The 288,358-nt window shown below is 42.1% G+C and overlaps 2 protein-coding genes across 6 annotated transcripts; one reads left to right on the top strand and one right to left on the bottom strand.

The window, feature by feature from the left end:
• Positions 1 to 60,357: 60,357 nt before the first annotated feature.
• RPP40 (ribonuclease P/MRP subunit p40) lies at positions 60,358 to 69,214 on the top strand. Of its 3 annotated transcripts, none has more exons than XM_032861496.1 (8): positions 60,358 to 60,513; positions 62,321 to 62,465; positions 63,954 to 64,022; positions 64,838 to 64,933; positions 65,622 to 65,747; positions 67,401 to 67,599; positions 67,745 to 67,879; positions 68,994 to 69,214. In XM_032861496.1, the coding sequence occupies exons 1-8, from the start codon at positions 60,391 to 60,393 to the stop codon at positions 69,190 to 69,192; spliced, it is 1,092 nt and encodes a 363-aa protein (XP_032717387.1). In that variant the 5' UTR covers positions 60,358 to 60,390; the 3' UTR covers positions 69,193 to 69,214. The 3 variants fall into 3 exon arrangements, with proteins under 3 accessions (XP_032717387.1, XP_032717389.1, XP_032717388.1); XM_032861498.1 differs by lacking the exon at positions 60,358 to 60,513 and adding an exon at positions 61,407 to 61,510; XM_032861497.1 differs by lacking the exon at positions 60,358 to 60,513 and adding an exon at positions 61,972 to 61,990.
• Positions 69,215 to 102,466: 33,252 nt separating this feature from the next.
• On the bottom strand, positions 102,467 to 285,454 carry CDYL (chromodomain Y like). Of its 3 annotated transcripts, none has more exons than XM_032861493.1 (7): positions 285,064 to 285,454; positions 179,367 to 180,033; positions 118,269 to 118,525; positions 116,901 to 117,073; positions 111,133 to 111,343; positions 104,991 to 105,134; positions 102,467 to 104,116 (listed from the first exon to the last, which is right to left on the bottom strand). In XM_032861493.1, the coding sequence occupies exons 1-7, from the start codon at positions 285,085 to 285,087 to the stop codon at positions 103,958 to 103,960; spliced, it is 1,635 nt and encodes a 544-aa protein (XP_032717384.1). In that variant the 5' UTR covers positions 285,088 to 285,454; the 3' UTR covers positions 102,467 to 103,957. The 3 variants fall into 3 exon arrangements, with proteins under 3 accessions (XP_032717384.1, XP_032717386.1, XP_032717385.1); XM_032861495.1 differs by having other exon boundaries at positions 103,762 to 104,116; positions 179,643 to 180,033; XM_032861494.1 differs by lacking the exon at positions 285,064 to 285,454 and adding an exon at positions 183,543 to 183,569 and having other exon boundaries at positions 103,762 to 104,116.
• Positions 285,455 to 288,358: the final 2,904 nt, after the last annotated feature.

Below are 288,358 nucleotides of genomic sequence, written 5' to 3'. Positions count from 1 at the left end.
AATACATGGACAAGGAGTAATAGAATTAGAACACCTCCAATTTGCAATTCCTAATGGGTCACGGACATGGCAATGAGCGTTAATGGCTGGTAACATCACAAGAAAGACCACCAAACACTGAATCTTCCCAGTAGAAGGAAACACCACCATCTCCGCCTGTGAAGTTCCTCTTTCCCTCCCCCAGCCCCACCACAAAAACAAAACAGATCTTGAGTCTCCCCAAACCTCTGGGTCTAATGAAGAATTTACAGGAGACAAACAGGCCAGAGGAATGTGTTAGAAAAACAAATGAAGATGCAAAATTGAGGCTTTGGGAACCTCTACAATACAAATGACTCACATATCAACAAAATATACATCTAGGAAAAGAGATGGAGGTTTAAACTGTAAGTAAGATATAAGTGAGATGTATGAGACATGTCAACCAATCACAATGGATAAAAAAAATAAATTTATTCTCAAGTATCTTTCTGCTGATATAAATTTTCCACAAACAAAACCACATGCTAAGGAGCCCTGCACACTTAGTCTCATGCCTTCCTCTCTCATACCTATCCCAGCGGCCCCAGGGGCTCCCAGAGCACAGCCCACAGATCACCAGCCTGGAAGGTCCCAAGACTCCTTGAAGCACTAGCAGCCTGAGATCTTGAGGCTTGGATTTTCAGGAATGGCCTGAGGGGAGAAAAGAGAATCCCCACAGTCTAAGCACCCCCCCACCCCCACTCCCGGGGCAGAGGACTGGGGGACAGGAGAGAAGCCAATGTACTACATCAATGACAACTGCTCCTGGTGTGGTGGCCCTCCCTGTAGCCTCAGTTTACCTAAAAGTGAGTTGGAGAGGGACACCTGGATGGTTCAGTCAGTTAAGGATCTGCCTTTAGCTCAGGTCACAATCCCAGCCAGGATCCTGGGATCAAGTCCCGCATCAAGCTCCTTGAGTAGTGGGGAGTCTGCGTCTCCCTCTGCCTGCTCTGGCTGCCTGCTGCTCCCTCTCTCTCCCCCTGTCTCTCTCTCTCACAAATAAATAAATAAAATCTTAAGAAAGAAACATTTAAAAGTGAGTTGGGGGAAACAGGGGTCAATCACCCTGGGGCCTATCCTCACCCTGGAGATGAGGTTGAAGAGGTAGGCCATGTTGAGGTTTTTGGTTTTTGTTTTTCTCTTCTGCACAATGGAAAGTTATTGGAAGGTTTTAAAAACAGGCTCAGGATTATCTGATTTACACACATAGAAGACTTATGTGTTTCAAAGACTCTAATGTTGGGGTTCCTGGGTGGCTCAGTTGGTTAAACTGCTCAGGTCATGATCCCAGGCTCCTGGGATCACATCCTGCATCGGGCTCCTTGCTCAGCAGGAAGCCTGCTTCTCCCTCTGCCTGTTCCACCTGCTGCTCCCCCTGCTTGTGCTCTGTCCCTGACAAAAAAAAATAAATAAAATCTTAAAAAAAATAAATAAAATACTCTAATGTTGGTTTGGAGAATGAAGTGAGAGGATAAGCCTGGAGGCAGGGAGAACGGCAAGGTTTATCCACTAGTATTATTGAGAGATGATGGGGTACCCCAGAGGATTGAAACCTTGGGTCCACACAGACACTTGTATAACATCGGTCATAGCGGCCCTATTCATAATAGTCTCAAAGTGGAACCAACCCTAAAATCCACCAACTGATGAAAGGAACAACAGAATATGAGATATACATGCAGTGGGGGTATTTGGCCATTAAAAAGAAATATGGTACTGGTACTGACAGGTGCTACAGGAAGTAGGGAGCTTGAAAACATGCTCAGTTAAAGAAGCCAGACAAGGGGTGCCTGGGTGGCTCAGTGGGTTAAAGCTTCTGCCTTTGGCTCAGGTCATGATCTCAGGGTTCTGGGATCGAGCCCCACATCCGGCTCTCTGATCAGCAGGGAACCTGCTTCCTCCTCTCTCTCTCTGCCTGCCTCTCTGCCTACTTGTGACCTCTGCCTGTCAAAAAAATAAATAAAATCTTTAATTAAAAAAAAAAAAGCCAGTCACACAAGATCACTCAATGTGTAAGTCCATTATATGGAATGTCTGTAACAGGCAAATGTCTGGAGACACGAAGTAGACTAGCAGATGTCAGGGAGAGGCCAAGAGAGGGAAGGGCGGGGGGGGTTGGTTAACAGCTGTGGGACTGCTGTGGCTGTGGGACTTCTTTCTGGGGAGGGGAAACGTTCTGGAACTGGACAAGGGCGATGGTAGTACAACTTTGTGAATATGCTAAAAACTAATGAATGTCACACTTTAAAATAATTAAAACTAAATTAAAATAATTTCTGAAGAAGATGACGGGAGCTAGAACAAAGATGGTAATGGGGATGGAGTTGGTTCTAGAACTTTAAAAAAAGAGGAATGGAATTTGGTGAGAGGTTGGGCACGGGGGTGAGACAGAAAGACCGAGAGAGGAGGCTGGTTCTCAGGCCCCCAGAACCACTAAGGCTGCGGACGGGCCATACAGCACAGCAGATACAGAGCCTGAGAAACGAACGAGTGGGAGAAGTGGCATGGGAGGGGGCGCGTGAGCTGGGAAGGTCCCGGATGTGCGTGAAGGCCCGGATGTGTTGCCTTGGGGCGGGACTTCCTTTGGGCGTGGCAGGTGGATGTGGGCCGCAGTGGGCTCGGTGGAGGGGGGAGTTCCGTGCCGCTAGCAAGTGAGCAGAACTGAACAGAGAGTCCCGGAAGTGGCCCAGGCGGTCCTTGTGTTTGCGCCTGTGTGTTTTAGGCATCCGGAGCACCTGTCCCACCTTGTTTACTCTGTTGCTGGGCCGTGGGCTTACCTTCGTCTGTGCTCCGACTCCGACAAGGGATTCAGTCCGGAGCCAAGTTCCTGGTGGCGGCGGGCATATAGCACATAGTTATTGAACAGGACTAGCATTTTACACAGCGTTGGTCCCTTGTCTTCATTATTTGGGATTGTTTTTCTGCCTCTGACACCCTTTTTTTTTTTTTTAATTTTATTTACTTATTTGACAGATCACAAGTAGGCAGAGAGGCAGAGAGAGAGGAGGAAGCAGGCTCCCCAGTGAGTGGAGAGACCAATGCGGGGTTCCATCCCAGGACCCTGAGATCATGACCTGAGCCGGAGGCAGAGGCTTTAACCTACTGAGCCACGCAGGCGCCCCCTGACACCCTCCCCGCCACCCGTTTTTAAGACCTGATGGCCAGAACGCCCTGGGGCGGTCCAAGTTTGGACCTACCGAGTTGGGAGAAAGCAGAAGAATGGAATTAACTAGTCGGATTTTCAGTCTTGACTCTGCCCCAAGCTTGCTGTTTCTCTTAGCTGGATTTTTTTTTTTTCAAGTTTATTTATTTTTTTTGGAAATATCTACACCCAACGTGGGGCACGAGCTCACTACCCTGAGATCCAGAATTGCAAGCTCTTCTCCCTGTGCCAGCCAAGCACCCTTTTTAGCTGGATTATTTTATACAATTTCTAGGACTTAGTTACTCATCTATCAAATGAGGCCTCTGACCTAGGTACTCTCTGGGACAGTGCCGCCTGCAAGAACTTGCATGGGGACAGTAGTGTTCCATGTCTGTGCTGTCCAATATGGCAGCCATTTCCCACCTGCAGCAACTGAGGCCTTGAAATGTGGCAGGTGTGACTGTGTTGGAAGCTCAGCTCTAAGGCCCTCCTCAGCTTTAAGGTAGCACTTTATGTTTTTCTGCACATTCTTTCCTCTAGTCTTGTTTTCAAGTTCTAATGTATGAAAATGGAGAACTCAAAGATCTTATTTTTGTTTGTACAGAATAGCAACATGTTTATGGCATAATTAATGATAAAAGGAAACTTTTAAGATAAGGATTTTGAAGAATGGAGGAAAACCGGAAAGGATGCATTAGCTGCAGAGTGTAGGGACGTGAGGCACGAGCCCCAGGAAGATCTGGGCAGTGCTGTGACCAGACAAGACTTGTGGTAACCTCAGCTCATTCAAGGTGCCAGGCAGGCAGCCCCTGTTGTGTCTCTGCTTCTGCCTAGGGGTGGGAAGTGGGGACATCCAAGCATTTGGAGGCTGCTGTATCTGCCCAACTGATGGGAAATGACAGTTTGGAACAAATGCCTACTGCCCCCTGTGGACCTATGTCCTCAGTGCATTTAAAAGGGAGCCCACTTGGGCACAGAAAGGCTTTTGTAGGAGTGGTTGAGGGAGGTGGATTTTGCACCCCCCCCCTCGCCATTTACCAATGTTTAGAGACGGTTTTGGTTGTCACACATTGGGATGGGAGTATTATTGGTATCTACTAGGTAGAGAGGCCAGGGAAGCTGCTAAAAGTCCTATAATGCACAGGACAGTCCCCCGCCCCCCCCCCCCACACAACATGAAGAATTATCCAGTTGCCCAAATCTCAGTAGTGCTAATAAGATTGAGAAACTGATTTGTAGCACCATTCCCTCTAGAAATGCAAAGCTCTATCATTGTATAGTCCCTGATTCCTAAACCAGAGGCAAATTTTGAATTAACAAAATGGCTTATCTTCAGAATAATTTCATCATTCTACTTCTCTTCATTAGCTAGAGAAAAAGGCCACCAGTGTTATAGTTTCATATGATTTATATGAATCAATATACGAATTTCATATGATTTAGGCAGAGCCCAAATGACATTAAACAATTAAGTGAAAAGATACCAGCCACAGGGTATTTTTATTATATTGATCAAAATAATCTTATATGAAAGAGATGTTTTCTGTCTTTGTTCATTGATAATTGTGGCTTTCTTTGCCTACTGGTATGTATATATATGCATATATTTGTGTATATTTTCAAATGGGCTTTAATTTATAATTCTAATGTGCCTATAAAATGCTATTGTTTATGAATGTAGTTAGATAATATTTACCAGAAAATATTTATCATGTATTTAATGTTTTTATTCAAGAATTTCACAGGTATTAATAAACTATGAGTGGTTGCAAGATGGTATTATTCCTGTTCCATAGTGAGGGAAACAAAGAATAAGGTAGAAGTGGTTTCCTTAAAGCCATAAGAAGGATCAAGTTCCAAATATTTAAATGTTTCTATCCCTTAGGTCCTTGTGTACAAATTAACTTAGAAAATAATTACTTTTTAGTTTAAAATTCTAAACTTTTTGTTTGCTCTGTTTTTAAAACCAAGTTTTATTATGAGGTAATTTACATATATTAAAACTAAAATGTAGAGTTTGTTGAGGGTTAAAAACTCATTCAGTTCTGAGTCAATTTTAAAGATCTTACTAGTTTTATTCAACAGTTATAAATTGGGCAGTATCCACTCTAGCAGACAGAAAGGAACTCTGAGGAACTGTACAAAATGGAAGACTTTTATAGGCAGGAGGGGGAAGGAACAAGGAAGTTAGATGAGGTGAAAAAACAGCTGGTTACTGCAAGATCACTTTCCTTTAGGGGATGGCAGGGGTCTGTCAGGCAGATTGCCTAACTAGTGCTGATAAGGCAATTCCTGATTGACTGGCTTAAGATAAGTCCATTTCTGGGAGAGCCAAAACTGTAGTTACATCTTGGTTTGGTGACATGGGTCTTAGCATAAGCGGCTCCATTTTGGACCTGTTGTCTTATCTTCAACATGAGTTATGACTCCCGCTGTTTTTAAGCTTTCAAGTTTTCTTTCCAGTTTTATTGAGAAATAATTGACATACATCACTGTGTAAGTTAAGGTGTGCAATATGATGATTTGATTTACTTATATTGTGAGATGATTACCATAATAGGTTTAGTTAACCATTCAGCTTCTCATATAGACAAAGGAAAAAGAAAGGAAAAAGAATAAAGGAGACAATTTTTTTCTTGTGACAAAAACTTTTAGGATTTACTTTCTTACCAGCTTTTCTGTATATTGTACAGCAGTGTTAGCTATAGTCCTCATGTTGTATATCTATAGTACTACTTTATCTTATAACTGGACGTTTGTCCTTATGGTCACCTTCCTTCAATCCTCCTCCCCCCGACCTCCTGCCTCTGGTAACCACAAGTCTGATCTCTGCTTCTCTGAGTTTGCTTTTTCTTTTCTATATTTTTAGATTCCACATGTAAGTGAGATCATATGGTATTTGTCTTTCTCTGTCGACTTATTTTACTTAGCATAAGGCCTTCAGGATCCATTCACGTTGTCACAAATATTCCGGTTTCTTTGTTTTCGTGTCTAATATTCCATTATATGTACGTGTATTTACCACAACTACTTCTTTATCCATTCATCCATCAGTGGATACTTAGTTTGTTTCTAGGTCTTGGCTAATGTAAATAATGCTGAAAATGGGGGTGCATATATCTTTTCAAGTTAGTATTTTCACTTCTTTTGGATATATTCCCAGAAGTGGACTTGGCTGGATCATATGGCAGTTCACTTTTAATTTGTGGAGGATCCTCCATATTGTTTTCCAGAGTGGCTGCACCTGTTTACAGTCCAACAACAGTGCACAGGTCCCTCTTCTCCACATCCTCACCAGCATTTGTTATCTCTTGTCTTTTTGATGATGGCCATGTTAACAGGCATAGCATAGTATTTCATTGTGATTTAATTTTAATTTCTCTAATTAGAGATGTTGAACATCTTTTCAAGTACCTGTTGTCTTTTTGTATATTTTCTTTGGAGAAATATCTGTTTAGGTCCTTTGCCTATTTTTAAATTTCATTTTTATTTCTTATTTTTTTGCTGTTGAGCTGTATGAGTTCTGTATGTTTTGGGTAGTAACCCCTTATCAGATATATGGCTTGCAAATATCTTTTCCCATTCTGTAGGTCGTCTTTTCACTTTGTTGATGATCTCTTTTGCTGTGCAGAAGCTTTTTAGTTTAATGTATCCCACTTTATTTTTTATTCTGTGCTTTTTTGCTTGTGCTTTAATTGCCTAAAACAAAAAATCATGACCGAGACCCAAGTCAAGGAGTTTGGTCCTGTATTTTCTTCAAGGAGTTTCATGGTTTCAGGTCATACATTTAAGTCTCTAACCCATTTCCAATTAATTTTTGACAGTGGTGTATGTTATGGGTCCAGTTTCATTCTTTTGCATATGAACATCTATTTATCCCAGGACCATTTATTGAAGAGACTGTCTTTTTTTCAGTGAGCATTCCTGGCTTCCTTGTTGAATATTAGTTGACCATATATTTCTTTTTTTTAAGTTTTGATTTAAATTCCAGTTGGTTAACCTACAGTGTAATATTAGTTTCAGGTGTGCAATAGGGTGATTCAGCACTATCATGTGTCACCTGGTGCTCATCATGACAAATGTACTCCCTAATCCCTCCATCTACTTAGCCCTCCTGCCTCCCTTTGGTAAACATTAGATTATTCTCTATAATTAAGAATGTTTCTTGGTTGCCTTTCTCTCTGTTTTTCTGCTCCTTTGTTTGTTTAGTTTCTTAAATTCCAGTACAAGTGAAATCATATGGTATTTGTCTTTCTCTGACCGATTTCCCTTAGCATCATACTATACTCTTTAGATCCATTCATGTCACTGCAAATGGTAAGATTTCATTCTTTTTTGGCTGAGTAATATCCACTGTATATATATACCACATCATCTTTATCCATTTATCAATCAATCAATAGACGCTTGGGTTATTTCCGTAATTTGGCTATTGTAAATAATGCTGCTATTAACATGGGGTGTGTGTATCCCTTTGAATTAGTGTTTTTGTATTCTTTGGGTAATTAGTGCATTTGCTGGATTATAGGGTATTTCTATTTTTAGCTTTTTGAGGAACCCCCATACTGTTTTCCACAGTGGCTGCACCAGTTTGCATTCCTACCCTTTCTCCATGTCCTTGCCAACAATACCCTTATCAATACCTGTTGTTATTTGTGTTACTGATTTTAGTCATTCTGACAGGTGTGAGGTGATATCTCACTGTAGTTTGGATTTGCATCTCCCTGATGGTAAATGACCACTGAGCATCTTTTCATGTGTCTGTTGGTCGTCTGTATGTCTTCTTTAGAAAAATGCCTATTCATGTCTTCTGCTCATTTTCAATTAGATTATTCATTTCTTGGGTGTTTTATAAGTTCTTTATATATTTTGGATAATAATCCTTTATTGGATATGTCATTTGCAGTTATCTTCCCCCATTTAGTAGGCTGCCTTTTAGTTTTGTTGATTGTTTCCTTCACTGTTCAGAAGCCTTTTATTTTGATGCCGTCCCAATAGTTTATTTTTGCTTTTATTTCCCTTGCCTCAGGAGATATATCTAAAAAGAGGTTCCTGTGGTTGATGTCAAAGAACTCACTGCCTGTGTCCTCTTTTAGGATTTTTACGGTTTCAGCTCTCACATTTATGTCTTTCATCCATTTTGAGTATGGTATGAGAAAGTGGTCCAGTTTCATCATTTTGCATGGTGCTGAGTTGACTGACTGTATATTCTTATGTTTTTAAATTTGTTGGAGCATGATTTACTAAAATGTACCCTATAAACAGATCCATGAAATACAGTTTGGTTGACGGTACTGCATCTTAGTACATGGGAAGGTTAACAGTATTCTTATACAGCAATAAAATCTAATTTCATCACATTGGGAAAAAGTCCAGAATGACTGAATAGGAACAATTTTGAATTTTAGAATATTTGTTAGAAAAAGTGTTTTATTACTCCTTAGGTGCATCAGGGATCCTGCTATGAAATCATAGTGTGGCCTCAAGCAACTCACTTCACCTCTTTGAATCTTTTTCTCTTCATCAGAAGAGCTAAGTGGATTAGATTAAAAGATCTCTGGGGTCCCTTACAGCTGAAAAGTTTTATGACTTTCAGTTTATGCTTTCAGAGCACTAACTGAACTCGCTCCCTGTCAGGGACTCTCCTTCCCTGCCCTCTGTTATCCCACACTCTCCTGGTTTTCCTCCTCCTGCTGCTCTTTCTTGAGCTCCTTTCCAGTCTCTCCTCTGTGCCGGGATTCCTCAGGCTTCGTCTTCAGACCCCTAAGGCTGGAACTACCCATTTTTTGTGGTTGTTGCAGCTACCTGCCTGCTTATCACTTCCAAATCTGTATGTCTCTCCCCCAACTACTCTGCTCCCGGCCTCTTGCGAGCATATCAAGTAGCTTTTGTTCATGGATGCCCACAGGAATAGCCAACTTATGTGTCCAGTGGGACTCCTCTCCTTCTTCCCCCAACCCCACATGCTGCTGCTTTCCCTATTTTCCTTATTGTTGTAGGAGTGGAAATGAAAACACCAGCGCTTATATAAATCTCAGAATAACTCTGAGGTGTTATTTTCCCATTGTATGGAATCTGTATACTAGAGAAGAAAACACTGAAGATGAGAGAAGCGAAGGAGAATGTCTATTGGCTACACAGCTAGTGAGCTGGTGGAATCTGGATTTAAACTCAGGCATCTCTGACTAGGAGACTATAGAGCTCACCCATGGCTCTACCCCACTCATCTGCCCAGGCCCGAACCCTGGGGGTTGTCCTCCATTCCTCCCTCACCACTCACACCCAAACCAATGCTGGCACCTGGATTCTAACAGCTCTCAGACCCACTCCCCAGACCTCTGCCCTGGATGAGTTCATTTACTCTCACCCTCAGCCAGCACAGCCATCCCCTCCCTGTCTCCAGTCTTCCCCTCTTCAAACCGCTCTTTACATTTAGAGACAAGTACTTTTTCTACAGCAAAGATTGTGTCACTCTCCTGTTTGAAACCCTCTGGTGGCAGTGCATGGCGATCAGACAAGAGCAAGCCTCTGCACTCCCAGCAGCCTCCATCCACTTGGCCAGCAGTACAGCCCATCGGCATTATTTGTGGATTCCGTGTTTGCCGGTTGCCTACTCTCTACAATGTATTTGTAATTCCAAAGTCAATACTCCTGGCACGTTTGCAGTTATTTACAGACGTGCAGAGAGGGGGAAAAATGGACTCATTTAATGTGCACATTCCTAGCTGAGGCTGAACCAGATGACACTCTGCTTTTCATTTCAGCTCATACTGTAAACAAGTGTCCTTTTCATGGCCTATTTAGTGCCACATTTTTCATATTTTTGTGCTTTTTATTGGTGATGTCACTATTTAAAATGGCCCCCCAGCATAGGCCAAAGTGATATCTGGTCTTCCTAAATGCAAGAAGGCCGTGATGTGCTTTATCAAGAAAGTACTGTGTTAGATGAGCTTCATTTCAGATGAACTACAAGACCATCAGCCATGAGTTCAATGTCAATGAATTAGTGATACAGTACCTCCAGAAAAAAAAAATCACCAATTTGTACATGAGGCCATTCCAGAAAGTAATCAAGCAATATCTTTAGTGGGTGATGAAGGTACAAAAAAGATGGAAAAACAGCTACACTTGTGGATTCATGAAATGACAGTTGGTTAACAACAAAAAAAAAGCATAATGAGCAGTGTTGTGAAGAAAGCCAGAGAAATTTGTGGTCAGGGAAATGCTAAACCCTTCTCAGGGCTGGCTCACTTGCATGTTTCAAAGGTGATACGGTGAAAGAAGCATTAAACTTGCATGGGAGGCAAGTGAGGCAAATCCAGAGGCTCTGAAAGAATTTTTTTTTTTAAGATTTATTTATTAGAGAGTGAGTGTGTGTGAGGGCACGCAGGAGGGGCAAAGGAAGAGGGAGAGAGAATCCTCAAGCAGACTCCCCACTGAGGGCAGAGCCCAGGGTGGGGCTTGATTCCAGGACCCTGCAATCCTGACCTGAGCCAATCAAGAGTTGGATGCTTAACCAACTGAGCCACCCAGGCACCCCAGAAGAATTTTAAGAAACACCTGCTAAACATAATGGAGGAAAGGTGTTATGTGGAAGAGCAGGTTTTCAATGCTGGTGAAACAGGCTTCTTTTGCAAGGATGTTGGCACATGAATCTACATAACACACATGGCGTTTTGATTGACAAAACTGTGCCTGGAGGCTCCCAGGAACCTAACCATGGGTTTCCCTAGGAGCAGTGTTCTAGGATTCATTAATTCAGCATTTGCACTCAGTTCACACAGCACAGCTACTGCTGATGGTGAGAATGAACTGTCCTTCCCACTATGCCTGCCGTGTGAGCTCCACTATTTGTCGTTGCCTGAGGTGCCCTCTTTTTCCTCTCTATCTGGTCACCTGATCCATCCTCAACCTCCTTACCAGTTGTCCCCAGAAGTCTCTTGACCCCAGGCCCAGGGTGACTGACACTCCTCTTCTGTATGTAACATACTGCGCATATACCTCTGTCTCAGCGATGCAATGGTTCATGCATTTGTCTGTCTCCCCCACCAGGCTCTAAGCTGCTTGAGGGCAAAGTTCTCCCTTCCTTCCCTCCTTCTTCCCTCCTGCCCTTCCTTCATCCACCTATCCATCCACACACACACATATATATATATAGGTATTTGTATATGTGTATACATACATATTTTGTGGGTGGCAAAAACCAACACTGAGATATTTTTTATAATGAATTTTATTTTATTTTAGAAATTAACACACAATACTATGCTCTATCTGCTTGATTCTGTGTTTCTGTGTTCTGATACTTAGCATAGAGCCTAGCTCAGAGAGAGGATCAGTAAGTATTTGTTGAAAAAATAAAGCATATAGATTAACGATATTTATTCATTCTACCTAACACATGTGCATGCACAATTTGGGGGAGGGACAGAGAGAGAGGGACAAGTAGACTCCCCACTGAGGGCAGAGCCTGATGTGGGTCTCAGTCTCAGGACCCCGGCATCATGACCTGAGCTGAAGGCAGATGCTTAACTGACAGAACCACTCGGGCGCCCCGGGTGATACATTTTCAATAAAGTAGTTTTAAACTAATAGCTTGTTCTCTGAAATATTTTAAATAATTCTTCTGCCCTCTCTTTAATTTGAGCTATCTATAAGGAAATTTTGCTGACCAAATAAACTTAAGATTAGTCCAAATGGAGTAATTAGAAACTTGGAACCAGTGGGCTGCATTAATGAGTTCTTACTGTGCTCAGTGTAATTCTAGACTTTTAGAACCAGAGAGTTCTTATTTACATGCATGTTAATTAGGCTCTTCCAGGTTAGCTGAGGAGACAGGAGGGGAAGGAACAGAGACCACCCTCTGTATGGGGCTCTGGGCCCAGCAGGAATGTCATTTGTGGACAGCTCTGCTCCAGTCCTCTAGCAGGATCTGGGGAACTCCACAACCAGCTGTTTTTTTCAAGACTGGACATTAGCTTGTTGTGGCTTGTCAGGACTGGTCACTTCTGCCACTTTTCTCTTGCCTGCCTTATGTTTCTGCCCAGATCAGTAAGTGCTGGTGGCCTCTACAGGGTCTCTAATTCACATCCCTGCAAAGAAAGGATCCGATTGCTTAAGATAGTGATTCTCCTTCTTGCTGGGCAGAGATCTCATGCCAGTCTACTCCTACAATGGAGACCACCCATAAATTAGCAGCCCTTGGGGCCAGCACCTCCTCCTTGAATTGGGAGAGTGAGAAGCACAGCCACTTTCTCAGAAGGCCTGTGGGCATAGGATGCACTCAGATTGCACCAACGGAACTGCAGATGGCTCTGGGGGTCCCAAACAGACCATGCTTGACCACTTGCTGCTGACAAAATCCACAGGCAGGTAGTGAAGTAAGAAAGGAATTTATTTCCAGGAGGCCAACACCAGGAGGAGAGCAGACTAGCATCGCAAACACTGTCTCCAAAGTGCTGCAGATCCTTCCAGGTTTATGTAAGGGGAATGCAGGACAGAAGTCGGTGCGTATGTGTGGGTGGGTGGTGAAGGTCAGGTCATTTAAAAAAATTTTAATTTATATTTTTAATTTCTTTTCAGTGTTCCAGAATTCATTGTTGATGCACCACACCCAGTGCCCCATGCAATACACACCCGCCATAATACCCACTGCCAGGCTCACCCAACCTCCCATCCCCCGCCCCTCTAAAACCTTCAGATTGTTTTTCAGAGTCCACAGTCTCTCATGGTTCGTCTCCCCCTCCAGTTTCCCCCAACTCCTCTCCTCTCCATCTCCCCATGTCCTCTGTGCTATTCCTTATGCTCCACAAATAAGTGAAACCTTATAATAATTGACTCTGTCTTCTTGACTTATTTCACTCAGCAGTCCTGTCCATGTTGCTACAAAAGTTGGGTATTCATCCTTTCTGATGGAGGCATAATACTACATAATATATATGGACCACATCTTCCTTATCCATTCGTCCGCTGAAGGGCATCTTGGTTCTTTCCACAGTTTCGTGACTGTGGCCATTGCTGCTATGAACATTGGGGTACAGATGGTCCTTCTTTTCACTACATCTGTATCTTTGGGGTAAATACCCAGTAGTGCAATTGCTGGGTCATAGGGAAGCTCTATTTTTAATTTCTTAAGGAATCTCCACACTTTTTTCCAGAGTGGCTGCACCAGCTTGCATTCCCACCAACAGTGTAAGAGGGTTCCCCTTTCTCCACATCCTCTCCAATAGTTGTTGTTTACTGTCTTGTTAATTTTGGCCATTCCAACTGGTGTAAGGTGGTATTTCAATGTGGTTTTGATTTGAATCTCCCTGATGGCTAGTGATGAACATTTTTTCATGTGTCTGTTAGCCATTTGTATCTCTTCATTGGAGAAGTGTCTGTTCATGTCTTCTGCCCATTTTTTTGACATGATTATGTTTTGTGTGTGTTGAGTTTGAGAAGTTGTTTCTAGATCCTGGATATCAACCTTTTGTCTGTACTGTCATTTGCAAATATCTTCTCCCATTCCGTGGGTTGCCTCTTTGTTTTCTTGACTGTTTCCTTTGCTGTGCAGAAGCTTTTGATCTTGATGAAGTCCCAAAAATTCATTTTCTCTTTTGTTTCCTTTGCCTTTGGAGACACATCTTGAAAGAAGTTGCTGTGGCTGATGTCAAAGAGGTTACTGCCTATGTTCTCCTCTAGGGTTTTGATGGATTCCTGCCTCACGTTGAGGTCTTTTATCCATTTTGAGTTTATCTTTGTGTATGGTGTAAGAGAACGGTCGAGTTTCATTCTTCTACATATAGCTGTCCAATTTTCCCAGCACCATTTATCGAAGAGACTGTCTTTTTCCCACTGTATATTTTTTCCTGCTTTGTTGAAGATTATTTGACCATAGAGTTGAGGGTCCATATCTGGGTCTCTACTCTGTTCCATTGGTCTATGTGTCTGTTTTTATGCCAGTACCATGCTATCTTGGTGATCACAGCTTTGTAGTAAAGCTTGAAATCAGGTAACATGATGCCCACAGTTTTGTTTTTCTTTTTCAACATTTCCTTAGCAATTCGGGGTCTCTCCTGATTCCATATAAATTTTAGGATTGTTTGCTCTAGCTCTTTGAAAAATGCTGGTGGAATTTTGATCAGAATAGCATTGAAAGTATAGATTACTCAAGGCAGTATAGACATTTTAACAATGTTTATTCTTCTGATCCAAGAGCATGGAATGGCCTTCCATCTTTTTGTGCCAGGTCATTTTTGTCTTGCAGTCACTGGTGGGGATCCCATTGGCTCCAGATAGTCCTTGTTGCTGGAGGGGGTAGTTTTGGCTCCTGCAGGGGATGCTGTGCCTGTCACAGTGTCTTCCATCTGAAAATGGAGAGAAGCTGGAGAGAAGAACTTACTCAGGAAGCACGGACTGAGATCACAGTGCAGGTAGCTGAGGTCCTGTTTCAGGAGCTCCTCTCTGAGTCAACAGAGGTAGACGCTGAAGCCTGGAAAGTCAGGTGGGTCATTCCAAGGAGGGTCCTTTCAAAATCCACCGTGGTCTAGATCTCTGAAGGATATCATCTCCCAGATTTTGAGAAGACTTGGCTTTGCTAATTTCTTTTGATCTGCTCTAAATGTTTGGGTTAAGCCTATAAGCCTGGTTGAACATCTCATTTATGGATTGTCTAAACATATTGCCAGCGAATCTTTTATCAGAATTCCTTCTGGATGAAAATGAAGGATGTCTGATATGACTGGAACACTGAATGAGTGGGCCAACAAAGCGCTTATTTTCATTTGTTTTCTTTAAATAAAGGGTTATTGCTTTTTTAAAAAATTTATTTATTAGAGCACACAAGTGGGGGGAGGGGCAGAGGGAGAATCTCAAGCAGACCCGCTGAGCACAGAGCCTGATGAAGCTCTCGAACTCACAACCCTGAGATCACGACCTGAGCCAAAATCAAGAGTTGAACACTTAACCGGCTGAGCCACCCAGGTGCTCCAAGGAGTTGGCTTTAAAAATAAATGTGTAACACTGTGAAGGAAACTGGTATGAAGCTTACTGATGTGAAATGTTGGGGACTGGGAGCAAATGGGCAAGAAAGAATTCTTGAGGGGTGCCTCAAGAATCCTTGATTTTAAGAAAAGGGTGATTTTATTACAGCACGGGGACAGACCTGTGTGCAGAAAGAGCTGAACTGGGGTTGTGAGAAGTGGCTGATAATGTACTATAAGTTGGAAGGGGGTTAGGGATAGCATAAGTCTATAAGGAGTTTGGAAGCAAAGTTTCCAGGACCTTGAGGGGTCTAGCTGTTGTTGGGAAAAGGTCATTTATTACTATCTAGTAAACCCTTAGTCATGAGACCCTTCAGGTGTATATCGGGGGACCATATGCTTGAGGAAGATTGCTAACATATATCTTGTGGGGCTAGAGATAAAGGATGTTTCGAAAGGTATTTTTATATGTTAAAGAAGACTTACTGGATCCTGAAGGTCAGGCTAAGTTCAAGCTAAGGCTGCCTTTTGCCCTTAGCAAAGTATTTGCATGGAGGCAGTTGAGCTCCTGGAGGAAGGTCACTCTGCCTGTCTCAAGTACTTGTCAGTGGACTGTAACTTACAAAGAAGTTTAATTTTCTTCTATATTTCTTTTGCCTTCGTTCTCCATATCACTTACCAAAAGTTGCTGTAACTTCGAAATTATTAGTATTATTTCAGAAGTTGGGAGCAAAGCAGTATGGAAAGTAGTTTTTAGTTCATTGATAATTTATTCAGAACCAACTGCAGACTAGACTAAGCCCTGGGAATATAGCAGTAAACACCACAGACGTATTCCCTGGTCTTGGAACATAAATAGTACATAATCAACCAAACAATTTTCCATTTTTTTTAGAACAGTAGGGCAAGGGGTGGAGTGAAGGTCAACAGTAAGTCCTAATGTCCTGCACCACAGTTTTCTAATTAAAGCATTTATGAAAGACCTTAAGCAACCAAATGTGCAATTTGAACATGCAAACAGCAATTAAACTCCAACCTGAAGCAAGCTGTGAGTCAGAATAATGCCACAATGATATTGTTAATCATCGGTGGGCTTGTCGCCCATTGGGGTTTCTTCCTTTTTCTCCTCTCCCACTCTCATTTCCCCTGACTAAAAGGAAAAAAAAAACAACCCTCAACAAATAATTAGCAGTAGACATGTTAATTATTGGACTGGTTATAGACTTCCATAAACCCAGTGATGTATGATGAGAACCTCAGGCAGTGACCAGTTTCCCTCACAAAGACTCATTACTGGCTCAGCTGGTGTCCATCTGAGTTACTCAGCCCCAGGCCAGCATGGAAGACCTTGTCCTACTTCCATCCCTGATTTACTTTATCTTCAGCAGATTCATCAATGCTCACCAAGTAGTTCCCTTAAAACAGATCCATTAGAACCCCCAAAGCACAGACGCATGAATGGGACCTTCTTTTCTATTACTCTCTACACCGGGGAGGGCTCACTCACTCTTGCCTGTGGAGTCTCAGCAGCAGATTTCTGTAAAGCATGTCAAGTATAACTTGACATCTACAACTCATCCCCTAGAACTGATAAAGGCCTACGTTCCTGTTGGGGGGGACCCTGTTGCCCAGAGCATCGAACCCCTGGTCAGGGCCAACAGATGACAACCTCATCATTCCCCAAGACAAAGGATACTGAGCCCAAAAGTCAAGCCTTTCCATGTGCCTGGACATTTTCCTCACACTTTTCATATCCCTTTATTTAAAATGTGACGTGGATTTACACCTTTGAGGTGAAGAAGCACCCAACTGTGCTTCCATATCTGACACAGTCTGTATACTCTGCTTTTTCAACCAAAGGCTCTCCTTGCCCTTGACCCTTGGACCATTTCTGTACATAAAGAGTGGATACATCCCCTCCTCAGTTCTACCCTAGCTGCCCAATTTAGACAGTACTGTAATCCCCAACAGCAAAGGTCAGCACCCCAGGATATTGAACTACAGGGCAGTTTTACTGTAGAAAGATGTGCCCGACCCCCTGTGCCTCTAGGAGAGGAACCAGTAGTCAGATCCACCTGGAAGCCACTCTTATATTCAAATACCTGATGGGTAGTTCAACTTTGGACACTGACTGACTCACATGTAGAGTGAAGTGTCTGGGCAGCTTCTTGCCTGCTCTGGTAGGCGGGTTACTGGAGTCAGTCTCAGGACAACACATTTATCATGAATGAAATTAAAATATTTGTCACACTAGTAAATTTGTAACACTGGAATAGATTCTTCTGAAAGCATATTCACTATTATTGTGGTAATCTATCCTCATATAAAAAAATCCCTAATAACATAAATTATTATTGAAATCTGGTGTGTTACTCTACACCTGACTGATGTACAAAACACAGGACAGCTTAAAGCCCTCATCCTCATCAGTAGTTATTTCATGTCAACGGTGTGAAGCGAGGCTTGTAGGTTTTTGGTGAATCTGTGACACCTGATATGGAAACAAAGAAATTTACATATCATTCTCTGACTTTCTTTGTTATAATTTTGGATGTAGAAATTACATAACTTGGTTATAAAAATAAAGGTCATCCAAAATATCCAGAGTATTCTTATGTAAATTTTTAAGATTACCATCTAAAGATATTTTTGAGAAATTTGAGCTCATGGATAATATGTCTATACCCCTCACCCCAGGAGTTTGAGAACCCAGCCGTAGTTTGTTTCTGTGGAAACAATCAAGATTTCCATTTGTCCCTCCTGGGATTTGGAGATTCCCATGAAATTCCAGATCCACCTACCAATCTTGACTGAATGTTTATGCTAACAAATCTGTTTGAACAACCAGTTATAAACTTTAATTAAAAGAGGTTTCTTCTTGCAGGATAAGTTTAAGATTTAAAAGACTGTATAACATACTGTCCCTGCTTTCTAATAGTTAGCATTTCTCCTATCCCTACAAAACATCATAATTATAACAGGAAAAATCAGAAACAAAAAGACCATTGTGAAAATAATAATAATATCCAACTAAAAATTAATTACTAAATAAATAAAATACCCAGCAGGGTTTTAAAATGGAAATTGATAGTCTCATTCTAAAATTTACATGAGATGCTAAGGGCCAAGAGATCCAAAATATATTTTAAAAACTAAGAAAGAGAAACTACTCCATAGATACAAAGACTTAATACAAATCTACAGAAATTAAGGCAGTAATACAGTGACAAGAAAAAAAACTAGACCAATGGAAGATATCAGAGCCCCCAAACCAACCCACACACATGTGGACATGTGATCTTTGACAAAGCAAGTACAATTGGCCCTTGAATAACATGGGGGTTAGGGACACCAATACCCTATGTGATCGAAAACCATGTATAACCTTTGGCTTCCCCAAAACTTGTCACTAATATCCTACTGTTGACTGGAAGCTTTATCAACAACATGAATAATTGATTAATACATATTTTGAATATCATATGTATAATACATGGTGTATTCTTTTCAATAAAGTAAGCCGGAGCAAAGAAAATGTTACTAATAAGATTATAAGGAAGAGAAAATAGATTTACAGTAGTGTACTGTTAAAGAATTCATATGTAAGTGGACCTACGCAGTTCCAACTGTGTTGTTCCAGGGTCAATTGTCCTGTAGATCAGTGATAAAAAATACATTAAGAAAAATTAATGGTGCTTGATGATTTGGATAGTAAGATGTAAAAAGAAAAATCTTGAAACCTATTGGATACCATCTACAACAATCAACTCCAGAGAGAAAGTAGCTTAAAATAGGAATATTAAAAAATTAACTTTAGTAAGAGGGGCACCCAGGTGGCTCAATCAGTTGAGTGTCCAACTCTTGGTCTTGGCTCACGTTGTGATGTTGGGGTTGTGAGACTGAGCCACATGTTGGGCTGCATGCTCAGTAGGGATTTTGCTTGAGATTTTCTCTCTCCCTCTCCCTCTGCCCCTCAGTGCCCCCTAAAAATAAATAAGTAATTTTTTTAAAAAAGGCTTTAATAAGATAAATTATTTTTATGACCTTGAGGTAGGCAAAGATAAACAGATCACAAAAAGCGGCTGCTATGTGAGAAGAGATTGATAAATTGGACTACATTCAAATTGAGAATTTCTGGGGCACCTGGTTAGCTCAGTTGGTTGAATGGCTGCCTTTGGTTTAGGTCACGATCCTGGGGTCCTGGGATTGAGCCCCATGTTGGAATTTCCTGCTCAGTTGGGAGCCTGCTTCTCCTTCTTCTTGCCCATCCTTGTGTGTGCTCTCTCTCTCTCTCTCTCTCAAATAACTAAAATCTTTAAAAAATTTAAGAATTTCTGTCATTAATCATTATCACTAATGATAGTGATAATGATACTAATGATAGTGATAATGATACTAATATCACTAATGATAGTGATAATGTCACTATCATTAAGATAGTGAAGAAGTGATTCACACATGAGCTTAACAAAGAGCTCATGTCCATGTCTGGATAGGAAATGAACTCTTGTAAATCAATCAGTAAAAAATGCAGTTTAATAGAAAAATGGGCTAAAGACCTGAATACATAATTTATAAAACAAGGTATCCAGATGGTCTTCAACTTCCTTAATGATTATGTAAATCCAAATAAAATCACAGTGATTTTCACACATCCTCCAGAATAGCTAAAATTCGAAAGACTAACAATACCAAGTGTTGGTGAGTAATGGAACAGAAAGTCTCAATTACAGCTAGAGGGACTACATTGTATTTGGCATTGTACAGTAGCCCTAAAAACTAGTACATCCAGGGACCCAGATATTTCACTCCTGGGGTAACAGAAATGCATGTACATGTGCATCAAAAAACATGTATAGGAATGTGCATAGCATCATTATTTATTGTATGAAATGCAAGCTTAAAAAAAATGAAATGAGACTTCTGATTTTCAGCCAGAATTGTCACTCTGGTTCCTACAACAGGATAAAAACTGAAAAAATGGAAAATTAGCCATTTTTGTTAGATTCATCAGAGAGGTAAAGTCTAGGGCAAACTACTCTCTCTGAAATTGGAGAGATCAGTGAATACTGAAGCTTCCTGCTTACTAGGAGCAGAAGCTGCCACTGAAGCCAGTACTGGGATAGAAAAACTTAAATTGACAAATTGCTGGAGGCCTAGTGTGCACAAACTTGGGAATTAGAAATTAAGAGGGGCCCTGTCCTGTCTTAGTTAGGGGACCCCGCACTTTTGTGAACTTATGTCCAGAGGATAGGAGCCCCACCATGTGTCCAGAGTGGAAATCAGAGAAAACCTCCCTCCTGCTTTCCATGAGGGGTGGGGAGAAGAAGCCATTCTGAAATATGGCCAGAGCATTTTATTCTTGCTAACAAAAGCCTACCCTCAAGAGAGCCTAACCACCTTGAGATTTACCAGAGTCTAACAGACCTGAGGCCTGGAAAATACCCAACAACAGCCCCATGAAACTCCCTGTCTTACCTAAGGGCAGGGGAGGGTGGCGGTTGCCTGAGAAACACTTTGTAAAGGTCACAAACCGGGGCACAGGCTCTTTGAAAACTGAGATTTAATAGACTAGGTCTGGGAACACTCCCCCTCCCTCCATACCTCCCCCTGCACAGCAGCAGGGCTCCTGCACAGTAACAGATTACAACTGAAAGGCCTACAAGCCTCAGATCTTACTGAAGAAGTCTCTAAGAAAACCCAGAGACAAGAGAGGAGGAAAAAAACCCAAGGACACAGGGGAAATTTTACCCTTTAACACCTACAGCTTCAGCAAAGAGTAAACACAGATAAACTCCCAGCCAGATAAGCAAAACCTCACACTAAAGACATGTTTACCTCAGGTCTTCTTATCAAGCATGTCATGTCCAGTTTTCAAATAAATAATAAAGCATGGTAAAAGAGAAAAAAAACACAACTTGAAGAGACAGAGCAAGCATCAGAATGAGACTCAGGTATGGCAGTAGTCTTGGAATTATTAGACCATGAATTTAAAATAACTATGATTAATATGCTAAGGGTCATAATAGAAACAGTAGACAACATGCAAGAATAGATGGGTAATGTAAGCAGAGTGATGGAAACTTGAGGAAGAAACAAAAGGAAATGCTAGAATCAAAAATACTATAACAAATGAAGAATGTCTTTGATGGGCTCACCAATGGACTGGACATGCTGAAAGGGTCCGTAGACAAAAGGACAAGACTGATAGAAGGCGAAGGTCAAGCAAAGCTTTATTTCGCGCCAAGCATCGAGAATCAAACTGACCGGCCAGGGCCATCTCTTGCAAAGAGGCGACCCCTCCCAGTCTCACAGATTAACTTTTATAGAGTAAAGGCCATGTGGTTGAGCCTGGCCACACACAGGTGGCCAATTGGATTACATTCTACCCTATGATAGTCATCTAATTCAGCCTATGACCTTGGCTAGAATTGGTGCCTTTGTCTGGTGCCCAAAAGGCGGGGGCTCACGCTCCCTGGCGGGTAATACATGCGCTTTTACTTGATTGGACGTCTCCACCTGGTCAAACACGTCCTTGGCGGGTAGGAAGGTAATACGTGCGCTTTCCCTTGATTGGACGTTTCCATCTGGCTGGACACATCCTTGAATCTGGACTCTGTTATCGGGGGCTATTTGGCCGTATTTCACCAATTTTGCTTCTAAGCGCTTTCCTCTTGGGGGAAGGGGCAGGTTCAATTTAAGTTTACTGCATAAACAACAAAAGGGCTCACTCTGGCTAAGTAGGCCCTTACACATGCCAGGGAAAAAAAAATCTGTGAACTTGAAGATACACATCAATAGAAACTTCCCAAACTAGAAAGCAAAGACAACAAAGAATGGAAAAAAAAAAAAAAAAGAAGAAGAGAACATCCAAGAACTGCAGGACAACTTAAAAAGGTGGAATGCAAACATACTGGAAATATAAGAGGAGAGGAAAGAGACTAAGACATAGAAGCAGTATTTGAAGTAACAGTAGCCGAGAATTTTTCAAAATTCATGAGAAACAATAAACAACAGATCCAGGAACCTGAGAGAGTATGGTGCAGGAAAATATCAAAAAACTGCGCTAAGATGTATCATGTTCAACCTGCAGAAAAATAAAAGAGAAAATCTTGAAGAGAGCCAGAGGAAATAAGTACCTCACCTATAGAGGGACAAGAATAGAGATTCCATCAGACTTCTCGCAAATTATGCAAACAAGAAAACCCCACCAACCTAGACTTCTGTAGTTGGTGAAATTATCCTTCAAAAGTGGAGGAGAAACAGACTTTCTCAGACAGAGGGAACTGAGGGAATTTGCCAGTAGATCTGCCTGGACAAGAAGTGTTAGAAGAAGTTCCTCAGAGAGAAGGGAAATGATACAGGTCAGAAACTCAAATCTGTATAAAGATAGGAGGAGGACAGAGAAGGAGTAAATGATGGGGATTCTCACCTCCCTCCCCTGAGGCACTGGTGCCATGCCCAGCCCCCAACACCCTAGCCTGCACCCATGCCCAATACAGACTCGGAGTTTTCTGGCTTGTTGTCTTAAAATGAGAGAGTAACTTTCTCAACCCACAGCCGCAACCCCTATACTTACAGGTTACTGAAAGGGACATAGTGGGGTATCTGACTCATGGAAGCTGGGAATCTCCAAAGAGTCTGGGCAAAACTGCAAATCAGAAACAAAAATATGAGGAAAGTCATCTTCCCCTCAGCTTTAAAGATTCTAATAATGCCCCTTATTCAACAACAATGTGTTGAACAACAACACATTCAACGATGTGTCTTATTCAACAGAACATTTTTGTTATATCGTCATCCTCTGAGTTAAGTTGTGACATCATTTTGAGACCAATCCCTCAGAGCTTGAAGAAAGTAGAAATTGAATATACTGTTTAGACATTATGAACTTTATTATTTTTGGTTTATTTTTTAAAAGATTTTATTTATTTATTTGACACAGAGAGAGAGAGATCACAAGTAGGGAGAGAGGCAGGCAGAGAGGGGGAAGCAGGCTCCCCACTGAGCAGAGAGCCCAATGTCGGGCTTGATCCCAGGACCCTGAGATCATGAGCTGAGCCAAAGGCAGAGGCTTAACCCACTGAGCCACCCAGGTGCCCCAATGAGCAATTTTTTTTCTTTTAATTTTTAATTTTTTATTAACATATAATATATTATTAGCCCCAGGGGTACAGGTCGGTGAATCACCGGGATTACACACTTCACATTACTCACCATAACACATACCTTCCCCAATGTCCATAACCCAACCACCCTCTCCCTACGCCCCTCCCCCCGGCAGCCCTCAGTTTGTGAGATTAAGAGTCCCTTATGGTTTGTCTCCCTTCCAATCCCATTTTGTTTCATTTTTTCCTTCCCTACCCTCCAAGCCCCCAACTTTGCCTCTCAACTTCCTCATATCAAGGTGATCATATGATAATTGTCTTTCTCTGATTGACTTATTTCATTCAGCATAATACCCTCTAGTTCCATCTACGTCATTGCAAATGGCAAGTTTTTATTTCTTTTGATGGCTGAATAGTATTCCATTGTGTGTGTGTGTGTGTGTGTGTGTGTGTGTGTGTGTGTACCACATCTTCTTTATCCATTCATCTGTTGATGGACATCTAGGTTCTTTCCATAGTTTGGCTATTGTATTCGGGTGCATGTGCCCCTTCGGATCACTACATTTGTATCTTTAGGATAAATAGCCAGTAGTGCAATTGCTGGGTTGTGGGTAGCTCTATTTTCAACTTTTTGAGGAACCTCCATGCTCTTTTCCAGAGTGGCTGCACCAGCTTGCATTCCCACCAACAGTGTAGGAGGGTTCCCCTTTCTCTGCATCCTTGCCAGCATCTGATATTTCCTGACTTGTTAATTTTAGCCATTCTGACTGGCATGAGGTGGTATCTCATTATGGTTTTGATTTGTATTTCCCTGATGCCGAGTGATATGGAGCACTTTTTCATGTGTCTGTTGGCCATCTGGATGTCTTCTTTGCAGAAATGTCTGTTCATGTCTTCTTCCCATTTCTTGATTGGATAATTTGTTTTTGGGTGTTGAGTTTGATAAGTTCTTTATAGATTTTGGATACTAGCCCTTTATCTGATATGTCGTTTGCAAATATTTTCTCCCATTCTGTCAGTTGTCTTTTGGTTTTGTTGACTGTTTCTTTTGCTGTGCAAAAGCTTTTGATCTTGATGAAGTCCCAATAGTTCATTTTTGCCCTTGCTTCCCTTGCCTTTGGTGATGTTTCTAGGAAGAAGTTACTGTGGCTGAGGTCGAACAGGTTACTGCCTGTGTTCTCTTCAAGGATTTTGATGGATTCCTTTCTCACATTGAGGTCCTTCATCCATTTGGAGTCTGTTTTCGTGTGTGGTGTGAGGAAATGGTCCAGTTTCATTTTTCTGCATGTGGCTGTCCAATTTTCCCAATACTCATTTGTTGAAGAGACTGTCTTTTTTCCATTGGACATTCTGTCCTGCTTTGTTGAAGATTAATTGACCATAGAGTTGAGGGTCTATTTCTGGGTTCTCTATTCTGTTACACTGATCTATGTGTCCATCTTTGTGCCAGTACCATACTGTCTTGATGATGACAGCTTTGTGATAGAGCTTGAAATCTGGAATTGTGATGCCACCAACTTTGGCTTTCTTCTTCAACATTCTTCTGGCTATCGACTTCTTTTCTGGTTCCATATAAATTTTAGGATTATTTATTCCACTTCTTTGAAAAAAATGGATGGTATTTTGATAGGATTGCATTAAATGTGTAGATTTCTTTAGGTAGCATAGACATTTTCACACCATTTGTTCTTCCAATCCATGAGCATGGAACATTTTCCATTTCTTTGTGTCTTCCTCAATGTCTTTCATGAGTACTTTATAGTTTTCTGAGTACAGATTCTTTGCCTCTTGGGTTAGGTTTATTCCTAGGTATCTTATGGTTTTGGGTGCAATTGTAAATGGGATTGACTCCTTAATTTCTCTTTCTTCTGTCTCGTTGTTGGTGTATAGAAAGGCAACTGATTTCTGTGCATTGATTTTATATCCTGACACTTTACTGAATTCCTGTACAAGTTCTAGCAGGTTTGGAGTGGAGTCTTTTGGGTTTTCCACATATAGTATCATATCATCTGCAAAGAGTGGCAGTTTGACTTCTTCTTTGCCAATCTGGATGCCTTTAATTCCTTTTTGTTGTCTGATTGCTGAGGCTAGGACTTCTAGTACTATGTTGAATAGCAGTGGTGATAATGGACATCCCTGCTGTGTTCCTGACCTTAGCAGAAAAGCTCTCAGTTTTTCTCCATTGAGAATGATATTTGTGGTGGGTTTTTCATAGATGGCTTTGATGATATTGAGGTATGTACCCTCTATCCCTACACTTTGAGGAGTTTTGATCAGGAAAGGATGCTGTCCTTTGTCCAGTGCTTTTTCAGCGTCTATTGAGAGTATCATATGATTCTTGTTCTTTCTTTTATTAATGTATTCTATCACATTGATTGATTTGCAGATGTTGAACTAACCTTGCAGCCCAGGAATAAATCCCACTTATCATGGTGAATAATCCTTATAATGTACTGTTGGATCCTATTGGCTAGTATTTTGGCGAGAATTTTCACATCTGTGTTCATTAAGGATATTGGTCTGTAATTCTCTTTTTTGGTGGGGTCTTTGTCTGGTTTTGGGATCAAGGTAATTCTGGCCTCATAAAATGAGTTTGGAAGTTTTCTTTCCATTTCTATGTTTTGGAACAGTTTCAGGAGGATAGGAATTAATTCTTCTTTAAATGTTTGGTAGAATTCCCCTGGGAAGCTGTTGGCCCTGGGCTCTTGTTTGTTGGGAGATTTTTGATGACTGCTTCAATCTCCTTACTAGTTATGAGTCTGTTCAGGTTTTCTCTTCCTTCTTGGTTCAGTTCTGGTAGTTTATATGTCTCTAGGAATGCATCCATTTCTTCCCGATTGTCAAATTTGCTGGCGTATGGTTGCTCATAATATATTCTTACAGTTGTTTGTATTTCTTTGGTATCAGTCGTGATCTCTCCTCTTTCATTCATGATTTTATTTATTTAGGTTCTTTCTCTTTTCTTTTTGATAAGTCTGGCTAGGAGTTTATCAATCTTATTAATTCTTTCAAAGAACCATCTCCTGGTTTCATTGATTTGTTCTCTTGGGGTTTTTTTGGTTTCTATTTTATTGATTTCTTCTCTGATCTTTATTATTTCTCTTCTCTTGCTGGCTTTAGACTTTCTTTGTTATTCCTTCTCCAGCTCCTTTAGGTGTAGGGTTAGGTTGTATATTTGAGACCTTACTTGTTTCTTGAGAAAAGCTTGTATTGCTATATATTTTCCTCTCAGGACTGCCTTTGCTGTGTCCCACAGATTTTGAATCATTGTGTTTTCATTATCATTTGTTACCATGAATTTTTTCGGTTCTTCTTTAATTTCCTGGTTGACCCATTCATTCTTTTTTTTTTTAAATTTAAGATTTCATTTATTTATTTTACAGATGGGAGATCACAAGTAGGCAGTGAAGCAGGCAGAGAGAGAGGCGGGGGGGGAAGCATGGTCCCTGTGAAGCAGAGAGCCTGTGTAGGGCTCAATCCCAGGACCCTGGGATCATGACCTGAGCTGAAGGCAGAGACTTTAACCCACTGAGCCACCCAGGCACCCCGACCTATTCATTCTTTAGTAGGATGTTCTTTAGCCTCCATGTATTTGGATTCTTTCCAAATTTCCTCTTGTGATTGAGTTCTAGCTTCAGAGCATTGTGGTCTGAAAATGTGCAGGGAATGATTGCAGTCTATTGGTACGAGTTGAGACCTGATTTGTGACCCAGGGTGTGATCTATTCTGGAGAATGTTCCATGTGCACTAGAGAAGAATGTGTATTCTGTTGCTTTGGGATGGAATGTTCTGAATATATCTGTGATGTCCATCTGGTCCAGTGTGTCATTTAGGGTCTTTATTTCCTTGTTGATCTTTTGCTTGGATGATCTGTCCATGTCAGACAGATCAATGAATTTCCCTACTATTATTGCATTATTGTCAATGTGTTTCTTTGATTTTGTTACTAATTGGTTTATGTAGTTGGCTGCTCCCATGTTAGGGGCATAGATATTTAAAATTGTTAGATCTTCTTGTTGGACAAATCCTTTGAGTATGATATAGTGTCCTTCCTCATCTCTTATTATAGTCTTTGGCTTAAAATCTAATTGATCTGATATAAGGATTGTGACCCCAGCTTTCTTTTGATGTCCATTAGCATGGTAAATTGTTTTCCACCCCCTCACTTTAAATATGGTGGTGTCTTTGGGTCTAAAATGAGTTTCTTGTAGACAGAATATTGATTTTTTTTTAATCCATTCTGATACCCTGTGTCTTTTGATTGGGGCATTTAGCCCATTTACATTCAGGGTAGCTTTAAGAGATATGAATTTAGTGCCATTGTATTGCCTGTAAGGTGACTATTACTATTATTGTCTCTATTCCTTTCTGGTCTACTACTTTTAGGCTCTTTCTTTGCTTAGAGGAACCCTTTCAATATTTCCTGTAGAGCTGGTTTGGTGTTTACAAATTCGTTTAGTTGTTCTTTGTCCTGGAAACATTTTATTCTCCTTCTATTTTTCAATGATAACCTAGCTGGATATAGTATTGTTGGCTGCATGTTTTTCTCATTTAGTGCTCTGAATATATCATGCCAGTTCTTTCTGGCCTGCCAGGTCTCTGTGGATAAGTCTGCTGCCAATCTAATATTTTTACCATTGTATGTTACAGACTTCTTGTCCGGGCTGCTTTCAGGATTTTCTCTTTGTCATAAGAATTTTAAGTTTTGGGGCACCTGGGTGGCTCAGTGGGTTAAGCCTCTGCCTTCGGCTCAGGTCATGATCTCAGGATCCTGGGATTGAGCCCCGCATTGGGCTCTCTGCTCAGCAGGGAGCCTGCTTCCCCCACCCCCGCCTGCCTCTCTGCCTACTTGTGATCTTTCTCTCTGTCAAATAAATAAATAAAATCTTTAAAAAAAAAGAATTTTAAGTTTTACTATTAGATGACGGGGTGTGGACCTATTCTTATTGATTTTGAGGGGGCTTCTCTGCGCCTTCTGGATTTTGATGCTTGTTCCCTTTGCCATATTAGGGAAATTCTCTATAATAATTCTCTCCAATATACTTTCTGCCCCCCTCTCTCTTTCTTCTTCTTCTGGAATCCCAATTATTCTAATATTGTGTCATCTTATGGTATCACTTATCTCTCAAATTCTCCCCTCGTGGTCCAGTAGTTGTTTGTCTCTCTTTTGCTCAGCTTCTTTATTCTCTGTCATTTGGTCTTCTATACCACTAATTCTCTCTTCTGCCTCATTTATCCTAGCACAAAGAGCCTCCATTTTTTATTGCACCTCATTAATAGCTTTTTTTTATTTCAGCTTGGTTAGATTTTAGTTCTTTCATTTCTCCAGAAAGGGCTTTTATTTCTCCAGACAGTGTTTCTCTAAGATCTTCCATGCCTTTTTCGAGCCCAGCTAGCACATTGAGAATCATCATTCTGAACTCTAGATCTGACATATTATCAACGTCCTTATTGATTAGGTCCCTAGCCTTTGGTACTGCCTCTTGTCCTTTTTTTTTTTTTTTTTTGTGGTGAGTTTTCCCGCCTTGTCATTTTATCCAGATAAGAATATATGAACGAGAGAATAAAATACTAAATGGATGGGAAAGACCCCAGAAAAATGTGCATTAACCAAATCAGATGAGACCCCAAATCATGGGGAGAAGAAAGGGGGTAAAAGAAGTAGAAAAAAAAGAAAAAAGAAAAGAAAAAAGAAAGAAAAAAAAAAGAAAAAGAAATGAAAAAGAAGAAAGAAAAAATGTTGAACTAACCTTGCAGCCATAGAACAGAGTCACCCACTTGATTTGGGGGGTATTTTGGTCTCTCAGAGTAAACTACATACACACACACACACACACACACACACACACAAATAAGGGTAAACACGATGAAGGGATGGAATATGAGTGTAAAGATGAAAATTTAAATTCTAAAAAAGGGGTTGGTAAGTTGGTTGGGAAAAGAAAGAAAAAGAAAGTGGAGAGAGTTTGCTCAGGCTGGAGACTAGAACAAACCCTGTTCAAGATTATGGTATATTTTGATCTATTAGAAGAAGTTATATCCCAAAATTTTTTAGAAGAAAAAACCCTATGTGTATACAAAAGATAAAGTTAGATACAATGAAGGATAACATATGACTATAATTATAAAGGTTCAAAAAGATTTTTTTTAAATATTTTTATTTATCTATTTGTCAGAGAGAGTGAGCACAGGCAGACAGAGTGGCAGGCAGAGGCAGAGGGAGAAGCAGGCTCCCTGCTGAGCAGGGAGCCCGACGAGGGACTCGATCCCAGGACGCCGGGATCATGACCCGAGCCGAAGGAAGCCGCTCAACCAACTGAGCCACCCAGGCCTCCCTCAAAAAGATTTTTAAAGAAAGGTGTTAAGATAAACTAGTTTGAAAACGCTAAAAGAGGAAAGAGTAAAAGTTAAAAAAAAAATTAGAATAAGAAAAAAAAATTAAATTAAAAAAATTTAATTAACTTTGCAAGTCTAAAGAATAATGGGGAGAAAGCCATGAATTTCATGCTTTGCTTTCCCCTCCTCTGGAATTCCGATGTTCTCCTTGATCAGTGAGCTTCATCTTGGCTGGATTTCTTGCTGATCTTCTGGGGGAGAGGCCTGTTGTAGTGATTCTCAAGTGTCTTTGCCTGAGGCAGAATTGTGCTGCCCTTGCCAGGGGCTGGGCTAAGTAATCTGCTCCATTTCGCTCTTGGGACCTTTCGTTCCCTGAATGCTTTCCTTAGAGCTCTGGAGGATGGGATTGAAAATGGCTGCCTCCCAATCTCTGGCCTGGAGGAGCTGAGAGCTCGGGGCCCCACTTCTCAGTGTGCCTTCGGAGGAAAGCACTCAATCACTCACGTCTCTCTGGTCTCTGGCCATCCTCTGAGCTCACCCGGCCTGTGACTGAGTACTTCTGTCTCTGGAGCACAGCCTCCTTTGGAGTCTCCAAACCCAGCAGATCCCTGCCTCTCTTCCAGGGGTGTCTCCCTGGATCTGCCACTTGTGGGGTCCCTGTTCAGAGAGCAGTGGCCTGAATGTGCTGCACATCACAGTTTAAGGTAACCCGGAGCTGAGAGCTCACTCCTCAGCTCCGTCTCTGTAGTTGGCTTCCCCACTCTTAATATCTGCGAGCTCTGCTCCACTTACACACCCCAGTCCTTCTGTGACCTGAGACCACGCTGTCCCCACCCTTGCTTATCCTCTGGAGTGATGCCTCTCAGTGGAGCAGACTTCTAAAAGTTCTATTTTGTGCTCTGTTGCTCCACTACTTGCTGGGAACTGCCTCTCCCCACCCCCCCATGGTCTGTCTTCTTGTCACTTCGGATTCACTTCTCCGCAGTTCCTACCTTTCAGAAAGTGGTCGGTTTTCTGTTCCTAGAGTTGCTGCTCTTCTCCTCTTCGGTCTCCTCTTGGATTTGTAGGTGTTCGGAATGGTTTGATAATTATCTAGCTGAACTCCTGTGACCTGTTGTCATCTCAGCCTGCTACTCCTCTGCCATCTTGACTCCTCCCCTGCCATGAGCTGTTTTAAAAGCCAAAGGTTATTCCAGTTTTCCAACTAGGAAAGCCACAGACAGAAGCATGCTACAGGTTTTATTTTCTAATAAGTTAATATTGATTGCTGTCAACCACATAAACAAAAAGCCCTTTGGGGGTCCTCACCCCTTTTTTTCTTTCAGAGTAAAGTGTTCTTGAGAACAAGTGAGAAAAGCACTGTGGGTCATCCTTAGTTGTGACTATGCTATGACCTCATAAGGAAACACTGTTCTGGAATTCCAACATCCACTCGAGTCTGTGCCGGGCTGAGAGTTTTGGTCCTATGACCCAGGAAGTAGATTTTTGGTGACCTGACGGACATTGACCACAGTTAGCTTTGTTCCTTTTTGAACTTTTACTAATTTTTTTTCTTCCTCTACTCTTGCTCTTTCTTTTTTCTTATTCTCTTTTTTAAAGTTTTTTTTTTAACATTTTTCCTTTCTCTTTAATTTCCTCATTTTTCTTTTTTCTCATCTTATTTTCTTTATTCTTTTATTTTTATTATCTTATTTTTCTTCACTCTGTGTGTTTTCCTGCTCCATATTCTTATTTTTCTTCTCATTTTTTTCTTTGCATCTTTTTTTTTTAATTTTTTAAAAGATTTTTTAATTATTTGTCAGAGAGAGAGTGAAAGCACAAGCAGGGAGCGTGGCAGGCAGATGGAGAAGCAGACTCCCCTTGAGCAGGGAGCCCAATGCAGGACTCGATTCCAGGACCCTGGGATCATGATCTGAGCTGAAAGCAGACACTTAACTGACTGAGCCACCCAGGTGTCCCATCTTAGCATCATTTTTAATTTTCCTTTTTCATTTTTACCATTTTTCTCATCTGTTTTTTTAAATTTATTTTGTTAGTGTTGCTTCTTACTATGATTAGTGTTAATTAAAGTCATTAGTATCATTAGTAAGTTACCATGTCACCACACTGCAGGGCCTCTCGGCCACCTCTGCTGATGAGTAACCCCACATTGACTATGACCAGCTCCTCCACACCATCAGCCAGGGCAGGCTCGATGGGGTGGAGTTGATCTGGTGCATCCTAGCTGGGACAGTAGCCATGAAGGTCATTAACCACTAGCCTCCAGATTCCTCAAAGGTCAAAGCATGACCTTGAGTCATGCCAATATCTTGAAGCTCTTTGATGTGATTGGGTCCCAGGAAACACTTCACCTGGTCATGGAATGTGTGAGTGGAGGAAAGATGATAGATTACCCAGTGCACCACAGCCACATGAAAGAGAAAGAGGCCTGCAGATGGGGCACCTGTGTGGCTCATTTGGTTAAGTATCTGCCTTTGGCTAAGGTCTCTGTTACCTCAAAGCCCCAGAGTTCCAGGAACCTGCCATTCCCACTTTTACTTTGTTCGTGAACACAGAAAATCAGTGCCACGAGGACCAGGAGTCAGGCGGAAGGCCAGCAGAAGTGCCTGCCAATCCCCTGCCTGGCCTGGAGACCACCACCTTCTGGCCAGCCTCCCAAGGTGGTCCTGTAACCCCGCCCTCCACTCACAACACCAGCAGCAGTGGGACAGCCTCAGAAAGAACCAACTGCCCCATGCTGTGGCCCCGAGAAGAAACTCCATCCATGCTGGGCCACATGGTCAGCACCCACAGAATTTGCCTGAAGGTATGACCCTGGCCTCTCCCTCTGGCAACAGCCAGGGCCAGCAGGGGGCCCCTGGGGGATTCCTTTCCTTCATAGACCCTTGTGTTTCAGGTCAGCTGGAAGGACGCAGCCTGCAGCTCCAGACAGAGTGGAGCCCATCAAACAACCCGTGGTGGAGAACAGAGATGATAAGAAACTTCAGGGCAGGCTGTGCTCCCTGCACTTTACATGAACGTGAAGATCCTGAGCTCCATGGTGCCCAAAGACAAGGCGCAGGATGTGGCCAGGTGCTGGATACAAGCAGCTACAGGTGTGGGCCGTGCAACATGTGTGTGTTGCTGTGTGTGCCCGGAGTGCCTGGCGTGCCCAGGTGAGAGGACTTCATCCAGTAGAGGATGGATGTGTGCCAGCTGTGGTGGGGGTCTCCGCCATGGCGTTCCAATGAGGAAGCTATGTGGCCTCCCTGTGGCATTCAGAACTGCTGTAGCCACACTAACTGAAGCTTAAGTTTATGGCATTCTCAGGAGCCCCTGGGGGACGCGAGGAAAGGCCAGTCCCTTTCCTGCATGTGCTGAAACATCAGAGAATGGACTGTTCCTGGAGCAATTCTCCCCCTTCCTGCTCTTCTTCTCTTTGCTGATGAGTTTGAGGTGAGGAGAGATGGTTCTATAGAAATTAGCCAACACAATAAAATAAAATAAAATAAAAAATTCAGATGGGCAAGGATTTAATCTTACATTCTGAGTTGCTTTTGATGATGGACTGTCGGAGGTGATTACTGAGGTGTGTTTGTCTTAGAGAATATAGGGTTGTCACTACCTTGAGCAGATTATAAATGATGATATTAACACTGACAAGTAACAGTAACATTTACTGTCGTCCAAGGACTTTCTCTGCCTTCCTAATTCATTTTGGCCCCCGATGCCAATTTAGCAGATTAGGAAGTGACTGCTGAGGGAGGGTAAGCAGCTTGTTGATAGCACAGAGAGGGCGAGTGGCAGAGCTCATGTCCTGAGCTAGTGCTCTCTACCCAGTACTCTGTGGCTCCTGTGGCTCAGGTCTGGAGGTGCTAGAGTCCTGATTTTTTACATCCTTTTGAGGTATCTCTTAAGTGGGTAATTTAGTTATATGAGAGATGAGACAAGCCACTTTGTGTAGCACTTTTCAGAGTTCCTTGTGAATTGTTTTTCTCTTATTTTCTTTTTTGCTAAATTTCAGTCCCAGTTTAGTTAACATGCGGTATTATATTAATTTCAGGTATATGAAATAATGATTCAGGAATTCCATATATTACTCAGTGCTCCTTAAAAGTGTCATCTTAATCCCCTTCACCTTTTTCATCCATCCCCCCCCCCACCACGCTCATCCCCTTTGGTAACCATCTGTTTGTTCTCTACAGTTATCCTGTTTTTTATTTTGTCTCTCTTTTTTTCCTCCTTTGTGCATTTGTTTCTTAAATTCCACATGAGTGAAATCTTACAGTATTTGTATTTCTCTGACTTCACTTAGCATTATACTTTCTAGATCCATCCACATTGTTGCAAATGGCAAGGTCTCGTTCTTTCTATGCCTGAATAATAGTCCATTGTCTATAGATACCACATCTTGTTTAACCATTCACCTATGGATGGACACACAGCCCACTGAACGGTGCTTATCCCCACTGGTGAGATTGTGAGCAGAGAGCATGTTCTCATTAAAGGGGCTGGTTTTGCCAGCTGGAGGGTAGGTTTGTTTTTCCATTGTTGGCATTTACAATTGGATGATTTGCATGCTTTAAATGGGAAACTAAAGCCTTAAGGTATGTTTTTTCTTGGTTGTTGGTTTTAGTTTTGATGGTGTGGGGAAGTAAGCTAACTGTCGCAAGGGCTCTTGTTCAGTGGGAGAAGGGTTCTGGTGGAAGCCCTCATCCAGTGGGGCTCTTAGAAATGTGACATCCGGGCACCAAGTCTCTGTGCTGCCCCAGCAGCGACTCCTCTTCCTCTGTCTGCTGTGGGTCCTGGTTTGCTTTGGGTTTTGTCTATATTGGAAGATCAAAATTTGCATCCAGAAGGAAAGTTCCAGAAATGCTCCTAGGGATGATGATGGGAATCTGATTTCCAAGTGAGGATTCCTGTTCAACTGAATAAGCTCCTGTGTAATTAATCAAACTTTTGATTACTGTGGGTTAGTTCTATTATTCTATATGTGAAAGCTCCCATCTTCTCTAACCCCTACCAAAAATTCTTATTTTGTTTGAAAGCTTTTTCCTCAAAAGATACTGGGGCATTACTACTTTTATGAACTTAAGGCAACAGTAGTTCTGTGTTTCTAGATGGGGTTTTTTGTTTTGCTTTTTTATTTTTTTTAATTTTTAAATATTTTATTTATTTATTTGACAGAGAGAGAGAGAGAGACAGTGACAGAGGAAATACAAGCAGGGGGAGTGGGAGAGGTAGAAACAAGCTCTCCACTGAGTAGGGAGCCCGATGTGGGGCTCGATCCCAGGACGCTGGGATCATGACCTGAGCCGAAGGCAGACGCTTGACCGACTGAGCCACCCAGGCATCCCTTTGTTTTATTTAAAGCATCTGTGTTTTTCGAGCTGAAAATTAAAGGTATTTATTATTGGAGGTGCTGATGATATACCCACAGGAATACAATGTAGCATATACTCCAGTTATCATAAGATGTAAAAATTCTAGAAATTTTCCCTCTAATCTATAATCTTTTCCTTGTAAAGAAAGTTCTTCTTTATGTTCTAATACTTACTTTAAACACCTACTAGGTCATGTAAAGTGACAGGACAGGATAGTGTGTCATACAACCTTTCATGCCATCTTGGACTTACCCTGCTTTGTGCAGTAGAGGGACCAAGGCTTGGTCTTCTGAAGGTGGGTTATTTTTCTATAATGTCCCAAGAGATGCTCAAAAGACCTCCTGCTGGTTTCCTTTTACCCCCCAATTACACAAGTAGTGAGTTAAGCTTTTAAGTCTTACAGACTTTTCTTTCTTTTTTTTTTTAGACTTTATTTGTCAGAGAGAGAGAGAGAGAGAAAGAGAGAGAGCAGGAGCGATGGGAGGGGCAGAGGGAGAAGCTGGCTCCCCGCAGAGCAAGGAGCCTGATGTGGGATTCGATCCTAGGACCCTGGGATCATGACCTAAGCTGAAGTCAGAGGCTTAACTGAATGAGCCACCCAGGCGTCCCATAAATCTCAGAGACTTTTCATCAGGGGTGTCTGTTATGACACGATTATCTAGGATGGAGAGCAGCAGTCACCCGGAGTCTTACCAAGATTTCCTGCTGGCCGCGTGGAGGCCAGAGTGGAGTGACCAGGCCGGTGAAAGGCTCATTACCGCTGGGCCTTAGGGAATGGCAGGCAGGAAGCTGCCCTCAACGAGGATTTTCCATGGCTGACCCTGGTTCTGCAGTGACAGCAGCTCTCAGTGTACGGGGCTGAACAATTATTCAGAAAAGAGCGAGGATAATGGATATCCATTTTACCTGCTTGAAACTAATAGACAGCTTCCTTCTGGGATTTACTCTCTGTACCAATTAATGTATAATCTGTTCTACCTTCTCTTTCCCTACCTGCCAGTCACTGCTCTTTTCAGGGATAGCTGCGCGGAGGAGATGACGGGACTGTCTACCAAGGTGTTTGCTACAGTTCCACTGCACTGTTCTGGGAACGTGTGGACCCTCCCACCTCTCAGCCATCATCCCTCCCCTTTCTCAGTTCTTCTTCTGCTACTTGCACGGTTTTTGAACTTACTGGTGAAGCAGCTTTGAGCCATTTTGGTGGAATGAATTTCCATTGACCTGTGTACAGAGAGTGCACACTCAGGGACCCCAAACATAGGTATATGATAAACTGTGCAAACGGGTGGGGAAATCTAGCTGTTTACTCGAACAGTTCAGTGTCTCAGATTCAGATGATGGAAGCCGATCTTGGCTCGCAGCCCCTGAGCTGCAGTCCTGCTTCTGGGAAGACGAGCCCAAAGGCTACCGTGTTCAGTTGAAGGGGAGTCACACTGGCTTTCCACTGAGAACAGACCACGTATTTCCTTTGTCACTCCCATGCCTCCTTGGATTATCATGTGGAGAGACGGCCGGTTTGTCGCAGGAAGGAGTTTGGTAGCAAGTACGAGCAAACATCTGGTTCCTTGTATTTCCTCTTTGACTGGTGCGTGCAAATCTTGAGGAATTTGAGTATTTATCAAAGATGGCTTTAACTTGGAGCACCTGGTTGGCTCAGGTCATGATTCCAGCGTCCTGGGATCAAGCCCCATATCGGGCTCCCTGCTTGGAGGGGAGCCTGCTTCTCCCTCTCCAGCTCTCCTGTGCTTGTGCCCTCTCTCGCTATCTCTCTGTGTCATAAATAAATTAAATAAATAAATAAAATCTTTAAACGGGGCACCTGGGTGGCTCACTGGGTTAAGCTTCTGGCTCAGGTCATGATCTCAGGGTCCTGGGATTTAGCTCCGCATCAGGCTGTCTGCTCAGCGGAGAGCCTGCTCCCCACTTCACCTACCACCTGCCTCTCTGCCTACTTGTGATCTCTGTCAAATAAGTAAATAAAATCTTTTTTTTTTTAAAGATGGCTTTGACTTTTAAAATGTTTCTTTCTAGTTCTGGTTAGTCTTTTTAGATTAAAAAAAAAAAAACGTGTCTGTGTTGCTTGACTTACTCCATAGATGCAAAGCATATCAGTTCCTTTGGGTATCTCAACCCCTTATAAACTGGCAGCTCTGGGGTATGTTTTAAAATCTGGCAGTGGTGTTTGTTTGTTTGCTTGTTTTTCCCTCTGTAGTAGAAAGGGAGGGGAATTGCTGATGTAACGCATGTCGGAGCACTTGAAGTAAATTTGTTTTCGGGTGGCAAGGCATGATCACACCTGCCTGGCCTGCCTGCCCATGAGAGGCCGATTTCAGCCGTGCCCAGCCTTCTCCAAGTGTCAAGAGTACAAAGGATCATCAGCTGCTGAAAAGCAGAGGCTGCAAGCATTTCTGGTGGTTTATCATAGGGTGTGTTCTCTCTCTACAGCTAAAGCAACAGGTTCCTAAGAACAAGCATCAGAAATATTTTGCATGTATTTTCAGTAGAGCCATAAAAATGTTATTCACTTGTTTGGAAAGATGCCATGATTTATGCGTAGTGATAAAATTGTTTAAATGATTACTTTTCTTTTCTTTTTGGGGGGCTGAGGTTTGGAGGCAGAGAGAGCATCTTAAGCAAGCACATACACAGCGCAGAGCCTGATGCAGGGCTCCATCTCAGGACCCTGAACCGAAATCAGGAGTAGGACGCTTAACTGTCTGAGCCACCCAGGTGCCCCAAATGATTACTTTAAAAAAAAAAAGATGTTATTTATTAATTTGTGAGAGAGCGAGAGCATGAGCAGGGTTTGGGAGAGCGCAGAGGGAGAGGGAGAAGCAGGTTCCCAGCTGAGCAGGGAGCCCAACAGCAGACTCAATCCCAGGACCCTGGGATCATGACCTGAGCCAAAGACAGACACTTAACCAACTGAGCCACCCAGGTGCCCCAAATGATTACTTTTCCTAATTATAAGCATTGGTGAAAGAAATGACCAAATACTTCCAATGTATGCAAGGTACATGATTGACAAATTAGCAAGAAAACAATTAATACACCAGTAGTAAAGTGTAGAGAATAGGCAATTTTTAAAAAAAGAAAGACAAAAATTGAATTAAAAATATGAAAAGATTTTAAATATTGCCAGTAAGACATGAATATAAAAGCACACATTTTTTTTTTAGAATACCTAATTCAGATTGGCTTTATTAATAATAAAGGAGATCTCTTATGTAGGTGAAAAGTTCAAATACAGAGTGGGCTTCACATGTAATTTAACATAGCAGTACTTTTAAATTTTATTTATTTATTTATTTTTAATTCCAGTATAATTAACATGTTATATTAGTTTCGGGTGTACAAAAAGCACACATTTTTAAGCATCAGTGTGGCAGAGATGAAATAAACCAAAATGCTCAGTGTCAGGAGCTGCAAATGTGCCTTCTCACCCGCTGTCAGAGGGAGTCACAGGTACTGTGCCTTTGGAAGGGTGTTTGCCAATATATGATGCAATTTAGAAGGTGCTCACACATCTTTTGACATGGAGGTTTCCTTTGTCCAGGACGGTTCACTGCGGCATTTTTTATTTCATGTGACCATCCGTGGAGAGCCCACAACCTGGTTCTCTCTGATGTGTGAGTCACCAGACTCAGGTCTCACGCTTGCTCTCAGTGCAGCCCACGTGGCTGTGCTGGTGATTGAAAGGACATCTCACTTGCCCTGGGCAGAGTGATCACAGATTCTAGAGGAGGGACCCTAATATGTTGTTGGGGGAAACCCTTGTCATTTCCCTCAATCATTAGCACCTGGCTCAGTCTAATCCTGGCCGGTCTGTGGAGGAAGCCTGGCTCATATGGCTCATGTCCCCAGGGCTCCAGTAGGGACTTTGAGATCCTCCTGAAGATCCTTATCCAGGACAGGTCAGGTTTCTTCCCCTGTAGCTGGCAGCAGCAGGGGCTAAAGATTGTCTGGGTTTGGGGCTCCCTTTTCTCACTCCTCTGCCACTTTGTTAAGGCTTTGTGTTCAGAGACAATGGCCTTGTCACTCTGCTCCCTCTGAAACCTGGGCCAGGATGTACCAGCCACATGGGAGACCCCAAGTGAGCCCTCACAGCAGCAGCTTTTGCTCTGAGCCTTCCTGTGTCTCCACGTGCAAGTGCCATTGGATGCTGGGGGGGTGGCGCGTGCAGTTGGGGTGTGGACTGTCCTTTTGTATGAGGCAGCATTTTGACTTAGACCTATTTACATATACTTTGCATCAATTTGCATACCAGCCTCTGATAACTAGCTCTAAATACTCTTCTGTGACTTCAGCTGGTTAGTGCCGCTAACCACTGTGGTAGCCAGGCCTGGTATTAAGGGCATTACACACATGAAAACCTGAAAACGTTTGTGAAAACATAATCATGAATGTGGTAAATCAGCCCAGGCCTGATGCAGGGGCCTCACGGATGCAGGGGCTTCTTAGCCTGATTCCTTATGCTGGGGTGACAGCGCATTCAACACTCTTGAGGGAGAGCGTGCCTTTCTAGCACTCAGCGGATTAACCCCCACCCTGGAAAAACAAGGAAGGAAAAAAAAAACATTTTTTTACTATCTTTCATTTAATCATCACTGTGCTAATGGTATCAGTTATTATTTCACACTTTTTCTGTTATTTGACGTGAAATCTACATAGTTCGTGAAGTCGGTTGGTGGTGAGAAGAACACATAGGAAAGGTGATGGTGAAGGTTGCCCAGAGGGTTTGCAGTGTCCAACCCGCGTCCTTGCACATTCAGCTCTCAGATGAGCTTTTCCTCTTTTCACCTTTCTCAGCCTTCATCGTGGAGTGACCAGCCACAGTCTGCCTCACTTGAGAATGGAAACTTGGGAGGTGGGGTTGACAGTGGGACAAGTACACATGCACAGTCCCCTGCCTTGTGTCGATTCCCATTTGTGGGTTCCACTGGGTGTTGACATTATTCTGGACTTTACCGAAACAATGTACAGCTGGCTTTTAATAGCTTTTTGGGAATTTTTACCCCCTTCAGAGGTTAGACAGGGAAGAGGAGGGATCTGTTTTCAAACAATAAAAGAGACCATGCTACCTTTTGCAAGTCCCATTAGAATTAGGATCTCTTTTAGGGCTCCCAGACCCAATTCCAATGTGTGGGTGGATCCCCTCCCACACCACCAAAAAAATTCTCAGGCAATTCATTGAGAATTCAATGCAATTCTGATGTTATCTACCGGAAGATAGCATCAGATCCCATAGGTGAAGGGTTCATTCAGTTGTCCAAGACTGCTTCCTACCCCCGCTTCAGATGCCAGGTGCAAGCCTTAGACTGTTGTTACCAGTGCCTCTGACCAGCCACTACAGACTGGACATTCCTGTGACCCCTCTCTGCTTTAATTTGCTATAGTGGCACACGGAACTCAGGGAAACACAACCTTACATTTACCATTTTATTAAGGGATAAAGGATATAAATCAATAGCCAGATGAAGAGACACCTAGGGCAAGGTCCGAAACAAAGAAGCTTCTATTTCGTGGTGCTTGGTGCCCAAAATGGTGGCACATGGAAGCAGTCTAATTTCCCAAGTGAGGAAGCTCTTTAAAAGAAAAAAAAAAAAAAGACTCAAAGACTATTTTCTTTGTTTTTTGTGGAAGTGTCATTTTATAGACTGATTGACTAAGTCATTGGCCATTGGCTGATTCAACCTCTAGCTCCTCTCCCCTCCCTGGAGATGAGACTAAAAATTCCAACCCTTTGATCACATGGTTGGTCCTCCTGCCAGCCAGCCCCCTGCCCTTGGGTGGGGTCCAAAAATAACAAGACACCAATTTCACATTTATGGCTCTGCAGCAGTTTTAGGAACTATGGAAATAGGCCAAATATATCTGAGAAATATGACCAAATATATATTTCTCATAAATTATTATTTTGTATGATCTTAATAGATCCTTAAAGGACTCAATTTATATCTTTTATATTTGTTATTGTTAAGTCAGACATTTATACTAGAGACCAGGAGAGGGCAGCATTAATAAGTACCCCCAACCCCAACAAAGTTTTAGGAGAATAAATTGAAAAGAGACTACATATTTGCTTTCTTTCTTTTCTTTTTTTTTTTTTTTCCAAGGGTGTAGGAAAATATTTTAATTTTAGCAGGAGATATACTCATTCTCTCTCCCTCTCATCCCTTCTTCCCAATCCAATCCACTGTAAGCAAAGTTATTTGAGAACAGAGTAGGGTGTGGTTTTGCAGAGCAGTGCTGTTGCTGTTAGTTTTGAACATCAAGATATAAAGGAAGGAGGTCTCCATGTTTCTTTTCTTTTTAACATTAAGGACTTTGACTCAGGCTCTTTAGCAATGTCATGTCATGAAAGATTAATAGCTTGAGACTCAGGAGACCCAGGTTCTGGCTGTGCTCTATTCTGAGAGCTCCCATATACCAATGGGAAATCTCTGCCTCAGTTTCCTAAGCTGATCCTTCTGGTCCTTCATATCTCTGGCATAGTCTAAGTCCTCACATTTTCATTAGTGTTGATTTGTAGTTTCAAACTGTAACTGAAGACAGTGTATTTATGGTGTCCTGGTGCTGCCTATTCCTTCCCTGTTGGCTCCTAAGACATGGCATACATTGAGTTAGGAACCCTTTTGTAGTACAAATGACTTCAAAACTATTCTCCTGGTGAATACCTTTTCCACTTTTCAAGTCCTAGAACTTCTGCTCTGTGATCTATCAACAGTGAGGACGTTTATTTACTGCATATAGGCTATTTTATGCTAACGAGCTCTTCTTTTCCCACCCCTTTCCCAGACATTACCTTATAAAATTTACCGACCCATTTTTGCTCTGGAGGGCCGCCATGGTGAAATCCACCACCCTTGGCCTTAAACAGAGGAAGTGCCCTGGCTGAGAAGTTAACGAGAGGAAGGGAAATCTCTAGTGCTGCTCTCAGGGCTGCGATGTCAGAATATACCTTTCTAACCGGTCCTGTTCTATATGGTAGATACAGTCAAGGGTATTAGAGAGCTATATTTTAGATACAGTGGAGCCTTATCTGCTCATGTGGCCTGATTGATTTCCAAATACTCTGCTGTGCATTATTTCTATTTAAAAAGTGTGGCTAAGCTTAAACTGTGGAAAGAGCCCAGATGTCCATTGACAGATGAATGGATAAAGAAGATGTTAGTGAAATATTAGTCAGCCATTAAAAAGAATGAAATCTTGCTATTTGCAATGACATGTATGGAACTAGAGGGTATAATGCTAAGTGAATCAGTCAGAGAAAGAAAAACATCATTTGATTTCACTCATATGTGGAATTTAAGAAAGAAAACAGATGAACATAGGGGAAGGGAAAGATGGAAACAGAGAGGGAGAAAAACCATAAGAGACTCTTAACTCTAGGAAACAAACTGAGGATCACTGGAGCAGAGATGGGTGGGAGGATGGAGTAACTAGGTGATGGGCATTAAGGAGGGCACTTGATGGAATGAGCACTTGGTGTTATATGCAACTGATCAAACACTAAATTCTACCTGAAACTAACAGTACACTGTATGTTAATTAAATTGAATTTAAATTTTTAAAAGTGTGGCTAACTAACTCAAACAAGTTGATAGAAGGCAAGTCTATTGTAATTTGAGTGGAAAGCCTTGTGAAATATTTTAAAGTTACTGTAGCATACCAATTTTTATTTTTAAAATTTTTTTTTTGCATACCAATTTTTAAAATAAGTTATGCGACCCACCTGAGTTCAATTTCTCCCAACATCAGTGTTATGGTAGGAAATTATGAATGTGAGTAAAACTAGAATGAACTCACCAATATCTCTGATTTGACTATGTTCATTGCCCTGCCATGATTAAGGTGCCAGTGTTTCCTCTACTAAATCTTACCCATCCATTAAGATCTCAATTTCTTCCTTCTGTGATTTTCCCTTCCTTGAACATCTCTAAGACCCATTTGATTAGCCACCACCTTGCCCTATAGATTTTTTTTCTAGTTTTTATATGTTTTAATTTCCATGAGGTCAGGAGATGTTATCCTATGTTGCTTCTGCACTGGCAGCACCATTTAGCTCAGTGTTTTGTGTCCAAGTAAGAGGTTGTGTTTCTCAAGCTGGATAACAGGTGATATCACAGTGATAAATTCTGCAAGAAGACATAACAGTCCTTAATGTGTACACACCTAATAATAAAGTGTCAAAATACACAAGGTAAGAACTGATAGAACTACAATGAGAAATAGATGAATCCACGATTATGGTGAGAGACTTCAGCAACACTCTCTTGGTAATTGACAAATCCAGCAGGCAGAAGTCAGAAGGACTGATGGGACAGCATGATCAATCAAGCAGATCTAACTGACTACTTCAAGTGAACAAGATCTTGTAGACTACCTCATCCAACAGCAAGACAATATGCCATACATACATTTATGTACATAACAACAAACCATCAGAATATATGAAGCAAAAATTGACAGAATTAAAGGGAGAAATAGAGAGTTCTACAAAAATAATTGAAGAGTTAATACCTGCACTCTCAGTAATAGAATAACCAGACAGAGGATAAGTAAGAAAATAGAAGACTTGAACAACATGATATCCCAACTAGGTGTAATAGACATAAATGGAACATTCTACCCAAAAATAACAGAATGCATATTCTTCTCGTGTATATGTGGGACACTCTGCAGGATAAGCCACAAATCTTAAGACACAGATAACTCTCAGTATAACTAACAATATAACTATCATATATAATATATTCTCTGACCACAACAGGATAAAGTTAGAAATTAAGACAGAAGTAAAACTAGAGGGGTGCCTGGGTGGTTCAGTCAGTTAAGGGTCTGCTTTGGGTCAGGTCATGATACTGGGGTTCTGGGATCAAGTCCTGCATCAGGCTCCTTGCTCAGTGAGGAGCCTGCTTCTCCCTCTGGCTGCCACTCCTCCTGCTTGTGCTCTCTCTCTCTCTCTGACAACTAAATAAATAAAATCTTTTAAAAAAAAGAAGGAAAAAACTAAAAGTTTACAAATTTGTGGAAACTAACACACACTTTTTTATTTAAAGGTTTATTTATTTATTAGAGGGAGAGAGAGAGCAAGTGAGCATGCAAACAGGGGGAGGGTCAGAGGGTATCTCAAGCAGACTCTGTGCTGAGTATGGGGCCCCATGCAGGACTCAATCCCATGACCCATGAAATCATGACCTGAGCTGAAACCTAGTCTCAGATGCTCAACTGACTGAGCCACTGAGGTGCCCCTTAACAACAAACTCTTAAACAACAAGTGGGGAACGCCTGGGTGGCTTATTTGGTTAGGCATCTGCCTTTGGCTCAGGTCATGATTGGGATCGATTCCTACATTGGGCTCTTTGCTCAGTGGGAAGCTTGCTTCTCCATCAGCCTGACACTCCCCCTGCTCATGTGTGCTCTCTTTCTCTCACTCTGACAAATAAGTGGATAAAATCTTAAAAACAGACACACAACAACAATAAATGGGTCAAATAAGAAATCACAAGAGAAATTAGAAACTACTTAAAGATGCATGAAAACAAATACCACACACCAAAACTTAAGGGACCCAGCAAAACCAGTGCTAAGGGAGAAATTTATAGCTATACATTTTTACATAAAAAGGAAAATCTCAAATCAATAACTTAACATTACAATTTAAGGAATTAGAAAAAGAAGAACATGTTAAACTCAAATCTAGTACAGGTAAGGAAATAAAGATTAGAGTAGAGATAAATAAAATAGAGAAGAGAAAAATCAATGAAACCAAAAGCTATTTGAAAAGTTCAACAAAATTGACAAATTTTTAGCTAGATAAAGAAGGCAGAAGACTTGGGATGCCTGGCAGGCTCAGTTGGTTAAGCATCGAGTCTCGTGTCGGGCTCCCTGCTGAGTGGAGAGTCTGCTTCTCCCTCTAACCTCTCCCCTCTAATGCTCTCTCTCTCAAATAAATAAATAAAACTTTAAAAAAAAAGAAGTCTCAAATTATTAAAATTAGAAATTACACCATATACAAAATTTAACTCAAAATGGGTCAAAGATATAAATTTAAGAGCTAAAACTGTAAAACTCTTCAAAGAAAACATAGGGGGAAAGCTTCATGATATTAGATTTCACAATCACTTCTTCAATATGAAACCAAAGGCTCAGGCAACAAAAGAAAAATAGACAAATTAGACTTCATAAAAATGAAAAAATTTTGCGCATCAAAGGACACTATTAACAGAGTAAAGAGGCAACCCTCGGAATGGGAGAAAATATTTGCAAATCAAATTTATAGTAAAGTATTAATACCCAGAATTCAACAGTAACAAAAACTTGATTAAAAAATAGGCAAATGACTTGAATAGATTTTTCTCCAAAGAAAATATACAAATGACTAATAAGCACATGAAAAGATGTTCAGTGTCACTTATCATTAGGGAAATGTAAACCAAAACCATAATGAGATACCATCTGACACCCATTAGGATGGCTACTATTTAAAACAAACAAATAAGCAAGCAAACAAAAAAAACAAAATAAGAAATGTTAGTAAGGATGTGGAGAAATTGGGACACTTGGACACTGCTGGTGAGAATGAAAAGAGGTGCATCCACTATGGAAAACATATGGTGATTCCTTAAAAAATTTAAAATACAATTACCATATGATCCAGTAATTCCAATTCTGGGTATTTACCCAAAAGATTTGAAATCAAGGACACTAAGATATAAACTTACACACATGTTTATAGCAGCATTATTCTCAATAGCCAAAAGGGGGAAGAAACCCAAGTGTCCATCAATTTGGATGAATTGAAAAATGTGGTGGATTTTTCACAATGGAATGAGTGGATTGGATGAATGGATGAATTCATTCATGGATGGATGAATTGAAAATGTGGATGATGGATGAATTGAATGGATGAATTGAATGGATTCATCCATTAAATTGGATGAATGGATGAATTGAAAAATGTGGTAATACATACAGTGGAATATTATTCAGCCTTAAAAAGAGAGGAAATTTCAGACACACACTATAATAAATAAAGTAATCAGAAAAACACAGATACTGTATGATTCTATTTATATGAAGTATCTGGAGTTACCAAGTTTACAGAGACAGAAAGTAGAATTGCAATCAGCAGGGGCTGAGGGGAGGTGGGAATGGGAAGTTAGTATTTGATGGATACAGAGTTTCAGTTTTACGAGATGGGAAAAGATTCTACAGTTGGGTGGAGTTGATGGTTGCACAAAAATGTGAGTGTACTTAATGCTACTGAATAGCATACTTATTAAAAAATGCTTAAAGTGGTAAATTTTACGTTGTGCATATTTCACCATAATTTAAAAAAAATAAATGACATTTTAAAAAATGAACAAACTATGGCCACATACAATGCATGGATGAATATCACCATCATAACGTTGCAGAAAAGAAATCAGATGTGAAAGTTTACAAACTATAATTCCATTTATGTATCTTTTAAGAAATGGAAAAACAAAACTGAGGTCTGGCTTCCAGTAATAGTGACTAACAGTCTCACAAATAACAATGATAAAATCTGGACAAAATACTATATATAGTTATATAGAAATATTGATCTATATATAATACACATATATGTGTGTGTATGTATTTCCAGAAAGCAAGCAGAAGAGGAGGGGAGTCTTGAATGATAGGAATTACTACAGAAAATATTTGCAAGCCTGAGTCTTTTTGCCTCCATGCACTTCATAATCTGTCCATGGGCCATGTAGGCAGAAAACCACAATCTTACTGGTGGTGTCAGAGAGGATATATTTAGGGGCTAGCAGAGTAGGTAGAAAGTTAGGGGAGAAATTCTGGAAGGGAAAGAGCCATGAGGGGGTCAATTCCAAATACATATGTAAGTTCTCCTAAATAAGGTATAGGTCTTTATTTTTTTTTTTAAGATTTTATTTATTTATTTGAAAGAGAGACAGGGAGAGAAACAGGGAGAGAGGCAATAGAAGCAAGAAGAGTGGGAGAGGGAGAAGCAGGCTTCCTGCTGAGCAGGGAGCCCGATGCAGGGCTCCATCCCAGGACCCTGGGATCATGATCTGAGCTGAAGGCAGGCACTGAACAACTGAGCCACCCAGGCACCCAAGGATAGATCTTAAACCATAGAACTACAGAGCATCTCTTAGGAGGCTCAGCCTGAAAGAGGATTTCAGCTGTGCCACTGTAGGTAAGCTTTTGAGTCTAGCCCATTAATTCTGTCCTAGGAAAATAACACTCTTCAAAGGAATACAACAGAATCCACATCTCTATAACTATCGTTGATAATATCTAGTATGCAATTAAAAAAAATCATGAGATGTGTGAGGAAGCAGGAAAATGTACTCTATATACAAGACAAAAAGCAGGCCATGGGAACTATCCTTAAGATATCCAAGGTGTTGCAATTAGCAGACAAGGATTTGAAATCAGCTCTTATAAGTATGTTCCTGGGGGTAAAGGAAAATATTCTCATAATTAATGAACAGATGTGGAAACTTAGCAGAGAAATGAAAATTATTTTTAAAAAAGATGACAAAAGGAAAAGGAATTAACTTTTGAGCTTGTCAAAAATTAAAAACCCAATATTTGGTAGAAAACCTAAATTTTTAGATCCAAGAAGTTTTTTTTTTAAAAACCCCGAAGAGGGGCGCCTGGGTGACTCAGTGGGTTAAAGCTTCTGCCTTCAGCTCAGGTCATGATCTCAGGGTCCTGGGATCGAGCCCTGCATCGGGCTCTCTGCTCAGCGGGAGCTTGCTTCCCTTCCTCTCTCTCTGCCTGCCTCTCTGCCTACTTGTGATCTCTGTCTGTCAAATAAATAAATAAATAAATAAAATCTTTAAAAAAAAGAAAACACAAACAAAACTAAACCTAAGCACATTATAGTCAGACTGCAAAAATCTAAAGATGATAAAATCTTGAAAGCAGCCAGGGAAGGACACTATGCCACATATAGGGGATAATAGTATGAATGATGGATGACATTATCAAGAACAAGAGACAAATCAACAATGAAATGATATCTTTAAAGTGCAGGGAAAAAAGTCAATATGAACATAGGATTCCACATCCACTCAGCAAAACTCTCCTTCAAAATGAAACAGAAGCCACAGTGGGATGCCACACACCTATTAGAAATGACTAAAATAAGAATAAAACTGCAAATAGCAAGTACGTTCAGGGCTCTGGCATAACTAGAACTGGAAATGCAAAATGGTACAGTGTTTGGAAAATAATTTAGCAGTTTTTTGTAAAGTTAAACATTAGATAACCTAGATATTTCACTGCTAGGTATTAAGTGAAGTAAATTGAAAACTAATGTTAAAAACTTGTGTGTGCATATTTATAGCCATGTTAGTCATAACTTCCAAAAGTTGGAAATAAACCAGGTGTTTTCAACATGTGAGCAAGTAAGTAAACTACCCTGTGTCCACATAATTGGATACTACTGGCAACAAAAGGAGCAAACTCTGGATTCACACAAGGACATGGATGTATCTTAAATGCAATTCTCTAAGGAAGTCAGACCCCAAGGGCTATATACTGCATGATTCTATTTACACGACATTCTAGAAAAGGAAAAATTATAGGGATAAAAACGATCAGTGGTTGTCAAGGGATAAGGTGAGCAGAGGAGTGATCTTTATTGAATCTACAGGGTTAGCCATTTAAGACATCAGTTACATTTGTGACAGAGGGAGGGAGAAAGTGATTGTCAGGGAGCCTGAGCAAAGCTGGCGCAAGCTCTTGGTCACACAGGTGTATTCAATCTGTAGTAATTCATTGAAATTTACAGTTCAGTGAATAGTTTCTGCATATATTTCAGGATGTATGTTATAGGTCAATTAAAAAATTTTTAAAGATTTATTTATTTGAGAGAGAGTGCACATGAGCTGGGGGGAGAGGTGGTGGGAGAAGCAGACTCCCTGCTGAGGAGGGAGCCCATCCCAGGACCCTGGGATTATGACCTGAGTGGAAGGTAGTCTCTTAACGTCCTGAGCCACCCAGGCATCCATATGTCAATTAAAATTTAGATACTACATACTTGCATAAAAATCCTAACTCAATATCTCAGAATAGCAACAGTATTTTGTTGTGTTTTGTGTTCAAATAAAAATGTTTGCTCATGGCATCATCGAATGGATTTTAATATTCCAAAGTTGACTGTCCTAAACCTTGGGTGAGCTCCTAGGGTCTTTCAATTTTTGCTTCAATTTGGAAAGCTGCATGGTTTTGATTTTTTATGATGAAAGTTTTTTCCAGAGAAGTCCTCCCTTCCTAAGACCTGTACTAACACCAGGTCACATAGCACTATGCCTTGCACACTGTGTACACAATACTCATGGAACTGTGTTGACAGGAACAAACCTAGGAGACACTTGTTCGTGCACAGGCTGGTGAGCAGGTGCTGGCACATGAGACTGAAAGGCTACACTCTGCAGCCAATGTTTTTATACTTTATTTGATCAACTGTTTGCAACTAATTCATCCAATGATGCTGGTTTAACGCAGTGGTTTTCAGCCCTGGCCACACACTGTGATCACCCGAGGAGCTATAAAAAATGCTGATGCCCAGGTTCCACTCTGGGGATTCGGATGTAATTGATCTGTTGTAATTTGGGTTCTGGGAAATTCAAAAGCCCCCCTAGGTGATTTCATAGGGAGCCCCGGGGGTGCAGACCACAGATTCTGGCCCGGGGATGCAATCAGCTGTAAGTGATTTCCATGTGTGCTCTGGGGTCTTAGAAAACAGCGCTGCCCTGTTGAAATCAAAGGGCTACTTGGGATTTCCCAGCTATTTGTCTAAACTGCAAGAGGAAATGTCTTCTTAGCAGATCTATCTTTATGTCACTTGCTTTCAGAATAATGGGTTGCTTTGGGCACAGCAGTTTGATTTCGTCTGTGTTGAAAAATCATTAACAGCCTACAGATACCAAAAAGGGATGAAAAGAATTCACAAACATGTGGAGTGCATTATACGTGTGTTCGAATTTCTCCTATGATTAGAAAGGAAAACTACAGGGCTGAAGACTTGATTTCCTCAACTCAGTCCTCAGTCATTTCCCTAAATTATTCCAAGTGTTTCCAAGACACTCAGCGTTCTCGGCAGGGGGATTATTCCCAGTGTGAAGGGTCCGAGATGGACGCTGATCTCAAAGGAGTTCTGCAGAAGCCTCACCTGAGAAACTCTGAGGAGGAGGGAAGCCTCGGGAGCAGCATGGTGGTTGTGGAGGTAGGGGAGCCCCGCCGCCGTTGTGGGGGTGGTGGTAGGGTTTGGTGGTGGATATAGGGCCCCAGCCCAGCCACTTAGTTGCTTTGAGGTTTTGGACAAGTTTCTTGACTAGGATGACAGTTACATAAACCTCTTGAAGGAAAAGGCAGAAGGGCCCCGATGGCAGAAACACCAGCGATTCTTCATTCCTCCTCATGGCGCACGCCCTTGGCGGTGTGATTTTTGCAGCTGCTCCCATCCAGAGGAGGCAGACTCTCTTCCTTCCGTCTTACTTGCTCTGGCAAATAACAACACAGTGGTATGACGACAGGACGGTAGTTTGGGGCATGAGCCAAAAGGTCTTAGATGCTTCGCCTTTTCTTTCAGAATACAGCTGTCACCAAGCCCCTGTGAGCCCGCTGCAGGAGGAGAGAGAATGAGGAAGAGAGCCAAGGTGCGCACCTGACAGCCAGCTCACCCCCAGAAGCAGAGCCCCTAGTCAAGCCGCTGAGCATGCGCATGAAGGAGCCCAGCAGAGGCCAGAGCGGTCTTGCGGAATCCCGCCCAAACTGCCGACCAGCTGTCAGGAGCTAGCTAAGTACCGGGGTGGTATGTTACACCGTAGCTAACTAGTACATACTCCCGTTGCAGACACGATGTCAAGACTCAGTGACAGAGTGATTACAAGTTACCTGGCAGACAGTAGGCGTCCTAGAGGTGCTGGTTTCCCTCTTCCCTTACTGAAAGTTGCATCTCTCCAGTTACACAGAAATGCGTGTAGACGTGTATGAATGTGATTGGTGCTGAGGCTCACACAGCACCCCACACTGCAAGAGGAAGGGGGTGACCAGAGCCTGACCTCGAGGGCCCAGGGCCAGACTGCAGAATAAGCAGTTTGCCTTCATTCCCTCCGGATCTAAACTTTGGAGGTCAAGGCTGTGGACAGATCAGAAGACATGGCGTTCCCTCCTTCAGGGACCCCCATCTTCCTTCCATTGTAGTCTGACCTCTGGGAAGGGGGGATGGACCCATGCCAGGAAGCAGTTGGAAAGCCATGCTCTCCTTTAGGAAACTTCCTCTCGGGCCCGTCTCGTCTCACCTCTGGCTGAGGAGACAGGTGGGTGGGGAAGGGGTGACGCGTCTGGAAGAGAAGGGGATGTACAGGTACTTCACCTCCCGAGGTCAAGAGAAGTCACAGCCCTGACTCCCGATGTGGCAGCAGTACTCAACACAGGCGGGTACTCAGCACCTAGAATGTAGCTGGTCCAAGTTATGATGCCCTGAACGTGCACAACAGAGTGAATTTCAAAGATTTAATCAAGAAAGTGAAATATCTCATTAATAACTTTATGTTGATGACACATTAAAACAATGTCTTGGATATATGAGGTTAAATAAATTCATAATAATACCACCAGTTTTGCCTGGTTCTTTTTATTTTCTCTAATGTGAGTGTTGAGATTTTAAAACTACAGACGTGGCTCACCTCCTTCTACTGGACATTGCTCTCTCTGAGGACTGCCTCTTTTTCAAAGCCCAGGCTGCCTCCTCAGAAGGGCAGAGGCCAGGAAGTTTAGGAAATTGGAAATTTTCTTTTATTTATTTTTAAATATTTAATTTATTTATTTGACAGAGACTCAACGAGAGAGGGAACACAAGCAGGGAGACTGGCAGGCAGAGGGAGAAGCAGGCCTCCCACTGAGCAGGGAGCCAAATGAGGGGCTCGATCCCAGGACCTTGGGATCATGACCTGAGCAGGACAGATGCTTAACTCAGCCACCCAGGTGCTCCAGGAAATCTGAAATTTTAAAAGAATTTGGCATTTTACTGGTGCCGTTTGTGAATAAGGGATTTAATAAGGCTCTAAATTTAAGGGTCAATATTAAAAATAAAATTCTTTCATTTCAACATCATGCTATGAATTGGTATCGTTTTTGCACAGGGGTTGTAGACGCAATGTGAAGACACGGTCCTTGGCTCCAGACCTTGGCTCCAGAAGACATGGATTGGCTCCAGGTCCCGGTATTTCCATTTTACATTAGATCCCCTTCCTCCAAGGTGATGAGGAATAAGCCTGAAATGAAGTTTGATGCTCTCACAAACCAAAGGATTTTTCTTTCTGTGGTTTTACCAGCATTTTTAGTTGCTAATATCAGAAATACCAACTGCAGACCACAGCTGGGAAAAAGAGCATAATGATTTGAGTCTAGAATCAGACAGCAGCTAATTTTCACAGGCATGTGCATTACCTCACTTCCAACAATTCCAGTACGTTCTCAGGACTTAGTCCACACCAAGCATCTGTCAGTCCCCAGAGCCATCAGTGGTATAGAAATGGGACTGCCCTGCGCCCTGCACCCAGACAGGGCTGGGTGCTGTGAAGAGAGCAAATCTTCACAAAAACACTAAATAATCATGCTCTCTCCTGAGAGCAAGCATGACGGTTGTTAGTGGATGCAAGGCAACTTCTTTTTCTTTTCCAATAAACGACATTTTCAAGGAGAGAAGCCCAGTCTCCACGCAGTGCTTCCGTGGTACTCAGGGATATGACCGAATTCAAGAGGAATAAAGGAGATGAAATCCACATTTTAACTGTAAACAGATGTGTCACTGAAAACCTTACAGATCCATAAATCCATGGATGTGTTAATCATCACAGTACTGTGAGACGCAGGGAAATGCTAAAGCAGGCCACTTATTACATATCCACCCCCCTTTGTAAACTTCTCAAGTTCCTAAGTGCAAATACTCTATGAGGAAAAAAAAAAAAACTCCCATTGACATATTATTATAAGATTAGTTTTTTTTTTCATTTTGTTAACTTTAAAGCTAAAGATATATAGTTCTACATTGGGCATACTGCATTTTTTGTAAAAACTCTGAATGTGAAAAGCTTCCTTACTTCAATTATTAACAATAATTGTGAAACTGCCCATTCTGCAAAGAATACTCTTCCAGGAACTGTGGGGAAATGGAAAAGATATAACCAGTTTTGTTCCCATGACCTGGCAAGACCCTCAGAGCTGGGGTAGAGATCGTCTCTCTGGGGCTTAGCACAGTGTCTGGCCAACCGCAGCTTAATTCAGAGCTTGCTGACTGGATAAAAGAATATTTCCAATGCGCATGGAGGCCAAATACAGGTAAGTTCCAGACCTGGTGCTGTGGATGGATGTCCGGAAGCACACTGATGCCACCTGTATACCCACTCTTCCTGGGACTTACCCACGCCCTGCTCCCCAGCCCCAGGCGATACCTCCAGCTGTGGGAGAATTCAAGGATTTCTCTCACCCGAAGTTCTTACTTCATCGCCATCTCCCTTTCCTCAGTCTGTCCCAGCTGTCCTCCCACCTTTTATTCTGCCTTCCTCTGCTCATAGCTCTGTTCCTTCTACTTTGAGCAGTTCGCACCCCTCTCCCCTTCCCTCCCTGCCCCTCCTGCTGTACATCTTGTAGCAGTTCTTGTCTGCTTTTGCTCATAAAAGAACTCTTCTACCACGCTCTGCCTCATTCGCATTCACTTCGCAATCAAACATTCACCCACAGCTTAATATTCCACAGATCTGAAAAACAAGGAAATCACGTTCTAGAACGGGAAATAGTGCCATCCACTTCTAGAGACCCCAGAAGTCGTTTAAGAGCCTTTAGAATCTGCAGAGAAATTCGCATTTCCTTCTACTTACGCTACTTTTCTCCAAGCACGAGCATTCAAGACAAAGTTTTATCGTGCCGGCCATAGAAAGGAATGAAGTACCTACTGAGCCCTGCTGCAACTTGGGCGAACCTTGAGAACATTATGCTAAATTAAAGAAGTGAGTCCCAAGAGTCTATTATAGGACTCCATTTGTATGAACTGTCCAGAGAAGACAAATCTAGAGGGACGGAAAGAAGACACACGGATGCGTGGGGCCAGGGAAGGCACGTGGGAGTGAGGCAGCTACACGGAGTTTCTTTTTGACCTGAAGAAAAGGGCCCAAAACTGACTGGTACCAGTTACACACGTCTGTGCACAGACTAAAAACTATTAAATTATACACTTTAAATGAATGAACTATACAGCACATGAATTGTATCTCAAGAAGGCAATTTAAATTTTTTTTTTACAAATTATAAACTACATGTATAAAATTACATGGTTTACACATTTTTTTAAAGATTTTATTTATTTATTTATTTGAGAGAGAGACCGAGAAACAGCACAAAGCAGGTGGAGGGGCTCAATCCCAGGACCCTGGGATCATGACCTGAGCTGAAGGCAGAGGCTTAACTGACTGAGCCACCTGGGCGTCCCCAAATAAACATTCTTTACCTGCCACTTGCTTAACAAATTTTACCATTACCTTTGACACCAGGGCCATCCCCATGGCCCTTCCCAAATATAACTCTTTGCCTCCCCTCCTAGATAGGTCATTCTTCTGAAGTTTTAAAAAAATTATTATTCCACTTTCATGATAGTTTTGGTACATATATCTCTCTAAATATAGTATATTGTTTAGCTTTTCAAGTCTCTAGACTTTCTACAGATGTATGTGCCAAATATACTGTCACTCCTGTTTCTCTTCCCACATCTTATTTTTTGAGAGCTTTTCATGTTTTTAAAATCTCTTATTCAATTATATGCATTGTTTACTAATTAGCCTTTAAGTTGAAGATACAAAACCTGCCTCAGAGAGGATTCTTTTGAGATAATTAATATAAAGTACTTGGAGTAGTGCCTGATTCATTATATGTGTCCAATATTGCATATGTAATATATATATATATATATACACTATTATTACATAATTACTGATAATTATATATAAAATTATAGTGATTGCTCCTTTCTCTGTTAATGTGTATTATTTCATCACCTGCATTATGGATTAACAGTTTTCACATTATAGCAAAACCTGAGGTCCACAGAAATGCCTCATCTTAGATATATGAAGTTCCTGGATAGCTAAGATTTACATTTTTTACATACCAATTTACTTCTAAACATATGTTTTTTCACTTTAAACAAAATAAAAGAATGAGCTTTATAAAAAATGTCAACCATTTCCAAATTCTCTTCCAAAATTGTTATTTGAACATATGTGACAGAGCTTTAGTCAGACGGTGTGACTGTTTTGTGTTCTTTTTTTCCCAGCTTTATTGAGATAAAATTGACATATAACGTTGTGTTCTGTTTTTAAAATACTCCTTCATTTGTATATTTCATTTGTACACTTCCACTGTACACTTGGACACAGTCCACGTAGTTGCCATTGTTAAGATGTGTGTTGTGCTCCACCAAATTCCAACCAGCCAGAGGGAGAGGACTGGAAGCAGTCCGGCTCTGAGCCCTTCCCAGAACACCAGGGATTCAAGTCCTCGCTTGGGGGAGATCACATACCCTTCTTGGGGGCCACTGACTTTTTCCACTGCAGCTGCTGGGTCCAGTTTCCAAGCTGCCTGACGGCAGAGGGTAGTTTCGATCTTGTACACCAACACCCGTGCATTTGTGGCTGCTGCCTGAAGCCCTGGGCTAACAGGACTGTGAGGTCAAGTTTAGGTTTGGGAGGAGGGGAGCCCTCTGATTTACCACCAGGGTCTTCGAGAGCTACAGCTCCCAGCACCACCTTCCCTGCCACTCCCACCTGTAATGGAATGATGTTAAGTGATTCCATGTTAGTACCGCATTCTGATGAACATACCCAGGAGCTCTCAGCAATATAGATCCAATATATTTGCACGTTGAATAAGACAGGGTTTGAAGTGTGCAGGTCCAGTTATCAGTGGATTCTTACAGTACAGTACTGTAAATATATTTTCCTTCATTATTTTAACACTTTTTCTCTAGTTTCCTTTATTGTAAGAATATAGTATAAATACACATACCCAAAATATGCGTTCACTTATTGTTAACGTTCTCAGTGTTCTCAGTAAGGCTTCTAGTCAACGGTAGGCTATTAGTAATTAAGTTTGGGGAGAGTCAAAAGTTAGATGCTGACTGCATGGGGCAGGGGAGTGTCAGCATCCTAACCTCCATGTTGTTCAAAGGTCAGCTGTATATTTATAGGTACTGTGTTTTGAATTTGCAAACTGACCCTGGCATTAATTTATGTAAAATAACGTGCTAACATGTTCAGAGTTGAGCATATTTAAATTGTTTCTGTACTTCTCATTTTATTGCACTGTAGCCCCAAAATGTGTGTAAAACTGTTGTCCTTTTAGATTTACTAAGTGTATTTCTGTGTTGTTAGAATATAATCAAAAGTTTTTTGTGGGTTGTTTTTTTTTGTTTTTTTTTTTTTTTTTTGCTTTTTGCAAGGCTGTTGGCTTCCCTTTTTAAAAAATTCATTTTGTTACTATATTCTTTGGGGTGTATGTATACAAATCAGTTATGTTTTGTTTCCTGTGCTTTTCTTTCTTTATTATTTATTTATGCCATTCTTGGGCCATCATCCTTAGACTTTTTCTCAAATCTATGATCTAACACCTGTTTGTCAACTAAGATTTCTTTTAGCTCTAGATACCAGAAAATCAGATAAATAATAGTATGAACAAGCAAGGGTAGGAGATGAGGCTGTAGAGAGAGGCCAGGGCCAGGTTATCTAACCTTGTACTCTACTGCACTGAAAAGCCAGTTTAAAGCCAGGCAGGATTGAAACAGGGGTTCGGTAGTATACAGAGGCCTACCTCAGAGATATCGCAGGTTTGATTCTAGCCAACCACATAAAGTGAGTCGAATGAATTTCCTGGTTTCCCAGTGCATGTAAAAGTTATGCTTCGGGGTGCCTGAGTGGGTCAGTTGGTTAAGTGTCTGACTCTTGGCTTCAGCCTAGGTCATGATCTCAGGGTTGTGAGATGGAGACCCAAGTTGGGCTCCACACACTCAGTGGGGAGTCTGTTTGAGATTCTTTTCTCCTCTGGTTCTCTCTCTCCCTGCCTCTGCTCTTCCCTCTGCTGTTCTCTCTCTCAAATAAATAAATAAAATATGTAAAAAAAAAAGTTATGTTTACACTATACTGTAATCTATTAAGTATATAATAGCATTATGCCTAAAAAGTATATACGTTGATTAAAAAATTATTTATTGCCAGAAAATGCTAACCATCATCTGAGCTTTCAGAGTTGTGATCACTGATCACAGAGCACCATAACAAATAAAGAAGTAGTTAGAAATATTGTGAAGATTACCAAAATACGATACAGTTACAGAAAAGAAGCAGATGCTCTTGGAAAAATAGCACCAATCGAGTTCCTCAACACACGGTTGCCACAAACTTCAATTTATTAAAAACACAGTATCTGCAAAGCGCAGTAAAGTGAAGTGCAACAAAATGAACTATGTCTGTATCACACTTTCCAAGTTTTTGAGAAGTCAGCCTGGATGCTGAGTGAAGAGGCTGCAAGAGGGCAAAACGGGAAGCAGGGAGGTGGGTAGGAGCCTGTGGTTGGCAGCAGACTGAGAGAGGAGAGGGGAAGGTGGCTGGAATTGGAAATGCAGCCAGAAGAGTTTGTAATCACGATGCCGGCTGCAGGCAGAACCAACAAGCCACAGACCTGCAGTGGGATCACATATGGGGTGAGATGGGAAGAAGAATCAGGAATGGCGCCTGGGTCCCCCTTCCCTCCACCCCATGGATGAGCACCCAAGCCTCATGGCTCTCAGGAGACAGATGGTACTGAAAGCTGTGAGACCACCTGGGATCACTCTGAGAGGAGAGGGCAGGAAGAGACAGGTGGAGGGTAAGGATCACCAGAGATCTAGAGGAGGGGGAGGAAGGTAGAGTCAGACGGGAGGGAGCCCAGCAGCAGGGAGGTTCTCAAAACTCCAGAGGTAAGTGTTTCAAGGAACGTTTTCACCTGTACCCAGGGATTTGTTCTAGCAGGTATGGCAAATGACTGTCCTAAAGGATGAAGTTTTTACTTACAGTTCTCTAGAATCGGGAGGAATGGCAGGCCATGCAGAGTGACCACAGGAAGCCAAGTGCATCTGGGTTGGTCAGGAGGCAGGGGGAGTGAGGGGAGAGTACCCCTCAGAGCTTTTATTATGGGAAGAGATGGGTGAGGCAGGGTGAACAGACGAGGTACGTTTAGGATTGGCTAGTTTGAAGAATTTCTGTGGGCTTTGGAATGTAGACTATCCCCAGTTATCTAGTACCCAGCCCTAGGGTTATTGGGACAGGGCAAGAGTGTGACAATTCACAGAAGAGGTATTTCAGGGTGTCAATTCCAGATTAGTTGGTTTGCGAATGAAAGACATGCTCACTGCACAAGTTATTTGCTATCTTTAGGAATAAGCCAACCTTGGAAGGGGTAGTCCCACCCTGGTCAGTGAGGCCCCAGATGCCAGAGCACTGGAGTATAAGAATACAGAAAAAAAGAAGATATAGTTAATACAAAGGAAGAAGCGTTCAACTGTATCATCTGTATCAAGTGCATCTAAAAGACAGAGATAAAAACAGAAACTTGGCCTTGAATTTGGCAAAAATGGAAATCATTGGTGACCTTGGTAAAAGCCAAGTCAGTTAAGTAGTGCAGAGGAAAGCTAGAACAGAATGGGCTCAGGAGACAATGCACAGAGAGGAGCCTCTAATCGAGCAGAGAAACACAATGATGAGAATGAAGAGGAATTCAGGGACAAAAGAGGTGTTCTGCTTAATGCACAACATTAAGGCATTTGTGTATACTGATAGAAATGACCCAGCAGGCAAGAAGAAAAGAATGATTCATTACAGACAGAATTCCAAAACACCGTGGGGGTAGGCTGAAAGGTCTTAAGTCCCAAATTTACTTGAAGCTACAGCTTTCGTCTTTAAAATAAACGAGATTTTGCCTTCTGTTTCATAATACAGGCACACCCGACCCCAGAACATATCCTCAAGTACTGTTATCCCTTGAAGACACTTGAGTTAGGAATGCCCAAACTGCATAGTGGCTGGTCACCTGTGTGTTTTCAGCTGACATAATTTATATTGAGTTTTCAGAACTATTTAATAAAACATTTTTTTAAAGATTTTATTTATTTATTTGACAGAGAGAGACCACAAGTAGGCAGAGAGGCAAGCAGAAAGAGAGAGGAGGGAAGCAGGCTCCCTGCTGAGCAGAGAGCCGGATGCGGGACTGGATCCCAGGACCCTGAGATCATGACCTGAGCCCAAGGCGGAGGCTCAACCCACTGAGCCACCCAGGTGCCCCCTTAATAAAACACTTTAAACGAAATGGCTTGCAAGAAAACCTTCACATTGGTTCCAAATGCAATCGGTAGGCCATAAAATCACACCAGTCACTTTCCAAAATTTGGAGTATCAGCAAAGGTGTACACATCTGATGATCATCTAAGAGAAGCCACTGCTACTTCAGGTTGAGGTTACCAAGGAGTAATGTTTTAAGCATTTTATATCCTAATATGACAGCTGTAGCATATCTAGATGCCATACTGTGATTTAGAAAATCGGCAGAAATTTTCAATTGACCTACTTCTTATAATTTTTCCTATTTAAAACAACGGGAAATATGTTTTTCTTAGTTTTCTCAGAGAAAGGCTGACATTTCAGGCACAGGTGACTGACATTACCTGGCAGGTGACTTCCCAGCCGTGTCTCAGTTTAAAATTCTTAAATGCTTACCTTATAAATTACTTAACTTTGGTTATTTCAAATCTTATAGTAAAATTGGTGTTCCAGAAAGTTGTGCTACAGTCTGCTGTTTTGCATCCATGCTGCCCAGAACTGGGTCTGTGCACACTCCAGTTTGAGATGCACGCACTAACGCAGTCCCTGATCAGAAAAATTATGGAAAAACGAATTCTCACTGCAACCCCCAGTAACCGTTCGGATGGGACTTTTAAGAAGGGATCTTAAAGTGGTTCCGAAAGAGCCTTAGTCCTTGTAGGGCAGACAACAGAAACTGTGTATTCTCTTCCTGCACAGAGTTCCTTAATTTTTTCGGAAAGACCAAAAGAAGGATTTTCGGCAAGAGACGGCAGCAAGGGAGGCAAGGCGAGAAAGATGGGTTTGAAAAGGTAAGTTCCAGGTTTGCAGGTGCCAGGTATTTCCATTTTAGGTAATGAATATGCGGTTTCAGGTACCGTTGGCAGGCTTCTGCTAAGGCTTGTAAACAAAGGGCTCGCCTCACCTCTGGCCAGAACAGGAGCCCGGGCCACCTCAACCTGCTCGGCGCGGCCGCACTGCGCATGCTCGCGGGGCGGGACGAGGGGCGGGGCGGAGCGCGCCCAGCTCGCCCAGAGCCGGAGCCAGGGAGAGAGCATGGCCACTCTGCGCCGACTGCGAGAAGTCCCCCGGCACTTGCTGGTCTGCGAGAAATCCAACTTCGGCCATGACAAGTCGCGCCACCGGCATCTTGTGGAGACGCACTATCACAACTACAGGGTGAGTTCGGCCTCCGTGGGCCTCTCATGCATCGCTTCCTCTCCGGGAGCTGGAGAGGTTTGGGGAAGGTCCCGCTCGACTGAGCGGCGGGCCAGCCCTCCCCGCGCAGTGGGGCGGGGCTCCTCGCCAGGAATATTGGGAATTGTAATCTCTTCACTGCTCCGAGCTGGTCGCTTGCGGATCTGTAGGACTACAACTCCCAGGATTCGCCGGGGCGGGGGCAGGGTCCTCTCCTCTGTGGGGAGGGGCTGGGCGGCGTGCCTCCGGCGGATACCAAACCGTTGCTGTTACTTTGATCCTGCCGCTGGTGGAGCGCTTTTCCGGTGGGAAGTGAAAGTGGGGGCCGGACCTGGGGAGTTATAGAGCGAGTGATGGGTGCGACGTGGACCCGCGGGTCGGCGGAAGATCGGGGCCGGACTCGGCGCCCCGCCCCACGTCTTGATTCTCTCTCCTCGTGGGAGCGTCTTGCCAGTAGAGACCCAGGAAGCACGTGCTTTCCTAAACTATTTAGGGGAGCTAGGTTTAGGGCTGGCAAAGTTTCCACTTCGCCTGCTGTCTTCTGTGGCTCCCAGCCAAAGCGCGCCAGCTCGGCAGCTTTGCGTAGAAATGCGCCGGTGGCCCTGCTTGCAAGCGCAACTTCAGAGCTTTACCGGGAGCTGACGTCGGCTGGTGCTTCGTGAAAATGGCATCCTCGTGGGGGCGCTTGGTGTAAGCTGAGGCGTCAGTGAGGTTAATTATCTAGCATCCGGCAAGAGAAGAGGAGAATAACCAGATGCCAGTTAAGTGTCCTATGGCTCGGTTTCGCGACCCCCTGAAGTGGCGAGGTCTGCGAAAACTCAACCTGGAAACGGTTTAAGCCTCTTACACTTGAGATTCATCAGCCTCATCTCCCTCCACCCAGGCCAGACTGGCGTGGCAGTTTCTCAGAGACGCAGGTGGTGACGCGGGTCCCTCAGGAACAGACTGGTGTGTGAGCTTCGGGAGAGTGCTGTTCAAGGTGGGGAGCACGTGGGTAACACTGGAAACCGTTTAGGTTTAACATCTTTGCTTTAGGTGGAAAGCTCATCCCAGGCGGCAGTCGGGGTGTGTAGCTTATCTTGCCCAGGCTGATCTGTAGAATTTTTCTGTCTAGAAAATAGAAACAGCCCCGACCACTTCTGCGTCCGAGGAGCCTCTTGCTGTCCCTGATTTCCTTATGCCCTAAGGGACAGTCCCTTTGATTTCAGCCTGGTACCAGGTTAAACAAATCTAAGGATATTCCATTGTACCATATTTCCCTAAAAATCAATTTTAGAGCAGTGGACAGGATATAAAACATATGGTTTATTTGCAAAAGGTGAAATGCAAACAAGAGCTTTCCATTAACTTTTAAATTATTTTTAATTTTTTTTTATTTTTTGCTTCTTTAGCTTTCCTATAATGTTTGAATACAGAAATGAAAAACGTGAATTGTCAAATTTCTCTTTTCCTGAGTCTGGTAAATTAACTTAAAAGTCTTATAGAGGGGCGCCTGGGTGGCTCAGTGGGTTAAGCTTCTGCCTTCAGCTCAGGTCATGATCTCAGGGTCCTGGGATCAAGCCCCCTATTGGGCTCTCTGCTCAGTGGGGAGTCTGCTTCCGTCTCTCACTCTCTGCCTCCCTCTGCCTGCTTGTGATCTCTGTCAAATATAGAAATAAAATCTTAAAAAAAAAAGTTTTATAGAAACCTGTGGGGGAAACTTCGCAGCCTTCGTATGTTATAGCATCCTTAAAAGCTGGAGGCTGATCTACATGAAAATAAGACTGGTTTATGTTACACATTCCAATAGGTTTCATTTCTGATTCCTGAATGTGGGATACTGTCAAAAGAACTGAAAAACCTAGTCATGGAAACTGGACCTTATTACTTTGTGAAGAACTTACCTCTTCATGAGTTAATTACACACGAATTCATCCACTCCTTTGTGAAGAAAGGTAAGAAAAACCTTGTCATGTCTATGAATGTGGTAAGGTGAGGAAGAAGTATAGTCAGATCACATCACGATCCTAGGGCTCCAAGTAGGGCTCCATAGAGGTAGTCTGTGTGGTCAAGTGTAGGCATCATTCCCCCTCCCTCAGTCTCCTCCCCTTACTTTCTCTCATGCTCTCTTTAGGTGGTGCTTTCTGATGACACTTGCCCATGAGTGTGGCTCAGGGAGGTTGTAACTTAAAGGTATCCCTCATCTTAAAACAAGGATTCAGGGAAAGGAGAGCCTTGGGAGCTGTGTGTTCGCGTACAGGGCTGTCGGGTGCGTGGCCACAAGACCGCTGTGTTCCCAGCAGTCCCCACTCAGCGGTCTGGAAAGGTTCATCTCCTGATGCTCATAGCAGCTGGTCACAAGGCGGTGTGCTCATTATGGTGCCCTGTCTTCTGCTTCGTTTGTGGCTCTGACGCTCTCTGCTCACCCCATTTCCATTCGTATCTGCTGGGTTGGTTGCTTTGTTCCTCTTGTTTCCTAGGGAGAACTTGTTTGATATTTCAGACTGTCTTTAGGGATTTCCCCCTTCACTACATAAGTCACTAAACTTAAAAGTAAACACACCCCTTCTCTTGCTGTAGGCCCCACGTTCGTCTTCTGCAGGGAGCTGTGAACAATCCAGTCACTTGCAGTCCCTCTCTTTTGGGTGCAGCTGGCCGTGTTGTCTTTGGTTCCGTCAACTTCATTCCTTTCATCTGTTTTGAAGTTGGGTGCTACTTTGTTAATAATGTGGCCTCTGGCTGTTAGGAACCCTTTTACATGTCTTAACCAGTTGAACTCTTGCAACAGCTCTGTGAGTTAGGCCTGTGATTCCCATTTTACAGATGAGGAGAACTGAGGTTCACAGAGACTGAGTGGCTTTCCTAACCTCACACGAGGTCATGGCACATTTTGAATCTTTACCTGGAACTCTTCCTCTCAGGTGCGTGCACTCACCTAGTATTCTACTTTGTGCCTCTCTGCTAGCACCGCCAGAGACACACACTGCACCCTGAGTCCATTTCCTGCTTGATGGTAGTCACCTGGCACAAATAGGCCCTGGGTGGTGGTGTATACTAGCTGGAGGGTGGCCTCTGGGTCCTCCAGCTCAGCCTTGGCAGGTTTTAGGGTTATTTATTTGTAGATGTTATTTATTCATTTGAGAGAGAGAACAGGAGCGGGGAGAGGGAGAAGCAGACTCTCTCTCTCTCCACTGAGCAGAGAGCCCGACATGGAGCTCGATCCCAGGACCCTGGGATCACGACCTGAACCAAAGGCAGACGCTTAACATCTGAGCCACCTAGACACCCCAGGTTTTAGGTTTATTGAGGGAGCTGGAGCCGTGGTGAATATTGACCCTTACTCACCTGGAAGATACGTTATCGTGTGAAGAGAATCCACTAACTTTTTGCAGGAATGATTTTTTTTTTGTTTCTTAATTTCTTGTTTGGGCTTTCTCTTACAGGTTCATTCTATGCACTAACATACAATACAAATATTGATGAAGATGATACTGTTGCCCTCCTGCCAAACGGTAACAACACTCATTTTTTCTTTCTTTAATTTTAAAAGAAATACTGTTAAAAAAAAAAATTTAAAAAGTCAGATCTCCAGATGATTCACTCACACCCCTTCTTAGAATGAACTGTTTTGAACAGGTTGGTTTTTATTTTTCTTGACATTTTCTATAAATTTATAAACACACATAAATCTTGTTTTTTTTTTTTTCCCCAAAGATTTTATTTATTTGACAGAGAGAGAGAGAGAGATCACAAGTAGGCAGAGAGGCAGGCAGGGAGTAGGGGGGAAGCAGGCTCCCTGCTGAGCAGAGAGCCTGATGCCCGGCTCGATCCCAGGACCCTGGGATCATGACCTGAACCGAAGGCAGAGGCTTAACCCACTGAGCCACCCAGGTGCCTCTGGGTTTTTTTTTTTTTTTTTTTAAACATAAATCACATTGTACTACATCGTTTCTCAATTTTCTGTTTTCTTAATATGTCACAGACATCTTTCCGTATCAGGGCAAATAGTTCTGACTTTTTTTAACATTTTGAAGCTATTCTAGTGAAAAGGTATACCATGGTTTGTTTAACTATTTGTTCTTTAATAAAAATTTAGATGATTTCTGTTTTCACTGTCATAAATAATATCCTTGTATGTATAATATGTCAAAAATATTCTTGTACATAAATAGGATGTATGTATAAGTAATCTCCTTGTATCATAAAGACGATTCTTTTGTGCAGTTTATTATCCTCATATTTAACTGCTCGATTGGCTGTGCTTTCTTTTAGTAAGAGAACATGTCATATTTTATTATCTCTTTTATGAGGATTATTTGATTTACAGGGAAATTAATTTTATCACTGGATAAAGATACTTATGAAGAAACTGGTCTTCAAGGTTGTCCATCTAAGTATTCTGGCAGAAAAGTCATGAAATTTAGTAAGTATTATGCTCCTATCAGTTTCCAACAAGTCCGTAATCTTCCTGTAGCAATTTAAGTTTAAATGTTTGCCGCTCTTCTCTTTGTTCAGAAGGAATATGGCCTTTTCTTGTCTTTAGAACTTCTGCCCCGTGGGGCTCTCAGTTGAGCTTCGGAAGGAATAAGATCACTCTTCTGTTTCTCTTTGGCTGTGGGCTACCTCTAATAAGGATCACAGAATTGGAATGGTCCATTAAATTCATATATTTTGGGGGTTAAAAATCAAAGTAATGAACCCAAGATAAGAGTCTACAGCTTATTCTTAATAAAGAATTTACTTTTGTCAAGTTTTTATGATTACTAGTAGAGATACCCCTGTGAGTGAAGAGCTACGGTCCAGCTTGAACATGAGTGACTGAAGCTGTCACAATCGTAGGTAGATTAGGGTTGACCTCTCAGGGACCTCTGCCCTTGGGCTTTGACCTCAGAAAAGTATGAACTTAAAACAGCTATTGTGTCTGTCAATGCTAGAAATGCCCGGGAGAGGCGGTGTTTTGATTTGGTAAACCAAAGGACTACAAGAACAAAATGATTTTTGCTATTCGTAAAATTTCCAAAAATTCGGATGTTTTTGATTACAGCACTTTTTCCACAGTGTAGGCTGTGTATATTTGAATGAACTGTTTATTCCTCTTTCCACTTTTTAAGTTGTTTCCATTGATTTGATGGCTTTATCCTTGAACCTGAATTCTAAGAAGTATGAAAGAGTATCTTGGTCCTTCAAAGAAAAGAAGCCATTGAAATTTGATTTTCTTTTGGCTTGGCATCATACAGGTATGGAAAAATATGGGACAGAACAGTGATTTGGAAATCTAATTGTTAATTAAAGGGGAATAATGGAGAATTGAATTGTGATTCATCCCTGTGGTCTAGGATATTGGGTACATATGTGCGTAAATATTATTCAGGAAGCTGCTTCTGGCCCCCTGGCATCCCCGGGAGCCATAGCTCAGGATGATCTAGGCAGGCAGCCATCTTCCTCCATCTCCCTGGGTTATGTGTTGATGCAGCTAACTTTTTTACTGTTTTTCCCCTCCCTTCCTGCACCTTAATAGCACAAATTATAAACACAAACTGTTGATTATTTTAGGGTCAAAGTCAGGCATACCATTAAATGTCAAATGAAATTTGTTGTCACTTGGAATTGATTCGAACATGAAATTTAGTGGGGTGTTTGGTTACCAGATGTGGTGACGTGCTGACAACTGCCATGTGCCTTGCTCCTTTTAGAGTGTAGCTTTGGTCCATCACAAGATTGTAAGGAGTTAGAGCATCATAGTTGTGATGGTGTCCTACTTGGTTTTCGAGGACAGGGAGGCACGTAGGTCAGTTTGGGAAATATGCCTGTCCATCCGCTCTTCGTGGGACGTTTCTGGTCACTGGGTGCTCCAGGCCGCTCCCCTGAGTCCTCAGTCTATAATGCTTCAGGGCGTCTGTCTCCTCCTTAGGGTAGAGATACAGGACCGACTGATGGACATTGCAGTTGCACAAAGTCTTCATTGAGGACCATGTGTGCTTTCAGTTCTGGAGAGCTCTGTGTTCCTAAAGCACCAATTATTCTAAGGGATTGTCAAAAACTGGGGAAAGTCCGAGATTTTCCTCACTTGTAAGCTAAGTAGTTAGCCTGCAAGGTCTCATGGATGCTGGCAGAAGGCACAAGACTTGGGATTTAATTACTCACAGTGGTGGCCCTGGCCAGAGTCTCCACTCACACTAATGCACTAGGTTCCACTACCCACAGGGTGACACAGTGGGCCAGGGGATACCACACATGCTGTAGGCTGCGTTACAGGAGAGGAATCTCGAGCTGCAGGAACTCCAGTCTTTTATCCTGGCCAGTAAGCCTTCTGGCCTTCGCTCTGGGGTGGAGGGTGGGGAGAGCAGATTATTTCTCTTACACTGAACACGAAGCAAGCCTGCCTTTTGCTCCCAAGGGGCCACTATTTCTGTCTTCCAAGGCTGTTGGAAAAATCCTTGAAGATAAGTTGGATATTACTAGGTTTTCAAAGATAAGCTTAAATGAGATTCTTTCAGTTCCTCTTGTGGAACTTTACAGAGATTATGCAAATAAACTCCTCTGTCTATAGAGTTCACTAATTTTATTTAGCCACAAGAAGCGCTTTTTTTATTCAGTAAGTCAGAATTTTCTTATTAGAGCAAATGCTGAAACTAATATGGGGTTGAATCTGAAAGGATTATGCTTTTCCAGGAAAAGGGAAAGGAAATGAATGTTTACAGAACTTTGGCACAAGGAGCCCAAAGCAACTTAAATTATTTTAATTTGAATACAGCTTTGCGCAACTCCCTTCTGTGTTACTTAATCTCACCTGCTCCCTCCCTGGGACTCTCAGTGGGGAATGGGGCGGTTTCAGGGATTCACTGAACTTGCTTTCAGGATGCAGATGACCTTGTATGGTGTGTTTTAAGGTGCAGAAGAATCCACGGTGATGTCACACTTTTCCAATTACCGAATTCAGGAGCATCAGCCAAAAATAGCCCTGAGCACAGTGACAGAGCTGCAGTGCCCGGTCCTGCGGAGCAGCGCGCTCCAGGGGGAGCCAGAGGCGGCCTGCAGCGCTCCCGAGCTTCTGGACTGGCTGGGTGCCGTCTTCAGTCACACAGAACTGTGCGTAGCAGCTCTGGGTGGTGGGCTCGGGCTCTGGCTGGCTTCTTGTTCTTCACAGCAGCTTATACTTTGAAAACGAATCATACAGCAGAAGTAAATGTATTTTCTTTTTTTTTCTTTGTGTGTGTGTGTGTGTGTGTGACAGAAATAACGAGCCTCATAACTTCATATCCACCTATTGCTGTCCTCAGCCAAGCACAGTGGTGGCCAAAGCTTATTTGTGTACAATCACGGGTTTCATACTTCCAGAGAAGATCTGTCTCCTTTTGGAACAGTTGCGGTGAGAATGCTTTTTGCCTTTTATATCTTGGTTGTCTGTGCCCACATGACATTTTAGGGGCGGTGCTATTGTTCCAAATCGAAGTGTTCTCTCACATACCCCCTTTTTCCTTGCTTGGGCTCAGTGTGGTAATGTTATCATCTTAAATGATGTAATTATCCTTGGAGATAGGAAAATGCCGCTGCCAAGTACTTGTCCTTACGAAAAGACAGGAGAGTTTAACTCAGCTGCTTGAAAAACAGGCTATTCATTTTTCTTGTCATGCTCCGGAAGTTATAACATCACTTAAGAAAACAGCAGTACTCTATGGAACACATTATGATCTGTTTTAAATGTTAGAGTTCTGCAGATGTTTTATTTTGCAAACACTTGACCATTTTTGAATCCAGATCATGTCTAAGATCTGTTCCGGCACCAACATCCTGTGAAGTGCTGGTCGTCATTAACGTGCCAGGGATTGGACAAGGCAGTATGGGGATTTTCATTTGAGAAGGTACTATAGAAATGCTACATTTTATCTAACTTCAGGAAACTCAGATCCCATATTGAAAAGCCCATGCAGCATACATAATGCCTTCTCAGTCTTCACTTTTTTTTTTTTTAATAAGCCCAGCTGAGCCACCCAGGCACCTATCAGTCTTCACTTTTTAAAATCTTGAGGGTTTTCTTTCTTAATCCTAATACCCTTTTTCATTTAATAGTTTAATACTTTTATTTTCCTTAATAATAAAAGATTTTTTTTTAATTCAATAAATTATTCTGCATTGTTTAAGTTAACAGAGACGGAAGAGCCCTATTAAATGGCAGGAAATTATTCCTATACACTTTGTGTTTTGTTTTGTTTTGTTTTTTCTCTTTGAATCTTATGTGGGGTTCCGCAGTGAGCATAGGAACCTCTAAAGTTGGTTTTGTGCATTCTGTAATTGGTGAACATTTACTGAATACACCACGTAGGATCAGGAATGTAGTTTGTATCTCTTAATTCTTCTCAATAAAAACTAAGGTCTAAGCTTCATTGGAACATCAGAAGTATCACTTATCCTGAATAAGTAAAAAAAAAAATGTGAACATTCCTAGCCCTTCCTGTTTGTTAAGAGTTATCTTTCTTTTTCAGACACTACTTTGATGAGCCCAAGTTAGCTCCTTGGGTTACATTGTCAGTACAAGGCTTTGCAGACAGTCCTGTTTCATGGAGAGAAAATGAACATGGTTTTCGAAAAGGAGGAGAACATTTATACAACTTCGTGATTTTTAACAATCAGGACTATTGGCTCCAGATGGCTGTTGGGGCAAATGATGACTGTCCACCGTAAAAATACAAAACTTAAAATCATGTTTGTTTATGTTCGTGCTTCCTTTCAGATTTTGTTAATGCTAAAGGACTGTGTGTTCACTCAGGTTTGTATGATGATGGCATTTCTTAGATCAGCATTCATTAACATTCTGCTCTTGACTTAGGGCCCATCCTGTGAGTGTAGCTGGGACTGACATCCAGTGAGTAGCCCATAGTTGATTACTCCTGGTCATTGTTGGTGTAAGTACAGAGGTGTGGGGTTACTGCATGGTAGAGTGGACAAGGATAGCCAAGGAACAGATGCTCTTGGACCATTGGATAAGATGTGTGCTGTTACTCAGGTGTGTGATTACAACTTGTTCACATAATAATAATAAGTCCTTATAGCATACTTCTCAGAGCCAGCCCTGCTTTAAGTACTGATATTAGCTCCTTTATTTCTTGCATCAACAGCACAGAGTATAAATGAGCTACCAAGGTCACAGTGCTTGTGAGTCTGAGACCTGACCTTGGGCCTGCTGGTTCCTAAGTATGTGTTCTCACTCTTGCCTCTGGATCAAGAGAGGGGTTTTTGGATACTGTATACTACAAAGAACAAGTTAAAAGACTTTTCCCTCCATCACTAAGGCTGATAAGGACCAGCTAAGGACAATTAAAACTTCTGGGATACATATCAAGAGCCATTTTTGAAAATGGATCAGTGAGCTACATAATAAGTCTCAAAAAATTTTAAATGGAAGTGGAAGTACAAAGAGGTAATTAGGACACTGGGGCCACTTTTTACCCTTAGGACGTTTGCCAAATACCTAGTTAAACTGTACCTGAAATGAGATACTATCATTTAAATGTAGACTGTGATAAGTTACAGATGTATTCTATAAACCCTAAAGCAACCACTAAAATAACCTAAAAATTATAGTTGTGAAACTAATGAGATAAAATGTAATAAAAAATCGATTAATTTGAAAAATGACAGGAAAAGAGGTAAAAGAGTGGAGGACAATTGGGATGAATGGAAAATAGCAAGATGATAGACTCAAACCTAACCATATCAATAGTCCTATTAATAATATTAATGTGAATAGTCTAAATGCTCCAATTAAAAGGCAGCTATTATCAGATTGGATTTAAAAGAACACTGCCTTCAAGAAAGGTACTTTAAAGAGACAAGTAGGTTAAAAGCAAAAGGATAGAAAAAGATAACTCATGCTACCACTAGTCAAAAGAAAGCTGGAATGGGTATATTAATAACAAAATAGATTTTAGAGCAAAAAATACTAACAGGGATTAGGGCTTATGTCATACTGATACAGGGTCAGTTAATGAATGTACCTGACCAATAAAATTGTTAAGTCTCCAGCCAGATTGGTGAGGGAAAAAAGACAAATGATCAAGGAATGATTATTTATATATATATATATATATAGAGAGAGAGAGAGAGAGAGAGAGAGAAGTAACATCACTACAGATAAAAAGGACTATTAGGAGCACCTTTATGCCAATAAATGCAACATCATTGATGAAATCGACAAATTCCTTGAAAGGTAAAAATTACCAGAGCTCACTAAAAAGATAACCTGAACAGCCCTACAAAAGAAATTGAAGGGGCACCTGGGTGACTCAACTGATTGTCTCCTTTTGGCTCGGGTCATGATTGCAGGGTACTGGCAATTGAGCCCCACGTTGAGCTCCCTGCTCAGCGGGGAGTCTGTTTCTCCCTCTCTTTCTGCCCCTTCCCCCTGTTTGTGTGGGCTTGCACACATGCATGCACGCCTCTCTCTTTCTATCTCTAATAAAATCTTTCTCAAAATATTTTTAAAAACTGAAATTGCAGTTTTAAAACCTAATTATAACAAAAATCCAGGCCCAGGTGGCTTTAGGGGTGAGTTTAACCAAAAACTTCAGAAGAGATAATACCAATTCTACACAAACTTCTAAAAAATCAAAGTGGCAATGGTTTCCAATTCATTCTGTGAGGCCATCATAACTCTGGGACCAAAATTATCCTGGTACCCTAGCCAGACAAACCTATTACAAGAAAAGCTACAAGGCAATATTCCACATAAATACAGGTATAACAATTCTAAGGAAAAGTTTACTAAATTGAATCCTATCATATAATAAAAAGATAATGTATCGTGGTCATGGGATTTATCCTGGGAATGCAGGCTTGATTTAGCATTCACATAATCATCTCAATATAGAAAAATCATCTTAGAAAACTGACCCTCTATTGCTGAGAAAAACTCAGGCAAACTAGGAGTAAAGGGAACTTCCCCAATTTGATAAAGGGCATCTATAAAAACCCTACAGTTAACATCATACTTAGTTGTAAAAGATTGCATGCTTTGCCCCTAACATCAGGAACAAGTAGGGATGTCTGTATCCGATGTTGTATAGAAAATTCTAGACTGCACAATTGGGCAAAAAAGGAAGGACATCCAGATTGGAAAGAAAAAATAAAATTGCCGTTATTCACAGATGACATGATCTTCAGGCATGTAGAAAATATACAATGGAAAAAAATGTACAATGGAGTCTACAAGCATCTATTAGAACTAAAAAGTGATTTTATCAAAGTTGCAAGATATAAAGCAACATACAAAAATCATGTTTGTATATGTAGCAACAATTAGAAATGGAAATTAAAAATCCACACTTACAATAGCTTAAAAAAATGTACTTAGAAATAAATCTGACAAAAAAATGTGAAAAGCCTGTACAGTGAGAACTACAAAATATTGCTGTGATAAAGAAGACCTAAATAATAATATATACCTTGTTCATGGGCCAAGAGATTGAGTATTGTTAAGACGTCATATTCCCAATATACAGATTCAATATAGATCCAATACAATCTCAATCCAAACCCCAGCAGGTTATTATTTGTGTGTGTGTGTGTGTGTGTGTGTGTGTGTGTATACATATACATATACATATATATATATATATAAATTGATGAGCTGATTCTTAAATCTCTGTAGAACAGCAGTGGACCTAGAACAGTCTCCCATGCTGCTTTCGAACTTGACAACGTTAACACCAAAAGCTTCCAGCGGCTCCATTCTCTGCCTCTACGTGATGTAAACCACCAACCCAAGCAGGAAGTCAGAAGTGTTTTTGTTTCACTATGTCCCTCTGATTATCTGTACGGATGCATGCCAACTGAGAGGAAGTGTTGTAATAAGGAACCTAATTTAGGAGGTGTCAATTGAAGTTGGGAATAAGATTTACTGCCGTTCATTCTTTGGAATAATCTGGGGTTGATGAGTGTTTTCAAACTACATCTGCCAGTTAATATGATGTTCAACTATTTTCTATATAAGAGGGAAAATAAAAAATCTGATATAAAAGGATTTTTTAAAGACTCAGTTGATGAATTTATATGCACAGGATATATATATACAGAAAGATCTGTAGATCTTTCAGGAGCAAGTGTCAAGAGGTTTCTAGAAAAAAAGAAAAGAGAGAAGGAAAGAAAGATCTGCAAATTACCAACATAGTTTAAGTTTAGAGCAGGGAACTGGTAACATAGCAACTGACCCAAAAAAAAAAAAAAAAAAAAAAACCAACAACAACAACAAGAAAACCAAACTATGCCAGAAGCATCCCTTTTAAGGAACTAAGATTGTGCTCAAATTTTTGTAGTGTCATTTGCTGGGACTTGAAGACCTGAGGGACCCCTGCAAGCATATTCTTCAGAATCCAGATTAGCGGAAGAGGTTACACTTTGGATGCAAAGTTACTGCTGTATTCATCTTAATAAATCAAATTAAGTTACTTGGAAGAACACCAAGTGTGACCCACCCATTTCTGAGGAAATGACCAGAGGTCAAAGATGATTATTTTCATCTTTTATAATTGAAGAAATATTTGTCTTATTTTCTATTGCTCAAGGTTGGCATTTTCTTTCTCCTTCAGGCAAGTTGCCTCTAAAGCTATGTGCCATTTTCACCACCAAGTTCCCTGGATTCTTCAGAGACATGGAACCAATAGAACGTATGTTCATAAAATGAAAATATTTTTATATATTATGAATATGTATTGTGATGAATTGGCTCTCACAGTTATGGAGGCTGGATAGTCCCCCAATGTCTGCTGGAAACCCAAGAGAGCTGGTGGTGTAGTTCACTCCAGCCCAAACCTCTGAGGACTAGGAGAGCCAATGGTGTCCAGCAGTTCCCAATCCAACAGGGGAAGACCAGGTGTCTTAGCCCACCAATCCGGCCAAGGGAGCGCAGAGTCTCCCTTTCTCACTGTTATGTTCTATTTGGGCCCTCAAGGGGTTGGATAAGGACCACCCACATTGAGGAGTGCAATCTGCTTTATGAGTCCACTGATTCAAATGCTAATTTCATTCAGAGACACCCTCCCAGACACACTGAGAGAGAATGGTTAGCCAAATGTCTGGAAACTGAAATGATCCAGTCAAGTTGACACAAAACTAACCCTGATACTCCCTCATGAATTACTTTAGTCTGTTGTAGTGTTTATTGAGCATCTAGTTAATACTCAGTAGTTACTCATGTGGCCTGTGAGAACAGAACAAACACTTGACATGACTTCTCCTTTTGGGGAAAAGCTATTCCGGAGGACTGCTGTCTCTACCTTGATAGCTCTTGACTCAAGCTAACATAATAGATTATCACATGAAGGAATTGAGTGAACATTCTGGAAGGGATGGAATTTCAGGTCACCTAGGACTCTTCCCTTGGGGAGAAAAGCTACTTGGGAGCTTTCTGATCTTGGAGCTATTCTCTTTCAACAACCCCCCCCAACCCTACCTCCTGGGCCCTAACTTACCAGTTTGGGAAGATATTGCTCAACAGGACACCAGCTCTCTTTGGTTAGAAGTTGGTAGGAGCCATTTTCTTCTAATGATGAATGGAAAACTAAGGAGAATACATCAATTTATAGAAAAAACCATTTTCTTAAATACAGGCTGGTGCCCCACTTATGGGCGAGCTGTTCGTGCATTGCGTTTATAGAGTGACCATCCTTAATTTTTTTTAAAGATAGATTTATTTATTTATTTATTTATTTATTTATTTATTTATTTGACAGAGATCACAAGTAGGCAGAGAGGCAGGCAGAGAGCGAAGGGGGAAGGAGGCTCCCTGCTGAGCAGAGAGCCCGATGTGGGGCTCAATCCCAGGACCCTGAGATCATGACCTGAGCCGAAGGCAGAGGCTTTTTCCCACTGAGCTACCCAGGCACTCCAGTGACTATCCTTATTTTAGGACAGGAAAGTCTTATGGAAAAGGTAATTGGGCTTGCGGTAGGATTGGTTTTTTTTCTTCCTCTTTTAATATCCATATGGGGGAGGGTCAGGGTAGAAGGTTGCAGTAGCCAACCAAGTGTGAAGGCACTGCCAAAATCCACCACAATCACTGGAGTACCATTAGCAGGGAAAGCCTCAGTGAGAGGCTTTCTCAGTGAGAAAGATAGAAATGTAAAGAAATTTGGGGACCAGAAATCTGGGCTATCACTCTATTAGCATCCATGAGCTCTTTCTGAGGGAAAAACAGGCACACACTGAAAAGTATATTCCTGCAGACTTTCTTTGTTTCCCTCAACTAATGAGGCAAGTTGGAGCCCTTTCATTTATGAAGAACTCACATCTGGCTCTTATTTCAGATAACAATTGGCAGCTTCAAGGCAGTGCATTCTGTAAATCTTAGTAAGTCTCTTGGCTTTTAGGCCATGCTGCCTGATACTCTTCTGGGTAAGAGACCCAGATAAGATTTGGAGGGCTTGAGAATGTAGGGCAGTCTCTTGGGTCTGTAAGCAGACAGAATTTGTGATGTTTCTTATAGGCCTGTAATGGGCCTCAGTGTCTTTGTTCCTGAGGGAAAATGTTATGGGCAGATAATGCCTTCTGAACTTCTAAAGCTTCTCTTTATTTCTCAACTGGTAAACTTTGCCCCTGTTTCATTTTGGGTTCGTTCTAAAGTTCTCAGAATAAAAGTACCAGCCAGTATATTCAATTTCATAATAGTAGCTGACATTTACTGAGCACGTACTCTGTGTTCAGGCAGGCTAAGCATTTTATACACATTCTATTGGTAAATGCCCACTAAAGACACTTGGAGCAGGTGTTACCCACATTTTGCAGATAAGATTAGAGAAATTAAATAATCTTCCCAAGGCTACATGGCTAAATTAAGCAGTTGAACCAAAATTACAAGTTAAGCTTGCTTCCATAGCTGGAGATCTTAAACATGAAGATGTGCTCTTTCTCACAAATTCTCTTATTTCTGTGTGATTACCAAAATGAGATTGGGAAAAAGAAAAGGAATTGTTTCAGCCATCCACTCCTGGGTAACAAATCATCCCTGACTTAAGGGCTTAAAATAATCCATTATTTCTCACAACACTGCCAGCTGACCAGAAGGCCTGTTTTACCTGATGATGGGTTGAGTAGATGGTCTAAAATGGCCTTCCTCCCATGGGCCCCTCTGTGCGACTGCTTGGGATTTCTCACAGCATGGTGACTGCTCTCTGAGAAAACATTCCAAGAAAACAAACCTCATTGTGAGAGTGCTAAGCAAGGTTCCATTTTTAATATACCTGCTAATGGTCCATTGACCAAGGTTAGTCTCATGGCTGAACCCTGAGTCAGTGTGGGAGACTCTATGAGGGCATGAATCTTAGAAGGTGTGGTTCTCTGGGGACCAACAAAATAACTAACAGGCATTATGTGGCAACATTTTATTCATCTGAGAAGCGTCTTTTATTTCCTCTCAGATGAATAGCAAAGTTTGCCAGTTAGAATTTCAAATTACACATATAGCCGTTTGCATATAAATTTTGATATTCTGAATGGTGGTGTTCAGGCTGTTAAATGAATCAATAATTGGCAAGTCCATTTATTAATTTAAAATTCTCTGTTTTCAAGGAGAGTTAGCTTGTCAGCACGCTCATTACCTTGTTTAGTATTCACAAACCCCCAATTACATTGTGATCTCTACAGATGAGAAGCCGAAGTAACTTGGTCCTGGTCACGTGCCTGGTTCTCAGCCGATCTAGTTTTGAGGCACTGCTAGACTCCAAAGCCATGCTCCTTCCTCCTTCCCAGTCTACCTCTGGTGCTGAATGCAGATTTGGGGAGCTGTGGAGTAAGCAACATGGGACACTTAAAGGTTTGTAAGGAAGGGTGAAGTTGTTGTTTTGTTTTGAAGTAAGCTCTACAACCAAGACAGAGCTTGAGCTCACGATCCTGAGATCAAGTTTCAAGCTCTACCTACTGAGCCAGCCAGGTGCACTGGGCGATTTTTTAAAAGCACCTGCAATCGAGTGGAAGAGGAAGCTCGCAGGGCCAAAAGCCTGGAGACTTTGGTTCATTTTGTGCTGCTGTGTTAAACTAGCGGGCCTGGTCTCTCTCTCTTTCTCTTTTTTTTTTTTTTAAAGATTTTATTATTTATTTGACAGAGAGCGATCACAAGTAGGCAGAGAGGCAGGCAGAGAGAGTGAGAGGGAAGCAGGCTCCCCGCTGAGCAGAGAGCCCGATGCGGGACTCGATCCCAGGACCCTGAGATCATGACCCAAGCCGAAGGCAGTGGCTTAACCCACTGAGCCACCCAGGCGCCCGCTCTCTTTCTCTTTTTTAAAGATTTTATTTATTTTAGAGAGTAAGAGAGAACAGGGGGAGGGGTAGGAGGAGAGAGAAAATCTCAAGCATACTCTAGGCTGAGCTCAGAGCTCAAATTGGACTTGATCCCACAACCCTGAGATCACGACCTGAGCCAAAATCAAGAGTCAGACACCTAACTGAATGGGTCACCCAAGCGCCCCTGGCGGGCCTGGTCTTAAATTTTCATCATCTCTAACACTTTAAAAAGATTTTTTGGGTAAAGTATACATAAGATGAAATTTACCATCTTAACCACACTGGAGTTTAAAAGTTCCACAGCATTGAGTACACTCAATTTTTGTTTCCCTCAACTAATGAGGGAAATAATCTTATTTATTGTGTGACCGTCACTACCATCCATCCCCAGAACTAGAATTATTGGCAACTTTTGAAACTTTGTTTGGAAGAAAAGCTGGGTACATGGCCTTTATCCAGGCACTCTGGACTCATCAGGACTGAGGGTCTCAAGATCCTGTTGGGTCACCTTTGGGAGTTTTCCTAAAGTTAAGGGTGTCATCTGGGGTATAAGGACAATGAAAAGGAAGTCACTACTGGGGTCATCAGGAGGTTCCTGGGGGGAACTGGTTGTTATGGGCTGAATTATATCTTCTAAAATTCATATGCTGAAGTCCTAAACCACCCCCACCCCCACCCCATATCAGAAGGTGAATATATTTAGAAATGAGAATTTTAAAGAAGTAAATAAGGTAAAATGAAATTATATTGGCCAATATAACTGGTGTTTTTATTAAAAAAGGAAATTAGGACACAGGCAGACACAGAGGGAAGACCATGTGAAGGCAGGGAGAAGGTGGCATCTATAAGCCAAGAAGAGAGGCCCCAGAGGAAACCAAACTTTCTGACATCTTGATCTTAGACTTCCAGTCTCCAGAACTGTGACTGAATGAGTTTCTGTTGTTTAAACCACCCAGTCTGTGGTATTTGTTACTGTGACCCTCTCAGACTAATACAGTGGGGAAGGGCCCTGCTGGCTCAGGGCCTTGAAAGCTGTGGGGCCTCAGTTCTAAGATGGACCAAGTGAGGAACGCTCCAGGTGGTCACTAGGTGAGCAGTATGTCAGGAAAGAGAGCAGTTGTGTACTAAATGTCCCTGCCAGGTAGCACACTTGCTTTCAGTCAGCATGCTGGGATGTGGTTTCAAAACCAGTGTAGACCCAGTGGGCCCTGGGTTTCTGAGAGGGGCCTACTCTGGGAACTGCAGTCTCATGGACAAGAGATAGAAAGATGGAACCATGACCGTCAGCACTAATTCTACGTGTTGGGCCATGGCCCCCTTCAGGTCTTTGGTTTTGTTTTTTTAATAAGTTTAAATTGTTATAGGTATAGGCATACCTCAGAGATGTTGCATGTTCTGTTCCAGACCACAGCAATAAAATGGATATTGCAATAAAGCCAGTCAAACGAATTTTTTGGTTTCCCAGTGCATATAAAAGTTACGTTTATATTGTAGTCTGTTAATTGTGGGATAGAATTATGTTAAAACAACCAACGTACAGGGGTGCCTGAATGGCTCAGTCAGATAGATGTCCGGCTCTTGACTGTAGCTCAGGTCATGATCTCAGGGTCATGAGGTCAAGCTCTGTGTCAGGCTCCATGCTCGGCATGGAGTCTGCTTGTCCTTCTCCTCTGCTCCTCCCCCAGCACTCTCTCTCTCTCTCTCAAATAAATAAATAAAATCTTTTTTTAAAAACCCAATTTACATGCCTTATTTAAAAGACTTTATTGCCAAAAAATGCTAACCGTTATCTGAGCTTTCAGTGAGTAATCTTTTTGCTGGTGGAGAGTCTTACCTTCATGTCAATGACTACTGATTGAACAAGGCGGTGGTTGCTGAAAGTTGGGATGGCTGTGGCAATTTCTTTTTTTTTTTTTTAAGATTTTATTTATTTATTTGACAGGCAGAGATCACAAGTAGGCAGAGAGGCAGGCAGAGAGAGAGGGGGAAGCAGGCTCCCTCCTGAGCAGAGAGCCCGATGTGGGGCTCGATCCCAGGACCCCGGGATCATGACCCGAGCTGAAGGCAGAGGCTTTAACCCACTGAGCCACCCAGGTGCCCCCATTGTGGCAATTTCTTAAAATAAGACAACAGTGAAGTTTACCACATTGATTGACTCTTCCTTTCACAAATGAATTCTCTGTAGCACACGATGCTATTTGATAGAATTTTACCCACACGGGAACTTCTTTCAAACTGGAGTCCATCCTCTCACCCCCTCCCTCACACCCTCTCAAGCCGCTGCTTGATCAACTAAGTTATGTCATGGTCTAAATCCTCTGTTGTCATCTTAAAGTCTTCACAACATCTTCCCTGGGAGTAGGTGCCATCTCAGGAAACCGTGGTCTTTGCTCATCCATAAGAAGCAATTCCTCATCTGTTCAAGTGTACCATGAGATGACAGCGGTTCAGCCACATCTTCAGGCTCCACTTCTGATTCTAGTTCTCTTGCTGTTTCCACCACATCCACAGTTCCTTCCTCCACCGGAGTCCTGAGCTCCTCAAAGTCACCCATGAGGGTGGGAATGAACTTCTTTCAAATTCCCGTTCATGTTGATATTTTGACCTCTTTCCCTGAATCAGGAATGTTCTGAAGGGCGTGTAGAATGGTGAATTCATTCCAGAAGGTTTTCAGTTGACTTTGGCCAGATCCATCAGAGGAATACTGTCTCTGGCAGCTCTAGGCTTACAAAATCTATTTCTTAAATAATAAGACTTGAAAGTTGAAATGACCCCTTGATCCATTACCCACAGAATGGACGTTGTGTGAGCAGGCATGAAAACAATATTCATCTCACTGGACATCTCCATCAGAGGTCCTGCGTGATCAGGTGCACTGTCAATGAGCAGGAATATTTTGAAAGGAGTCTTTTCTTCTGAGCAGTAGACCTCAACAGTGGGCTTTAAATATACAGTAAACCATGTTGTCACCAGCTGTGCTACCACCCAGGCTCTGTGGTTCCATTTACAGAGCACAGGCAGAGTAGACCTAGCATAATTCTTAAGGGTCCTGGGACTTCTAGAATAGTGTACGACCATAGGCTTCAGCTTCAAGTCACCAGCTGCATTAGCCCCCAACAAGAGAGTCAGCCCAACTTTTGAAGTTTTAAGGTCAGGCATTGACTTCTCTCTGGCTGTGAAAGTCCTAGATGGCCTCTTCTTCCAGTAGGAGGCTGGCTGGTTCCCCTACATTGAAAATATGTGTTTAGTGCCGCCACCTTCGTCAGCGACCCTAGCCAGATCTTCTGGATGGTTTGCTGCCGCTTCTCCGTCAGCACTGGCTGCTTCACCTTGCTCTCTGAGTGATGAGATGGCTTCTTGCCCGAAAGCTCACGAACCAACCTCCGCTGGCTTCCGACCTTCCTTCTGCAGCTTCCTCACCTCCCTCAGCCTTCCCAGAATTGAAGAGAGCGAGGGCCTTGGTCTGGCACAGGCTTTGGCTTAAGGGGATGTTGTGGCTGGTTTCATCTTCTGTCCAGGCCACTCAGACTTTGTCCACAGCAGCAATCGGGTTCTTTCACATTCTTATCATTCATGCATTCACTGGAGTAGCACTTTTAATTTCCTTCAAGAATTTTTCCTTTGCATTCCCAACTTCACGGAGGGCTTGGGGTAAGAGGCCTCTAGCATCCTGGGAGGCGGCAGGGTAGGAGCACTCGGGCCTTCCTGGATCCCCTCCCTGAAGGAAAACACCCACCCGCACTACTACCAAGAGTGGTAGCAGACTCTGGTCCTGCGGTCCCTTGGATTCCTTGGGAGCGAGGTTACCACATACTCCCAACCTTTCTGGAAGCGTGCTTCCCTCGGGCCCTTGTGTTCCCAGTGTCAGCAGCAACCAGCCCACGTGGGGAGTCACAGTCCAGGGCCAGAGCCCAGCTCCCAGAAGAAGTTGTGGAAAAGGCAACTCTTCTCACTCTATGAAGCAGAGGCAGGAAGGGGAGCCATTTGAAACATCTAGAATTATCTGAGGTAGATGTCTGGATAAGAGATTCTTTCACAAAATGCTGTTTTTCAAGGGAAAATAAATAATGGTATTATTATTTAAATAATAAATGGTATTTATTTTCACCAAGATGGATATTTTATAACACTTTGGGAAGTTCATAAACACCGTTTGCTTTCATTTAGCCCATGAAACTGAAAAAGAGACAGACGTGAATGAATTTGTCTTACTTCTTTCCCAAAAGATAGCAGACAGCAAGTCGCTGCTTGGCATAAAACCAAGGCCTCTGTGATTAAACAATATATAACCACGTGGCACCAACAGGCAACTGAATCGGTTTTCTGACAAGTACACTTTCAGTCAGGCGGGTTAGCTGAGGGGACGTGCTCCCCTTCTCTGGGGAGACTAGTCTCCTTGGGCTTTCAAATACAGCCACTGTCCTGCCTCAGGCGTATTCCAGAAGAAAAATGCATATTTATGGAGCCCGAATTTTATGTAAAAAACGAGTTGACAGGACCAGTTGGAAGAGCCCTGCCAGAGAGCGAAAACATCAATTTAAATATTTGATTTGCATCCAAAACTCATTCCATCAGAGACCTGGCACCCACAGCAGTCTGCTGACCCACTGGAGAAATAAAGCAGACATTTCTGTTGTGCCTGGAAAGTACTCTCGGCTCCCCAGGATCCCAGGGCCAAAAGCCTTAACTGGCTCTGAGTATTGGACATCTGAGGACCCGTGTCCCAGGATAATAACGCATATTCCAAAGCAGCAGACACTGGGGCTGCCCCTAGTCTCTGCTTTCCAGGGCCTGAATATCCTCTGTCCCAGCCAACAACAGCCTGAGGTTGTGCAGGGGAGGGCTGGGGGCCAGCCGCTGGGCCCAGCGCTTCCCGGGCATGCCTCCGCTGTCTTTGGATCCTTGAGCAGCAGATTTTCAAGTTCTCCTGCCAACACCCAAGCCAGCCAGGGAATAATCAGCTGCAATTTGTAAACCCGTTTCATTTTGCAACTGCTGTTTTCATTCAGAATTTTCTGGAATTCCAGGGGCCAGCCACAGCAGGTTGTTTTTTAATTTTATGTTATTTTTTTTAAAATGTTTTTTATCTTCAGACTTGCAAGGCGCTTGGCCCTCTGCAGCGGGGACCTGGGAGGAACATGGATCTGCTTCCCAGATTGGAAGGAGACCCCAGACACAAAGGGGCCACACAGGGAGGGCCAGAGGGAGCCTTTCCAGTGTCTTCAGGGAGGGGACTCCCTGATACCCCGCTGCCGTCTGTCCCTCACACACGTGACAAAGCAAAGCACAAAAAAATGCAAGTAATACAGTGGCAGTCGACTTGAACTGATTGTGGAAAATAAGGTTTTTGCTCATATATGAACTCCTTAACCCTCCTTTCATGCTTTGGAAAGGCCCATGCTTGTTCCTGGTAGACTTAGCGCCCAACAAGTCTCCTATCTGATGCTTTCGGCGGGGGGGGGACAAATAAACAAACAAAACACAACATTTTGCTAATCAAGAACAATAGAGACATTTCGTCTCCAGCATTTAAATATCCATATCAAGGAGGAAGAAAACTCTATTATAGAAAATTTTTTTAAAAAATCCTGTTTATTTATTTAAATTGTGGTAAAATACAGATCACATAAAACTCACCATCTCATCCATTTTTGAGAATTCAGTCGATGGGATCAAGTGCATTCACACTGTGGTGCGACCCAGAACATTTTTTTCATCTTCCCAGACTGGAACTCTGTCCCCCTTCACCTCTAACTCCTCACTCTCCCCTCCCCCAGCCGCCGCCGGCAGTTGCCCTTCTAGTTTCTGTCTTTATGGTTTTGACAACTCCAGTAATCTCGTGTAAATGGAAGGAACTTTTAAAAAATTTTATTGTTTTAAATTTTAATTCCAGTAGACTCAACATCCCATGTTATATTTACTTCAGATATGCAATATAGTGATGTGACAACCATTTTTATTTTTGTTTTTGTTTGTTTTTAGATTTTATTTTTATTTACTTGACAGAGAGAGACAGAGAGAGAGGGAACACAAGCAGGGGCAGAGGGAGAGGGAAAAGCAGGGAGCCTGATGTGGGGTCATGACACCAAGCAGAAAGCAGACACTTAACAACTTAGCCACCTGGATGCCCTGTGATGTGACAATTGTATACATTATTCGGTGCTCATCGTGATAAATGCAAATGCAAAAAAAAAAAAAAAAACCACCAACAACTTTTTTTAATTTAGAAAATATCTTGAGGCTAAGGAGAAAATTATCTTTTCATTCACAAAATCAAAATTTCGGTGCTGTTCAGTCGCTGTGACAAAATCTCCTGGTGCTCTGCCCAGGTGACCGGCTTTTCCTTTGATCCTCTGGGGCAAGTCGCCATTCCAGAGGGGGCAGGAGTCAAGATGAACCTGGGTTCGAAAGTCTGAGTGGACCCCATCTCTCGAGGGGAAGTAACTCGGGGTGCTCACCGGGGACCACCCTGGCCCTGAGGTGGACTCGTGTTCTGCAGCCACAGTGCTCCCACCGCTCCCCACCCAGTGAGGGGCCCTGGGGTCCTGCCTTTCCATTCGTGCCCCTGCTCTTTGGATGTTTCCCCTCAACCTTTACCATGTGCTCATCCCAAGCCTCCGCCCTGGTTTCTGCCCCATCCCCCGCCTCTCACCACATCCAGTGTCTGCAGCCCGACCTCCTCTCACCTTCTGGGGCTCACCCACCGCTTCCTCTCAGCAACGCACTAGGCCTGTTCTAGGCTGAACTGTGTCCCCTCAAAGTTCATATGTCAAAGTCCCGTACCTCAGAACATGACCATTTGGAGATTCAGCCTTACAGAGGTTGTTAAGATAAAATGAGTGGTGGGCCCTGGTCCGGTGTGCTGGTGTTTATATGAGGAGAGGATATCAGGCTCCAGACACACACAGAGGGACGACCACATGAGGACACAGGGAGAGGTGGCCTCAGGAGGCACCCGTGCTGCCGTCCCCTTGATCTCGGTCTTCCAGCCTCTGGAACTGTGAGAAATAAATTCTGTTATTGAAGGCTCAAGTCTGTGGTACTTGTGACAGCAGACTGAGCTGACAGATCCCAAGTCCTTTCTGGTCCTTACCTTATGTTTCCTCCCCTGGACGTTCCACACTCTGCTGTGTCCCAAGGCCCATCTTCCCTCCTGAAGCCCCAGTGTGGCTCGGCCTCCTTGGCTTGCCCTGAGGAGACAGTCCCTGTCCTCCCATATGTGTTCCCCAGATGTCTCACTCATCGCCCCGGGCCCCACCTGGCGTACCCAGCTGCACAATGGGCATTTGCTACAGACCCCTCCACGGGCACCTGGGACCCCACCCGTTCGAGACACAGCTCACATCCCTCCTCCCGCCACGCCTGGTTTTCCTCTCAGGTCCTCCATTTCCAGTGGCACCCGTTCCCCTTTTGGCAAACTAGATACTGCTCTTTCCCTCAAACTTAACAGAATATTGGGTGGCTCATTTGTTGGGTGTCTGCCTTCAACCTCGATCCTGGGGTCCTGGGATCGAACCCCACGTCGGGCTCCTGCAATTTTACTTGGAAGGTATTTTTTGATTCCCTTCCGTGATTCCCTGCCACTCCCAGAATGAAATGGCGGCTCACCAACTTGGTACGCAAGGCCCTCCAAGGCCCAACTCCAGACTCTTCTCCACAGAATCCTCCACCCTCTGACTCCTCCTCCAAAGATGCAGGCAGCCCGCACTCCCCCAGCTGGCTCACGGTTCTGAGACCTTCTGGGCTGTCCTGTCTGTTCGCCATTCTCCTTTCCCTCCATATCTTCTCCAGCTATCCGTCCTTTAAGGTCTCCTCCGGAAAGGTATCCCTGAATTCCTGAAGGCTGGGTCTTGATGGGAGCCCTCACCATCATTTTAACCATGGTGTGGTCACCGTCATCACAGACATGGAGCACAGTCGTGCACTGTAAGTACCAGGTGCACCTGGCTAATTGTTTCACACATTTGATCTCACCTCATCCTACAACAACCCTGTGAGGTGGGTGCTATCTTTATCCCCCAGTACACAGAAAAAGAAACTGAGGCCCAGCAGGGTTAAGCAATTTGTCTGGGGTCATAATCTATGGCTGGTATAATTCATAACATTCATATCCTCACCTTGAATTGTAACCAGCTTTATAGAACTTCCTTCTCTTGAGAATAGGAACTACATCTGATTTATTTTTGGGTCACTAAGACATAGGCTAACTTCTGATAAGTAGTAGTTGCTATGTGGAACTAGGAGAATAAAACAGGCTGCCTCCCTAGGTCAGCCAGTCCAGCAGAGGCAAGATGGCTCAGGATGGTTGGCTCGAACTTGGTCCTTGCTATGGCTTCGGGATACGCTTAGTATGTGGGTCCATATGGATGAGATCTGGCTCTAAGAAAGGAACCTCCCTCACTAAAAATGATCTTTCCTATCTTCTCCACCAAGTTTCTAATCTTTTTAACTGAACGAAGACCTTCATTCCATAAGTAAATATTCCAAGGAAAATACAGCCCGTCCCAGTTTTCTGTTTCACATTTCCCAATTTTACCCGTTGTTCAGTTTGTTGATTTAGAGATAAACCCTTCCCTGTTATCCATTAATTCCAGAATCCACAGTGCTCTCTCTCTTTTTTTTAATAGTCACAAAGGATATATGCATAAACATAGTACGTGTCAGCTAGTCTACTAAAAGCTTTCTGGCTTTGTATGATTTTATATAGGATATGAAGATCAGGTGAGGATGATAATTAGAAGAGTTTGTTTTAAAGAAAATATAAGGCTTCTTTATCCGTAGCAGCTTTATAAAATGAAAACATGGAAGTACAATATACATAGAGAAAAGCCACCAACCCCAAGAATATAGCTTGCCGAGCTATCACAAGGTGAATACATCTGGATCACCAGCCCCTTGATCAAGAGACAGAATATTGGGTGGCTCGGTTGTTGGGCGTCTGCCTTCAACCTAGATCCTGTGGTCCTGGGACCGAGCCCCACGGCAGGCTCCCTGCTCAGCATGAAGCCTGCTTCTCCCCCTGCTTGTATTCCCTCTCTCGCTGTCTCTCTGTGCCAAATAAATAAATAAAATCTTAAAAAAAAAAAGAGAGAGACAGAGTATTACCAGAGTCACCTTTCCCGCAAGCACCACCCTCTAAGCACTAAGGCGATCGGTATACTGACTTCTACGTCATAGGTTAGTTTTACCTGCTTTTGAACTTCACACAAACAGATGCCTATAGAATGTATCCTTTTGCATCTGGCTTCTTTTGCCCAACATCACGGGGGTGAGATCCACCAGCTATGCATAGCCATCCACTTGCTAATCCATTTTCACTTCTGTAAGAATTCCTTTTATAGATATATTATCATGTATCTAATCACTCTCCTCCTGTTGGCCATTTGCTGCTAGCAACATTCCAGTGCGCATCTTGGGCGACAACATGTGCGCACTGCTTTGGAGTCTATGTCCAGGAGTGGAATTTCTGGGTAACAGGGTATTCTCAGCTTTAGTGGGTGCTCCCAGAGTTTCCCAAAGTGGTTGTGCCCTTTTATATTTCCACTGTGTAACGAGTGGGAATGAGCAGATGAGTGTTTTGGTTACTCCTATTCTCCCCAGTGCTTGGGATTAACAGTCTTTTCAGTGTTGGCCATTCTGGTAGATGTGTACTGGTTCCTCACTGGGTTAAGTTTGTCATATAGCTTATGAGGTTGGGTCTTTTTTATACGCTTTTGAACATTGGGATGTCCTTCCTTCCTTCCTGTTTTGGTGAGGCATCAGTTCATTTCTTTAATTAATTAATTAGACTACATTTTATTATAATATATAAATACACAGCATTCACCATTTCTCAGACTCCAATCCCATGGTCTCAGGACATCCACACTCTTGTGGGACTACCAGCATCCGCTTCTAGGCTGCTCATCTTACATGTGTTGTTTCAATCGGGTTATCAGCCTTTCTCTTCTTCTTCTTCTTCTTCTTCTTCTTTTTTTTTTTTTTTAAGATTTTATTTATTTGTTTGACAGAGAGAGAGAGACAGCCAGAGATGGAACACAAACAGGGGGAGTTGGGAGAGGGAGAAGCAGGCTTCGTGCTGAGCAGTGAGCCTGACATGGGGCTCGATCCCAGGACCCCGGGATCATGACCTGAGCCAAAGGCAGACGCTTAATGACTGAGCCACCCAGGCGCCCCTAGCCTTTCTCTTCTTAATCTGTAGGAGTCCGGTACATTTTCTGGACATTACTACTGTGTCTGCTATATACATTATAAATATATTTCTCCATCTGTGACCTCTTCACTCTCTTATTGATGAAAAGACATTTTTAATTTTGCAACTAAGAAGCCTCTGGACAGAAAAAAAAATCAAAATGAAAAGGCAACCTATGGAATGGAAGAAAATATTTACAAACCACACAACTGGTAAGGGGTTAATATCCAAAGTACGTAAGGAACTCATGCAACTTGATAGCATATAATAATAATACTTAATAATAATAATCCAATTTGGAAATGATCAAAGGGCCCAAATAGACCTATTTTTCAAAGAAGACATCCAGATGGCAACAGGTACATGAAAAAGTGTTCAGCATCATTCATCCTCAGGAATTACAAATCCAAACCACAACGAGAAAGCACCTCACACCTGTTAACATGGCGATGATCAAAAAGACAAGAAAGAATGAGTGTGGTGAGGATGTGGAGAGAAAGGGAACCTTGTGCATGACTGGTAGGAAGGTAAATCAGTACAGCCACTGTGGAAAACGGGATGAAGGTTACTTAAAAAATTAAATGTAGAAATACCCTGTGATCCAGAATTCCATTGCTGGGTATCTATCTGAAGGAAATAAAATCACTTTCTGGAAGAGCTATCTGCACCCCATGCTCGTCACAGCATTACTTATAAGGGCTAAGACATGGAAACAAGTCAAGGGTCCATCAATGGATGAATGGATAAAGAAAATGGATATAGGTGTCTCTCTACACACGCACACATATATATACAGACATATGAATAGGAATATATATGAATATGTAATATACACGAATTATATCTATGAAATCATATGACTATTATTCAGCTATACAAGAGAAGGAGATCCTGCCATTTGTGACAACGTGGATGAAACTGGAGGGCATTGTGTAAGTGAAACAAATAAGGGGAAGAGAAATATTGTATGTTCTCAGTCATATGTGGACCTGAAAAAAACCTGAACTCGCAGAAACAGACAGAAGGTTGCCAGAGGCGGGGAGTGGGTGGTGGGAAATGGGTGAAGGGGGTCAAAGGCTACAACTTCCAGTTGTAAGTAAAGTGTATCATGGTGACTATAGTTGACAAGATTTTATGGCATATTTGAAAGCTAAGAGAGTAAATCTTGAAAATTCTTATCATAAGAAAACAACTTGTCACTACATTAGGTGATGGATGTTAAGTAGACTTAATGTGGTCGTTTCATAATATTATGCATTTCCGGCATAATAATATGTCAAATCATTACGTTGTGTGCCTCAAACTTAGACAATGTTATATGCCAATGATATTTGGCATATCAAAACTGAGAAATGCACCATTGCACAATGTATTGTTCTTTCTGGGGGGAGAGGACTAGTTTTTTATGTGTCCGGTTGAAGAGACCTTTACCTGTCTCCTAAGGAGCCTTTATAATCGACCCAAGCCCTACTTCTCTGATGCCTGTTTTTGTTAGAAATGAACCAGGCACTTTCATTGATGTGATCACCTATTTGGTGGGAAAGCACTATTTTTATCATTATTTGCCCAAATCAGGACCCAGTGTGTATGCTGGCCAATTTCCCAGGTTACCCCTGGTCCGAACATCCTTGCTGCACTGGAAGAGGCTGGGCAGCTGTGAGAGGCGGGCGGGCACTGGTTCGCAGCCCCCGTGCATCTCCCAGGTGCAGGCTCCCCACCAGAGGGAGAAGGTGTGTGGGCTTGTGGGCAGAGCCTGGTCAGAGATGTAGCTCTGCATGAAGAACTGGAGAAGAGAGAAGAGACTGTGACATTGACCTAGAGCTTCGGGGGTTTCAGGGACTGGGAACAGAGCAGACAGAGGAAAGACCCAGTATGTGGAGGAACAGAGCAGTAAGGGCGAAGCTCTGAGAAAGGAGAGAGGAGGGGAGTACTTTCTACATAGCAGCTAGGTAGTACAGGGATGAGACATGATGTGGCAGCCACTGGTCTCAACTGTCCTACTCCTGGCATTCCTTGCTTTGGTGCCAGGACTGGCCAGGACTGAGCCTGCTGGAAAAGACAGCAAGCATTGTCGCCAAGCTGGTAGAGGCTGCTTGGGGCTGTCCTGTGGGCAGGGCTCCAGGACACTGGAGTGAAGCTGAGGCTATGGTTACCCCCAGGAGGTGCCCCATACCAGCCTTTCGTGGGTCTCTGTTTCTCTCATTCTCTGGGAATTGAGAATTTTATTTATTTTTAAAGATTTTATTTATTTATTCAACAGAGAGAGGGAGAAAGAGAGAGAGCACAGAAGCAGGGGGAGTGGCAGGCAAAGAGAGAGAGAGAAGCAGTCTCTCCCCTGAGCAGGGAGCCTGATGCGGGACTCAATCCCAGGATCCCCGGATCATGACCTGAGCCTAAGGCAGTTGCTTAACCAACTGAGCCACCCAGGCGCCCCAAATTGAGAATTTTAAACACACAATAAAAAATTCACCTACAAAAACAAAGTCTGCTGGGCTCAGAACTAGTATTATAAGTAGTTACAAAACTACTTACTCGTGACAAAAAGCAAATCAGGGGCTGCTTGGGGAGAGGTAGGGTGGGGAGGGGCTGCAGGGAAGGATACAAAGACAGGCAAGGAACCTGAGGTGGTGGATGTTTGTTGTCTTGATTATGGAAATGATGTCACAGGAGTATACAAATGTCCAACAAGTTGTACACCTCAATTATGTGCCCTTTATGGTATGCAAATTATTCCCCAAGGAAGCTGTTAAAAAAACATCCTCCCAACACACACAGCATGCACATGCTTGCACACGCTCATTTGTGCACACATGTAGCTTGCGACGAAGTGTTTCGAGTGATACTTTCATCACTCAACTACGAGCCACTCTCCAAACCTACCCGCTTTGCGGGAGCCATGGTTCTTCCAAGTGTCCTGGTCAGGAGAAAGACCAGCACCCAGGGTGCTGGTTCCTGAGCTTCCGCATGGCTCCAGACACCACTGTCCATGTTCCAGGATTCCGTGAAGGTCCCCGCTGAGGAGGGGGTACTTGCCAGAGGTACAGGGTAGGAAACCCTCTTTGTCCAGAGCCTACCTCGTTCCCACGACTATTACACAACAGACAATTGCTGGAGATTTTGACTTGAACTTCAGGATCAGGGAGGCCATAATGGGAGCCCCCCTCTCCTCACGCCACCACTGGGATATTCTTCTGTCCTCCTATGGTCAGTGGATGCAGCCCGGCTGAGTTTCTGAGCTAAGGGCTGGTGTCGGGATGATCGCCCATCTTTAGAGAACAAGAATTCTGGGTCATTCTCTTTTCTCCGAACAGCGTGTTTATATAGTGGTTTCTCACTGGTGGAGCCTTTAAAGCTTCATATAAGAACTTTCTAGTAATAAAGGGGAACAAAAACTGCAGTGGTAAGCTGTCACAGTCAACAGATGGCTGCCAGCAAAAATTTACGGCAAAATGTAAAAATCAACAGGTTGTTTTTCCTTTTATTAAAATGATGCCTCTGGTCGAGGGAGAGGTGCTTTGGAGCATCACACATGTGTTGACTTGCTTCTAAAGGGATGCGCAGCCTTCTCCAGGAGCCCCAAGGTGGTCCCCGTCCCTTCCAGCTGCTCTCCGGATCCCTCTGGTGATAGACGGTTGCTGGCAGGCAGCTGGCCAGGATCCTTGGCATGGGATCAGAGGTGGCATCCGGGTCCCCGCGCCAGGACCAGCGCCTCATTAGCACAGCGCTCTAAACATCTGAGCACAAGCTCAGGGTAAAAGGAGAGACTCAGTGACGCCAAGCCTCAAAGCATCATGTTGGAAAAGCCCCCACTCACCACCCCCAAAACACCCAGCAGTGGACCGAGGGAGACCAAGACCCGAGGAATGAACTGTTTGCCTCACAGTAAGAATCTAAAAACTTCATGTAATACGTGAACAGCTGTCCCTTCCACTCAGGGGCATCTGGCCCAGTGAACTAGAGGTGATGGTATGCAAAGGCCCACTGAACCCGAGGTCCGTAAGTGGAAATATTGGGGACCAAGGCGAATGCCTGTCTGTCTGAGGGCATCGGTTTCCAAATATTTGGGCAATGCCCCCTTTGGGAATCTGCATTGTGGTTCCTGAGATAGAAACAAGGAGTGTTCCGCTAACTGGTGTATTTTATAAAAGTCAGTTATGTAAACATGCTTGTAAAAATCAAAACATGACACCCATTTATTTGAAAAGGAAATAGGCACTAGAGATAACCAGTGACAGCCAAATCAGAGTGGGATGTATTTTCTGTGCATGCGAAACTGTCTCTCACCACCCAAATCTATTTGCTTCCTGATTTGGATGATGAAAGTCAGACCCCGAGCTTGAGTCAGAAGGGACAGCACGTAATCCAAATGAATTTGGTTCCTTCATTTAAGACAGCAAAGAACAAGAGTTTTTGTAACAAAGATCTTATCTATCATCTGACTTTAGTTGGGGCGCCTGACTGGCTCGGTCAGTAGAGCATCTGACTCTTGATCTCAGGGTCATGTGTTCGAGGCCCAAGTTGGGTGTAGAACTTACTTAAAAAAACAAACAACTGAACCATTAAATTCAAGTGTAAAAAAAATACTCATCTGACCTTATTTGACTCAATCTTAAGCTCGATAGTGAAAGTTTGGATAGCAAGGATACCCGCACTGGTTTATGGTAACATGCATACAAATTGCTTCTCAAAATCAAAGGGCCATCAGTGTCACGTTCACTTATATTTCCAGATAAAATCAAGTCTGGTTCTTATTGCTCATGAGAAATGAGAGCATGAGCAAGTTCTAGGGCTCATGGCTCCTTCCCCTTTCCTTGGGTTACATACAGCAGGACCGTAGGGTTTGCAGAGCCCAAGGGGAAAATGAGGGAGAGAAACTTGTTTTGTTTTGTTATTTTTTTGTGATTCTATTTTTTTTACTTAATCTCTACACCTAGTATAGGGCTTGAACCCACAAACAAGAGTCTCATGCTATGGGGTGCCTGGGTGGCTCAGTCAGTGAAGCATATGCCTCTGGCTCAAGTCATGATTCCAGCCAGGGTCCTGGGATTGAGTCCCTCATTGGGCTCCCTGCTCAGTTGGGAGCCTGCTTCTCCCTCTGCCTGCCACTCCCTCTGCTTGTACGCCCTCTCTCTCTCTCTCTCTGTCAAATAAGTCTTAAAAAAAAAAAAAAAAGTTGTATGCTACACCAACAGAGCCAGCCAGGCATCCTGAGAAAGCTGTTCTTGAGTGTGGTTTGGTTGCTGTCAAACACCTGCCCCAACACTTATTATGGGCTGCCCTTTGGGAAGCTATATACAACCTTCTTAAAACTCAGTATTTGCATTTGAAAAATGGAATGGATTATAATTCTAACACAATTAGAGGTCATTAACTAATAATTACTACTCTAAGAGATTATAAATATCATATGAATATTTCCTACTACTAGTACATCCTCCTCCTCACAAAAATAATACTCATTTGAAGAGTTGCATCGAATTCCATTGTATGAGCATAAAAACATTTATGTATCCCATCCCTCATAAAGGATATTCAAGTGCGAAGAATAAAAAGGATGTTAAAATGACATTTTTGTCCCAAGGCCCTACCTATCCTATCACTCTATTTCCATGTAGATATCTATTTCTTATCTATATATTTATCAAATGCCAAAGTAAACTGTGAGACTGATCATCCTGAGTGTACTAATTATCTTTCATTGCATAACAAATTACTCCAAAATTTAGTGGCTTAAAATCCCAGCATTTATTATGTCATGGTTTCTGGAACACAAACCCCGGTCTGGCTTGGCTGGGTCCTCTGGCTAGGGGTCTCTAATTGGCCACAGTTAAAATGTTGCCCAGGCTTCAGTCTTCCCACAGCTGGACAGGGGCAGAATTTCCTCCAAGCTCAATCATGTGGGTGCGGGCGGGATTTACTCCTCCTGGATTGTTAGCCTGAGGGCCTCAGCTCCTCACAGGCTGTTGGTGGAAATCGCCCTCAGTTTCTTGGCTCATGGGCTACTCCTTACAGCACCTCACAATCTGGCAGCTGGCCTCTCCAGAGGGAACAAGATGAGGGAGTAAGAGGACAAGTGTGCGCAAGACAGAAGTCACAATCTTTCATAGCTAGATTTCAGAAGTGACACCCCATCACATTGGCCATAATCTGTTTGTTAAAAATAAGGCACTTGGTCCATCCCTCACCAAAGAGGAGGGGATTACACAAGAGTGTGAGTATTGGGAGCTGGGGTCATTGGGAGTCAATTTAGAAACTGCCTACCATACTCACACTTGGGCCTTGCAGAGATGAATAACTCAAAATCAGGTACGTGCTTGTTAAATTCCACGTCCTCATTGAGAATGTAAGAGGGTCAGAGTCTATCATTTACTGAGCAGTGTCAAAATCTACAATGGTTTTGTTCTTGTTCTTTTTTTTTTTTCTTTTTGTAGTAGAGCTGCCGATTTTTGCTTTATGTGTTTTGAGGATAGGTTAAGTAGGGCACAAAAATTTGGTGTTTTAACTTCCGGTAGAACTCAGTCTGCTGTTATTACAAAGTAATACTTTTTTCTAACATGCTTTTTGCTTTAATAGTATTTTGATAATATGGTTATGGCAGGGTTTTGTTGAAGTTGTTTGGTGTTTGCACATTATACATTTTCTACCTCTTTATTTTGAGCTTTTCTGTTTTTGACGTGTTTTTTGTAAACATACATGTGTTTCCAGATATTTTCACATATTCAGTCCATTTTCATCTAATCTTATTAATATTTTGAGCAAAATCCATATCAACCGTGTTTATTATTCATCCATTTTCATTCCTTTCTTATTTTGGATCATTTAAGTATTTTTCCATTTTCTCCCTATGTTAGTTTAGAGGATGTATATACTCTTTTTAAAAAATTGAGAGAGAATTAAAATACCATAAAATTAACCATTTAAAAGTATGGTAGTCCATGATTTTTAGTATATTCACAAAGTTATGCAAAACATCACCACTAATTCCAGAATGTTTCCATCAACCCAAATGAAAACCGTGTACTTGTTAGCAGTCACTTCCTGTTCTGTCTCCCCTCCCCCCACTTCCAGTTCCCTGGCAACCACTAATTTACTTTCTGTTTCTATGGATTTGTCTATTCTGGACATTTCATATAAATGGAATCATACAATATGTGGCCTTTTGTTTCTGGCTCCTTTCCTCTACTTAGCATAATGTTTTCAAGGTTCAATACCATTGTAGAATGTATCAATACTTCCTTTCTTTTTGTTGCCAATAACAGTTCATAATTTGGATGTATCATATTTTGTTTATTCATTCACTAGTTGATGAACATTTGGGCTTTTTCCACTTTTTGATTATTATGAATAACGGCACTATGAAGATTTGTATACACTCTTTGGTTGAGAACTTGTTTTCAATTCTCTTGGGTATATAACTAGGAGTACATTTAATTGCAGAGTTACATAGTAACTCTATGTTTAACTTTTTGTGGAACTGCCAAGCTGTTTTGCGTTGTGGTTGCACCAATTTGCATTTCTACTAGCAACGTAGGAAGAGTCCAATTTTTCCATATTTTCCTTAGTATTTGTTATTTTCCATTAGAGCCATCCAGGTGTTTTAAAGTGGTATCTCATTGTAGTTTTGATTTTTATTTCTGTAATGATTAATGATATCAGTATCATCTTTTCATGTACTTATTGACCATTTGTATATCTTTGGTGAAATGTCTATTCAGATCTTTTTTAAAAAAAGTCTTCCTATTGTTAAGTTGCAAGATTTTTTGTATATTTTCTGGGCACTAGACCCTTATCACACACATAATTTGAAAATGCTTTCTCCATTTTATGAGTTGTTTTTTCACTTTCTTGGTAGTGTCCTTTGAAGTACAAAGGTTTAACAAAATTTTAAAAATTGTAAAAAATTAAAAATTAAAAATCTAATTTATTGTTTTCTTTGGTTGTCTGTACTTTTAATGTCATATCTGAAAAATTATTACCTAATTCAAGATCATGAAATTACACCTATGTTTTCTTCTAAGTTTTATACTTGCAGGTCCTACACTTAAATTTTGGTCCATTTTGAGTTAATTTTTGTATATGGTGAGTCCAACTTGATTCTTTGACGTGTGGATATCCAATTGTCCCAGAACAATTTGTTGAAAAGACTTATTTTCCATTGGATGATCTTGGCACCCTCATTGAAAATCAATTGCTTACAGATGCATGGCTTTATTTCTGGGCTTTCCATTCTATTTCATTGATCTATGTGTGTATCCGTAGGCCAGTATCACACTGTCTTCATTACTGTAGCTTTGCAGTAAGTTTTGAAATTGGGAAGTGTGAGCCGTCCCGATTTGTCTTCACTTTCAAGATTGAATTGGCTATTCTGTGTCCCTTGCATTTCTATATGCATTTTAGGACTAGCTTGTCCATTTTTCATGCAAAAAAGGAGGTTGTAATTTTTTACAGGGATCTCAATAAACCTGTAGGTAAATTTAGTTTATCCATTTAACAAGGTAGGTCTTCCAGTCCATGAATGCTTTTTATTTAGGTCTTCTTTGATTTTTTTAAAAAAATATTTTATTTATTTGAGGGGGAGAGTCAGAGAGAGCACAAGAACAGGGTGAAGGGCAGAGGGAGAGGCAGGCTTCCCACTGAGCAGGGAGTCCGAGGCAGGACTCAATCCCAGGACCCTGAGATCATGATCTGAGCCAAAGGCAGACGATTCACCAGCTGAGCCTCCAGGCACCCTAGGTCTTCTTTAATTTATTTCAGCAGTGTTTTATAGTTTCCAATGTACAAGTTTGCACTTCTTTGATTAATTTATTCCTAAGTATTTTATTGTTTTTATTCTCTTATGAATGAAATTAATTTTATTTTCAGATTTAGTGATAGTGTATGCAAATAAAACTGATTTTTGTTTATGTATCTCATATCCTGCAACCTTACTGAGCTTATTAGTTCTAAGAGGCTTTTTTGTGGATTCCTTAGTGTTTTCTATATATAAGATCATGTTATATGCAAATAAACAGATTTACTTCTTCCTCTACCAGCTGGATGTCTTTTATTTCTTTTTCTTGTCTAATTGTTCTGGCTACAACTTTTGAGAACAATGTTGAATATAAGTGGCAAAGGCAAACATCTTTGTCTTGTTCCTGATCTTAGGGTGAAAGTTTTCAATTGCATCATTAAGTATGATGTTAACTGTGGGTTTCTATAGATGTCCTTTATCAAGTTGAGGAAATTCCCTTCTGTTTAGTTTATTTTTATTGTGATGGCTGTTGGATTTTAAAAATGCTTTCCTGCATTTATTGAGATGATCATATAATTTTATTCTTTATTTTATCTGTCTATCTATCTATCATCTATCTTTATTTTGAACCAAACTTGCAGCCATGAACCCACTTGGTGATGGTGTATCATTTTTATACAGTGCCAGATTATTTTGTTGAGAATATTTGCATCTATATTGTAAGGGACATTGATCTATAGTTTTCTTGAGATATCTTTGCATGGTTTTGGTATTAGAACTGACCACATGGAATATGTTAGAAAGTGTTCCATCTTATTATATTTTTTGCAAGCATTTGTGAAGGATTGATATTGATTACTTTTTAAGCATTTGATAGAATGAATGAATGAAGCCTGGTCCTGAGTTTTTCTTGGTGGGAAGCTTTTTGATTACTGAACCCATCTCTTTGCTTGTTATAGGTGTGTATGCAGGTTTTCTATTTCTTCGTAAGTCAGTTTCAGTAGTTTTCATCTTTCTAGGAATTAATTCACCTCATATAGTTTACCTGGTGCTTTGGCATACCATTGTTCACAGTATTCCCTTATAATTCTTTTTATTTCTATAAGGTTGGTTGTACTGTCTCTTTTTTATTCCTGGTTTTAGTAATTTGGATATTCTCTCTTTTTCCCTTGGTCAGTCTCATTAAGCTTTTCAAAGAAATTTCCTTGATTTTTTCTATTGTTTTACATTCTCCATTTCATTTATATCTGCTCTAATCATTTTTATTTCCTTCATTCTCTTTGCTGTGAGTTTAGTTTGCTCTTCTTTTTCTAGTTTCTTAAGGTAGAATGTTAGGTTATTGATTTGGTATCATTTTTCTATTTTTAAAATATAGGTGTTTCGTTATTTATTATGTTTGTTACATTGGGTTTTCAATTTCATTCATCTCTGGATCTTTTCCAATTTCTCTTGCGAAGGTTTGTTTTAAGAATGTGAGGTTTACAAAGAGGTAAAGGATCTGTACTCGAGGAACTACAGAACACTCGTGAAAGAAATTGAAGAAGACACAAAAAGATGGAAGACCATTCCATGCTCTTGGATCAGAAGAATAAACATTGTTAAAATGTCTATACTGCCTAGAGCAATCTATACTCTTAATGCCACTCCGATCAAAATTCCACTGGTATTTTTCAAAGAGCTGGAGCAAATAATCCTAAAATTTGTATGGAATCAGAAGAGACCCCGAATCGCTAAGGAAATGTTGAGAAAAATAAAACCGGCGGCATCACGTTACCTGATTTCAAGCTTTACTACAAAGCTGTGATCACCAAGACAGCATGGTACTGGCATAAAAACAGACACATAGACCAGTGGAACAGATTAGAGAGTCCAGATATGGACCCTCAACTCTATGGGCAAATAATCTTCGACAAAACAGGAAAAAATATACAGTGGAAAAAAGACAGTCTCCTCAATAAATGGTGCTGGGAAAACTGGACAGCTATATGTAGAAGAATGAAACTCGACCGTTCTCTTACACCGTACACAAAGATAAACTCAAAATGGATAAAAGACCTCAACGTGAGACAGGAATCCATCAGAATCCTAGAGGAGCACATAGGCAGTAACCTCTTCGATATCAGCCACAGCAACTTCTTTCAAGATATGTCTCCAAAGGCAAAGGAAACAAAAGCGAAAATGAACTTTTGGGACTTCATCAAGATCAAAAGCTTCTGCACAGCAAAGGAAACAGTCAAGAAAACAAAGAGGCAACCCACGGAATGGGAGAAGATATTTGCAAATGACAGTACAGACAAAAGGTTGATATCCAGGATCTAGAAAGAACTTCTCAAACTCAACACACACAAAACTGATAATCATATCAAAAAAATGGGCAGAAGATATGAACAGACACTTCTCCAATGAAGACATACAAATGGCTATCAGACACATGAAAAAATGTTCATCATTAGCCATTAGGGAGATTCAAATTAAAACCACATTGAGATACCACCTTACACCAGTTAGAATGGCCAAAATTAGCAAGACAGGAAACAACGTGTGTTGGAGAGGATGTGGAGAAAGGGGAACCCTCTTACACTGTTGGTGGGAATGCAAGTTGGTGCAGCCACTTTGGAGAACAGTGTGGAGATTCCTCAAGAAATTAAAAATAGAGCTTCCTTATGACCCTGCAATTGCACTACTGGGTATTTACCCCAAAGATACAGATGTAGTGAAAAGAAGGGCCAACTGTACCCCAATGTTTATAGCAGCAATGGCTACGGTCACCAAACTGTGGAAAGAACAAAGATGCCCTTCAATGGATGAATGGATAAGGAAGATGTGGTCCATATACACTATGGAGTATTATGCCTCCATCAGAAAGGATGAATACCCAACTTTTGTAGCAACATGGATGGGACTGAAGAGATTATGCTGAGTGAAATAAGTCAAGCAGAGAGAGTCAATTATCATATGGTTTCACTTATTTGTGGAGCATAACAAATAACATGGAGGACATGGGGAGATGGAGAGGAGAAGGGAGTTGAGGGAAATTGGAAGGGGAGGTGAACCATGAGAGAGTATGGACACTGAAAAACAACCTGAGGGTTTTGAAGGGGTGGGGGGGCGTTGGGGGAGCCAGGTGGTGGGTATTGGGGAGGGCACGTATTGCATGGAGCACTGGGTGTGGTGCAAAAACAATTACTGTTATGCTGAAAAGAAATAATAAAAAAAAGAATGTGAGGTTTAATTTCCACATATTTTTCTATTTTCTAAATTTGTCACTGATCTCTAACTCCACTGTGGTCGAAGGATACACTTTCTATGATTTGAATCCTCTTAAATTCACTGAGACTTGTTTTATTGTCTAACCTATGTTCTGTTCTGGAAAATATTCCTTGTGCCTTTGAGAAGAATATGTATTCTGCTGCTGGGTGGAGGGTTCTGTAGATGTGTGTGTTAGGTGTACATTTTTAAACTGAAATACAATCGACGTGCAATATCTTATTAATTTTAGTTATACATCATAGTGATTCAGTATTTTTACATATTATGAAATGATCCGCACAATAATTCTAGTTACCTATATAGTCTATACTGTTGTTCAGGTGTTCTATTCCCTTGTAATCTTATGTCTAGTTGTTTTATCCAGGATGTTTCATGTAGTAGTATGATATAGTAGTATGTAGTCTATATAGTCTATATATATTATATAGTAGTATGTAGTCTATATGCATATTGGTATAGATACACATTTCCCAGTTTTAGAATACAATGTAAAATTAGGAAAATAGGAATTAATGTCAAAACTCATTATACCTTAGCTTTTATTTTAAAAAATGCTTGTATTAAACAACTTACTAGTCATCTAAGGACATGAAATGGCTCTAAGATCGTAATGTTGGCTTTTAACTCAAGTTTTCTACCTCACCAAAAAAAGTAACTTTTCAACCAAGGCTCAAATCCATTTTCAGTGTCTTCAGAGATACTGTCAGGAATGTTCTCTAGAGAACAGGGAGGAGTTTCCTGGGATATAGTCAGGCCTGCCTCTGTTGCCAAATACGGAGGATGTTTATTTCTCGATGTCAGCATTGAAGGCTTTGTGGACTGGTCTAGCTCCTCCAGATGCAGAAATAGTTTGTAAACCACCAAAACTCTAGGGAGGGCAAGCCTCCACTGGAAAAAGCCCTCAATCCCAAGCTGCCAACAGCCTAACCACCCACTGTGCCCCACTGCCATGCCCAGAATCAGGTCCATGAGATGCCAGAATGCGTTGAGTTCTCCAGGCCACACTCCTACCCATCACCACTCGCAGGCACAGACAAAATTAAGTGACCTGGGTCAAATACCCCAGATGCATGGATCTCAGCTCAGGGATGGTGATTTGTTTTCATGTACACCCAAACACTAAGAATTTTTAAGCTTTCTAGGTGATTCTAACGTGCAACAAAGTTTGATAAGTACCACCCTACACTACCTGTAGCCAGCGTTCATTTCAATTTGATTTTGGCCAGTGAAGGTGTTGAGGAAGGCAGGCAGGCAGCCAGCCATGGAGTGTGAAGAGCACTCGTGACTCCTGGATGCCATGCCACTTATACGCTGTCCTTACATGACAAGAAAGTCACCGGACACCTTTAGTCTCGGTCTCCTTGTGTATGAACAGATGCATGCCACGTCACAGATCCTCTCCCACTCTCCAGCTCTGGGCTTTACTCCAGGCCTCTTGCAGGGTTGCACCTGGCCAGAGTCTCTATTCCTGAGGGCTAGCACCTGGCGTGTTTGGGAGGCCTCTGGGGTTCCTCTAGGGCAGGAAAGGCATGGACTGGGAAAGGTGGTTATGGGAGAACAGAACTATCAGTAAGAGAGAGGCCACCACCTGGGCTAGTTGGATTTAGGGAAAGCAGAGGAGACTGAGCTTCCTGAGAGCAGTAACAGACTCAGCTGACAGAGGCCCACAGCCCCAAGCTGTCCCTAAGGTATGTGTTTGTATTTGGTTAAGTGCCAATTCTCCTGCAGCGCACACAATTTCCTTCCTTTGGAGAATAACATTTGTTCCTATTAGTAGAAGTGAGTAAGTCATGTAGGAGTGGGTTAAAACCTCTGTGGTGTGGCTGAGGGAGAGAGCTGGTCATGGAGGCTGGCCCCTGGCCCACTGGGCTCTTGGCTTTGCCCAAAGACCTGGGTTACCGCTCCTTCACTCCCAACCAAGCAAAGAGGCCAAGGAGCGGTATAGGAGCAGCCTGGCCAGCAGCCCTCCAGGCTTCTCTCCTCTTACACCATGGGCATGATTTCCTTCAAACATCTTCGAAGTCCAGTGTTCCTTTATTCCTTGTCTCCCTTGGTCTTGTCAGAGTTGCCAGAAATTACATCAGCCTACCAAAAGTTTTTCTTGAGAGCTCTCATTTTATAGTGACTGCATATTTATAGTACTTTAATCCTCTCTGGAAATGGAGTTCTCTCAAAAATCCCATGAGCTAAAAGCCAAAGGTGTTTGAACAGCGCCTGGCACATCCGGCAATGTACGTGCTGTTTCACCATTAGCACAGCCGAGGAATGGATACCAAGAAGCGTCGGCCCTGGTCACAGGCTTTCCCGTCTTTCATCTCTACGTGCCAAGGGCTGAGCAGTATCTAAACCCAGCAGCTGGGAAGCACTGGGAAAGAGGACCCCAGAAGCAGAAGGGAGCCTGGTTTTTGAGCATATCCTTTTGACCTCTTAAGCACACGATGGGTGTTTTTGATGTTAAGTTGCTCTACAACATGCTTCCTTCACCAAAGGTTTATAAACACTTTATTCTTTGTATACAGCTGGGTATTCATTGTATTGTGTGACCTAATTGTTTACTCCAACCCTACTGATGAATGTGTATGCCATTTCCAGATTTCCACTGCTAGGGAAAACCCGGGGATCAATTTAATTGCCTATGTATCTTTGTTCTCATACGTCTTGCAAGAATTCAGTCCTTATGATGAATCCTTATACATGGAATTGCTAGATTCTGTCCAATTCTCCTTTGAAGGTGAACCAATTTAGACTTCCACCAAACTGAAAGACAGCATTTCCTGCCACCGTCACTAACGCTGGGCACGAACATCAGGATTTAAAGTTATCAGTTCTTCTCTCCTGGTTGGGCTCCATTCATAAACCAGAAGCTGGAACATGAAAGTTTTGCTTCAGAGAAGAAGGCATGTGGCCAGTATGGCCTGGAGAAGGCAAAATCCAGGATGGTGTAGTCAGAGCCCCAATTTAAGGAGAACCTAACTGAATTAGTTCCCTGTTTGTAAATTCTAGGAAACAGACGGTATGCGTTGATGCCAGGATGCCTGTTTTGCCACATTGTCCTGGGCTGGAAGCCAGATCCCACTGGAGGTAAAGTATTTCATACTTTAGGTTTTCTATGAAACAGGAATGAAAAACATGTACGTTGTAGGTTTGGACAAACAAATAAAACTCCCTTAATATTAAGTTAATCACCGAAGCTTACATGGGATACAATGTAAAGTTCAGAAACAGGCAGAAGTAGGGAACATCATTAGGAATATGCTTCTCTGACAGAGGAGTGAGAAGATGGACACAAAGTTCAGAAAACGGCAGCCTGGAGGGGAGTACAGGGAGGACGGTTTGTCATACTCTAGCTCCTCGCCAGGTACAGTCCAGCAGGTGCTCCTTACTCTCCAAACTCTACAGAAGCTGTGTGCCCCCGTGCATTGTACCTCATGAGAAAGACTGAACGTCTCCTGAGAAACTTCAGGAGTGAAGAATGAGGCGAACATTTCAAATGTGTTAAGAAATATTAGTTTTATTTAACCAGTTTTCACAGCTGAATATTTATTCTATAAAAACTTTACAGATTGTACAGTTTATTATATATATAGTTCAAACTACGGAACGAAAAAGTAGGTCCCACAGATGCAAAAATACTGCACCAACCAATCCAGGGTAAAGGCAGATTTACACACTGTACAGCTCTCCACATGGCCGGGAGGTGGTCGGTTCTAAGTATAAACTTCCAAACTGTACAAAAATAAGGTTTTGATTTTATTTCACTCTTCATACATTCAATATGATTGCAAGCTCAGAAGCCTAACTAGTAATAGGCGTCTGTAATCGGGAGTCAGTCCCCACTCCTGAAAGGAATGTGAATGTCTATTTACACAGGGCACTCTTGGACACCACACTGTACTCCGCATCGTGCGTAGACATGAGAGCAGAGACCAGGAACACGGAACATTGAATATAAGGTAGTTCTTCTTTTTTTTTTCTTTTTAAAGGAGTTTCTGCATTTAATAGTGTGCCAAAAGAATTTTAACTTATTAAATAAAATATATTCTAAGTGAACCTAAAAATTACACTTTATAAACATAAAAATAGTTTTTTTTGGTGTAATACATCAATCGTTTCTGCAGATAGAAAACCAAAACTGTATATAAAGTAGTATTTCTCACCCAGCAACAAGAAGCACTTATGTAGTTATTTTTTTCAAAAGGGTCAGAAAAACTCTTTAAGCTCCACTAAGACTAACTTACAACTTATTCATACTTAAGCTATTCAGTGATTCACTAATACTGTAAAACAACCTTTCTTCCGGAAAGACAGTGGTTTCTTGGTGTTAACTGGGGACTTATTAAAAAGGAAGAATCAGTGGATTTTCCGGCACGAATCCTAAGCGTACTTTAGCTGAGGGGTATGTTCGTCAGCGGGTTTTTCATCAAAATACTTACTCTATTAGATAAGTTTCGCTTTTTACTTGGGACATTTCATCTCTGAGGTATCTGTACCTTTCTGGAGACAAAGGCACATCTCAGATCTTTCTGTATCTCGGAATGGGGCAGGAGAGAGGAGGCTGGCTAATACCTCTTTAGATTCTGTGTTCTAGAAGGAAAAAAATCAGGAAAACAAACATTATTCCAGACCTCTCTGCCACCCAAAACCAGCAAAACACACTTCGCTTCTTTTTTATACAGTACTAGCTAAAGATAACAAAAATTAGAGCTTTGAAGAGCAGTCTAGAGCTCACCATTATACTTTTATACTTGTGTGTATATTAAGTATAAAATAATGACGTTTGGACAAAGGAGTTTTATAGTTATTTATTTTAAAGTTACAGTACTTAAAAACTCCTTGATAATAAATAGCCTGGAAGTCGCAAGTCCTGCTTCCAAGCGTGCGCTGAGAGTGAACTTGCGTCCGGCCGTGAGGAGGGAGGAGGGCAGCCTGGCGCCACCCGTGTCCTGCTCTGGAGTTCCCGTGTCCCCAGCAGCCACCGCCCATCAGAACTCGTCGATCTTCCGCTGCAGGTACTTGAGCATGGAGTCCATGCCCTGCGCCGAGCCCCAGATCTTCTTCAGCACCTCGCACTCCCGCTCGTTGGCCTGCTCCAGCTCCAGCTTCATGTTACAGCGCACGAGGGCCTTCGACTCTTCCAGCACCTGCAGTGGACGAGCAGCAGCGGGTTAGCAAGGACGCGCGTCCGCAAGCACCGGCCCACCTGTCCCCAGAGTCACGGAGGCAGTTATCCACCTTGAGGAATTCCCTGCTGAAATCAGGCTACAGACATTCCCTCAGGACACTCGTCAGGCCCAAGACAGGGCTGTGCCGTGTGCACACTGGGCATCGGGCGGATTCTCAACCGCTCAGCCGCTGAGCTCTCTCAGGAGAGCCGTGCTGCTCGCAGCCCACCCTCCCAGCCCCCGCCCCGCTGAGACCGACTGACCGGGCCCGGGTCCCGTGCTGGGCACGGACCCTTGGGATGCCCTGTGAAAACTCTATGAACACCCGCCAAGGGGATTTTCGAACCAGGCTTTAGTCTTAATCACGAGGGCGGTTCTGACAGGGAGAGTCTAGATGGGAGTCATGTGAGTTAATACTCGGTAACATTCATCTTCTAATTTGCTAAATGCAGTTCTGGTACCGGACAGAATGTTATCCAGCACAGTTGTCAAACGGAAGCTTAATATCCACTGTGGGGGCCTGGTGGGAGGCGAACATAACTTATAGGAAAGAGCTTTGGAAACAGGAAAGAACTATACAGATGGTTCTGGTAGAGTTTTACAGGACACTGTGGAATCCGTAAATCTCTGAAATGTATTCCTTTCACTCTCAGGCCTCTGCAGCCGAGAGGACGAGGTGAGCCCGTCCGGAGTGGCGGTGCCAGTGTTAGCTCCGCTGCATTTCACATGCAGGTGGCTGAGCCGGGAGCGGAGGAGGAGGACGCCCGAAAAACCGCCACACGGGTGAGCTCTCTGGAAGAAAGGCCATGGCGGGGAGAAAGGTAATATATGTAAGAGAATGAATTCCACCTACAACTGGGTTACAGGAGGCAAGCTCCTTGATGCGAACCATGACTTCTTGGGTGAAGGTGCCAGGCCAAAACACCTGGGAGACCAGGCCTTTGCCGCACGCCTCTTGTGCCGTCAGCTTCCGTCCACTGAGCAACATTTCATTCGCCTGAAAGGAAGAAGAGTTGATACTGGTATGAGATGCGAGGCGGAAGCAGGGAGAAAAGACCCGACCTGAAAATTCATTTAAAAAATTCAAATCGAGGATGGGTATGGGAAAGTGCGGGCCCCACCAGGGACTCGCTGGGCTTCCTCCAGGCTTCCAGCTAATGGGCACTGTTCTGGAGCCTGTGTATAAAGAAGAAACCCAACAAGGCACAATCAATTATGCAGATGAGAAGTAACATACTGACTGGGAATTTTTAAAAAAAAGTAATACAGAATCACAGGGGCAAAACCAAGCAATCTCACTTAGAGAAGGTCTACTTGTTGTGAGCTTGAAGTTCCTGGCATGTCCCTCTCCAGCTGCTGCCTCCTTCCCAGTGGTAGCCATTCCCACATGTGAAGTCACTCAGTACCCAAAACAGTATCCTGGGAAACTGAGGCATAAGCAAAGCTAGACAATTTATAGTTTTAGGGATCCGAATCAGTCACAGAATTACTACTCAAGATTTTCTCTCTCTGAGAGGCCAATGGTGAGTTCTTCTCAATATACATAGACAATGTTCTAAGGACAGTGACTGTTTCTACTCAAGTATAACTCAGAAGGCCACATTTTACCACTTGGACATTAAAGTAAGAAACTAGTCAGCACCTGAAGGCATCCAAAATGAGCACTACTATAGTCTCCTTAGAAGGGTCTCACTATAGTTACTTCAAATGGGTCAGTGGAGGAAATTAACACTTATTTTTGTTCAAGAGAAAGTATATATGCATGTGTGTGTGTATGTATATATATGGACCTGACTTTAACTTTGTCTTGGATTCCATATCAGTTAAAGTCTCAACATTATGTGCACAGAGTTTAGCTCATTCAAATCACAGGCTCATAGATATCAAAATAGGGAGAAAACCCGTATCACAAGGAAACTTTGTGCTGTTCTGAGGTGACGATTTCCTGTCTGCAGTGTATCTTGCTAACCTTCCCAAAAACTCTGATGGTCATGGTGAAGACCTGACCATAATTTACTGCTACTCAGGTAAAGTACACTCTTAGAGGAGAACTCCCTTTTCCTAGAGGTAAACTACTGTTAAGAAAAGCCTCCCATAAATGCATCGAGATGTTTACTGCACATGAAACGCACAGCGGGGACGACACCCACGGAAGAAGAGCTGGCAAAGGAAATGTCTGCCTGACTTGCTGTCCTTCCAACACAGGCAGAGGATGGAGAACAGGGTGGAGAGCTGGGTCCCCACAAGGACTAAAGTCCTTCACACTCATGGTATTTTTTGGTGCCAACGTGGACCTGTTACTTGTGTCAAGTCTTGGGCAAAGTCACAAATGTTTGAAGAATTCAGAGATGTCCTATTTGAAAACCCCCATAATGAACATCCTCTTCTCAGTGAAAAGAAAGTCTAAAATAAGCAATGCGTTCAGAGGCCTGACTTCGCCTTACTAATAGCTGTTAAGATTGTTCTTGAGAGGAAGGACCTAACTGTGATGAGAGAGGGTGACAGGAGTGCTGACAGAAGGGCCTGGTGGGAAGTGCTCTAGTTTTCCTAGTTTGTGCTGCTCTCACGCTCAGCACACAGCAGACCACACCACATCATTTATGTGAAGATGAAGTATGTTTTCAAGACCAGCTTGAACCACAGGGTCTTAGCTCGAGTTGTGAATGCGAACATGTGCCTGTGGAGAGTGTGGTGTGGGGAAGAGCAAGTCTCTCCACGTGTTCCCTCTCCAGCCCCTCTGTGGGCCTGTCCCCCCATCTTGTCACTTCTCTCAATGTTACTCTTGGCCCTCTGGAGGTAGAACAGAGCCCTACCATGGTTCTCTTCCTCCCTTCTCCCTTTCCATGATTCCCACATAGCTGTGCTAACCAACTGGGCTATCCGAGTAGTCTCCCGCCATGCGGTGATCTGTCATTGCCACTATGTTGTCCTTTCAGAGCTGGGCTAACTCTGTGGCTGTAGTCCCTGGAGAGTCTTTCCCGACCTAGTCTTCTCTTCTCCTGATGGCTGGATGTGCAGGACAATTCAGGCTTCACCCAAGAGCATGGAAGTGGGCCTGACTCGCGGTCGTTAGTACTCATGTAAGTACAGGCAGTGAGCTGGCTTAAATGACAGTCAAGAGTAATACCGTAAGATTAGTAAAATTAAATACACTCAGTTTGAATGAGCATGTTCTCATATGCTCCATTTCCAGTAGTTTTTAAAGATTTTACTTATTTGACAGAAAGAGGAGGAACACAAGCAGGGGGAGTGGGAGAGGAGAAGCAGGCCTCCTGCCGAGCAGGGAACCTGATGCAGAGCTCGATCCCGGGACCCTGGGGTCACGACCTGAGACGGAAGCAGATGCTTAGCGATGGAGCCACCCAGGTGCCTCTATTTCCAGTAGTTTTAACATGAGAGGTTTCTAACTTGTACCCAAGAAACAGATTTGCAAAGATATGGTCATTGGAAATTTACAGGCTGCCATTTTGTTCCCAGATGGTCAACCGTTTTTAAAGTTACAGTGTAACTATCTAGACGAGTGAGAAATGCCAGAGAAAAGTAGAGTTTTCTTTCAGCCCAAAAGACCACATTAAGAGGTGTGGTGAGGAAACCTGACCGGCTTGGGTGGGAGGGTTTGGGGAGAGAGCGCGCACACAAGCAGAGAGAGGGGGAAGCAGACTCCCTGCTGAGGAAGGAGCCCAATGGGGGACTCAATCCCAGGATCCTGGGATCATGACCTGAGGCCCAAGGCAGACGCTGAACCTCTGACCCACCCAGGAGCCCCAGGTTGGGGAGCTTTGAACCTCATGGAGGCAGCGGCTCTGCCACTTGCTCCCTCAGGTCAGGCTCTCAACTCCCAAACTTGGGGTAGCCCCGCCTCAGGCTGCCCCAACGGAAGCTCACGCACACCAGAAGCTCCCCAAGGGGACTTGGCACCTGGGGCGTCACTTCCAACAAGAGCGGTCACGGCATGCCTCCCCGCAAGCAGCATTCACTTGCTTTCTGCAGACAGGTTTTAGTCCAGCGCTCTGCACTTTCTGAGCCGACTTTAACCTCTCTGCTCTTGCTTCAGGGCAGGGTTTCCCGGGAGGGCGCTGACGACAGCCTGGGCTGCACGGCTCTGGTGAGGCGGCTGGCCTGTGATGGGTGGGAGGCCGACGGGCACCCGGCCCGCCTCCAAGATGACAGCCGGGTCTCTAGGTGCTGCAGCGTGGGCCTGCGGGGAGGGGGAGGTGGGACACGCACCCGGGGGAGAAGAATAAGCAGGAAGTGATGTGTTTTCAAGAGCTGCGCAGTGAGGGAAAACGCGCCCGCTGACGAGCAGCCTTCATCTCCTCGTGGCTTCCCACTCTTCAGCGTTCTGAGCGCGACGGGCTCAGGGGCAGCTTCTGGCCCAAGGACTCCCATTTCAGGACGTCTTTGCCCCAGATGGCCTTGACTGTCCCTTTGCCCCAGTCTGCTCCTCCCGGGTATCCGTGTCAACATCCGACCTCCCCTCGGACCGGTCACTTCAGTCCCCTCTAGAGTAAGGACTCAGGCTGCACGGAGGAGGCTTTCACTGACGGCAAGGAGTCTTCACTCCCGGAGTGGGGAGCGGCTGTCAGGAAGCAATCTGTTCCACGGTGGTAACTCAGTGAACTTGAAGTAATTTTCCAGGAAACGACTCTACCAGCAGAACCAGGTAGCAGTAACTGCTGGGTGGGTGCGGCGTGGTGCACGCAAGACCCAGGACCCAGGCGGGGCTCCACCTCTTCATCCGTGACACACGGAGCAGCACCCCGGGGTGGACACAGACGTGCCGCCCGGACGCCTCGGCCCAGGAACACTCGCTGCCCCGCTGCCGGGAGCGCCGCTCACGGGGGCCTCCTGGGGGGGCTCCTCGGTGCGGCCACACCCTGCAGAGCAGGCTCTGAAAGCAGCGGGGCCCACGTATGCCCCAGGGCTCCCTGTGGGCTCAGGGGGAGTTGTGCCAGGGCATTACCACAGCTCACCCCTGCCCTCCGCCCACTCCTGCCTCCTCCCTGCCCCACCACAGAGGCGGACCCTGTGTCCTGGGTGCCCAAATCCCTCTCAGCCTCTGCTTCCAGAGAAACTAACTTGTCAGGGGTGGGAACGGGAGAGAAAGAGGTGACGACATGGCTTTGGGAGCAAGATCGCTCCCTGGCTGGCTGGGAGAGACCAGCCCTCACGGGCTGGGGGGGGTGCCCCGAGCGCATGGCCCTGGTAGTGGTTCAAGTGCAAAACCCCTCACGGATGAGGGCTCGGTAACTGCTATTTGCCGCTGACGCGGGCAGAGGGGCTCCTGGGTAGCAAGAAGGCAGGGCATGCAGACGCAGACCCAGACCCAGGACTTACTACTGTGAGGAGCCCAGCCCCCGACAAGGTGAGTCGCCCGCCAAGGAGCATCTGCTCTCTCTAATGTTAACATCTTCTAGGACCTTACAAGACCCAAACCGGAAAACCACCATCAACACAGTACTAGGAGTCAACCACAGACTGCCTGCAAAGTTTGCGGATTTTCCTAAGACAGTCCTTCCTCTGATCCCGAAGTGCGTCGGAGAGCCCTGCTTCTGCACGGCGCTGTCAGCCCCCGTCCCCTCCAGTGTGGGGCAGCGCCTCGGTCTTCCAGTGACTTCTCTGACCCATGGCACTTGGGCAGGGCCCTGCACAGTGTCTGCAGACCACGCCGCAGCCCGGGCTCGTCTGGTGCTCGAGCCACACCAGACGGAGGTGATGCCCACAGGGCAGGACTCTGGTGGAGCGACGCCACGTCACTCTCGCTGCAGCAGGTCAGGGGCCAACAACGGGGCTCGTTTCTGGGGACTCTGACCACTCAGTAAGGTGATGCATGCCAGGCTTCTCTACTGTAAAGTTACTATTTTTCCCACCATAAATAATGCGAGGATGTAAATATTCATTTTCTCTTCATACTTTTACCTGCTAACTTTAAGATCTAGGCAGTTCTTGCCTGTAATGATTACCAGTGGCTAATCCTTCTCTTCTACATCTTTCCCTGGGAAGCGTGGCTCCCCTCAATGTGTATGAAGAGATGGGTATGAGGGGCCAAGGGGTGGACTGTGGTGGACATGGGGGTGTGCCGCTGAGGTCTGTCCAAGGGAGGTCTTGCTGTCCCAGCTGCTGGGAGTGCTGTCAGCAGCCAGTCTTCAGCTCCTTCGGGGATCGCCTTCTGCTGCAGAGAGTGCGCCCCATCCATGGACATGGCACTCCTGGGCAGCCCACACTTGGCGTTGAGGGACACAGAGGAAGCAGCCATTTCAGTCCACTATGGGACAACTGTGACAGGCCATACATGCTCCAGAGCTCCCCAGGTGGCCTGAGCTTTGGTGAGCCTGTCTTCCTGTCCAGCCCCCCTACCACTGCCATCCTGCCAATAGGTGTGGATTGCTGAATAGTTCTCCAGCATGACAAACCCTACCTCAGTGTTGGCTTGTGAAGACCCTAACCCCTGACACCACCTACTTCACAGAGTAAGAAATGCAATCTGTGTAACTGCTTGAGAAAAATCAAAACCTGCAAACACACACTCTTACTATGGATGGATTAAACAGTTAAAAAGAAAAAAAAAAAAAAAAGCTCCACAGTGAGATGGGAAGAGTTCTCTTATCCTAACCAACTTAGCTCCTTCATTGCTTTCTCTTAAGAGTGCTGCTCTTAGGTTATTAGGTCAAGAACCTTTTGATGGCACACTCTGTTGTTTGAGTTACAAACTGGGTATTTACTAATAATGGATATCAGCGTCAATTACGCAGAGAGAGACTGCTCGCTGAGTAAGGTCCTTCTTTAGGAAATGATGCAACCCAGTGTCAATAAATGTTCTATGAACCAAAATATGAAAACCTCTTATGATTTCATGACTTAAGAATACAAGTTAGTGAAGAGAATTGAACTACAAGAGCATCTGAAAGGAAGGTCCCCACAAAATGACAATGACCAAACTGCATTTCTTCAGCAAGTTTTCTAGAGTAATTAAAACAAAAAATAAAGGTACTCACAGATGCTCCTCCCATAATCTTGGGAAACATAACGGTGGAACAGCCATCTGGACTCTGTCCGAAGGTAGTATAGGGTGTTTGAAACCAAGCCTTTTCATTGGCCCAAACCACATCACAAAGAGGCAATATGGAGGCTCCTAGTCCAATGGCTGGGCCATTTACTGCTACAATTATAGGCTTCTTAAACTGAATGAAAGTATTCACGAAGTTTCTAAAATGAAAAAATAAATGGGAAATTACTCAAAGCATTGTGTATTTGAGCAACAGAAAAATCTACTATTATAGATTCACCATACCAAGAGGTAAGCTCTATAAATATCAGTGTAAGCTGAGATTCCTTGAAGGCCTTCTCCTAGAAACGAGCCATGGTCTTATTTACTGTATGCTGTAAAGGCCCGACGGTATCCTGGATGCTACGCGACAGCGGCTACAGGACCTGCATGAAGACTACGGGTCAAGTCCAGTCAGAGGGTGCTCCTGGATCTGCAGCTGGCCCTTGGGCTCTAGGACTAATACATTTTTTCTCCACAACTCTTCTTCCCTTTAAGACATAAGGAGCCCGAAAAACACTGTGGGCTTCTGATGACTAATCTAGAAGCTTTCGCAAAGAAAACCTGGCACGGGGCCTACCAAGACTGCCTGGTGTTGAGCAAAGACTAGGAGGTTGGGATTATGACCCATGGGGTCGGCATCTGGACTTGGTATGTGATTTCAGACAACTCTGACTGAGAACACCAGAGATTTCCTGAGTTTGTCCAGAATTAGATGGAAAGACTTGGGGGTATAGAAACAAGAAACCTCCAAGCTGGTTTAAGACTGGAGATCCACGGAAGCACAGCAAGCAGCAGAGACAGCGACTGTATGCCACTGCGTACCCCTCTGTGCGCTGTGGATGATGAATACAGCAGGACTGTAAAGGAGAGCAAGACCGGGGTAGGGCAGCCTTCACAGAGGATGTGGATTTCAAAACCGAGCCAGCGCTATTTCTGGATTTGTTTTAGGATCAGACTGGGAAAGTAGGCTGCTTTTCAATTTAGGGTAGGTTAGTGCCACACCATACTGGGAATGTGCATCTTCTCCTACCACTAGAGTCTAATTTTGTGTTCGGAGATTGCTGCTTGTTACGATTTAACATGGTGAGGAAAAAGACAAGCACGCACCAAAAAAAAAACCAGAAGATAATTCCCTGAAGGCCGTCAGAGTTCTAGCTCAGAATCACAGAATTCTAAACCGGAACCCCATCTTTAGTTCCAGAAGGAACAATCTGGTTGCTTGCTACAATTCAACAATTTCAAAGCCACAGCAAATCTATTCAGATTATCTCTGGAAATCCTGGCTTAACATCTTAAGTGGTCTCCCCATCTCCCCAGACAGGGACACGAGGGATCATATATTTTTTGGAGGGGGCAGGTTAGGGAGGTCTGGGGCGTGTGTGCGTGCGTGTGCAAAGAACGTAAGAGAGGATACACGGCAGAACTGGGGAGCTTACAGGCTGAGCTCCTCGGAGGATTCTCAGAGGCGCCCTGCAGCCTGTGCAGACCTCAGCCCAGCCCCAAGGTCCCCTAAGGTTCCTGGGATCTTTACATTGAGTAAGAACTGACTCATTCAAATGAATGAGTTGCAGTAAGGACTCTCTAAATGAGAGCCTGAGGCGTTGTTAGAAACATCACACTGCGTTTTAATGATACAAAGGGAGCCAGGCCACCTTTTAAATAGCTTCTTGAAATAAATGCAGACAATTTACACGAAGCTACTTTGCTTGTGCCACCTTTTGAGGATTTGGGGGTCAATGACATGATGGAAATACATTTTCTATGCTCAGTTAGATGACTCTTGAAAAGGTCTCCATGAGGCAGAGCAGATGTTTTCAAAATCTGTCCCCGGGTGCCCCGGAGTCACCTGCTTTCATCTGCCTCATGGGAAGAGGGGCCTGGGAGGAACCAGACTGGTGCTAATAGCATCTGGAAACGGTGACTGGGAAGGCAGAATATGAAAGAAATGAGCAAATCTTGCAGTAAGAGAGTGACTTTATAGAGAAACGGTCGAAGGAATCAGTCACTCCACAAGGCAGTGTTCCTTTGCACGTTATAGGTTTGTATAAAAGAAAAAAAAATGTTTTGAAAGTAGATACTGCAAAATCAAAGCCCGGAGAATTGTTTGAAGCTGATTCTTCACCTGTATCACAAGTTAATTTTATTTTTGCCTCGAATAATAACTTCACCTGAAACCAGTGGCCGCTTCTGGGAGGGGTAGGGATTCACTGGCTTGCTCACAAAGATCATCTTCCCCTTTCGGAGGACACAGCCGAACATTCGGCTACGTAAGCTCTGAGATGTCAGTGAGGAGCCTGGCCTATAGAAAAATTTGTGTCTTTTTTTTTTTTTTAAAACAACAACAACAACAAACTTCATAGAAATGCTTTTTTCTGTTTAGTAGAAACTCTGCAGAGCCACAAAGGCTTGGCCACGCTGTGACCAGAGACAGGGAGGCGGGGGCTGCCTTTGGGCCCCGGGACGCTGCTCAGGAGCCTGGCCTTCAAGGAGGGCCAGTCCATGGCTTTTAGGGGAGTCAAGCAAGTCTATTTCAGAACTTCAAATCAAAGCACATGGGTGCAACACACTGAATTTAAATTTTAGCTCTCTGGGAACTGTGTGTGAACTGAGCTATAACAAGGGCTGTGGTGGGTATGGCAGGGAAGGGAAGTTTTATTTGTCATAAAATGAGTTTAAAAGGACTTCTAATTAAACAAAAGCAAACTTCTAACCATTCTTCTGAAGAATGTTCATTACTTCATGGATATCACCAAAAAAAAAAAAAAAATCACCTAAGAACAATAGTGGAGAAACTATCTGGAGGAAAACGAGGCCAGAGGGATCTGAAATTTCAATAGCTAGTTCACAGCCAGTTTTCAAGGGAGCTCTCCCCTCACTCTGAATGTCTGGCCAGGATTGAATGGGGGAGAGGTCAGGTGCTCCTCAGCTTTGCTCTCTCCCTCATCTCTGCTCGTCTCACTCCATGGGGAAGAAGATGCCTGCTTCTCAGCCCAGGAAGCTCCCAGTCCTTCAGACACTAAGAGGCAGCGACTGGCTCTCACAGACTTCAAAAGCTTAATGTTATAAACGGATTTACAAGTCTTTTTGTTTTTATCCCTAATGTGCTGAATGTTTTTCTTACAACGAATCTGCAAACTGGTTATGACCAGCAGTCCTGGTAATGGAATTAGCTGTAGCAGACACCTGATAATCAAACTCAAACCTCATCTTCCTATTTCCCACTTTTTATAGGGGAAACATGCTATAGTGATGTTCTTTGCCCCCAAGTTTTAAGAAAGTCAAGATAAGACACACAGAAATAACAAATAGACAGCTTTATGTGTAAAGCAGATCTTACACATATAAAAATTAATTTAAATGCAAATGAGCAAGAGCAAAGGTTAAGTGAATCTGGTATAACTCATTATTTTCGTATCTTACCAGAGTACATGAAGAAAAATTCACATTGATAAAAAATATATTCATTTAAAGTAGAACCAGTGGGTTTCCCTAAAGCAGGATTTGGCTTTTTTTGTAGAAAAGCTATTTTGTAGGGGGCGAGGAGAGTGACAGGGGAGAGGGAGGGTCTGGACAAGTAACAGGAGTGGGTAGCTAACCGAAATAAACACCCAAAGTCACCTAAAGGTTCCACAAATGCGGTCTCTCTGTCCATCTTTCCTCTGTGGTTTCTAACACCAACAGTGCAAGCCTCAGCCACTGCCAAGGGTAATTCAACTTGGGAGGAGCAGGCTGGCCTCGGGCTGAGCCACAGAAATTTAGGAGTGGAGCTTAGGGAAGCATCTCCGGGGAGAAAGGAGCCAGGATGCAGAAGGCACGGGCAAACGGATCTGATGCTTACAGCAGAGCTTGCCCAAATCAACAGTGCTGTGTGTGAAGTCATGTGAGCTTACGGAAAACCTACAAAGTCACCGCCTGAGGCACAACAGTTTGTATTTAAAAAGTGAAAATTAAACCCACGCAGTTCATCCCGAAAGGATGGGATGGGTTAACAATCAGGAATATTGACACGTTGTCTTAGAAGTACTGACTGTCAAGTGATTGTGCGTATTGATCAAGCACTTTAATTTGAAATGGAGTAATAAGATGGTCTTATCCAGTAAACTACAAGCCTGAAATTATTTAGGTGACCAGAGATGATATTTAATTAAAACAGACTGTAAAATTTCAAGCTATTTTTGAAAAAAAAAAAAAACAAAAAAACAATGATCATATGATAACCTAAAAAGTGGTAATGTTTAAAGACAAAAGAACCTGATATGCGTGCATACGTCTGTATACAGTGACAAAACATATTGATTTTGAAAACTGTTAAAAATGTTACAAAAGGCCAAGGCAATGCCCTGAAACCCCAAGGTATGGGGTTCCAGTACTCCTCTGACGGGCTGATGAGGGCAGCAACTCATCGGAATCACCATGGGAAATCTGTCAGAGAGAAGCCCTGCCCCACTCTGCGCCCACCAAGGCACAACTTCCACTAATCCCAATGTACACCTTTAAGGATGGTCTGGGGGACCAGGAAGCCCTGTGTCCCCAAGGTCAGGGCATAGGGTCTCAGCCATGCAGAGCCCAATACCCATCCAAAGAAGTTCACCTTCAACTCCCCAGGTGTATGGGGATTTGGAGAAGATCCGATCAAGTTTACTTTCCACAGCTGTGCATCTAAGTTCCCATCCTTCTGTACCTCACCGAGGCAAACGCACACACAAAGGGTTCTTAGGGGTCACTCAGGGATATGTCATTTTAGAGAGGTGGGAAGGGCAGTGCAATGGTCTTCTGGTTGGTGACTGGGTTTCATTCACTTCAAATAAAATCAATTTCTGAATAATTAGATATTTTTTAATTATACTTAATAGTGATTAGCATGAGAAGTGAAGATTATGGAAAGAGAATATGTACCTGGGTATACTTACAGCAGGGAAGTTTCTAGGGAAGCTTTTTGCAATGTTATAATACAGCAGTGGAAATTCCCCAAACAGAAGAAATGGAAATCTCTAAAGTCACATTGTTAAATGGGAAGGGCAAGTTGCAAGAGAACACACAGTATAATTCCATTTATTTAACAGAACTAAAAATAAATCTATATTAGCTCTAATATGTATGGAATGCATATTTGACAGTGTTTAGAAAAAGGCTGGGAAGACATAAATGAACGGTGGGTCCCTGGGGGAGGGGAGAACGTGAGAGAAAGGGAACTCTTACTTTTCACTCCACATGATCGAGTTTTATGGGCAGTTGGAACTTGGGATGAACTTGAACAAGAATGTGTACAACTTGAACTAAAACAAACTTTCATGTGATATTATGGAACCAGCTTGTCATAAAGCCTAGCCAATTTCTTTCAGAGTGAAGCAAATGGTAAGTTATTATTGAAAGAGAATGCATCTTTATTTAAGAGCTGAAGACAGGGCGCGCTCATAGTACAAGTAATGGAAACTCTGGCTATATGCTATTGTACACGCTAATCATTAGAACATTCCCTGAGCGCTCACTGGGTTTGAGCCAGCCTTGAAATCAGTTATTTGCTCAAGGCAAGTAGTAATTTATGCCAGGCCCACAGAAAAGACAGATGATTTAATTAATTTTGATACTAGTGTCTCTCAGTGGAGGAGACATGCGTTTTACTCACAAGGCTTGCTGGAGCCTGTTCCACCGGGATGGGGACGCTCTGAGCAAGACACTCAAACCAACCGTTAAAAAAACACCGTTTGGGCATACCTGATAGCTTCCGCCATTTTAGTGCTTTCTCTTTTCCTGTCATCTGTTAAACGCCGGATAAAATAAATAAAGTCGAGACCGCAGCAGAAGACGCTGCCCACCGCGCTGAGCAGCACGAGTTTGCTATCGTCGGCGGCAGCCGTGCTGAGGGCACTCTGGACTTCTTTCATGACCTGGAAGTCACCAGAAGATAAAGTGGCAAAGAGACTTTTTGATACGGAATCCGAAAAGCATTTGTTTTCCTGGACCATCTGGACCCAGAGAAAGTAGAGTCTAAACCTGATACTGTTTCCCTGGATCTATCACAGTTTAGAGTAATTCACAAACTTCTTTTCTATAAGCAGAGACTGGGAATGCAGGACAGGGCTAGTTACAGGACTAATTATGAGGAGAGTATAACTAGAAAGACACCCAAACCCGAGTTACCTAGTATTCTAGTCGTTGGGACTCTCAGCAGATGAGGCACTTTACACAGGATATCCACTTGGCATTTCTACAGTTTGGACAGCAGGTGGCACATTCAACCAGTTGAAAGAAACCAGGATTCCCTACTTTTTTTTTTTTTTTTCTTCCCCTTTTAACACCAGCCTACCACACTTGGGACAGAAACCCCAGAAGTTTGGTGCATATAAGCACATTAGCACAGAGGCATTTTAGAAAGGCACAAGAGCACTGAAAATGAACTCTAGGAGACATTTACAAATAACCAAAGAAGGGACTCGCAGTTTAAAGATGTCCCGGGGACCAGCCCTGAAACGGTCTGTCATGAGACCCTGGCCAGACATACACATTTCTTGTCTGGAAATAAAGCTGCTCACAAGTGGAAAACAACTACCAGAAGGTAGAGTTTTAAGAAGGCACAGCAGGAGTTCCAATAATTACCATCTTAGACAGTTTCATGTTTCTGAACCCATCTCCCGGGACCCCTGAAAGCCAGCTTTGCCATGTACTCCCGGCAACGAGCACGAGCCCAAGTCCCTGCAGCGGGAACCAAGTTCCACAAGCATCGATGGTGACACCCTCCAAAGGGCCTGGGACCCCGGCTGTTTTAACCTTGTCTGAACAAAACCAAACAGAAGCACGTGCCCACATGCCCCCTGCACAGCACAGCCCCACCCTGGAGCAAGGGGGCGAACCCCCACGCGCCCGCCGCCCAGCGGCACTCGCAGGGGCTGCACGCACGCGCAGTGGGGTACGAAGCAAGACCGCCCCGCCTCACCCCTGCTTCCTGTCATCCAGTGGGACCGCGCAATGGTCCAGAAGGCGAGTTAGAAAGGGCACAACGAGCACCGAGTGGGCAAAGCAGGCCCCGGATACAAGGGCGTGGAGAAACACGAAGCACAAGTGAGCCCGAGGAGCGTCTCTCACCTCTGGGTTTAGTGAGTTATTCTCTGATGACTTTGTTGACAACAAGATGTGGGTGAAGCCATCCTGCTTCCTGACGACAATATCTCTGTATCTGTAGGCACTTTCTGTTTGCCTCACACTGAAACGTAACCGCTTGTCAAAAGGCTGGTCTCTTCTGTCGTCAATAAACTTCCTTTTCCCGGCTGTCACTCCTGTAACAGATGTCTGTATGCTGGTTGTTCCGTTGGCTGTTAACGCATCCATAAATGGGGACGAACCTGCCAAGAGTTTGAAATCACAGTGGTCTGTGATGTCCAGCTACGAAGTCCCTCCCCGCTGTCGTCTCTGAATCTGGTAAAAGCGCTCATTATGAACCCACGACTTAATGTAGTAAAAGCAAAGCTGTTAAAAAGTCTACTTTTATTTTGTTTTTTAAAAGAGTTTATTTATTCATTTGAGAGAGATATAGAGATAGCACGAGAGAGAGAGCATGCACAAGATGGGGGTAGAGGCAGAGGGAGAGGGAGAAGCAGGCTTCCCGCAGAGCAGGGAGCCCAACGCAGGGCTCGATCCTAGGACTCCAGTAGCACGACCTGAGCCGAAGGCAGACGCTTAATGACTGAGCCACCCAGGTGCCCCTAAAAAGTTTGCTTTTAAAGGCATTTGCTTTCCTTCATAGTCTGACAAGTAAATCACCCTCTTGCTTATCTTGCCTAAAAAATAAAGATAGAAAGTACTTGCTGAAAAGAAGCTATGAAACTTGAGACCTCTCAAGAATGGGATTAAAAGAGAATGGGTCTCATAAAGAGTCCCTGTTCCAGGCTTGAGAAGTTGAAGGAAAAAAGGAAACTGGTTCAAGAAAATATTATTTGAGCCAAAGCTATCTGCCCTTCAGTTGACATTTCTTTCTCTGAATGCAGGACTGATGGGTACAGATACGTAACCACCTGTTTCTGCTGGTCCATGGGTGGTGAGGCTGTGGCCACCACAGCAGATCCTCCACCCCCACTCCGTGTGGGGCACTCAAGCCTTTCAGGAGTTCTTTCTTCTGATGCCCTGGGATGTGACTGCTCTCTGCCCACCTGTCCCAGTTCCACATTTTCAAACAGGCTTCTAAGTACAATTTCAAAACAATTCTCTTTCCTGCCTCATATAGTGTTCTGCTAAATTTCCCTCCTATGTCAGTTCCTCAGCATCAAAGTGGATGCTGTGTCTTAAACATATGGTCTCCTGAACTTAGTATTTCTTAAAATAAAGGCAAGAGATTCATTTAATGCTCTCCTAGAATTATCAGGTTATGTCAAGTAAGAATTCAAGTATTAATAAATAATTACAGTCCTATTCATACAAACTGAATATTATCTCACCTGGTGATCAATATATAGAGCCTTCGGATAGAAGAAGAAAGGGAAAGAAATGTAAGAAAACTGGATCAAACTTTACTAATAATATTAGCAGAGGTTCTTGGAGGGGGAGAACAGGAATTACAGGTCAGAAATATTCCTCTACAATGAAAGAAAATAAGCCAAGGCCACCAGAAAAGACTCAGAAATGGACATCTGGAGAAGTCAAATAATCTCCTTGGTAAAACAACAGGACTTTCAATTGGTAGAAATACTTCAGAGGTTTTTAAAAAAACATTCAATTTTTTAAAAATTTGGAAGAAGCTATAATATGTGCATATATATGGTTCAAGAATCTACAAATGCAAGAAGATCTATGTAAGAGGCCTCCCACCACCCCTGCTCTCCATCTGCCCAGGACCCCCACGCTTCAGTTAGCTAGAAAAACCCGTGTCTGGTTTCCTAGTATCCTTCTATCTTGACGTATACGCAAGCAAGCAAGAATAAAAAGATTTCCAACCCCCTTCAAAAAACACAAGTGGTAGTTCACTGACATAGTATTTTGTCCTATCCTGCTTTTATTATTTGACAGTATCTTAGAACTTGTCTTAGCAGGTCAGTTTCCTTGTTCTTTTTGAAGGCTGTGTACCAGTCTGCTGAACGGATCCACTTTACCGATCCATACTGCAGGACATGCTAATATTACCTTGGCTTCCCTCATTCCAATGCTGGCAAGTATTTCCAATTGAAAGAGGATTTGATAAGCTGCTGTTACCAGGAACACAGGGTGTCCTAAATCTTTCTGAGGAGGTTAGCAAGGATCCTTTTTAACTTTCAACCTTTCCTCCGTCAGAACCTTCCCCATCTGTGTTCTCTCTGTCCACCATCCTTGACACACTCCACTGCAGCTAGAGGCAACAGGACCAGATAACTTCTTGAGTAATAGGGAAATGGATCACAGATGACCCTGAAATAAGCCTGGGTTCCCAGGAGATGGGGTACCACAGCGGAGTCTCATGTAGCCAGGGGAGGAGGACAGAAGCTTCATTTTATCCACAGATATTATTCAGGTGTAGATGCTCCAGAGATCAGAGTGGGGGCTGGAGAAGTCAGGTAGAGATGGGTCCTTGGGGGCTGGCGCCCAGAAATGATGGTTGAATTGAGAAGCAGGAGCTCCAAACAGGAAGCATGAGGAGCGAGCCTGCTGCAGAGCCATGTGCAGGACCAGGAGGCAGTGGGGAAGCAGGAAGGCAGTGAGAGGCTCCCCTCAAAGGAAGGGGAAGCTGCTGTGGCCATAAGGACGTGTCGGTAGTGGCATATGCCCCAGAGAGGTGGAGGAGAAAGGAGAAGAGGCAGTGACAGGAGAGGTTAGAAGCCATTAATAAACTCGGGCAAGTAGTGTCACTGCAGTGCTAAGGGTAAGGGTAAAAAAGACAGACTGCAGGATACAATGAAAGACAGATAAAAGTTGTTAAATAAGAAAGCATACATATTCAAGTCACGAATCTGTTATCATCCTGTTATAAGGAGCACAGAGCTACAATGGCCAGGTGAGAGGATGTGGATTGGAGGACGGGACTGCAGACAACCATGACTTCCCTGCCTGAACAGAGCCCACAAGGGAGCAGTCCTGGGCAGAGAGGCAAGGCGGAGGCTGCCTGACTCAGAGGTGAAGGGTGATGTGACAAAAGCAAAATGAGTGGGGATGGGCTGGAGGCTGCGGTGTGCCCAGGAGGAGGGGTTCTTGGACATGACACAGGCCAGCGTGCTCGGAACAACAGGTGAGAGTGTCCGGGATCTTGAACAGTTACTAACCCCAAACTGAATTAATCAGAACACAGACATTAATCAGAACACAGTGAGAATGACCCAGCAACACAGGGGAAGGGCTGGGTAGCTGCCTTCCACCAGGACAAAGCCTGCTGACTTTGGACTGGCCCCTTGCCCCCTCAACTGCTCCTGCTTTTCTCAGTCTCTTTTCTTTCCCAGTTTAAAAGGCACACATTCCTTAACTCTAGAGGCAGATTTCTTGGTGTCTTCTTTTCACAGAAGTGGGATTTCTAAGCTATGGGGTCCATGTTGCCTTCATATGTGAGCTTCACAAAAAGCGCATTTTCTTTTCTTTGAGGCAACAGGTCCTACGGAGCTATCCGTGGTTCTGCAAATGTGGAAATGGATTGGTGCTGGCTCATGCTGACCAAGATTATTGAACTTGGCCTTCATCTCCCTGTTAAAACTGCCCTGACTCACTGGTGCCATTACAGTCCCTGCTGATTTCAGGCCCCGTGATCTTGCCAGGGCCTCAACTACCACACCCACCCCAGCAGGACTCCTGGGACCCTCAGTTATCTCCCTCTGGGGCCATGTGACATCTTACTGTGCCCTTTGTGGGTAGAGAAGTGTTCACAGCAGGACTGAGTCTCCAGATCAGACTGCCAGCATTAGCTGGGTCCTGACACCCCTCCCCCACCGTTGTCATTTGTGTCCCTTAGCCCCTCACTCATGACAACCCATCCATGGCGGTCGTTCAACCATTCCGGGTTTGTGCTCACCTCAACGCCTTTGTACCTGCTCCTCCCTCCGCCTAGAATGTCCTTGCCCTAGAGCCTCCAATGGCTGGTTCCTCCTGCTCACCTGGACAGCCGCAGACGAGCCTCTGTGAGCGCCCCTCTGATGCGGGCCCCTCCTGGCACCACTCATGTCACCCCGTCTGTTCTCCTCACAGCCCTCCTCACCAAAGGTATGTCTTCCTCAGCTGAATTTTTATTCCTGGTGTCTATGTTGTTGCCATACTCCACTGAGCTCCGTGACAGCAGGGTCCCTGTCTGTCTCATTTGCTAATGTACCCTCAGAGCTTGGAACACTCAATGTTCACTGAAGAAATGAAGGGAAGGGCCCTTCAGGTCTCATCAGCCCAGCTCCCTCCATGCGGGTATGAGAAGCTAAGTGGCCTGCCCAGTGTCACACAGCTAATCACTGGGTGCCAGTCTAGGGACAGTAAGCACTACGCTTTAGGGCAGAATCAACTGCTAATGATCAACCTAAAAGGTAGACACTGAGATTTCGAAAAAAATATCCTCCACACGTAAACTGTGGGAAAATTTACTGTGACTCCCTACACCAACAGCTCTGATGACAAAGAGGGAGCAAATGTTCTCAGTGAGCGGCAGACGGCTCCTTCAGGACCTGGGTTCAGAGACTACTAACTGCCTTCCTAGGATTTATTTGTTCCAGTGAGGAACAAACCCATTTCAGTGCCTCTCCTAATAAATGGTATTTTTTTTTTTTTTTAAGATTTTTATTTGTCAGAGAGAGAGGCACAGCGAGAGAGGGGGCACAAGCAGGGAGAGAGGGAGAAGCAGGCCTCCTGCTGAGCAAGAAGCCCAATGTGGGGCCCGATCCCAGGACACTGGGATCATGACCCGAGCCGAAGGCAGACGCTTAACGACTGAGCCATCCAGGCACCCCTAAATGGTATTCTTTTAACATGTTTGTGCTCAAAAGAATCCCTGCAAACATGTGTTTGTTAACCTGTTAGAATTCACTGCTTCAAAAATCATGTCTCTAAAAATGAAATGTGCCTCCTGCTTCCAAACATAAGAAACAGTAGCCATTTCCTCACTTGCCAGCAAGAAGTAGAAAACTGAATAAAACAAAACCCCCCCCCCAAAAACAAAATGACAACAACAAAAAACCCCACCCAATAACTGTTTCAGACACTGGACAACAGGCAGGGCAGAGGCCTGTTTCCAGCATGAAGGGGGCCGAGCCCGGTGAGCCCAACAATGTCCCAGGCTTTCTGCCTGGAGGCCATTTCCACGCTGTAGTGCAGGCAAGGGACACTGTGAGCAGCCTAGCAAAAGTCCTAAAACCAGGAAGAGCCCAGGAGGCTCTAATTAGTGGCGTGGGGTACTGAAAAGGAGGGAGCCACACAGAAAGCTCCAGAACTGCCTAGGGATCCCCTTGAGTCTTTCTTGAACACCAATCTGAGTATGCACGAGGCGAAACGCCACAAGATTTGGCAGACAACAACTTTTGATGAAAAAAATTACCTATAAACCATATAATTGCCAGAGCGCACGCAGGGCTGGGAGTCGTCACCAGCCAGGGTGGGAGAGACCTCGCTGAACAGCCGGGCACTGGGCTGAGACCCCGGCACAGGCACATATTATCAGTAGAACTCATCCAGCTCCAGAACAAAGGATACTCTAGAACTACACTAACAACACTTAAAAATAAGCCTTGAAAAAAAAAAAGCCTTGAAAGGATCAAACTGATTTGCAAGTAAGAACTGGCTGTCACAACAAAACTATTTTGTTTTATTTTAAAAGATTTTATTTATTTATTTAACAGAGAGAAAGAGCGAGTGCACAAGCAGGAGGAGTGGGAGAAGGAGAAGCAGACATGCCGCTGAGCAGGGAGCCCAATGTGGGGCTCAATTCCAGGACCCTGAGATTATGACCTGAGCTGAACACAGATGCCTAACGACTGAGCCACCCAGGCACTCCCCAAACTAACAGTTTCAAAAGCATAAAAATCAGGGCCAAAATATAAATGTCCTAACATTTAGGAGCCAAAAAATTAGACATGAAAATAAGCAGAAAAATTGGACCTATGCTTGAAATCAAATGAATTTAATAGAAAGAGATCTACAACTGAGGGGTGAGTGAGTAACAGAAAAGGACATTTCCTAAACGGTTATAAATTCACCTCAGTGATAAATCAGCTCAAGTGTGCTCAAGAATTTAAAAGACAACATGAACACAGGAATTCCATTAGTATATTAGACGCCACCTTGAGACCCACCGCCAGATTCCATCCAGAATGAAGCACAGAGAGAAAAGAAAAACCAGAGTGGAACCCAGGTGCCCTGTAGGATGACAGCAAACAATCCAGCATATGTATAATCTGAGGCCAAGAAACAGGGTGTGCATGCGTGTAAAAAAATGTGCAGAAATAATGGCTCAAAATTTTCCCTATCTGATGAAAACCAGAAGCTTACAGACCCAAGAAGCTTAATACCCATCAGAATAAGCACAAAGAAAACAAACGTAAAGTACATCATAACGTGTAAAAGCTAATGATAAAGAGAAAATCTTCAAAGTAGAGAGAGAGAAAAAGACCTAACAGGTAGAGTAACATAACCACCCCTGCATGTTTATCTGTGAAAGCGGAGCAGACAGTGGAAAAGGGGCAGCATCTTCAAGTGCAGGAAATAGGGGCGCCTGGGTGATCAGTGGAAAAAGCATCTGCCTGGCTCAGGTCACAGTCTCGGGGTCCTGGGATGGAGTCCCACTTTAGAATCCTTGCTCAGCAGGGAGTCTGCTTCTCCTTCACCCTCTGCCCCTCCCGCCGCTCATGCGCTTTCTCTCTCAAACAGAACCAAGTGCAGAAGTAAAAAATAAGCACACAGCACACATGCAGCATATTCTGTCCTTCAGAAACAAAAGAGAAATAAAAACTTTTCCAGGCAAAAGTGGAGAAAATTGGTAGCCAGGAGACCTGCACTACAAGAAATGGTAAAGGAAGTTTTTCAAAGCAAAACCGAGAGCAGGCAGAAGCTTGGACACACACGGAAGAATGTGGAGCGCCAGAAGTAGTAAACATACAGGTAAAAGTGAACCCGCACAGACCGCAGGTTACATTTAATAAATGAAAGTAGGAGGCGACAATTGGCCTCCTCACAAACCACACCCACCTAACCAGAATGAGTAAAAACCACTCTGTGTGCACTACATAAATACAGTATCCTCAAGAAATCGAAAACTATCTGGAAAAATATGAATTCTCAAGACTGATCTCGGACGCAACAGAAACAAAGAGAAAGAATAACTGAGCAAATGTAAAAGAAAGAATGCTGAAAAGTGCTTTCGGGCTGGGCATGGTAGGAGCCATGGACTACAGAGGAAAATGGCTTCAAAGTTCCGAGGAAAGGAGGAAATCTACCAAATTCATTTCATGAAGAGAATTTAACTCTGATGTCAGGGCTGGACACTGATGACACAAAACAAAACCACATGCCAATTTTACTTACGACTGGTGACACCACAGTCCCATTTTATTAACACCAAATATTGTAAAGCAATCTACCTTTCTTGAGTGTAATTTTGACAGACTTCCAACTGCAACCTCGGTAGCTAAGGTTTGGCTGGAAGACAAGCTAAAGACATTTCTGAAGAGAACAGTGAGTGACACGCACCTTGCTAATTGTATATATTTAGAGCTATTCAGGGCATGGCTTTAGTGCAGAAGATGACCAATTAGAATTAACCTAGGACTAGTTCCTGTGATGACAATCTTAAGGCACGAAAGAGAAAGAGAAGTCGGTATGGATCATTTAGTAAGTGGTAATGAAAAAACAGGCAGTTAGTTTTCTTAAACTGTCGATTTATGTCTTTACTCAAAATAAAACACAAAAAACTGATCTCACAAATAAAAAATGAGACGATCTTTTCTACCTACAGATTAGGAAAACTTTTTTTTTTAAGATTTTATTTATTTGAGAGAGAGAGAGAGCGCGCACACAGGAGAGAGCATGAACAGGAGCAGGGGGGAGGGGCAGAGGGAGAGGGAGAGACAAGCTCCCCGTGGAGCAGGGAGTCCAATGTGGGACTTGATCCCAGGACCCTGGGATCATGAACTGAGCTGAAGACAGATGCTCAACTGACTGAGCCACCCAGGCACCCTAAGAAACCTTTTTAAATATGGCAGTTAGATTAGGACTGGTGGAGAGCACCAGTAAATGGATATACTTTTTTTTTTTAAATTTATTTATTTATTTGACAGACAGAGATCACAAGTAGGCAGAGAGGCAGGCAGAGAGAGAGGGGGAAGCAGGCTCCCCGCTGAGCAGAGAGCCCGATGCGGGGCTTGATCCCAGGACCCTGGGATCGTGACCTGAGCTGAAGGCAGAGGCTTTAACCCACTGAGCCACCCAGGCGCCCCATTAAATGGATATACTTTTACAGAGCAATTTTATAAGGTGTGTCTATCCACCTCTGAACTTGTAATTCTACTTTTAGAATTCTAACAGAAGAAAAATAAATTAGATGAGGGCATGTTTTTACATATAAAAGCTATTCAAATTATTTTTAAAATAGAGAAACTGTAAAGAGCCCTAACTTTAATAGTTAGGAAATGGTTCAATGACCAACGAGAAACACATCCCTCCCCCGACACAGCACTGGGATGTTCATGACTGTTAAGATCCAGGTCTGTAAGGGTGTTCCAGAAGCTACCATTTACATTAAAGGCTACATATGCCAAGCTTTTAACATAAATCTAATTTAAATACATTGGGGGACATCTGAAAGTGGGGCTGTATCTGCAGATCTCTCAAGCTTGTGTTCTTTTACTTTGTTATTCCCAAAAGTATACAGCACAGAAATGAAAATGAATGCAACCTAAAGGTACATGTAAGTGTAATCAACAATGTTTACATGTGAATTTATTAGAAACGCAAATACACAAGAATGTTAGAAATGGTTCTTCCTTCGTAATAGAGATATGGGTGATTTTTATATTCTTGGTATTTTGTAAATTTCTGCAATATACTACTGACATTAGGGTGGGAACTACTTGAAAACAGACTATAGCAACCAAAATTCAGACAAATATTTCTGGGATATTATTTTTAAATACGTAAAGATTTATTAGTGTTTCTCTAAGCATATTATAGTTTAGAGCTGTTTAATCAAAAGTTGGTAAATGTAATATGCTTAGGCTACAGTATGGGTCTGAGTCACAAGTAAAGTTCTAAACCAGCTGTTACTTTCTTTAGTCTACAGTTTCAGAGGAAACACTACAGTGTCTACAGAGTCATTAACCCTCCATTACAGAGTTTAATGTTTCAAAACACTGTCCCCAACACCTACTAACCCTAACCCTATGTAACCATACAAATGCCTACCACTTTATTCAGATTATATAGCACACTGAATTCATTAACAGGAAACTTTCCCAATGAACGTGGAAGTAAAAGGGAGGCTTTAAACATCCGTATCCCCTTTTTTCCATAACATGTTAAATGAATAAACACCTTATACATAATTTTTAAAGTCTCTTTGCTCCAATTCCTTCAAATTTAGGTCCCTGTCTGTAGGATCTCCGGCTCTAAGGCCATACAGGCTTATTTTGAGCGGTCTCCGTAAAAGACGGTAACGTACGGTCAGGCTGCTATGATGTTTTGCTCCAACAAAACTGATATATTAGGAACAAGTGTGAGCATACTGCAGATTTCAGCTTCTGTTTATGCCTGATTTTTTGTGGAGACCGTTGAATGCACAAGCACAACTCAGGTGACTCTAGCTGGGCAGGAACACACAGAACACCTCCACCAGCCCCCTGGCTTTCTGTGTGCTTTCAAGATGCCCCTTCTGCTGCCTCACAATAACCCTTCCCACACCCGCTCCCATCAGCAAACTGTATGTCTCTTACATGATAAAGTGCCACCTTTATCGTAGTATTTATGTTTTTCTTAACCACTTAATAGGTCAAACTGCAGTACCACTTTCATTAGGGTCCTTCCTATTTTTAAATATGCTAATGACACAGTTTGTGAGTGCTGGGCTCCTATCCATTTCCCACCTGAGCCCGGTGGTTTTTAGGGCATGATTTCGCATAGTGTGGTGATTTTCGGGAACACACGCTCGCATTATAGCAGAACTGGCTGTAAGTTTTCCCTCCACTGCTCAGTATCACAGTCATTCTTTTTGCCTCAGTCAAGAAAGAATTTATTCATAGCCACGTTTTAGACCTGGGCTTAAAAATAAAACCATCTAACGAACAATTTGCTTCAAGAGGCTGCACATAAACCAACAAGCAACTGCCCAGTGGGGAATTCGATGGAAATGCGCACCATCAAACTCCATACTCAGAGATCTTTGGTATTCATGAGTCCAATGCTTCCAGGAGGAACTTCCGATGCCCAGCAGGGGCTCCACCCAAATGCTCCCCCAAAGTGCCTGGACACTGTTGTCCCCACCCCAACGGAGGGCACCTTCCACAGCAAAGGGCCCCAAGACTTCCGGGGCTGAAGGAAGATTCTCCAGCTGGGGAGAGTGAGGTATTGTGTGTCTGTGTTCCAAAGCCCTTAAAACTGGGCTCTGCTTTCTCTGTGCGATCCACTCCTTTGTTCTCCACAGCACATTGCTCCCAAATCTCCCCCCACCTCCACAAATCTGTCTTCAGAGTTTCCTGCTCACTTTCAAGCCAATTACTCCCCTTTTTGTTTCAAAGAGCAACCCCGACACCACAATCCTTCCCAGGAAACCTGTGTTTAAGGCCACCCCAGCCGACCTCCACAGTGGAGGAACTCTTCCTCCCCTGCAGATCACATCTGGGGCCACGGCCACATCTTTCCTGTCCCACGTCACTTAGTGGGAATATCTAGTCCTCACCTGTCAGCCTGCAGGAGGGTTAGGGGAGTGAAAACGGTCTTTTGAATCTGTCAACACTTGTCCTCCTGGGACTCGCAGCCTACCTAGACTCTCGCCGGCAGGTCCCTCACGCACAGGACAGGTCCCTCACCCACAGGACAGGTCCCCTACTGCTGGAGGGATGTGCCTGATGACCACCTGCAGATCTGGATTTGGGACTCAGAGACGGAGTGCGAGCTCACTTTACATCACCACTGAGGCCCCTGAATGCTGCGCTTGGGGGTGCTTATTTTTGTACACTGTATTAGGACAAACCCTAATTTAGAAATGTAAATTAGCCACTGAAGGTATGGAACCTCTTCATCATACACATTTAATGTAATCAAATTGAAATATAAGAATTGTTATCATTAAGAGTAAGTCTGGGGGCGCCTGGGTGGTTCATCAGTTATGCGACCGACTCTTGGTCTCAGCTCAGGTCACATTCTCAGGGTTGTGAGATTGAGCCCTGTGATGGACTCTGCTTCTTCCTCTCCCTTTGCCCCTCCCCCAGTTTATGCCTGCTCTGTCTCAAGTACATCTTTTTTTTTTTTTTTAATATTTAAAAAAATTTGTCAGTAAGAGAAAGAGGGACAGAGCATAAGCGGTGGGGGTGGGGGGTGGTTGGGGAAAGGCAGGCAGAGGGAGAAGCAGACTCCCCGCTAAGCAAGGAGCCTGATGTGGGACTCAATCCCAGGATACTGGGATCATGATCCGAGCCAAAAGCAGACACCCAAATGATTGAGCCACCCAGGCATTCCTCAATAAATAAAATCTTAAAAAAAAAAAAAGGGTAAGTCTGTTCATTTTTTTTCTTTCTTTTAAGATTTTATTTATTTATTTGACAGAGAGCGTACAAGCAGGGGGAGCAGCACAGGGAGACAAGCAGACTCCCTGCTGAGCAGGGAGCCACATGTGGGGCTCAATCCCAGGATACTGGGATCATGACCTGAGCCGAAGGCAGATGCTTAACGCTGCAAATCTGTCCAATTTCTGCTGCACACACATCTCCCCTGTCCCCTGTCCTGTTCATTCCCAGTGTTTGGCTATGCTGGGGATGCACTGGGCATCCATACCGTCCGGGCCCCGGCCATGTATTCTAGTTATTAGGTATTGCAGCTCCAGCCTCTGGACCCCAAAAGTTGGTATAAGTAGCACAGCAAACGGGAGGAAGGCCAGACTGTTCTTGGTGACTAGCACCACACTTTCCATAAATGTGCTGAAAACCACAGCAATGTTCTGCCAGATGAGCTGCTTTCCTGGGCCAGGCGAAACTGCCAGAGTCTTCCATGATACTAATGCCTGAGGCAGACGCCTTCTTATTCCAGCTGTTGCAGGAATTATCGTCCACACTGGGTCTAGACAAGAAGGTCCCTTTCTCCTAATCATTTCAGTATGGCTGCCCTATACCTAGACTGATCATCACTTCTCGGGTTCTTTGTTGAGGGGTGGACAGATGGATGGGTGCTGTGTGACCTTTCCCCATTCTACACAATGGTGCTTTGCAAGTTCTGGGACACAAAATCCATCTCGTGCCCAACGAATCAGTATTCACGTGTTTAGAAAAGAGTAGGAGACACCAGAGACTGCGGCCTAGAAGCACCCCGGAGCCAGCTGATAAAATGTGTGCTTTACCTCGGGCTGTACTGGACAAGTCTGGGAAGGCTGCCCAAGACTGCCGAGACCCTGCTAAGCAGCAGCCATCCAGACAGAAAGCAGGGGCAGTGCTTCTGGGCGTGGCCCTCACAAGGGGTCTCCTTCACAGCCCCAACCTGGATGTGGTGTCGCCTGTTGAACCCTCCGGCACCTGTCACACCGGGCTATGAGGAGCTGACTCCCCCGAGGAGGCTACCTCTGGGCCTGGACCCCAGCCTAGCACGTGACTCTTGGGTAGCCTCTGATAAGTGAAAATATCTGAGATGCAAGCACCCACCCATCTGACCTGCAGTCCTTCCGCTTTCTCAAGTGTCTCCAAGGTCTCCCCTCCCCGGCCCGCTGCCACCCTGTGTGGCAGGACACTGGGTCACAGGCCTCTGGGGGTCCCGTCTTCCCTCACTTGGCAATGGGAAGAAGGGACAGAGGCATTCTCATCCTGCACACTCACAACCTGTTTGCGAACACCTCCTCAGCCCTTTCCCTGCATTGCTCTCTCGACTCGCCTGATCTTCATAGTGATTATTTTGTATCTTGACCAGTCCATCAGCCTCACTGCTCTGCCGGCTTCTAGTTTTGCGACCGTACACTAGCCATGGCCATCTCTTAGGGCCACAATAACTTTCCTCACACCTTTTTATTCAAGTGTTTTCCCTATAAGACAAGAACCCAAAAGCCCACTCAAACTTAAATCAAAACTTATCAGGTGAACAATTAAGGTTTTCCGTAAGCTGAGGCTCTTCTGCATCTCTGACATCACCTCCTAAGAACTAATCAGGCACTCTGCTCCAGGTTCCAGGCACGATCATTTTCATCCTAGCTCTTTATTTTTTACAAAGATTTTGTTTATCTATTTGACAGAGAGAGAGAGAACGAGAGAGAGTGCACAAGCAGGGGGAGCATTAGGCAGAGGAAGAGGGAGAAGCAGGCTTCCCGCTGAGCAAGGAGACCAAAGAGGGACTAGATACCAGGACCCTGGGATCATGAGAGCCACGCTAGTGGTCGAGCGAGCTCCAGAACTTCGTACTGTGAGGCTACTGGCACAGTACTAGCACTCAGAAAAACACATTCCGAATAATAACTCATTCTCTAAAGAGCAAGAGAATACTTAAGAATGGAGGCTGCATAAGAGGCATTTTAGTTCGTGAAGCATACAAATTATCTCCCTGAAACTACTAAGTAACTCACGAATGCTAGAAATATCCTCAAAGCAGATGAATGAATGGAAAACTGTGAAATGAATTAGTTAACAAAGCTGAGAGTATGCAGAATTAGGAAGCATTCTGAAAATCAACAGAAAAAAGAACATAAGCTGTGGTTTCTTCAATTAAAATCATCCTGAGTAATAATTAACTTCCAGAAAGAACCAACCTAAAAATATTAGGTATGAAAAAGCAATGAGGAGACTTAAAAGGAAATACTATTTTGAGATAAAAAGTAGCAATTAATGAGACTACGTAACTTTAAATAATATTAATGTCAATTTTCTAGTTAATGTCAATTTTCTAAAAACTATATAGGATCAGCCTGATTAAACCAAATAATTATGAAGCAGGATATACACAACAATATAGTCTTCAATATGGGCATTACAATGTTTTGCCATTGGTAGTAGGGGTTCTCAACGCGACTATGAAGCAGAATCATGAGGCAGGTTTTTAAAAACATGCTCCTCGGACCACATTCCCAGCTCCCACGGGTTTCTGGGAGTGGAGCACCAGTGCCTTTCCCATCTGACGCTGATGCACACGGAGGGCTGAGGACCTCAGCTGTCCGGGAAATGGGTTTGCTGTCTTCCACTGATGTAGCATCAGGACGTATCCTATGGTGTGAAACAGGATATTCAGGGTAACCCAAAGGGAAGCGTATAAGTCAGAAGATGGAGACTGAATTAGCAGTGATATTTCCCCCAAATCAGAGAAAAAGGTTCATTTCAAGTCTAAATAATTGAAACAAATAAGGAAATGGGAAACAAAGAAAAATAGTATGTGATACAAGAAGTAAAGAACACTGGAAAGGACACAGGGAGATGCCAAAACAGATGAAGAAGGACATTAGCAATGTAGAGAAACTCAAAATGCTCAAAGATACTCAGCATGACTGGTTTTTCTCCAATAATGAATTTAGCGAGGAAGTCAGAGGAAACAGTAAAAACTCAGGATCTGGAAACCAAAGAGGAGTTTTCAGGTGCTGGGCAGTATCGACAAGATCATACTGCTTTCCTCTTTAAAGACTGCATTTCAGGAAACATGCTCACAATTTCACAGTTCGGTAGCCTCAAACAGCCTAATGGCTGGTTCTTATATTACTCACACTTAAAATTTTTCAGTTAGTATCATTTAGGAAAGGTAAAATACCCACATTCCAATTAACTGTCTTCCCTCAAAATAGATTTCTCATTCACTGACAACTGTTTCTAACTTTTCTCTTATTCTTCACCCAAAGCGAGAAGGGAAACCCAGTGATCAATCCTACTGGTCTCTCAGAGGAGGTAAGCAGAGGTCAGAGAAATAAATGGAGGCAGAGGGACTACAACGACCGCCCTGAGGCTCACCTATACTAGGGGGCTGCAGTCTGGGGCATGTCACTAAATCCCCCCTTTACGAGATGAAAACCCAAAATCCAGAGAGCTTCACAGCCGTCCTGAGTCACTGAGTGGCGAGCAGGCAGAAAGCTCAGATCACACTGAGGTCCATGCACTACGTGCACAGATGTGTTCTCTGCCGTGCCTCCCTGGCTGCTGCCAGAAAGACACACACGTGGAAAGATAAAGAGGGTGGGTAAATGATGTACATGAGTGATTAGTGACAATGACTGTCTTAAATGTCTTCCAGAAGGTGAGAAACATTTCCAGTAATGTTGTTTAAGACTTCACAGAGTTGGCTCTTAACTGGCTTGAGTACTTTTGCACTTAGTAAGTGCTCAATAAATATGTGTTGAAGATAACTTGTAAAAAAAAAAAAAAAGCCAGAATACGGCATATTAGGGTACCATGCTATTAGCAAAGAAATGGATGGCCAGATACAAATTCAAAGGACTCTGATGAAGGGCTGCGTTAAAAAAACCAAGATGGAAAAGAACTGGCTGAAATCAGCCTTTTAAGGGTTGTACCAAGTTAAAAATGAAGCTAAAAAGAAAACGGACTGAATGCTGGAGGCAGTGGAGGCTGATGGGATGGGGATCAACAGCTCACCTACCTGTCTTGAACACCTCAACATCCAGCCTAGGAATAGGAAAGGCCTTCCAAGGGGCCAGAAAATGTACTCCAAGCCAGTAGGAAAAGAAAAGAAAAGAAAAGAAAAAAAAAAAAAAAAAAAAGGGACTGTTGTTGTAACTCCCAACACACGTCTGATCAACTACTTGTTCCATTGTAAGGCTTCCTCCTAGAGTTGTCCGGTTACTCCCGGCACCGACCTGGGAGGAATTTTCTCCCTCACAAAGAGGGAGAAAATTGTGCAGTGAGTCTTGTTATGTGGGCAGAAGGATGAATTAGTACGTAGTCACCACTAATGTTCCTTGTCCCGCAGAGTATGCTGGGGAAGTGACAGCCCTCACTGTGCTTACAACACACTCACCCCTGAGCGTATCCTGTCTACCTTCAAGATGGAATCTATGTTATCTGCTAACTTTGCCAACAACAGGACTGCCTGAGGTCAGCCATGGCTCTTCAGAGGAACAAGTCAGGGATATATCATGCCAGTGTGATTATCAAAAGAAAAAAAATACCCACCATGTACACAAGTTAAAAGGTGACCTAGAATTTGGTGAAGAAACTGGCTTTGCCATTTCACTTGGACCCCAAGTACTGCCGGGAGCTGGTGGGGGGCAGCAGCTTTGCCATGAAAGGCTCTGCCTGCAGCACTCTCACCTGCTCACAGGGCACCCCCACGACACCCGGAAGCAATTCTGTCTCCACAGGTCATCTGTGGACTTTGTGCTGCAGAAAATGACATGCCGCAGACTCTCCTGCAGACACAAACAACAGAGCCCCATGCGGAGCCCCCATCCAGCAGTCAGAAAACTACCTACAACTCCCTTCCGCTTCCACAACCTGGCTGTCCTGAGAGAGGAGCGCCTACTAAAACAAACCTCTCAACTGTAACTTACCACCTCAAAATTCTTACTACCCAGCCAAGCATGGGAAGGGGAATTCTAATACCTCAGAAATAGCCGAACCCTAATTTTGCTTTCATGTATATCCCCGTACCTTTTGCAGAAGTCTTAAATAAAATATAAGCAAATAGAATTTAATATGATTTTTTAAATCGTGGATATATTAAAAATTTACCATTTTAACTACGTTTAAGGGCATTAAAGTATATTCATTCACACTCTTGGTGCAACCATCACTACTATCCATCTCCAGAATGCTTTCCATCTTCCCAAACCAAAACTCTGAACTCATTAAACAAGAACTCTCCATTCACCAACAACCATCACTCTACTTTTTGTGTCAATGAATGTGACTACTCTAGATACCGCCTACATATGGAATCGTATGCATTTGTCCTTTGTGCCTGACTTATTTCAGTGAGCATGTCTTCAAGGTTCACCCATGTTGTAGCATGTGTTAGGACATCATTTCTAAGGCTGAGTAAGATTCCATTGTATATATAAGCTGCATTTTGTTTATCCATTCATTCATCAATGGATATTTCTCAGTTGTTTCCAATCTTTTGGCCACTGTGAATAATGCTGCTATGAAGATGAATGTACAAATATTTGAGTCTCTACTTTCAATCTTTTGGGGAGACCACCTAGAGGTGGAATTGATAATTCTATGGATTATAGAGAAATATCTATATCTGTTGATACAGAAGTGGATCATTGATAATTTCATTGTTTTTTTTAAATTATATTTAGTATTTCCCCTAAATTAGCTAGAATGTGTTTAATTAGTAATTATAATCAAACTCTTGGAGAAGATCCAACTCATGGACTGGTGGTGATTACTTCCACTTTGGTGCTATTTTTTGTTTGTTTTGCTTTCCTGAGATTAGAAACCAGAGAAGACCAGGATATAAAATCCTTTAAATGTTGAAGAGGGGTTAATATAATCAAAGCCACATTGCACAAAGATCCACAGCTAATTCTTAGGCTTAGAGACCAAAACCTCATAAAATACATCATTTGTTTCTTTTTATGGTCATAAACTGTTTTCCACTAGCCAAACTGGCAGCTTAAATGTACCTACAGGGTGTCATGTGGTTCCCTGAGGTTAGGATCCAGGCTTTATCAGGCTTCTGCCTCTGGTTCTGAGCACTGGGTCAACTCAGTTTGCTGAATGACATTCTGACAGTAGGAGATTTTTGTTCTTTAGAACAGAAACCCTTCAACAAGAATGTCACTGTAAACCATGCCAACATCTACAATTAATTCAGAGTATAACTAGAGACAATCAAGTGTCCTTGTCCATATTTTAAAGTTCTGAGTTATAAAGGTCAGTATTATATGTATTATTATATGTAGAAGAACCCTCTGTCAGTTTTAATCTTCATTTTGAGTTGTGTTGAGCTCCTCAGAGAGCATTAATCTCTAAAGGGATTTGGATTTCTAAATCTAGAAAAGAAATGAAGTCCTTAACAGACCAAAGGAAATTTAGGCATCCATCTTTATGCAGCTCTTTAACACATACAGTGATAATATACAAAGCTATCAAAAACCAACATTTTAGAATCAAAGTTAAGAACACTGAGGAAACAGAAATCCTGAAAAATGAAGTATATTATTTGAAGAGGTTAATGGAAAACTTTATTCAAGCATGAGCAATCTTTAATTACAAATGTAAATTCAAGCTATTAAGTTTAGTTTTACTGTAACACACTAAAACAAAAAATAGAAAATTACTAGCAATATAAATCCCATTATTCTAACTAATCATATCAGGATAAGTTCAAAAATAAATCCAGTAAGAAAGGTGATACTTTAAATTTAGTATATTTTATTTCCTCATTAACAGCTTTGACAATAAGTCAAATATTGGAAAGAAAAAACTTACTGAAAATCTGTACACTATAATGTCACCTTAAAGTACCAAAAAAAGAAGAGAAAATAATGAGATTCACCTTCCTCTTTAGTGCTGAGAATAAAGGAGGACTGGCAAGAAGAACAAAATATGAGAAGGATAACAACTATCTACAAGGTATAATTCTTCAATAGTGAAATCTTATTACTTATTACATCTACAAGAATTTTATTTCCTGCAATAACGCTTCTGCCTTATTTGACATAGGACTGAATTCTCTCTAACACTTTTCCTCATAATGTTTACCTTGACTTTTAGGAACAACTAGTTTCTGCAACTACTGCTTTAGGAAGATAATGAATCAATTACAATCTATTTTTTCTACTTCATTTTAATAGTGCATGGCCATTAATTTCAAATCCTAGATACTAAAGGAACATACTATCTTGCTTAGATACCTGTAGAGTATAACCAAATTTCTATTTCAAATAAAAGGAACTGTTCTGCTTCTACTTCATTTTGCATCTTCCTATAACAGCCTAGGAAGAACTGAGTAAAAAAAAAATATCAATAGATGTCTTCCTCTATGAGAGGAGCAAAAGAATGGTTCCCTATGACTCAGGCATAGAGAGACAACTGAAGCTTACAGAAGAGTACATTGAGAAAAACCTTCCAGCAACTATAGCCAAGGCAAAACCCAAACCCAGCTCAACTCCTGAGTAGAATGACTCAATCCTCATACTAGCTGCCTGAGAAGAACCATGCTCATTTCTAGGTGTACATAAGATTTATCCCAGTCTCTCCTTTTTACAAGATGTCCAGCATTCAGTAACACATTATAAAATACAGAAAGATCAAGTAAAAAATTACAACTCATAGTCAAGAAACAAAGCAATCAAGAGAAATAGACTGGAGATAACCCAGATAATGGTACTATCATACAGGGACATTAAAATAACTAAGATACATGTAAAAGAATCTACTAGAAAAGGCGGACAACTTGCATGAACAAATGGGACATTCCAGCAAAGACACAGAAACTTTTAAGAAAAAGTCAAGTGCTAAAACTGGAAATAACAAACCCTGGAGAAGGGAAGAATCTGATTTCCAGAGCTGCCATATTGTTTTCAAAGTCCTGTTTTTAACAAGTCACAAGACATGCAAAGATACAAGAAAACATGACCCATACCAAGCAGTCAACAGACACAGACACTGAGGAAGCCGAGACATTGAACTTAATGAAGATATTAATCAGCTATTTCAAATATGTTCAAGAAATAAAGAAGATAGTATCAAAGGATCTAAAGGGAAATATGAGAAAAATGTCTCACCAAATAGTATCAATAGACTATTTTAGAAAATAAAAATCCTTGAGTTGAAAAGTACTATAACAGAAAAAAAAAAAAAAAAATCACTAGAGTAGCTCAATAGCAGATTTGGGTCAGCAGAAGAAATAATCACCAAACCTGAAGAAAGGTCAATTGAGATTATCTAGTCTAAGGAAGGGTTTAAAAAAAAAAAAAAAATGACGAAAAAGAACAGAACCTCAGAGACCTCTGGGACATCATTAAGTATACGAACACACCATTATGGGAGTCTTGAAAGGGGATGACAAAGGCAGAAAAAAAAAATATTTGAAGAAATAATGGCCAGAAACTTCTAAAATGTGATGGAGAACATTAATCTGTATATCCAAGAAGTTCAAGGAATTCCAAACAAAAATGAACTGAAAGAGATCCTCACCTGGACAAATCATAATAAAAATGCTGAAATATAAAGACAATAAAAGAATTTTGAAAGCAGGAATAGAGAACCAACATGTCAGGTTCTAGGACCCTTGATAAGATTAACAGCTTAATTCTTAGTGGAAATTATGGAGGTCAGAAGGCAGTGGGATGAAATAAAATACTGAAAGAAAAATACTGTCAACTAAGAATTTGATATCTAGCATAATTAATACTTGAAAGTGAAGGAGAAATTAAGACATTCCCAGATAAACAAAAACAGAGATTCAGTAGCTAGTTAACCTATTTTACAATAAATGCATATATACATACTGACTAAAGGGAGTCCTTCAGGCTAAAACGAGAGAACACTAGATAGCAACTGAAATCCACACAAAGAAATAAGACACTGACAAAAATAACTAAAAAGGGGGGCACCTGGGTGGCTCAATGGGTTAAAGCCTCTGCCTTCGGCTCAGGTCATGATCCCAGCGTCCTGGGATCGAGCCCTGCATCAGGCTCTCTGCTCTGTGGAGAGCCTGCTTCCTCCTCTCTCTGCCTGCCTCCCTGCCTTCTTGTGACATGTCAAATAAATAAATAAGATCTTAAAAAAAAAAAAAGTAACTAAAAAGGTAATTATAAAAGACAGGGTAGGGGTGCCTGGTTGGCTCAGTTGGTTAAGCCACTGCCTTAAGCTCAGGTCATGATCCCAGAGTCCTGGGATCTAGCCCCGCACTGGGCTCCCAGTTTCAGTCTGCTTCTCCCTCTGACCTTCTCCCCTCTCATGCTCTCTCTCACTCTCTCAAATAAATAAATAAATAAATAAAATCTTTTAAAAAAGAAAATGAAATAAAAGACAGGGTATATGTGTTTCAGTCACAATTCTCTTTGTCTTATCTAATTTAAAAGACAAGTACATAAAGCAATAATAATAAATATGTGTTGATGAGTGTATTAAGTAAAATGATGGATTTTGTATGACAAGAACAGCACAAATGAGATAAGAGAGAACAATGATATGCAAGATTAAAGTTTTTATATACAACTGAATTTAACATTTTCATAGATTAAAATGTAAATTGTAATCTCCAGGGCAACAACTAAGAAAAAAAGCTAAAAATATATTGTAAAAAAACAGTGAAGGAATTAAAATGGTACATTAGACAATACCTATTTAACATGACTAATGGAAGGCAATAATGAAGTAACAAAGGGAGAAAAAAAGGTATAGGCTATCAGTAATTACAAACACTCAATTTAAAAGGCAGAGATTGGCAGTACGGATAAAAAGACCTGATTTAACTCTATGCTGTCTATATAAGAAACACTTTATATACAGACACAAACAGGTTAAAAGATTGGGAAAGACACATGGTATGTAAACAATAATCAAGAGAGACTTGGAATGCCACTTTAAAACAAGCAGTTAGGTGTGCCTGGGTGGCTCAGTCAGTTAAGCATCTGCCTTCAGTTCAGGTCACCATCCTGGAGTCCTGGGAACTGAGCCCTGTGTTGGGCTCCCTGTTCAGCCAGAAGTCTGCTTCTCCTACTCCCTCTTGTTCACTCTTTCTCACAAAAACAAACAAACAAACCAACCCCAATAGTTACAAGAGAAAAGGAAGGCTATTTTGTAATAACAGAGTGTGAAATCATCAAGAAGACATAACAATTATGAACTTACCTGTACCTAACAAGAAAGCCCTAAAATGAAACAAATATGACATAAGTGAAAGGAAAAACAGACCATTCAACAATAATCACTCAAGTCTTTAATATCCCATTTTCAATATGGATACTGAACTAGAAAGGACAGACAGAAAATCAGCAAGGAAAGAAGACTGAACATCACTATGAACCAACTAGACCTAAAAGACATCTGTAGAATAACCTACCCAACAACTGTATGACCTGTGAACACGATGGAATGAAATTAGAAATTAGTAACAGGAGGATATTTGGTAAAGCCTCCCATCAAAAAAGAAGATCTCAAACTATTAAGCCTAAACACCCACCCTAGGAAACTAAAAGTCAAAAAGTAAACAACGTAATGCAAGCAGAAAGAGGGAAACAATAAAATTCAGAGCACAAATTAATGAAATATACATTTGAAAAGCAAGAGCAAAAATCAAAGAACCCAAAAGTTGTTTCTTTGAAAAAAAAAATCAACAAATTCAACGAACTTTTTAGACTGACCAGGAAAAAAAAATTGGATTATTATAACCAGTAATGAAAGTGTGAACAGCACTTATGATCTTACAAAAATTAAAAGGATTATAAGGGAATACTATGACATATAATTATATGTCAACATATTAGAAACCCTACATGAAATAGACAAATTCCTAGAACAATATGAATTACTGAAACTGACTCAAGAAGAATTAGAAAATTTGAAAAGACTTGTTAACAAGATATTAAAGAATAATAATAATAAAAAAAAACTTCCCACAAGGAAAAGCTTCACTGGTGAAGTCTACCAAACATATAAAGAATTAAAACCAATCCTTCATAAACTTTTCCAATAAAAGAGAAGAGGAGAAAACACCACACTCATTTTATGAAGCCATTGTGATACCAAAACCTCACAAGGGTAATAAAAGAAAACTACAGACCAATAACCCTTATGAATACAGATTCAACATCCCCCAACAAAATATTAGCAAGCTGAATCCGGCAGCATTCACAATTGATTTATGTAACATGACCAAGGTGGGGGTGCACCTGGGTGGCTCAGTGAGTCAAAGCCTCTGCTTTCAGCTCAGGTCATGATCCCAGGGTCGTGGGATCGAGCCCTACATCGGGCTCTTTACTTGGCAAGGAGCCTGCTTCCCTTCCTCTCTCTCTGCCTCTCTGCCTACTTGTGATTTCTGTCAAATAAAAAAAAAGATTCTCCTTTAAAAAACAAAACAAAACATGACCAAGTGGGATTCATATAGGAAGGCAAGGTTGGATCGATATATGAAAATCAATCAATGTAATAAACCACATGAAAAGAAGAGAAGACAAAACCACATGATCATTTCAAACAATACAGACAAAGTGTATGATAAAAATCAATACCATTTCATGATAAACACTAAAAAACCTAGGAATAGAAGGAAACTTCCTCTATCTGATAATAGGTATCCGTGAAAAATCCACAGCAACCATCATACCTAATAATAAAAGACTGAACACCTTCCCTGTAAGATCAGGAACAAGAAAAAGATGTTCACTCTAGTCACTTCTATTCAGTGTTGAATTGGGAGCTCCTAGCCAGGGCACTTTAATGAGATAAAAGATCAGAAAGGAAGAGGTAAACTATTTATTTGCAGATGAGATATAACTATAAATACAGAAAAATCCTAAGGAATTTATATACATATACACAATTATTAGAACAGATGAGTTGAGCAAGATGACAGATACAAGACCAATATACAGAAATCGACTGTATTTCTCACATAGTAGCAGTAAGAAACAAAATGAAATTAAAAAAATAATTTACATTTATAATGGCATCAAAAAGAATAAGATATGTAGGCATAAATTTAACCAAAGAAGTGCAAGATCTGTATACTGAAAATAACAAAAGCTCACTGAAGAACTTGAAGATCTCAATGAATGAAAAGATATCCCATATTCCTGTATTAGAAGATTTAACACTGTTAAGGTGACAGTTCTCCCAAAATTGATCAATGCAAACCCCAGCTGACTTTTAATAGTAATGGACAAGCTGAATCTAAAATTCATAGGGAATTGCTATTCTGGGTAGAATAGCAAATGTTCCTGGAAAGGAACAAAGCAGGACTCATACTTCCTGATTTCAAACTTCACTACAAAGCTACAGTAATCAAGGCAATATAGTACTGATATGTAACAGACATATAGATCATTGGAACAGAATTAAGAGTCCAGAAATAAACTCAGTGTTAACTGGTATCTGACAAGGACAGCAAGGCCATTCAATGTAGGGAAGACTACTCTTTTCAATTATTAGTTTTGGAACAACAGAACAGCCCTATGCAAAAGAATGAAGGTGGATCTGTGTACTGTATACCATATATAAAAATTAACACAAAATGGATCAAAGACCTAAATGAAAGGGCAACATCTACAAAATTCTTAGAAGAAGATGGGTATAAATCTTCCTGACCTTGGATTAGGAAAGGGCTTCTTAGCTATGACACAAAAAGCGTAAGAAGCCAAAGAAAAAAAAATAAAAACAGTAAATATAATCGAAATTAAAAATATTTTGCTTCAAAAAAAAAAAAAAATTTGCGGGGCGCCTGGGTGGCTCAGTGGGTTAAAGCCTCTGCCTTCGGCTCAGGTCATGATCCCAGGGTTCTGGGATCGAGCCCTGCATCGGGCTCTCTGCTCAGCAGGGAGCCTGCTTCCTCCTCTCTCTCTGCCTGCCTCTCTGCCTACTTGTGATCTCTGTCTGTCAAATAAATAAATATTAAAAAAAAATTTGCTTCAAAAGACACTATCAAGAAAGTGAAAGACAACCAACAGAATGTGAGAAATGTTTGCAAATCACGTCTCATAATGTCTTGTAATATCCAGACTATATAATGAGCTTGTACAACTCAACAATTAAAAGACAAAAAAAGAAAACAAAAACCCAACTTAAATAATGGGCAAAGGATCTAAACAGACATATCTCCAAAGATATGCAAGTGGAAAATAAGTACATGAAAAGATGCTCAATATTGTTAGTCATTACGGAAACACATACCAAAACCACAATGAGATACCACCTCATGCCCACTACGATGTCTATATATAAAAAAAACCCCAAAAAACAAAAAACAAAAAAAAAAACAGCTTTAAAAACAATGACAAGGGTTGGAAAGAATGCAGAGAAACTGGGACCCTCCTCCATGGGTGGTGGAAATGTAAAATGGTATAGATGCTTTGGAAAAGCTTGGCAGTTCCTCAATTATTAAACACAGAGTTACTATATTGGCCAGTTATTCCACTCCTATGTATAGTCCCAAAAGAAATGAAAACATATGCCCATGCAAAATCATGTATCCAAATGTTCATAGCAGCATTATTCTCAACAGCTGCAATGTGGAAGTAACCCAAATGCCCATCAACTAATGGATATAAGTAAAATGTGGTATGTCCATACAATGGGATATTATTCAGTCATAAAAAGGGATTGTGTACTGATTCACGCTACGTGAACGAACTTTGAAAACATTATGGTAGGTAAAAACACAGACAATAAATCCACTTATCTGTTTTCATTTATATGAATTGTCTCAAATAGGAAAACTCATAGAGGCAGCAAGTAACTAAGTAGTTACCTGCTATCTGGGAGGAAGGTGGGAAGTAAAGTGACTGCTGTGGGTTTCTTTTTTGGAGTGATGAAAATGTTCTGGAATTAAAAATGTGGATAGTGCGCAACTTTCTCATTTTTCGTAAATGCCACAAAAAAGCATCTATCAAATAGCAGAACCTCAACAGACAGTTGTTGATACAAATAATACGAGTGTTTGCATTTTGCTATGTAAGGTATTACAAGATTTAAAACAGTGAAACTTTAAAAAAATCTAAGTAGATTACTATTACATGATGGGAAACCAAATTAGAGGTCAAAGTCAACAATGAACTAGGAGCCTGTATCTGTAACACTGTCTTAGTAAAACAAATCCAGCCACATATAAAAAGTATAAAATATCATGACTAACTTGGGTTCACTGCAGGAATGCAAGGGTGACCTGGTGTTTTGCGGGGGACAAGGAAGAGAACCTGATGTAAATTCACCTGCTTAATGGAATAAATGCGAAAAAACAAAATCTCCAAAGATTATGTATACGCCTTTGCCATGTAACTTTATGTTTTTCCTCCCATTGTGGACTCGCTGACTGTCGCAGTCGGTGAATCTGGAAATAGAGGTTTGAGATGGGCTTTGAACAGGAGGTTGTGCTCTTGCATCTCTGATACTGCTGTGACAGTATGATTAGTCTGGTCTGCTGGAGGAAGAAAGAATCAGTCTGAACCACCCAGTTGCTCCAGCTGAGGCCATTCAAGATCAGATAAGGATTTTAAATATTTAGCCTTATGTGAAGCAGTATAACTTGGGGTCCTGAGCTGGATTATTTCCAGTCCTTTCCTAGCTCTGTCATTAACTAGCTATGTGTCCTTGAGCAAGTTGCCTACCTCTGCCCATCAACATATGGGAATGATAATGGCAGCGATGGCAGAGGGCTTTTACGCAATCAAATCACCGATGTTCGTAAAGCACTTACAACAGCCCCTGACATGCATTAACCGGTCAAGGGACACATGCTACAATTATTACATGCAGATATTCTAGCTTGCTCCTTTCAAATCTCCTTAAGAACTGAGGTTGTATATCATCTTCTTTTTCAGAACAAATATGTTCATCTTTCATAACTCTAAAATTAAAAAAATATTTTTAAGAGACTACTCCTGTATTTTTATCTTCAGATTACACCTTTAGAAATGAGTCAAATTCAATACTAGTATGTCCCTATAATAAAAAAAAGTAGGGCCTAAAGACAATAGGTCCAACGGAAATTCAGTGCTTTATTGTCTTGCTAATCTCAGACAAACAGACCTGGAGGAGGCCCAGACCAGATCAGAGCTGCTCATCCAACAGCCTCAGATGTGTAAATAATGTTATATGCCATTGAGGTTTTGAGACAGTTTGTTACACAGCCATATTATAGCGATGGATAATTGATATGCCTGATACACAGTACTTAAAATCTCTATAGCAAACATTCTTAATGATGAAATCTTGCAATTGTCTTTCAGACATTAGGACAAAGAGAACAAGCATAACAAGAAGACAACAGTTAAAAGACACCATTTATAATAACATCAAAAATATATTAAAAAAAACCTGAAGGAATCCATCTAACATAAGACATGTAATAAGGTCTCTAATTCAGAAAATTATAACTAATCTAACTAATGTAACTCACAAAAAAAATTCATTTTTTTGTGAAGATGCCAATTTCCCTAAGTAATCTGACTGACTGTAATTCCAATCAAAATTCCAGTAGGATTCTTCCTGGGGAGTAGAAAAGGAAAAGCTAACTCCACACTGTACAGTGACCTGGAAAGGGACAAGAGTCATCATGGCACTGCAAGAAAACCAAGTAGTAGGGCTTTTGCTACTAGAGGTCTACAAGACTTAAAGATAACGTAATTAACACAATGCAGAATTGGAGTAAGAACAGGTAACAGAATGGAACCCAGAACAAAGCGACCTGTATACAGAGAAACCCTGGGATTATGCCGAAGGTGGCAAAAGCGGCAAGTCCTTTACATACACCAGGGCAAATTACAGCTCTAAATGTGAAAGTTTCCAGAAGACAACTTAAGAGAATGAGTTTGGTGATTAGGGAAGATTTGTTAAACAACATGACGAATAAAAGAAAAGACGGATATACTGGAGTGCACTAAATTAAGAACTCTGTTCATCCAAAGACCATTAGAGAATTAAACAAAATCAAGCAAAGGCTGGAAAGAGAACTTTGCAACACTTCTGACAAAGAGACTGTATCAGAGACTGGTGCAGAGTATGTGGGACTTGTCTTCAGAATAAGTTTGGAACTTTGACACATCGGTAAGAAGCAACCATGGAAAGGCCAGCATGCATCCCATTCATGCAGATGAGAGACCGCAGCAAAAACACGGAAGGAGTCTCAGGTATTTGCAAGATCATTAGGGGTGAGTGCCCTAGTTGTAGGGTATCACATTATCCTTCTGAAAGTGGCTGGTTGGGGAGGAGATGGGAAAGAACTCTAGCCAACAGGCTAGATCAGGGGACTGGCAAATGCGGGTACACGGTCCAAATCTGGGCTTCTGTCTTTGTAAACAAAGTTGCGCAGGAACACAGCTACACTCATTGTTTACATGCTGTCTGTGGCAACTTTCCTCAGCCACAGGGTAGTGACGAATAGTTGTAACAGCGACCATATGGCCCCAAAGCCTAAAATACTCACTCTCTGGCCCTTTATAAAAAAAGTGTGCTGACACCCAGGCTACACTGTCCTCAGGTCTGGTGGCATCATCATAGAAAGGAAGTGGAGAGAGAAGAGTTCCCTGGAAGACTTGAAGGACACAACAGTCTAGCAGGATTTTAAAGCAAAGATTATTTTTTAAAGTCTGAATTTGTTTTGCCAATGGGCAATCAGACTTTGTTCTCTGTTAAAAGCAGAAAGTGTGGGGGAGGAGTCAAGATGGCAGAGAGTAGAAGTCTGAGATGACATCAGGTAGCAGGAGATCAGCTAGATTATCAAACCATTCCGAACACCTACAAATCCAACAAGGGATCGAAGAGAAGAAGACCAGCAATTCTAGAAATAGAAAACTGACCACTTTCTGAAAGGTAGGACCTGCTGGAGAAGTGAATCCAAAGTGAAGGGAAGATAGACCGTGGGGGGAGGCTCTGGCTCCTGGAAAGTGGCAGAGCAACAGAGCACAAAATCAAAACTTTTAGAAGTCTGCTCCACTGAGGGACATCACTCCAGAGGCTAGCTAGGGTGAACAGCATGGTCTCAGGTCCCACGGGGTCACAGAAGGATTGGGGTTGTCTGAGTATCCCAGAGCTCCCAGGTATTAGAGCAGAGAAACCAGCTACAGAAACAGAGCTGAGGAATGAGCTCTCAACTTGGAGTTACCTTAAACTGTGATCTGTGGGACAGGCAGGCCACTACTCTGTGAACAGAGACCCCACAAGATCTGGAGAGACTGCCATGAAGAATGCAGGGATCTGCTGGGTTTGGAAACTCCAGGTGGGGCTGTGTGCCAGAGACAGAGACGCTTGGTCACAGGCTGGGTGAGCTCAGAGCACAGCCAGAGGCTAGGAAGACGGGAGTAATTGAGCACTTTCCTCTAAAGGCGCACTGAGGAGTGCGGCCGCAAGCTCTTGGATCCTCCGGGCCGGAGATTGGGAGGCCACCATTTTGATTTCCGTCCTCCAGAACTCTACGGAAAGCATTCAGGGAACAAAAGCTCCTGAAAGCAAACCCGAGATTACTTAGCCCAGCCCCTGGTAAGGAGGTGCAATTCCGCCTCGGGCAAAGACACTTGAGAATCACTACAACAGGCCCCTTCCCCAGAAGATCAGAAGAAATCCAGCCAAGACCTACCAAGTTCACTTACCAAGGAGAACAGCAGAATTCCAAAGGAGGAGAAAGCAAAGCATGGAATCATGGCTTTCTCCCCATGATTCTTCAGTCTTGCAAAGTTAATTTTTTTTAAATTTTATTTTTTCTTATGTTAAAATTTTGTTAAATTTTACTCTTTTCTCTTTTAATGTTTTTAAACTAGTTAATCTTAATAATACCTTTCATAAAAAATCTTTTGAACTTTTATGATTATAATCATATTTTATCCTTCATTGTATCTAACTTTATTTTTTGTATACACATAGGGTTTTTTTCTTCGAAAAAATTTGGGATACAACTTCTAATAGATCAAAATATACCCTAAATCTAGCACAGGGCTATGTTCTAGTCTCACCCTGAGCAAATTCTCTCCACTTTCTTTTTCTTTATTCTCCCAACCAACTTATCAACTCCTTTTTTTTTCTAAAAAAAATTTTCATCCTTATAGTCATATTCCATCCCTTCATCGTGTTTACCCTTATTGTGTGTGTGTGTGTATATACATAAAAGTATTTCATCCTTTAAAATTTTGGGAGGTAGTTTCTTCTAATAGACCAAATACTCCCAAAATTAAGTGGGTGACTCTGTTCTATTCACCAGTCTGATATATATATTTTCTTTTTTATATTTTTGCTTTTTTTTTTTAAATCATTTTTTTTTCTTTGAACTTCTTTTTACCCCCTTTCTTCCCCCCACGACTTGGGGTCTCTTCTAACTTGGTTATAGCACATTTTCCTGGGGTCTTTGCCACCCTTTTAGTATTTTTTTCTCTCCTTCATATATTCTTATCTGGATAAAATGACAAGGCGGAAAAACTCACCACAAAAAAAAGGACAAGAGGCAGTACTGAACACTAGGGACCTGATCAATACAGACATTGGTAATATGACAGATCTAGAGTTCAGAATGACAATTCTCAAGGTGCTAGTTGGGCTTGAAAAAGGCATGGAAGATATCAGAGAAACCCTGTCTGGAGAAATAAAATCCCTTTCTGGAGAAATAAAAGAACTAAAATCTAACCAAGCTGAAATAAAAAAAAGCTGTTAATGAGGTACAATAAAAAATGGAGGCACAGATGCTGGGGTGGCTCAGCATTAAGCTTCTGCCTGTGGCTCAGGGCATGATCCTAGGTTCCTGGGATAGAGCCCCAAATCGGGCTCCCTGCTCAGCAGGAAGCCTGCTTCTCCCTCTCCCTCTCTCCCTGCTTGTGTTCCCTCTCTCTCTGTGCTTCTGTCAAATAAATAAAATCTTAAAAAAATAATAATAAATGGAGGCTCTTACTGCTAGGATAAATGAGGCGGAAGAGAGAATTAGTGATATAGAAGACCAAATGACAGAGAATAAAGAAGCTGAGCAAAAGAGAAACAAACAACTACTGGACCACGAGGGAGAATCCGAGAGATAAGTGATACCATAAGATGAAACAACATTAGAATAATTGGGATTCCAGAAGAAGAAGAAAGAGGGGAGCAGAAGGTATATGGGAGGGAACTACTGTAGAGAATTTCCCTAATATGGCAAAGGGAACAAGCATCAAAATCCAGGAGCGCAGAGAAGCCCCCTCAAAATCAGTAAGAATAGGTCCACACCCTGTCATCTAATAGTAAAACTTAAAAGTCTTAGTGACAAAGAGAAAATCCTGAAAGCAGCCCCGGACAAGAAGTCTGCAACATACAATGGTAAAAATATTAGATTGGCAGCAGACTTATCCACAGAGACCTGGCAGGCCAGAAAGAACTGGCATGATATATTCAGAGCACTAAATGAGAAAAACATGCAGCCAAGAATACTATATCCAGCTAGGCTATCATCGAAAATAGAAGGAGAGACAAAAAGCTTTCAGGACAAAAAACTAAAAGAGTTTGTAAACACCAAACCAGCTCTACAGGAAATATTGAAAGGAGTCCTCGAAGCAAAGAGAGAGCCTAAAAGTAGTAGACCAGAAAGGAACAGAGACAATATACAGTAACAGTCACCTTACAGGCAATACAATGCACTAAATTCATATCCCTCAATAGTTACCCTGAATGTAAATGGGTTAAATGCCCCAATCAAAAGACACAGCATATCAGAACGGATAAAAAACCAAAACCCATCAATATGCTGTTTACAAGAAACTCATTTCAGACCCAAAGACACCTCCAGATTTAAAGTGAGGGGGTGGAAAACAATTTACCATGCTAATGGACATCAAAAGAAAGCTGGGGTGGCAATCCTTATATGAGAGCAATAAGATTTTAAGCCAAAGAATATAATAAGAGATGAGGAAGGACACTATATCATACTCAAAGGGTCTGTCCAACAAGAAGATCTAACAATTTCAAATATCTATGCCTGTAACATGGGAGCAGCCAACTATATAAACCAATTAATAACAAAAATCAAAGAAACACATCGACAATAATACAATAATAGTAGGGGACTTTAATGATCTGTCTTAAATGGACAGATCATCCAAGCAAAAGATCAACAAGAAAATAATGGCACTAAATGACATAATGGACCAGATGGACATCACAGATATATTCAGAACATTCCATCCCAAAGCAATGGAATACACATTCTTCTCTAGTGCACACGGAACATTCTACAGAGTAGATCACATCCTGGGTCATGAATCAGATCTCAACCGGTATCAAAAGATTGGGATCATTCCCTGCATATTTTCAGACCAAAATGCTCTGAAGCTAGAACTCAATCACGAGAGGACATTTGGAAAGAACCCAAATACACGGAGACAAAAGAGCATCCTTCTAAAGAATGAATGGGTCAACCAGGAAATTAAAGAAGAATTGAAAAAATTCATGGTATCAAATGATAATGAAAACACAATGATTCAAAATCTGTGGGACACAGCAAAGGCAGTGCTGAGGGGAAAAAATATAACAATACAAGCCTTTCTCATGAAACAAGAAAGGTCTCAAATACACAACCTAACCCTCTAACCCTACACCTAAAGGAGATGGAGAAAGAACAGCAAAGAAAGCCTAAAGCCAGCAGGAGAAGAGAAATAATAAAGATTAGAGCAGAAGTCAATGAAATAGAAACCAAAAAAATAAGAGAACAAATCAACAAAACCAGGAGCTGGTTCTTTGAAAGCATTAGTAAGATTGATAAACCCCAAGCCAGACTTATCAAAATGAAAAGAGAGAGGACCCAAATAAATAAAATCATGAATGAAAGAGGAGAGATCACAACCGACACTGAAGAAATACAAACAATTATAAGCATACATTATGAGCAACCATACACCAGCAAATCTGACCATCAGGAAGAAATGGATGTACTCCTAGAGACATATAAACTACCACAACTGAACCAGGAAGAAAAAGAAAACCTGAACAGACCCATAACCAGTAAGGAGATTGAAGCAGTCATCAAAAATCTCCCAACAAACAAGAGCCCAGGGCCACACAGCTTCCCAGGGGAATTCTACCAAACATTTAAAGAAGAATTAATTCCTATCCTCCTGAAACTGTTCCAAAACATAGAAATGGAAGGAAAACTTCCAAACTCATTTTATGAGGCCAGCATTATTTTGATCCCAAAACCAGACAAAGACCCCATCAAAAAAGAGAAGTACAGACCAATATCCTTGATGAACACAGACATGAAAATTCTTGCCAAAATACTAGCCAATAGGATCCAACAGTAACATTAAAAGGATTATTCACCATGATCAAGTGGGATTTATTCCTGGGCTACAAGGTTGGTTCAACATCTGCAAATCAATCAATGTGATAGAATACATTAATAAAACAAAGAACAAGAACCATATGATACTCTCAACAGATGCTGAAAAAGCATTGGACAAAGGACAGCATCCTTTCCTGATCAAAACTCTTCAAAGTGTAGGGATAGAGGGTACATACCTCAATATCATCAAAGCCATCTATGAAAAACCCACCACAAATATCATTCTCAATGGAGAAAAACAGAGCTTTTCTGCGAAGGTCAGGAACATGGTAGGGATGTCCATTATCGCCACTGCTATTCAACATAGTACTAGAAGTCCTAGCCTCAGCAATCAGACAACAAAAAGGAATTAAAGGCATCCAAATCGGCAAAGAAGAAGTCAAACTATCACTCTTTGCAGATGATATGATACTATATGTGGAAAACCCAAAAGACTCCACTCCAAACCTGCTAGAACTTGTACAGGAATTCAGTAAAGTGTCAGGATATAAAATCAATGCACAGAAATCAGCTGCATTTCTTTACACCAACAACAGGACAGAGGAAAGAGAAATTAAGGAGTCGATCCCATTTACAATTGCACCCAAAACCATAAGGTACCTAGGAATAAACCTAACCAAAGAGGCAAAGATACTCCAAAAACTATAAAGTACTCATGAAAGAAATGGAAAAATGTTTCATGCTCATGGGTTGGAAGAACAAATACTGTGAAAATGTCTATGCTACCTAAAACAATCTACATGTTTAACGTAATCTGTATCAAAATCCCATCCATTTTTTTCAAAGAAATGCAACAAATAATCCTAAAATTTATATGAAACCAGAAAAGACCTCGAGGGCACCTGGGTGGCTCAGTGGGTTAAGCCGCTGCCTTCGGCTCAGGTCACGATCCCAGGGTCCTGGGATTGAGTCCCGCATTTGGCTCTCTGCTCAGCAGGGAGCCTGCTTCTCCCCACCCCACTCTCTGCCTGCCTCTCTGCCTACTTGTGATCTCTGTCAAATAAATAAATAAAATCTAAAGAAAAGAAAAGAAAAGAAAAGACCTCGAATAGCCAGAGGAATATTGAAAAAGAAAGCCAAAGTTGGTGGCATCACAATTCCAGACTTCAAGCTCTATTACAAAACTGTCATTGTCAAGACAGTATGGTGCTGGCACAAAAACAGACACATAGATCAATGGAACAGAATAGAAAGCCCGGAATTAGACCCTCAACTCTATGATTCACATACGACATATCAGATAAAGGAGTAGTATCCAAAATCTATAAAGAACTTATCAAACTCAACACCCAATGAACAAACAATCCAATCAAGAAATGGGGAGAGGACATGAACAGACATTTCGGCAAAGGAGACATCCAGATGGCCAACAGACACATGAAAAAGTGTTCCACATCACTCGCCATCAGGGAAATACAAATCAAAACCACAATGAGATACCACCTCACACCAGTCAGAATGGCTAAAATTAACAAGTCAGGAAATGACAGATGCTGGTGAGGATGCAGAGAAAGGGGAACCCTTCTATAATGTTGTTGGGAATCCAAGCTGGTGCAACCACTGTGGAAAACAGCATGGAGGTTCCTCAAAAAGTTGAAAATAGAGCTACCCTATGACCCAGAAATTGCACTCCTGGGTATTTATCCTAAAGATACAAATGTAGTGATGCGAACGGGCAGGTGCACCCGAATGTTTATAGCAGCAATGTCCACAACAGCCAAACTATGGAAAGAACCTAGATGTCCATCAACAGATGAATGGATAAAGAAGATGTGGTATATACACACAGTGGAATACTATGCAGCCATCAAAAGAAATGAAATCTTGCCATTTGTGACAACGTGGATGGAACTAGAGGATATTATGCTTGGCGAAATAAGTCAATCTGAGAAAGACAATTATCGTATGATCTCCCTGATATGAGGAAGCTGAGAGGCTATATGGGGGGCTTAGGGGGTAGGTAAAGAATAAATGAAACAAGATGTGATCGGGAGGGAGACAAACCATAAGAGACTCTTAATCTCACAAAACAAACTGAGGGTTGCCAGTGGGAAGCGGGTAGGGAGAGGATGTTGGGGTTATGGACACTGGGGAAGGTATGTGCTATGGTGAGTGCTGGGAAGTGTGTAAACCTGGCGATTCACAGACCTGTACCCTTAGGGCTAATAATACATTATACGTTAATAAAAAAAAAAAAAAAGCAGAAACTGTGGTTCTGTCATGGAATCAGTCAAGCTAACAACTTAGACCTAGAATGAGGGCTTTTTTTTTTTTTTTTAAACTATCAACTTGAGGGGCACTCGGGTGGCTCAGTGGGTTAAAGCCTCTGCCTTCAGCTCAGGTCGTGATCCCAGAGTCCTGGGATCGAGCCCCGCATTGGGCTCTTTGCTTAGCAGGGAGCCTGCTTCCCTTCCTCTCTCTCTCCTGCCTCTCTGCCTACTTGTGATCTCTGTCAAATAAATAAATAAATAAATCTTAAAAAAAAAATAAAAACTATTAACTTAAAAAGGGATTATGGGCCTAGTTTACTGAAAGCACAGCTGCTCCAAGATTGATCTCTTTTCTTAATCAAAGCAAGCAAACACAATCAGGTGTCAGTAATGTTACTGAGGGATGAACCATCTTCAGTTCAACAGAGAATTCAATAATCTATATTTTGATATGATGCTGTCTGTACTCTGTCCTCATGCCTACATGAGGGTAGGCATGTATAAAGTTCATGTTCAGAACAACTCCCTTCCCCTTTAACAGTCCCAGAGCAACAAAGTTATTTCTTTTCACACACTCTATGAGTATTTCTCATCCCTCCCTACTTATTTCAACAAGCTGGGCTCCCCTCTCAGTTGTCCTCTTAATTATATTTGAAACTTTAATGTACTTGAAAACCATTAGCATGATTAAAAACAACTGAAATTAGTGGTAATTTTTGGAGAAAAACTGTATCTTGAAAACCATATAATTTTGACTCTGATCATATGATATCATGTGTGAACACTGGGTCTGCTTATTTTCCACAAACTTAAAAATAAGGGAACCCTCCCCCCCCAAAATAAACCTGGTTCAAAATCAAGTGTGTTTTTGCTGCTTCTCCCCACACGACTCTCAACAAGATTCTGATGTTTCTGGGAGTGGAATAAATCCTACGCTCTCAGAATAATGAAGACTAACCTCATACTATTCACGATTCCTATAAATCTTCTCAAAAGCTCCTCCGTATCTCAAGATTTTTTCCACATTACATCTATCTTCAGAGCTTTCACCACCTACATGTCCATTCCAACAATCTTCTAATATATTGTACCTTTCCCAAAGCCTACTTCAAAGAGGTGGGCTTCCCTTCTGTATACACAGAGAGAAGACAAATCAAATCAGTAATTGCTTATCTCTCCATACTAACAGGCATGTCATCTTTGAAGATAAATCCACTGCCTGAAAATTGAAACTAAGAGTCTGTCTGATGTTTGAAAGAGGCTCTCCCACTCTTGATTAGAAACTAATTCTTAGCAAGGCCTTGTAAGCAATCTGGCACACACCAGCAAAACTCACAGAGCTGCCTCTAAAGTCCACCTTGACGGAGTCCTTTGATGGTAAAATTCTGAAATCAACAAATTTGAGATATTTATATCTGTCATGTGAGATTTAAAAAGCTGACTTAGGTTTTATTTTCACATGAAAAGCACACAATCTAAACAATATTTTAAAAACTATGCCGACTTTAACTGAGAAGCGAGACAGGTGGCCACCAGATTCCAAAGGCCCTCCCTTGTCTCACAGCATCTCCCCTGACTTTAAGCAATGCCACATTTTTGGAAAGGATAATATCAGTCCTACTTGATAGTTTCCAAAAAGCCAACACTTATAGTTAAAGCAACTTTTCATTCATAAATGGAGCAGTACAGTTAACTTTCAATTCTCCGTGGCAACAGGAGTCCTGCATAATGCTAGGAGCCTGAAAACAGGAAAATAAAGAGCCTTCTCGTTACTCACCCATTGGTGTTAGGCAGGCCAACGAGAAGGATTTTGGCAGTGTTAAAATACAGGCACACCTCGTTTTACTGTGCTTTGCTTCATCGTGCTTCTCAGACATTGTGTTTTTTTGGTACAGACTGAACTTTTGTGGCAACTCTGGGTTGAGCAAGTCTATCGGTGCCATTTTTCCGACAGCATTTGCTCACGTCACGTCTGTGTGTCACATTTTGGGAATTCTCATAATATTTCAAACTTTCTCATTATCATTACATTTGTTAGAGTGATCAGTGGTCACGGCTCACTGAAAGCTCAGATGTTCGGATGATGGTTAACATTTCTCAGCCATGAAGTATTTTTAAAGTACACACATTGTGTTTTAGACATAACGCTACTGCATTAACAGGCTAGACTACAGTGTAAACGCAACTTCTGCATGCACTCGGAAACCAAAAAGTTCACGGGACTTGCTTCACTGGGACACTTCACTGTGGTCAGGCACTGCCTCTGCAGGGTCTCTGAGATGTGCCCACATATCATCTCCTGTGGTGCCAGTGCGTTTTTACACACTAGTCTGGTTGTTTCAATTTGCCCATTCAAGTCCGATACGCTTCTGTCTTGTTCTGTTTCTTATACACCATCTTATTTACCATCATCTCTTTACAGGCTTGTCCCATCAGGATGACCCTGAAGTCCCAGTTTCCGGCCTCCTGGTCCCAAATGCTGATCTGAGCTTCTTGTTCCCTGCAGCATACGACCCTGCTAAGTTATAAGGACCAGCAAGGTGAAGGCTATGGGCATGCTTCCTCCTCTTTTAAGATCTTGAGACTCTGTCCCTGCACCTTCCACCTATCACCCTGCCCTGCCCTCTTCGTTGCAGACCTCGAATGTCTGGTCTCTTACTAATCTGGAGAGAAACTTCTCTCCTTCTTTACCTGAGGATGAGCAGGCTGATGGCAGGTCATCTTTGCTCGGTTTGGAAGACCAAGGGTAGTAGGCAGTCATTCCCTTTCAAAGAGGCTCTCTCTTCCAAGGACGTAGCTAAGAACAGCGTTTTAATTAGAGAGCCCAAGGACGCAGCTGACAACAGCCTTTTAATTAGAGAAAGGGCTCCATGTAGCTCCTCCCCATGCCTCCAAAATACAGTGAAAACACTTGCTTTGGACACCATCTTGGTCTGATTACCACCCAACCCCATTTCCCTGTAAGAAAGTAGCCTCTCCCTACAGACAGGCTGTCTCATACTTCTGGGCTCCCGTGTACAGAGGAGAGGGGGCAGGTCAGCGCACTATCCCAGGAGCAGGGGCTGCTCTGAAACAGGATTTTTATTAGTATTGCTAACCTTGAGGTGGCAGGAGGTCCCTGCAAGAAACTCTCTGTGAATCTGGACCCACCCCAGCTGGGGTCCCTCTACCTTCTTGCTCAGAGCACTCTGTCCGAGGTGCCAGAGGACCTCTTTAAGACCTAGTACTGTCATTCACTAGCTCTGAGACCTTAAGCAGTTTGCTCTTCCTTATCAGTAAACAAGGGACAGTAATGTTTGCAACATCTGCTCCCTTATCAGTAAAAAAAGGGACAGTAATGTTTGCAACATCAACATCACTCAAAATACTCAAAAGTGATTCAAACCATACAAATGTCAGATACTATTACTAATATTACTGATACATATGCTCTTCTATAGAACAGGCAAAGGACAGAGACGTGATGCCCTTCACTGAAGAGCACTCTGGGAATGGCTGTTTAACTTGTCACGCATCTGTGCTAGCACAGCTGGGCCTCTGACACTGCTATGTGAGGACATTTCTGACATTCATAGATATTTCTGGTCCATACCCCTTTCCGTTCAATGCAAGGAAACCGAAGGGCTTCACCAAACTCCTTAAAACCACATACTTACGCACATACAAATATGACCACCAACTGAAAGACACAATCGCTGCTTTTGAAAAACCACCATGAACAAGAACAGATAAAACAACACCTGACATCCACCCGTCTTCAGCTGAGGTCAGTGATGGAGAGGATGACTGAATTCTCAGCACAAGTTCAGATACTTCTTTTGTTACCTTGGGAGGCGGCTATGGTTGGGATTTAGGATTTGTTTCTTTCCACCACAGTGATTTTATTTTATGACACAGTGAAATGGAACCTAGATACAGATGTTGCTTGGTTTTTCAAAATGTAATGACCAAAAACCAAAGCAAAACGCCAGGGCGGACACAGCATCTCCTCTGGGAGCCCCTCCTCTAGATTCAGGCCAATCTGGTAGGTGTTCTTTGAACATAGAGCCAAAGGCAGGATATGGATGGTGGAAAGTCCATTTGCCCCACGGTACACTTCCCGTGCTGCTTCTGCTGGGCGAGTGTTTTTCATGTTTACATCTTACCATGAGCTCCTCAGAGGGAGGGAGACTAGCCCAGCATGCCTGCCCTTTAACTCAGGTGTAAGTACAGAAACCCCTCTTTGTGCAGCTGGATGTATGAATGGCATATCACCTCACAAGGTCAGTGTTGAAAGCAAAGGACTCATTCTTCCGCCATCTCTCTCCCCACACAATAACATCACTAACTCTTTAAGGTCTTTTGGTGCTATGGAATGTTGGTGCCTTTTTAATACTATTTGCATAAGCACTGTATTTTGCATACGCCACTCTGCTAAATGGAAAGCTTGAAAAAATGACATTTAAAAGCAACTCTGAAATAATTCTTAAGTAATAAGGAATAGTGCCAAAGACTCTATCACATTGCAGAGATTTTCTTTCATTTACAGTTAGCGATCAATGTCAAAATGTCAAACGGTTCACATCATGTTTCTACTTCAACCCCTTCTCCATACTGAATAAAGTCCAACCATCTTCCCCTGTCCTACAAAGCCCTACATGATTTGGCCCCTGATGACCAGCTCTTTCAACCAGCACTTTTGCTCTCTTCCTTTGATGAACAGGATGCTACTCCTGTCATAAGCATGGCCTGCAGAAAACAGATAACCCTCATGGCCTCATACAGATGATGACGGGCCGGAGCTGTCTGAGTACACGAGAGGTGGCCCTGCTATCCAGTTACTCCCGGAAAGAATGGCTCAGATCAAATTCTCCAAAAACTAAGCCAGTGTTTTTCATAATGGTCTGAGGGGGGAAAACATGAAATAGGCTGAAGGCTAAAACAGCATGCCCACGTATTCAAGGTCATGCTGGAGCACCATGAGATGTGTCCACCAAAGATTATGGCCTCCTCTCGGGTTACGCTTTTGTCTGACTTAGGAATTTGGTATTTGTAAGGACCTATTTAGAAACTGTCCCTGCTCCCCTTCCCCCAGGGGATTTACTTGGAGACAAGTCCCGGAAACCAGCTCCAGGTACCAAAGCCCAGATACAAGGGTGGGTCAGACCAGTGGGGGGATGCATACTGTCTCCCTGGTTTCCAAGGAGTATGAGCCCCGCCCTTTGGGCGCCAATCCCAATCAAGGTGGAATAGGCTGGTTCAAATGTCTACTAGGGTCCATTGTAACTGAATTGGTCACCTAGCATCATTTGGAGTTCTCTGTGTGTGTTACGATCTCATTGGCCACGTGTGCGTGGCCAGGCCCGACCGCATGGCCTTTGCCCTTAAAAGCTAGTCTGTGAACCAGAGAAGGGTCGCCCTCTCTTGTAAGAGGTGTGGCCCCGCACGTACCGTTACATTCTTGATGCTTGGCGCGAAATAAAGCTTTGCTTGACCTTCGTTTTGTATCAGTCTCGCTCCTTTAATCACGGACCCATTATTAGGGCATAACAGTATTGATCAGGATATTCTAGAACTCTGTAAGGGTAGAGATGTTAATTTTTGAAAATGCATAGTGATATCCAGTGAACAGCAGTGCTTAGAAATACAAAGGACAACTGCTCAGGAGAGAAGAGAAGACCAGAAATTAGCTTTATGACCGTGAAGGATGATCACTGGTTTTGTACTTCACCCTATGACGAGTCTGGCCCTCTTGCAGGGACTCAATTTTCTCGGAACCAACTTCACTGTTATTTTGATTCCTGAAACAAGTATTTCATACACAGTCATTCGGTATTTATGAGTCATGTGTTTACTTTTTGAAAATCTTAATCTGACAGATGTCCCATAACAGCTATCGGTTTAAAACGAACAACGTTATATATGGTAAGTTAATACAACTGGGACTTTACTTAAGAAGTTCTTTTTTTTTTTTTTTTTTTTTAAAACCAGGCTCTACGCCCAGTGTGGAACCTAAAGCAGGGCTTGAACTCACGACCCTGAGATTAAGACTGAGCTGAGACCAAGAGTCAGCTGCTTAACTCTCTGAGCCACCCAGATGTCCCAAGAAGTTACTTAAATTTAAGTGGATCTTAACATTATGGATTCCTTCCTGAGAATTTTTTGTCTAAGATGGGTTTTTGGAAACACTACCCTCTCTGACATGGAACACTGAGGCTGCGAGCTACCATTTTTCTCTAAACAGCTGTCCACATTGCATGGGTTTATGCCTTCAGTCACAAAGATCATCCTTTAAGAAATAACCCCACGAACCCTACATTTACTGTGAAGAGGGGGGCATTCACCAAGCCAGGCGAAGCTCTCAGGTATTACAACTGTGTGTGCGTGTGTGTGCGCACGTGTACAAGTGTGTCTCCTTCGCCTGTTCACTCTCAGGACATGCTGCCGGGCAGCTTGAAGCTGCGACTGTGGCCCAGTGACCGAGTTCAGTGTCATGCACGCATTCTCCACATTCCCACACTCGGCTTCATCGTGTTCTCGTTTCCATTGGTCTTGATGCCTTCACTTAGAAAAAACAAACCTGTGCTTCCAACCTGTGAACGGTCTTAGGTCCGTTTTCAAGTTGTGTATAAATCACCACCATCCTTCTACTATTGCCTCTTGCTTCTTTGCTCAGGCTTTTCCACCTAGACCACCTCTCCCAGTACTGCTGCCATTGAACAAAACCCTACTAACCCTCCCAGGGCCCCAGAGATGCCACTTCCCTCTTCACCAAGACTGTATTGATCTCAGCTGGACACACTCTCTCAAGTGACTTACAGGCATTTGTATATGTTGCCTTATGGGACAGCTGCTGTAACTGGCTGCTCTTCATTCCAGGAAACACAGCTCTGGGAGGACAGAGGCTGGCCACATGCATGTTGCCAGTCGGACCTCCTAATACTCAGCACACAGTATGCAGGGTGCTTGCTTGATCAATCAGGTTGAGAGAAGAAAGCATGAAGTACGAAGGTAAATGGTCATTAAATGCAGAGCATTCTTTCCTTAATAAGCACCTCCTCTGGCAGGAAGAAAGACAAGAAAATCCAAATGACCATTTAACAAACCTGAGCAGGGAGCCATTGTCTGATGCTATTCTGGATGCTGAAGATATGGGGCTGAATAAGTATACAGAGTGTCTGACCTCCAGCAATTCACATTAATTAACAAACACACTAAGTATGCAAGTAGGACTGTGGATGATGCTAGAAAGTCACAGCACACAGATGGTCTACTTCGGAGGTGGGGGAAGGAGTATGGGAGAAGATCAGGGAAGGCTTCTTGGAGGAAGGGCCGGGGGCTGAGGCCAGGAGGATGAAGAATTAACCAGACAATAAAACAGAAACCCTGAGGAAGGAGAGAGTTTAGCAAAGTCCAGAACCTGGAGGAAGCCTAGTGCACCTAAAGCAGATGCAGTGAAGGGGCAAGCCAAGCAGGGGCCCACAGATCACAGTAAGAAGTCCCAATCTAAGTTCCAGGACATGAGGAAGCCACGAACGATATTTCAGCAGGACATTAATATATGAATTAGATCTCCAAAAATCCTTCCAGTGACTAACTGAAAAATGATTGAAAAAAGACAAGAAAGATGTTGGGGTCACATCTTTGGCTCAGCTGATAAAGTGTGTAACTCTTGGTGTCGGCTCAGGTCCCAGTCTCAGGGCCATGAGATCATGTGCTGTATCTGGCTCTGCGCTCAGAGAAGAGTCTGCTTGAGAGCCTTTCTGTCCCTCTGCCCCTCCCCCGCTAAAATAAATAAATCTTTAAAAGAAAAAAAAAAAAGATGTTGGTCACTTGGGCTAGGTGGTGGCAATGGCCAGAGGTCGGGGAAAGAGACAGACGCAGGTGCACGAAGTGGGCGCGGTGGTGGTAATGTGGTGATAAGGATGAAGGAAGGGGCGGCCATGGCCGATCTGGGATCTGCGGCTCTTGGCTTGAGTTGTTAGAGATGGAGGTAGCACTCACTGAGGCGGGAAGATGGGAGCTCCCTGTTGTGCCTGCCAGGACGGGGGATGCCAGTAATTAACTCAACTGTTTCCAATGCTCACTGTTTGTCAGGCACATGATGAAATGTATCACTTTAAAAAGCCTATTACAAGGACACAAGTAATGACATGATAAATGTATCTTCTTTCCCCCGTATATACTTGGTTCTTCTCCCTTTCTTGATGGCTTCCTCTCACTCTCACAGAACCAGAAGACAAATGTTTTCGGTTGACTGAGGGTGCCTCTCATAGCCTGGGGTCATGAGGAGTGGGGTGTGTCTGGGAGGGTAAGTTTGCTCATGCATTCTCAAATCTTCACCTCTGTGCACAGGCACAGCTATCTGAGCCCACATCTATCGTTTAAAGCACAGAACCCTTTGTGGATTAATCAGGTGAGCAGGACCCAGTAAAGAATGGGGCATCTAGACAAGACAGAATGTGACCACATGCCCTGAAAGGCGGTCCCCTAAAGAGAGGGTCATGGTATTAATTAAAGACACACAGCACATTTATTTCTGTGTGGATGTAAAGGCTGCTGGCTGGAGGATTTACAGTGGGTTAAAATGTCAAAGGGCTATGTGTGGGCTCCTGGTGGCCCCGTCAGAAGTAAAGTTTCACTTTTTTATGAATGGAGAGGAAAAAATGAGGAAAGACTGTGGTTAGCTCACAGGTCAGGCACTGTCTTTTAAGTAATCGCTTAAAAGCAACAGAGGGTTTTATGCTTCAGAAATCAGATCCTGCCACCTTGGGGAGCCAAGGACGAAGGGCAGCCGGTCCACAATTCCAGCGCATTCCATGCGCAGTGGCCACCATGGGAAAGCAGCACCTGAAGTTGTGCGATGCTGGCCACGGTGCACCGGCCTCAAGAGCTGCCCCCAGGGCTCTGCCGGGTGCTGTCACGAAGCAGCTGCTCAGTCCGCAAAGTGAAGAGGCCAAGCAAACCAGACCAGAATTAAATATCTCCTAAAGCAAACTTCCAAGACAAACACCCAGTGTTAGTCCAGATTAGCGCCTCTCAGGTTAGGGTCTGAGGACATACTACGAGTCTATGCAGTGAACACCACCTTCTAATTCCCATGCTTTTGACCTCGTGATCATCTGTGAGGACGGACGGCCTCCTGTGCGGCTTTCAGGCTCTGTTCCCATCAGGTGCAATCAGGCTGTTGCCAAGGATCGCCTTCCTCAGCGGTGATTCTGAGCCAGCCTTCCAGACAATCCTGGGGGAGGGGTCACATCACCTCTGCCAGAGAGCCCGGTACTCATCCCCAACACACAGCCAGGACTGAGAGCTGCGGGGACCCGACACAACATTCCTCCAATAGGGCAGAAGCTGTTTTCTCAAGTGTTCGGCTCCAAGTGTTCGGCCTTTAGAGGGGTCCATACACCGTGCACACTTAAGAATGATGGCCCCTGGACCCCCTGATGACAGGCAGGGGCGTATGCGTGTCTTTTCAACTGTGGATACCTACCAGGGTGGCGGGGGACTCAGAGCTCAAGGCAGAGCCACACCACGGCATGGACTACTCACTTGACAAAGACATTCTGGCTGCATATTAGAGTCACATGCTGAAAAGCATGGGCTCAAGAGAGAACATTTAATGCATCATTTTCCAGAGGAGGACAAAAACTACTCAAAGGTCAAGATAGAGAACTAACCTCAACACAATACACTCGAACTATAAAGCAAAAACCTGAAAGCCAGAACTTGCTAAGTTACATAAAGACAATATTAAAAAAAAAGACAGTAATCTTAAAATCCAGTTTTGAGCAAGGACTACTGATCCTTGCTCTACTGATCCTACTTCAAAACTGTCCTCGAGCCAAGTTCCAGTAGTCAGCTTTTCTTTCAATTATTCCAGAAATCAAGGAAACAGACACCGGAACTGCCATAGCTTTTTCTGCATTTTACAGCAGCCCCTGCTCTGTTTAGGGCATCATGGGGACACCCCGTTCCTCTGGGAATCAGGCTCGCAGGGGCCATCATCTGACTTACTTGAGCCCCCGTTTCTGTTGTGGATTGGTTATACTCAGTAACCCGAGTGACCCTGGAAATCATGGCAGACTGCCACGCGCGCGGTCACAGGATTAGCCAGATGAAAGCAGCACGAAAACCCACAGAAAACCCGGGGTGCAACTGCTCATTAAATGCCTATCAGAAAATCCCTCGTGAAAATGGGATTACTCTGTAAGTGGAAACATTCACTAGAGCAACCCCTCCCCTTCCCCAAACAAAACAAAAACCAGAGTGAGACTCCTCTTAATGCCACTCTCCCTCGCTTGCTGTTATAAAGCTGTGGCCGTCCTGTCCCATCAAGTGAGCTTCACCTGAAACACCGGAGCACACACCTGTGATGGGAAAAGAGGGCATATGTCTCACTTCCCCTTCCAAGTCCGTAAAACAATCTGAATTCTCGGAATCAGAGATAGTGTCTCCAAAGCCACACTCTGGATAAGACGACACCTGTTCCAAAGCAGGTGCCAGCTGTGTGGCCCTGTCCTTTCCCCTATGGCCCCCACGCTTGAGCTGCTGCTGGGAAGACACGAGGCGGCGACGCTGGCAGAGCTCGTTTGGCTCTCTGGCCACAGGGCAGTCAAACAGCCCGAGCCTCCGTGATCCCGCTGCCAGTGTTCATGTTACGTTTGCAGAGAGTTCCTACAAAACCAAACTGTCCTTTAACGTTTCCAGGGAATGCCAAGGATAAGAAATGGCTACCAAGCTGTGCTGAAAAGTGTCATTCAAAGAAAAAAGTGCTACAATCATGATACTAACACGGAATACATAATTTAAAACTGTATCAGTGAGATGAAAAGTCATCTGTCCAGTTTTAAGGGGTGCAAGTAACAATGTGTGTTACATTTAATAAAAGGCCCCCTGCAAATCCATGTGACAGGCAGAGTGTCATTTACTGGATAAAATGCAGAACCTCCCTCCATTAGCAACATAAAACTTAATTAAAATGAGGGTTTGCCTTCCCATATACCATGTCATCTTACTATTTGACTTTAAAATTTAATTAGAACCAATGAATTTTTTTTTTTTCTTTTAAAGGCTCCAACCACCGTAGAGACACAGGATTCCCAGGACAGTGACTGTTGACACTAGAAACGGTCCTGAGTCTGAGGACAAAGGTCTTCAGCCTCAGGTGTCTGACATGTAGAAGCCAGCTCTGGGGAAGTGGCAGCTCCTCAGCACGAAGTGTGGGTTGGGTCTCTACGTCCCACAGCTCTCACCCCACGGGGGCCAATGGCCTCACCGGTTTTAATCATCAGAAACAGATGCCGTGACCTCCCGCTCTACTACTTCAAAATGATCCAGGGACTCGTCGTTTCTTGCAGACTGCTTCTTAACCCACCCTCCCTTGGAATCTGGCATGCCACTACAGAAAAGGTACTGAGACACTGCCCTCCTTGGTGACAGAGTATGCTTTTCAGAAATCGCTAAGCCCATAAGGGGACAACCCAGGTCTGTCTCCTGAGGGGAGAGGTCAGCCTTCAGAGGTGCATCACCTCCCAACGCTTGACTGGTGACCAGCCCTGATGTGTGGGACACTGAGCTTGCAAAGAGTGATGAAGACAGTTCTGTAGGTCACCAAGGACTCCAGAAGGTCTAATATTCTTAATCAAGTCTCAAGGGGACTGGAGGATAAAAACTCAGGTTAGTATCCCAATCATTTAAACTGACTTCATGAAAAGGCTGTGATACACATCATTCTTACAATCATGATCACAAGGCTACTATTCTTATCCAGTGTTTACTTCTGAAATTCAGGTAATGCTGGGCCGGGTGGTGCGTCTCAGGCTGGCAGGGGCACAGAGGATGACCCAGGGACTGAGGAGACCTGCTTGGGATTACTGTCGCTATCTCAGTGCTCAGGCTTTGTGACCATTCCTTCCCAGCACAGAGGTGGAGGGACTGTTTGCAGTGCACAGCTTCACTCCAAGGGGCTGAGGAGGTTCCAAGTACAAGCTGTGTCTCTACGAAGGGAACAGATTTGCATTTTTTCCCTGACATCACACTTCCCTCCCCTAGCTGCACACATATAAATAAGGATGTAAACTGCAGAAAGAAATTAGAGACGGCCATGATCGAGATAACTGGGTAGAAAGGAGGTTGTTTTAAGGTATTTTGAGAACCAGTACATTCCTACTAAAAAATATTTTAAGCACAGTCAACTCTCAAGTAATGAAGTAGGAAGGGCAGACCAGATGCTACCATAAATAAACCTGAGGATAAAGTGTCATCTTCCCAAAAGATGGGGAGGGTGGTGGCATGGAGAACAGAAGAGCAAATATATGGTTCAGAAAATAACCTGGAGGAAAAAATACCTTGGAGGTTAAGATTTACAGCATTTTCCTAATATTTCATATTTCGAATGCCCTGGCAGAGTCTGTTTATGGTCCTAGACTGAGAGGCAATTACATCAGATCCTCACCACGAGAGGAGATGGGTATTTACTACATGAGGGTAGTTACTTTTTTATAGCTCATCTCATTAGGTGTCATCATGTCAGCAAAAACAGGTCTGCACAAGGATTAGTTTATTATAATCTCCTTATCAATAGTCTGGTGTACTGCTCTGCCTTAAGGCATGCTGCCCATAACCCTTGGGTTGGACCTTTAGTACCGTGGCCTGACCGAGAATATGGTATGGCTCTGTCTGTTCTGGACCTTTTCACCCATTTTGCCAGCGTAGCTACTTTTGGTCAACGGCAACGCCATTCGAATGCGTCCCCAGAGTAAGAAATGAAGGCTCTTCCCCCAACACCGGTCCTCCCAGGCTACAAGCTCCTGGAAGGTGGGGGCTGTTGTTCCCTGGGCTCTGAACGATCAGAGTCGAGCAGAGAGCCTGGCACACTGTAAATGCTCACTACGTGCAGGATAAAGAGGCAGGAGCTTCCAGAAACTCCCCCAGGCAGAGGCAGCTGTCAGAGCATGGTGCGGAACGCAGTCACTCAGAGGTTCAAAGCAAGGTTCAAAACATGCCTTCAAACCAGAGGAGAAACGGTGTCAGGAACTGAGAAGTCACCCAAGACAGCTGGTCAGGAGCCCACAGGCATGCCTGGAGCCACCTAAGGGGAGCAAGCACGGCTGTAGGGGCCAAAGCCGTGGACATGGGAGAGGTGGGCTGACCCAAGAGCCCTAGGGGACCCAGCTCCTGGGAGAAGGTGAATTAGAAGCCTTCCTGTCCCCCAAGTGCACAGATAATGGCAGTTATATGCACTTTACATTAGATGGTCCATTCTGTTATCACTGCATTTGTTCGTGAAGCTGAATGAGTTCCCTAACTAGATTTTGCCCAGATAAAACAATACCGTATTAATCTTAATACACAGTTAAAATGGTAACTCTGAAGTTTAAGGACATCAGTAAAACAGTAATTATGAAGATACATTAGGATAAGCCACAAAGGAACAGAAAGCTTTATCCACTTCCCCCATTTGGGGGCAAGGCAGGGAGGAGAAACCCTGGGGACAGGGCTGTAAAGAGGAGTGTGTCAGGGCACCCGGCTGGTTCAGCTAGTGGAGCGCGCGACGCGATCTTGGGGTCATTGAGTTCAAGCCCCATGGTGGGGATAGAGATTACTTTCAGGAAAGTTAAAAAAAAAATAAAGAGGAGCATGTCAACTCGAAAGGACTTGTGGAAGTAGAGCAGCTCAGGGGAACGGGGAGGCCTGCTGACCTTGACTGATTGGGAAAAAGGACCCTAAGTGCTTAGGCAGCATGGGGACGCCCAGGGCAGCAGGAACCCCCAGCGGATGTTGCCTGGCCCCAGCCGCTGCTGCTGCTGTTAGCATCCTCCCAAAGGCCCAGTGCCCCAAATAAAGCTCCCTGTGTGTATGGTGGCATGGCAAGCAGTCTTGTGCCTCTTAAAGGGCATCAGAAGAACAACCACAAAGGCAAACGAGAAAACAAACAGCCAGAGAGGTGAGAGGTGTACAAAGAACAGCAGTGCTCCAGAAACAAGTATCTCAAAAACAAAGACAACGCAAGAAGTATCGGGGGGAGGATGTAAAGTGTGGTAGGAAAGTCACATGGTACAGCTGCTACAGGAAATTAAAGACAGAACTGTCACAGGAGCCTGCGATTCCACCTGTGGGTGTTTATCCGAAAGGAGTCCAAGGCGGATCGGGAAGAGACAGTTACACGCCCACATTCACGGCAGCATCATTCACAACAGCCAAGAGGTAGAAGCAACCCAATGGCGGCTGACAGATGAGCACAAAGAAAAGGTGGTATAGACGCACCATCGAACGCTACGCAGCCTTCAGAGAGTGGGAACTCCTGCACCTGGCTTCAACATGGGGGAAGCTCCAGGACATTATGAAGTGACACAAGCTGATCTAATGTAGTCAAAATTGCAGAAGCAGAAAGAAGAATGGTGTTTGCCAGGCTGTGGGGGAGATGGGAGGGAGCATTAGTATTTAAGGGGCAGACTTTCAACTGTCGGGTGAAAACATGTTAGAGCTCTGCAGCACAGCAGTGTGAATGCACTTGTAATGTTTCTCAACTATGCATTCGAAGATGTTTAAGGGGTGCCTGGGTGGCTCCGTGGGTTAAAGCCTCTGCCTTTGGTTCAGGTCATCATCTCGGGGTCCTGGGATCGAGCCCCATATCCGGCTCTCTGCTCAGCGGGGAGCCTGCTTCCCCCCTTCTCTCTGCCTGCCTCTCTGCCTACTTGTGATCTGTCAAATTAAAAAGAAAAATCTTTAAAGATGCTTAAGACGGTGACCTTAGGGCATATGTGCTGCTACAATTAAAACGAAAGCAAGAACAACATGGTGTTCATATTAAATGTGGCAGGGAGTGGCCTGGGGGTGAACATGGCGTGGGGACCGAGAGCCCTGCAGAGTGGCAGGAGCCACACTGGGGGTGGGTGGGAAAGGAAAAAAGTAAACAATCCTGGACGAAATGCCCCACAGGTGTGGCCTAAAAGGAAAATCAGAATCAGGCTGGAAATAAGGAGAACCCTGAAGAAAAGGTGTTCATGAATCCTAGTCCCTTCCCGTCTTTCAGCTTGGCATGATTAGTAAAATGGGCATCATTCACCACTCCCAGCTCGAGTGACCAGCAACACAAGGATGGAGTGAACCCAGGGACAAAGTAAACGCTAGCTGCCACCAGGATGAGCAATGGGACTGTCATGGCTTCCATGAGAGCCCAGTCCTCTGGGGTGACAGCGAGCACTGGGGTGAGAAGGGCCAGGACCCTGAAGTCTGTCTCTGGGGAATAGTGACATAGGACCAAGAGGTCGGTGAAGCAGACAGTACGGTGGCCGGGGGTGGGGGGTGGTGTCAGAAAACATAGGCTTCAACAGGACAGGCTGTTTATCTGGGTCTGAGAGTGGCTGCCTCCCCGCCCTTGCCCTGGCCTTGGAGCACAGAGACTGGATGCTCTCCACTCCAGAGACCGGGAGGGAAGGTGGAGGACCAGTGAGCAGGGCAGGTGTCTGGGATCAGGGAGGGCAGGAAGGTGAATGGGGAATCCCCCATCAGGAGGTTGAGGAACTTGAGGAAGACACAGCTCTGAGTGCTGCAGGGGTGCTATTAAGTTGGGGGCAGATGAGAAAAGAGAAGAAGTCAGTTCAACTGGGAAAAATCACGGGGAAAGGCTGCAGGACTCTCTTAGAGGCTGTGGCGTGGGAATGACAATGAAGAACTGCACAGAATCACACAGTGAGGTTATTTCCATCTCAAAATGACCAAGCACCTAAGGCACGGAAAGGCTCTACTAGTCTGAGGCCCATTCTAGTGACATGAGCTCTGGAAGTGGGTGAGGGGCCCTACTTATTACCCGTAAAGTTGCCTCCTGGATATTGTCATATAGAGCAAAATTATTCACTGGTATTTTTAAAAGATGTTCTGTATCATTAACCTACAGATGTTTTCTTGAGTTCTTCCAGCTCGAAGAATTACATGTCATTCCATACTTGCAAGCAGGCTCAAAACTTGCCTTGGGTCTTACTTCCTCAGCAATTCCTCTCAACCACCCCCACCAACCTCGTTTCTTTTCCACAAGGAGCCTTTTTAGAAGACAAACACTAATGATGAAAGTGAAGTGAAGAAAACTCCAAAAACTCACTAGTTCACACACAAATGTTAAGCACCTATAATATGTAAACAATGGGACCAGACAATGGAGAAGATTCTAAAGAAGATTACAGTGTTTGCCACAATGCTTTCCCATTCTACCATCTGAAGTTTTATTGAATTTGTTTTGGATCTTTCTCTGGATCTCCTCTGCCAGATTTTACTTTTTTGGAGATTCCCTTGAAGAATCAGTGCTCCTCTACCTAGCCTGCATGTCCAAGCTACTTAAGACTCTGCCCAAAGCGGAAGTACCGTGAGGAACATGACTTTGACCGGTCTTCTTTTAAGAGGTCCCTAATGAACGGATTCGAACACAGCCTTTCCTCGTTTGTAGTGAAAAATGTGACTGTCTTGTCAAAGGTAACATACCAAATTAGGAGGAAACAGACATGGTGCCTAGCACACCCCCTACCCCGCCCCCCCAACAGGACTCACAGCTCTTTAGGAGGAAGAGCACATAACGACACACAAGTAGAAAAATGAAAAGGTGAACACAGAGTTCAGTCTCATAGTAAGCAACATGTGGGTGTACTGGGAGAAGATCATGTAGGTTTCAGAGGCCTGCCCAAAAGCTAAAACACGAATTGAAGTTATTATTCATTTACTATTCCACATTTAACACTCACAATATTCTGTAACTTAGGAAAGCACTGTTAGGTTCTAAGGGTACTCAGTAATCTTAATCGTGTCAAGACTGTCAAGAGCTCAGTCCACTCCTACTGTTAACAGCCTTGGGTTTTGCTTGGGTAACCAGAGTCTGGAGGAAGCTCATCTCCTCTCTTAGCACTTCTGCCTAGTTTGCTGTGCGGGCTGGGATGCCAGCTAGAACTGCGGACAGCACCTGCCTTCCCCGTGGGTGGATTTGCCTAAATGAAGCTAAGAGAGCCCAGAGGTGGAGAGAGGGGGCCGGGCTTTGATCCTTCTCAGGCAATGGATTCACCTGAGCCAACAGACGGTATTTGTGTTTGCTCGTCTGTTGAGGCCAATCTGAGTTCAGTTTCACTCGAGAGAGTCTCGACTAACAGAGTACTAGCAACACTAGGAATGAGGCTTATAAATAATCCCTTTCCCCAAAGTGACACAGACAAACTGACGTCAGAAGCAGGTTATCACGGGGACCCTACTATTCTACCAACTCTGCTGAGTGACTTTTTATCAAATCCCTTTCTCTTCCCCAACCAGGCTCATCTATAAAACAAGTGTTCTCTGAAAGAGGAAGAATAATGTTAGAGGAACTGAAGTCAGAACAAAAGCCACAGAACAGCTTGGGATAAGACTGGACGGCTCACACACTGTATATTACATAGCTGCTCTTGTTCCTAAAATACAGGATGCTAGTCTAGAAGGCTAGCACCCTGCTAAGGATAACAGCAATAAAAATGGGAATGCATAAGACAAATGGGATTTTTTTTCTTTTTTTAAAGATTTTATTTATTTGAAATTCAGCAAGTTAGCGAGAGACAGCCTGAGCAGGAGGAGAGGGAGAGAGGGAAGCAGGCTCCCCGCTGAGCAGGAAGCCCAGCATAGGGGCTGGATCCCAGGACCCTGGGATCATGACCTGAGAGGGAGGCAGATGCTTAACCGACTGAGCCGCCCAGACACCCCAAAACAAATGAGGTATTCATCCCCTACCAGCAGGTGCCAACAAGAGCAAATATTTTCAGAAAAGGAATTTCACTTGCATCGCTGACTTGTTTTTATTCTGCCCTTGTGCCAGTCAGTTGTAAAGTTCAAGAGGAGGAGGAACTGTAATCAGATTCTTTTCTGACATGACCTAAAGAACTCAAATTTCTTTAACATTATAAAACTCCAAGTTAATAAAATACACTTTGGTATATTCAAACCTGAGCAGGAACCATAAAATTAATACAAATTAATCTGAGGGCTTCTCATTAAACTGTTGTAAACCCCCTGAGGCAGAGACTCGATGGCACTATTTGTCCTAACCCCTGGCATGAAAGTTGTCTGTCCTGGAGCGGGTGTTGGGAGAATCAAAGTCCAGGACCTCTTCTGAAATGCCCCGTTGGAAGGACGTGCTCTCCAGCCCCAACCCGTGAGATCAGCGTGGGCCCTGGGCTAGGAGGACGCACAAATTCAGAGTCTTCACGTTTTGAAAAAGTCGAACGACTCTGTCCCCCTCTCAAGAGGCAAGAGAATCTATAAAGGGAATTAACAGAAAAATAAATGCAAACAATTCTAACCTGTGAAACCAGAACTCTCACATTTTAAAATTAAAACGAGACACCATCTTCTACTTGAAATATCTGATAGATATTTAAAAGTTGATTAAGAATAATAGGTAGGGGCACCTGGGGTGGCTCAGTGGGTTAAAGTCTCTGCCTTAGGCTCGGGTCATGATCCCAGGGTCCTGGGATCGAGCCCCACATCGGGCTCTCTGCTCCGCGGGGACCCTGCTTTCTCCTCTCTCTCTCTCTCTGCCTGCCTCTCTGCCTGCTTGTGATCTCTGTCAAAAAAAAAAAAAACAAAAAAAAGAAAAGAAAAAAAGAAGAAGTAGTAAATGGGCACCCACAATCTTTATAGCTTGTTTAGAGAGCAATTTGGCAACATCTAGCAAAATCTTCATTACAGCCTTGTACTCTTGTTGGACAAGGGTCCTGCTAGCATTCACACAGGTGGGGAGGGGGTGCACGTATGAATATGTAGGCATGTGAGCACGTGGGCACAGACGCAAGCCTGGAGGAGGGGAAGGCAGCGAGGCCGAACGTAAACAAGTGGTGGGCCTGGGTGAAGCCTATGGGCTCCTCTTGTAGCGGCTTCGCAACGTCTCCATAAATACGAACTTGCATCCGAAAAGACAAAAATCAAGTTTAAAACTTCAAAAGAAGTGAGGTAGAGATCTGTGTCTTAAAATAGAAAGCTCTTCGTGACATGTTAAAGGAAAGGGGAAGATACCAGAACCATGTATATAGTATGATTCCGTATCAGAGTGTAAATATGGACAAGGTCTGAAAGGACACCTGTCAAACTACAACATTCCCTCTGTGGAAGGGAAAGGTATTCTTTTTTTTTTTTTTTTAAAGAATTTATTTATTTATTTGACAGACAGAGATCACAAGTAGGCAGAGAGGCAGGCAGACAGAGAGGTAGAGGCAGGCTCCCTGCTGAGCAGAAAGCCCGATGTGGGGCTTGATCCCAGGACCCTGGGATCATGACCTGAGCTGAAGGCAGAGGCCTAACCCACTGAGCCACCCAGGTGCCCCAGGGAAAGGTATTCTTAGGGGAGGAGGTAACAGTAAACTTGCCTATTTTGCTCAATGTACTTCTAAGTTACTTGCATAAAAATTCACGGTATTTATATTTATGGATTACTCAGGTACATTAACATTTCTGCTGTTGCAACACCGATAAAACGTACTCATCTGTGTCTGAAAAACTCGTAATGTCTACGGCTGAGGTTCTCCCATAATGGATGCACCCGGACATAGGCCCTGTGCTGGCAGGTGGGTCTAACAGAAACGGGATCTGTCATGATGCCTGAGGCCACGGCTAGCATCCTAAGGGCAGGGCTGGGGATGCTCAGCCAGTAAGCGTCCAGCCCCAAATGCCAAAGTGCCCCCTGCTGAGAGATACGTGGAATCACCGGGGAGCAGTAGCTCTAGGATACATGCTCGCACAATGAACAGCCACAAAATTTTACAGGAACGATGTAGGGCTATTTGTGTGGATATGAAACTATATCCAAGATATGTCAAAATTAAAAATAAGAGCCTAAATTGGAGAACCATATGACAAGTATGAGCTCACTGATGTATTTAAAAGATAGGCATGTTTATAAAATTTCTGGAAGGAAAGAACTGTTAACAGCCGTTATTTCTCTCTGGAGAGGAAGGGGATGTGGAGCTTGGGGGGGGGGGTGTGCTTCTATTTTTCTTTTTTTTTCTCTGAGATGCTTTAATTAATTTATGTTTTCCTGTCATTTAAAATCTCTAATTATAAATATTAAACCAAATTACAAAAGCCTGAAGACAATTTTAAATCAAGATATCCTAAGGCTAATAAGCAACCTCACAAGACAACAGGATCTAACCATAAGAATCTAAAATATACTATAAATAGAAGTATTTAGCAGTGTTTTTATTTATTTCCCATCTTGCTCTAGAAAACCAAATTCAAAATAAAGCACGGCACAGGGGGTCATTGCGACACTTTGGCGAGCACCACAGGCACCGGGGAAGGCTTGTGAAACAGGCTGCTGGGCCCAGCAGACATTCCAATCTAGGAGGCATAGGGGGCCCGGGGACCTGCATTTCTAACAGGCCCCCCAGAGTTCCCTGTGGCGGCTCCTCTGGGCACCATGCTCTGAGAATCACTGGTAATGGAAAAAATACTCAACAGAGTGGCAACGAAAAGAGAAAACTAAACAGTCACAAGGGTTCTGAAGTAGGTTCGCTGGGTCACCGCTTCCCCAGGTCCTGATTGCCCTTGAACAATGCCCTCAAACCCTGAACCACAGGGGCTGGCGGGGGTGCGGTGTCCTGCAGGGATGTGCCTTGGTCAGGAGCCGGCCGGCTTTTTCCTCCAAACTTCCTAGGCCCGCTGAACTTGTTATCATATTTAATTCATTTTTACATAAGATCGGAGATACGATTACAAGAGGTGAGCTGAGGCCTCAAGGGAAATGATGTCTAACGCTCTGGAAAGTCTCTAAGTGAAAATAATTGTCAAATCAGGTACAAGTGAGAAAATGAGAAAAATGAAAAAAAATCCCAGGACTGTGCACTTGGACTTGTAAGAATCGAAGTTTCTGCTCCACTTCAGTGAGATGTGCAGCGGCAACAGCAGACAGTGTGGTACGGAAGCACTTCCCACACATCCCCACTCTAATCAATGGACCCACACCTTAAGGAAAGGGCTTGACTCAGCGAGCAAACGGCAAAGCAAAGTACCCCTTTCTTAAAGGCCTTGGCTCTACCTCAGCGGCAAAGAGAAGCACATTTTTAACTTTTAAAATGAAATGACTGTGGTTGGTATGTCTTCCAAGACTCCTGGAAGTGACTAACTCTTCATGCTAATGGACTGTTGCTGCTAGACGAGCGCCTCTTCTCCAAGAGCTCTGTGCCTAAGACGCCACTAGATGCCCTAGCACAAGAGTTCTGTGGCCCACTGAGCTCCCTCTCGGAAGAAGGAACAGTTTTGTCTGGACCACCCCATCATTCTAACTGAGGCATTCTAGTCAATGCTTTGTGGGGCATGGAGTTGCAATCCGCTTGCCTCAAAACTTGACGCCCCTATGGTTCAATTTTAGGTTCTGTAATCTATGTATAGGTAGATTTGTTCCCGGTGAGGTAAGACACGTGGAAGCCATCCAGCATGGAACCCATTTCACAGGAGGCACCAGTAAATGTCTGCTGGTGCCCAATGCAAGTCCTTCGCAAGCTACTGCTTGCTAGGGACAGCTTCAACTGTCCCCTTTCCCAGTAGCTTTCTCCTGTTGGGGCCTGCTGAGCAGCCTCAGCCAGTGGTCTCCCGATTTCTTAATTTTCCCTGGAGCTAAATTCTAATCTCAGCACATAAATCACACATGGCCCCAGGGGACCACGGGCCTCTTCTGTGGGTGGAGCTACTGATCTGGAACACCAGCTTCCCTGATAATAACAGGGAAGGGAGAGAGATCATCAGCTTCATATTCTCACGGAGGGGAATTTACACTCCAGCTCCTCAGAAGAAACCAAATTTTCCTGAACAATTTCTCCCAGGAGCCTCCTTGGATGGAAATGCTCATAGGATTGAAAACTTGTGGTATGTTTAAGTACTTCTTCACTTTCTCCCTGAATCTGATGGTTTTAGCTTAATCTCCAGCAGCAACCCCACCCAGTAACACTGATCGGGTTTAGACCTCATTTTGTGTTAACTGTTTTCTCAAGGGTCATACTTGTCAAACGCTGACATTTATATATTTGAATTCATAAAAGAACAAAGTAACAACAATCCAGTTGTGAAAAGCAGTTGCTTCTTTTGTAGGATTAATTTGTTAGGCTTAAATTAAAAGAGCAAGAAAATACTATCATTAACTTATTAACAAAGAACAGTAGAAAGATAGTCACACCTAACTTTAAAATTTTTCCTATTTCTGAGTGAAACAATATAGTCATCTTTCAAACCTTTGTTTCATACTTAAAACAGATACAAACCAAATATACATATGGTTATCCTGTAAAAGCAATCGTGTGTGTGAAAATTCTTCAGAAACATTTACTCTCTTGGTTAACAGATATTTAAATATCTGTTGTGTTTGGTGGCAAAAGTATCCCTCATACACACATGATTAATGTTTTGAATAAGATGATTCATTTCCCAGTGACTCCATGGGTATCTGGTTCAATTAGTTTTAAAAAAAACAAATCAGTTTTCTTATGTAGCTCTAAAAGTAATGTGGAAAGTAAAAACAAATAACGACTTTAAGAAATTATGAGTGTGGACCAACAGCCTGACACAGCTTCAGTACTGTTCTCTCAGGAAAGAAACACCCCGAGGGCTAGGCCAGTAATAGGTTTTCTTGAATGTTCCTGTACTTCTGGTCTCCGTACCTTGCCATTTCAATACCGTTTCTCCCCTCACACTGAGTGCGACCCAGCCACAGGGCTAAAAGAACTCGCTACAATCCTCGTCTTCAATGAGCACCCATTCTACTGGAACTATTCCCTCCACAAACACTGGCAGAGCACTACTGTGCACAGGCACTGCTCTGGAACAGTAGGATTTAGCCTTCAAGAAACAAAGTCCCTTCTTGAAGCTTACTTTCCCAAGGAGGGAACAAAGCATCTTTCTACAAAGGGCAAAGGTGAGGAGAAGCAAAGGCACTAATCCACCTAAGCATTTGCCTGTAGGTGGCCATGCTAAGACACCACTGGCTTTTGCCATCATATTTCATTCAGAAAGGACACTCCAAGAGAAGGGTCCAGAGGGAAGAATGGTCCTTTTCCCTTTTAATCTGCAAACCTGACTTAGATCATGGCCATGTCACTTACCGCTGTCCTAAAAACCTTCCCGAGGGGCTTCTATTCTTCTCATGGAAGCGGAGAGAGTATTCTCAATAGTAAATAGGACGCAGGGCCAGGAGACAAAGGAGGTCACGAGGGCCTTGCAAATACAGTGTTACTCTCATCCCAATCAATCAATCTAACTCTAAGAACAAGATAAAATAATTCAAGATTTTATGCTTACACGTTCCTGGTGGTTTTAACCAAAGACACCTTTATGGACATTAACATTTTTTTTTTCAAAATGGGGAGAATAATAAGGAAATCACTAACTCCTTATTTAAACCAAAGGCATTATTCTCCTTTTATAACAAAGCTGGAAGCTCTGCTGAGGGCAACCAAGCCTGCATAGCTGTGGTGAAGACAAAATGCGGAAACTCTGGGGTCAAAAAATTTTGAAAATCATGCCCCCACACCACCCATAACAGTGTATGTACACACAACGTTTGTGGACAAAGGGGAACCACAGATCTTCTGAAGCCTTTTGTGTTTCCTTATTTTCCCAAAATAGTGCCCTGGGACTGAGACTTCCTAGAGCAAGGATTAGCAAACCCTTTCTGTAAAGGGCCAGACTGTCAATTTTTTCAGCTTTGTAGGCTATACAGTCTCTGTCACAATGATTCAACTCTGTCCTTGTAACTAGAAAGCAGCCACAGACCGTAAGTCAATGAATGAGAATGTGGCTTTACTTCAGTGAAACTTTACTTATGGAGGGGGTCCTGGGTGGCTCAGTCGGTGAAGCCTCTAACTCCTGATTTTGGCTCAGGTCATGCTCTCAGGGTTGTGGGATGGAGCCCCGAATCGGGCTCCACGCTGGGCTAAGATTCTCTCTCTCCCTCTGCCCCTCCCCCGTCTCTCTCTCTCCAAAAACAGTCTCTCTCTCTGTCTTTCCCCTCTCTAAAAAAAGGAAAAGCAAACAAAACTCAACTCTAAAAAACTTCACAGATACAGAAAGCTGGATTTCTTACATATTTTCAACATGTCATTACATAGATTACATAGGATTCCTCTAGAGTTTTTTCAAACATTAGAAAGTGTCAAAACCATTCTTAGCTTGCAGGCTGTACAGAAACAGGCCGTGCACTGGGTTTGGCCCCAGTGAGCAGCTGCCCCACCCTCATCCGCTGCACGCAGCCCAGCAGCCCAGCGGACCACCGGGTCCTGAATCATCAACAGAGAAGGAGATGCTCCTCGTCTGTGGAGGCAGCAAGCAAAGGCCAGAACCCGGGAGGAGGACATAAGAAACGTGTTCTGATTCACCTCTGCCTTCAGTTCTCCCTGAGCACCAGTCTTTGTGGACTCCACTTCCCTCGCTGCGGCACAGAGCACGCACTCAGATGGCTAACAGAGTCTCTTCTGCCTCCGAGCCTCTATGACCCTTCATTTACAGTGATGTGAAAGAAAACTCTATCTCTGAGCAGGCCAACCACTCAGGAAGTGAACTCAGTAAACAAGCTGATGTAAGTTCCAGGTGAGGGCGAAACTTTTAGAGCAAGGAAGAAAAGTGGCATTTGGGTAAAGCGTGTTATCTGAACAACACTAGCCAGATGGCAACTTACTGTCTTAAGGGAAACCCAGATTTCAGTTTAGATCCTTCCCTCATCGTTGCTACAAGATCTAAGCCAAAACTCATTGATGCGCCAGAGCAAGATGGTCAGGGCAGTGTCTCGGGTGAACAGTTCTCCTTAAGGGAAGGGCTCCCCCTCCAAACTGACATAATTTCCCTTTGTTGCATTTGACTCTACTAAGGGGGAGTTGGCGGAGACACACAGATAGGCGCAGTTACAATCCTGCAACACAGAGGACGCAGGGACAGGGGTTCCTGAAGCAGAAGGCAGAGTGGGAGTTCCAGGGGACCCTGAGGGGCAGGGAAGGCTTGATGCGCCAGGCAGAGAGGGAGCAGAGATGCGGTGAGAGCCAAGCAGACACTCAGGAGCAAGGCTGCTAACTAGAGCAGTGGCGGTCAGGTCGGACCGCTGATGGGGATGCCCCGCTCCCACCCCCGTCCAAGAACTACAGAAAATGGACAGAAACCATCAACAGGCAGGAAGAAGGGAGACCAGTGAGAAAGCTATGGCAGGTAAGAAATGACCAGGGCCCAAAGTGAGGGGAAGCTAGTGGAGCTCACATCTGAGAAACCTGTAACAGAATTCTGTAAATATCGGTGACTAGCCGAGGCACGAGGACAGCTGGGGAAGGGAGCGGTGTGTGCTAATCCCAGCCGTGCAATCTTAGCAGATGGACGGCCATGGTACAATCAAGCAAGCTGCAGAACCCAGGAGCAGGAGCAGAAATCCAACAGAAACCACCACCCCTACTGAGTGGACTCCTACTCTGAAAAAGGGACAGGGGGATCTGAACAGTTGATGATTACAGACAAACAAATGCAAGTCCTGTAGGTTCTGTTACATGACTGGTACCTTCCCTTGAAAGGCATTTCTGGTTATCTAAACGTGTCAGCAAAATAAGGCTCGTGACTTCTAATCAATACGGGACACCTTTAGAAAATTCAGATGAACCCTTAACGTGAGACTCAGCATCTCGGATGTATAAAGGTTCACAAAGAAACTTGGCATAAAGGAAAATACCAAGCGTAGCAGATTTTGAGTGAGGAGACACTGTTTAAGCAAGTTGGTGTGGTGGGACAGTTTGTGGATACAAGTTAAACAGAGATAGCTAGCGCTGACTGAAGAGAGAAATGCCAAAGGCTTCAAGTAAAGAGAGAGACTGCAGCAGCTCTCAGAGGTGCTGGTCCACAGACTCCCCACACTTGCATCAGCCTGCCCTCCAGAGCAAGACCACCTTGAGAACATCGCCAGCATGCTGGGAAATAGCCCGTGGCCATCGACAGGGACGCTGCCCGCTGAGCAGCTCACTTGGACACTCACCTTTTCCGTTAACAGCTAATCCCGTGGCCATGGCTGCAGTCACGGGGCCAGACACCTGAGGCACTAATGGGTGTATTCGGGGCCTGCTCCCCATTCTAGCTCGCTCTGCACCAGGGCCCAATAAGGCTCCGACTGGCTTTTCGGCTGCCACTTCTGGGGCTACTGTGTCCTCCTGACCCTGTTCGATGGGGTCCAGTTTCTCAGGGCTCTCATTCTGAAAGCCGTCCACTGCGGTCCTGCTCTTAATGGGGCTCTTAGGCACAAGTATCTTTATACCTGATTTTGCTAGGTCCATATTCTTCCGGTTTGCGAGAGATGGAGCTGTGTTTTTCCTGAACTTCTGGCTGGCACCAAATAATGGACTGTTTTTGGACTCGTGGTCTTTGCCAATCACTAGTGACTTAGGAGAGGTCTTAGAAAAGTTGCTGTTGGTGGATCTGGAGATCTGTTTCCTGGCATTGTTCGGAGAGGTCCTATTTGTTCTGGTTAGTGTGCTTTCTTTCTGCTTTTCGGTGTGGCGTCTGTTAAAATCATGAATGTATTCCTCACAGTTCACAAGGTGCTGCTCTGGTTCCCAAGTGTCGTCCTCACTGTCATAGCCTTTCCACCGAACCAGATATTCTATCTTCCCTTTTTTGTTTTTCCTTTTGTCAACGATCCTTTCAACCTGTTTATAAACAGAAAAGAAAGAGGTGTCAACGTATTATCTGGAAAAAAGGGGGGGCAAGTTTCATAAGGAAGCATGAGAAATAATAAAAACCACAACAGAAAAGGAAAATGACCATCTCTTTCCTAAGCCAAATCATCTGAAAAGAGCACAGGAACGGGACATTGGGGATTTTAGCAATTTCCTTGAAATTAAGTCAGACAAGATGCTAAAATTTTATGCCCAGAATACATGGATGTACACTAGGTAGCCTATTTTTCTGTGATTCAAAGGGGGCTCTGTTCTTATTTTTACCTCAGACCCTGACCACCTGAGTTGGTTTTCAGTTACAGCTGGAACAGGACTTAGTCATCTGCAGCCTTCCACCTGGTCATCCTCAGGGTACCCAGGGCAGGCCGCCCTCCAGCACAGCTTGGCTGTAAACACAGCTAGCTGCACAGGGCTCGGAGCCTCCCGACGTGTGGAACCGGCTCACGGAAGAAATGGTCAGTACTGAGAGTATCACTGAGAAGCACTCGGTTACAAGTGAGAGAGGTGCATAGAGCACATGATGCTGTATCAGTAACAAAATGGTCTGGAATGGTCAGCTACTGACCTCCGAATATTGGTTTGAACTAATATTACACTAACATCTTCAAAGGGAGATGCGGCTAATCTTTCAATCTGATGATCAATACATCCCATACCTAATTTATGAATTCACACTGGTTTATGAATTTGCCACTAAAGATAGTTATTACTGTGACAAATTCTGCTCTCTTCACATTAAGTGTAAATGGGAGATCTTTGATGATTCAGGTGAACAAAATCTATTTGACATAATATCCCCATGTTATTGGGGAAATACTCAGAATCTGCTGGAACCTCTCTATCATTATTAACATAAAAACCACTGCTTCCCCGGTGGCAGCATGCATCTCTGTACCTTGTAGGGAGAGGCCTACAGCCACAGAGCAGCCCTTTAATTAAGGATGAATGTCTAAGCCCATCAATTACAAAGAACATCAATAAATTTCTAGCAAAGCTACAGGTCAGGTCAGATGACATAATGGTATACCTGGTTCTCCAACATTCCAAAATAACAGAGGCTAATTTAGAGTACAACAATAGACACTTTTGGAGAATGGGAGAACAACTTACCTCATCATTTCCCCTACTCTCAAAATCCACCCTCATCAAAAACTCTCCAATATTTCTACCTGGGATATGGGGAATTAAAACCCTTAACTATAGAAAAGTCTAAAATTAAATACACATTATTGCTTCCGTGCAAAAAGGATTAAGGGTAAAGAAAGGACTTGTTTCAGCAGGTGGCAGATTTCATGCCTAACAGATCTCTACAGAGATAATAATCTCTGTAGATTATTACTTAATAACTAATGTTGGACCTGCATATGTAAGTCCACACAGTCCATAATATAGCACGGCAAGCTCTGAAAGTGATTTTTTTCCCCCTGCTCCTTTGCTTTGAAAAGTTTTACATAAGGGCTTAAGTATTTCAATATAAGTGAAAGATGTATTTCTGGAAAATTCCACCTGAATCAATTTCATAGCAGAAACCTTTTAAAAGTTTTAAAGACAAGGGGTAAAGAGATTCTGTCCTAAGAGGAAACTACATTTTAATACTTATTTTCTTTCTAACTCCATTTCCGTTCCAGAAGCATGAAGTACAGCTGAACAACAGGGGAGTCAGGGACCCCAACCCCCACCTCCGAGGCAGTAAAAAAAATCTGCATATAACTTTTGAATCCTCCCAGAATAACTACTGATATCCTGTTGACTGGAAACCTTACCAATAACATCCACAATTAACACATATTTTGTATAGGTATTAAATACTGTATTCTTACAATAAAGGAAGCTAGAGAAAATATTAAAATGTTACTAAGAAAGTTTTAAGTACGAGAAAATATATTCATAGTACTGTGTAGTAATTATCAGAAAAAAATTTGTGGATAGGAGAACTTGTGTAGTTCAAACCCATGTTGTTCAAGGGTCAACTAAACCATACTAAACCAGAGCACCCAATTTTCCTTTCCTCCATTTTCTTAAAGCTGGAGAGAGAGCTAGTAAAGGAGGATGACATTCCTGCTCCTCTTGTCCTTTCACTGGTGTTTACTCTCTAGGGCTGTAACCTCTGGGAACCTTCCCTTGCCAGCCCCCAGCAGGCCTGCCCCTCTCTCAGCAGCTGGGGTAGGCTAGCTTCGATGTTTTATGTATACTGAGTGGTCAGACTTTGTGTAGACAGTAGCCAGAAGGTAGCCAGTAACAGGGGACCCATGAAACTGGGGGTTCGTAAACTTAGGTAAAGGGGCACATGGGCCATATGGGCTCCCAACCACTGAATTTTTGTCAGTGTAGCACAAAAACAGACACAAACAACATGTAAAGGAGGAGACATCAAAAGCAAAACAATTCTATTTATGGACACTAAAATTATGTTTTATAATTTACTGCTATCATGAAATATTAAGCTTTTGATTTTCCCCAACTATTTAAAAGGGTAAAAACCGTTCTTTGAATTAAATAGGACGGACATTCAGGTTGCAGACTGCTGTCCTACTAATTCTCAGGGGGAATATGGTTTTGCAAACTGACATGACACATACAAGACACATACAGCAACCATGCCTTTCAAGTGGCAGGTCTACAAGAGTCACTCCAGGCACTAGATGCAGGGTTGGGAGGTTTAGGTCAATGACCACAGTCTTCTAATACCAACTCAGACTAAACTGGGTACATGATACCCTCTTCCCTCCATTCAAGGACACATGTCCTTCTTCCCCCCCTTTGAAAGCTTAAAGGAAAAGTCCTATTGATTCTCAGTCTGAGTGGCTAAAATAAGTTAGTCTCCCATAAAAAGACATCATCACCCAGACTTAAAAATATTTGACCATACTATTAAGCCTAAAATTACTTCCAGAGCGCTTTTATGGGATTGAGGGAGGAAAACCTTGATCACAAGAGAAAAACATAAATAAATTTTCTTCAGGATTTCAGTCCCTTCCTCTTAGGTTCTTTCTCTCCCTGCTAACATAGCTGTTACTGAAAACTTGTCTCAGTGAACCTCTTTTCAAACGATATGCTCAGGTATCCACCTCTAGTTACAGAATTGCAATGCAAAGAATTTTATAGGAAACAAACTTAACACAGAAGTATAGAACGGCAGACAAGTTCTACGAAGACTCTTAAAATGCCAGGACAAAATGAAGAAAGAACGGCATGAAAATCTTATGCAAATTACCTAGATTGTTTTGCTATGTTACCCACAATCACAAGTGCAGTGAAATTCTGGCGAATCTGAATCACAATAGCTTTGACTACCTGTGGTACAGTAAACTGACCAAAGTTCTTTTTGTTAGGATTTCCTTCTAAAACTCAACCTAAACAGCCAAGATGTTACACAAATAAAACAAGGCTTTCCTTAACATTACAGTGTCCTCTGGTGGTTTGCAAAGCAGTGAAATTAATCAAAAGATCATTCCAAAGACCTAATTCACTTCACCTACCTCAGAGCACATCCTGGTATCTGTGGTCCCAGGAATGTGCTGAAATGTGCTATAGAGTTGCAGGAGCCAGAAAAGGATGGACAAAGGTTCCCTGACACAGGAACAAACACCCACAGAGGAGCCCAAACTGGTTAAAGAGCTGAAGATAAGTAGGAAGAAAGAGTAAATCTGCTATTGCTACATTAAATACCAAACAGCCTAGAAATTATATCAGGGCAAGGCATGCAAATGTTATCAGCTTATAAGAAAAGACCAAAGTTGCAAAATACTCACAGTAGGAAAAGTTTGGCACATTGTATCACCATCGATAACCTTGTCAGCGAGATGCTGCTTGCTAATACTTGTCATGATTCCTCCCAGCCAGAACAGTGGGAGCAGGCTGCCAGGATTAACTTTGAAACCACAAGAAATGCTGAAAGCTTTTCTCAGGTTTGGGTCTTAGACCAATGGCTGGAAAATTTGGAACAACAGAGCATCACTATGGAAAAAATGAATAAACAAAACCCCCGCTTTTATCAAAGAATTCTAGCAGATCTTTGAAAAGTAACAGCTCTTCATACGAGGAAGATAGGGGTTTCACCAGCCATTTGAGAGCTGTGTTTACTATTAAGAACAGGAAAAAGTTGCCTGAATTACTAAGAATGTTTGTTAACTATTAAAAACACAGGCAGCTCCACTGCAAGAAGGAGTAATATAAATATTTGACAACACTGTAAAGAAACCAAAAGCTGTTAGAAAATGGGGGCTGAGGGAATGGATTCTTTAAACAAGGGAACCCAAAGGCTTTTGCACTCCCCAGTCTGCTGCTGGTAGGACTCATGCAGAAAGTGCAGTCTTCCAGGCTTTGGGAGTCAGAAGGCAGAGTCAGGAGACGACAGAGCACTAGAAATCTGTGGCGATCACAGACAGGAAGGCCCCACAGAAGGGGGAGTCCCCCAAAACAATATTATAAACCCTCTCAAATCCCAGGTGGATTCCTGAACTACAACAGGCTAGAGGAAAACAACTGTGTGTCGGGAACACCCAAGTCCACCTCCAGGATTTGAGAATTCACTAGAAGTCAGAGGACTCAGCATGCAGTCTCACTCATGGCTATGATATAACACAGTGAAAGGATACTAAGCAAAATGAGCAAAGGGAAAAGCATGTGGGGGAAAGTCTGAGGGAAACTGAGCACAGGCTTGCAAGGGTCCTCTCCCAGGGGAGTCACACAGGATGCAATTCATTCCTCCAGCAACAAGTTGTCACAACACATGCAAAATGCTATCTACCAGAGAAGCTCATTAAGGACTTCCTGCCCAGAATCTTTTTATTAGGGGCTGGCCACAGGGGCATGGATCAAAATTCCAGATTCTTGGAAGGAAAGCAGGTGTTCAGCATAAACCATACCAATGGACATCACAATCAAACCTAAAAATAAAAAACCACCACCACCAACAAGAAAAAGGGTAACACCAACTAGCCAGGGGGTAGAGGGTAGGAGGAGAAGGCATTACAGACAGAGCCACAAGCATGGGTGCCAGGAGACAAAGGAAACATATTAAAAGCACTGAAGGAAAAACCTGTCAACTCAGATTTTTTAAAAAAATATATATTTCAAAAGCAAATGTAGAGTTCCAATTCCCGGATGGCAATATAAATAAGGAGCTCTGTAAACACATTCTTCAACCATATAAGCAAAGCTGGTGAAAACTATTACCAAGAAAACAAAACAAACAAACAAAAAACACCCCAAAGCCAAAAACAAACACCCCCTCCCCAAACAACAACAACAAAATCACAAAAACCTAAAGTCTCTGGAAATTGTCCTAAGGTCATTGAGCAAATGAAGGAACATTTATTCAAGAAAGTCTACTAACACTCAATAAGAACAGAGAGTTTATGGCATCAGAGCCAAGACCCACTTCTTTCCCCACCTACCCTCCCGTTCAGTGTTACAGGAGCTCACTCTGAGTGCAGCTAAGGATACAGGCTCTCGCTCCCAATCAAGGCTTATCAAATGACACCAGGACAGAAGCTACTACCAGCATTCCTCCTCTCCCACTCAAAGCAGAAGAGGTAAAAGCCTTTTATGAGTATGACTGAGAGATGAGGGACTCAATTCCTCTACCCTGCCCCTATTCATAAGGAGGCTTTATCCCAGGGGTAACAGGCAAAAATACTAGGGATTGTGACCAATTCTGCCCCAAGTCACTCTTAGGGGAGAAGTTTTCTGTTGGCAGAGGCAAGCTGAGAAATCAGAAGCCACCACTCTATTCATCACCCAGACCAGTGGTTCAGAGATTTTTGTCCTGGGGAAGAGGTAATCCCTAAGAGCTATTCCCCAAAATAACTGACTGTGTTAGTTAAAACCTAAGGATGCTCTTGAAAATGATAATGAAGGGCAACAAGCTAAACCACAACTCACCTAGTCACCAGGAAAGGCCAGCTAATAAGAGCCCTCCTAGGATACAACAAATCTTAAGGACTGGTCTCAGCAAACACCCCTACCCAAATTTAATTGGATCAGACTGCTAAGCAACTGAGGCACCAGATGTGGTAAAACCAAAACAAAACAAAAACAAGGGAGTGGCTAACCAGTATCCGTTGATTCCAACAGGCTAGGTGTAATACCAAATAAAGGTAGCACCTTAGAGAACCAGAGAAGGAGAGAGTCAAAGAGAGCCTTATAACCCCCCTTTTTTTTTCCAGGACTTGCTCAAGATTGTGCCCACCGAGGAGTCCCTGGAAGTCTTCACAGAGTATGGGTAATGGATTTCACTAAAATAGTCTAGCCAAGTCACAAAACCAACCACCAAGCAAGTAGCAACAAAAGTAAGTCCCAGAGACGGGGAAGACAAACCAATATATGGACCAGCTGCAATTTACAACCCACCATGTCTGGTTTTCAAAAAAATCACAAGTCATGAAAACACGCAGGAACAAGTGGCCTAGACACCAGGGAAAACAGGCTAGTGGGAACTGCTTGGGAAAAGAGAGATACCAGGTACAGCCAACAAAGACTTCAGATAAGAATACCATGCTTACAGAAGTAAAGTATGAAGATAGTATCACCTCAAAGGATATCATTATCGAACTAGATGCAAAAAGAACCAAATGGAAACTCTGGAGTTGAAATGTACAAAGACTAAAAGAATTAAAAAAAAAAAAAAAAAAAGAGGATGTGGGGCTGGGGCAGAGGGAGGAGGAGAGAGAGAATTTTAAACAGGCTCCATGCCCAGTGCAGAGCCTGACATAGAGTTGGAGCTCACTGACCCTGACATCATGACCTAAGCCGATATCAAGAGTCACTCAGCTAGACTGAACCACCCAGGGGCCCCTAAGAGGAAAAGCTTGTTAATAATGGGTGCTCAACAGATTTGAATTGGTAGAAAAATCAATCAACCTACAAAAGAAAAAAAAAAAAAAAAGGATGGAAATTATGTAATACAAAGAGAAAAAATAGAATAAAGAAAGGAAATGGAGCCAAAGAAATGTGAGATACACATCTGCACACCAGTTGTACAATGGGGAACACAAGGAGATGAAGAAGCAGAAAAATATTGTAAAAATGACTGAAAACTTCCCCCAAGTTTAGGATAAAAAATGCAGAGATCCGGGGCACCTGGGTGGCTCAGCTGTTAAGCGACTGCCTTCGGCTCAGGTCATGATCCCGGAGTTCTGGGATCGAGTCCCATATCAGGCTCCCAGCTCCATGGGGAGTCTGCTTCTCCCTCTGACCTCCCCTCTCATGCTCTCTCTCTCTCTCAAATAAATAAATAAAATCTTAAAAAAAATGCAGAGATCCAAAAATACAGGTTATAGTTAAAATACCAAAAGTCAGGGTAAAGAGAAAACCTGGAAGCAGCAATAGGAAAATAACTCCTCAGTTGCAAGGGAATTCTAGTAAGATTAACAGCTCACTTCTTACCAGACATAATGGAAGAAAAAGGCAGTGGGACAACATTCAAGGTACCACAAGAAAGCAATGTCAGCGAAGATTATATCCAGCAATGCTATCTTTCAAAAATGAAAACAGAAAAGGGTCCATGCTGTGTGATTCTAACTGTATGACAATTCTGGAAAAGGCAGCACCATCAAGACTGCAAGAAGATGGGTGTTTGTCTGGGTTGGTGTGGAAAGAGGGATGACTAGGTGAAGCACAGAAGAGTTTGAGGGAAGTGAAATTATTCTCTATGATACAATAACGGTGGATAAATGTCATTATAGGTTTGTGAAAACCCACAGAACGTACAACACCAAGAGTGAACCCTAAGGTAACCTACGGACTTTGTGTGATAGGACTTGTCAGTGCAGGATCATCAACTGTAACAAATGCATCACTCCGGTCAGGGATGTCCGTGTAGTGGGGCAGGAAGTACACGGGAACACTCTGTTCCTTCTGCTCAATTTTGCTGGGAATCTTAAAACTGCTGTGAAAAAATAGGTCTACAAACCACCCCCTCTCCCAAAAAGAAAACAAAATAAAAGACGCTCTCAGATAAATAAAAGCAAAATTTGTTGCCTGAAGAACTGCTTTACAAAAAACGCCTAAGAAAGCTTTTTGGGCTGTAAACAGATAAACCAGAATTCACACACAAAAACCCAAAGAGGACTGGTAAAGATAATTATGTAATTCTGAAAGTTCAAGATGCGTATTTTTCTGCATTCTTCTTACTTAAAAAGCAACTATATAAAACAACACATACACAGTTGTGCTGCTGGGTCTGTAACATACAGAAATATATAACGGTTACAAGCATATCTAATAAAAGTGAACAAAACACAGGAAGCTGACAAAAGAGTAACAAGAGAAATGACAACTCAGTAGTAAGAGTTGGAGACTTCGATTTACACATTCAGTAATGGATAGAGTAAACATTAGACCAACATGGTAAGAGAAGTCCAGACCACCAACCATATATAAGCAAAACCCAGCAGACATCTCTCCAGGGAACACTCTATCCAATAACAGCAGAATATGATTCTTCTTAAGCACACATGGAACATTCTGCCAGCCTATAATGTGAGCCTCAATAAATTTGAAGGGACTCAAGTCATACAAAGTTGTTTTTTTTTTTTTTTTAAAGATTTTATTTATTTGACAGAGATAGCAAGAGAGGGAATACAAACAGGAGGAATGGGAGGACAAGCGGGCTTCCCGCCAAGCAGGGAGGCTGATACAGAGCTTGATCCCAGGGCCCCAGGATCATAACCAGAGCTGAAGGCAGAAGCTTAACTGAGCCATGCAGGCTCCCTGAAGTTATAGAAAGTCTCATTGCCAATAAAATGGAGTGAAAATGAAAATTAACAGAAAAGTCTGAGAAATTCACCACTGTGGGGCAAAAAAGAAATTACAAGGGAAATTAGAAAATCCCTAAAGATAAATACAAAAATACAACATACCAAGATGAAAAGGAAATTTATAGTTGTAAATTGCTTACATTGAAAAGGAAGAAAAAATTTCCAATCAATAGCCTGACCATCCACCTTAAGACACTGAAAGGGGTGCCTGGGTGGCTTAGTCAGTTAAGTGTCGGACTCCTGATTTCAGCTCAGGTCATGGTCTCAGGGTTCTGGGACTGACCTGGTGCCAGCTCCTTGCTCAGCATGATGTCTGTCTGTCCCTTTCCCTCAGCTCTTCCTCCCATCAAATAAATGAAATCTTAAAAAAAAAAAAAAAGATACTGGAAAAGAGCAAACCAAACCCAAAGCATTCAAAAGGAAGAAAATAATGAGTAATAGAGTATAAGTTCATAGAACAAAGAATAGAAAAGCAATATTAAAAAAAAAAATCAACAAAACCAAGTTTCCTTGAAAAGATCAACAAAACTGACCAAACTTTAGTTATATTAATCAAGAAAATAGAGAACATTCAAATTACTACAATCAGGAATGAAAGAGGGAACTACCTACCAACAGTACAGAAATAAAAAGAATTATAATACCATGAGCAACTGTGTGCAACAATTTGGTTAACTTAGATGAAATGAGCAATTCCAGGAAAGACAGAAACTCCTGAAACTGACTTAACAAATAAGAAGACTGAATTTATAAAACAAAAAAAACAAAAACAAAAAAACAAAAACAAAACAAAACAAAAACAAAAACTTCCCACAAAGAAAAAAGCACAGGACTGGATTGCTTCTCTGGTGAATTCTACCAAATTTTTAAAGGAAAGATGAAGACCAACTTTTCCAATAATGAGAAGACAGAACACTTCACAACTCATTCTATGAGGCCGTATTACCTTGATAACAAATCCAAGACATAATAAGAAAGTTAGAGATCAGTATCTTTTATAAATTTAGATGCAGAAATTCTCAGCAAAATACTAGCAGTTTAATCCAGCAATATGTAAAAAAAAGATCATGGTCAAGAAGGAGTTATCCCAGAAATGTAAGGTTGACTTAACATCTGAAAATCAATTAATTAATGTAATTTACTATACATTAATAGAATAAAGAGGAAAAAAATCACGTTTCTTTTTTTTCTTTCTCATTTTAATAGATGCGGAAAAAGCACTTGAGAAAATTTTATACGTCTTCATGACACTCAAGAAACTAGAAATAGCAGAAGCTTCCGCAACCTGATAAAGGCATCAACAAAAATCACATAGCTAACATCACACATGATGGTGGAAGACTGAATGCTTTCCCCACTAAGATCAGAAAATAGACGGGGATGTCTGCTCTTGCCACTTCTACATGACACTGTACTAGAGTTCTACCCATGTAATCAGTAAAGAAATAAAAAAGCATCCAGACTGAAAAGGAAGAAGTTATCTCTACTTGCAAGTGACGTGATCTATGTAGAATAACGTTAAGGAGTCCAATAAAAAATATTAGAACTAACAAGTTCAGCAAGATCACAGAATACAAAAATCAATATGCAAAAATAAATTGTACACAGTGTACTGAATCCACTGCATACAGTAGCAATGACCAAACCAAATATGAAGTTAAGAAAACAGGTCCATTTATAATAGAATCAAAAAAGAAAAAATACTTAGAAATAAATTTAACAAAAAAGATACAAGTCTGTTACACAGAAACATTCAATTTATAAAACATTGTTAAAACAAAGAAATAATTAAATGGAAAAGAACTGCATGTTCATGGATCAGGATAAATAACAATATCACTACTATTCTATTTCCCAAACTGACCTAAAGATTCAATGCAATCTCTACTAAAATTCCAGTTAACTTCTTTGCAGAAAGTGGCATGCTAATCCTAAACTCCATATGGAATTGCAAGGGACTCAGAATAGCTCTTCAAAAGAACAACAATCCTGAAAAAGAACAACAAAGTTAGACTCACACTTCTGGATGTCAAAACTTAATACAAAACTACAGTAATCAAAAAGTGTGTGAAACCAGCATACAGACAGACATAGAGACCAATGCAACAGAAAAGAGAGCCCAGAAATAAACCCTTGTATAACGATTTTGTGTAATGGTCAAATGGTTTTCTACGAGCGTGCCAAGACCATTCAATGACGGAAAAGAACAGTCTTGGACAAATAATGCTGGGACAACTAGATTTCCACAGCAAAAGGATCAAGTTGGGACTCTTACCTCACACCATATAAAAATTTACCTCAAATGGATCCAAGATCTACATGTAAGAGTTAAAATTATGAAACTGTTAGAATACATATGTGCAAATCATTGTGCCCCTGGATTAGTCAATGGTTTTTCAGATATGACACTAAAAGAGAAAGCAACAAAAGAATAAACTGAACGTCAATAATGAAACACTTCTGTGCTTCAGAGGACCCCACCAGAGTGAAAAGACAATGCACAGAATGGGAGAATGTTTTTGCAAATTATATCTAGTAAGAGACTTTTATTGAGAATATGAAAGGTTTTATAGCTCAATAGCAAAAAGATAAGCCAGTTTAACAATGACAAAGGACTGAATAGAGATTTCTCCAAAGAAGATATGTAAGTGGCCAATAAGCACATGAAAAGATGCACAACATCGTGAGCCACTAGGGAAATGAGTATCATAACCACAAGGAGATACCATTTCATACCCACTTAGGATGACTATGTAAAAAAGGTAAGTGCTGGCAAGTATGTAGAGGAAATGAATCTAATATGCTGTTTGTGGGGGGTGTAAAACAGCGCAGCCATTTTGTAAGAACAATCTGTCAGCTCCCCGAAAAGTTAAATATACAGTTACCACATGACCCAGCAATTTCATTTTTAAGTATCTACCCAAGATATAGAAAACTTCTGTCCCCAGCAAAACTTGTATATAAAAGTTTATAGCAGCATTATTTTTAAGAGTAAAAAGGTACAAATAACCCAAAAGTCCATTAACTTATGACTGGATAAAAAGAATAGTTTATATATGCCTACACGAGGGAATATTATTCAGCTGTAAAATAAAGTCCTTATCATATACTACAATATGGATGAACCTTGAGAACATTATGCTATAATAAAAGAAGCCAGTCACAAAAGACCATAAAATTATATGATTTCATTTCTAAGAAATGTCCAGAACAGGTGATTTTATAGAGACAGAAAACAAATTAGTGGTTGCTTAGGGCTGGCGTGGGGGGCAATGGTGGGGAGAGAAGGCCACAGAGCTGGGGATACAAGCAGGTGATAGCCAGTGGATATAGGTTTCTTTCTGAAGTGATGAAAATGCTCTAAAGTTCACTGTGGTGGTGGAGGGAACACTGTACAAACCAACAGCCACTCAACTGTGTAATTTCAATGGGCGAACTGTTTGGTATGTGAATTAATCTCAAAAACGCTGTCTAAAGAAAGGCAGCCATAAAATAAAGACATTTTCAGAGAAATGAGAGCTGGAAGAATTTTTTTGCAACAGATCTCCAACAACTAAGAAGAGTTTTTACCTGAAATTTTACCTATTTGTAACCTACCAAGCTAGCTTTTGCCATTTTCACGAATGCTCGTATAAGACAAGACTCATCAGAGAAAGACTTTCTCACTGAGAGCGACAGCAATTGTCAGGGTATCAGTCTTTGCTTGTACCAGTTACCTGAGCCCAAATTCCTACCCGGCAAAAGAAAGAGGGCCAGGTCACAACTGCTCATCAGTGGGCAGGCAGGACAGGAGAGAAACTCTCAGCTTGGGAAACCAAAATCTTCCAGCAACCAGTTAGGATGCCTGGCCTATCTTGATTATCCAGAGCTGTAAGGAAATCTTCCCTAAGGTCTGAAGGGAGACACTATCTTTGTCTCCAAGACTGTTGGCTATACCAACATTATTGAACAGAGTCCAGGACAAATGCACAGTCTCTGTTCCCAAGACATACAGAAGTGCAGAGGAAAATGCATATGAAGATCCCTTGAGGACTGTCCCCCAACAGTATCCACCCCTTGTATTCACACTGTGTTGGTTTCTGGCAAATTTTCCTGAGTATACCACTCCATCAGCTGCTGTGAGCAATCGGACCATTAAAGGCTGGGACCAAATCCATTCACTTTGTCTCATACAACATTTAATTAAAGCTACTATCTGCAGGACTCCAGGCATCAGAATGAGCTACCCTGCAGTCCTGTCTTTAACCATGCCTCCAGTGTCCTGGACCCAGCTGGCTGAACAAATCCCATAAACTATCAGGATCTATCTCAGAAAGCCAGATGGCTTTCCCCTTAAGTTTCTGAATTGATTTTCTTGCTCTGGGGCATTAAAACAGGTACAACAGGATGCATTAGTAATTGCACAGACTCTGTCTTGGCCCACAATGAGGAAACCCAGAGCAACTTCAGCGTCCAACACCCCTGAACGGTGAGTTGAGGCTGAGTATCTTTCTAGCCAAGCATTTTTACTGCTCACTTCAGAGAAAGGCAGGAACAAATCTCTTACTGCCTGTTCTATGGCTCCCATAGTCGGGCTAACTGTCCGCAGGCTGTATGCACAGTAAGTTGATTATCCCTCCAGCAACCTGCTCTGAGTAATCAAGAGTAGCCTCATTTCGGAGATCTCCACTGTCTTATGAGGGCTCTACGACCTACTGGCTGTTTTTCCTTAAACACTTCAAGTCTTCAGTGACCACCCTCGGAGTGCAGTTCACCATGTTTGTGGAGAGAAACATACTAGTTTTGGGATTTCAAACAAACAGAGTCCCCAGTGGTATGTATGCTGGTTCTAGCAAGTGTGGTTTACAGTGACTGGGGGGGGTCCCCCAGATGGCCCTTCTATCATGGGGGCACAGATGGAAAGTGCCTCCAACTCAGCTTTCCAGCTGGCTAAGTTCAAGTAACTGTCTTGTCCTTGTTTTTGGAGGGACTGCCTGAGAACAGTCCGTCCAACTTGTCCAGTTTGTCTAGTCCACCAGATGGCAGTCATCTGCCCTCCAGGAACGATGGTGATGGCTCTAAGAAAGGAGGTGGGCTGACGTCTGAAGGTGTCACTAGCTGTCTCAGTGGCTTCTGATAGACTTTTCACTGTGGTGACGAGGAAGGCACCAGTTCATCATCAGAATGTTCTGGCCAGGAAGGCAGATCCAAAAGTTAAACATTTAAGTCTCTTGCAAAAATTTGGGAGAACCACACCAAAGCTTTTCCATTACTGAGGACGACTCTAGGGGTGGTTCTGAGGGACAAGGGTCTTTAATGTCCTTCCGTTTCCGGTGCTTCCAGAGATGTGAAGTGCTCTCTCCCCAACAGCACTGGTGCCTTCCTTCCAATACCACATGTTCCCATTACAGCACCTGCTTGTCAATCACACCTTACCCGCCCCTAGTCCTCTGTAAGGAAGGGCCCGGTGCTGGAGAAGTGAGGGCATTTTTATGCAGCTTACAAAGAGCCATCATGTCTTTCCACGTTGGCCAACGTGGGCCCTGCTGGGAACTCAGTGGGCAGATGACTAAACTAAGTGGTCATTATCCTAGTAACCGAGGCTCTCCCTATCAGTCCAGCAAGACATTTCAGGTAACTAGAGCAAAATTAAATTCAAATTCCCTAAGTCCCCACTGGCTGAGCTGTCACCCCGGGCAGTCTGCGGTTGCTGTTATGGGAAAAAAGATACCCAGGAATGATCAGGATGGAATCCAGAATTTTCAAAATGGGTGTATAGAAAATGTCTCACAACTTTTGTCCTAATCCTAACCCAGGAAGCAGCTATGAGGAAATGATCCCTTCCTGGGGAAAGCTGCATTCAGTGAGCCAACTGCTTTGCTCTCTGCAGAGGAGGAGGGGATGAGATGAAGGAGGCAGGGTCAGAAACCTCTTTGCATGGGTTTCTGAGGAGGCCATGCCAGTGCTCCATGATGCCATATTCCATCGGTGGATGGCAGGGAGCACGAAAGGCCCACCTTAACTGGAAGTCTATTACTAAGTGGCATCTGAGACAAAGGTGCATCATGGCCAGGCCGCATGTGGTCTGGAAGGCTTGGAAACATGGCACGGGTTAGTTTCAGAGGTCACTATGGTATGGCCAGCATGGGGTGGTCAGACTAGAACAGCAACACTGCAGCCTGAAAGTGTGAACAGTGGGGAGGTACCCGCCAGCTGTGAGTAGGGCCCAAAGGCCTCCTGTAGCCAGTCTGCTGGGGGGCAGGTGGGACAAGGGCCCACCTGATGTAGCTCCCCTCTGTCCGGGAAAGTGGGTCAGCTTTGAGCAGGAATAGACGCTGGACACGCAGTGGTCACGCGTGCACGAGAAACAGGAAAGTCTTTACAAGCAGTTCCGTCTGTGATGGCGGATGTGTCATCACGTCTGGTACGGCCTGGATGGTGCGGGCTCAACCAGCAGCTGATTCCAGCTGGTCTCAGAGAGCGGGCACTTAGCAGGGCCTCTACACGAGTGACTCAAAATGGTCCAGAGTTTTCCAGAGTTTTCCAAGGGGCAGACCGAAGGCCAGGCCACGGCCCAGGAGTCCGCGCAAATCTCGCAGGGCTCGCCGAGGGGAGCACGGAGCCAAGCGTGGAGCACCGCCACGACGAGCAGAGCGAACCCTTCCCGCCTCAAGAGCATGGGTGGGGAGGGTGAGGGGCAGCAGCGGGTCCCGACACCGGCTTTCAGCTCAGCTGAACCATTAGGGAACCAGGCCTGGCATCTCAGGGGACTCTGTGAATCAAGCGTCCCACTGGGTCAGAGGCTCGGCTTAGAGTGCAGGAGTGGGGGATACGGATTCCTCCCACCTTTCACATAACGCTAACAGGCCACCAGGAGCCGGCATCTAGTTCAAGGTGGCATTTCCACTTAACAATCGAGGCCTGCTGGGCTCCTCCCCTTGGGTTAGTCAGTGACTCCAAATTCACCACCTCCAAATGAGAGCACTGGACCTGGGAGTCACAAGACCTCCATGGGACAGGCATTCAATTTCCACAAGAGCCTGGTAGCAAGGTAAGAACAAGCTAATAATAGCTAGCTGCTTTTCAAAAGGGGTGTGCCTGCAGCCAAGACAGCTGCGGACCTCTGGACAGCTTCCAACACAACCTGCTAGACTCGGCCTCCGAGGATGCTGATTTGCAAGTTGGCCTACATAAAGGGCCAAGGAGAGTGATGCCCATGTGAGGCACACACTGTCTCCAACAGCCAAAGCCCAACAGAGTGCTGGACTTCCTTTTTTCACGTGGGAGCTAAGGAGAGAAAAATTATTGTCAAATACATATGGGGTTCCAGACCACGAGTCTGCCCACAGAGTCCTGACGACCTCTCCATAGCAAGGAGACCTCTCAATTTTGTTGGGGGTGAATCAGCCACTCCTGCTGGTGATGAGACCGCAGACAGGGCTTTGGAGACCAAGGCTTCTGACATGCCCACCAACAGGACACAACCTAGAGAATGAACGCTGTGATTTCAGAGGGCAGGGGCACTGTGTCTAACCCTAACCCACCGACTACTTGCAAACTGTGCAGGAGCTCACACACCGCCAAAGGCACGCTATACTCTACACACAGCTCTTTCTGATTGGGAGAGTCCTCCCTGAAACAGGACAGGGACGTCCAAAGCACATAATAACGCATCAACTCTTACTACACACTCAGATATAGAGCAACACTACACTGAGCTGACCCAGTGGGCTCAACACCCAGGAGGTCACGTTAACTTCTTTCCCCACTCCACAAAGCTTGGCCAAAGCGCATCAGCTGATGCAGATACCACCGACTCCTGCAAGACGGACAGGATGGCGACGTGGGTGGCTTTACCCAAAAGAGTCACAACTGTTTGAGCTCCTCCCCTGTCCAAAGTTCCCTAGAATGCCAGGATGGCTGTGTATGATCTGCAGTCCCCTTTGGGGACAGGGAGGGCTCAGCCAGACCCCTAAACATTTTTCCCTAAAGCAGCTGGGGTCAAAGTAGAGGTGGAGGGAGGGTCAGGTGCTGCACTAGTGAATAAGAACATTCACCTTCTACTCAAGTGGCACGGTGGCTGCTCCTGGCTCAACCACACTTCCAGTGTTTTCGGTCCACTGTAATGAAGCCCTTAGCAGGTGGCAAGGCCATTACCGACCTCACTGATTTCAGCAGTCTCATCCAGCGGGGGCCACAGAGTTTGCACATTTGGCTGATTCAGGCCTGACGCGCTCAGCAGCAACTTCACAGCGTGTGACTAAACTATGGGTATTCGATGCTCCACTGTCCCGACATCTCACAAGGTTTTAGCAGAAAGGCCAGGGGGGAATTTTCCAGGCAGTAGGGCTAACAGCAACAATTTATCTCAAACTCTGAGGGTTTCTCATTCTCTAGTGCGTCACCTTCATCAGTGCTGGAAATCCAATCTGGGGCAGCAAAAGCCCGACAGACACTAGTCACTGCCTCATCAGTGTTTTCTCACTGGTATTTGTCTGTCTCTGGGAAATCTCTCTGAGACGCCAAACCTCCCCCCTGGCAGCCAGGACCCACTGGAAAAAAAAAAACAACTCAGCCTTTTATTGTCATGTCCCAGTGGACCTGAGGTTGGCATGACACAGTGTTGGAGAAAAGGGGCAGCAAGGCTGCCCGGCTCTTTCTGCTTTAACAAGTCCCAACCCCCCACCTCCCAAGGGAACCAGCCGAAGTCGTAACAATCTGCCTGCTTTCTGCCCATTGTGGTTGTGACTTTCCCACCTTTAGCTGTCTGAGAAGGGCCAGAACCATCTGCCCACCAGACCAATGAGCACGTCCTCCTGCCCGGGAAGGAGGTACCATACATAACCAGAGCAACGTTTGGCAGCCGTGTTCAAACACGACCACACAGTCAGGAGTCAGTCTGCAAGCAGCTCACACTTCCCTTTCACTATCACACAATAAAGGAGAAGGCCATTTGCTTCCAGGCTGAGGATGTGGTCAACATGTCAAGCTACTGATCTTCCTGGATCTTCCTCCAATCTCCTCAGTTGACCCACGAGGCTTTCCTTCTCCCCTTTGAGAAAACCACAGCCTTCTCCGCTTGCAACTGCTATCAACCATGACCGGTCTGTGATTTTACCCTATTTGCAAGCTAACGAGTGAGCCTGCCAGTTTCATGGATGTGGCAGAAGGCAAGGGACTCGGAGTCATAGATAACAGGGCTCTGGCTACTCAAAGCAACTGGAACAGAGTACTAGCATCTTCTTCCACAGTTCCTAGAGCCCCAGTTCCCTCCTGAGGACACATGAGGGACATACAATGGATTATGGTACAGGAGAGGACATTGAGCTTAGGAAGCTGAATTTTTTAGGACGAATGTCCTTGTCCCAGCTCCTGGCAGGAGAAACTACTGCTGTCCTCTACATAGACATCCTTAAATGATGTTCAAAGCAGGGGGTGAGGGAGGGGCAGGGACCGGATGAAGGTGGCAGAAAGGTGTAAGATAAAGAAGTACTGGTGCATTAATGTACAACATGACTATAGTCAACACTGCTGTATGGTATATTTGAAAGTTGTGAAGAGAGTAGATCCTAAAAGTTCTCACCACAAGAAAAAGAATTTTTTTGCTCCTTTTTTGCATTTACATGAGATGACGGCTGTTAACTTACTGTGGTAATAGTTTTGGATGTATGTAAGGACATTATGGCTGTGTACTTTTAACTTATACACTGCTGTGTGTCAATTCTATCTCAGTAAAACTAAAAGAAAAAATGTTCATGAATTAAAACAAATACTGTTAATTAATTTTCTCAAATGCATCTACAGATTCAGACAATCCCAATAATGATCCCAGCAAACTTGTGTGTGTAAACTGCCAAAAAGATTTTAACACTCACATGGAAAGGCAACAAACCTGGAAAGAAACCCTAGGAAATCTTGAAGGAAGAAAAAAAAAGTAGCCATAAGGCATCACTTCAAGACCCATCACCATAAAGCAAAAGATTTCAAAGAGTATGGTCCCAGACCCAGGGTCTACAGAGAGATCAATGAAACAGGGAACGGCAAGGGAGCCCAAAGGAGACTCTCACTGACAGGTCATGGCCATAGGATTCGTTCATTTACTTATGATGAGAAAGGCTTCCAAAGCAACCTATTTGGTTGAGTCCTTTTAGTAACCAGTGCTGGGACATTGGCTATCCATAGGTTTAAAAAAAAAAAAAAGTGAATCACAATCATTATCACGACCTTTATACACAGAAATTGATTCAAGATGTATTATAGGCTTAATTATAAAAGCTATAGGATGTCAACTTTCCAACTTGGGGGAAGGCAAAGCTTCTGTGGATGACAGAAAAGCACTAACATGGAAGAAAGAAAACTGATAAACCAGACTTCATCAAGACACAATATTGACAAAATGCATAAAACAATCCACATACTGGGATATACTATCCATTAAAGATAACTTCAAGGACTAGTCCTGATGTCTAAGAAAGAATTCCTAGCATTCAATAATGACAAAATAGAATTAAGAAGTGGGAAAAAGATCTGGGTACACATTCCCAAAAGAAGATACATAAATGGCCAATAAACACATTGAAAAGTGATGAATATAATTTTTCCTGAGGAAAATACAAATTTTAAAAAATACAAGATACTACTACACATCCATTAAAATGGCTAACAACACATCAATGATGAGCAACTGAGATATTCGCCCACTGTCAGGAGGATTTTCAAAAGGTATAGCCATTTTGGTAAAAGGTCTGACAGCATTTTATAAAACTAAACAAATACTTACCCTATGATCCAGTAATTCCAATCCTAATTACTTACTCAAAAGGAATGAAAACATATGTCTACAAAAAGATTTGTACAAAGCTATTTATAGCAGCTCTGTTCTAATGGCCCCAAACCAGAGACAGCCCAAAGTTCCAACAAGTAACCGAACACAGTGTGGTAAGTACAGACAACACCACCTAACAACAGAAACCAATTAGCTAGTGATACATGCAAGAACATGGCTGAGCCTCAGAAACATGCCCAATGAGAAAATCTTACTCAAGAGAATACTCATCGCATAATTCCATTTAAATGGAAATTCTTGAACAAGCCCCCCAAAACCCTGCACCACGTTACACAAAAAAATGAAAGCAAAATCAAAGGTTGGTAGGGAACGGACTGGGAGGGGGAATCAGTGAACTTCCTGGGGTGACAGCTTTCTAGCTAGATAAACACTTCTGCAGTGCACACGTATATATGTGCCTTTGTTAAGCTCAGCAACTGGTATCGTATCTAAGATGTGCATCACCTTGTTAGAAAATTTTATACAAAAAGAAAAAACCTATGAACAATATGGATTCTAGTTAATGAGATGCATGCTAATGAAGTTTTTTATGGGGAAGTGCCCTGAAGTCAGTGTTTTAAGTATGTCAACCAAAGAGATGATGGATGGAGAATGGGCTGAAAACCAGAATGTTCATGGAAGAACATGGACTGGGTATAGGAATGTTCACTATAAAATTCTTTCAACTTCGATGTTTACCATTTTTCATAATTAAAAAATGGTGAGGAAAAGTCAATGTTTTTATTCTTGATTTTAAAAACTCAGAAATAAAGGAATCCACAGTCAACTACTAGGAAAAATAAATGAATTTAATAAAGTCACAGGATTAAAATTTTTAAAAATCAAGTGAATATCAAAAAAGTTTTTAAAAATCTGATCAATTTTTATATAATAGTAGTAAATATTTAGAAATTGAAGAAATTTTGGGTATTTACCGCAAAGATACAGATGTAGTGAAAAGAAGGGCCATCTGTACCCCAATGTTTATAGCGGCAATGGCCACAGTCGCCAAACTGTGGAAAGAACCAAGATGTCCTTCAACGGATGAATGGATAAGGAAGATGTGGTCTATATACACTATGGAGTATTATGCCTCCATCAGAAAGGATGAATACCCAACTTTTGTAGCAACATGGACGGGACTGGAAGAGATTATGCTGAGTGAAATAAGTCAAGCAGAGAGAGTCAATTATCATATGGTTTCACTTATTTGTGGAGAATAAGGAATAACATGGAGGACATGGGGAGATGGAGAGGAGAAGGGAGTTGAGGGAAATTGGAAGGGGAGGTGAACCATGAGAGACTATGGACTCTGAAAAACAACCTGAGGGTTTTGAAGGGGCGGGGGGTGGGAGGTTGGGGGAGCCATGTGGTGGGTATTAAAGAGGGCACGGATTGCATGGAGCACTGGGTGTGGTGCAAAAACAATGAATACTGTTACGCTGAAAAGAAATTAAAAAAAAAAAAAAGAAAATGAAGAAATTTTAAATCTCCATTTTTATTAGAATTAAAAAGCAAAATATTAGGAATATCGTTAATAAAAATGCCTAAAACATCTACACTGAAAATGACAAAACATGGCTGAGAGAAATTAAATACCTATAAACTGTGAGACATTTCCTGTTCACATTTTAGCAGACTCAATATTATTTAGTTGTCAATCTTTCCAAAATTGATACAGATGCAACACAATCCCAATAAAAACCATCCCTAAAGCTTTTTTTAAAATAGAAATTGAAAAGCCGACCCTAAAACGTTACACCTAAAATAGCCAGAACAATTTTGAAAGAGACGCCCAAAGTTGGAAGGCTTACGTTATCTACATCCAAGACTGACTCTAATGGCCAAAATTAAAACGAGAGTAAATGGTGATGAGGAGGCAGAACACCAGGGCCGGCCCTACTCTGCTGGCGAGTGTGGAACATGTCACGACCACTCTGGAAAACTGGTGGTTCCCACCTCAGCAATTCTCTTCCTGGATTTTCACCCAAGAGAGCCAGAACACAGGTTCACAAAAGCCTTACCCGAGAATGTGCACGGCAGCTTTATCATCACAGCCGGAAAGTGCATCAGCCCCGCACCCATCAACAGGAAAGCGGATTCACAAAATCAAGTATAGTCACACCACGGACTGCCACTCCCGATAAAACAGCCCTACTATTGATTCGTGCAACAACGTGTCTGAACCCCAAAATGATCACACCGCAAAGGACACGAGACACAATGGGATCTGCCCTCCATGATTCCCAGAAGAAGCAAAACCTACCTGTGGACCGTGGCCAGCTGGGGCGGGAGCCACAGTGGGGTGCTAAGCGAGGGTGGGAGGAGGGGTCTGGGGGCACAAGGACGCTGATGTGGATGTGTTCTATCTCTAGCAGGATGGCAGTGGGACAGCGGTACACGTCTGTTCAAATGCATCTAGCTGCACATTTACGTATCTACTGTGTGGGAGTCACACCTCACTGAACAAACTTTAGAGGAAAAAACCTAGGCAGCTCTCAGCCTGGCATGCATCAGGGAGTGAAGAGCTGCTTGTGGCAAGTAACATCTGAAACTGCTGCTGGGCTTTCAGAGACCCACACGGTCCTCACATGCAGAGCCACCCGCCCTGGCCCTGCGCACAACCCAAGAGTGCGGAAGGCCCTGCCCAGTCCAGTCCCAAGGCCGCCGGCAGGGGCGGGTCTGACCGAAACTCTGAGAACGCATGACTAGATGGACCGACAGATATAAAAAGAACCATCATCAAATACAACTGACAAGCTATGAGAAACATGGATGAAGAGGCTATTAATCTTATTGCAGAAAAAGCCCTTTCCAATCCGTAAGGTCAGCACTGTGACAGAGCAGGAGCAGAACCGTGAGCAAGCAACTCGGGTAAGGAAACACAATCGGCAACAAGCCTAGGACAATGTTTAACCCCACCCACGTAAGATGTCGCCTGTCAGGTGCACGAGGGTGTGAAGAAGCTACTTTCTGACCTGCTGAGGGGGTGCATGCATTATTTCGTGGAGGGCAACTCAACAATGAACACCAAGAAGGGTTCAAAACAGTCTTATGCGGCATGCGGGGATTTAGTGAAGGAATAAACTCAAGGAAATAACTCGAAGAAATGATCCCAGACGCTCGCGGGCACACACTGGGGAGCAGATGAGGTGAAATCTGCAGGCTGCAGGCTCTGTGATGGCACCCCTGGAGAAGGTTGCCTACTCAAGGGCTTCTAGCAGGTTCTCAGAGCCCTGCTCACAGGACGATGGGGACCTGCAGGCCCACTGAATTCTTTCAACAAGGACGCTGAATTCACTCAGCTCTGGATTCTTTCAACAATGACTCGTAGAATCCTGTGTTAGGAGGTCTTCATCAATTTATTCTTGAGATAGGTTGGTAGAATTAAGATATAGGAATTTTCAGTGGCCATGTTTCCAAAGGGTTAAATGGTAAGTTAATTTTCTGAGCAAAAACAGAAGAAATGCATGACTTAAGTCACTAGCAAATGTGGATTTCCACCTGCCCCATGAAAAGTACACAGAAGAGCATCATCACTATCCATATTTTGCAAACCCTCCCATAAGTACACCAGATTCTCAAGCACTGTAATGCCTCTGTGTGTGTGTGTGTGTGTGACACACACACATATATACATGAAGGTGTGTGGAGACCATATATACCATCCTCTTCCTCAACGTGAGATTCAGAATTCTATATGCATACAGAGTAAAGGGATTTCTTTTATTGGAAGTGGAAACACTCCCCATATCTACCCATTTTTTCTTATGTGACTTACACAAGTAAAAATGGATGAAATTTTTTTTAAAGATTAAGCCATTTGGAAATCCTACCAATAAGTTACACTTCTGGTGTTTTGTTCTGAATAAGAGTAGGACAGTATCTGGTACAAAATAAAAGCACTTGCTTCTTGCTTCTTGCATACTTGACAAACAAATCACAAATTGAATCAAATCTATATGTGTGTATTGTATAAACAAGGGTGAATCTGAACTTCTCCTTCACAGCTGCTACAACTGAAAAACTATGAAGACATATTCATAACAACCGTATTATTCTTCAGATACCTCAAAATAGAATAAAGCATTTGTTGTTTTCACTGACAATACAAACCAAAAATGCTAAAGAGGGAGCTTGAAGAAATAATAAAGAAATTCCTGTTCTGAATCAGAATGTTTGCTGCTATGCTTTACTGTCTGGCTTTATTAAATGAATAGAGACAAAGATGAAACTGTTCAGGAACTGAAAATAGATAAACCAAGATTTCTGAGGTTGGGAGTCTGGTCCTATTTTCATAGCAAAAGAGCAAAGTTAGAAACTACAAAGGCAAGTCTCCACATATTTTAAATTATAAAAACCCTGCCAAAGTGTGCACTTTTACACCTTAAATGTTCTACCCAAAAAGCCAAACTTAAATGCCAAGACAGGCCAAAATTAAGTTAAATACATTTGGAATATGCCAGGCACACAGTAAAAGTAACATCTGTGACAGAGTTCACGGATGCAGTTTGATGAAACGCTTTCTCCTAAATTACAAGTGGATTCAACAAGAGGGTGCCTTTTGTTGAAAATCTTCCAAGTCCTCTGCTAACCAGAGGAATAAAACCCACTCTGGGATGAAATGCAGCAAAACGTTCTATAGCCCACGAAAGACTATTAAAACTACACACGAATCCTCTTGCACACACGTACTCAGACCAATGGAAAACAAATAAAGCGTTTAGGAAGCAGAATATAATTGCTTTGGGCCAAACCCCAAATCTCAGCTCCTGCACAGAGATCCCAGGTGCTGTTATGGAAGTCGTGCTCCAACTCCACAGTGCAGGCTCCCAGCAGCATCTGTCATAATGTCAGTGAGGAATTCGGGGTCAGTGTGGGAAGGTAATGGGAACTTTGTTTTCTTCCATTGGCATGAAAGCTACAGACAGCATGACCCAGATCGGGGTATCGAGTACTTTTTGTGAGAAAGTACCCCTTCATATTTCCTCCAAAGCCCGTCTAGGTAACACTATTTAAGGGTAGAAGGAAGCAACATTGCCAAATGTAATTTTTACACAAGCTACAAACTATCATGGAAGTAGCAGTCAATATTTGCGATTCTACGTTGGGACAAACGAGCTTTGAGATCTGCCAAATAAGAGATTCTGATCTCAAGACCCTGACAGTCTGGCTGGAGGCCCCTGACCCAGATGGATTCTAAAATCCAGTTCCACTATCCGTCAATCCCATCCAGGCCACCAACACATATGGAGACCTTCCATCACGCTGTTTCTTTTGCTGAGGATACAGGAGGAAACAAAAACAGTATTTCTATTATCTTACATTCAAGTGAAAAAGTCAAACTACATAAGTAGATATGGGATATACTACACATATATAAGTGCTAAGAAGAGAAAACCACAGGAAGAGGACAGGGTGATGGCAGAGAGGTTGCTCAGGAGGAGGGGAGCCACGGCAGTACGAATGACGAACAGCAAGGCTATTGGCTGAGTTAACAAGGGATGAATGAAGACGAGGTCAAGAAGGCTCGAGCTGGGAGTGGAGGGTGTCTCGTAGCAATTCTCTGTCTGGGGTTTGCTCTCAGTAAGATGGGAGCCATGGAAAGGTTTTGGGTGGAAGAATGCTATCTATTTTACATTTCAGAATCATGACTCCAGCAACTCTGTGGAATCAGAAGAACAACTGGTAGGCTACTGTGATAATCCGAGTGAGAGAAGGTGTCCCGTGGACTAGCGTGGTGATACAGTACAGCTGGTGAGTAGTTGCTACATCTGGAGTCTATTTTAAAGGAGTGCTAGTAAGACTTCCTGATGGGCTAAATGCAAGATGTGAAAAAACGTTAAGAGGGAAGGCTAACCAAGATACCTGGCCTGAGTAAACGAAAAGGTGGAGCTGACATTTACTGGGATGTGAGAAGACAGAATTCACTTAAAGACATTCAGAGGAGATGAGGAACAGGCCACTTGATTTAGATATTTGGAATGCACACTCAAGAAAGAAATTTGGAATCTGTAGGCATTGAAAGTCATTAAATCCGATTGAGAAGGGAGTAAAGATAAAGTAAAGATGGATACCAAAGAAAAGGGAAGGAGTTTGAGGAGTGGGCCCTGAGACACTCACAATTAGAAGACAGAACAAGAGACTCCAGCAGAGATTACCAAGAAAGAATAAAGGAGCGGTGTTGGAAGAGAACCAACAAAGTGGTTCCCAGGAGCCAAGTATTTTAAAGAGGAGTCAGCTGATCACATCCACTGATCTTAATGGATCAAATTAGACCTGGAAGAATGGGACTTCCTTCTCTGGAGGAAAGAAAAGGTTGACAAATCCTTTCCACAGAAAGAACAACTATAAAACTTGAAAGTTGTCAAAATCCACCATTTCGGGCCTCTGGAAATCCAACAAAAGCAAACAACTTTGACTGAGGAGCATATACCCATGAAGAACTGCTGAACTCTGGGTTACAAGAGAGGAAGTCGGTGGCCTTGCTGCCTGGAGCTGCTTCTGCCACAGCTCAGACAGCATGGTAGTTCTGCCACTGTGGGGCTGGCCTTGAAAGGCTGCAGTGTGGCTATCAAGGAGGCTGCACTGACTCAAAGAGCAGAAAACCCATGCCAGGAAAAGACCCCTCGCCAGAGGCTGGGGTCCTGGCTATGGTGACAGAATGGAGGAACTGCTAGAAATTTAAAGTGAGATTCTGGAAATGAGATTGCTCCACATGCTCGCATACAGTAGACACTTGAGAGAACTCACACAGACTCAAACCTAGGGCAGCCCTGAAAGCTGTCTGAACTATGAATATAAAACCCAAACCAAACATAAATATGATGCAGAGGGTGGAAGCCTTACGGGCTTGAGGTGTCTGGGCCAAAACTTGGCTCACAGATTAACTATGCAGACATAGGACTGACCCCTAGAAAGTCTGGCCAAAAAAATAAAGATAAGAATTGGGATGGAGATAGCTGAGCAGAGCAATCATTGGCCACACAATGTGGGGTTGACAAGATTGCTCAGATTACATCCAGGCAACTGGCTTAAAACACACACACACACACACACACACACACACACACACACATCCAGGCAACTGGCTTAACACACACACACACACACACCCCCAAAACTGAAACAACAAAAATTTCCAGAAAAAAATTAAAACCCTGAAACAAATGTAAAACACCAGGAGACTATGAGTCACACTCAGGTAAAAACTGCCAACGCAAACGCTCTCTCAGTTTACCCATAATTTGGATTTAGTAGATAAATACTTCAAGTTGATTAAAATACATTTAAAAAGTTGGAAGAAAAACCGTGTTTAAAGAACGGAAAGAAAACATGATGAAAATGACTCAAATAGCAAAAAACAAAGAAAGAGACTATCAAATAAAACAAAAATTCTAGAGTTGAAAAACAATTGAAATGAAAAATTCACTAACAAATTTGAGATGGGAGAAGGATGAGAGATCAAACAGACTTTATCCAAACTGAAGAAGAAAGAGGAAAAAAAGATGAAAGAAAAAGAGACACAGAGAGGGATGGTGCACAAAAATATTTTTAAAATAATGGCTGAAAACATTCCAAATATGATGAAAAGCAATTATTTACGGATTCAAGCTCAACAAAGCCCAATTAGTATCAATTAAGGAACTCTTTAGAGATATATCAGTGGAAGCTAAAGACCAAAAAAACAAGTTAACATGTGTAGGGGAATAATAATACAATTAATGGGTAGCTTTTCACTGGTAACAATGGTAGGCAGAAAACAGGGTAATGACACATTCAAAACACTATAAGAAAACCAAGAATTCTATATCCAGCTAAATTATCTTCCAAAAATGAAAGCAAAATAAAGAGATTCCCAAATAAATGATACTGAGAAAATCCACTGCTGTCAGAACTGCCTGAAAAAAATACTACAGAAAGTCTTACAGGTTGAAAGGAAGAAGACTCCAGACAGAAATGCAAAAACAGGAAAAGAAAGGAAGAGCACTGAAAATAGTAAGTATGTGCGTAAATATAAAAGACTGGTTAAAAATTGTTTATTTCTGGGACGCCTGAGTGGCTCAGTGAGTTAAGCTGCTGCCTTTGGCTCAGGTCATGATCCCAAGGTCCTGGGATGGAGTCCCACATTGGGCTCCTTGCTCAGCAGGGAGCCTGCTTCTCTCTCTCCCTCTGCCTGCCACTCTGCCTGCTTGTGCATGCACTCTCTGTCTGACAAAGAAATAAATAAAATCTTTTAAAAAAATTGTTTCTTTTCTCTACTCAAATTTCTTTAAATGAAAGACTATATAAAGCAAAAATTATAGTACTATACCCACCTAACAAATTAGATACAATACATATGACTATAGTAGCACAAAGGAAGGGGGAAGAAAATGGAGGTATACTGGAGTACGGGTGATATGCTGATTAGAATTCAGGTCGTATTAAACTTAAGTAGATTGTGGTAAGTTAAAATACATATAATAATCTTTAGAACAATCATCAAGAAAATAATCCAAAGACATAGTTTTAAAGATCATAGAGATTATATGGTACAGGCAAAAAAAAGTGTTGAACATAAGAGAAAATAGGAAAAGAGAAACAAAAACAAAACAATGAGATGAACAGAAAACAACTAGCAGACTGATAAACTAAATCCAGCCAAATGAATAATTACATGAAATATGAAAAAATTAGACACTCCCAACAAAGAGCAGAGGTTATCAGACCAGATTTTTTTTTTTTAAGACTTTATTTATTTGACAGAGAGAGAGAGGTCACAAGTAGGCGGAGAGGCAGGCAGAGAGAGAGGGGGAAGCAGGCTCCCTGCTGAGCAGAGAGCCCGATGCGGGGCTTGATCCCAGGACCCTGGGATCACGACCTGAGCCAAAGGCAGAGGCTTGACCCACTGAGCCACCCAGGTGCCCAAGACCAGATTTTTTAAAAAAAGCAACTCTATATTATCTGTAAGAGATTCACTTTAGATTCAAAGAAAAAAGAGCTTACAAGTAAAAGGGTGGAAAAAAACATACCATGCCTACAGTAACAATATGAGAGTGACCATATTCATATTAGACAAAACAGACTTTTAACGGAGAAATATTACTGGAGACTAGAAGGAACACTTTATAATGATAAAAGGGTCAATATTTCAGGAAGATATAACTATGAATGTATGTGCTCCATATGAAGCAAAAATGGATATAAATGAAAGAGGAAATAGGCAATTCTACATTTACAGTTAGAGATTTTAATATCCAACTACCAACAACTGACAAAATGAAACAGAAAATCAGCAATGATCTAGAAAACTTGAAAGCTATCAACCAGAGTTATCTGACATTTACAGAAATCTCCACCCGGGAACAAAAGGATACACCTTCTTTCCAAGTGCACACAAAACATTGACTGCAACAGAGCATGTTTGAGGGCACATGACAAGTTTTAATAAATCTGCAAGGAGTCAAGATATAGAGATCTTTACCTAAGACATAAGAGTCAAACTGTTGAAAGCTAAAGACCGAAAAATCTTGTTCACAGACCACAAGGGATTAAATTAGAAATCAGCGATTTTAGAAATTTTCCAAAACTGGACATCAAACAACACACTTCTAAAAATGGGTCAAAGAAAAAAGTACTGGGAAATCAAAGCATTTGGAATTGAAAGAATATGGGAAGCGTATAAAAACTTATGAGATACAGCTTAAAGGAAATTTTATAGCTTTAAACACCTATTCAGAAAAGAGTTTAATAAAGTAAAAAAAAAATCAATAATCTAAGATTTCCACCTTGTGAAACAAGAACAGAAGAGAAAATTAAGCCCAAGGCAAGCACAAGGCAGTAAATAATAAAGATCTGAGCAGAAATCAATGCAACAGCAAAAACAAGAACAAGCAAGGAAAAAAAAAAATCAATGAAACCAAAAGTTGGTTCTTCAAACAGATCAACAAAACTGATAAACCTTTAACTAGACTAACCAAAAAAGAAGAAAGAGAACACAAATAAGTAATATCAGAAATGAAAGAGAGGGCATCGCTATCTGTCCGGCAGAAATATAAATAAAGGACCACAAAGGAAATATTAGGTATTATGAACAATGCTGCCAACAAATTAGGCAACTTAGATGAAACAGAGAAATTCCAGGAAAATATAAATGATCACAACTGACTCCAGAAGAAAGAAAAAATCCGTATAGATTTAGAAATAAAAAAGTAGATTTAGTAATTAAAAATCTTCCCACAAAGGAAAGTATAGGCTCAGATGGCTTCACTTAAGAACTGCGTAAAATGTTTAAAAAAACAAAACAAAACAAAAAAATCCTTTAAGAACACTGTCCAAGAACAGGAAAGACCACGTCTCAACTCCTTCTATAAGGACAGTACTACTGAAGAGTAAAGCCAAAGACGTCATAAAAACAAAACTAAACAAAAAGCATCCCCTACAGAAGTCTTCCTTATAAGCACAGACACAAAAATACCAACCAAATTCACCAACATATAAATAGGACTATACACCAAGTCCATGCAAAATTTATCCCCCAAATGCAAGTAGGTCAGTTCCAACCTGAAAATCAACTACTGCAATATACAATACTAATGGAATATATAAGAAAAGCCGTGTCATTGTCTTAATGGCCACAGATAAAGCATTTGACAAGAAATAGGCTTAAGACTAAACTCTCAACAAAGCAGAAGTAGAAGGGAACTTTTTAACTTGATAAGGAGGTCCTCAAAACCCAGCTAATACCACACTTAATGTGGAAGGCTGAAGACATTCCCCTCAACATGCCAGGAACTAAAAGCAAGATATTCATTCTGACCACTCCTATTGTCACTGCAGGCTCTACATAGCACAAAAAAGGCAAACACATACAGACTGGAAAGAAATAAAACCATCTCTATTTGTAGACAATATTACTGTGCAGGAAAAAACTAAGAAATCTACAAAATAACTATGAGAATAAATGAGTTTAGCAAGGCTGAAGAATATAAGATCAATATATAAAAATCGATTGTATTTCTATTGCTAGCAATGGACAATCCAAAAATGAAAATAAGCAATCCCGTTCAAAATACCAAAAAGAATACTTAGAAATCAACTTAATGAAAGAAGGTCAAGAACTTTACAGTGAAACCTTCAAAACACTACTGAGAGAAATTAAAGAAGATCTAAATTAATGCGGACTATGGGAGCTAGACAGATCTGTAAAGTGATGGGTCCTACCGTGCCCAGTGGAAAAGGGACAACCAGTACTCCGGGAGCATCTCCAAAGAGTGGAAGCTGGGAGAGGGAAGGGTTTAACGTTGAGGATTGTGGTGAAATGTCAAAGAATGTCAAATACTTCCTATGCACATACAACGTGGAATGGGGTCATTGTGTTGCTGAAATCTGTCACTAGTCACTAGCTGCAAAGCTGCGGATTCTGGGGAAGCAAACCACAATGCTTTGTGTCTTTGCAACACTGCCTCAGACTCTGATTTCTGTTGCCTTCTCGTGGACCTGGTATACAGCTAACAAGCTGGAGAAGAATACCACCCCAAGCAGCACTAACAGGGGAGCTCAGAAGACTAGCATTAACTATCCAAATCTGGCAGGAAAACAGGAGAACAGCACCATCTGATTTTAGAAAATCCATAGGTCAACACAGGCTCATGACTTGTCCATGCATCAGCTTTAAGTTTTGTCTTCAAGGTTAATTAATCTGATTTTGTCTAATTATTTTGCTCACCTGCAGGACTAAAGCCAACCCCAAGCTACGACTGGATCTTGCTCAACTAAGAAGCACAGATAATACAGTTGAATAGGACAAAATCAAAGTTTGAGTATTTTCATTTTTGCATTCTGGCTGTGGAATCCTTCTTTACCATCATCAACCCCTTAGCTCCGGTACTGGTGATGTTGTGGTGTGACATTCCAGCTGCAAAGAGATTTACACTCCCAGTGCCTGCCTTTCAATGTTTCACAAAAGTCTATATTTCATTAGGAGTACTTCTTACCAGATAGGTTATCCTTGCTTCATGTCATGGCCATGTTTTCTCTGGCTGCCCCAAAAGTAGTATTTCAATCATTCAAAAAATGGGGTGGGGGGAAATGTATTATTATTCTGACTGCCCACCTAGCTGATCAACCCAAACATTCTGCCGTATCTGATACAGGGTTTTTTTCCCCGCTAAAATAGTAGGATACAGCTGAAACCTACTGAGCATCCCTCTGTGATTCCATCTTCCGTCCACTCCTCAGAGGTAACCATTATGTCAAATGTGATGTTTATCATTCTCATACACGTCTGAAGAAATGTACTACTTGTATTATTTTGCATAGTTCCAAACACTATACACTTCATAATATTCCTCAATGTTTTTGAAATTAATCCATACTCATACATGTAGATCTAGCTCTTTCATTTTCAAGGCTGCATAGTATTCCACAGTATAACTGACTAAGCTATGTATCCATTCTCATGCACATTTGAGTTGCTTCCAGTTTTTCTTTTTATAAACAGCAATGTAAAAAGTCTCCTTCTGATAATTGTTTATGCACTGACTATCCCCTACAGTATATAAATCAGAAGGTAGAAGCACTTTCAAGTCAACTAGGTATTATGAAATTGTTGCCTGAAGTGGTCAACCATTAATTTTCCCAATCAACAGTTTCCTCACCCTCACCAGCAAACTACTATTTTAGACTCTGACTGATATAGAATGCTAACTTGTTTTAATTTGCACTTCCCCAATAACTGATGAGAACAGAATTCTTATAAAACGTTATTTTCTATTCTGGTTTCCTTTTCTGTGAAGCCCTATTCACATATTTTGCCCATTTTGTGGATTATCTTTTTCAATTTGTTTTAGTGGCCTTTATGAGATTTTTGTTGTTGTTGTTGTTTTACTTTGACTAAATTCAGTTGTTTCTTTATAGTTTTTGGTTTTGATATCTTGCTTAAAAAATTCATTCCCTTCCCCAAGGTCATAAAGATAGTCTTTAATACACATAGAAATGGCTTCTGTACAGTGTGAGACAGGAAATCTAATTTTGTTTCTCACAAGTTTCTACATGACTCACTTTTATGTCCTACTATTTGCTTCCAACACCAATATCATATTGTCTAAAATGGCCTTATAATAAGTGTTTGGTTCATTAAGTCATTCTACCTTGTTCTATTTGAAAACTACCTTGGCTATTCCTGGCACCATGTTCTCCCATATAAATTAGAAGATCAACTAGTATTACACAATTATAACTTTAAAAAGGGGGTAGGGTGGGGAGAGGGCAGCAAAAAACAATAATAAAACACCTGACTTTGGGATTTCCATAAAAATGATTCCAAATTCATAGATTTATTTGGGAGAACTGGACATTACAGTAACAAACCTTCCCATGACAAGCATGGAACTTCTTCCTTTATTTGGTTCTCCTTAATTTCTTCCAATAAAGCTTTATAATCCTCTCCATAAAGACCCTGCATATTTTAAGTCTGTGGTTATAGTGTTGGTGTTATTGTAAATCTTTCAAAATTATATATTCAAATTGGTACTCTGATATAGGTACACAGTTAACTATTTATCTTGTGTGTACCCTTACTGAACTCTTAAATTCTAAAAATCTGTCTACTGCTTCTATGCAGATAATCATATTTATGCATAAGGATAGCTTTGTTTCTTGCTTTCCAGGGCTTCTACCTTTATTTGTTCCCAATTCTAAAAATTAGGATACTTCCAACATGCTATTATTACTATGTTTAAAGTAAGGTTGGGTACCTAATCTTCATTGCTAATTTTCTAAGAGTTTTTGTCAAGAAAGAGTGGTAGATTTTTTTTTAAGATTTTATTTATTTATTTGACAGAGAGAGATCACAAATAGGCAGAGAGGCAGGCAGAGAGAGAGGGAGAAGCTGGCTCCCTGCGGAGCCAAAGACCCGATGTGGGGCTTGATCTCAGGACCCTGAAATCATGACCTGAGCCGAAGGCAGAGGCTTAACCCACTGAGCCACCCAGTGCCCCAAGAAAGGGTGGTAGATTTTTTAAAAAGTGTTTAACCTATTGAGATGCTATTGACTGAGATTACATTAAATTTTCAAGTGTTGAACCATCTTTGCATCCTGAAATACATTCAACTGGGTCTTGATCTTTCCTTAATATACTGCTCAATTTTAAAATTCATACTTTAGAAAATTTTCTGTGTTCAGATATGATAGCATGTGAAATCTACTAATCAACCTTAATATCACTATGAGTGGAACAACCTCACATCATGTGCCTCCTGATATGATACAACAGGAAGGATGCAGTATTATCTCTTATGTATTCTTGCCAAAGTGATTTACGCAAGTTGAACATGCCTCTAAATATGAAATTATCAGTTTGTAGTAAATATAGGGGGGTGGAAAAGAAGTTAGATGATACAACAAGGACACAACCTGCAAGAGCAAACTTGGGAAACTGCACAAGATAAATGACCTGGTTCCTTCAATAAATGAGTAGGATGAAGGAAAAAGAGACAGGGAAAATTAAAAAAATATTTAAGAGCCTTTTCAACCAAATGCAAAGTAGAGTCATAATCTGAATTCCAATTAAGACAAACCAACTATAAAAATGGCATTTTAAAGTCAATCTTTAGTCAATGTTGTTGGTACAGTAACGGTATGATAATTATGTTCTTAAATCCTTATAGATTAAGAGATATTTACTGAAGTATTTATGCGAGAAATGACAAATCTTGGATTTCCTTTAAAAGACCCCAGAAATGACAAACAAAACTAACCAAAAAGCTGTAAGTGAGGAGTTATAGACAAAACATGAGTGGCAAAATATTCTAATTGTTGACCACGGGTTTGTTTGCCTTTGGAGAAAAGAGTTTCAAAATATGCAGAGAAGACAAAGCTGATGTAATGTCAGATCTGCGATCAGGGGAAATTAAGTGACTCCCCCATAAGTAATGAGTCAATCGAGCAGAGAGGGTTTAGAAAGGTTACAAGATTTGCATACTGAGTTTTGTTTGAGCTAGTGAACCCTGCCTTTAATAAGTAGGTATATTCTTTTAAAATAGGAGACCTATTCTTGGATGATGAATGACAGATGATGGGTTCACTCATCTTAAACTGTTTGTGATACAATTTGAAGCTTCTCATAATAAACAGTCTAAAATGGAAAGAAAAATCAGACCAGAAGGTCAATCCAGTCTCTGTGTTCTGGAAATATCTAACCAAAATGTAGAGACTCCATTCTTTTGAATTTTTGGTTGAACACATTAGTGAGCTCCCTGGGCCTGGTATCAGGGTGGAGTGGGAGGTGTACAGATAGTTGTGACTGAATTTCTTCAATGGTTTCCCTACTCTTCCTGAGTCCATTTCAAGTTATACATATTTTCTAGGAAATTCTAAAGCATTACAGTTTCTCACACTTGTTGGCACACACCTGTCCTGTAGTTATCCATATTAAAAACACCTGTAGACATAACCTACTGCTGATTCTTACGGCTGTTTACTCATTTTTCTCACCCTTTATATACTCAATCACATGCCATGTCTTCAAAGCACCAATTTTTGGACGGTTATCCTTGTTTTAGGGGTTAGTTTCTATTCTCATTTTTATCATCCCTTTGTTTTTCTTTGACTTTCATTTTGCGGTTCTTTAACTTGTTAAGTTGGGTACGTCACTTAGTTCCACAGTTTTTGATCACCATTTATTTCTAGGTGTTCCCTTATTTCCACTGTGATTTCCTCATTGACTTGTCAGTTATTTAGATAATTTTTAAATTTTTGAAAAGCACAAAATTAGAAATGTAGTTTCTAATATAATAAATGTTTCTAAGTTATATTTAATAAACTACTTAATAAATTATCAGAGCACATGGTATGATGTTGGTTGGTTCCTATTTGCTGCTTTGTGGCTTACTATGGGTACAGCTTTTGAATATGTCTCTTGTATTTTAAAAGACTCTCTACTTATTAACTCAGAGCTCAACCGAAACTATAGAATGCAAATCTTCTAATCTTCCTAATTTCTCTCTGCTCAATCTACTAGTCACTGAAGGAGTCACTTAACAATTCCCACTGACGGTAGATATAAAATTACGTCAGTTTTGTCTTCCCTATTTTGAAGCTCTGTTACCAAAGACAAGCAAGTTTAAAATTACTGTAACTTCATGGAGAATTGTTCTTTTTATCACTGCTATATAATGACCGTCTTATGTTTGTCCCTTTCTTGCCTTAAAGTTATATTTTCCAATCTGACAAGCTCTGACTTTTGACACGATCCTTTTTTATTTACTGCGATTACAAATATATTTGTATTTATAGCTATTCTGACCATGTCATTCTATTGGCCCTTGCTTTTCCTATCTTCTTTCCCCCTTCTTTCCTATATTCTGTGTATTTTTTTAGTAGTTACCCTTAAAGCTTGAACATGCTTATCTGTTTTATTAAAATCTAAAGTTAAAGACATTAGTTCTGATCACCTATCTTCTTTCTCGCTGCTACACATTTTAGTTTTAACTTATTGACCTAATTTATCAACATGACTATTACCATTTTATACCGTGTGTTTTCCTGTTAGTCCCAATTTCTTTCCTCACTGATCATTTATATTTCATGCCTTTCTGGGTGAGTAACTTCTTTATGAAGAATATCTTTTGATGATCTTCCTAGTGAGAATCTACTGGGGTAAAACTTTCAGGACTTGCTTGTTTGAAAGCGCCCATTTCATTCTGCTGCCTGAACGATGGCTTGCACGAGTAAAGCAGGGCAGGTCTGCAGCTGTGCTCCGCTCCGGCTTGTGGCTACTGGCTGCTTGCTGTCAATGTCTGTGCTCAGCGTCCCGGCTGGCCAGTGCCTTTTTTTCCCTCTGTGTTTTTTCAAGATCATCTCCTTTGCCTTTCATGTTCTGCAGTTTACTCTGTCAGAGTCTAGGCTCAACAGGCTTTTAGTGCTTCAATCCAAGAACTTAAAAGAAAAAAGGTAGTAATAATGAGGGACACCTGACTGGCTCAGTCCATTAAGTGCTGACTCTTGACTTCAGCTCAGGTCACGATCCCAGGATCCTGGGATTGAGCCATGCCCTGGGCAGAGTATGCTTTAGGACTCCACCTCTCCCTCTCTAAATAAATAAATAAATCTTTAAAAAAAAATCAGTAATGATCTCTTCTGGGCCATTATCTTTTCCAGTATTATTTCTCTGGCCCCTCAGTTCACTTTTCTGAAAAACATCTTTGACTTAAGTTGGACCTTCTCTGGCTTGAGACAAGGCCTTGGGGGGCCTGCATGAGGCAAGGAATCAGGATCTGAGTTTATCCCAATACAGACATTAAAAACAATTCAGTTTGAGATTGGCTTCTGTGTTAAGTAGCTGTTTCACAGACCTATAAATACTTGTAGAAGTGTATTGCTTTCCGGACTAATTTAGGTGTTTGTGGCACAAAATGGCTTTCTGAGAACAACATAACCTCACGCTTATGAGAAGTATCATTTGCACCAGGAAGCTGTTGCATCGAAGCTGGGGTCATTTGTAGAAGAATGCCACTACATGCAAATACCAAGCAATACCTAGTGGCTGCTAATTCCTTTGAGAGGATCATCCTTTATGAGCACAAAATTGACTTTCTAATCCCAAAAGCATAAGGAATTACTTCACTCTTTTTTCTATTTTTTGTCATGAAGTAGGGAAAGATGTTTTTATTAAAAGCAGGCTATCTGTAAAGATGTCTCACTCAAACCAACAGACACTGACTGGCTGAGAACTGCTGGGTCTATAGCACCAAGTCAGACCAGACAGTTGCCACAGATAATCTAAAAAATTACTGCCATGGAATTTCTCTTTCAAGCTATAATGATAAGTGATCTAGGAATTATAAACCAGGGATGAATGAATTAGGTTAACAGTCCTGATCCGAAAACTTTGTCTACTGCGCCTGACAGTACATATTCACTTGTATTAACTGGACTGCCCCCCAAAGTAGAAAACTTTGAGATTTTTACTTATTAGATCACATTTATAAGTTGACTTAGTTACATGAGACAATGCTTTAATATTATGCCATAATATTATGGTATAGTATAATAGCGTATTACATAGTATATAAGTATTGTAATACTCATTATTATTATACTGTGCATTTTAAGTTTAAATGGCCAGTGTAAAAATAATTAGGGTAAGCTGTTACCATACAGATCTTGTTCATGTTTTATTTGTGGGCTTAAAGCCTACTTTATAAGCTTAAACCATAATCGGAATAAATTCACCCTTCCACACACATGTCCCAAACCAGAACACTTAACATTCAAAGCTAACATGTACGGACGACACCAGGAAATCAGATGTAATTTCAGGGAAGGGGAACTTTTTATTTCCCACCTTACAGTGCTGTTTTTTTTTTTTTAATCGAAGGATAATTAACATCAGTGTTATATCAGCCTACTGTGTTTTGCTTAACCTGAGACATTATGAGACTGATGCACTACCTACTGCGCGAACGAGGTACCTTAACCTGAGATATTAAAAAAACAAGGACCAGGCACAGACACAGACCTGCTTGGTAACTCAAGGAGGGCCATCCAGCACTCTGACAGTTCTTTTTGTCTCTGGTTCCTAAGAGTTCCCTTATTTTCTTGTATATCACCAGGATTATGGAAGGCTTGTTGTGATTTAATAGGGAATTTAATAGGGAATACCTCATGTTCACCGCTAGATTTTAAGACATGGTCACGTCAACTTAACCAGACTCATGCACCTGTAACCCAGGTGCTTAAAGGTTTGTTGAGCGGAGGGACAAAGTTCCTCAGGGACAGAAACACACCAGGGAGCCACTCTGCACTGAGCAGTTAAAGAGATAGCTCTCCAACAGCACATGGCAACAAACCCAACTCAACAGAACAGTTTTCAAGGGCACCAAGAAGCACAACTTTTCCTTCTACTTTTTCTAGAGCAATTTCATAAAATTAAAATACATACATACATAGATACATACATTCAACATAATGTAGTAATAGTAATGAAAATATATCCTTAGACACAGTACAGAGAGTGTGAACTATGTCTGAAGATGTAGGTTTCCATTTCTTATCCTACAGGCTTCCTCTTACTACTGGAGAAAAAGGGGAGTCATGATGCACTGACCCTCTTGGTCCCTAAAGGAACCGGATGCAGGAAAGCGTAGCTCAACTATGGCCAGGGCCTGGACTGCAGCCCCAGCTCGGTTACATGCGTGACCACAAACACCACTAGGGATGGGTGACACACCAATGCCCAGGAAGGAGTTCTGAGGTCACCCTCTCTCCAGCCTGACGACAACCCCATTCGCATCGTTGTGCCTTTCGGGCTTGGGTGAACGTCCTGGAGGACATTAATCAAAGCACCACTGTACAAGCCATTAACAGATGTAACTAGAAAGAATACATATACTCTTCCATAACGTTTTGCTCATAGCACTGCATTTTTCCTTGACATTTATGGGTCTTAATTGTTTTGTATTTTTAGGTCCTGTGTCAGGAAAATAAATAACTTGTTAATGCATCAATCCCACTCTCTATACCAACCCTGATTATTGGCAACAAGCTCCTAACCACCCATATGCTAACACCTGCAGGTTACAGTATCAGGAATCGTTAACAGAAGCTCCTGCCTGGTAGGTGGGGGCACAGGGTGGGAGAGAGGGAGGCAGAATATGGCTGCTAAGGGAGGCAACAACAATCGCACGTGTTAGATTCATGTCCTAACACTCAAAAGCTGTTATATGAGACAATGCTTTAAGGAACTGGAAGTATAAACTTGTTTTTCAGAGTCTTGTTAATTTTGTGTCTACAAAAGTCATAGTATCAATCTAGTCCCAAAACAGCCATTTAGGACCTTATTTTGCTCCCAGCTGTCAGAGCATAAGGTGGTAAGAGGAGGAGGAAGTAAAGCGTCAGGAGAGGTGATGCTACTGAACAGAGAGACACCCTTTTGTTCAGTGAACCCCAAACTCAAATTCTGAAAAGCCCTCTATAAATGGGAACACCTAAAAAACAAAACGATCTCCTAAATAAGGCAGAGAGTCCCTGAAAATACAAGTTTTCAGAACTAGCGCGAATCAAAATAATCTAATTATCTAATAAAATCCATAATAAAAGGGTCCTTCCATGTAACAGGCACAGAAAAGGCAGCCACCATGAGATGAAGCTTCCCTTACAGAGAGAAGATGAGGTAAAGCGGAAGGAGAAAGCTCTGGACAGCAACACCGGTTCCGCCAGGATAACCCTGCCATACAGGGCATGTGCACGAGGAGGACCAACCCGAGGTGCCCAGAAGGTTAAAGGAAGCGTATCCTACATTAAGCAGCGCACCCAGGGCATGGGACCTGCAGCCCACCACAACAAGGCGTCAGCGTGACTGCACTGGAAGAAAAGACTACCCGTGGAAGCCCAGAGCTCACAGAACTGAGCTCCCAACTGCAATAAAATGACCCTGTCGTTGTAATTCAAGGACAGGTTTGTTCCACAGAACACGCCTTCTACTGTGTGACTTCTTTTTTGACTCACTGAAAACCTCACAAAAGAGAAATTACTAAGGCAAGTAACAAGACACTGCCCAGCCATCAAACTGAACACCTTACCATAAAGAACACTAATGGAAATCGCATCATCAGTAAAGTGGGTACAAATGTACTTGAACTCTGGCACTAGTCTGAGAGCGTTCTCACACACAAATCGCTAGGAGTAAGCCCAGAAGGATGTGAGCACACGGCAGGCAACAGACATTTAACATACGATTAACATCGCAGGTAACTAGCCTTCACCTACTGCTGCCTTGGCAATTGCTATTTTAAGCATTTTACATGTATTTACTTATACAATTCTTGCAAAGCCCTGGGAGGTAAATCCTATCTACCATGCCCCTTCTACACAGAAGGAACTGAGGCAGTCCTAGTGTAAACCAAGGCAATCTAATTCCAGAGTCTACGCTTCCCACCTTCAGGCTCACAGGCTGTAAAAACAGTGAAAGAATTCCACCATATCCCCAAATTAAACAAACAAACAAAAAAGGCAGGTTTCACAGAAACATGTATGATATGTAGTCTATCATACTACACTCCAACAGAGGTGGGGAACTCCACAGAGTTCACCCTGCCGGGCTCTGTGGAACAGTTCTGGGTCGCTGGGGGAGCTACCCTCCAAGGGCTACTTTGGGGAGTGACAGGTGGGTGTGGGTATAAAGCATTTTGGTGCCTGGCTCCTGCTGAGGCCACATTTATGTTAGTCATTATTACATATGAATAAGAAGATCATCCCGAAGAATGATCAAGAAAACAAACAGTGGTCTGGGTCTGATTCAGAGTTTACGTGGAGTTCCCCCCCCTCCCTGCTGTAACTTATTTTACTGCTTGAATTTTCATTTTTTAATTAACAATTTTTTTCTTTTTTAATAAAAAAATCAAAGCTATTTATATCTGATGAAGGAATAAAAGTCTCACCTTGGATAACAAGAATATTTTGAAATAATAGGAGTCAGGAAAGAAAGCGAATAAATAAGGCTTCTTGTAATTTTTGCATTTAAAAAATAAGGGTAATTTTGAAGGATATGGAAAACAGTGAAGGGTATAAGGAACAGTGGGCTAGAATGATACAAAATAAGGAAATGGGACCAGCCGATTTGTGAAGCAAACAAGTCTTTAGATGAACACACACAAACCTGTATTTTTAAATTGTGCCATTTCACTGGAGAGTGGTTTTTTTTTTTTTAATCTTATTTTAAATTCCAGTATAGTTAACATACAGTGTTAAAGGCCATATTAGTTCCAGGTGTACAGTATAGTGATTCAACCCTTCCATCTGTCACCCAGTGCCCATCACAAGTGCCCTCCTGCATCCCCATCACCTTTCACCCACCCCCGCATCCCCCTCTCCCCTGATAACCATCCGTTTGTTCTCTAGAGTTAAAGGTCTGTTTCTTGGTTTGGCTCTCTTTTTTTCCTTTTGTTGGTTTGTTTTGATTCTTAAATTCTACATATGAGTAAAATCGTACGGTATCTGGCTTTCCCTGACTTCTTTTGCTTTAGCATAATCCTCTCCAGCTTCATCCATGTTGCTGCAAATGGCAAGGTCTCTTTCTTTTTTATGGCCAGATAATACTCCATTTTATGGACGTATGTATGTATACACACACACACACCATCCATTCCTCAGTCGATGGACTCTTGGGCTGCTTCCATAATTTGGCTATGGTTGATAATGCTGTTATAAACATCAGGGCACTTGCATCCCCTTGAATTATTATTTCTGAATTTTCCGGGTAAATACCCAGTAGTGCAATTACTGGATACCGGATTGCAGAGTAGTTCTACTTTTGAGAAACCTCCATACTGTTTTCCACAGCGGCTACACCAGTTTTGCATTCCCACCAACATAGTGTGAGGGTTCCTTTCTCTCCATGTCCTCACCAACATCTATTAATTTTTTCTCCAACTCGGTAGACTTCTCCAGGGTGGCTGAGAAAAGAATTGCCAAGAATTCAGCCCCACATGAAAGCACACAGGAATGCCATGGACAGAAAAGATCATTACTACACTTGTCAGAAAAGGTTTAGAGTTTCTCTTTCAAACTATAATGAGGAACTATTGGAAAATGAAACAACTTCTTCACTTTTCCAACTGGTGTAAAAGGCATGTCACCTGTCCCAAACTGAGCTCCAGACGCTCCCCGGACCTCCAAATGACCCCAGCTGCAGGGTCGCCAAGCTCTCAACGTGGTCACCAATTCCTCTTCTGGGTGGTGCCATCCTGGGCTTTTCTTTCACATCAATTCCAGTCTTTCCATGATCCCAGCACCTCTCAACATTCCTGTGGCCGTCATCCTGGTCCACGTTACCACCTGTCTTCCTACTTCGGCCCGTGAGACCTTTCAGGTTCCTGAGCTTAAGTCCTCCAGTGGCACCCCTCACTCTTCTCCTGACACCAGGCGGCTCTCGGCTCCTCCTACATGTCAGGCACTTTCTCTCTCAGGGTTTTTGCAGTTGCTGTTGCCTCTGCTGGTAAAGTCCCGTCCTTGAATATCTGATAGTTAACTGTCTCACTTCCTCCAGGTCTTTACTCAAAAGTTACTTCCTCTTTGAGTTTAATACACCAGATATGCTACCTAAAATTTCAAGCTGTATCTCAACACTTTGCATCCCTATTTGCTTTTTCTTCTTAAGCATTTATCACGACCTGACATACCTCATATTTTAGTATATAACCAAGCTAGCTGCTTATCTCCTCTACAGAAGGCAAGAACTTTTATTTGGTCCACTGCTATACCCTGATGCTCTCTGTGTATCTGTCTGTGAGCAGAGATGTGTGCTCACAGAGCGTATGAGATTCCTACGACCTACGTGAATGATGTGGCTGGGATCACAGTACCTTTCATCGGGCAGAAATTAAACTGTAGCTCTTTCCTTCTAAATGCCTAAGGTATGCATGTGGCTCAGGCCCAACCTGTCCTTCTTAGAAACAAACGGACAATGGGCATAAAAGCTGTGTCTCAACAGGAGACGCTCCAAGACTGCACCTGACTATGATGAAACGAGGGTTCTACGACTTGGCAACTTGGCACACTGAGAATTATATTTTTCTAATTACAAGTGGAGACTCATTAGGGTGTCATAAAATCAATTCCATGGATGACCTTTTATAAAATGAACCAGAATAGAATAGAGCATGTTACACATGGTGAGGCTAATGTTCTTTGAAACTTTACATTTTATATACTTACATATGTGTATAGTGGATTGTGATATAGTAGATATAGTTCTGTGATTTGTGGAAAACTTTTGAGACAAAGGGTCCAGAAATAACTTTCAGAGGGATCTGTGACTTCTCTGACTCTGCCCCAAAGGGAGAAAAAGCTATGAGGAAAAATTCTGAGTGTGGTTTGTGTAATTTTTCCAGATGAGAGTCTTTTTGCATATTCCAGAAGGGATCCTCAGCTTAAGCAGATTAAAAACTATTGAGATAGAGGATATTAACAGAAAAAAGAGTTAGTTATTGAGCTTTTCCTGATTCTTTCTTGAGAATCCATTATGGAACAGTTAATTTGTATAAACCACCCTTTGATCTATCTAATCATTCTAAAATCCTAAGATTATCCATAATTATTTTCTTTCATTTAATCCTAAACCAGCCTTGTCTGGACACAGACTAGGTCTAGAATTCCAGCACTTGGTAAATAAATTCATATTTATCCTCTCCATGTATTTTATGATTGTAGCCAGATCTGATCAAATTCCACCATTAGCCCTGACTCTCTACAGAAGTCATGATTGGCAGTTTTCAAAGGCCTCATTAGACTTGCCTTCTCCTTCATCTTGGCTAGCTCTTTTTAAAAAAATATTTAAATTCAATTTAGTTAACAATTTTGTTTAAATTCAATTTTGCTCAATTCAAATTCATTTAGTGTATTCTTAGTTTCAGGAGTTCAGTGATTCATCAGTTGCATCTAACACCCGGTGCTTGTTACTTTTAGTGCCCTTCGTAATGCTCATCACCCAGTTATTCCATCCCTCACCCACCTCCCCTCCAGCAGTTTGTTTCCTAGACTTCAGAGTCTCTTATGGTTTGCCTCTCTCTCTGTGTTTGTCTTATTTTTCCTCCCTTTCCCTCTGTTAATGTTTTGTTTCTTAAATTCTACATATGAGCAAAATCATGTATTTGTCTTTCTCTGACTGATTTCACTTAGCATAATAACCTCTAGCTCCATCCACACTGTTGCAAATGGCAAGAGTTCATTCCTTTTTGATGGCTGAGTAATATTTCTCTGTATGTGTGGGTGTGTGTGCGTACACACATGCATATACCATAGCTTCTTTATCCATTCATCTGTCCATGCATATGAATCTTAACTAGCTCTTAACATAAGTGGCCAGAAGAGGACTGGACAAACATAAATCAGTGTGGTGCTTTAGACACACCTGCCTGTTACATACACACACCCTGAGGGTAAACAGATCTGGAGGGTGATGACCTCTGGGAACGGTGTCTTCCCTGTTCTGCCACTGAGAGACCAGAACCTACCTTTTCAGCAGAAACATGCTAAACGGAACAAGCTTCCAACTGCCAGTCTTGGAACGTCCTACTCACAAAGGGCCATGAGAGTGCTTGGCATTTTATCCCAGGTGAATAAACTTCTCGCCACTTGAGAACACTTACTACAGTGGAAGACTTGGTGTATTAATTCTCTCTCTAGAAACGCTTCTAAAACAAGAGCACACATACGGAGCTCCCAGATGAGGAAGGGCCCATGTCACCTCTTCAGTGGAAATGATTCATTAGGGGTCTATGGGGTACACAGAGTTCTTTGCAATGGAAAGAACTTTCATGTTAAAACTGAGATCTGCTGGTAAACACATAAGGGAATATTAGATTGTACAAAAATCACATCAATAGGATGATGGCAACTGGGGATGCTGAGTTTTTAAGAAAACTGGCATAATGAAGAAAAATGTCTTGCAGAAGATGAACTCTGAGCTACACCCTGCAAAATGGATGTCACTTGCAATAAATAGGAGTCCAAGTGACAATTCCAAAGAGGAGAACCAGAAATAAATCTGCTCAAATATCTATCAAGGGTCTTATGTGCTGAGGGTTAAAACACCCTATCTGTTGGCCAGAAGACAGTCAGACAGAGCTCTGCTCGCCAGTGGCCTGCTGGAGGAGGCCATGTGCACAGAGTGGGCTGGTTCCAACAGGGAGACACTTCAGGGGGCACACCAAGAACAAAGACACCTTGCACTGAAAATCACGAAAACACATTTCCAGCAGGTGCCCATCTGTGTGGAGTTTTAAAAAAATAATAAAAGTGGGAGGAGGATTCCAAGGAGAAGAAACCAGGTGTGCAAAGAAAGGCGCAGGAGTGAGCAAGAGTTCTGAGGACCACACGCTGCTGTTTTGCACCTGTGCATGCTGTGGGGGTGGGGTGGGGGACAGGCCTGTGGCTGGCTCAGGGGACAAACCCTGAAGGGCCCGTATGCCAGGCAGAAGAGGCTGGACTTTATAAGCAAAAGTAATAGTTGCCTTTAAAAAAAAAAATCCTTCTGGAAGGAATAAAGATATTGGAAGGAGAAGGCAGGAGGCCGAGAGTCAATGCAATAATCTAGAAGGACTCAAAGTAAGAAAGTCATCAGGCTGATTAGACAAATGATTCACGTGATCCTCTGGTACTGCACAGGGGCAGGGGGAGTGGATCTGGAACAACCTGGGTTGGTAACAGGCAATTTGGATGCTTTGGAGGCTTTGATGCTGGAAGCCTGGATCCAGATGCAGGCTCTGCCACTTACTAACCGGCTCTGGAGAAATCCTATCACCCTTTCTTATCCTCTCTGAGGTCTGGGGTGCTCCTTTCACAGGGGAGAATGAACGTACCCATCCTCAGGGCTGCTATGATCTTTGAATAAGGTAATGCTTTTAAAATATGAAGTGGTACCTGACATACAGTAAGTGCTCAGTAATGGTTATCTACAATTACTGTCATCAGTTACATGGCGGAAAGGCAGGGGGAGCCTTACTGTGCCAAAATGCAAGGAAAAATGCAAAGACTAATGAGGGGGTGTGGGCAGATGTCAAAAGAACAAAGGAATCCACAAGAAACAGTTCCTGCCAACTGAAATTGGGACAGCCCAAACAAAAAAGAGTGACTGTATCAGAATCATGGAGTAAAAATCCAAAGCCCACAAAGAGACCCACAATAAATTTTTAAGCCTGCACTTATTATCAATGAAGCTAACTTTTACACCAAATATAAACTTGGAAAATTGGTAAAAAAGAATTCACCCCAGCTGAGTAGAAAGAGAAAGCTCTTCTTTACAAAATAATTCTACCTACTAAATATAGAAGAAATGACAGAATTACAAAGTCATTCTATTGCAATACCCACGGAAGATGCAGCAAGGACCATCAGTGGATGCCAAATTCACAGGCTGAAACGTTAATGGAAACGGGATTTCTGCCTGCTGCCAGGTTATGTACTAAGAACAGAGGGGACGGCATCCCTCTCTCAATGGCGACACCACTAGCTAAGCCATCAAGGTCGGCATCCACCAGTGGGACAACCTGTCACTGGAGGCCTGGTAACGGGATGTGACAGCACTCAGTAGCTAGCCTTTAACCCAAACTTCCAATTTACAGAAAACACAAGAGGTAGAGAAATGAGTTACAAAACACCATCAGGAAACAATCAGATAAATCCAGGAGGCAAGACATTCAACAAGAAACTGTCCTGAGCACCTCAAAAAGTCAGAGTAAAAGCAAATAAATGTAAGGGGGATTGTTCTAGAAAAGGGTATTAAATAGCACACTGTGTTCATTAGTGTCCTATCACCACAGCTTAAGTCTGCATTTCAGTTGCTGGTGGGTGGTTTCAGCACCATCTACCCCGCTATCAGACCGTTCCCTACACTTGACGGTTAGTCTCCCACAGTTAAATATGAAGAATGCTGGCGGGTGGGGCGGGGGGAGGGGGCTCTACTGCTCTATGAAACAAGGCTGAGAGAGCCTGACTATAAGCAGAGCCACATTCCCAGGCCTGTCAGTATCAGTGACTGCCCAGAGGGTGCCAAGCATCAGCAAAGGCAGTGAAGAGTTAAAGACAGGGATTCCAGTTTCCTGCTTGGTCCTGGGGGTTGGGGGCGGGGGAGGATGCAAGCAAATGATCTCTGTGTTTCTACCTTCCCAAAGACCCCTTAGTGAGAGACCAGCCCCAGACCTCTAGCTTCCCGCACCCACAGACAGAAGGAAGTGCCGTGAATCTTGCCTATCACGGTGAAGGCAATGCAAAGTCTCACCGGCGACCACAGGGAGAGCCTAAACCCTTCCAAGAGCGGAGGCCCTGCAACATGGTGAGATGCTCACACTACAAGGAAAAAACCTTCCACAACACCCATACTGACAGCCACAATCATCATGCACTTCATGTGGCTGTGTGCCAGCCCTGGGTTAGGTCCTGAATCACCTCAAACGAGTCCTACAAGCCTGCCGTATCCACTTCTTAGAAGAGCACCAAGAAGCTGGGTGACTTGCCCAACATTACAGAATTAGCCACTGAGCTCACAGGCGCTGGGCCCAGGTTACCTCCTAACAGACACGACACCCTCTGGCTCTAAAAGTGAACCACAAGTCCCCTGGAAGAGCTATGCCCACCCATCCAAATACGTGCTGTCACTGTCACCCAGGGAGTTATGTCCCCCAAATGAATGTCAACATTTTGTTGCGACTGTGAGGGGACAGCTGCTTGAAATCTGTAAGGGCATCAAGATTAATCACAAAACCTAGTCAGTTGAGTCTTTACTTGCCAAAGATCCTAGTACACAGCTGGTCTTAAGTCACTGCGATGCCACTTGATTTCCATTATTTTTCCCCCGGTTATCATAAGCTCCCCCGCCCCCTGCAATCAGAAGAATTTTCTAGTAGTTCAATTAAGAACTCTGCATTGCCTGACAATGCAAATTACTTTTTCAAACATTTTAACTTTTGATCATTTTTTATTAAGTATCCAAATTATTTGTATCCTTCCACTCCTTCTTCCCAAATAGAGAACTATTTACCTCATTTACCAGTCAGCATTTCATCAACGTAGCTAAATTCCACTGTGATTTTCACAACCTGACTGCTTCAATTATCAAATGGCATTTTTCTATTTCCTGATCTATACTGTCATCACGAAATTTATTATACTTGTTGTTCTTACTGAATGCCACTATAAATTGAGAGCTACAGCAGAATTTTTATAAGGAAAGGAATGTAAGGAACTCCACGAATACTTTTAAAATGGATACTTAAAAGAGCAAAAGCAATTACTATTTTAAGAGGTCCCAAGACCAATTAATGGGAAAATGAAACCACACTGAGCTTCCTATCATAGCCTTCACTAAAATATAAACTTTTCTGGTTAATTGGCACAAGACTTCCAAAGTGAACTTTTTAATCAACTATAATATACAATAGCAATTGTGAGAGGTACTAAATGCTACATCTCTTCAACTATACCTCAACTAGAATGAGGGCAGAGATTTCTCTATTTAAAATCCAGCTTATATCACTCGTGTCCAGCACAAAGACACTGAGTAATTATTGGCTGAATTAATCAAGGAATTTATCACAATAATGGCAGGAGACTTATGGCATTACTGTAAGGACTCAATAAGCTAATATCAAAAAAAAGGTTAACAGTTATCATTATATGAACTACTGATAAGGCCTTTTCACTAATAATATTCCTTCTACCCACACAATCTTATGAAGTAGGTTGAACATGTACTATTTTTACCAATTTATTCATGAGAACACGGGTTCCAGAGTTAAATGACAAACCTGTCGTAACCCAGTTGCACTAGCCTGTTGAGTGCCTGCATACCCAGTCCTATGTATCCCTTTTCCTTGCCTTTTTTTTTTTTTTTCTTTAAGATCTTATTTTTAAATAATCTCTATACCCAACAAAGGGCATGAACTCACAACCCGGAGATCAAGGGCTGCATGCTCTACTGACTGAGCCAGCTGGGCACCCTCTCCACCCCCACTTTCCCTGCTTTTGTTTTCTCCTGAGTTCTCAGCACCCTGTCCGTCTCTCCATCACGGCATGTTTTTCCTCCTGATCCTGTGGGGTCTACATGTGAGGGCAGGCAGTCCATCTGTTTTTGGATCTTACCGTATCCCCTGAACTTTTAAGTGTCAGGCATTCAGCAGGTGCAAAATCATAGGAACTACCTGATTAAACTCGGTGGGAGGGACTTTGTTCTGGCAGGACCAATTTTATCTTTTGGGGGAAATTTTGTATTAAAAAAATAACAAATAAATTAAATGGACAAAGTTCTTTGAACAGTGAAGGTTATATCCAAAAGCACTGATGTGAGAAAGAAAATAAGAACACATTTAAATGACTGCCCCATATAAATTAGTAACATACCATGCAGAGAGCACTTAACATTGTTGAGAATCTTTGAAAAAATATGTACTGTGTAAAGATCATGCTGCTCAGTACTGACCTTACTTTCTGTAGCTTCCTGTTTATAGTTTTGCTACCCACAAAAGCACTTGTACTTGACAGATAATCACTAATATATGCTTCCAATAAAGGCTCATTTTGTAAAAAATCAGTATTATCTGTTTTAGTAACTGGCCTATCACTCCACATTTTTAATAAGCTTCAATACTATTACAAAGCTCCCTCACTCACAGAGTGGTGCTTTGCCCAACTGTTGATGTTAAGAAATACCAGTACTTGGCTAGGGGAACTCAAAGATTAAGAGTAAGTCAAACAGAGTTTTATCCAGATGACCCCAAGTTAATCAGGACATTGTTAAATAAGACTACTTTTTGGGATGCCTCGGTGGCTCAGTCGGTTAAGCATCTGCCTTTGGCTCAGGTCATGATCCCAGGGTCCTGGAATCAAGTCCTGCATTGGTCTCCCTGCTCTCCGGGGAGCCTGCTTCTCCCTCTGCCTGCTGCTCCCCTTGCTTGTGCTCTCTCTCCTCTGACAAATAAAATCTTAAAAAAAAAAATAAGAAAAGAAAAGACAACTTTTCTAAGATAAAGATAATTAAATTTAAAATTTCATCAATAAAAAGTATGGATACAGTAAGTTAATGACAACTAGGGCCTAACTCATTAAAGTACTATCTTTTTAATCTTTGAGATTATACAAAGAAATGTCAAATCTTAACGAAGTAAATAAGCTTCAGACATCCTATATATGCAATAATCTTTTGCCCCTTGCCCTAAGGGGTTTCTGAGAGAAGCCTTGAAATAAGGGTCTCAAACTGTCTCCCATACAATTGAGGTTCAAGACACTCAACACGTAGGGCATCTTAAACATCAAACAACAGTGAAAACACAAACCACTGGGAAGATATGAACAGCCACAACTAAAGCTGTCCTGAGCTATTTATACACTCTCCAAAAAGAATTTTTCTCCCGATCAAAATATTTGCCTTTTCATTGACTTGAATGAAAAATCCAGGCCAGCCACTCATGATGCAAATGCTTTCCTGCCGGGAAGACCTTTATTGTAATCATTCTAAACAAGAAGCTGCACATTGTTCTTACACGCTTGCTCATTTACGCATTTGTTAAAAAGAGAACATTCTCAAAATCGTTAACAGGAGGGATTAATCTAGCTCTAAGTACCAGCAACTGATTTCAAACTGATGGTTGAAGAAACGATACCATAGACAATTCTGGCCATTTAAACATTTTTACAAAGCTCTCCAATTTCTGTAAAAATTTGCCAATAGGAAAAAAAGGCATCCAAAAATCAATTTGCTATACTCAGACTTTACCATAAACTTTGTTTATTCATTAAACAAATACTGAGTGCCTACTATATGTCAGATGTTGTTGGAGATCATTGAATATCATATACCCCTACTCTTGCCTTATACAGACTGCTTTTCTTCTGGAGAAAGCCTACCAAATTTAGAAGAATATTAGGTAACCATGGTTGAGTTATGTGAAACTTTAATACTGGTAAGCAACAGCATAAACAAGTAATGGAAATTTGCAGCTCCCACAATGGTCATTAACCAGACTCTTACCAGAACTTAATTGAAAGCATGAGATGTGTCCCACTGGCACAGACCCTCAGGAAAGCTTGAGCAGATATTCCCTAACCATCCTGACAGCCATCCTGACATGCGGAAAAAACTCACAAACTCCTGCTGACAGCTTCTGCGCTATCCCCACAGAGTGGAGGCCCCCAGCATTTTCGTGCCTTCATTGTTGAGCCCTACCCTGGATGTGGAAAGACAGAGTTGCTATTATATTTTAAAATAAAGCAGCAGTTGTTAACATTTAAGGGTGTTTGGTCTAAAGCACAATTTTTAAAGTCTGAAATTAATAATCAGCACACTGATTAATCTTGGGGAAAGCTCAAGTTTTAAAGGCAGAACTTGATAGGTACAATGAGCTATGTGAAGTGACTACACAAATCCTACTTTAATTCACTTTGAACTCTCAGCTCATGACAAGAGAACAATGGAAAGATCCTCACTTTGAACTTTATACCTATAACCGTCATCACTAAACACCTGCCATGAGTTTCAGGTGTCAGGTTACGAACGCAGGAGTGATTTGAGACCTAGAACCTGCTCTCACAAGATGATTAGTCTAGAGAAAAATGGAATAAAAAAGCAACAGACATAATTTCAACTCAAAGGTATAGGGTAACAGCCCTCTTGGCTGATGGAGGAGTGGGTAAGAGGATGGCCAGGTCCACGAAACAGGGCACGGGGAAGCACAATAGCAGGGTGGTGTCAGACCTTGACACTGGAGGGGGCTGGGAGGTGAAGACTGAAGATAGGCTGATAAAGGCCCCAAGTTCCCACATGCCAGTGTTCTCTCCAAGCGGTACTGAATCTAAGTCTCTGGGACAGGAACCAGACATCTGCAATTACCCGCACACACTAAAGATTCTGGTGCACACAATCACTGCAAGACCGTGAGTGACATCCATGGGCAGTCAATGCCAGGTTTTTTTTTTTTTTTTTTTTAAGATTTTATTTATTTGACAGACAGAGATCACAAGTAGGCAGAGAGGCAGGCAGAGAGAGAGAGGAGGAAGCAGGCTCCCCACTGAGAGCCCCACGTGGGTCTCGATTCCAGGACCCTGGTACCATGACCTGAGCTGAAGGCAGAGGCTTTAACCCACTGAGCCACCCAGGCACCCTCAACACTAGGTTTTTAAGGGGATAGACGTGACTGGGCTTGGGTCTTGTTAGCTTGCACCACTGGGTTGTATAACGTGTGGAATAAGTGGTCCCTTTTAGGAAGCTGTTCTGCTGACCAAATTGGGAAAAGGAAAGAGGAGAACCATCCAAGTTACAGAAAGCTTAATTTATATATTGAAATAGGAGAACCATATGTTCTGGTTTGCCTAAGACAGTCTTGGCTTAACGCCTGCCATCTCAATGTCCAATCTGGTTTTGTATGTGTCCATTTTTTACCTTTCGTTAAGTATTATGGCTCACCATCATGTTAAAATAATCCAGTTCCAGTTCAAGATACCTCTATTTTCTGTATCTTGCTTCTGCTACAATATCATCTAGCAGTGTGCAAGACACACGGGGCCGTCAACAGATTTCCCGTTTTACCATGTGGCTGCATGTGAAAGTCAACCAGCAGTAAACCACCTGTTTTCCAGGTTCTTTCTAGGTCTACAGTTACTCCCTCCTTTGCAGCATATGAAGAACTCACGGATGGAACAAGGTATGCCAGTGTCAGGACTCCTGTACATGAAGTTTGTGGGAAGGAGTTACATACAGACAGTAATGCGATACTTCTTATTACAGTCATTCTGGTGTTCACTAAATGGTATAAATAATTTGTGATTTTATTGCTTTGATTACTTGTGTTCTGTAATAAGTCACTTTATTAGCAAGGAACTAAAAAATTAAATACAGATTTAATAAAAAGATCTCGTAAGCAGTCCATTTCCACTTAAGAAAGTTAACGATGAGCATGTGATTTGCAAATGTTTGCCCACATCTGTCATGCTCCATGGGACCAAACTGGGTGTTCAACAAACATGGAAAGACATGTGCTCAACAAGCAACAACATCCACTTGAGAAGCTACCTGGGTTGGTTTTGTTTCATTTTTTTTTTTAATTTTAAACAAAGAGTACCCAAAACAAAGAGGATTAATTCAGGAGCACAGCTACAGAAGAACTTCCATTTATACAATTACAGAAGGTGTGTTTCTTTCTGAAGCATGACTTTTCATTTAGATCAAGTAAATATTCCAATTAATTGTCTTCATTTTCCCCTAAATTTTCTCCTGGACCTATAAAAGTTGACAGAACACCCATTAAACACTGGCTCATTTAAAAGCTATGGGAGGACTTTACAAGCAGTTAGTGCCAGTTTTCACACAGAAAACCAATTTCATTAGTGGTTATTTTTTCTTTCTTTTTTTTTTTTTTTTCCCCCATCTAATTCGTGGAACAAAGGCCAGCAGAGTGTGACCTGCAGGCCCAATCTGGCCTGCCAACTCTTTGTCAGAGCATGCAAGACAAAAATGGTTTCTTCAGTTCTCAGGGGTTGCAGAGAGGTCAAAAGAGGAGTAATAATTTGTGATATGTGAAAATTATAGGAAATTCACATTCTGAGGTATATAAATAAAGTCTTACTGAGACATGGCTGGGCTCATTTGTTCATATATCATCTCTAGCTACTTACAGCCGCAGAACTGAGTAGCTCTGGCAGACCCTGGGCCCTATGAATCTGAAATGTTTACTATCTGGTCCCGTACAGAAGAAAAAATTTGCTGAATTTTACCTAAACAACTGATATTGCTCAATGTACAACACTTTCTATGATTTTAATATAAACAGATTTTTATATATACACAGTGAAATAAATTTCTAAAAGGCCGAAAAGTTGAATTTAAAAATACTTCAGTACGGCAATGTGCATTCTTTCTGCTACTTGCTTACTTAAGCCTTTAATAAACTACCTTGAAAATCAATCCAGTATTACAAAAATAACTTAGACTTTTCTTGGTGAGAATACAAAATTTTGCTATGTTATGCTCAAAATCAGCTGGGTATCTTTCATCAAAACTTTCACCAATTTCTTTTTATGTCAACTTTTGAAGATTTGGCAAATTGCAATTATTGAGTAAAACTTGCAAATAACACAATGAAATTAATCCCTGTTAAAAAATGCAAGGGATTAAAAATATAAGAAAATTCATTGAGTATATTGATTTATACTAAGAATCGTTTTATAGAGCTCTCATTTTTAATTGGATAAATTTATATTCTATAAAAAGAAATGAAACTGAAAGAATAAAAATTTTATATCTAAATTTCACCAATATAATAATCAGAGGCAATTTGACAATTCTTAATCTTATAAATTTATTTGCTGAAAAAAAGTATTCTGAATAGAAGTAGAAATGACTGTTTTTGTGAAAATATTTGAGCTGAAATACTTCACATTTCAGCTTTTAAAAAAAGACTGAAAATATTCTTCCTTCAGCACAAGTTGCCCTGAACTTACTAGCTACCTTAGTACCCAAAGATTATTATTTCAATTAAAAAAATGATAGCACATGAAAAATAAACTCAAAATGTTGGCAATCTCAAACTTACTACCAAAAAAACAAAACAAAACAAAAACACAAAGAAAACCCCAAACCAACAAAACTCTGAAGAACTTTATAGGCTGTATTATGAGAATTTTGGAAATAAAATCACATTGGTGAAAAAAATTCTTCGGAGTAACATCAGCAACACAGTATGTGATATAAGTATGTGAGACTGTACCAAGAATAATTACTAAACTCTCATAATACTCAGATCAATTTATTTAACGAACAAAAGTTTTATTGATATAATTTTATTTTTGAAAATAGTTTTTTAAATAGAACTATTTCACAGGTCTACCTGTACAATAAATTTGGTCAAAAATAATTATATAACAATTTTTAGCCCTCCTTTTCCCTCACGTGCCTCCATTTGAGCAATAAATTATACAGTTGCTCTAATTATAAAACTCTGTGAGGAGTGTGTGTGGAGTCAAATTGGGAAAATAAAACCAACTGCTGATTTATCGCCCTGAACGTGTGGTGGTGCCTGCTCTTGCGCACGTCTCCCAGAATGGCTCAGCCACCTGAGCTGGATACTGAGCCATTCATCAAGGGAACGTCAAAGACCCTGGGGATAGAGAGGTGAACAAGCCAGACGTGGGCAGATGTGTGAGCAAGCACATGCGCACACCCACGCCCCCAACTCCATGCCAGGGGCACCGTAACACAAACCCAGTTTGTTCCATCGGGCTTCCTGGTTTCCAGCCCTACTGCTACATCCAGGCCAAGGTCAACGACCTCCCAGGGCCGTCTGCAGCCAAGGAGCCAGGGCAGAGAAGGTGCTCCCCACATGCAGAACCAGCACCTTCTCAGGTGGCGTCCCAGGCTTCTCTCTCTCAGGCACACCAATGACCAAATCCGCCCTGAGCTCACTAACAGCAGCTCCTGCTGCCTTCCACTCTCTGCGTAACATAAGTATGACTTATTTTTCCCCTGCTGCATGGTGGTGTGCAGAGAAAGACACCCCCTACTGTTAACAGATGAAAAAAAAATGTTCTCAGTGAGAAGCCTTTTAAAAGACTTGTAGAGAACAAAGTGTGTACTGCAGAAACGGGAGAGGAGACAGTGGGGGCCATGCTCCACAGTGGACAAGCGACAATGGATACCATGGGGAAAAGGAGGTAAAAGGCCTGACTCCGAGGACTCTTGAGGGAGATACAAAAATGAAATATAAAAAAGGGAAACTAAATCAAACAGAATTTATTACACTGGTTTATCACTCCAACCTCTCTGGGGGGGGGAGCACATGTATAAAATAAATTAACTAAAACCTTCTTTGGGTTCCACAATATTCTTTCCACTTTACATAGTACGGGTAGCATTTGTAGCAGATTTGGAAACCTAAGCCTATGAATAACATTGATTTACAAGTTCCCAGATTCAGGGGCACTTGGGAGGCTCAGTCAGTTAAGGATCTGACTCTTGATTTTGGCTTAGGTCATGATATCAGGGTCATGAGATTGAGCCCCATGTTGGGTCTACACCAGGTGTGGAGCCTGCTTATGATTCTCTCTCTCCCGCCCCCTTCACCCCTCCTCCATCCCTCTTTAAAAAAAAAAAAAAAAAAAAAAAGTTCCCAGATTCAAAAGCACCAATTTAAAAAAGTTTCAGACTACAAAGCATGCATGTGTCATTAAGTGCAAGTAAAGGTGGCTGTCCCAATGTGTGTAACAGTGCAGCCTGATCGAGAATGCAGCAGAGGCTGAGGAAACAAACTAAGCAGTGCCATCCGAGGTCCATATGTATGGTAGGGAAGGACCTCCCAAAGCAGAATGATGTCCTGCAGAGGCTACACAAGATAATTTTTAGGTGGCAAAGGATGACTGTTTCAGTGAGAAAAAAGCCATACCCAGCACCAACATAAATGTAAAGGGGTAATGTGGTCCCACCTTATATGGACCCGTGCGCTGTACAGACAGTGCTCGTGCAGACCTCGAACATTTAACATCTTGAGTATCTTCCCCCCATAACCATTCAGAAGTACAGACAGGCTTGAGAAAATGGCAGGCTGGGCAGCTCTGACTTCTCATCCCCCCACACAAACAAAAAACAAGCAGAAACCTATGTCAGAACCAACTTTGTCAGAACTCAGGAAAGAAGGCGAAGGTCTACAGCAAGTAAGTGAACACACTTAAATAACAAAGAAGGTAACCTCAAAGCAGTAAGAAAGCTCCCGTGGTGTTTTTACCTGGTCTTGCACCACCCTCACTCCCCCGAGTGCCAGGAGTCTGAACAAAGGCAGCTTACATTTCCAGTGTGGGTCCCTGGGTCCTGGCTCTAAAGGGAGCAGAGCACACCTTCTTTGCAAATTATCCTGCAGGTATGGTCTAATCTGACAGGGTGGGTTATCTAAAGGAGTGACACAAGATGCCTGAACTCAGGCCATAAAAGTGGTAGTCACTGTCATCAACACTGTAAGGTAAACCAACAACCCCACAGAAACATAGAGCAAGAGTTTCTGATGTGACACACAAAAAATTCCTCCATAAAGCTCAGGGGGAAAAAAAAAAAAAAGCTGGGGGAAAGAAATCAGGACAGCCAAAGCATTGTAGATGGGAAGACAGAAAGCCATGCACAGGCCCAAGGCAAGACACATGCTTAGAAAGACCTAAGAAGACCTTCAGCTTTCACTTCAGTGCAAACCTATTTAAGTGTTGAAGGACTGTGCTGTCACAGAGCCAATATGCCCAGACTAGGAGTGGTGGTGCTTTGTCTGAAAAACAAATAAATCTCTTTGGTAAAGGTGTGCATCTAAGCCCAGTATTACTGTAGTTTGGGGTTGTAAGTCCACTTTTTTTTCACACATGATTTTAAAGACAAATGTAAAAAAAAAAACCCCAACTATATATCTATTATTAGGGACAAAATGAATAAAGATAATTCATGACACCAACATAAAGGTGGCTGACAAAGCTGCACAGAGGCGAACGTTTGCATCCTACAGAAGTTGGTAACAAATTAAGCTACATTGTTATAAATTTAGAATGTTAAATGTAATTGTCACAATAAGCACAAAGGAAATATCTAAAAAGTATATACACAAAAGGAAATGAGAAGAGTATGAAAATCATTCCCTATAAAAAGAATCACCTAATCACATAAAGCAACAATCAAGGAAATGTAAGACAGGCAGAACACAGCAACATGGAAGAATTAAGTCCTCCCTTAGTATATATTTTACTGTAAATGAAACTTTCCTATCAAAAGGCAAAGACTGGCAAAATGGATATAAAAACATGATCTATATATTATCTACAAGAGACTCACTTTAGATCCAAGGGCACAAAAAGACTAAAAATGAAAAAAAAAAAAAAGATATACAAATGGTAACCAAGTGGCTATAAAATACCAGATAAAGACTTTAAGTCAAAACTGTTCACAAGATACTAAGGACATTGGCAAAAAGGATAATTCATCAAGATGATACAACAATTACATACACACATGCATCAAACAACAGGGCACCAAACTACATTAAGCAAACATCAACAGAAGAAGAGTCAGACCGTTCTACAATAATAATTGGAGACTTCACTACACCACCTTTCAGGAAGAACATCCAGACTCAAGATTAACAAGGACACAGGACTTGAACAACACTGTAAACCAACCAAAGTTAAGAGACATTTATAGAACACCACCGAACAGCAAAACACACCTTCCTCTCAGGTGCATATGGGACATTCTCCAACACAGATTATATACTAGGCCTCAACACAAGTTTCAAGTTTTAAAAGACCAAAGTCATACAAACAGATCTCCTTGAGTGAAGCTAGAAATCAATAGTAAAAGGTAAACTAGACAATTCACAAATATGTGGAAGAAGTTAAAACAAACAATAGGTTAAAAAAAATCACAAAGGAAATTAGAAGTTACTTAGGAACAAATGAAAACAAAATCACAACATACAAAATGTATCAGATGCAGTGAATGCAGTACTTAGATATTTAGAGCTCTAAAAGCCTACATTAAAAAAGAAGAAAAATCTCAAATCAGTAATGTAACTTTACAAAACTTGGAGAAATTGAAGAAGACTGAACTAAACACAAACGTAGCAAAAGAATGAAAATAAAGAGATATGAGAGCAGAGATAAAATAAAATGAAGAACGGAGAAACAACAGAGACAGACCAAATAAAGCCAAGAGTTGGTTCTTTAAAAATAGTCAATAAAATAAACAAACCTTTAGCTTGACTGACCAAAAAAAGATTCAAATAATTAAAATCATAAATGAAAGTGGGGACATTACCACCAATCCTCCAGAAAGCAAAAATATTTTAAGGGAAAATATGGACAATTATATACCAACAAACTGGACAACCTGTGAGAAACAAACAAAAAATCCTAGAAACACACACACAAATTACCTAACCTGCTCAAAAAGAAACAGAATATCTCATTCAACAGACCACTAACAAAGAGACTGAATCAGCAATCAAAACCTCCCAACAAAAAGAAGTCCAAGAGTAGGTGGCTTCACTACCAAACATTAAAAGAATTAACAAGCAACCTTCTCAAATTCTTCCCAAAAATAGAAGAGGAAGCATTTTCTAACTCATTCCATGAGGCCTGCCTTATCTGATTCCAAAGCCAGATAAAGAAGGACAAGAAAAAAAAAAATTACAGGCCAATATCTCTTATGAATATAGATGCAAAAATCCTTAACAAAATACAGTAGACTATCAATAGTCACGGTAGGTATGTTTTATAAAGTTGCCACGAATACTGAATTAGTGAATACTGAACCACTGTTCCTACAAAAGTATAAACACACACATGTACCCTTCACATCTATTACAATCTTAAATGCTAAAATGACTTTTCCTGACAGATTTTATTTTGCCAAAGATAAAGAGTGAGGTTGAGAAGTGTTAGGTGACTACACAACCACGTGCTGGAGTAGGATCCAAACTCCTTCAACTGGCCCCAGAGCCAGAGCTTCTTGCATTATGTTGCACTGCCCCCTACTGTTTCCATCCTCCAGTCATCTCTCTGAGAGCTGAAATTAGAAGGCCTTGCCTCCCTGGTTAATTTCAGCTAGGAAGGTGCAAATGTAGGCATCTCCATGAATAATCAGAAGAATGCCCTATATTCATTTTGGATTACAAATAAAGTTTATCAGCATGTAGGAGAATTCACAAATACAGAATCCACAAAGGAGAATTGATGGTACAGGCAAACTGAATCTAACAGCATATTAAAGGGATTATGTAACATGACCAAAATGTGATTATCCCAGAAATGCAAGGGTGGTTCAACATACGAAAATCAATGTAATATGTCACATTAACAAAACAGAGAAAAAACATATGATCATCTCAATCAATGCAGAAAAGGCACTAATTAAGATCCAATATCCCTTCATCATAAAATCATTCAACAAACTAGAAATAGAAGGTAATTTCCTCAACATGATAAAAGGTATTTATGAAGAACCCACAGCTAACTTCATAATCAATGGGAAAGTCTGAAACTTTCGGGAACAAGATACGGATGCCTCACTTTTACCACTGCTATTCAACATTGTTCTGGAAGTTCTAGCCAAAGCAATTAGACAAGAAAAAGAAAAAGGCATTCAAATTGTAAAGAAATTAATAAAGCTATCACTATTCACAACCAAAACAATCTTGAAAAAGAACAAAGTTAGAAGGTTCAAGCTTCCCAATTTCAAAACTTATTACAATGCTATAGTAATCAAAACAATGTGGTCCTGATATAAGCATAAGCAGAGAGACCAATGGAATAGAATTTAGGCTCCAGAAATAAATCTATACATCTATAGCCTGTTGACTTTTGATATGGGTGCCAAAGTCCATTCAATGGGGGAAAGAACAGTCTTTTCAACAAATGGTTCTGGGACAACTGGATATGCACAAGGAAAAGAATGAAGCTGGAACCATCTCATGCCATACACATGTAATTGTATTGTATGTAATTACATACAAGATGTAATTCAAAATGGATCAACGATCTTTACACATAAGAGCTAAAGCTATAAAGCTCTTAGAGGAAAATACAGATAAATCTCCTCAACATTGGATTTTGGCAATAGATTCTTAACTATGACAACCAAAACATGGGTAGTAGGGAAAAAATGCACACACTGGACTTCTATCAATTTTAAAACCTTGGTGTTTCAAAGGACATTATCAAGGGAATGAAAAGACACCCTAAAGAATCGGAAGTACTGGGGCGCCTGGGTGGCTCAGTGGGTTAAGCCGCTGCCTTCGGCTCGGGTCATGATCTCAGGGTCCTGGGATCGAGTCCCGCATTGGGCTCTCTGCTCAGCGGGGAGCCTGCTTCCCTCTCTCTCTCTCTGTCTGCCTCTCTGTCTACTTGTGATCTCTCTCTGTCAAATCAATAAATAAAAAAAATCTTTAAAAAAAAAAAAGAATCGGAAGTACTGCAAATCACATATGTGTTAAGGGTTTAATATTGAGACTATACAAAGAACTACAACAAAGACAAAGCAATTAAAAATGGGCAAAGGACTAGACATTGCTTCAAAGATACACATATGGATAATAAACATATGAAAAGATGCTCAACATCATTAGTCTTTGGGAAAATGTAAATCCAAACCACAATAAGGTACCACTTCATACTTATTAGAATGACTATAATTTCAAAAAAGGAAAATAAGTGCTGGTGAGTGTTGTTGATGGAAATGTAAAATGGTGTTGCTACTATGTAAAATAGTTTGGTGGTTCCTCAAAAAGTTAAACACAGAATTACCATACGACCCAACAATGATCTACCAGACAACCCTTATGATCCACTCCTAGATACACACTGAAAATAAATTGAAATGGATTCAAACATATAACAGTATGTTAATGTTAACTGAATAATCACTCACAACAGTCAAAATGTGTAAACCCACATGGCCACTAACAGATGAGTGGATAAACAAAATGTGGAATATAAATACACAATGAACTATTATTCAGCCATAAAAAGGAATGTGATTCTTACATACACTACAGCATAGATGAAATTCCAAAACAGTAGGCTAAGTGAAGGAAGTCAGACACAAAAGGACAATTATATGATTCCATTTACATAAAATATCCAGAATAGGCAAATTCATTGAGACAAAAAGTAGAATACAGGTTTCCAGGGGTGGGAGGGAAGAGAATAGGGAGTTATTACTTAGTGGTCACAGAGTGTCTGTTGGGGCAATGACAAGTTTGGGAACAGTGGTGGTGGTTGTACAACCCTGTGAATGCCACTGACTTGTACACTTAAAATGGTTACAGTGGCACTGGCACCTGGGTGGCTCAGTCAGTTAAGTGTCTGACTCTTGATCTCAGCTCAGGTCTCAATCTCAGGGTCCTGAGTTCAAGCCCCACACTAGGCATAAAGCCTACTTTAAAAAGAAAACAAATGGTTATAAGTGGCAACTTTTGTATTATATTTATTGTAAGGGGGAAAAAAATTACACACGGATGTGACACTGTGCCCGAAGGCCAAGGGAGATCTCCGAACGCTCTCTCACAGGTACGAACGCACTCATCACTGACAATGCCGACTCCTGGGAGTAGCTTTCCGTCTACTTTATCATACGAGTATACGTAACTGGGAAACAAGAGTTGGCACCATTCTTTGAATATCTCTCTGTTAAACTTATGATGGATAGTATTAAGTGATTAAAAAGATTCTTAAAGGTAAAGGTCATCACGGAAAATGAACACTGCAGGAACTTATAAAATCTCCATGTTTAGACAGAGAAGCAAACTCAAAATATTACCACTTTAATTAAGGAAAAGATGCGGAATCCTCCTGTCATTACTTTCTACAGAGATGGGTAGTGACTCCCATGGCCCCTTAATCCTGAAACTCTGAAGCTTTGAAAGTCTACACTACTGTACTCATTGCAGGAGGAGAGACCGCTCCAGTGAACAGACAGGTCATGTCAGGGCCTAGGCACAAACAAACAAAAACTTCATGAATCACCACACCCTGCAAAGATACTGGCTCATTTCAGCCATCTGGATTTATCCTTACATAAGGTAGTATTCTACATGTAAGTTGAAATGAAGTCCCTTGTGAGCACAAAAGTAGAGCTCTGAGGTGGACAGGGATAGAAGCATGTGGGATCTTTTCTTATCTGCGCCATCTAGAGATAAATTGATTCAAAAGAACTACTGAAAATATTTTACGTATTAAGAGAACTTGAAAGACTTAAGAAGGGTTTCATTTTGCATACCAGAACAGGAACAATGAGCGACCACAGGACCCCCTTCTACTGTCTGCTACCTGGAAAACTCGACACAGTCACACTATTTTGTGGAGGACGGCTTCTTGTGGCTCCTTGAAACCAAAGTCACTTTCATCGCCTGTATTAGAAATTCTTGGTATTCTAACTCAATCAAAAAAAATGGTTAAATATCTTACATACTTCCAACTCTACTGAACTGGCTCTCAGTCTGGCTGACAAAATTACAAAACTATTAATCATCCAATCAGTTGTATTACTGACAGGACATCTCACTTTTAACTTCACTAGGAAGTATTAAGCTTTCTTTCCCCTTTATTATTAACTGATTATGAAACAACTATATTCCCACTGACAAAAAACATCTTCAGCTATACATTTCTGTAAATCAATTTGCTATGGTTATTGTATTTTTTCCTAAACTAATACTGTTGCTTTGTTTTTGTCTTTTTTAATGTGTCTACTTAAGCTAAATGACCCTGGCAGGTATTGGCAGTGAGAAAGCTTATCTTTAAAAGGGAGAGGAAGCTGATTTAAAGAAACAGTTAACAGTGTTGGTGGTACCCATGTACTGCAAAAACCAGTCAACAAGTACAGATGCTGAAAACTGTCTGAGATACACTGGGAAAGCTGCTGGTCATTTCGCATCGATCCCCTCAGCATGTGGCCGGCCTGGAGATTTCCAGAATTCTCGGAGGTCACAGTTTCTGTATCCTGGGACCAATGATGATAATTCTCTAAATCATTTCAGAAAGATTCTGCAAGATTATTTTGACAGATCTGTTGAGATTCTTCCAAAATGTTAATACTCTTGGTGTAAAAGGGCAGGGTAAGAATCCAGGACATAATCAAAATAAAACGTAATGGATTAAAACCAGTCAACAAGTTTGGGAAGTTATGATATGGCTGTGATCACTTAATGGATGATCTAGATGCATAGTTTAATCTATATAATCCCAAAGGATGTGTGCTTTATTAAGTTTTGTAAATCACACATTTTAAGAACACATGAAAACCCAAGGAGGACTTTTATATAAAGAATTACTCTAAGAAGTAATCATCCCCTCCCCTCTGTGATTCACATTTTGCATTTCTGAACCTTCACTTGGCCCACAAATGCACCACAACTCACTAAGATGAAAAGGTGAGAAAGAGATTAATAGTGAGTGATAAGGGAAAATGAGAATCTACATTACATCATTAATAAGATTAATAAAATCAAAAGCAAGATAAGAAAATTTTAAAACTGCTTTGACAGCTATTAATACTGAATATCTTTTTTGTGCCAAGCGCTAAATGAGATGTAAGGTAGTTCTCACTATGGACTTTACATTCTGGATGTGAGGTAAGACCTTTTGGATTTTTTGTTAACTTTCTTTTCTTTCCTTTCATTCTTTTCTTTTCTTTCTCCCTCTCTCTCTCTCTCTTTTTAAACACAGATTGTAGGATGTTTCATTACTCCAGTCACTTGGCACATTCTCAGCCTGCCTCTGTATCTTACTATCTACTGTACTACCTTCCCAGGTGTTTGGGGGAACGATTTCCATCCATGCAAGTAAGGCAGCTTAGCCACCCTGGGCATGGTTTCTAATCACCTGCTGAGGCCCACGCCAGTGAGCTAGTGGTTTAATTTGATCTTGTCTTCCTTCATCTAGCTCCTCAAAGTCTCCCTGTCTACACAGCCTCTTAAACACGAGTGATGGGGGAAACAATGCAGAGCCCTTGAGGAAGGTCTGTGCTGAGTGCTGATTGCTTCGTCTCCCTCACTGGGCCTCCCCAAAGGCCCTGTACCTGATTTCAGGGCCCTGAGAAGTCTGATATTACCAGAAAGAGAAAAGGGAACAGCAGAATATAGCAGCCGGAGGAACCGCTCTTTATCTCCACAATGAAGACTGGGTTTAGAACCCTCAACTGCTAAGTGAATGCTAAGTCAGCCCGATACGTAATACACACAGGTCAGAGTGCTGTGAGCAGGGAAGAACCATGGCCTTAGAGCCAACGATTGGTGAAACTTTGTATTTAGCATCTTTTATTTGACCGCCCCCCCCAAGAGTGGCTGGGTATTTAAGGTAATCACTTTCACGTCACAGGAGTATATTCAGGGCCCTGGAACAATAGGGGAAGTGCTGACTTGAAAACTTCTCATCTACTTCTGGGGGTGTCTATGTACTCTGAGGAAATATCTAGATTGTACACAGGTTACTGAGGTTCTAGGAGATTTCTGTGGATCTGTACGATTGCAGGACCAACCACCACAGAGAACTAAGAGGGAGGCAACAACAATCAGCTGCCATTCCACCACCACTCACCTACAACAGCCCCTTCTCCTCAGTCTCCCCGCCTATAGCCTTCCTTAATATTCATGCCCCCTGTCCTGCTCACCTTACCACTGGACCTCCCACTCCACCACTGACCTCTGGTACATTCCACTAATCTGGGTTCTCAACCTCAGCGTGACTGGCACACTTTTAAGATTTTATTTATTTATTTGGCAGAGACAGACACAGTGAGAGAGGGAAAAGAAGCAGGGGAACAGCAAGCAGAGGGAGAAGCAGACTCTCCACTGAGCAGGGAGCCCGCTGTGGGGCTCGATCCCAGGACCCTGGGATCATGACCTGAGCTGAAGGCAGATGCTTAACGACTGAGCCACCCACGTGCCCCTTGATGACACCTTTAAAGGGAGGAGCTCCACTACAGGGAGGTTATCAATTAAGTTGTAAGAAAAGGGGCAGAAGCCACCACTCTGTGGTTGATGTCACAGTGCCTGGGCTCAGGTCTCAGCCTGACCAGTGTGACTCTGGGCAAACCCCTCAATGTCTGGGACTCCCAATTCTTCCCACTGTCCAATGGTGAACTATGAGAAGAGCACGTCATCGTCCAGCTGGAAAACTGACATTATCTAAGCTGGGGACATCTTAGTAAAGGAAGCTCTAGACCCAATCATGAAAAAATGTAAATAACTATGTATTTCTATTAACTAACGATAAACAAAGTATCACCAAATCTCAAAACATGACCAAGACTTACTATAAAATACTAAATCCAACATGAATAACTCCCCTATTCAGAAAAAACTCTCAAGACCTATACACACTAAAAACAGAAAACCTTAAAAAAAGTCCAGGTAGTACTATGATCACCGAAGTCTATACAGACTTAGATCTAAGGACGATACCCAAATTCCCAACACTCATTTTTGTGGGGCTGTGAAGTTGCATTCCCAATTCATAGGGAGCTACACAAAGAATGCAGCAGTTAAACAGCACTTGTATTAATCTTCAAATAGACACTTGGATTTTTTTTTTTTTAATTTATTTGACAGACAGATCACAAGTAGGCAGAGAGGCAGGCAGAGAGAGACAGGAGGAGGAGGCAGGCTCCCTGCTGAGCAGAGAGCCGGATGTGGAACTCGATCCCAGGACCCTGAGATCATGACCTGAGCCGAAGGCAGAGGCTTTAACCACTGAGCCACCCGGCACCCCTAGACACTTGGATTTAAAGGCAGGTGGGGATCAATCCCTGGAAAACAAACAACAAACACAGCCCTGGGTCCCCTGTTCCAGCCACCTGGTAGAAGAATGACATTCAAATTAATATGATTTTTTAAATCTGTGATTTTAATGCTAAAAGCCTGTGGTAAGAGTCTGTTTTCATATCTGCCCAATTTAGCGTTTTTACTAAGGAATACAACTGCTTTCTTGTTCTTGAAGAAGAAAAGTTATTATGGTGATAAAAGCCCCCAGATAAAGTAGGATAAGCAAAACATGAGTAGGAAAACAGGGCACCAAAACAAGAAAGATTCGTTTGCTTGTGGAAGACAAAATTATGGCTGAAGGTCAGTAAACTCTGCAAGTCTTTTCTTTTCTTTTAAGGTTTTATTTATTTATTTGCTAGAGAGAGGGAGAGGGAGAAGCAGACTCCCCAATGAGCAGGGAACCCAACGCGGGACTTGATCCCAGGACCCTGAAGATCATTACCTGAGCCGAAGGCAGACGCTTAACCAACTGAGCCACCCACACATCCCCAAAACTCTACAAGCCTAAGGAACACATTTCCGGCCTTAGATTTACACTAGAGAAAGAAGTAGTGGCACCCCCACAGAACACACAATCCACTAGGGCAAAAGACTGCAACTTAATTCACCTGTACACCTCCCATAAATTATACAACATACACAGGGAGGAAGGTCTCAAACAATCTCTCAAAAGGCTTCAACATTCCCTCCCTTTCCTAGGAACAAATGCTCTTTCTGAGAAAGGTTTATCAATATCACTTATATTACCCACTTCCTTTCCTAGTGTTTCCTGTTTTAAATTTTCATAGTTAGTTACTACATTACTCAAAGATATAAAAGCTGAGAAAATGTAACATTAATGGTAGCCATTAAACAAGAATTACCAATGTTTAAATCAACACTTCAAATATTAAAAAGATATTTTAGTTCCTTTAGAGAAATGCTTTGTCCCAAGCGATGAGATGGACAGATAAATTCATCTACACTTGACTTAGCAAATTGGTCCAAAACAGATTGTAGTACACATGGAAGCTTCGACTTCTGGTAAATGGGCATGATGAGTCATAAATAATAATGGAAATATTGCCTAACTGACCGAGATTCAGACCATCAAAACACAACATAAGACAAAATAAACTCCAGATAAATGATAAACTTAAAGGTTTAAAGCTTGGGGTACCTGGCTGGCTCAGTCAGTGGAGCATGTGACTCTTTGATCTTGGGGTTGTGAGTTCGAGCCCCATGTTGGGGACAGAGATTACTTAAAAATAAATAAAGGCCTATAATGATAAAAATACTAATTTTACACTTGGGAATAAACTGTTCAAGTACAAATGATAAAGAAAAAGACCATGGATCTGCCTCCATTTTAAAAAGCAAAACTCAGATAAATAAACATAGCAGTATAAAGAAAAGAAACAGAAAAAATATATTTGCCACAAAAGGTGAATGTCCTTAATATACAGAGAAATGATTTTTAAAATCTAACTACAAAAGGACTGCCTAAAATTCCATTTAGCTTCCACTGATCTGAGAAATACAAACTAAAAGACAACTCTTCTATCAGACGAGCTAAGTTTCTTATTTGATTTGCTGAAGACCCAACACTGTAAGGAAATGCTGCGATACCCTTTCAGGGACTGCTGGTGGGAGTGACCACTTGACTCCAGAAAGGCTTAAAATGTTCATGGCTTCTGATCCAGTAATTTCACTGTATTAAGACAAACAAACAAAAACCCACCTTTAAAAGGGGGAGGACGATCAGGGAACAGGTCACAGTGTTCTGTGTAACTGTAATTAAGACCTTTTGGGAAAGAGCACACAATTCCACGCATGACTGTTAGAAAGGCTTTTGCTGAAATTAGGTAGTTTCCAGGTGTTCCTATGACTGTTACACTCCATAATTCATATGTGACACACTCTTTTGCATGTATCATAATTACAAAAGGAAAATGTAATTAAAAAATAAATGAATCATTTCTAAGAGTTAAGTAGATTTTGAAGCACTCTACATAGGATATAAAACATTTGCTAGTTACATTTATGAAATTACTTTAATGATATGGAGAAATACTCATAATCTGCAGAAAGCAGTACACAGATAGATACATGAGGACAATCACGTTAAATATGGCTCTATGCAAATTAAGTGGGCACATGGAGGGAGTTAAGACTGGAACCATGGCTGGTGTATCTTAGTACTAAAATATATAGTTGGTGGCTTGTTAATGTTTTCTCATTATGGTCATTCCATCAGGCTAACTTTCTGCTCACTGAAAAACGAAGGTTGTAATTGCTTCTCCTGTAACAGTATTTGCAAAGCACTTAAAACAATACCCAGCACATGGAAAATAAAAAATATAAATAAATAAATAAATAAATAATTTCTCAAGGAGCTTCATATTTTTGCCCTTGTAAAACATAAAATGCAGCTCCTTTACTACTTAGAAAATCCAAAATAAAAAATTTTTTAAAATATTTTATTTATTTGACAGAGAGAAATCACAACTAGGCAGAGAGAGAGGAGGAAGCAGGGCCCTGCGGAGCAGAGAGCCCAATGCGGGGCTCCATCCCAGGACCCTGGGATCATGACCTGAGCCGAAGGCAGAGGCTTTAACCCACTGAGCCACCCAGGCGCCCCCCAAAATAAAAAAAATTTTTAAAGATTTGTTTATTTCAGATGGCAAGAGAGAATGAGCAGGGGGAACAGAAGAGGGAGAGGGAGAAGCAGACTCCCCACTGAACAGAGAGCCCCATGCCAGGCTCCATTCCAGGACCCTGAGATTATGACCTGAGCTGAAGGCATCTAGGCACTTAACCGACTGAGCCACCCAGGCGCCCCAATCCAAAATAAAACTCTTAAAATGAACCTATATACACATACAAAAATATATAAAATTATATTATTAGCCAAATTAAAATTAGCCAAAAGACGGGGCGCCTCGGTGGCTCAGCCGGTTAAGCAATTGCCTTCAGCCCAGGTCATGATCCCGGGTCCTGGGATTGAGACCCACATGGGGTTCCCTGCTCCATGGGAAGCCTGCCATTCCCCCTGCTTGTGCTTGCTCTCTGTCTCTCCCTTGTTCTCCCTGTGTCAAAAATAAAATAAAATAAAATAAAATAAAATAAAATAAAATAAAATAAAATAAAATAAAATAAAAAATTTAAAAAAAAATAGCCAACGACCAAAAGGAACAAACTGGAGGGCAACTTGCATACGAGGTTATCAAAACATACTATGCAAGTAACTCTGACGCTCCTGCAGAATAGATCAATTATTTAATGGAGCTGCACAGAAACTTCAGAAATTTATGGAAATTTAATACATGCATTTTCAAACAGCAGAAATTCAATAAAGTAGTGGGACAACTGGTTATTTCATATGGAAAATATTTTAAGTGCAATCCTTGTGTCCCCAAACTACAAATATTATTCTCCAATACAATTAACTAAAAGAAAAACAAAACTATAAAAATATTAGGAAAAAAATACAGGAGGGTGTTTATCATGTTGCCGTAGGAAAAGGACTTCTTGACTAAGACACAGGTCATTAGTAATAAAGAAAAAGACAGTTAACCATCAAAATAAAAACATTCTGTAGAGCAAAAGATACATATATCTAAAAGTTGAGACAGGTAGCACGTTAGGAAAAAAACACTGTCAACACAGGACTACTATTTATAACATGAAGAATGCCTACCAACTGGTAAGAACATTAACATGACCTATACCCTGGACAAGAAAAAAATTTTAATGACCGAAAGAAAAAAGCATGCTAAATCTCATCATTAAGACAATCATAAAGCAATCTTTGTCCATGAGATTAACAAAACTTAAAGGCTGGCAATAATCAAAACATCTCCCAACAGGAAAACAAGCATTCAATCTGAGTGTGCACAGCTAGACTATTTGGAAGGCAGTCTAGTGAGATACGGGATTTTTAAAGGCATATCCTTTTGGACCCAATAGTTCTATCTACACACATATATGGGCAAGGATGCTGTGAAAGTTTAAGAGGGTGGAGGAGAAAACTAATGCCCCCCTTTCCACCTGCAATTATTTATTATAACTGGTATATTCGAGCATGTACTACCCAAACTGGAGTTCCTGCTGATAGGCTTAAAAAGGTGATTTTGAGATTGAAGCCTGAGCAGATGAACAGTGACAGAAATGGGAAACTGGGAATGTGTTTGAAGCATGGGACTGAGATCTGTTTACCATGGACCCGGCTGCTCTCTTCACTCTCTCCCCCTTCTTCAAATGCATTCCTCCTCAACTCCACAACAAGCTGACATGAATCCCACATGGCAGATCTGCAGGATCTGTTCCCAATCCTAAATCTGCCTGTCTGTCCTACACTTCTAATAATAAATCCTCACAGTTAGCTGAAGTACAGTTTCCTTGAATTATAAATTCCTTTGCTTTCTCAGATTAGCTCTGTACTCAACAGGACAGGAAGACCCCTATTCCATGACATTTTCTAACAGGTTCAAGTCAGTTACCTCAGGGTTTTTTGCTCCACCCAATTATTTCGACTCTAAAATAACGCAGTAGGCATAAAAACAATTGTTTACACGAAGTTTAAGAAACACGTTACTCCAATATTTTCAGGAAGTGCTGTTTTATTCCCAAAGCTTTGCTAAGAAAAATTTTAACTAAATGTGGAAAAAAAGATAATCTGAAGGCCACACACACCCCTGCCAAAAGCTAATGCTCATTGTTATTAGAAATAAAAATACTTAACAAATCATAGCACCCATAATCCTGTTTATGAATCTCGGACGGAAATGTGAAGACAAATTCTACCAAAAGGTCAAAAATCAAATAACTACATTCTATTAACAGTATCAAATAAAACCTGAATAGCACAAAGAAAAAAAAATGTGTGGGTCAATCTCACTCATAGCAGAGATTTAACCTTTCTAAACAAATAATTTAGCAAACAGAATCTATCACTGGCAAAAGAATAAGGAGACCAAGTAGAGTGTGCCTCAGAAATACCAGGATAATTCTGCATTGGAAAATCTATCACTGCCACTAAGATGCAGGAGAAAACATACTATCAGTGAATACAAAAAAAGCATATAATCAAATTAAAATCCACATAATTTTAAGAAGTAATAAACGCCTCTTTGCCAGAAAATTTGGATAGAAGAATATCTACTACAGGGTATTTTTGGAAACCATCATACTTTAATGGGGAATTATCAGAAGCACTCCCAGTAAGTGAAGAAGATGACAGCAATGTTATCTTATCACGCTACTATTTATTCAACACTGTCCTGGAAGTTCTCAGCCTCCATTAGATGAGAAAAGGAAATGGATGTATAAATACTAGGAGAAAAGTATAAAACCACAGTTAATTAGAAGGCACATGATTGCCCAGCCAGAAAATCCTAGAGATCTAACAGATAATTAAAACCATTAGCATCCAGCAGAAGCAGGTACAAGACTGACATTAAAAAAAAAAAAAAAAAAAAAGCCCCACCCACAGATAATTTCCTATATACTGGGAATCAATAGAAAATCAATCTTTTCACGGGGATAAAAGGTACACCTTAGGGAATATAATCAATGGTACTGTAATGGCATTGCATGGTGAGATGTTAGCTACACTAGCGGTGAGCATACCTGAACAGACTTGTTGAATCATTATGTTATACATCGGAAACTAATGCAATATTGCCTGTCAACCACATTTCAATAAAAGTATATATAATAGACATATTAAAAATAGACAAGTAAGATAAAAGTATTTTTAAAAATCCTGCTCATAATACCTAGGAAAAATAGCAAAGAATAAACCTAAAAGAAAGTAAGCAAAACTATAATGTAACCCAAACAAATATAAATGTATACATATATGCAACCAGCAATAAGCTTTATTAAAGGATTTAAGGCTGCAATAAATTAAGAGAAATACCAAGTTTAGGAATAAATATTGAAAAGCTTACTTAACTTCTCCACCCAAATTAATCTAGAAATTTAATACAATGTCTTGTCATGGAAACCCTAAGAGAATTTTTCACAGAACCTGACAAGCTATTTTAAATTTCCTGTAGAAGATAAATGTAAAGTTTCTTTAAAAGCCAAGATAATTTGGGGCACCTGGGTATCTCAGGCATTAAGCATCTGCCACCAGCTCAGGTCATGATCCCGGGGTCCTGGGACAGAGCCCGGGGGGGCGCTCAGTGGGAAGCCTTCTTCTCCCTCTCCCACTCCCCCTGCTTGTGTTCCCTCTCTTGCTGTCAAATAAATAAATAAAAATCTTTTTTTGAAAAAGCCAATATAATTTAAAATTACAACAAGAGAATTGGGCAACTTGATATGAAAACATACAAAGCTGCAGTAATTAAAACAATGCTATAAACAATAAAAAATATGCACATTGATCACTGAACAAAATAAGAGTCAAACGATACAGCCACTTGGAAGGCAGATTTTAGCAGGATCTTTAAATTAAAAATGTTCACACCCTCCCATCTAGCTATTTCACTGACACATGTACACAAGATATACCCTGGAGAGTTCACTGGTACACTGGATGTCTCAAAATAACCCAAAAGCTGCAAACAACCTTAACATCCCTCAATGGGGAAATGATGAGCCATTTAACAACAGTGCAGAAGGGAAGTCAGCCGACAGCTAGGAATGAGACAGGCCCACCGTAATAGCAACATGGAGAGACTGGCTCTCGGGCAGCTTGTTGATGGAAAAATGTTACTGCATCAGGACATTTGCAGAAATTTTCAACACACTGGCAGCATTTTCTATACTCATTAATACACGTAATACAAAACCACATACTTCCAAAAACCTAAGGATCTTGTTAAAAGGCAGATTCTGGCTGACAAATGTTTGTAGTCCCATATATCCTCTACATTGGCATTCCATTGTTTGGATATACCACATTTCAGTTCCAGTTTCTTTTGCTAATATAAAGCTGTTACAAACTTTCATGTAAAAAAAAAAAAGTGCAGATTCTGGTTCAATGGGTTTGCGGTGGTGCCTGAGACTCTGCATTTCTAACCAGGGCCCAGTGAGCTGCGGCTGCTGCTGGTCCGGGGACCACACTGAGTAGAGGAAGGGGTGCAGAGGACCTGGAAGGCTCCAGGGGAGCTGGAAACCAAAGATAACTGAAGTGGGATGCGGTGGGAGGGAGATGACAGAGAACAGGGGACCATGAGCAGGACTAAAAGGGGCGCTTCAGCTTTACAGTGTTTTCATTCGTTTAACAAGAATAATGTGGTTACGTCCTGTGTATTAAAAGCTAGTCTTAAAAAAACCCATGTAGACCATCTGTGGGTATAGGTCATTGAATTCTAGGAATCACAAGGTGGCAAGTACGCAGGGAGGGTCAGTTAACACTGGCCACCTCTGCTCCTGAGGTACTACTCAGTAATTGGCCAGAGGAGAGCAGCAGCTGAGGGAAGTTAACTGACAGCCCGTGGGGACAGGCCGCCACTACTGCACAGGTACTTTTAAAAGCACCATTTCAAATCAGGTGTTATAGTCTTCAACTTTTTAAGTCTAATAAAGTTTGTTAAAAATAAACAACTGCTATTTCTCCCTGAAGTGAGAAACATGCAACACACTTCAGGAGTTCTCCACGTGACCTACCATGCTTCATCTCTCCTGCTCATACTTGCTAATTAATCCATCCTGAGGAAATCCTTAACTACTAAAGCATTAATGACCATGCAGAACTGCCCCTTCTGTAATGACAACTATGGAAAAAGTCTCCAGGCTTGGCCCTTGAAAACGAGGGGACCTGAAGCTGAAACTTCATTAGCTCCCAGTAAATTGGCCTCTCTCGGGCTGACCTGACAGGAGATGGTGTGATGAGCCATTTCACTGTTTACTGAAGGAGCTGTCTGCAGTAATTGAATGTAGAGAAATGGCCACTCAAGTTAACACTGGGCCTTACAAATTTTATTATGTGCTAAGGCAAAGAAAGATTTTGGTGGAAATACATTCAGGAAATCATAATAAATTGGGAAAACAAAAACGCAAGTCTAACAGTGATCATTCCATCCAGACATGGCAATAATGCAATCTGAAAGAAACTCTGACTTATAGTTAACTGGCACTGATCACATAATCACAAAGTACCATCAAAGGATACTGTGAGGATCAAATAACTTTTAAAAGCAGCATCCTCTGAGAAAGCAGAAAATAATGTCTTTAAACTAACTCATTCTAGTAGAGGAATCTTTTGGGAGCCAATGCCTGAGTTGAGACCTTGTTAGGAAATACACTGCAAATAGGGAACAGCAAAAGGTTAGCAACTGTGTGTTTAGAGAACGGTGTATTAATTAGGACCTCACCCCTTAGGCAAGAAGGACTCGTTAGGGTAAAAATAAATGCTACAGTCCAAGTCAAAAGACAAGGTGTGTGTTGGCTGGGGGACAACACAATTTTGTTAATGACAAAATTGTCAATTTGGGGGACAATTTTGTTAATGACAAAAAACATCACCAAGGGCTGACATCCCTACCATACAGAAAAACTCTTAAAGGACATAGAACCAAAATCTGATAGAAAAATGAGAAAAATACATGAACAGGCAATGCATGCAAAAGATATTAAAAATATTAATGTACATATTAAAAAGTCACAAAAGATACAAAACATATCAAACATGAAAAATTATTGAAACTCAGGAAAATTCAAGTTTAAAACACAGAGATAACACCAATAAAATAATTAGAAAAATGTATGACAATACATTCTGCTGGTTAGGCTGCAGGGAAATAGGCCCTCTCACACCTTGACTCTGGGAATGCACAGTGGGGCAGTCTCCTTGAAGAGAATTTGGCAACAGCTAACAAAATCACAACTGCACTTAGCTTCCAACCCAGCAATTCCTCTTCTAGGAACCTATACTAGAAGCAGGCCCCCAACCATATAAAACTACACACACAGACGTTATTCACTGAAGCACTGTATACAACTGCAAAATACTAGAAACATTTTAAATGCCACACATAGGAGGGTGGCTGAATTAACCATGGAACGTTCACAGGACAGAGCTCCTGTACAGGTATTCTAAAAAATGGAGATTATCTCTATGAACGGATTCGGAGTGACTTCCAAGGCATACTGACTGCTAAGTGAAAAAAAGCAAAGCACAAAGAATATGACACACTACTCTTCTTGTAAGAAAGAAGATGATGTAAGAAAATACACATGTATCTGCTTACTTGTACAAAATGATACACATGAAGGAAAGTCAGAAACTGAAGAGACTGGTCACCCACAAAGGGTGGGTGGACAAAGAGTAGACAGCATGGCAGAAGAGGACTGGGGTAGTAGAAACGAGGGTGGAGGGCCACTTCTCAATATCCTTTTTTGTATAGCTCCCACTACCAAAGCCAAAGTAATGTTTCATACACCCCAAAATAAACAGTTACAATCAACTAGGACACGGGGGAACCTAAAATGGAATACATACAGTAACAGATGAACCTACCTATATTATAAATTATTAACCTATAACTTTAATTACTACACAGGAAGAGATGGAAGGAAAAAGTTACTTTGGAAAAGTTATTTTTACTAGGACACTGTAGGGACAAAGACAAAAAGAACTGTATACAAAATCCATACATGAGTCAGCAGGCTTTTCCTATAAAGAGCCAGACAGTAAATATTTTCAGCTTTGCAGCCCATATGGTCTCTCTTGCCATTGTAGCAAGGAAAAACCATAGATGATATATAAATAAATGGGCTAGCTGTATCCCAATAAAACTTTATTTACAAAAACAGCAAGTGGGCTGGAGTTGGCCCAATGGGCCATAGTCTACCAACGTCTGGTCTAGTTAGTAAAACTGTTTCTCACATAGTTTGGATTAGCAATTCCAAATTACTAAAGTTGAATGAATGTATTATAAATAATAAGGACCAGGTTTATCACTTTTGGAGCAAGAAGCTACAAGTAAGCAAAGTATAGTTAAGAATGAATGCTATGATGCTGGATTGGAAACGGAGGTATCAGTATGAATTCGTTTTCTCAATACGTTCACAGACAGACCCACGTAAAGATGTGTGGGTCTGTTGCACAAATATACAAACATATATAGTCCATCAGGAGGGTCTAGACACAATGACGCCTCAGTAGCAACAAGCATATCTTGCACCCAGATCTGGGTTTCTAAATGTCACTCTCCAATGACACTAAAAACAGAGCTCTTTGGAGAAGTGGCTGATTCCAGTGAGGGAGCAAGAAAAATTCAAGATGAGCCCTGAGCATCTTGTGGTGGCTGAAAGTAGGAAAGTGCTCAGAAAAGGAGGGAGGGAACATGACAAAAGGACAAAAGAGCCAAACACAGGAACTTCCAGTGGCCACCGAAACCAGAACAATGGAACAACAGAATGAGAGTGTAAGATGACAGTCCATAAAATTTTTAAAATATGTGATTGCGTAAAGACACAGTAACAGAATGTATACAGGGGAAAGGCAACAGCTCTTCCTTAGAGAAAAACTCCCAACTAATAAATGGGAAAGAAAGAAACAAGGGAAATAGAAATCACCGTTAGGTAAACACCACAGAAGTAACCACCATAGGCAAGATTCACTAATGGAGTGTTCAAGTCAGTGGGCATTCAGGTCAGTTCCATTTGCATGGTCTCAAAGTGACCTCCCCCCAAATATGTATTAATTACAAAGTACAAAAGAGTCACCTGGCAGACACCACCTTACCAAGTGATCCATTTTAATATCATCAGTAATAACATCATATACCCTCCTCCTGATGTGATGCGTTGAGAAGGTGATATGGGCAGAATTGTGTCCCCTCACCCCCCTCAAATTAATATGTTGAAGTCCTAACCCCTATAACCTCAGAAAGTGACTGTGTTTAGAGACAGGGCCTTTAAAGAGGTAATTAAGTTAAAATGAGGCTGTTGGGATGGGCCTAATGCCATCTGACTGGCATCCTTATAAGAGCAGGAAATTTGGACAGAGAGAGAGAAGCTAGGAACACACATGTGCAGAAGAAAGACCGTGTAAGGACACAGAGAGAAGGCAGCCACAAGCAAGCCAAGGAGAGAACCCTCAGAAGAAACCAAACCTGCCCGTCTTGGACTTCAGCCTTCAGAGCTGTGAGGAAAAACATTTACAGTTTAAGCCACCTGGTCAGTAGTATTTTGCTATGGTAGCTCTAGCAGACTAATACAGAAAGACATTCTTAGTATGGAATCCTTGAAAAAAAAATGCACTAACCTGAATTTAATTGTGAAAAAACACACAGAAAACTAGAATTTAGAGACACTCTACAAGTAAGTTACAAATACTCTTCAAAGGTGACAAGGTCAAGAAAGGAAAGACTGCCACAGATTAGAGAGACCTGGCAACAAAACACAATGCTGAATCCTAACAGAGAAAGGACATTAATAGGAAAACTGGCAGAATCGGAATAGAGTCTGTAGTCTGTCCCAACGCCGGTTTTGATAACTGTGCTGTGGTTATGTGGTTATGGAAGATGTTAAAATTCAGGAAGCTGGGTGGAGGGTATATGAGCACTCCTGACCATTTTCTGTAACTCTTCTATAAGTCTAAACTAATTCCAAAATAGAACGTTAAAAAGAATTTTTTAAAAAAATGTTGAGCCATTAAGGTTATCTGGGTTGGGGAGTGCTAGGACGGTTTTAAATTTTAAAAGATCACTCAGGAGCAACATGGAGGAGTTACTAACTTAGTGTCACTTTGTTCCAGACTCCCTGCTCTGTCCTGTTTTTGTGATGCGGACCAAGACACGCACACATTCCTCCTCGGCCAGCTGACACGGTCAGGCTTGGCCAACAGAGGGTGCTGGAGGGCCACTGCCAAAAGGGTACCCTTCCTCTTCCTACCTCATCCTGCGGCTGTGCGGGGAGGCACCTGCTGGAGAAGAGGTGGTGTGTACTGTTCTGCAGACGTGGGCCTCAGGACACGCTCCTTCCAAGCCCTCCTGCTCAGCCCACTGGGTAGGATCTGTTTCCTGCCATGGCTGCTTCCCTGTGCCCTGGTCGTGGTCACTGCCAGCTCTTACCACTTACTGATGGAAGTCCTGATGACACTCCCCCTCCTTCAGCTGATCTGTGTGGCTTCTGAGTCCTTGGCCAAACCAGGCCTGATATAAGCCCTGGCCCCACCTCCGCGGCTGTTAACACCAAGTGCATCCCTTCAACCAACCATACATCTTTTTCCTGAAGGAGAATGACTCTGTGCTGCTACAGCAGCTGGATGAACAGGAGTATCAGGCTTGGTTTCAGAAGTTCAAAAAGTAAAGCAAAATCTACTCATCAGTTTAAAGGAAAAAAAGCTAATTCAGCTGGCCGATTAGCACATTAATAATTTTAGTGCGATACACATTAGTTTACATACATTATTCCCAATCGAAAGCACTTTCTAGTCTACTTCTTTGTGTGCTATCTGACATTTTGATTCAAATCTTTATTCTAGCTAAAACCATCGCTAACCAAGAAGCTACTATGAACAATTTCTCTCTTTAATCATATTCAAAATAAACAGAACTGAAACTTAATGTGCGACCCAATGTCAAATGTATGCAAACTACCTGCAGAATAGTCAAGGAAAATCTCTGTATCGTCTCTTTTCTAAAAAGAAACCAAAGAAAGTAGGAAAGTAAGAGTATGAAGAATAACCTCAACCACACGATAAAGCATGGAAATGGGACAACTATATATGCTAAATGGGCCAATAGTTCTACAACATTTTTCAATTTTATGTTTTCATTTAAGCGATGAACTAAAAAATAATCCAATTATTAAGTCTAATTACTCTTCTTGAGGGTTAATTTGCCACTGAAAGACATTTTCTCAAAGGACTGGGAATTTCTATAATTAGTAAGGGATGGAGAATATATCTAGAAATGAGCATAAGAATTTCTTCCTTTACCAGCCATTTGGATGTTAGTCAAGTCTGAGAAACAATGCCAGAAAAAGATCAGAGGGAGCGAGTGCAGTTTGTCGTTTATAGGGATGGGGAGAGTGTGATGGGTAGGTCCCACTAAGATTAATCATGGGAGATGCAATTTAATTTTACTAAAAATCTGAGCAAATCAAGCAGCATGACCCATCATCTCCTTGGTGGTGAGTACCCCTACAAGGTACTAGGGGTCAGAAGAACTCCATTCTCCCTGGCTCTTGGACCGCTGACCTGGACAAGTAGGACAGTGGTGTCAGGGGTCTCTGAGAGGTGAGCTGTAATTCCATTTCAATACTTAACTCTTTGCTTCGGCTCTAAACAGGAGTGATTAACATCTGCCTTGCGGTGATGTAAGGAACACGAGTTACCTTCCTGGAGTCTCGCACATCATAACTCAACAATTAGCTTCTCACTTACAGTATCCTCGTGTGTAAAAGTCAAAGTTGGATGAGGTAAGATCATTGCTGAGGACCTTTCTCACTATACTATTCCATGAACTCATGAAATATGGGGAGTGACCTGTGTTTTCCTAGATCTAGTAACACAAGTGTTACACTTCCTCTCTCCTTTTTATCGGTACTGGCTAGTCTGTAAGTGACCAGAAACCCAAGCTTCATGAAAAATACAGATCTTACATTGGTTTCTTAAAGGCGAAGACAGCAAATTCTTAGAACCTGAACAGAAAATGGTATTTCAAAAACCACAAAGATTAAGAGAGCAAAAAACACATGCTAAGCAACCAGATGGACAAAACATGGAAAAAGAGACATTTCAAGACAAAAAATGAAATTTTCATTTTTACCAATATGGTGGCAAAACACCTTAAAAAGGCCTTCTTGGACAATAAACACACAAACAGAAAACTAAGATATTTTAAAAAATACTTTTTAGAATGCATCACTCACAAGTTGGCAAAAAGAGAAACCTTTAAGAACATAAAGGTAAGAATCCAAAAATCAAGAAAGGTAAGGCAAATTGGAAGCCAGAAAGTATCCCCAAGGGCATCCACTGATGCCTGGTGATCTAGAGATCGAAGTCATGTCAGAGAACCACATAACACAGGCAAGATTGCAGACTATTCTCTCAAGTGAAAGATAGGCTAGGGAACGGAATAAGGAAACACATCTTCATCAAGCTCAGCTGGAGGAAAAAGCTGGTGAGAGGATGGGAGAGAATTCCCACCCACATTCCAGCCTTCCGAGCAGGATAAAGCCCTGCTTCACCTCAAGACAGGGGAAACGAATGGGAGAATGAGGAGAGCAGATTTTCAATCTCCCCAATGCCCTAATTAAAAAACCAAAAATCTTCAGCTGTTAGCCAAAAGAAAACAAGGTACCCCACAAACTACAGACTACTATTGAGAAAGGACAAAAGCTCCAAGACTGAGATGTACCAGGATCTGTGCAGGAAGGGGAGGGAAGCAGCAGGGGATCTGACTGATGGAAATGGAAGCACCCCAACACTATCAACAGGTGCTCACTGGAAAACACTGAACCATGGTGAGACCAGCAGCCTGAACTGGAAGGAATTTCTGCATGCTCACTTTGCAGGTGAGCACAAGGAATCTACAGTCGTGTCTGAGGGGACTAGAGCTGTCTAGGCCGAAGACCTCTACCTGTCTACTAAGGAAAACTGCTGGGAATAGAATACAAATTGAGAGGGACAGGAATGCTGGGGAAAATGTAAAGAGAAAGTCCGGATGATAGTGGAGGAGAGCCAGACAGAGCCGGACGTCAGGAAGTCCCAAGCCATATTTTCAAATACGACAGAAGAGGGAGCTCTGGAGCTGTGACTCTAGAAAAACCTCTCCTGACCCATCCCCCTTCCTAAAGTACAGAATGACTAATTTCAAATAAAAATGAACAACAGAAAAAGGATAGGAGTTGAACTTCATACAAACAAATCACAAGAAAAAAGAAAAAGAAAAAAAGAATGACAACTACAATGACCTACCAGCCACGAAAGCACAGCAGAAAGACATACTCATAAATCAGATAAAATGAAGAGTCTATTTTCTATAGTGGCAGGTAGAGTGAAGAGGTCATATGAACACCCACAGATAACATTCATGAAAACTGAATAAAAAAACAACTATCTAGAGACAGTGTTTACAAAAGCTAGGGAAAGGGTAAATCTCAAATGCTATAACCCTAAGAGGCAAGAAGAGTTGAGTATGTGGTTTCTTGACTTGAGAGAACTGCAAACCCAGGGCTATGGCTGCAAAAAATGGTGGCAGAAAAAAACCCCAAAGCCTTACCAGCTAAAGGTGCTGGGTATCAGAGTTTAGAGTTGGGGAAGCAACTAGAAATGTAGAGCTTTCTGACAGCACAAGAACTGTAGAAATGACACTCAAATTCAGAGCATAAAATGCTAAAATCCCTGGCTGACAGCTGAACTACATATGCTCGGAGGAAACCACAAACAGCATGCTGAAAAGGCAGTCAGGGACCAGCAAGAAATCTTCTCTTCAAAGAGTAACATGGCGCCAAATCTGTGAATCTGATGCTTTTTCCCAATTGTGCTCAGCTAGGGTAGTAGAAAGCTTGAAATATCAGAATGGAGCCCCAAGCTGATAGAGCAGTTAGAAACAGGAAAATCCCCCAAAGAAAGAAAAACTCAGTGACTAAGTCCATCTCTACCCACATGCTTGCTGACTTATAAATCTTACAGGCACAGGGGAGACCCACAGGGCATCAGACTAAAGAAACATCTGCAGAAAGACATAAGAACAGAGATCCAAGCAGCTGCATAATACAGGAAAAACTAAGTTTACAGTATGACTCCAAACAAGTTAACTGTCTGTGCAATAAACCCAATAATCCTCAAACACAAGAGTTCAGAACCACCATATCTAATTTTCAACTAGACAGGGAAAACAAAAGGAAAATGTGACCTGTGAGCAAATAAAAAGACAGTCAATAAAAACCAATTCCAAGATAGCCTGGGTGTTGTATTTAACAGGTTTTGAAGCAGCTACCATAAATATTTCAAAGAATTTAAAAAATATGATTAAGGAATTGAAGGACAGTATGGTATCAATGAGTAAACAGATAAGGCAATATGAACAGAGAAACAAAACATTTACTAAAATGAACTCACTAAATTGGTTAAACAGATTGATGTGTTCTTCTGCCATATGTAATGAACGTGAATATGAAGAATCTGAACGAAAGAAAGAGATGGATGAAAAATGAATAGAATTCAAAACCATGCATAACAATAGAGAGCAGCATAATAATCAGAACCGCAGGAGAGAAAAGAAAGAAAAATATCTGAGGATGTAACCTCTGAAAAACCCCCAAAGCTCAATATACCTCAAACAAAATAAAAACAAATAAAACTACTAACACACATCTTAGTCATACTGCTAAAATCCAAAGATAATCTGGAAAGCAACCTAAGAAAACGGACGTTATAAAAAAAAAAAAAAAAGACAAAAATCATTAAGAATATGAGCTGACTTCTCACTGGAAACTATGGAAATCTGAAAACACTGGGACAACATACTCAAATCGTTAAACGGGGGAAACCCTATCAACAAAGAATCTAATATCCAGGAAAAAAAAAAAACCTTTTAAAAATGAAGGTGAAATAAGGACATTTTCAAATAAAAAACAATTTATCACCAGCAGATCTGTACTATAAGAAATGCTAAAGAAAGTTCTCTATTCCAAATGGAAATTACACTAGATGGCAACTTGAATCTACAAGAAAAAAGGAAGGAAGCCAAAAATGGTAATTATATGGGCATATATAATATGTAACTTCTTGGGTTCTATAAAAGACAACATTTTAAAACAAAAATTACAACACTATTGTCGGGTTAACAAGGTATATTGATATAACACATATGACAATACTGAAGATGAGAGGAGGAAATGGAAACGTATTACTGGATATAACACAGGATTAGGACAATAATACTAAGAATAAGAGAAGAAAATGGAAATGTACTATTGGGAAAATCCTGTGTTTTACTCAAGATGATTCAATATTAACACTAAGTAGATTGGGGCTAGAGGCATACTGTAGTCCCTCTTGAGCAACACAGACCACCCCGTCAAAAGAGCAAAGAAAACCAACAGAAGAATTAAAATAGAATTTAAACACTAATACAAAAACCAAAAAAGGAGGAAAAATGACAAAACTCTGTTCCTAAAGAAGCACAAATGAAAGACCTAAATACAATCATACCAATAACTCTTTAAATATAAATGTATTAAACACTCTAATGAAAAGAAAGAGATGTCCCACTGGATTTAAGAAAGCACAAACCTCAACTATATTCTAGTTTCCAAAAAAAGCCCTTTAAATATAAAGACAGAAACAAACTAAGAAGCTGAATAAATACATACCAAGACTGGAATGAGTATAATTAATATAAGAAATATAGGTGTACCTGGGTGGCTCAGTCCTTTGGCTGTTCAACTCTTTTGAGATTTTTTTTTATTTTTTGGACCATAGAGAGAGATCACAAGTAGGCAGAGAGGCAGGCAGAGAGAGAGGAGGAAGCAGGCTCCCCGCTGAGCAGAGAGCCCCATGCGGGGCTCACGCCCAGGACCCTGAGATCATGACCTGAGCTGAAGGCAGAGGCTTAACCCACTGAGCCACCCAGGCGCCCCTGGTTGTCTGACTCTTGATTTTGGTTCAGGTGATGATCCCTTGGTTGTGGGATCAAGCCTCACATCAGACTCCATGCTTAGCAGAGTCTACATCTCTCCCTCACCCTCTTCTCCTCCCTCAGTACCCTCCCCACCTCCAAATAAATCTTTAAAATAAATAATAAAAACAAACAAAGACTTCAAGGAGTATTACTACAGACAAAAAAGAGACATTGCATGACTTAAAAGATTACAGAAAAGGCTGATATGCCAACATTATAAATATGCATGCAGCTAATGACAGAGCTTCGAAATATATGAAACAAAACCAGAAGTAAAGAAAGAAACAGGCCAATGCATTTTCATAGTTGGGGATTCCGTCAATAATTGATACAACTGGACAAAAACCAGTACAGATAGAGGAGATTTAAATAGTAACATCAACCTTAATTAGCTGATACTTATAAAACACTCTGCTGGCAACCGCAGAATCGCATAACCTTTTCAAGGGCACACAGAACTTGAATTCAACCAAGATGGCTCATAATCTGGGCCCCTACAGTTGTCTAAGATTCCAAAAGACTGAAATCTTACAGAAAATGTTTTCTGACTACAACAGAACGTCAAAAATAAAAAATAAAACATCTAGTAAACCGCCAAATATCTAAAAATTTAATATGCAAATTCTAAACAACCCAAGGATCAGAGGGGAAAAAATCACAAGGGAAATTAAAAAATATTTTGAACTAAACTAAAATGAAAGCATATTAAATTCTGTAAGACACACCAAAGGACTTTAAAGAAATGTACACTATTAAATGTTCATCTTAGACAGCAAAGAAAGCCTTAAGCTGATGGCCTAAACTTCCATCTTACAAAACTAAAAAGAAAAAAATTAAAAGTGGAAGATGAATAATAAAGAGCAGAAAATGTTAATAAATCCAACACTTTAGATAAAGTCAATTCCTTTAAAGGTGCAACACCAAAACTCAATATAAAGAAATAAAAGTTTGAATACCTTTATATGTTATTAAAAAGAGTGAACTTATAGTCTAATCTACCACAAAGAAAATTTCAGTACTACATGGTTTCACTAATAAATTCTAATTAACATTCATATAAGAATCAAATCCAACTTCAAAAATAATAACCAATTTCAGAAAATAAGGGAATGCTTCCTAACTCCTTTTATGAGGCCAGCATAACTCTGACATGAAACAAGGAGAGAAAATTACAGACCTATATACCTTATGGACATTGACAACAATTCCTCAAAGCATTAATATTAAAACTAAACATACTCAGGTCTAAAGTGTATCACATCTACTCTTAAACCCACTGTAGTAAAACTACAAAACTATCAAAGGTAAGAAATCTTAAACTACTAGAAACTCAGATGACCTATAAAGGAAAGAAGGAAAGATTTTTCATCAGTTACAAAACTAGTAAAACTTAATTGTCAACCAATAAAACTTATACCCAGCTAAAAAACCATCAAGAGTGATAATAAATTATCTTCAGACATACAAATACCAGGAATTTACTATCCCAAATCTTCATTAAAATAATTATTAAAAGATGTGATTTTATCTACTCCTGGATATGCACTCAAGATAACTGAAAGTATTATGTCCTTGTAATAACTCCTACATGAATGTTCACTGCAATATTATTCATAACAGAAAACAAGTAGAAACAATGTGTATTAATTGGTAAGTGGATAATCAAAATGTGCTATACCCACAAAACAGAGTATTATTCAACCATAAAATGAAATGATATACTGATATATTCTAAAACATGGAATTACCATGAACACATACTAAGTTATTAGTGAAAGATGTCAGACAGAAAAGAGTACACACTGTATGATGCCATTTATGTGAAATGTCCAAATTCATAAAGACATAGAGACAATAGACAAATTCATAGAGGAAGTAGACTAATGGTTGCCAGGAGTGCAGGGTGGGGATGGGGACTGACAGCTAATGAAAATGTTCTGAAATCAGACAGTGATAATGGTCTTACAGCTCTGTGAATATACAAAAAACTACTGAATTGTACACTCAAAGGAGAAATTCTATGGTATGTGAATTATATCTTAAAAAAAAAAGAAAGAATAACATAAAATTTGGGGGGAGGGGAGCCCACAAAGAATGGAAGGGATAAATAAAACAAGTATTCAAATGTAATGTTAGAAAATTTAAATAACCTGGGATTTACCAAAAAAATTGTCTAGTTTAAAGGATAGAATAAATACAAGACAATCTTAATCTGGGGGGGTGAAATTGGAGATTTCAGTAGTTACTAGTGTGTTGTGTCCTTGTTATATTCTCAAAGAAGATAGACTAAATTAACTATTAAATATAGAACTCATTTTTGGTACCCTGAAAAAAAAAACCTTAAAATTATGGATGAACATAACATGAAGAGTAGATATATTCAAAAGTTAAAGAATGCTGACATCCTTGTCACATTTCAGAAGATGAGAAATTACTGAATCATCTGATTACTTGGGAAAATAGTTAAGCAGAATTTAAAGGAATTAATGGCAACCACAAGGTCAGAGACAAAGAATCTGTATCTTCCAAACCAGCAAAGGAATAAACAGCAAATCCACACAGAATATCCTCTCAAACTAGCAGCTGAAAAGAAAAAAATACACAAAGGATAAACAGCAAACATTAACAAGTCCAAATATTTCATAAATTATAATATATTAAACTCATAAAAGACACCACATTGAAGTTTTTAAACTTGCTACGTGTTGCTTACAAAAGACTTCTAAACAAAACCAGAGACTTTTTTAAATTAAAAGGGAAAAGATATAACTAGTAAATACTATCCAACATTATTACAGTAATATAATTAAAGCAAGAATATATAACATATAAAAACAAATTTTAAAGGAAATATTTATTAATAGAGGAGTACTACATATTGAATAGTATAGTCAATATTTAATGAACACTGAATTTTGATATAAATGTATATATTTGAACCCTGAACCAATTATTGAACTCTAACCCCCAAATAAAGTTGTTTTTTTTACAAGATCACAAAAGGAAACATCCATGATTTCCAAGGGTTCATTAAGACCATTCTCTGACTATGATGCACTTCAATTAGAAACCAATAAAGAAAAAGGTTTTTACCTTTAAAATATTTAATACATTTAAGTACTCAAATAGACACAAAATCCTCTTGGCTTTTAAAACATATGAACAGGGGTGCCTGCATGGCTCAGTATTTTAAGCGTCTGCTTCTGGTTCAGGTTATGATCCAGGAATGCTGCGACTGAGGCTCGTGACAGGCTCCCGGCTCATCAGGGAATCTGTTTCTCCTCCCTTTGCCACCCTCTCCCCAGGCCCTGTCTAGTGCTCTCTCTAAAATAAATAAAATATTTAAAAAACATATGAATAAATATACTAGTAAAAAATATGTTTTAAAGAGACTTCACATTAAAAAAACAATAAATTAAACTTGTATGATGTGGCCAAAGCTGTACTATAGGTCATTTTATAGCCTTCATTAAAGAACAAATGAGCTAAGTGTTCAACTCAATAACCTAGGAAGAGAATCTGATAACCTAGAGGCAAAAGGAAATAAAGATCAAGAAATAAAGTAGATGACAGGGATATGAAAAAATGGTTCTGAAGGTATATAATTGCAGATACAGTAAGATTTTTTAAAGGTCCTAAAACTATTCTAATATAAAAAAGTTCAGACCACAATTGACCTAACAAATAGAAAGCACTACTAATCCATGAGAGCTGATTTTTAATGGATAATCAAAATGGTTCCTTTTCTATCTTAAAAGTCAAGAGAGGCCCAGATGATTTTATAGGAAAAAAATTCCAAAGATTCTGCAACTGTTTCAGAATAGGAAAAAAAAAAAATATGAAGTTGGTTACCTCTCCTTCAAGTGAGTATTCCAACACTGATTTTGAAAAGAATTTAACTATGTAAATAATATGTATATATATACACTGCGACTAAGCAGGGTTTATCCCAGAAAGGCAAAGATGGCTCAACATCACAAAATATATTAATATACCATATCAAAATAGTAAAAGGAGAAAAAATGATAATCTGTGATAAATGCAGAAAGCATGTTCAATACAGTACATTAACCACTTATGATTAAGAACTCCTCACAAATTACAAATAAAAGAACTTCAACCAAATTTTTTAAAAAGGGTATCTAGCAAAGACTTACAGCTTTTACTTAATAAAATTTTACAGGACTTTTAGAATTAATAATAAATTAAGAATGCTTGTTGTTGTAACTTTTTATTCAACACTGTACCGGATGGCCTAGGCTAACGTAATAAAAGAATAAGAAAGAACAGGTATGAGCGTGAAAAGAAAAAATATACCCCTATTCGTGCAAAATATGATTACATACAAGTAAGAGAATCTACAAATTTTCAAATGACGGAATAGTTCAACAACGTTGCCAGATCTAAAACACAGACATAAATAACCTTTCTGTACACAAGTACTAATTAAAAAAAATAACGTTAAAGAGATTCCATTAATACAGCAATGAAAAAGTATGGTTTCTAGGAATAAATCCAATAAAGTCCATGCAAAACTTCTTATAAGTTCAGAGCATTACTGAAGAACCATAAGGAGGCGGCGAGAGGGAAGGAATGACAGAGGCTGCGTCCCTGATCTGCTCTCTGCTCTCTGATCTGATCCCCTCTTCCCAACTCCAGAAAGTTAGTGCCCTCCCTCCTGCTTCCGATTTGTTCATTCCCCCCTCCTATTAGCTCTTTCCCAACAACAGACAACACACTCATGTTCTCCTATCTTAAAAGCAAACAACCTCTGGGCCTACTTCACCCTCCAGGTTCCCCTTCCTCGAAACTGGTTGTGAGAGTTGCCTACAATCAACTCCTCCTTCCCTTTCCTCTCAGAAGCTCCTGTCCTCCCCAGGACGCCGCCAAAACACGTGCTGCCAAATCTCAGTTCGAGCCGCAGCACAGGACACCCGGGGTCATTCCCTCCTGCTGGAAATGCTCTGCACCTGGCTTCCAGGGCGTCTCGCTCCCGTTTCTCCTACTTTCCTGGCCACCTCACCTCTCGATCTTCCTCTACGGTACCTTTATCTCCCCCAAGCTCGACACGTGAATGCCCTGGAGACTGAATCTTCACATGGCTCTGTACCTAAGATCCACTCCCTGAAGACTCAAACCACGATTACATACTGGTATCTCCTCAAAGCATCGCCCGCCAAAGCATTTGCCCTCACTTCCAAGCTTGTAGACCCCTTGCCCCTCAACCCCTCCTCCACCCGCCCGTCTGTAAGGCATCTCAAACTTAACATGTCTAAACTCCAACTCCCATTTATCCAGCACCAGCCCTCACTCCCAACAAAACCAAAGCTGGAGTGACACCTGCCTGAAAAAAAAAAAAATAGCAAATCCCATTCTTCTAATTACTCAAGCCTAAAAACCCAGGTTTTTTCAATTTTTCTTCTCATTCCCTCACATTCAATGTCCATCCCAGGAGTAAATTCTGCTCAGCTCTACCTTCAAAATACATCCCCAATGCAATCCCGGCTCACTGACCCCCTTCTCCCCCAATTTCCCAGCATCCAAGCTTCAAACTACCATCACCTCTTGTCTCAACTATTCTGCCAGTGTCTTAATCAACCCCCCTGTTTCCTTCCTGGTCCCCCTGCAGTTTATTCTCCCTATGGCATCCAGCATAACCTTTTGAAAGCGCTCATCTGATTACATCACTCCTCCAGTAGCATCTCACCTTAGTAAAAACAGAACTCGAAGCACTTAGCAAATCTGCAAAGAGCCTGCACAGCTCCCAGCGCCGCCAGGACCTCATCTACCAGTCTCTCCCTCCGTCTCCACATCCAAGGGCCTCCTGACTGCAGCTCAAACTCAACGACGCACGTGCTGACCTCAGGGGGGAATTCCTTCGCTTTCAAGTCCCAAGTGTCACCTTATCAATGAGGCTTTTCTCTAACAATTTACATACAAATAACACACCCCCCAAGGCACCAGCAGTACCCTAACCAGTCTGCGGCCACCACTAGAATTTAAGGTCCTTGGGGCAGGGACTTTATCTCTTAGGTCCCCAACGTGGTTTCTTGCATAATTCAACGTGAGGATTGCAAAGTTTAAGTGGCAGAGCATGCCAATAAGACGAGCTAACACATTTTTCAGAAAACCAGGACAAGATAGAGATGTCTGGGAGGGCAAGTTTCCAAGGCATATTATAAACCATACTAATGACAGCAGTGTGATGTGACCAAGAAAAGCCAAATACCAACTGAACAGAAGAAACTGACCCACACGTAGATGAAAACTTTACATTATGGCGGAGGTGGCAAACTAGTGGGGAAGGATGGCTGTTTAATAAATAGTGACAACAGATTAGAAAAGAAATCAGGTCCTAACTTCGTACCATATATAAAAGCAGGCGGATGTTCATCCTGTAAGTAGCAAACTGTTAAAGATAGAAGACAATGATCCCGGGGTAGGAAGGATGTCTTCAGTAAGAAACAAAATGGGGGAAATAAGTTTGTCTACGTTAAAATGTAAAAGTTAGTTAATATGAAACTACATTACACAGTTAAAAAATTTTTAAGACTTTATTTATTTAACAGAGAGAGACAGCAAGAGAGGGGACACAAGCGGGGTGAGTGGGAGGAGAAGCAGGCTTCCTGCAGAGCAGGGAGCACAATGTGGGCTTGATCCCAGGACCCCGGGATCATGACCTGAGCCAAAGACGTCTAGACACGTAACAACTGAGCCACTCAGGTGCCCCTAGGCTTAAAATTTTTTAAAGAATAAAGACACATCACAGATGAGAAGATGTCCGCAACATACATAACAAAGGTAGCACCCATTACAAAGAACTCCAACAAATCAGTAAAATGGGCAGATGGGGAAAAAAGGTGTTTATATAAAATTCTACAGTTCCTTCAAGTTTGTCTTCTTTTGAACAGCATGTATATAATTCTTTTATGAAATAACTGTTCTCTGTACACACCCATTCTTCTAACTGTACTGATGCATCGAGAGGTCCAGAACGGTGGTCCTCTATGGTTCGTGGTAGCTGATCTAGGGTGGGAGAGCAAAGATTACCTTTTCTTTCCTTCTTAGACTTCCCTCTTCTTTTCTCGGTAAACATACATAGGGCCTTCACACACGAACCGCGAGTTAAGGTGAAGAGACCACGTTAAGTTCTGACACAATGACATTCAAAGGACCTGTCCTGCCAAGCCGATGTCAGCTGGTTCAAGGACTGACTTTAAGAGGCCAAACTCTTATTTCAAAGAGGCAGTTAACAGAAAACATTCCCAGAGTCTTCTGTTTAGGACTGCCCTCAGACACAGTCTTTCGAATATCCTCCGTGGCACCAATTCTTTACTCCCTAAGGGAGAAATGAGTCTTGGAATGAACTAACATAATTCAGGACTGTAAGTCTAGTTGAGTTACACCGACGGCATGCTGTAAATCAGAAGAGGCTGTTCACAGACAGTATGAAGCATCCTAATAAACCCATCACTCAGGCCTCAGGTTTGTTCCCTTGGCATCTCGTGATCCTCATGAGAATCAGTTATACAATAAACAGTGCTACTGGTGACAAAAATCACATTCTGATTTGACACTGGTTCCTTTCTTGTTTCTTGGGAATGGTAATGCTTGCCACTGGGCACGAGTCTTTTAAAGTTTATGTTGGACCTGTCTTCTTTAATGTACTCTCCAAACCCTTTACGCCGTTCTCTTTCTTTTATAATAAGTATCATAGGAAATGTCAAGTCATCACTGTTTACATTCATCATCTTTGAAGAAACTTTCAAACTCTCTTCCAAAGCGAACACCCGCTTATTTTTTTGTGGACAAAAATATTGGGCAAATGGAATCTCTGATCTTTCCTGTTTTCATCAACGTTTTCTGCTTCATTATAAATACCTGTTGAACTTGAAATCTTTGATGACACTCAAAAATTGCTATCCAGGATGGAGCATTAAGTTCATTCTCCTCACAAATTTGTTTAATCTCATGCAAAGCTTATTCACTTTCTATCCTATAATTAGCCACTCATATTTTAGGCCCATACAGAAGATCTTCAAGCTGCTGGGCCCAGGAAACCTACTGGCTGCCTTTGAAATCACAGGTAATTAGTTGAGTTTTCCTGTTCTGCTTCCACAAACTACATCAGAAAACGCCATTGTTTTAGTCACATCCGCTTTATGTTCTGCTTACTGAAATCAAATATGGTAACCATGGAAGAAAAGGCAGATTAAAATATTGATTAGGATCCTGTCTACCTTTTATAATGGAACTACCATCATCTGTCAACTTATACTACAAAGAGTTTAAGAAACCCTTAACTTTAGTCCTCACAGCAAGGAAAATGAGTGGGTTACTCTTGGTTAAGGTGCAGGTGTATGTCTTATAGGACAATAACAACTCTAACAACTTAAATGCTAAACCATGAGGCAATGCCTCCTGAACTCGGAGAAATTTTCATATAGCATGCTAATGCAAAAGGTCATCTATGCATACTTAAATACAACACTGAGTCATGTTATTAAATGCTCATTAAAATTTATTAAGTAAAAGATTTTTTTAATGTAAGCAATCTTCCTATTTAAAAGGTTTCATGAGTATCATTTATAAACTCTCTTGAAGAACTCTTTCGAATGCCACTTTTAACAAACACAAGTTGTTTAAGAATGTTTACTAGTTTTTGCTAACATAGTTCCAAAACAGATGAGGAGGGTAAAGACATCTTTTTATATCTGTTGCTCTTCTGTGTCTTTGTTGATGTTTTATATATGATAGATAAGCAAAAACCTGGCCGGATGGCATGTCCTAAATTGATAATGATGTATAGCAGGAGTGAGAAATCCATTTTCAAACAAACCACAGGGAAAGGTGGGGGGAGGGGCAAGTAAAGAGTAGCTGAGTTTTGTCTGAAAGTTCATTGTTTTAGAGAGACAGAAGGAGGGGCACCTGAGTGGCTCAGTTGGTTAAGTGACTGCCTTTGGCTCAGGTCATGATCCCGGACTCCTGGGACTGAGTCCAGCGTCAGGCTCCCCACTCAGTGGGGAGTGTGCTTCTCTCTCTGAGTCAGTCTCTCCCCTCTCATGCTCTCTCTCAATAAATAAAATCTTAAAAAAAAAAAAAAGACTGAAGGATTCTATGTTCACTTGGCTTTTTCATGAAGAACAGGAAGCTAAACTTTTCTGAATAGTTCGATGCCATATTATATGGAGTGCAGCAGGGTAGAGCTCTCCAACAGGGGTTTGGATGAGAAGGAGGACTGAAAGAGTGGGCAGGTGGTAAAGACAGGAACTCTCAGTCTCATTGCCCTTGCCCCAGAGTTAGTAAAGGCCAAAAATGCAAGAGAGCTAACGAAAACGAAAGAAAGAAACACTAATTTGGAAACAAATCTTGGATCATTAATTGATCCTACAACCATGCTGAGTGACAGGAGCTTCTGATATACCCCCCCCCCCCCCCCCAAAGCTGAGACATCACTGCACCTGGGTCTTAAGACACTCCTTCTCTGTAGGTAGTAGGTTCTGTAGTTTGAACCACCTTCACAGGGATTCAGAGAGATGCCTGGAGCGGGGACGGAACCAGACTGGAGCTAACCCAGCAATAAAGTGGGTGGTGCAAGGGTGGATGGATGGTGAGCACAGCCAGCTCTGCTCCCAGGATCACTGCCCTAACCAGGGATACTGCTAAGGGGAGAAGCGCAACTGAAAACCAAAGAACCCTGTGACAGGGTAAGGGCTCTGGCTGACCTCACATCACCTGGGGAATTATGGGAAGCAGTTCTGCCTGATAAAGTGAAGGACACAAGTGTATCCCTCCTCCCAAGGAGCAGAGGAGATAGTCAGCTGTGGCCCTAACAGGTAGGTACAGGAAGGGAGCTCCCGTTTGGTAAAAGGACTCTGGAAAAATCGTGGTCACATTTCTGAGTGGTGGAAGTGGTGAAAAAGCACATGAAGGATGGAAATTTCCACCCTACTTTTAGTTCCCACCCCAATCACTCAGGAGAGTGAGGGGCTCAGGAACACAACGGGGCATTCCAATCTTCTGCCTATTGCCTCCAAGAGAAAACCGAAGTTCTCAAAGCCATGGTCACATGAATGTCCTTACTTGCTCCAATCAATGTTTCCTTCTCAAGCTCTAAGGAAACACACTTCCTCAAGGGGAGACCTGTTCCACTCTATGTAAGGCCTTTTTAAAAACTTACCAACTTCTAAGACATGTCCCTCTACTGCAACAGAAATCAGCCAAGACAAGGACTCTGAGGTTTCAACCTTCCTTCCAGGGGGATTAATGCATATAAGAGACTTGCATTTTAGAACAGTCCTTTCTCCACCTGACCCTCTACTTCGTGGTTTTGGTCTTTTCCTCTCCCAGGCCATCTTTTGACAAAGGTGGGGGTGCAGCATTGCTGTAAACCTGCCCACTCATGACCACAACCTCTCTTCTGTTGGTTTTGATCAGGTTCCTGGGAAAACTGAATGTGTCTGATTTTAACACATTAACTCTCTCCTGCCAAGATGGGCCCACACATCTTGACAAGATCTCATTCCACAATCTTTCATTTATTTTAAATATTTACTTAAGTAATCTCTACACCCAACATGGGGCTTGAACTCACAACCCCGAGAGATCAAGGGTTGCACACAACTCCGACTGAGCCAGCCAGGAGCCCCTCATTCCACAATCTTTTAAAGTCATTGTACATAATTGCTGCAGTTTCATTTTTAAGCAGTTCCAACCTACAGCCACTTAGGATCGTCTCCCCTAGAAATACATTTTTAGATAAGTATCTATCAATTTAATCAAGACATTCTCAAAAAGCTCATTTATGAGCTGAAGCTAGTGGTGTTGAATGGTGGCATATAAAATAATTTTGGAGAAATTTTTCGTCACATGTACACCCTGAGGGAAGAGTACTACAAGTCATATTCTAGTTTACACCTTCTGCCACATACACCTCTCTCTCCCTTCCTAGAAATGGTAAGAATCACGGACCTCTTGCTTTACTAAGCTTGAAAGCTTATCTGCATACAAGAGGGAAGTTAGAGGACTAAGGCTGGGGGCCTGTTTGCTTGCCAAGAGTTGGAGAGGTGGCTAACCTCCACCTCAGGTGTCCCAGGTGAGATGGGCAAAGGATTTCCCTCTGGACTGCACACATGAAAAGCTAAATAAGAAAAAGTGAGCAGACAGAGTACTACTTGCCAGGCCAGAGCTTTACCAAGGCAATAAGCAAGTACAGAGGCTGGAGTCAAAAGTCAAAACTAATGAAGGCTCAACCCAAAGGGGAGATGGCAGAGGGATGAAAATCATGTTGAAGGACCAGAGCTGGACATGGGGACAAGAACATTCAGGAAGAAAGAGGAGATGAAAGACAGGAAGTTTACTAAGGGGGTCCCAGCCTAGCCCATGAGCAGGGAGGAGTTCTTCAGCCAGAGAGGCCCCTATTCCAACAGGGACCCCACGAATGCTCTTATGACTGATCCCAAGGAACAGCACAATCATCATTTTAAGCAGAGAATCAGCAGACTCGAGGTAAAAGCACTGAGTGCCTCTTCAGGACACCCAGAAATAAGACGACTTGAGGTGAAAAATAAGTATCTTTAAACTTCAGTGGTAAGAATTACTGAAATGAGATAAAAAATATATATATATTTTTTGATCACTCAAGCATTCTCATCTACAGGTCACCAAATCAGCTAACAATTCTTTGACCTGGCGTCATCACAGAAGGCAGACAGCAAGCCCCTGCTCCTCATTGATGCCCACACCCAGTGGGAGAGCGAGAGCTGTCTGAAGACACTAACTCACCTTCCCAAAACACCAACCTGACCCACGGCTTTATGGAGAAGTATGTACCAGTAAATACATTTAAAGACATTTAATATCAAACCAAAACATCTTCTATGGTATATGCTGTTAACTTCACAAAGATTTAAGTAACATGAGAATTCAAAACCAGGCCAGGACTGCAGCAGGCCATTCATCCCCCAACTTCCACCTCCCGCTCTTCAGGAGGCTACGTGATCTCTTGCTTCCATTGTTAGGATACTTGGGTGGAATCTTTGGAAAATACACCATAAAATGAGTTTTGTCACTTATGTGCCAAAACCTTTAAAAAAAAATCATTTTTGACAGCTCTTTTCAAGATATGGCTTTCTTTTCATAAGCATGCCTTTCACATGCTCTTTGGGGCTAAGGAGCCCCTACCTTCCATGACCCAGAGGTGCCGTCACTAGCTCATCTCAAGAGCAATTTTATTAATGTCAACCCACATGCCTTTGACAGCTCTCTTTCCCTTACCATGTAGCTGTTCCTAACATTATAAGGGAGTCAGTGAAGTGCAGGCATATTATGCCCAAAATAAAGGAAAACAGTCTCGAAGAGAAACCCAGAGCTGCTCATACATTGAACAGTTACATTACGGGGTGTGACCCTGTTCTACAAGTCAAGAAGACTTTATTTGGTCCAGGTTCTCACATATTCTAAAGAGCTGAGACACCCAAATTAGTTACATGTTAAAATAGGAAATGCTTCTGTATGCAACTCTGTGATGCCCTAAAATCCTAAACATACTACTGATGAAAAATGGGTACATTTTAACCACAGATATTCATTATCTCCAATCAACATCACCGGGCTCTATCAACGAACACTAGGAAAATACCAACCTCTTAAAAACTTCATATTGCAGAACCCATTATAAATGAAAAGAAGACAAAAAGCAAAGGCATTTCCTAAATATATTGTGGTTAACTTCTCCGACTGGAAAGTGCTTTTAGACATCCCCCCAACACTTTTCACCAACAGCTAAACACAAATACTATGACGAACATTTCAAACGCTCTTTATAGTACAATTTTCTTCCAAATTATTTTAGAAATAATTTTCCTCCAAAACACCATGTAGGGTTTCTTTTTCAAACAAGATACCTAAATGCACAATTCACACACATATGGTATAATTTCCAACAACATAACTCCAGTCACTGTAATATTTGTATTTCAACTAAAAGTTGGCCATTTTTGCCTGCTCACCACATTCAGGTCCTCAGATTAAGCACTGCAACAAACCAAAAAATACCCAACCATTCCAGAAAAAAAAAAAATACACATGGTATTATTTAATACCTGGACAAAGTAATACTTCAAGTGCAAATTAGTAATCAATAGTGCAAAAGAAAACAGTAAATTATTCACAGAGTTTGGAGGGGATGATTCCTACTAGTTGTGAATTCTAATGAGGTCCCAAATAAGGACTGACACTGAAGCTAGCAAGCTGGGAGATCCATCTATTGGGAAAATGGCAGCACAATGTAGAAATGGATGGACTATGCAGGTGTGGACAAAGTAAGCCAACAACTATGGCTTTAGTAGCCCAGATTACATGAACAGGCCAAACTCAGGTAAAGAAAAGCTTGAGAAAATATGCTTAAACATCAAGGCTGACAGAACAAAGATGCTGAACATTCTGCCTTAGAAGCCTTAGTTTTATAACTATTATACCATTTTCATAATCAGTCCCATAACTCTCTCCAACACAACCATAAAGAATGATTCAATCATAAAAGTAAAGAAAGAAAACAAGCTACAGTTCTGGGGTGGAGGGAACCCCAGAAAATGTAGAAAAAATATAACTGTTGAAATTAAAAACTCAATGGATGGGTTACATAGCAAATTAGGCACAGTTCATCAGTGATCTAGAAGTCAGATCCAAGGAAAAACCCAGAATACAAACAAAACTAAAACAAGAAGATAGAAATGAGAGAGTTCTTACCCTTTGATAGGGAGGATAAAATGAGAAGACCTTATAAATAACTACTTGGTGAAATTCTTGAAGTGTATACAAGAATAGCAGTATTTTATGACAAAATGGACAAACTTTGAGAACTAACAAGGCAAAACTGGCAAAAGAAGCACATTTATAAACCTTATTAATAGAAAGTCTCAACAGAGATATACCATAATAAAACTAGAGAACACCAAAGTCAAAGAGAGGATCCCAAAAGCAACCAGAGACAGAAGACAGATCTCCTGTAGAGTAACTACACCTAAGCTGACAACAACCTCTTCTACCATAATGGGAAAGCCAGAACACAATGGATTAAGTATCTTCAAATGCTTAAAGAAATTAACCAATTAACTGGTTTCACTTGAAATCAATTCTGTTTTCCTAAATAGAGGGCAGAGACATGTCCGTACAATGGGGAAATAAAAAAGAAATTTCCACCAATAACCCTTCACTAAAGAAATCTCTAAAAGGTACACCCAAGAAAGGAATCCCAGAAGGAAGTTCTGATGATCAAAGAAACTGGTAAAGATATGGGTAAATCTAAACAAATATTGCCTGTATACAATAATAATGTCCTACTGTATAAGGTTTTTTTTCCCACAGACAATAAACAACACTGGAAAATAACAGCATATAAGTAAGTTTGGGGGAGCTGGATCAGAATTAAAGGATTCTGAAGTCCTTATACTGTCAGAAATGAAGCTAAAATATTGCTTAACTTTCTTTTTAACTGAAATACAGTTGACATACAATGTGACATTAGTTTCAGGCACACAACATAGTGACTGGGCAAGTGTATACATTATACTATGCTCACCCCAAGTGCAGCTGCCATCTGTCACCATATAATCCCATTACAATACCACTGACTATATTCTCTATGCTGTATCTTTCAGCCCTGTGACTCATTCATTCCATAACTTGAAGCCTGTTACCTCCCATTCCCCTTTGGACTGACTTTAGACTTCATGCATGTATAATTTTGAGAATAGCCACTTAAAGAAATAGTGTACAACTTCCAAATCCAATCAGTGAAGTTTTAACATGATTCTACCGTGGACTCTGGCTGAAGTCAAGCTGAGTTTGGCAAAAATAACGTCAGAGTAATCAACAAAGGGCAGTGAAAGTCAAGTCTTAGCTCAAAGATCTCAAGAACAATTTTAATACTTGTTTTGGGTCACAGATCCCTTTGAGGAACAGATGAAAGCTACTGATCCTCTCCCTCAGAAAAACTCTTACACAGACTTGTACAAATTTTCATACAAATGGGAAAGACTTTTCCCAGACTCCCCACAGAACACAGATCCCCGAGGGCCTTGCACAGCTTAAAAGGCTAAAGAGAATTAAGTTTGTGTGGGAAACAGTAAACTCAGAAGTTCTTCTATCCAAGAGTTGAAACCACATATGCAAAGGAGGAACTAAGTGTAAAAGGAACAGCACAGGGCATAATTTCTGGGGGAGGGGGGATTCTGGAGGTAAAGGGTCACTAATGGAGAGTCATTCCTATAATTCATGCTTTATTAAGGTGTAATTAAACAATTGTGCAACAATTGCAATATGTGAACTTTGGGAAATAATGATCAGAAAAAAAATTCCTAGTTTTAAAGAGTGTAAGCATCAATCTTACAACCTGATGGACAAGTATGTCATACAATGAAGACACAAAATAGACATGAAAGCATCCTTAGCTAGCTACCTAGTGTTTTTAATACTCCCTTCCTGGAATGACTCAGTTAACAGCCAGCAACAAAGAGCCTGAAAAAAGGACTAGTCTCGTCCACCTGGAGTTCTTTGGCAAAGGCAGATCCTAACCCCTCCCCACCTCAACACGGAGTGCAGCCTCAGTGTCAGAAAACAAAGACCATTGCAATCCAAAGGCTCCTACATCCACTTGCATTCCATAAAGAAGCTTTTTGGAAACATAGATTCTGGTCTCCATTCAAACACTGAAAACTACACTCTCACAGTTTGGGCCCAAGAATCTGTATTTTAAAAGGACCCCAGATGATGCCGTTGCACCCAGAAACACATGCAATATAAAAAGTACTTATTCACAAAAATTGGACTCATACTGGCTTTGTGCATCACAGATATTCAAAACTGTGAATCAAGAATACTGCAAATAAAGTATTTCCTATACATCATGAAAATATATTTGATGATTAAAAATCATTAGCATGGAGAAAAATTTAATGATTTTTTAGATATTATAGAAAGAAAGACTTATTCTAGTATGCAGGAATTAAAAGCAAATTCAGAAGTAAAGCACATGGGATGTCTCCATGCTATTGTTTAGGCAAATAAATAATATTCTCAGCAATTCACATTCAAGATATTAATTTTCAAAATATAAATTTGACTTTACTGCCCCCCAATCAAATCCAGAAGTCAAACAACTCTCTTTTCTTTTTCTTATGTTGGTCAATCTTTTCAGAGCCATGCACATACAACAGATGCAGGTTTATCTTGACCAACATCCATTGAAAGTCTCTTGATCTCTGTGAATTTCACTGGAACTACACAAGCAGATTTAATTTATAACTGTGCTTTTGGTCAATGTACACAAGATTTTTGTGGTGCAAAGGAGACAGAGCAATGATATCCCAAAGCAATAAGAAAAATTCCAAAGACTTACCTTTCCCCCAAATCCTGATTATCCTTCCAAACTAACCAATTTTAAGACTTTTTTTTTATAAGCCAGATACAATTTCATTCTTTAAAACTTACTTCCATTTTTGGTAGACCGGAATATGCATGTGTTAGATAATTTCTCAGAAGGCCACGACTAGATCACTGAGATCTTACTAAAATTTAAATTAGCTATTATAATAGTTCTCAAGGGAAAAACCCCATATCCACTGAGGAAAAAAAAGAATTAAGATATACATATAAGGAGAATGTATCTCCATTCTACTACAGTGTGCATTCCTTATTCAGTCCCACATGGATGAAGTCTTATGGTGGTAACTTGACCAGTAGATAACGTCCTCCTGATCCATCGTTTTCTTTGGTGATATAATCAATTTACTTGATGCTTTGAAATCCCAAATACCAAACGAAAACAGGTTTGGTTTCAGGGTTTTGAGAGCTGGGTAGGTTTTTTTCTTTCTTTAATTAATAATGGAAAATGATGTGATGATGGGTGGCTCAGTCAGTTAAGCATCTGCCTTCAGCTCAGGTCATGATTTCAGGGTCCTGGGATAGAGTCCCTCATCGGGCTCTCTGCTCAGTGGACAGTTGCCTCTCCCTCTGCTTCTCCTCCCTGCTTGTGCGCATACGCGCAATCTCTCTCAAATAAATAAATAACATCTTAAAAAAAAACTAGAATGGAAGAATATAAAGATGTTTCCCAGAATAATATAATCATTTAACACTTGGGTATAGTACTTTATCAAGTGGAAACTCCTTTTACATGCTAAGGTCATATAAGCTTCACATCTTACTGATGAGGAAGTTCAGGAGAGAGAATTTCTGAAGACACACAGCTATTTCCTTCATTATACAGGAGGAAAGAGTGGAACCCAGTCCAGAGCTGGGATTGGAGCTAGAAGGACTTTAATTATTTCACACTCCACTTCCATATGCCTCAACCTCAGTTCCTGAGTAGCTGGTCATCTAAAGCAGAGGTGAGCAAACAAAATCCAGCCCATGGATTTTGTGGAACTCATGGGCTGAGAATGATTTTTACATTTTTTAAGTGATTGGAGGGGACGGGGAACAACAGGATTTTATGACATGTAAAAATTACATAAAATTCATATTTTACTGTCCATAACAGTCTTATTGGAAAATGGCACTCATTCGTTTAGGCACTATCTATGGTTACTTTTGCCTTACAACAGCAGAGCTGAGTAGTCGCAACAAAGACTGCACGGTCTACAGGGTCTAAAATATCAACTGCCTGGTCCTTCCTGTACAGTCTGGACCCCCGATCTACAGGACACTTATCTTTTTTTGAAAGTTATGAAGTAGTCAGCAGAAGTAAAAAATCTGTCTTTCCTAATCCTAGCTGCTAGAGATACAGGGAGTAAATCCATTCTGTCTTCAACAGATGCTCTTCCAATTTTATAAGGCAGATGCTCCACCCTATCTTGTTCCCTTATTTTTTATTCACATAGTTACAATAACCACTTTAAACATTTGGGGTGCCTGGGTGGCTCAGTGGGTTAAAGCCTCTGCCTTCAGCTCAGGTCATGATCCCAGCATCCTGGGGATCAAGCCCTGCATCGGGCTCTCTGCTCGGCCGGGAGCCTGCTTCCCTTCCTCTCTCTCTGCCTGCCTCTCTGTCAAGTAAATAAATAAAATCTTAAAAAAAAATTTACTGAGGACCTATTACCATATAATAGGCACCATGCTAAGTGCTAGAGATCTCATTTCTTTAAAAAAATTTTTTTTATTTTTTTATTAACATATAATTATTATTAGCCCTAGGGGTACAGGTCTGTGAATCGCCAGGTTTACACACTTCATAGCACTCACCATAGCACATACCCTCCCCAATGTCCATAACCCAACCACCCTCTCCCTCCCCCCACCCCCAGCAACCCTCAGTTTGTTTTGTGAGATTTGGAAATCTCATTTCTTTTAGGTGACAAAATAGAGGCTTAGCAATCAGATAATTCACCCAGGTTCACACAGCTACAGCAAACCGGTGCTCTTACCATACCAGGTTACATCAAGAAGCAAGACTTTGAACTTCCTCCTTTGTCAATACATCCCTACAGAATTATAGAGTTTGAGGCCAAACATGAAACTTCTGTTTTGATTTACGCAGAACCAAACAAAACAAAGCAACTAATGTCCATAACCTTATTACTATGGTACCTTAATGTCCTCCCTAATCTTGTCAAATAGCCTGTTAGGCTATAGTGTTTATTTATGAGTATCATTTCAGCCTCACAAGTAATACTGTCTCAATTAAAACAGTATAATTTTCTCTATTCTTAGAAACACAACGAGGCCTCAGGGAGACATGTTAGATCAGTTAAAATACGACAATAACCACCACTTACTGAGTGTTCACTATGGGAATTGTGGCGTATGAGTTACATTTTTTTTTTCATCTAAACTTCACAATTCTGTGAGGTAAGCATTGATCCCAATTTTGCAGATGAGGAAACTGAGCTTTCAAGCTAATTTGCCCAAGGTCACAGGGTTGGAATTCAACAACTAGGTTTTCTGACTCCAAATGCAGGCTCTCAACCACTATGCAGAACTTTCAAATATCAAGTCACAGGGTCAGTGTTGCCTACATGTAAAGATAAAGAAGTTAGAGAACTTATCCTGAAGGATACTACTGCATTATTTACTATCATTTCAACTATACTTCTATAATTTATTTCAAAACCAACACAAAACCCAAAATTAGAAGGTCAATTGTGACAGAATAGCATTTCTCTGTGATGTACTTAGTTCTTCCCCCAATAAGTGTCGAGGACATGAACCATCCTCATACTTTTTGCCTCCCTAGGGAATCACCCTAGAGCAGACATTCAATGAACATGCTGAATGACCACTAATTTTGAACAAAATGTGACTTATACGTGAAATTCTGCCAGGAAAGTAGTGACTAGAAAACCCAAACCTAAACCAAACTTAAACCTAAACCAAACCTACGAGAAGAAAAAAGAAAGAACTAAATTTAATTCATAAAGCACTGGCAGTAAACCTACTGTTTTCAGGAACACTTTTAGACACATAAGATACAACTTATGTATAAGGTGCTACCCTCACCCAAACACTAATGGAATGACTTAAGTGATCATGTATTTATAATCACAAAAATTAAGAGTGAATAGTCAAACCTAAACTAGCAAAGAATAATCTAATGCAGAAACTAAAATCCCTCATCTGTATTTTCCCAACTGTTTATCAGCCTGAAAGACCTGCATTTAGCTTAGCCTCTGCTTATGGACCTTCCCCAGGCACATCACCTTCTCTCCTAGAAGGGAAACTTCTTGAGGACAAAATCTTTTTTCCATTTACCTATCCAAATGACCCAAGATAGTGTCTTAAATAAACTAGGGTGCAGCTAATGGGTAAAATGGCTGAAAAGAACGGAACGTTTTCAGTGCCAGCCAAGGTACACTGACCACATACAATGCAAGGGGAGGCAACAATTTTACCATTATTTTTACAAAAGGCAGCCTCCTCCCGAGAATCTCTGCAAACACTTGCTTTTAAAAAGCAACAAAAAGTTGCTAGAAGGCTATCACTGTCGAAAAGAGAGCGCCATTCTATGCCAATTGCAATAATGAAACCTCAGAAGGTTCACCGGGTACTTACTAGGGGTTGACAAGGGCCATGGGGCTCTACTGGTTACAGACGCTTACTTAAGCCCCTAAACACCCAGCTCCCTAAATGCATCATAAAGGTGAATCCAGAGAGTATCCCGAAGTTTAAGTCTCTTCCGAAGATTGTATTTATAAATATACATATATATACACATATATAAACAGAAGATCATTTATCCAAAAGAACCGAAAGCCTTCCAAGCTTCTGTACTCCCAAAGAAGTCTACTTTGAAATACGTCAAGAAGTTACACCGAGGCATACAAAAATATGTCTGAAGACCCAAACAGAGAACTCCAAAACTCGAAGTTGAAGCTGGGAAACCCATCGTTCGTAACTTATAGCTCTGATTGTGCCCTTTCTTACTTGCAACGCTGCGGCGCAAATGAATGACGGTGTATCAGCGTTAAATTTAAATTTCCTGGCTCTGGCCACAATGCTAACCTAATTAAAGCATGTGGTCAACGTTTAGCATTTTCGGTGCGTTATTTTGCATCGCTTTGACTAGGGACAGAGTCGAGACAGTTGCATTCTTTCTCTCGGCCCCCCACTCCCCAAACCGGAGGCAAAACCTTCTCCAAAATGCTTTATTAAATGGACAGGAAAAACACCCCCGCACCGCCTACAGACCCCGCCAAGCAGTAACAGGGGCTTCACACCCATTGCCCTCGCCAAGAACACTTTGGGCTCAGTCTGAGCAAGTCACTGTTGTCAGCGCTACTTCCCCACGACCGGAGCCCCCCCAAGCGCCCGACAACTCCGGGGAGTACCCCCCCCCACACCGCCCGCCGGGCCCCTCGGAGCAGCGTGGCTCCGGCTCCCCTCGCACACATTTCCCGTCCAGCAAACTGCGGCCGCGGAGGGGGAGGGGGCTAGGCGGGCGCCCGCGGCGGAGCCGGGCCGTCGGGCTGGACGCCGCCGGGCCGGGGCCGGGGAGGGGCGGCGCGGGGCGGCGGGCGGGGGCGGCCTGAGGGTCCGGGAGGGGGAGGGGAGGTACCTCGTACAGCTCCTCGGAAGCCATGGTGGGCGGCGGAGTTGCGGGCGGGCGGGAGGGGCAGGGTCGGGGCGAGGCGCCGCCGCCGCCGGGCGGCCGACACTTTGTTTCAGTTGGGTCCCTGCGTGGCCTGCGCTTCCTGCTCCCGCTCCCGCTCCCGGCGCCAGGAGCTCAGCACGGACGAGCCTCTCACACTCACTGCCAGTGCGGGCCGGCGGCGGCGGCGGCGGGGTTGTGCGCAGGAGCAGCTGCGCAACGCGCCCTCCGCGCCCCGCGCTCACTCCCCGGCGGGCCGGCTCGGGCTCGGGCTCATCGCGCCCCGCCGCGGGGCCGGGCCGGGCTGGGGCGGGCGCGGCGGCGGTGCACGGCAACGCGGCTGGCTCCGTGGCTCCCCCTCTCCTGTGTAGTGCAAAAAGCTTCCTACTTGCGACCAAAAAACCTGCCCCGGCTACTGAGCATGCCCAGTGCGGCCGCCCGGGCCCGGCGGAGCCGCACTCCCGCGCTCCGGGTTTTCGGACCGCCCGCGCGGGAGGGGCGGGGAGGCAGGCGGGGCGGGGCGGCCGAGGGGAGCAGTGGGCTCCGCTCCGGGCCGAGGCGGGCGGGCGGCCGCCGAGAGCTAGCCGGCAGGAAGGGGAGGAGCCAGGGAGCGGTGGGCGGGGCAGAGGCGAGGCGTGGGCGGGGCCACGGGAGCGGTGGGCGGGGCTCCGACTTAAGTAAGTCCCCTCCCGGGGGTCGGACCCGGCGGCCGCGCTGCCAGTCTGCCCGCGTGGACGTGGGTGCCGGGATCCGGGACGGGCGGGACTGGGGGGCGCCTCGAAGGTCGAGGCGGACGGCGGCAGTGCCCACTGGGGCAGGGACTGGCGGGCCCGAAGTTGGGCAGGGGGCCGTGGGAGCGAGCTGCCCGCGTCCGAAGCCCACTGCCCCGACGGCAGCGGCCGAGCAGCCAAATGCGCGGCCTCCTTCCGGGGGATCGATGAACTCCCGCCTCCGTGCGCCCGCCGTGGACGCCCGTCCCGGGCCAGGCCAGCCCGCAGAGGGCGGGCAGCGTGGCCAGGTGGAACCCCCCCCCACCCTAACACGTGCCCGCCTCCCCCGCGGCAGCCGCCAAAACCCGGAGCCCGAACGACCCGCCCCGCCGGGTGGCCCGGAGCGCTCCGGGCAGGCTCGCTGGGCGGCAGGCCGGGGGTGGGAGCCGGGGGCGGGAGCCCGGCGCAGTCGAGGGCGGCGCGAGGGCGCGGCTGCCTCCACTCTGCCCGCAGCTTCCCCCACGCCAGGCCTCCCTGTTCCTCTTGGAGCGTTCGAGGATCTGGGAGGAGGGGCCATAATCTGGGCTCCGGGGAGGTCTGGGTTCTAATGGAACGAAGCTGTCAATGATGGTTCTCTTTGGGGCGGGGGAGGAGGGGAGAACGATATAGACAACTTAAAAGACAGGCCCTCGGGTCAGAACAGAGAAGGGCTGGCCCTTCCTCCACTTAGTAGGGGAGATGGGCAAGTGGGGACGGTCCGCAGGGCTAGTCCCGGGGCACACCTGGCAGGCGACTGGTCGTTTCCCCGTCCGTGCGGAATGAGGAAGGGGCTTCCTGGCCTGACTCCCCCAAAGAGCCGGCAACACCAAACCGTCCTCCCGAACTTCTCCACGGGACACTACAGAGACACCGTTTCACATTCTTTCCTCCCTACACCTGGAGGCCACCTCCAGAGCCTACATTTTTACCAAAGGATCCTCTGCCGACACTGCGTTCCTGGTGCTCTATCTAGCACTTGGTTCCTAACCGACCTTCCACTCACCGCGCTCCTCCCACCACTTTTCTAAATTAAAACCCAATTCGATTGGGCCCCAAACATACAGTTTAACAACCACCGGGCTTTTCACAGACTCCGCTGAGTTTCCTGCCCTCCCCACTCCCGGGAACAAGCACAGCGCTTGCCCTTAAGTTACTTGAAGTCGAGTCACCATTCTCTTCTCGCCAGAGCCTCTACCAGCAATTCCGTGGGCCCCGAACGCTCCCTTTCAACCTTAAACTCCGGCTCCGACGTCACCTCAAAACATAGCTTTCTGACTTGCAGGGCAAAAAAATCAGTTACTCCCTCTCCAGGGGCTCCTGAAGCCCTCAGGCGTGCCTCCCCCCGCACTTGTGTTTTAACTGTTTTGTCCTCTCTTCTCTCCCACCCCCATTTCTAGACTATGACCTTCTCCCAGATCTCATCTGCAAATTTTACTCTCCAACCCTAGCACCATTCTCTACATACAAAATAAGTTTTTATTCAATGAGTTGGAATTCCAATTTTCACAGTAAAGTCTGACACCCACACATCCAATTTCCATTATCAAATGCTTTGATAACAGAATCACAAATTAATGGCCCACCTCCTCTACTTAGTAAGGAGCTCTCAAACTCTGACCCTTTCCCTGACGGCCCAAATTCTCTCTCTTCCAAATATTTGCTCCTCTTCCTCTCGCTTAACATTTCCATTATTTGCTGCATTCAAGTATTGTCTCTCTGGCCACACAAATTCATTAATGAAAGTTGTAAGCTCCCTGAAGGCAAGGACGAGGACTTTATATGTAATCTGTGATGTCTCAAAGCAATTAGCTCACCTACCTACCGCCAAGTGTCCAGATACTTGGAGGAGATGGTTAAAAATGACACAAGTGTAAGAAAATATAAATAAAAAAGGGATCCTCGATACAAAAGGAACAGATGCATCTCACATATAAGCCCATATACAATGGTATGATACAAATATAAACATCCACATTTCTCAGAGCCACCACCCTAATTACTGCCACCACCAGAACAAAGTTTGTTAAGCATTCACAAGTTGCCCCGGTATGTGCTTACCGGTCTGTGATGTTAAATACATTGTCTCTAAAGTCTCCAATACTATGACTGTTACCCAGGAGAAGGGAAGAAGTAACGATAGAAAGACATCCACAACAACCATACACAGATACGGAGCTAGTACACTTAGCATATACATACAATCCTAGTGCTAAGGGGACCCATCAAAGTGGAGAAATAGAGGGGGAGGGGAATTACAGATTTTAAAAAGGTAACTCCAAAAAGCCACTTTACAGGGTCCTTTAATCCTGGTGACCGATTATTTACGCTGTTACGATTACTATCAATATTAAAAGAATAACCACTGGGTAGAGATCGTCTCCATAACTAAGCGAGAGTAAGCCATTCTCCTAAACTCAGCTCCAGCCACCTCTCTCCTCCAACGATTATAGTTGCTTTCCATCGTAATTAGTAACATTGGCAGAGAGAACCAGTAGTAAGATATCCAAACCAGC

The sequence above is a fragment of the Lontra canadensis genome, unplaced genomic scaffold (assembly GCF_010015895.1).
Source record: "Lontra canadensis isolate GAN:19392208 unplaced genomic scaffold, GSC_riverotter_1.0 scaffold21, whole genome shotgun sequence".
Classification (NCBI taxonomy): domain Eukaryota; kingdom Metazoa; phylum Chordata; class Mammalia; order Carnivora; family Mustelidae; genus Lontra; species Lontra canadensis.
The sequence above is the reverse complement of the archived record's forward strand: the minus strand, read 5'-3'. Positions and strand labels throughout refer to the sequence as shown.

Coding starts and splice junctions, on each gene's coding strand:
- RPP40 (XM_032861496.1), top strand. CDS start 60,391: ATGGCCACTCTGCGCCGACTGCGAGAAGTCCCCCGGCACTTGCTGGTC. Junction 62,466..63,953: donor CCACTCCTTTGTGAAGAAAG/GTAAGAAAAACC, acceptor TTTCTCTTACAG/GTTCATTCTATGCACTAACA. Junction 64,934..65,621: donor CAGAAAAGTCATGAAATTTA/GTAAGTATTATG, acceptor CCACTTTTTAAG/TTGTTTCCATTGATTTGATG.
- CDYL (XM_032861493.1), bottom strand. CDS start 285,087: ATGGCTTCCGAGGAGCTGTACGAG. Junction 118,526..179,366: donor ATTAGCTGTTAACGGAAAAG/GTGAGTGTCCAA, acceptor AACTCTTGGCAG/GTTCGTCCCCATTTATGGAT. Junction 111,344..116,900: donor AAAATGGCGGAAGCTATCAG/GTATGCCCAAAC, acceptor TTTTCATTTTAG/AAACTTCGTGAATACTTTCA.